Genomic DNA, 288,358 nt, shown 5'->3' with positions numbered 1-288,358 from the left:
CCACTCTCCCCTGCAACTCCCCGCTCCTGACTAGAGCAGAGCGCCCATTATTCTCTATTGTTCCATATGTAATTGTGTATGTGCTGCGGCTTAACGCATCAACGCTAAGCAACAGAGTGGAAAATATAAGTGTACTGCGCATGAACGCCGGTGTCAGTACGCGGTCCAATGGGAAGATGGAACAATGCCTCTGCAGCACCACCAACTGGAAGGTAGCATCCCTGCAAGTCAATGTAAGACCTTTTACCAAGACTTGTAACAATGACTGGGAATTATAAGCCAAACCCAACCATGCACAGACAGCATTTGGAAGGGTATCATTTCTCCTTAGGGAGAGCCCCTAGAAGGTGTGAGGAGTCTTATAAGGCCACCCATGCTCCTTAGCCAAGCCAAAAACCTACTGCACACTAATAAGGGGAGAACAGAAGCGCTACAGCGGAGTTTATCAACCCAAACTTAGGTGAGCCTGCGGGATGAGCGAGCGCCCGTGGCTGACATAACTGTACCGTGTCCTAAGTGTGACTTAGATTAGGGACCATGGAGTCAGGGACTTCAGGGAAGTGACTTGTATTTACTACATATACTATAAATTGATAACAACCTTTGACACGCTGAATACTGGGTTAAATGGTTCCCCAGGATTTATGTGTGAATGGGAAGTGTGAGACATTTATTATACAGATAAGACCCCCATCAACAGTAATTCAGGGACCATAAACTTTCACGCCCTTATCAGTGTTTAGCTAAAAATGTTTGTGTACCTCTTGTAGCATTTCTAGCCTGATGACCTCCCGCCCCCCAACAGTAATTTAGGGACCATAAAACTTTCACTCTGCTATCAGTGCCTAGACACAAAAAAAGTTTGTTTGCTGTTGCAGCATTCCTTTTACGTGCGAACCAATTACATCCATATCTGTGCCTTGTCATAAGTATGTATGTTATAAGTGTGTATAAATATCCATGCCTCTTCAGATCCAATCCATAAGCCTGAAGAAGAACCCTGCGTTGGTTCGCAAACTCGCTATTATTACATCATGTATTTTTGTTAGCCATTAAAAGGTATCATTAAAAGGTCTCATATCTACAAGATTACGTGGTTTCTCTTGCTGGGAACAATCACATTTTTATCCTGAACTGGCACATTCCAAAAAGTGTGCAATGTTGGCAGATGAGGGGGTGCCATTACAGGATTAGAGCTGCTGCAGCACGACATGCCCTCTGACCACTAGGGGGATGTGTGCTCCAGTAAGAAGGGGAATAGGTGCGCTGGGCAGGCTATACACGTCCTGGTAGTGGGAGACTCAATTACTAGGGGAACAGACAGGGCAATCTGCCACAAAGGCCAGGATCGTCAAACGGTGTGTTGTCTTCCTGGCGCTCAAGTTTGACACATTGTGGATCAGGTTGACAAATTACTAAAAGAGGCTGGTTAGGAGCCAGCGGTCATAGTACACACTGGCACCAATGACAAAGTCAGAGGTAGGTGGAAGGTCCTTAAAAATGATTTCAGGGAACTAGGATGTAAGCTTAGGGCAAGGACCTCCAAAGTAGTATTTTCTGAAAGACTACCTGTTCTGTGTGCCCCACCAGGAAGGTAGCGGGAGATCAGGGAGGTGAACAAGGGGCTCCAGATTTGGTGTAGGAGCGAGGGCTTCAGGTTCCTGAAGAACTGGACTGACTTTGCTGTTGGCTTCAGGCTCTACCATAGGGATGGGCTGCATCTCAGTGGGGAGAGTGCAGCTTTGCTGGAGGAGAAGATGGCTAAAAGATTGTAGGAGTGTTTAAACTAGGGACTGGGGGAGAGGGTAACCACAGAGATAGGAGTGTAGACAGTGACCTGGGACTAAAGGCTTATTTAGACAGGATGACTGTCGGGCAAACGATGCCTGACACTCGTCCCTGTGATGTTCGCTCCTTCGCTGTTACATAGGAGCAAGTATTCCTGGCTCGCTCACAGAGCGGCCAGCAGAGAGGCGGGGTGGCTGAAGAAGATTTCTCTCCTCGCTCTCCCTCACCCCTCTCCATTTACTTTAAGCAGCGGCCGTTCACTACTGAACGATAATCAGTGTAAACAGCAGCCATTCAGTAGTGAACAGCCGCTGCTTAAAGTGAATAGAGAGAGGTGGGGAGAGCGAGGAGAGAAATCTCCTCCAGCCACTCCGCCGCCCTGCTGAGCGATCCAGCTATACTCCTGTGTAACAGCATGGGAGCAAGTAAATGCGAGGACGAGTGTCGGGCATCATTTGCCCGACAGTCGTCCCATCTAAATGGTCCTTCAGTAATGAAAATGGAGGGTTGGGAGAGGTTTGTACATTTAGAACTGGCCAAACAGTTAATAGAAATACACATATAAAAAATAACCAAAACATTCTAAACTGTATGGTAAGTAATGCTAGAAGTTAGACCAATAAAGTAGACTAACTCAAAGTAATGTCTGAGGAAAACTATGACCTAGTGGGAATAAATTAGACCTCCTCTTCATGTTGCCAAAAAAAACCTTACCCCTCTCCCTAATCTACTGTCAGTTCTGGGAAAATTCGAAAAGGCATTCGGCCTCAAAATTAATCAATTAAGCCCGAAATTCTTCACTGTAATGCCCCCTCCCCACCCCACAGAGGAATGTTGCCACACCCCAAAAACATATTAAAATTAATTTCCAATTCCACATTAGTCGACACTTCCTACCTACTTTTAGTATCAGATTAACAAACACTGTGGATTCTAGTGGAAATATGAACCTCTCTTCCAGCAGTTTGGGCTTGACCTACTGAAGTGGGAATGTCCCTACCTCTCCTGGATTGGACTGATTCACAGAATCAAAATGGTGCTTTTACCAAGATTGCTTTATCTATTTAGAACCCTCCCAGTCCTAGTCCCACACTCAGCCCTACAAGCGCTACAACAAAGAATTCTGTTTTTGATTCGGTCTTAAACTTCCCAGAATACCAAAGAATATAATGTTTCTTCACAGGAATTCAGGAGGCCTCTCGTATCTAACCTCCTTACCTATTACCAAGCCATGCATTTAGCCCAAATCCACTCAACATATGCAGGATTTAACTCCCCCTTATGGGTTTTCATAGAAACCACAGAATTGCATCCCCATACCCCGCCAGCCCTGCTCTGGACCAGGTCCATCCTCCCAACTGGTCTTTGAAATTTAGTCCCAGTCATTTGTCTTTTCAGTTTACTGTGGCGTCCAGTTAGATTCAAGATGGCTCCTCATTCTGACCCATCTCCGCTTACCCCACTCCTTTCCAACCCAACATTCCCTCCAGGACTAGACGTTCCAAGCTTTACCTGGTGGCAAACTAATAAAATAACCACCCTATATGACTATTACATGGTGGGCTTATCTCTCTATCCTCTTTCAAAAACCATTTTCAGCCCCTCCAACAGAAGGGTGGAGAATAATTCAAGTATTCCATCTCTGGTCTCTCCTTTTATCCTCAGAATGTAAAGTGGAGCCGAACCCACTGGGGGAGTTATGCAAATACTGCGCAATGTAATCAGGCACTTCATCACATCTCAATAACACAAAATAAATGACCCTATATGACCCAATGGGAATCAGACTTAAAGGGGTTGTCCAACGCCGAAACGGTTTTTTTTTTTTTTTTCAACAGCCCCCCCATTCGGCGCGAGACAAACCCGATGCAGGGACCTAAAAAAAATCCACACAGCGCTTACCTGAATCCCCGCGCTCCGGTGACTTCTTACTTACCGGTTGAAGATGGCCGCCGGGATCTTCTCCCTCGGTGGACCGCAGCTCTTCTGTGCGGTCCGTTGCCGATTCCAGCCTCCTGATTGGCTGGAATCGGCACGTGACGGGGCGGAGCTACACGGAGCCGCTCTCCTGCACGAGCGGCCCCATTCAGAAAAGAAGAAGACCCGGACTGCGCAAGCGCGTCTAATCTGGAGATTAGACGCTGAAAATTAGACGGCACCATGGAGACGAGGACGCTAGCAACGGAGCAGGTAAGTGAATAACTTCTTATAACTTCTGTATGGCTCATATTTAATGCATGATGTACATTACAAAGTGCATTAATATGGCCATACAGAAGTGTATAGACCCACTTGCTTTCGCGGGACAACCCCTTTAAGCTTCTTAACTATAGAATGATGGCGCGGCTACAATGAGTAAAAATAGTTGGCAAGTTAGTCCGCCTACAGACGGCCGGGTCGGATCCGGCTGTGAGAATTCTCGCAGCGGGACCCGACCCGAGCCCCTGCAGAAAGCAGCGCGGGCACTCACCTCTCCTGCGGCCCCGTCTCTCTCCTGTGCCGGCTGCCGGGCAGCCGGCGCATGTGCAGAGCGGAGCCGGCGGCCAGTGAGTGAGCCCCGCACAGAAATAGGGCATGCCACGGTTTGTTTGCTGCTGCCATCTGCATAGGATTGCGTTTGTTAACGCAATCCTGTGGCACCTTCCAGTGGCGGAAATCCCGCGGGAAATCTGCAGGCGGCCTTAAACAGAAGCATCCCTAAAGGTGCTATGTAGAGCCTATTTAGTGCCATCCCGAATACATGCCATCTATCCTGAGATCTCTAACCTGTGTTTGGGAGGATGCAATGACATTGGCTTCCATCTACACATCTGGTGGTCCTGCCCCATAGTGCAGGCCTTTTGGAAGAAGGTCACCCACCTTATCCCCTCTGTTATAGGAACAAACCTTGGACTGGACTCGTTCATACTGCTACTAGGCAATAAACCCAAAAATATTTGAAACGCTCCTGTTAAACTTTCACAATTCAACACTGACAGCTCGTACCTACATTGCCTAACAACGGAGAAAACAGTTATCCTTTGACCCACTTATTGCCAGAGTCAATAGGATACTTCGAGACAAGGAATGAAATGCCATATGCCAGGACATGGTAGTCCAATTTGAATCAGTTTGGGAACCTTTTCTAATCTACAATATCACCTCCAACACGGACCCCTTCAAAATACAAGATGATGTAGAGCCCCAAGATACTAGAGGTCACCCCTTCTGCACAAAAACATCACCGGCCAATGGAAACCAAAGCTTGACATCGAAAACTACCAACACCCCGACATTGTCTAACAGGCCAACAAAGTACCTAAGTTGTATCGCTTCCCTTTAGTAAAACTGTCTTACTACATTCTGGGAGCCCTACTCCATCCCTCCTCCATGCTTTAGGCCTCCTTCCCACGAACGGATTTACGCCGCGTAAATCCGCGGCAAAAATCCGCTGCGTTGCCCCTTGCTATTAGGTTCTATTGAACCTAATAGCACAATGCTCACGATGCGTAATTCCACCGCGGAATTACGCACCGTGAAATCTTCCGTCCTCACCCGCAGCATGTTCTATTTGCCGCGGGTGTACACGCTGACGGCTTCCATTGCAGTCAATGGAAGCCGTCCGTTCACGCTATCTCCCGCTGCAACCAGCGGAAGATAGCATGAAAAAACGCTTCCCCGCCTACCGCCGCGCGTCATATGACGCGGCCGGCGCGTCACGTGACACGGCCGGCCGCGTCATGTGACGCGGTGGGCATGTCACATGAAGCGACGGCGGTGGGCGGGGAAGCGTCTTCACGCTATCTTCCGCTGGTAAGTATGGGGTCTCTGGGGGGCGCCGTGACGGGCTTCACTGCGGAATATTACGCGGCGGAGCCCGTCACGCTCGTGTGAAGCCGGCCTAAGGGCTTCTACCCACTAGAGTATTTTTAACAACATATCGCTGCGTTTTTTCCAAGGGGACTTTTTAATGTTAAAATTGCATCGCACAAAAATTGCAAAAGCACAAACTTGCGATTTTTGTGCGATGCGATTTTAATAGAAAGTCCCATTGAAAAAAACGCAGCGATATTGCAGCGTTACAAACCACGCTAGGGGTAAAAGCCCTCACACTGCAGATCTGTTTCTGTAAGACCTTCGTCACACAGGCCTATCTGTACACGCAAAATGTGCGTGCACAATACGCAGAAAATAGAACCCAATGATTTCAATGGGCTCGTTCACACGCACGTTTTTTTCCGTACATTTTGGTCACACAAACATAAAAAAAACAAAAACCACAGCATGCTTTACTTTCTTGTGTATTTCCTGCACACCAAACGTCCCCATAGAAGTCAATGGGGAGGTGCAAAATCTGCTGGATATGCAGACACACCGCGTAATTGTGCAGGAAAACTCCCATGTGGAGCTCAGACTAATTAGCCATTTCAATTGGCACATATTTTGGCGCACACAACTGCACGTGCCCTGCATGAGGAAAATGTGCACTAAAATATGCCAATACCCACCCAAAAAACGGTTCTGCAAAAACGCTGCCAGCCTGAAGGTGCCTTCACAGTGTAATCCGCTGCAGAACATCCACAACATTAAGTCCTCGCCATGTGAACCAGATTTATAGACTCTCATCCACACGGAGCGGAAGAATCCCCTGCGGAACTAACAGCATATATAAGGTCTGCTGCCGATTCTCCATCCACAGCCGGTCTGACTGCGCTGCACATTGTACCAGAGGATTTCATCCTTTGAGTCATCCGCGTTTGTGCAGAGCGTTAACGCTGACTTATCGCTGAATCTCGCTCAGCTCTTTACCCTTTATGTAAAACGCAGAGCGGGGAGCGTTTACACGTAGCGAGAAGCCGGCCAAAGTGTTTTCTCTGACTGAAAGTGAAGGAATAGTGAAGGATGTTTTCGCATCTACATGTAACTATCGTTCATTTAACCGACTTTTGAGTGTGAGGAGTTCCATGTAAATAGGCCATTATACACGGAGCGATTACTACAACACCGACACAATGGAAGGTAAATGAGCGGCGTGATATAGGCTACAGATGTGTGCCGAGCACTCGTGGTGCCGGCTGGGATCACAGGTCAACGGCGGCAAGGATACCTCCAATGTACGCTACTGTCCCGCCATGGATAGAAGCTGATGCTTACCAACAGGCTCTATTGTCCCCAGTCTGGTGAATGAGGCCCGATGGATGCATTCATCAGATGTGGCTGCAGTTTCCCGATTCCACCAAACGGCCGCAGGGGCAGCAGCGCCAACGCACCTTTACTACTGAACAAAAACTATTTCAGAAAATATATTGTTATATTTGAATAACCCCTCCCCCAACCACTTAATGATACAGGATGTGCAGCTATGTCCCCTGCAGGGTTTGTATGGAGGGGGATCGATCCCGCTCCATGGAGTGTGGGTGCCAGCTGTTTCTGACAGCGGGCACACACCCGCAACAGTCCTGAAAAGGGTTTGCCAAGGCAGCTGGGAGACTTCTGAAAACCCCTGGAGCGGCCATTGCAGATTGCCTATCAAGTCATGCCTCTGCCATGTCTTAATAGATTGCCTGTCAGAGGGCGGCATAATGTAATACTATTGTACTAAATCATACTGCAGCAGCGATCATCAGATCATCACAACCTCATGTTCCCCATGGGGACTGCAGGAGCGATCATCAGATCATCACAACCTCGTGTTCCACATGGGGACTGCAGGAGCGATCATCAGATCATCACAACCTCATGTTCCCCATGGGGACTGCAGGAGCGATCATCAGATCATCGCAACCTCATGTTCCCCATGGGGACTGCAGCAGCGATCATCAGATCATCACAACCTCGTGTTCCCCATGGGGACTGCAGCAGCGATCATCAGATCATCACAACCTCGTGTTCCCCATGGGGACTGCAGCAGCGATCATCAGATCATCACAACCTCATGTTCCCCATGGGGACTGCAGGAACGATCATCAGATCATCACAACCTCATGTTCCCCATGGGGACTGCAGGAGCGATCATCAGATCATCACAACCTCATGTTCCCCATGGGGACTGCAGCAGCGATCATCAGATCATCACAACCTCGTGTTCCCCATGGGGACTGCAGCAGCGATCATCAGATCATCACAACCTCATGTTCCCCATGGAGACTGCAGGAGTGATCTTCAGATCATCACAACCTCATGTTCCCCATGGGGACTGCAGCAGCGATCATCAGATCATCACAACCTCATGTTCCCCATGGGGACTGCAGGAGCGATCATCAGATCATCACAAGCTCATGTTCCCCATGGGGACTGCAGCAGCGATCATCAGATCATCATAACCGCATGTTCCCCATGGGGACTGCAGGAGCGATCATCAGATCATCACAACCTCATGTTCCCCATGGGGACTGCAGGAGCGATCATCAGATCATCACAACCTCATGTTCCCCATGGGGACTGCAGGAGCGATCATCAGATCATCACAACCTCATGGTCCCCATGGGGACTGCAGGAGCGATCATCAGATCATCGCAACCTCATGTTCCCCATGGGGACTGCAGCAGCGATCATCAGATCATCACAACCTCGTGTTCCCCATGGGGACTGCAGCAGCGATCATCAGATCATCACAACCTCGTGTTCCCCATGGGGACTGCAGCAGCGATCATCAGATCATCACAACCTCATGTTCCCCATGGGGACTGCAGGAACGATCATCAGATCATCACAACCTCATGTTCCCCATGGGGACTGCAGGAGCGATCATCAGATCATCACAACCTCATGTTCCCCATGGGGACTGCAGCAGCGATCATCAGATCATCACAACCTCGTGTTCCCCATGGGGACTGCAGCAGCGATCATCAGATCATCACAACCTCATGTTCCCCATGGAGACTGCAGGAGTGATCTTCAGATCATCACAACCTCATGTTCCCCATGGGGACTGCAGCAGCGATCATCAGATCATCACAACCTCATGTTCCCCATGGGGACTGCAGGAGCGATCATCAGATCATCACAAGCTCATGTTCCCCATGGGGACTGCAGCAGCGATCATCAGATCATCATAACCGCATGTTCCCCATGGGGACTGCAGGAGCGATCATCAGATCATCACAACCTCATGTTCCCCATGGGGACTGCAGGAGCGATCATCAGATCATCACAACCTCATGTTCCCCATGGGGACTGCAGCACAAAAGTGTAAAATCAGTTTTAAAAAATTCATTAATTAAAAAAAATAAATAAATTAAAAAAGCAGAGAAGCCATAAGTCCCCCAATGGGCTTACCCAAATAGAGAATGACTGTCCTTGTTACACCTAACAATGAACAGTGAGATCTGGGTTATTCCAAGGAGAAATACCCAAACTGTGTCTCTGTGCCCGTCGCCTCCACCGCATGCAGCTGCATTAACTATTTCTATGCCCTAAATGTTTACGTAAAAGAAAGCCCCGTTCTGGACCTCAGCAAAGTGGGGAGAAGCTACAATACATGTTTGGCACGGATTTTGGGAATGTTAGATAAAAGTCAATGGATCCATGTTTTCAGGCTGCCGGCAGCGCAGCTAACATTGTAATGTGCGCCGCTCACATGTCTGCAGTGTTGGAACTGATACATTGTGGCATGCAGATGTAAATTGTTGGGAGACTTGCAACACCTTGTAGTAGATATATATATACCCTTATAATGTAACCATGTGGCTCCTATCAGACAACAAACTGGAAGAGAACATTTTGTAGCGCATTTCATCTTCCATATTGACCGATAGCGAACATCTGGACGCCGGTGTCAAAACCACAAAAAACATGATATTTGTGAAGAGACTTCATGTGACAGCGGTCTGGGAAAGGATTCCACTTGATGATACTGCGCCTTTAAGAAAAGCCCTTCCAGTAACTCTCTGCGCTGTGATGTCAGTGACGATTGTTCTGTATGCGGTTCTAGAACACTGACCGCCAGAACATATGTGACCGACACATGGATATTCCTCACACTTTATCCTTTACCGGTGAAGTGAATACACCCCGTGTGTACCCACCTGCGACCGCTTCATTCCTGAAGTTCTGATATTTATTTATCTGCGAGCCAGAAGTGACCTCCACATCTGATAAGGTACAGTAGAGGTGTAATAACTGCATTACATCACTGGTGGGTTTATTTGAATGCAGATTTCTCAATCCTTATTGATTTTAAAGGGGAAAATCTGCAACAAATCCGCCCTCATCGCTGTGGAAACGGACATATTGTGGATATAATAATCCGCACTATGCGCCAATTTCCACAGCCGGTGGATATTTGTTGGGATCTCATCGACTTTACTGCTACTGAATTCTGGGCATTTTCTGTCCACAAATTCTGTATTATTTCTGTCCCATATGGATGTTCTTAGGCGAACGGGAGCGCCAGGAGGCGGGGCTTACGCAGATTTTCTTAGTAGGACATTTATAGTGAATGTTCTGTCATTTTGTATCAAGGTGTGAGAAATAAATATTGTGCGGATTAACAATTTCTCTTCCACAAAAAACAAGATTGCAAAAGGATTCCACTTAATGATGATTGGTGCCCCATTACAAAACAACAGCTAACTGACAGGTGCTGTTGCCATAGCAACGGCTGTTATTGTTCTGTATTTGAATATTAACCATGAGGTGACTGACAAAGCTTTTCTTTCCACTTCATACATTACTGTGCAGTGAGCGTATCCTCCACGTATCCCTACCGTGTGACTGCGCCACTATTACTGACGGGAAGGTTCTAGAACTATTGCTGTTATGTATGTAATATATACAGTCAGGAATGCTGATGTCCAGATTTCTCCACCCCCCTTGGCTTCAATACGGAGAATCCGCAGCATGCTGCACTTAATTACTTTTGGGACATTTTTCAAGATAGACTTGAGAAAATGCTACAAGTACAAAATCACAGGCATTAAAGTAGTTATAGGGGTCGTAGAGGATGCAACTGCTACCGGGTCCCTATGCTTGGGGGGCCGCAGCCCACCTTTAAACATTATGATTAGTATGGTTTAGTTGGGCAGATTACTATGGGGGGGCACTGAGAGGGTTATTAGATGGAGCGGCTGGATGGGGACAATGTGCAGAGCTGAACTACGGCTGGAAGAAATGTTCATGGCGGTCTGCAACCAGATAATGAAGAAAGACGGAGACGTCACCTGTGAACACTGGCGGAATCTATTTAATCACTATCGGGCCAGTTGTAGACAAGTAGAATGTGGATGCGTGTTTTGGCCCAACCGTAGGCCGCTAACCAAAACTCCTGAAAGCTAACGACGTCTTTGTGTCAAACTCTGCAGATGGGAAACCTATTTGGCAAATGTTTCCCTGGTCAACCAGACGAAACTGCAGGTCCCAAGACACTGACCATCAGCGAAGACGTCACCTGTAAGTCACATTTATTGTTTCTTCTGCATCTAGTCAGTATTTTACTACGCCTCTAGTCTGCAGAGGGGTGATGCTCTGCAGCCGCCTGGGTGGTATTGGACCACTACATGATCGCTGCAGTCAGCCTCAGGGTGGGGGTTATATTCAGTTACAGCTGGGGATCACTTTGGGATTCTCATAGTGTTTTATCCATAGTGGTATTATTCCCTCCCATTATGGCAGCACTGTACAGCACATGTATGATGGCATTATTTAGTCATGTATCTAGTCACAGTATGGCGGTATTACACAATCGTGATATGGCGATGTCCTCCAGTTACTATATGGTGGTCATATTTTCTCCCATCCCCTCTCCACCCACTTTTCGTGTTTGCAATTGGAAAGGGTGGGACGGGGTGGAACTTCGCTCCACCCCTCTCCCACCCCTCCCATTGCAAAGAGGGGTGAGGGGCAGAGAGGGGATGGGAGCTCAATGCACTAGCTCCCTTCCCATCCTGCCTCCTCCCTTTGCAGAGAGGGGCAGCGTATATCAGCTGGGCATGAAAACCCATCCGATATACACCCGTCTGAATAAGCCCTAATAATGTATACATTTATTTACAGCATCTTCTGCTGACAAGGTTCCGCGTCGAGCTGCTCCTACCCGTGCTGAGCGCCATGAGAGTATTAATCATCTGCTCCAATGCTTCGGCCGCTTTATTAAGATGCGATGCAAAAAACTGAAGATCCGTAGTGCCAAAGAGCCAGCCCTGTGGCTGAGGGTTACAGATTCCAGGCTCACTCTGGCACGTAGACAGCATAGGAGCATATTCACCCCCAGGACCATAGCATTCCTATATATGCTGTGCCGTGATCTAATATCTCCAGAGATAGACAACATCACGGAGCTGCAGGCAGCGCTATTGGCATGTTTCTATCTAACATACTGCTATGTGGGGCAAGAATTCTCCTACCCAGTTAAGCCATTCTGGTTAAAGACATCCAGACAGGACTTTTGGGATCGCTGCCTGTCTTATATTCAAGACATGAGTTCAAAAATGCTGCTCTTCCACATCAACTACAAGATCTACAAGACCATGCTTTATGAGCTCAAGGCCTACGCTAAACATTAAATATACCACCTGCCTGCCACATACCAGCCGTTACCACCTGCCTGCCACATACCAGCCGTTACCCTGCCCGCCACATACCAGTCGTTACCACCAGCCCGCCACATACCAGCCGTTACCACCTGCCCGTCACATAAGAGCCATTACCACCTGCCTGCCAGATACCAGCCGTTACCACCCGCCTGCCAGATACCAGCCGTTACCACCTGCCCGCCGCATACCAGCCGTTACCACCTGCCGGCCAACTACCAGCCGTTACCACCTGCCTGTCACATACCAGCCGTTACCACCTGCCTGCCACATACCAGCCGTTACCACCTGCCTTCCACATACCAGCCGTTGCCACCTGCCCGCCAGATACCAGCCGTTACCACCTGCCCGCCACATACCAGCCGTTACCACCTGCCGGCCAACTACCAGCCGTTACCACCTGCCTGTCACATACCAGCCGTTACCACCTGCCTGCCACATACCAGCCATTACCACCTGCCTTCCACATACCAGCCGTTGCCACCTGCCCGCCAGATACAAGCCGTTACCACCTGCCCGCCACATACCAGCCGTTACCACCTGCCGGCCAACTACCAGCCGTTACCACCTGCCTGTCACATACCAGCCATTACCACCTGCCTGCCACATACCAGCCGTTACCACCTGCCTTCCACATACCAGCCGTTGCCACCTGCCCGCCAGATACCAGCCGTTACCACCTGCCCGCCAGATACCAGCCGTTACCACCTGTCCGCCACATACCAGCCGTTACCACCTGCCTGCCACATACCAGCCATTACCACCTGCCTGCCACATACCAGCCGTTGTCACCTGCCCGCCACATACCAGCCGTTGTCACCTGCCCGCCACATACCAGCCGTTGCCACCTGCCCGCCACATACCAGTTGTTACCACCTGCCCGCCACATACCAGCCGTTACCACCTGCCCGCCACATACCAGCCGTTGCCACCCGCCTGCCAGATACCAGCCGCTACCACCTGCCCGCCAGATACCAGCCGTTACCACCTGCCCGTCACATAGCAGCCGTTACCACCTGCCTGCCACATACCAGCCGTTACCACCTGCCTGCCACATACCAGCCGTTACCACCTGCCTGCCACATACCAGCCGTTACCACCTGCCTGCCACATACCAGCCGTTGCCACCTGCCCGCCAGATACCAGCCGTTACCACCTGCCCGCCACATACCAGTCGTTACCACCAGCCCGCCACATACCAGCAGTTACCACCTGCCCGTCACATAAGAGCCATTACCACCTGCCTGCCACATACCAGCCGTTGCCACCCGCCTGCCAGATACCAGCCGTTACCACCCGCCTGCCAGATACCAGCCGTTACCACCTGCCCGCCACATACCAGCCGTTACCACCTGCCGGCCAACTACCAGCCGTTACCACCTGCCTGCCACATACCAGCCATTACCACCTGCCTGCCACATACCAGCCGTTGCCACCTGCCCGCCAGATACCAGCCGTTACCACCTGCCCGCCACATACCAGTCGTTACCACCTGCCCGCCACATACCAGCCGTTACCACCTGCCCGTCACATAACAGCCATTACCACCTGCCTGCCACATACCAGCCGTTGCCACCCGCCTGCCAGATACCAGCCGTTACCACCTGCCCGCCAGATACCAGCCGTTACCACCTGCCCGTCACATAACAGCCATTACCACCTGCCTGCCACATACCAACCATTACCACCTGCCTGCCACATACCAGCCGTTACCACCTGCCCGCCAGATACCTCCCGTTACCACCTGCCCGCCACATACCAGTCGTTACCACCTGCCCGCCACATACCAGCCGTTAACACCTGCCCGCCACATACCAGCCGTTACCACCTGCCCGCCACATAACAGCTATTACCACCTGCCTGCCACATACCAGCCGTTGCCACCCGCCTGCCAGATACCAGCCATTACCACCCGCCTCCCACATACCAGCCGCCACCACCTGCTGTCCAACTACCAGCCGTCACCACCTGCCGTCCAACTACCAGCCGTCATCACCTGAATATTCTACTAGAATATATTTTTATATTTATAACCTTTTTTTGCAATTAATATACTTATTAAATATATATTTTGTGATATAAATAATATATTTTATAAAATAAATAATTTTGATTAAACCCTTTTCTCCTCTCTGCTGTATTTATCCCATCACATCTGCCACAAGAGAACACGGGGTTAGGGAGCTTAACATGGGACAACTAGCAGCCAAAAAACATCTCAGATGAGCGATAGTGTAAACCCGGGACCCCGCAGGCTGCCATGTGAGGAAGCGCTCAGAAGTTGCCGGTCGCTACTTTTCAGCTCACTTAGATGAAGTGAATAGTGAGTTCTCCCTCAGTGCAAACAGGCAGTCGTTCATCAACGATTGCCTGTTCACGGCAAATGGAGGCGGACAGCTGAAGAAACCTCAGGCGAGCATCGCCTCTATTCACTGAACAACTAGCTCTCCGGAGAGAAAATCTTGGCATTGAAATAGATGGAATCCACAGTGATTTCCCCACAAGTAGAGCATGCTAGGGACTGGAGAATCCACAGTGAATTCCCCACAAGTAGAGCATGCTGGGGACTGGAGAATCCACAGTGAATTCCCCACAAGTAGAGCATGCTAGGGACTGGAGAATCCACAGTGAATTCCCCACCAGTAGAGCATGCTGGGGACTGGAGAATCCACAGTGATTTCCCCACAAGTAGAGCATGCTAGGGACTAGAGAATCCACAGTGAATTCCCCCAAGTAGAGCATGCTGGGGACCGGAGAATCCACAGTGAATTCCCTACAAGTAGAGCATGCTAGGGACTGGAGAATCCACAGTGATTTCCCCACAAGTAGAGCATGCTGGGGACTGGAGAATCCACAGTGAATTCCCCACAAGTAGAGCATGCTAGGGACTGGAGCATCCACAGTGAATTCCCCACAAGTAGAGCATGCTGGGGACTGGAGAATCCACAGTGAATTCCCCACAAGTAGAGCATGTTGGGGACTGGAGAATCCACAGTGAATTCTTCACAAGTAGAGCATGCTGGCGACTGGTGAATCCACATTGAATTCCCCACAAGTAGAGCATGCTGGCAACTGGAGAATCCACAGTGAATTCCCGACAAGTAGAGCATGCTGGCGACTGGAGAATCCAAAGTGAATTCCCCACAAGTAGAGCATGCTGGCGACTGGAGAATCCACAGTGAATTCCCCACAAGTAGAGCATGCTGGCGACTGGAGAATCCACAGGGGAAATAGTGCACACCGAGGGCCGCGGCAGCCTTATGGTTGCCTTTGAAAGGCCCAATATAATTATAAGGCTGCTTTCACATCTGTGTTGGGCTTCTGCCCTCCTGCTGTGTTTAGGGATCAGTAAAGGGGAATCCCCTGCCGAACGGATCCGTCTTATGATGTAATCAAACCGCGTGCAGCGCTTTTCTTTCTGGTATTTTGTGTTGAAACCAGCTTAGTTGTGAAAGTGGCCTAAGGCTGTATAGTAATAGTGACCCCCATGGGTCCCTATTAGTAATGGTGACCTCTGCTGTGGTCCTAGTAGTATTAGTGACCCCCATAGTGTCCCTATTACTAATGGTGACCTCTGCAGTGGTCCTAGTAGTAATAATGACCCCCATAGTGGTCCCATTAGAACAGTGACCTCTGCGGTGGTCCTAGTAGTAATATTGACCCCCATGGTGTCCCCATTAGTAGCAGTGACTTCTGCAGTGGTCCTAGTAATATTAGTGACCACTATAGTGTCCCCATTAGTAACAGTGACCTCTGTAGTGGTCCTAGTAGTAATAGTGACCCCCATTGTGTCCCCATTACTAACAGTGACCTCTGCAGTGGTCCTAGTAGTAATAGTGACACCCTATACTGGACCCAGTAATAGTGCCAGGAGATAGAGGCCAGCAGTCATAGGCTTCGCACTGCCGCCGGACCTGAGCTGCAGGATGGATAAGTGGAATACCTGTTAGGTTGCTGCTCGGCCGATGGGCAGCTAAAATAATGTGGGGGGTGAGATCTGGCACGCAGGCCTTGTGCTTCCCATGTGTGAGCTAGAGGAAACCACCCTAGAAAAAAAACGGTGTTCTGTGGGCATCCGCTCCCACGCGCCACTATATGAATTACTAGAGAGCCGTATAGCCTTCATGCATGGCGGTGCTGACTCTGCTCATGCTGCGTTGTTGTATGGAAGAGTCCTCATGTTAAGCAGCCTTTGAAAAACAAGGTAATGCCAAAATGTTCTTTAGAATGGATGGATTTGGTTTTGCTATAAAAATGTAAAATATAATGTAGGGAAAAACAGTTTTATACAAATAATCGTAAACCAGTGTTCTACAAAATGAAGTTTGGGGCGTCTGAGGTGGGAATGTCCTGAGAGCCGTATCATTGTGTCCTGCATACTGGGTTAGGCTGATGTAACGGGCACATGGCATCAGGCCGGGCTCACACGGGCGGATTCTAATTGTGGAATCTGCGTTTGCCATCGGGGCAGAAGATCTGCAGCAAAACGCAGGCATTGCAAGGTATAGACTTTAGCTTTTTCGCTCACATTCACTGATATGAATTGCGTATACCACAAAGAAAGAAAAATCGCAGCATGCTCTATTTTGCCGCGAACTCAACCTGGACGGCCTCTATTGAAGTCAACGGGGGCCGTCTGACAAGGGATCCATTCACAACTAACAATGTGTATGAGCTGCGGGCGCCCCCATCATCAATTAGTGACGGTGCGGGAAATAGAGACATGGAAGAAAAAAACAACTGTACTGCGTATGACCGACACCGGGTACACAGGGTGGCCGGCCGGGCTCAGACAGAATCCGCTGCAGGCCTCCCATAACTCCGGTACGCCCGTGTGACGCCGGCCCTACAGTCCGGGCTGTATAAGAGGACTGTACCAGCACAATATTACTGCTACCTTTCATCGCTCGCAGTCGGCTCTAACCTTTGATTTGGTTTATTTCAATACGTTGTTTAAATGAACGCTGTTGTTTGAACAAAGAATAAGTAGTAAGGCCCAATGTCCACCGGCAAATCTGCATTACAGAATCTGTGTGGGGCGCCCAAGGACGACTCGCAGTTCTATCCGCCCGTACAGAGACATGGGCGTCTGCAGCTCAATTACAGAATGCAGATTTGTTTTGTGGCCTTTTGGTCTGGAAAACAATTCCCAGCATGCTTTGTTCAGCTGCGGTTCCTGCAAGGATGGCTTACAATGAAGTCAATGGAAGCCGTCCGATCCGTGACCCACTGGCAGCTGATACTGCAGACAGGCTGCGGATCCCGAGGGAAAGTGGAAGCTTTAAAATAAAAAAACTCCACTGCGCATGCGCGGCGGCGCTCCCGCACACATTCACAGTGGAGAAGACAGAAGGCCCGCACAGCCAGCAGAGGATCCGGACGGGTGAGCAGTGTTCTCGGCCGCAGAGTGTAATCCCGCTGCAGGCTCTGGCCCGCAGAATCCGACCCATCCGTGGACATGAAGTCTACAAGTAAATAAGAGACTTTGTAATACAACCCAATAACTAATAAGTTGGGATTCAGTGTAAAATGTAAATAAATCTGCAATGATTTGTAAATCCCGTGGTGACAGTGACTCTCAGCGCTGAGCGGTATGTAGCGGGGGTAGAACATACGCCCCATCCAGACAACGGCTCCTGCAGGGAAGGCCTTGTATATCTCAGCAAGACAATGCTAAACCGCATATGGCATCCATCACAGCAGCATGGCTCCTCAGAAGAAGAGTTTGGGGGTGAACCGGCCGCCGGCAGCCCGGAACTGTCACTGATGGACATTTGGCACATTGCATAACGAAAAATCTGGTAAACACGCCCGCGGACCGCTGAGCAGCAGGAATCCTCCAGTAGACAAGAAAGGGACAACATGCTCTCCCCAAACTCCAGCACTCGTCTCCTCACTTCCCAGAAGAGGGGATGCTACACAACGGCAGACACGGCCGGGCACAGCTTCTGTCAGATGTGTTGCTGCCATCACTTTCTTGAGTTAATTTTTTAAACAAAAAGCAATATGTCCCCATTGTTCACTTGTAGAGCCATCAAGGTGGCAAAGCAATGGAACGCCCCCACAAGTGACCCCAGTTTAAAATCTAGACCCTTAAACCTATTTTTAAGTGTATACTTAGCATTTTGACTATTTTGCAAAAATATAAAGCATGTGAAAAATAAATAATAATTTTTTTCATAAATCTCACTTTATTGACAGTTTCTTTTGTTTCTAGCAGGAAAAACTGGGGAGACGCACCCCCAAATAGTATAACACTATTTCTTCTGTGTTCATCAATACCCCCACCGTACTGATGTACCTTAATGCCACTATTTGACAGAGGTTTGACAGGGCTTGCATGGAGGAACACTCCTAGCTGATTGGCGGAATTCTCTAAGCTCCTAGCATGAGCGTCTGTATTGATTTTTGCCTGGGCTGGAGGGTTAGGGTTCGTTTTCGTGTTAGGCTTACATTATATGTAAGCCTAACAGGAAAAGTAACCCTAATCCTCCAGCCCAGGCAAAAATCAATGCAGACGCAGCTAGTAGGACCTGTGGCTCTCCTGCCGCCTCTGTCCTCCCCAACGGACAATGGCACTTGGGGGATTACACACACCCCCAGCCAATCAGAAGCTGGGAGTGTTACTCAATGTCAAGAGTGCTGTATTATGTTGCCACCTCTAACTTCCGGTGGCGAAATAATACAGCAGTAACTACCACCATTGTAGCCCCAATCTGCTTACAGGGCATATGGCTATGCCTATAATGGAGGGAACACCCATTGGCTTTCAGGACACAACTGAATACCTTTTAGGCTCCACTACACACTTGGGCAGGAAAAAAAATGGATTCTCTAAAAAGAATCCCACTCCCCCCTTTTTTGGCATTACCTAAATCTTAGATAAAGTAATAATGTAAAACTGTGTGGTAGATCTTAAGCAAGGGGTAATTACGAAGGCCTGGTTGGGATCGGCACATGGGGCAATAAAACCGGCTATCCCTCCTCCGCCTCCCATGCTTGCTACAACCCCAACACTTATTTGGAGGGTATTTCTTGACCTCAGTGGCAGGGATGGGGTGTAAAAAGTGGCGTTCAGTTCAAATAAAGTTAGTTTCATCTCCTCTCACGACTTCCTTAGCCAGGAGCAAGGAGATTTTATATTTCCCAAGCCCTCCCCAGCTTCAATGCTTGGGACCCCCATTTTGCCATCTGGCACATGCGCAGATGCCAGGGTAAAGGCCCGTGGTTAAAGATCTTATCGAGGGACATCGCCAGAGGTCTTTGGTAATTTCACCTCCCCTCATGGATCTGGTCTGTGACGCGAAGGTGAAACTACTTTTTTTTTCTACATATATATATGATTGCTGTTATCCATAGGATAACAGCGATCTGATGACCAGGGACTGAATACCCCGGCCACCCCATCCCCTGTGAAGTCTCCAGGCTGGAGCAAAGAGATTTTAAATTTCCTGGGCAATTCTCTGCTTTTGCGCATGATTTCACCATTTTGCCACCGGGTGCAAGCGCAGAATCTATGGGAAAGGTATGCGGATAAAGATCCTGTTGGGGGACAAATCCGGGGATTTGAGGTTATTTCATCTACCCTCATGGATACGATCCCTTAGGGGAGATGATACTAACTTTTTTGAACTTTCCAATGTATAACGGCGATCACATGACCGGGAACCGCATACCACAGCCTGCCCACACCCTAGTGACATCTCCTTGCTCTTGGCTAGGTTTGCTAGCCGAGAACAGGTAGATTTTTTTTTTTTTGATTAAGTATTTTTTTATTGAACTTTTTCAACTTTTTCTTTTACAAATTTCAAACATATTTCAAGCACAATATACGTCTTTGGTGTACAAAACTGTTTCCCTCCCAATCTCTCCCTCCCCTCCCCCCTTGGTCTCTCTCAACGTTTAGTCCAGAATATGTAATTGTCTCAAAATTCGGAAAGTTCCAACTCGTGTTTTACCAAAGTTCAAAGAGGGCTTTAACAGTAAATGTCCATTATAACTCAATAATGGTTTTCTTCTTTATTCTCCTGTCTTTGTTGCTCCAGGTAAAGATAAGGTTGTTCCTGCTCAGCTCGGGGGAAAGAATATATGCTTCCGTCAGTTATTTGATCTCTCTCTCTCTCTTCATATTCCATCCCTCAAATCATTCCGTGACATATTTTATCATTGTTTCATTGCCTTTGTTTTGTATATCTGCTTTTTCTTATTTAATAAACCATATTTTTTTTCAATTATTTCTTTTTTCCTGATGTTTTCATTTCCTTCCCCCTCCCCCCTTCCCTTCTTCAATCGGATCAAATACCATTTTTGTGGATGTTGACCCACACGGCTTTTCACACCACTCTCCATACGAGTCTTCTCTATCCCACTGTCTGGCTTAGATTTGTCCGGGTTTGAGCCTGTATCCATCTAAGCCATATATCGTAGTACTTTTGGGTAGTTTTGCGCTTAACGTAAATATTTTTTTCCCATGGGAGTATTTGGTTGACTTTGTTTTTAAATTTGCCTATTGTGTGGGGGGGGGCCTCATCCAGTCAGTGCTGTGCAATCTTTTTTTCTTGCCAGGTATAGTAATCTGGCTACCGCTATTTTTTCGTTTTCGTCTAGTGCCAGGTCATGCGTATACCCCAATATTGACACAAATGGTGTGAGAGCCCAGACTATTCCAAATGTTGTGCTAATTGTATTGCCAGGAAGATTTTAAATTTCCCGGGCTCTCCAGCCTTCTGCGCATGCGCTCGACATTTTGCCTTTGGCACGCATGCGCAGACGCCGGTGGCAAGTCCTTACAGGGACAGATCATTGCAGGACATCTTGGAGGCTAGGAGTGAGTAATTTCAGTCCCCTCGTGGATCCGATCCATCAGAGCAGATAGAACTAAAGTTAACTCTTTTTTCACCTTTTATGCGATCAGTGACTTGAAAAAGGCTGTAGAAAACAGCTGAAACGTTGTCTCTTCTTATGTGCAACTAATAAAGGATATGGCACTTTTTATGGATTTGTGAGTATTCCACCTTCTTGACACCCTGGATGCGGTTTGAATCTTGGAAAATATATGTTGGATTTATGGACTATGGATCTGGGTCCAATCTAAACCTGCATCGCATATGTGATTATTGAAGCCTCCCCTCGGATTTTGAGGTACGCCTGGGTGCTGCTGTCAGCTATAATTGTTTCCTTTTATGCCATCCTCGGTATCTACAGGCCATCTATATCCCCATTCAATAGGGCATGTAGAAAGGCCAACGATCAGCCGGCTAACGAGAAAACACTTGTTCATCAGCTAATTGTGGCTCCTTCGCAATAGAATAACGCTTGCTCGATGGCTATACATCTTCCCGTGTGAACAAAGAGATGTGCAGCCGAGCAATGATAGCTGTACGGGACCAAACAATCATGTTAAAGGGCTTTTCCAGGGAAAATACTATTGATCAACCATTGATGACCTATCCTGAGGATTGGTCATCCATAGCTGATCTGCCAGGGCCCGCAGCTCGGGAACCCCAACCGAACAGCTAATTGTGCACAAACTGACAGCACTGCCAATACACAGGGGTCAGAGCAGATGAAAATGCTCCGACCCCTGTGTAGTGGCCAGTGCTTGTAATTTTAAGCACAGCTGTCATTGAAATCAACGGGATTGTACCCGCGGTTACAATTGTTGGCCACTACACAGTGATCGGAGCATTTGCGTCCGCTCTGCCCCCCATGTATTGGTATTGCTGTCAGGGCCGCACAATTAGCTGATCGGTCGAGGTCCCAAGATGCAGACCCCGGCCAATCGACTATTGATGACCTAGGATAGGTCATAATAGTATTTTCCCTGGAAATCCCCATTAACGATCGTTTATTTCCATACAATCATATGAGATTTAGTTTCAATCATTTTTTATTAAACATTTTCAATAAACAGTATAACAGTAGTATGCCGTAATGATCTGCTTTTGCTGTTTGGTCATAAAACAATGACCCCAAAACTTCCCGGATTAATTAACATTTTTTGCAGAATACACTCACTTTTGCTTTTCTTTATTAAACAGTAAAAATAAACACAAGATATATAGCAATATACCTAAAGAATAGAAAAAAATAAAAATACAAAACAAAACAAACAAAACAAAACAAAAAAAAAAAAATTGGGGGGGGGGGGGCAATAGGGCTTGCAATCAGACAGGGGAATAGGGGGGGGGCAGATGGGGCTCTTGCTTACTTGCTTCCGCGGGTGTCTATGGATCCAGCGTACCTGTGTTCAGCCAGTTCTCGAAAGTTTTTGATGCTCTCATGGCGATCCACGGGCTCCAAAGGTTGTAGGACTTTATGCGTTCCTTCTCTTCCTCCGCTCCATCTACTTCATATCTCATAAGTGTATTAAATTTTTCTGTCCATACAATCCTTGTGGGAGGGGCCGTAGAGCGCCAAAGGCCAGGGACAGACATCCTAACCGCCAGAATAACCAGTCTCAATAGCCCTAACTTAATCTTTGCCATGGAGCCTGGTATCATTAATAGAAGGGCCATTTTCGCTGTTATGGACACCGCCGATCTGCTCATATTATTGTAGAGAAGTTCTACACTTTTCCACAGTTCGGCTACTGGAGGGCATTCCCACCAGATGTGATACATCGTTCCTATGCTGCCCTGGCATCTCCAGCACGTAGGGGATACCTGGGGGTCCATTTGATGCAGTCTCGACGGTGTCCTATACCAGCGTGATAGAATTTTAAAATTTTGTTCTTGTATTCTACCGAACTTGGTACTCTTGTGACACATAAGAAAGGCCCTTTTCCAATCTGCGCAGGTAAATGTTACCCCTAATTCCCGTTCCCAATGTGTTGTGTATCCGGGGGGATCATCCTCTGTCTCGCGGGTCACCAACATTCTATATACCATCGAAATCCCGTGTTCCACGGGGGACGCCGACATACAGGCCGTTTCAAACTGTGTCAGTGGCAAAGTGCCACATCCTCTGGGCGTCAGGGACTCCACACACCCCCTTACCTGGAAATATTTCAGCCAAGTCCCCGGTGGGGGTCTAGTTTCTCCATAAAAGTCTCTTAGAGGTCTCACTCCCGTTTGTGTGACTATGTCTCTTACTCGTGGTATAGGAGAGCTAGGCAAGGACAGGACAGGGTCTCCTCCCTCAAAGGCCAGGAACTGGGGATTAGTTGTCAGTGGTGTTAGTGGTCCCGGAACGGAGATCAAGCCCATTTTCGGGGCAAATGTGCCCCAGGCTCTTAATACCCCCCTAAGGAGTGGTGATATAATGTGTATCCCCCCTATTAATTGTCTTGGTATCCATGGGGCCCCCTGAACCGCCGTAGATGTTAAGTTGTGTTCTATCTCTACCCATAGCTTCGATCCCCTGTCATGTAGGAGAGATAGCACGTAGTTAGCAAGGCTCGCTCTATAATATAAGGTGAAGTCTGGGAGTCCCAGCCCTCCCTGTTCCTTAGGGCGTGTGAGGAGCGCAAAGCTGAGTCGGGGTCTGCGTTCCTTCCATACAAATTTGGTGATTATTGTGCGAATATTTAGTAGATACCGTCGGTCTAGTTGGACAGGTAATGTCTGGCATAGATATAAAAATTTCGGCAGGGTATCCATTTTTACTGCATTGATCCTGCCCATCCAGGACACATAGAGTGGGTTCCATTTTTCTAAGTCCTCCTTGAGTTTAGAGAGAAAGGGCTGGAAATTTAGCTCAAAGATATGGGCGGGGTTTGCGGGAAGTTGGACCCCCAGATATTTGATAGATGAGGGTTTCCATTTAAAGGGGAAGGCCTCTGCAATATCCAGGGCCTCCCTCTGGGGGATCGTTACGTTTAATATCTCTGACTTTTGTAGATTTACTTTAAAATTGCTTGCTCGCCCATATCTCGCAAATTCTCTCATCACTACTGGCAGTCCTACTCTGGGGTTTGACAGGAACAGGAGGAGGTCGTCCGCAAACAGTGCCATTTTGTGTTCAGAGGTCCCGTCTAAAATGCCCCTGATTGAGGCATTGCTCCGGATGGCATTGGCTAGGGACTCCATTGATAGAATGTAAAGTAGGGGCGATAACGGGCAGCCTTGTCTAGTGCCATTACGGATTGTTATAGTGTCCGAGAGGGCACCGTTAATTTTAATCTTGGCTGATGGACTGCTGTATAGTGCCATAATCCGCTCCCTTGTCTTCTGTCTGAGTCCTATTCGCTGTAGGGTCCCCTCCAGGAACCTCCACCTGACCCTGTCAAACGCCTTTTCTGCGTCCACCGTGAGTAAGCACAGTGGTTCATCTCGTGTTCTGGCCAGGTTGATCAAGGAGATAGATTTAATGGTGCTGTCCCTGGCTTCTCTTCCAGGGACAAAGCCCACCTGCTCTTTGTGAATCAGACCCGGAATATGCTCGCTGAGCCTATTGGCAATTAGCTTAGCGAACATTTTAACATCGATATTGATCAATGATATTGGTCTGAAGTTGGAGCAATATGTTGGGTCTTTTCCCGGCTTCGGGACCACTGCTATGTGCGCCTGGAGAGCTTGGGGTGGGAAGGAGCTCTCTTGGGATATCTCGTTGAAGGTTTTTACTAAGAGGGGGGCCAATTCGTCCTTGAACATTTTGTAGAAGCGTGCCGAGTACCCATCTGGGCCTGGGCTCTTGCCTAATTTTAACTCCCCAATGCATTCCAAGATTTCCTCTTGGGTGAAATCTTGGTCTAAGGTCTCGGCTGCCTCCTGCTCTACTGGGCCTGGTCCGAACTCTTTTAGATAGTCCTCTTCTTCCTGTATACTTGCTTCATTTGGTCTGCTCTCCTTTTCTATGTTGTATAACCTGTCATAGTATCTGTGAAATTCCTCTAGTATGTCCCGCGTAGAGAAGGCCAGTTCCCCCCCAGTTTTATGCAGTTTTGTTATAAATGTCTGGGGTGTTCTAGGGTGTAGGGATTGTGCTAACCTTTTACCGCATTTATCCCCAGATTCGAAGTCAATGCCCCTCATCCTATCCCTGTATGCTAAGGTCCTCTGATCCAGAATTGACCTAATTCGCTGACGGAGGGCCGATATATCTGCCTGCAACCCGTTGTTTGGTGTTCTTTTATTTGCCGTTTCTTGTTTCTGTAAAGCTGACAATAGGTCTCCTAGTTCGCGCGCCCGCTCCTTTTTCAGCCTCGCCCCATGTGATATTAGTATCCCTCTGGTGACACATTTTAGTGCTTCCCACTTCAGCGGGGCTCGGGTCTCGTCGTTTTGGTGGTCTTTTATGAAGTTCGTTATGGTGGTTCTAACCTCCTGAACGCATATGGGGTCTTTTAATAAATTGTCATTCAGTCTCCAGTGTTTAAGTCGTGTGTCGCCCTGCGTGTCTGTAAATTCCGCGTAAACTGGCGCGTGATCTGACCAGATAAGAGGCCCTATCGAACTCGAGGGTTGTGTATCAAGGAGCGAGTGGGAGACCCATATGTAATCTATTCTACCGTAGCTGTTGTGCGCAGACGAGTGGTGTGTGTAGTCCCTGACGCCCGGGTGCATAACCCGCCATAGGTCTACCAGACGCAACCCTCCCAATTCCTTGAGGAGGGCACGTGTGGCCGCCCGCGAGACAGAGGACTTACCCGAGGAAGTGTCGTGTTCTGGATCGACTGCGAGATTGAAGTCTCCTACCAATATGATGGTCGAGTCCTCTGCGAACCTCGCCAGTTTCTCCAGCATGGCTAATCCGAAGGATGTCTGTCCCTGGTTTGGAAAATAAACGTTAGCAAATGAGATAGTCTTGCCCAGTACTTCTGCTTTGATAAACAAAAAGCGTCCCTCCGGATCATTTAACACATCAAGGGGCTGAATTTGTAAGGTACTATGGAAGGCAATAGACACGCCTCCTGCTTTGCGGCTCGGGTCGGGGCTATGATACCATGTGGGGAATAGTTTGGTGGAACATGCTGGGATCTCTCCCACCTTAAAATGTGTCTCTTGGAGCAAGAGCACCTTTACCCCCTCCTTCTTCATATGATATAAGATTTGGCCTCTTTTAGTTGGAATATTCAGCCCCTTAGTGTTATAGGTACAAATCTTTAGACTAGCCATGTTGTTCCATAAGGGGGTGACTTTCTACGCACCTGTGCATCTGGCCCCGGGAGTAAGGTGGGGGGGGGGGGGTCTGGGTATTAGGGAGATCAAATGAAACACACATAAAAAAAAAAGAAAAATAAAAAGTTCCCCAAAAAGAGGGGGAATAAAAACATAAACAAGAACAAAAAAAAACATTAATGGGCAGGGTATGATTGCCCATCAGAGTATAACTTGGAAATATAAATTTAACTTTTACTGCAGCTCGGGGCTGCTTGTCCTATTGTGGGGGGGAAGGGGAGACCAAGAACGGAGGTCTGCCCACACCTTCACCCTCGCCGTGGCTCTATCTTAGAGGAGGGAGAAAAGCTATAGGAATGGCGAGAGGCCGAAAAAATCAGGAGTGAAGGAGGAGAAGGGTTAAGGGGAGGGAGGAGAGTGAAGGGGGGGGGGGGATAGGAGAGAGAGGTAGGGGGGAATGATATGAAATAGAGAAGAGAAACAGGAAAATAGAGAGCAGGAAAGAATAGGAGGGAATTGCTTTTCTGAAGACGTAATTCCAGCCCGCCGCAGGGCCATCTCAGTGACTGGGGTCTGTAGGATGACCATGTCCAGTCGATGTGTAATGAGGAAGGAGGAGGTTCCATTTTAACTTCGGATTATCATGTGTCCATGAGGCTCGAGACCTTAGACAGGTTTGTACTTTAGGTTCCGTTACTGTCCTTGTCTTTCGTTGCGTTGCTTTGTGTTTTGCGTCCACCTTTTCCCACCTTTAGCCATTCTGACCTTGGTGGAGGGACAGGAGGGCCTCTGAATGAGGGCCAGTCTGGGATCGCAATGTGTGGCAGTTCCAGAGTCCCCAGGAACCCCGGTAGATCTCCCAGGTTCTTGAAGGTCGCCGTCTTCCCTCCTCTCCTAGCTTGTAGTTGAAGTGGGAATCCCCACCTATACGGGATGTTTCTTTCCCGCATAGCGTTAAGTAAAGGTTTTAAGGCTCGCCGTAGTTGCAGCGTGCGCCTAGATAAGTCCGGGAACACCTCGACCGTGTGACCTTTGAACTTAAGATCTTCTGCTGTTCGGGTTTTTTGGAGAATTTGATCTTTTTCTCTGAAGAAATGTACCCGGCATATGACGTCTCTGGGTCTGGTTGGATCGGTCGGTTTCGGGCCCAGGGCACGATGGACTCTGTCAAGTTCCAGATGACTCTCTAAGGGTCTGCCTAAAATATGGTTGAAGAATTCGATGGTCCATTCTTCCAGTTGGCTATTGTCAACCTCTTCAGGGAGGCCTCTTATGCGGAGGTTATTTCGTCTGTGACGGTTTTCAATGTCGTCGATGTGGTTGGTCAGTTCCGCTATCTGGTGCGCCTGCATTTCCAATAATTGCGCATGCTCTTTTAGAGATTTCTGGATCGTATCTTGATTCTCTTCAACTTCTTCCACCCTTTGTCCGATATGTTTGATATCTCCTTGTAGGGCTGCGATATCTTGTTTGTGGGCTGCGTTGTTACCATACAGCGCGGCACGGGGTCCCGCGGTCGGTGCGCGTCGCTCCGGCGTCGGCTCCAGCAGCCTGGAGCCCTGTGTCGAGGTTATCCCAGCAGCTTGGGACGGCCGGTGGGCGGCGGCATGGGCGTGTCCACCCGTAGGGTGCCGCCCGCACTCCTCCGTTCTTCTTATACAGCAGTGGGTGGAGTTGCCTCCTCCCACTCTCCGCCCGGGGGCGGAACCTTGTGGTTAAGAGACTGGCAGTGATGTGAGCTCACTGCCAGTTATTGGTTCTGCTTTCATCTAGTCAGTCTGTCTGCAGTTTACCTCAGCCAGTCCCTAGTTGTCTGTCAGCCCTGCTATCCTTTCTCAGCCTGTTTCTGTTGGTCCTGTTAGCCCCTAGTCTGGTCTGTCCCAGTCAGCACTAGTTGCTATTCAGGTCCTGTCTATCTGCCTGTGAGCTCCATCTCCAGCCCTGCTTGTACTTGTAAGTTTTGTTGGTTTGTTACACCTGCCTCTTCTGTCGGCACTCTGTCCCCTGTTAGTAGTTCCATCTAGGCAGTCGCCAGGTCCCTAGCCAGTGCAGGGACTGCCGCCCAGTTGTCCGCCTGGGGTTAGCCAGGGCCGAGGCAAGTAGGCAGGGACAGTGGGGTGCAGGAGATCAGGGCACCCCAACTGGCGCTCAGGGGGCAGAGTGCCGTAACATAATAACTGGCCCTTAAAATACCTTTTTTTTCATGGCGGCGATCAGCGCCCTTGCAAACCAGCTGCAAGACCTGGTGCCGGTGATCCGGGATTTGTCAGCTCGCATGGTGGCCCAGGAGCAGTGGGCGTTGTCGCAGGGGCAGAACGCCTTTACCAGTCCCGAACCCAAGTGCCCTCTCCCCGAGGTGTTCTCTGGGGAGAGGAACAAGTTTTTCGTTTTTCAACAGGCGTGTCGCCTGTTTTTTCGGATGCGTCCCCGTTCTTCGGGCTCAGAGGCCCAGAGGGTCGGGCTTATAATGTCCCTGCTGCGGGGCTCTGCCCAGACTTGGGCCTTTTCTATTCCCGAGGGTTCCCCCTCCCTGCAGTCGGTGGACTCCTTTTTTCAGGAACTCGGGGGCATCTTCGATGAGCCGGACCGAGTGGGGTTGGCGGTTTCACGGTTGCTGGCGCTGCATCAGGGGTCGCTTTGTGTGGAGGATTATTGCTCCAGTTTCAGACGCTATGCGGGCGACACTGCATGGAACGAGAGTGCCCTGAAGGACGTTTTTCTGCAGGGTCTCTCGGACGCGGTCAAAGAGCTGTTGATCTCCCATCCCATTCCCGGGTCCTTAAAGGAGGCCATGGAGCTAGCGGTGAAGGCAGATAGGAGGCTCAGGGCTGGAAAGCAGGACAGGCAGACCAGTAGAGTCAGGGAGGTCGTTTGTCCGGTTCCTTCCTCTTCCGTACCAGTCTCTGTTCCCGAACCTATGGAACTGGACCCGCTGGACCCCAAGGAGCGACGCCGAGTTCGGTTATTGCATCATCTCTGCCTCTACTGCGGGAAAGCTGGACATCAGGTGATAACCTGCCCCCTGAGGCCTCAGCGCCCACAGTCCGAATCGGCAGAAAGACTCCCAGTCCTAGGCAATTGCAGGGAGGGTCGCCTAGGACCACAGGTACGTCCTAGACTTCTAATACCCTGCCAGGTTAGATTCCGGAACTTCTCCCGCCTAGGGCAGGCATTTATTGATTCCGGAGCAGCCGCTAACCTGGTAAGCATGCGTCTCGTTGAGCCCCTGAGGGCGGAATTTTTGGCGCTGAAGACGCCAATTCGTTTTGCTAGCATTGATGCTACTCCTCTGGCTTCGGGCTTGGTACGATGGAGGACCCCAGTGTTACAACTCACTGTGGGGGGTCGCCATTCGGAAGGTCTATCATTCCTGGTAATGGAGAAAATGTCGGTAGACATGGTACTAGGGATGCCGTGGCTGGCGTTGCATAACCCCCAATTCGATTGGGCCACTGGGGAGCTAACCCAGTGGGGCCCGTTCTGCCATAGCCATCGCGCTTCCCATCCTCCCTGCTCAGTCGAGACCGCACTCAGTCCCCGAGGTCCCACTTACCTTCACACCCCGTCCGCCTGCCCTGCTGCTGATGTCGCCACCGATGCCCTGCAGGGGGGACGGAAGAAAGGGGTGGGGTCTCGTATGCAGTTGCGTTGTGAGGAGAGTCTGTCGGTGTTTGAGCCATACAGGGCGGGACAGAAGGGGTACCGGTCCTCTGGAAATCGCAAAAGGAGGGGTCGCAGGGGGTTCCATAAGTCTGTGTCGAAACCTGTTGTCCCTTCGGTGATGCCCACCTCCGGTCCCCCGCCGCCCACCCCGGTCCGTGATGAAGTTGAATACGAGGCCCAGGAGATCCTGGATTCTCGCCGGGCTACAGGAACCTTACAATATTTGGGGGCCCGGAAGAGTTTTTTGGAGTATGATAGCTCAGATGACAGTGATTTTAAAGTTGGAGATGCCTCAGATTTTGAAGGCAGCGTCATTGGTAGTGAGGATGGGTCAAAAGACAGTGGTGAATGGTTGGACATTGACTCGGAAGACGACCTGAAACATGACGATATGTCAACGGTTGGCCCTGAAGGAAATGGGGCAGCCACAGACTACCGAAGTCATGGACCTGAGGATCAGCCCATGGTGACCGCCCAGGAGGGTCACATTCTCGGGTTGGTACAGCGTTTTCGCAGCCGCCTCCTGGATAAGCCTGGTCGAGTTTCCGGGGGCCCGGAGGTCCCCCGTCAGAGGGGGGGTAATGTTACCATACAGCGCGGCACGGGGTCCCGCGGTCGGCGCGCGTCGCTCCGGCGTCGGCTCCAGCAGCCTGGAGCCCTGTGTCGAGGTTATCCCAGCAGCTTGGGACGGCCGGTGGGCGGCGGCATGGGCGTGTCCACCCGTAGGGTGCCGCCCGCACTCCTCCGTTCTTCTTATACAGCAGTGGGTGGAGTTGCCTCCTCCCACTCTCCGCCCGGGGGCGGAACCTTGTGGTTAAGAGACTGGCAGTGATGTGAGCTCACTGCCAGTTATTGGTTCTGCTTTCATCTAGTCAGTCTGTCTGCAGTTTACCTCAGCCAGTCCCTAGTTGTCTGTCAGCCCTGCTATCCTTTCTCAGCCTGTTTCTGTTGGTCCTGTTAGCCCCTAGTCTGGTCTGTCCCAGTCAGCACTAGTTGCTATTCAGGTCCTGTCTATCTGCCTGTGAGCTCCATCTCCAGCCCTGCTTGTACTTGTAAGTTTTGTTGGTTTGTTACACCTGCCTCTTCTGTCGGCACTCTGTCCCCTGTTAGTAGTTCCATCTAGGCAGTCGCCAGGTCCCTAGCCAGTGCAGGGACTGCCGCCCAGTTGTCCGCCTGGGGTTAGCCAGGGCCGAGGCAAGTAGGCAGGGACAGTGGGGTGCAGGAGATCAGGGCACCCCAACTGGCGCTCAGGGGGCAGAGTGCCGTAACATGCGTCTAGTTTTTGTAGAAGTGAGTTCATCTCAGTTTTCGTAGGGATCGCCTTCAGGTGAGCTTTCCAGTCCCAGTCTTCATCTGTGGGGTTATGTCCTCCGCTGCCCGGGGAGCTGGTACATGGGTCTGCTTGCCTTTTTGAGGTGGGGGTCTCCCCCTGGACTGTTGCTTGGGCCGCACTTTTTTTGCTTGTTAGGATGCTGCTCATGCTGGGGGTTGTAGTTCTTTTCACTTGCGCATCATCCCTTGCTAGTGAGGGGTTCTGCTGGCTTCGTGCAGGTCTTTGGGGGAGGGGGGAGGCAGGTGGGTCTGTCTCAGCTTGTTTACTTGTGCTCGGAATGGGGCTCGTCTGCCCTTCTGCTGTGTTTCCCCTTGAAAAGAGGGGGGACTGTGGGTCTCCTGAGCTGGCTCTCAGCGTTTGCTTGGGGGTCGGTGGGTAGCCCTCTGTGGGCTCTGTCTCCCCTATGGTCCCCTGTATCACAGGGTTAATATCCCCTGCCAGCTCCATATCTTCTGCTGGATGCAGGGAAACGGCCTTCTTTTTGGTGACTGGCTGTCTCCCCTCCCCCCCTCCGCGGCTCCCGCCGCTTCCCTCCGGGACCTGAGGGGTGTCTGGCCTCCTTACTTGTCTCCCCTGCTGGTCGGTCCCTCGTTCCGCCGGCGCTCCACTGCCGTGAGCTTCCGGCTGCTCGCTCTCGCCGCTTCCCGCGGCCGCCCGGCTCCTCTCCTCCTCGTGTGCTGCTATGCGCGGCGCCATCTTGGCTGCGCCTCTCTGTGGCTGCGGTCCCGTCGGGGAGCGGAGAAAGCGCTCCATTACTGCTGCGGTCGGCCTCCGGTGCTGCTCCTGGGTGTCTGCTGCTTTTTTCCTCCCCATTCCGGGTAAGTCCTGGCGTCTGCGGCGGCTAGGTCGTCTTTACAGGCGGCGGTTCAGGCGGGAGCAGAGATCTCTTGCGACCTACTCCATTGGTGGTTGGTCCCGCCCCCCACAATCATATGAGATTTATAAACAGCAATGAACGAGCGCTGATCAACATGCTTTGTCTATCGGTGCTCATTACATCTGGCCAATTCTTAGCCTTTGTAAAAATCTTACTTAAAGGGGTTGTCCCGCGCCGAAACGGTTTTTTTTTTTCTTAACCCCCCCCCGTTCGGCGCGAGACAACCCCGATGCAGGGGTTAAAAAAAACAAACGGAGAGTGCTTACCTGAATCCTGGCGGTCCGGCGTCTTCATACTTACCTGCTGAAGATGGCCGCCGGGGTCTGCTCCCTCCGTGGACCGCAGCTCTTCTGTGCGGTCCATTGCCGATTCCAGCCTCCTGATTGGCTGGAATCGGCACGTGACGGGGCGGAGCTACACGGAGCCGGCATTCTGTACGAGCGGCTCCATTGAAGAGAGCAGAAGACCCGGACTGCGCAAGCGCGGTTAATTTGGCCATCGGAGGGCGAAAATTAGTCGGCTCCATGGGAACGAAGACGCCAGCAACGGAGCAGGTAAGTAAAAAACTTTTTATAACTTCTGTATGGCTCATAATTAATGCACAATGTACATTACAAAGTGCATTAATATGGCCATACAGAAGTGTATAGACCCACTTGCTGCCGCGGGACAACCCCTTTAAGCCCTATTTACACATAACGATTATCGCTCAAACAGCATCGTTTGAGTGATATTGTTGTGTGTAAATGCTCCCATCTTTCACTCTTCGGCTTAATGATGATCTTTAGGTCAGCATAAAACCCATTGTTCAGCCAGAAAGCCGACATCAGGCACCGCATGTTGTATTCTTCACGGGGAGTGCTGATTACATTGTATTCAGCTTGCAGCCCCACGACAGAACAAAGGAACTAAATGCACAGAACAGACCACCTAAAAATGAAGGTAGTGCAAAATAATCGCCTTAAACTGTCATTCTCCCCATCTTTGGAACGAATTTTGAGCGATCATCTTTGCGTGTAAATGGGGCTTTGGGCTCCTATTTTCTGAGAACAGACCTCAGACACTGGATGGTCTACTGACTAAATACAAGCTGCAGTATACATCCATCTCCCTTCTCCCAGTGTAGGAACAGTGCTCTATTTCAATGGCTTTAATCCTACTGCACATGTGATGTTCTCTATGATAATGTTGGCATATTTACACTTTAATATTTGTGATTTAAAGGGGCTGTCCAGTTGTAAACTATTGATGGCATATCCATAGGGTAGGCTATGAATAATAGATCTGCAGGGGTCTGCCTCCCAGGATCCCTGCTGATTAGCTGATCTCTGAATTTGTGTGCTCCGGCTCTGAGATGATTTCTACAGGAAACAGACAGCTCCGTTCTCAATGTTGTGGCCAAGCTTGGTATTACAGGTAAAGTTCCTATTTATTTCAGTGGGGACTTGGCCTGCAGTGAAAGTGGAGCACAGCTGATCATTAGTGTTCTCGGGTGGCAGCCCTCCACTGATCTACTATCAATATCATAGTTTATAACTGATAAACCCCTTTAACATGAAATAAAATGAATGTTGACTAGAATAATATTCTACCAAATGGAGAATCCTATTTACCTTGTCCCGAACCTCTGTTGTCAACATCAGCTACAAACATCCTTGATCAAATTCTTCATTCTCTCCCAGTGTGGCAGACCACCAATCGCGGGCTTTGAAAAGTGACATACCTGCAGACCCTGCAAATATCAAGATAGAATGCGGATTGTTATGTTTTTTCATACTCCAAGTATCTTTATCATTCATCAAAAGCATCAAGGCAGCTAAGAAATTGATCCAAATGGTCAGGTCTTCTTTCCAAATGCAGTTGCAATCAAAATGATCCAACCCCCATTGTACATTAGGGTTATTTGCCAAATTCACAAACTTTCAGCTATTTGCAATTTAAAAAAAACAACAAATCAAACAAGAAAAATTTAAAGGGAATCTATTAACAGCTTTTTGCAGCTTTCTCTGAGAGGAGCATAAGATAGTGACAGGCACGCAGATTACAATGTAAGTATCTGCGTAGTAGTTTGGGAAAAACTTGCATTTTATTTAGTCCTGGATTTTCAGCCAACCACACCCACTTGCCTTACAGCCACTGATTGGCTGCTGCCTCTCTATGCAGAGTAGTAGAGAGTTGTCACTCATTGGCTAGAGAGAGGGAAGGGAAAAGCTAGCCTGCAGCTCATGAATATCGAGGACTACTTCCTGTAGGTCTCTGTGTCTGGCTGTTACTATTAAAATGCAAGCTTCTGCGACACAGATTCATACAGCAGACATCAATGTGACCGTCACTACCTTGTAGTACTCTCAAAGAGGGCTGCAAAAGATGGCAATTCGCTTTAAATCACTCAGTACAACTAATATAACAAGTGGTTTCTCCAAATTCAATGTAAAATGCTACTTAATTCTCAGATTACTGCAGTCTTGGAATTATTCAACCGCTTGTATAGAATCCCTCATAAGAGCACACATGTGTGAATCAGGTGTTGTGTCAAGAACACCTGGTGTAATTAATCACTACTTGCATCAGGTGTGTTTAAGATAAAGCACATCAAACACCTGGACTGGCTAGGGCTATGTTAACTGTGATGTTTGATTGCATGTTAAAAATATGGCTAAGTCAAGAAAGTAACCAAAAAAAGAATAGATCATTGCCTTGAACAAACAGGAAAAAAGGGTACAAAAAGATAGAAAATGCACTGAATGTTTCTAGAGATACAGTTGAAAGCATAATTCTCAGGTTCAAAGTTAAAGAGATCCTGTCAGCAGACAATAGGCGTATAACCTGGCCCTGCGATATAAATCAGCTCTACAGCAGGGTAACATACATGTTTTAAGCAGAACTGAGGCATCTACACGTCATTTCACAGCACATGTGCCAGAAGACAAGGCAAGAGAGACACACAGCGCATGTGGATGATTTCAGCTTTGCGAGCACCAACATCGGAAGGAAAGGGGGCGGCAGTGAGAGGCTGAAGAGGCCAGGTTTTACCAGTGATGCCTTGACTCAAAGCTGTAATGGCAGCACCTCTTTTACCCGAGGCGACGCATTTGCATAACAGTTGAGCTACAATAAAAGTAAGAGTCTTACCTTTTGCTAAATCATTCAGTTCTGCTTAAAACACTTATGTTATCCTGCTGCTAAGCTGACTTACCTTGTGGGGCAGGCTATATGCCTTATGTGAGGAAGCGGACGTTCCCAAAGTCCACCAAGGCCTGGCTGCAGAAGAAGACTCTGGAGTGGCCATTATAGTCACTCGACTTGAATCCTAAGGAAAATCTTCATTTTGGATGTGAAGAAGGCAATCGCAGCAGCAAACCCCAGAATATTCGTGAACTGGAGGCCATTGCCCATGAGGAATGGGTCTAAGATTCCCCAGGAAGCCTGTCAGAAGTTGGCATCTGGTTATGCATCACTTTGTAGCAGCTCATAGCAGCAAAAGGTGTTCTACTAAATACTAAAGACACTTGTCATGAAGGGGCCGAATAATCCAGAGACTGCAGCCGTCATTAATAGTCCCAAATTATGTGGAATTTGGAGAAACCACTTGTTAAATATAGTTGTGTTGAGCTATTTAAAAGGAGTCCTGAGGTTTCAACAAGTTTCCTAAAAATGCCCCAAGTTCTCCTTACAAGGGACAGGTCTGCTACCACCCCTGTTCCTGGGTGGTGCCGAGCGAACTCAGTCAAACCCGTTTTCAGGAAAAACTTTGCTAAAACCTCGATCTGGCGCACATCTGAACCTCTGGTGGCGAGTCACGTTTGTCCTTCACCTTCTTCTGTTATACACCGGTCTTAGGGGTACTGCTGAAGTTTGGGTTCGGTTCAAACTAATTAAGACCGAACCAAACTTTTTACCCAAATACTTCAAACCAAACTTTGAAAAGTTTGCTCATCACTATTAATGGGCGGACCGTGTGGAAGGTTACTGCGGCGCTCCGGTAAAGCTAGAAAGCTGGCAGGAACGTTCACAGTTCTGATAACTGTAATACAAAAAGGAAGCCGATATGACAGTATAGAAATGTCCTCACAAGCAACTGTCAGTCCCAAATACCACCAGAACATTAAGCTCCTTAAGACTGCTGAACGCGCCAGCGCTGGTGGGACGCCAATCCTCTTTACCACAATTACCTTCTGCCTGACAAACAGAGGGAGGAGGACAGAGACCAACAAGAGGGATGTGCCTCACAACGGAGATCTCTCATGTTCATGACTCACCGCACACTAGCAAGAGGAGGGGGACCCGCATCCCCAAATTAACTCTTTACAGTACGCAGTCGCATGCTGTCCACCACCGACGCACACAACCCTACTATAGTGGAAAGCAGACGCACGATTATTAGTCGTGATGAACACAAGTCTCATGGCTAATAATTACACTCCAAAAGCCGCTAATTACTGGCGACTTCACTAACTAATATTAACTCATTATGTTTAGGAATTCAGGAGGGCAAATGTATTTCAATAAAGATGTTATACTGAAAATGTCCATCCTTAAAGGGACTGCTGTCTCACAAAGATAAGGACTGGCCACAGCTAGAAAGTCAGACCAACTCTTTGTATTCATTATTGCACTCCAAGCATGCTCGGAGCATGAAAACCAGAGGGAGGTGTTAGTGGTAGTGATATCAGGGGACAGGCAGAGTACAGGCAGCCAGGAGTAGGGGGGGGGGGGGGGAGCGCTGACAGTAGGCACTGCCTGATACTACAGTCCTGGTCTCTATCATTTCCACAATCCGAGCGTGCTTGGCAGGGGCTGTCGCGTAAAATTTAACCTGGAGGGCAAGCACACACCGCCGGCCCATGAGTAGAGACTCGCCCTTATGGTGACTACCCACTACAGGTTTTTTTCACTGCGAATTTCGCAGCATTTTTTTAACTGCAGCGGTCTATGAGACTTGTAATGTTAAAATCGCGATCGCGCAAAATTGTGATTTTAACATTACAAGTCCCATAGACCCCTGCAGATAAAAAAATGCTGCAAATTTTGCAGTGAAAAAAAAAACCTGTAGTGGATAGTCACCCTAAAGGTGAACACACAAGGTGCAGATGACCGCACAAAGCCAAACCATGCCCACCTGCTTTGGCCAATGGCCACAAGTTATTCCCAATGTGGTGCAGCCAATGACCACCGTAGGTGGAGGAATAGCCAACAGCACCGTATGCCTCTATACTTAACCTGTTTATACGTCACCAGAACTAACCTCATTATATACATAGGGCACCAGAACCAAGCTCATAATGTAAAAACCGTACCACAATCAAGCTCATAACAAATACTGTACAAAAAACAAATAAAATACAGAACTGTGACACCAAATGCCCATTTAGTCATAACCGTGCCACCAAGAGCCTTTTTTAGTCATAACTGTGCCCCTTTAGTCATAATGGTGACTGCAAGATCCCCTTTAATAATAACTGTGCCCACAAATGCCCTATAAAGTGGTGTGTCCAAAACGGGAGCAATGAAAACTACATGACGTCCGGCAAAAACACGAGCCTCACGCAACTTTGTAAACAGAAAAATAAAAAAGTTATGGCTGCCAGAAGACGGCGGCAGGAAATAATTTTAAGATTTACCAAATATATTTTAGATTTTTAAAAATAGTACAACAAATAAACCCGTATAAATTTGGTATCGTAGTAATCGTAAAAATAAAAATATACTCCTTCTAGGGGAGGGATGGGTATTGGTGTATCTTGACGCCACTAGAAGCTAGGGGTTTGACAGGGCTTCCATGGAGGAACGCCCCTGTCACACCCCTAGCTCCCGATTGGGTCAATGCGTTAAGGTCCTAGCAGCGTGTGGATTGATTTTAGCCGGCCGTGCAGGTTTAGGATGAGGGTTACTTCTCCAGTTAGACTTAGATTATGAGCTGTAAATGCTGGTTTGTTACAGCTATAACATGGCAGCATTTACAGCTAATAATCTAAGCCTAAAAAGAAAACTAGCCCATACCCTAAAGCTGCAGGGGAGGCACAAATCAATCTGCACGCTGCAGGCTTCCCCACAGCCTCCCCCTCCCCCACTGTGAGCCAGCGCTGTGCAGTGCAGTGTAACTGCAGTGTCCCCGCTGCCTTCCAGCTTTCCCCTCAGCCTCCCTGTATCCCTTCCTCAGTATCACCCACGGCTGTGCACAATGCCACGCCGACACTCCCTCACTGTCCGCCGCCGTTGTCTGCTCCCATGTGCCACTGTAGAACATGAAGCTGCTATGCCGCCGGGGTGTCCCTGCTACCCTCCAGCCTCCCCACAGCCTCCCCATTCACCTTACTCACTGTCGAGCCACTGTCGCCGCTGGGGAAGCCGCTCTTACTGAGTCCCAGGACCTGAAACCCGAGCAGGGGAAGGCAGCCCTGCAGCCAATGAAAACCGGGGGCGTGCCCAGGCTGTCAGGCAGCCTGTATCTTGTCACCACCTACACTTCCGGTGGCGACAAGATACACCAGTACCGGAGGGATGTTACTGTCAGTGAGTGTATTTATATATATATATATATATATATATATATATATATATATATATATATATATATATATACATACATACATGTACACTCCTTCTAGGGGAGGGATGTTACTGACACTGAGTGGATATATGTATATATATATATATATATATATATATATATATACAGTGGTGCCTTGGCTTAAGAGTTTAATTCGTTCCGTAACGGAGCTCTTAACCTAAAACACTCTTATGCCAAATCAATTTTCCCCATTGAAATTAATTGAGACGCCATTAATCCGTTCTGGACCCCCCCCCTCCCCTTAAGAAGGGATTGGTATGCCCCGATATTTTAAACAAAAGTAAGTCCTAACTACACTACATGTAAAAAAGCAAACATCAATACTCCCCTACAGCCGGGGTTCTGGTCCTGCTGCAGCCTGCCGTGTCCTCCTTCTTGCCGACAAAGCATTTCTTCCTGGAAGCGAGGCTTGAATTCCCCGCCTCCAGCAAGCTAATGCTCTGATTGATTAACCCAGCGCCAGCTTTCATTGGCTGACGTGGCGCTGGATTAACCAATCACAGCCATTCAACTGCGGTAGGTGAGTATTAGACTCCCCCCGAGCCAGTGAGGGATTCCCAGAGACAGCGGCGGTACTGCCCATGCGCGGTGACGGCACCTATCTCCGGTGGAATGCGGAAGCAGGCTCGTAACCTTAAATCACAGCAAAAAAATCCGGAGAGAAGTCAAGAAGCTCGCAAGACTGTATGTATATATATTTATATATATATATATATATATATATATATATATATCTTCCTTCTATGGAAGGGCTGTTACTGACGATGAGTGTGTAGTATACAGAAGTTATTGTGTGGAAGCTTCTGGATGTTCTATGTAGTCTTGTGCTTCTGTGTCTTGTCAATGTGTTTCATGTGATGGAATATGATGTGTTGCGCAGCTGCAGCACTGAATGGGTTACAGTCTGGCAGTGAAAGTATCTATTTGTTGGTCATGTGACCTTGTTTTATATATGTGGATGCAACCTGCATGAGAGAAGGAGAAATGCCAGATGCTGGATGCTATATTCTAAGGCAGAGGACAGAAGCTGGCCTTAGTCTGTGTGTGGAGGTGATGGAGGAGGCCGGGCGGATGGACTGCTGCTGCCGTGGACCCCCTTCTTCCATTTGTGGAGGTGATGGAGGAGGCCGAGCGGATGGACTGCTGCTGCCGTGGACCCCCTTCTTCCATTTGTGGAGGTGATGGAGGAGGCCGAGCGGATGGACTGCTGCTGCCGTGGACCCCCTTCTTCTATTTGTGGAGGTGATGGAGGAGGCCGAGCGGATGGACTGCTGCTGCCGTGGACCACCTTCTTCGCCAGGTGGTGAGCTAGAAGTGTGACGAGCTGCAAGAAGTGCGAGTTCCCGCCGAGCAGTGTGGGGTGCAAGTCTACAAATCCGTGAGTGTGACCCGGTAGAGAGCCGGTGAGTGTTGGTGAGAAGGTGTCTGGGCCCAGAGAACCACAGATAATGTGTCCTGTGTAAAGGCCCATTTAGACACAACGGTAATCGCTCAAGCGACTTCTGAGCGATCAACGGTGAGTCATTTACAGCGCAAGACGATCGCTGAAGATGAGTGATCACCTTGCACTGCCAGCGAAGGATGCAGGAGACAAGCGGGGTGTCCACTGTGTCCGCGATTTCCGCGGGTAGTAGAGGATCAGCCGCTCCGGGTTATGTCACTGCAGTGTCCCGTCTCCACTGGGTAATAGAGCATCAGCGGCGCCGGGTTATGTGGCAGCAGTGTCTCATCACAGCCAGGCAGCAGCGGATCAGTGGCGCCAGGTTATGTGGCCATTGTGTCCCGTCACGACGGGATAGTAGAGCATCAAGGGCGCTGGATTATGTGTCTGCGGCTCTAGCGGGTATGAGAGGATCAGTGGCGTCGGGTTATGTGGCTGCAGTGTGCCGTCACTGCCTGGTAGTAGCGGATCAGCGCCGCCGGATTATGTGGCCGCTGTGTCCCGCAATCGCCAGGTAGTAGAGGATCAGCAGGGTTATGTGGCCGCAGCTCCAGTGGGTATTAGAGGATCAGCGGCGCCGGTGTATGTGACCACAGTGTCCCGTCACTGCCGGATAGTAGAGGATCAGCGGCGCAGGAGTATTTGGCAGCAGTGTCCTGTCACCATCGAGTAGTAGAGGTTCAGCGACATCGGATTATGTTGCCGCTGTGTACGCAGCTCCAGAGGGTAGTAGAAGATCAGTGGCGCCGAGTTTTGTGGCCACTGTGTTCGCGATTCCAGCGGGTATTAGAGGATCAGCTGTGCCAAATTATGTGGCCGCAGTGTCTCGTCACAGCAGGGCAGCCGCGGATCAGTGGCGCCAGGTTATGTGGCCACTGTGTCCCGTCACCCCTGGGTAGTAGTGGATCAGCGGCGCCGGGTTATGTGGCCGCTGTGTCCCATCACCACGGGGTATTAGAGCATCAATGGCGCTGGATTATGTATCTGCGGCTCCAGCGGGTATCAGATGGATCAGCAGCGCCAGGTTATGTGGCTGCAGTGTCCCATCACCGCCGGGTAGTAGAGGATCAGTGGCGCCGGATCATGTGACCGCTGTGTCCGCGGCTCCAGCGGGTATTAGAGGATCAGTGGCGTCTGGTTATGTAGCTGCAGTGTCCCGTCACCGCCAAGTAGTAGAGGATTATCGGCGTCAAATCATGTGGCCACTGTGTCTGCGGCTCCAGCAGGTATTAGAGAATCAGTGGCGCCAGGTTTGTGACCGCAGTGTGCTGTCACCGCGGGGTAGTAGAGCACCAACGGCGCTGAATTATGTGTCCGCGGCTCCAGCGGGTATTAGATGGATCCGCAGCGCCAGGTTATGTAGCTGCAGTGTCCCGTCACCGCCGAGTAGTAGAGGATCAGCGGCGCCGAATTATGTGGCCACTGTGTCTGCGGCTCCAGCGGGTATTAGAGAATAAGCGGCGCCAAGTTTGTGACCGCAGTGTCCCGTCACCGCCAGGCAGCAGCGGATCAAGGCACCAGGTTATGTGGCCGCTGTGTCCCAACACCGCCGGGTAGTAGAGGATCAGTGGTGCCGAGTTATGTGGCCGTTGTGTCCTGTCATCCCCGGGTAGTAGAGGATCAGCGGCGTCGGGTTATGTGACCGCAATGTCCCGTCACCACTAATAAGTAGTGGATCAGCGGCGCCGGGTTATGTGGCCGCTGTGTCCCATCACTACGGGGTAGTAGAGCATCAATGGCGCTGGATTATGTGTCTGCGGCTCCAGCGGGTATCAGATGGATCAGCAGCGCCAGGTTATGTGGCTGCAGTGTCCCGTCACCGCCGGGTAGTAGAGGAACAGTGGCGCTGGATCATGTGGCCGCTGTGTCCGCGGCTCCAGCGGGTATTAGAGGATCAGTGGCGTCGGGTTATGTGACCGCAATGTGCTGTCACTGCGGGGTAGTAGAGCATCAACGGCGCTAAATTATGTGTTCGCAGCTCCAGCAGGTATTAGATGGATCAGCAACGCCAGGTTATGTAGCTGCAGTGTCCCGTCACAGCGAGTAGTAGAGGATCAGTGGCACTGTGTCTGCGGCTCCGGCAGGTATTAGAGAATCAGCGGCGTTAGGTTTGTGACCGCAGTGTCCCATCACCGCCGGGCAGCAGCGGATCAGTGGCACCAGGTTACGTGGCCGCTGTGTCCTGTCACCACCAGGTAGTAGAGGATCAGCGGTGTCGGGTTATGTGGCCGTTGTGTCCTGTCATCCCCGGGTAGTAGAGGATCAGCGACGTCGGGTTATGTGACCGCAATGTTCGGTCACCGCCGGGTAGCAGAGGATCAGCGGCGCCAGGTTACGTGGCCGCTGTGTCCCGTCACCCCCGGGTAGTAGAGGATCGGCTGTGTTGGTGTTAGGGGGGTCTTTGATCAGACCGTTCAGCTGATGCTGTCTGCTTCCGAATTAGTCTTAGATATGAGTACTCAGACGACGCAAATGGACGACCACATACGACATGTGATGCCAAGCAAAGTAGTTTATTATTTGCAAAGTACAGAATTTAAAGAGAAGAATTTGTTACGTAATGATTCAATCACTGCGCATGTCCGAGGTCGCTGGACATCTGGAGGAACAATTAACAATACTCCTTTCAAAGACACCTGGTTTCCCAGGACAGTACATCAACATATTATGATCAGTTTATAAAAAGTAAAAAGTATTCAAGGATACTTTCCCGGAAGGGAAGAAAAAGGGAGGATAGATAAGAACTCGTATGAGAGACAAGGGAGGATAGATAACAAGAACAGAAAGAAATACAGAAAGATAATAATTTCAGACAGTGAAATTAAAGCTTATTTTTCTCTATTTTATTTGAGACAGGAGAAAATCTAGAATTAACCCCTCACATTGGGTTAGTTCTTCAATTCTCAACCGCAGCTGTCACACATGACAGCTGCGGTAGAGAATCCTGCTGCCGGCATCCTGTCAATGGCTTTTCAGGGAAGGGCTTCATAAGCCCTTCCCTGAAAAGCCATTTAAAATAGTGCAAAAAATTTTAAAAAAAGAATTCTCAACTCCCTTTAGCTGCCGGGGCTCAGCCGCGACTTCTAGTGCTGTCCCAGGCTCTGTATTTCTGAGCTATCAGCAGCCGGGAATTTTAAATCCCTTCCTGCGGGTAGCTCTGATTGTAGTTGGCTGAATTGCTTCAGCCAATCACAATCAGAGCTACCAGCAGGAGGGGATTTTAAATTACATTCAGCTCTTTCAGCAGGCAGGGATTTTAAATCCCCAGCTGCTGATAGCTCAGCAGCGCTTCAGAGCCGGGGACAGCGGCAGAAGTGCCCGCTGAGCCCCGGCAGCTGTTAGTGACTTTGCAGGGAAGGGCTTCATAAGCCCTTCCCTGAAAAGCCTTTTAAAATAGTAAAAAAAAAAAAAAAGTAGGTACTCACCTCCCTTCAGCTGCCGAGGCACAGCCGCGTCTTCTCCTGCTGTCCCCTGCACTGTGTTGCTGAACAGCTGATCTACCAGCAGCCGAGGATTTAAAATCCCTGCCTGCTGAAAGAGCTGAATGTAATTGGCTGAGGTGCTCAGCCAATCACAGGCAGCTCTCACCTGTCATTCATTCGGGGAGAGCTGCCTGTGATTGGCTGAGCACCTCAACCAATCACATTCAGCTCTTTCAGCAGGCGGGGATTTTAAATCCCCGGCTGCTGATAGATCAGCAGTTCAGCACCACAGTGCAGGGGACAGGAGGAGAAGACGCGGCTGTGCCCCGGCAGCTGAAGGGAGGTGAGTAACTATTTTTTTTGTTTTTCAAATCACTTTTAATTGATTTCCAGGGAAGGGCTTATATGTAAAGCAATTTTTTTTTTTTCACCAAAATTTTTCCTTTTTAGTTAAGAGCCTATATGTTAAGCTCTTCCCTGAAAAACAATTTGGTGGTGCCAGCAGACCGTTGTCTTCAATGGAGCCGCTGGCAGCAGAAGCTGCTCCATTGAAGAGAATGGCTGCATTTTTATTTTTTTTTTTACACTAAAATCTTTCTTTTTCAGGGAAGGTTTATATGTAAAGACCTTCCCTGAAAAGGGATGCAGGGAGCCAGCAGGTCATTGTTTTCAATGGAGCCACCGGCAGCAGCCGCGGCTCCATTGAAAACAATGCATGCACTCCCTATGGTGCACGCATGTCCTATCTTTGCAGGCACGCACCTGCAAAGTACGGACATGTGCACACAGCATAGGGAATACAGTGTTGTAAATACAAGCGTGTTTTTGTGCGTGCGTATGCGTCTGAACGAGCCCTAAGTGTGCGAAGAAAAATGGGGTCCTATAGGTGAAAAGCACAATGACCAAGTAAGACGGAGCATTGCGTGCAACTTACTGGGACCCCATTCAGAGCAGTCATACTATGAGTGTGTGAAGAAAATTGGGTTCCATAGGTGAAGGCCACAATGACCAAAAAAGAGCATTGTGTTGAAGTTCCTGGGACCCCATTCAGAGCAGTCATACCATAAATGTGTGAAGAAAATGGGGTCCTCTAGGTGAAGGCGACAAAGTTAAATGAAGACAGAGTATTCCTAGGACCCAAATACTTGAAGTCATACTATAAGTGTGTGAAGTCAATGAATTCCCATAAGTCAAGATCAAGATTTTCCGTGGCCTCCATTCTGAGTAACCTTGGTTTTGCTACATCACAAAAGGTTAGTGCAGAAATATTCTGAGTAAATGTTGAAAGGGTTTTTCAAAAAATTTGCCTGTGGAGCTATAGCTCTCACCATCTTGTGCATGGGTCCTAAATTATATGAAAACTGGTTAAAGTGTGACTCCGCATTCAGTGGCAGAGACATACCTATTTGGTGATGGATAGGATAACTGTAGGGGTAATGGAGGAGGCCATTGATTTTTTTTATAGGTGCTTTTTTGACAGTTTTCAAATAATTTAGGAAAATGCTTCTTGAGTAAATTTAGACTAGGCCAAATACCTCTAAGCTCCATTGAAGGCCATATGCTCAAGATGATTTTGCATTTGTCCTTATTGGGCACTGTTATGCAACATAAATGTAAGTTCCTTTATAGGTCAATTTTTGGAAGCCAAAGTATTGTGGGTAATTTCCTGGGACCCCATTGAAAGCAGTCATACTATAAGTGTGTGAAGAAAATGGGGTCCTATAGGTGAAAAGCACAATGACCAAGGAAGACAGAGCATTGTGTGCAAGTTCCTGGGACCCCATTCAGAGCAGTCATACTATGAGTGTGTGAAGAAAATGGGGTTCCGTAGGTGAAGGCCACAATGACAAAAAAAGAGCATTGTGTTCAAGTTCCTGGGACCCCATTCAAAACAGTCATACTATGAGTGTGTGAAGAAAATGGGGTTCCATAGGTGAAGGCCACAATGACCAAAAAAGAGCATTGTGTTCAAGTTCCTGGGACCCCATTCAGAGCTGTCATACTATGAGTGTGCGAAGAAAATGGGGTCCACTAGGAGAAGGCCATGAAGTTTAATAAAGACAGAGTATTTCTAGGTCCCAAATACTTGAAGTTATACTATAAGTGTGTGAAGCCAATGGACTCCCATAAGTGAAGATCAAGATTTTCCGTGGCCTCCATTCTGAGTAACTTTGGCTTTGCTACATCACAAAAGGTTAGTGCAGAAAAATTCTGAGTGAATGTTGAAAGGGTTTTTCCAAAAATTTGCCTGTGGATCTATAGCTCTCACCATCTTGTACATGTGTCCTAAATTATGCGAAAACTGGTTAGAGAGTGACTCTGCATTCAGTGGCAGAGACATACCTATTTTGGTGATGGATAGGATGGCTGTAGGGGTAATGGAGGAGGCCATTGATTTTTTTTTATAGGTGCTTTTTTGCCAGTTTTCGAATAATTTAGGAAAATGCTTCTTGAGTAAATTTAGACTAGGCCAAATGCTCAAGATGGTTTTGCATTTGTCCTTATTGTGTACTGTTATGCAACATAAATATAAGTTCCTTTATAGGTCAATTTTTGGAAGCCAAAGTATTGTGGTTAATTTCCTGGGACCCCATTGAAAGCAGTCATACTATGAGTGTGTGAAGAAAATGGGGTCCTATAGGTGAAAAGCACAATGACCAAGGAAGACGGAGCATTGTGTGCAAGTTACTGGGAATCCATTCAAAGCAGTCATACTATGAGTGTGTGAAGAAAATGGGGTTCCATAGGTGAAGGCCACAATGACCAAAAAAAGAGCATTGTGTTCATGTTCCTGGGACCCCATTCAGAAGCAGTCATACTATGAGTGTGTGAAGAAAATGGGGTTCCATAGGTGAAGGCCACAATGACCAAAAAAGAGCATTGTGTTCAAGTTCCTGGGACCCCATTCAGAGCAGTCATAGTATGAGTGTGCGAAGAAAATGGGGTCCACTAGGAGAAGGCCATGAAGTTCAATAAAGACAGAGTATTTCTAGGTCCCAAATACTTGAAGTTATACTATAAGTGTGTGAAGACAATGGACTCCCATAAGTGAAGAACAAGATTTTCTGTGGCCTCCATTCTGAGTAACCTTGGTTTTGCTACATCTCAAAAGGTTAGTGCAGAAATATTCTGAGTGAATATTGAAAGGGTTTTTCAAAAAATTTGCCTGTGGAGCTATAGCTCTCACCATCTTGTACATGTGCCCTAAATTATGTGAAAACTGGTTAAAGTGTGACTCTGCATTCAGTGGCAGAGACATACCTATTTGGTGATGGATAGGATGGCTGTAGGGGTAATGGAGGAGGCCATTGATTTTTTTTATAGGTGCGTTTTTGCCAGTTTCGAATAATTTAGGAAAATGCTTCTTGAGTAAATTTAGACTAGGCCAAATGCTCAAGATGGTTTTGCATTTGTCGTTATTGTGCACTGTTATGCAACATAAATGTAAGTTCCTTTATAGGTCAATTTTTGGAAGCCAAAGTATTGTGGGTAATTTCCTGGGACCCCATTGAAAGCAGTCATACTATAAGTGTGGGAAGAAAATGGGGTCCTATAGGTGAAAAGCACAATGACCAATGAAGATGGAGCATAGTGTTCAAGTTCCTGGGACCCCATTCAAAACAGTCATACTATGAGTGTGTGAAGAAAATGGGGTTCCATAGGTGAAGGCCGCAATGACCAAAAAAGAGCATTGTGTGCAAGTTCCTGGGACCCTATTCAGAGCAGTCATACTATAAATGTGTGAAGAAAATGGGGTCCACTAGGTGAAGGCCATAAAGCTCAATGAAGATAGAGTATTCCTAGGACCCAAATACTTGAAGTCATACTATAAGTTTGTGAAGACAATGAACTCCCATAAGTCAAGATCAACATTTTCCGTTGCCTCCATTCTGAGTAACCTTGGTTTTGCTACATCACAAAAGGTTAGTGCAGAAAAATTCTGAGTAAATGTTGAAAGTGTTTTTCAAAACATTTGCGTGTGGAGCTATAGCTCTCACCATCTTGTGCATGGGTCCTAAATTATATGAAAACTGGTTAAAGTGTGACTTTACATTCAGTGGCAGAGACATACCTATTTTGGTGATGGATAGGATGGCTGTAGGGGTAAAGGAGGAGGCCATTGATTTTTTTTTATAGGTGCTTTTTTGCCAGTTTTCGAATAATTTAGGAAAACGCTTCTTGAGTAAATTTAGACTAGGCCAAATACCTCTAAGCTCCATTGGAGGCCATATGCTCAAGATGGTTTTGCATTTGTCGTTATTGTGCACTGTTATGCAACATAAATGTAAGTTCCTTTATAGGTCAATTTTTGGAAGCCAAAGTATTGTGGTTAATTTCCTGGGACCCCATTGAAAGCAGTCATACTATAAGTGTGTGAAGAAAATGGGGTCCTATAGGTGAAAAGCACAATGACCAAGGAAGACGGAGCATTGTGTGCAAGTTCCTGGGACCCCATTCAGAGCAGTCATACTATGGACTCCCATAAGTGAAGAACAAGAATTTCCGTGGCCTCCTTTCTGAGTAACCTTGGTTTTGCTCCATCACAAAAAGTTAGTGCAGAAATATTCTGAGTAAATGTTGGAAGGGTTGTTCCAAAACTTTGCGTGTGGAGCTATAGCTCTCACCATCTTGTGCATGGGTCCTACATTATATGAAAACTGGTTAAAATGTGACTCTGCATTCTGTGGCAGAGGCTTACCTATTTGGTGATGGATAGGATGGTTGTAGGAGTAAGTGTGGGAAGAAAATGGGGTCCTATAGGTGAAAAGTACAATAACCAAGGAAGACGGAGCATTGTGTGCAAGTTCCTGGAACCCCATTCAGAGCAGTCATACTATGAGTGTGTGAAGAAAATGGGGTTCCATTGGTGAAGGCCACAATGACCAAAACAGAGCATTGTGTGCAAGTTCCTGGGACCCCATTCAGAGCAGTCATACTATGAGTGTGTGAAGAAAATGGGGTTCCATTGGTGAAGGCCACAATGACCAAAACAGAGCATTGTGTGCAAGTTCCTGGGACCCCATTCAGAGCAGTCATACTATGAGTGTGTGAAGAAAATGGGGTTCCATAGGTGAAGGCCACAATAACCAAAAAAGAGCATTGCGTTCAAGTTCCTGGCGGGCGATCAATGGCTGCACACATTGTAGTGTCCCAGAATGTCATTTTGGACCCTCCCTCCATAATAGCCATACATGTCTGTCTTATGTAGATGCACTGCGCAAAACTGTTATATCTGTTTTCGTTATGTGTGTTGCATAGCTGCAGGATCTGAAGGGTTAACTCTATTAAAATCATTGCCTTGAGCTTGGCTGCATGCTGACTGTATCAATCCTGCAGTTTCACATGACGTGATGTGGATGAAGTAGGAGTGATTTGGGTTCCAGGGGGAGATTCATCTTGTCTGTGGAGGAGCACCTATATACCATCTGAGGGTTTGCTACACAGAGGCGCAGCAGCGTTGTGTCGCTAAAGATGACGGAGAAGGAAAGACTACCCAACCGTATGTGAAGCGCAGCGGAGTGAGGACTCAGTCACATGGGCGCATCCGTGTGCCATTGCGGCCATCTTCCTGCACGAAGAAGACAGCCACACTGCAGATGTTGACGAGTCTCCGCACCACCGGAAGAAAGAACACATGACCAGCAATGGAGCCGGTCATGTGTTCTTTCTTCCTGTGGTGCAAAGAGTCGTCCGCACCTGCAGTGCGACCGCCTTACCCTGCAGTAACACGGGCGCATCGGCGCCCGTATGCTCCCGTATGACTGAGCCTTGAGTGAGCCTGAATGTTTTCCCTCAAAAGTCCATCACAAGAGAGAGCCATTGTAAGTAACTACCTCTTCCAGTGACAATATGTTTTCTACAACAAGATAAGTGCAGAAGTCTACAAAGTCTCTGAAGATAATGCAAAGTCTGTTTGATTCCTATGCGGACGTCTGAAGTCTGGATCACCGTATAGTGGTACGCCTTTAACTGACACCCACGCGTGCTGAAGTGTATGAGAGCGGAGTGATCATTACTGCCATTCTGTGGCCATTGACTTTCATGTAAAGTATTGCTGATTATTCACTAATTTGCCTGCAATGTAAAGTCTGCCTATTGAAGTTTGCTGTACCTTGTTTAAAAGTCACTAGTAAAGTTTCTACCGGGCCTTCACCGTTACGGAGGACCCGAGGTGCTATACACTTGTCCAGTGTTATTCTTCCGTCGTGTATCAATGCCGGTGTGTGGAATGGTGGCGTCACGAACTGACAACTACAACCCCCCTCATACCTGTCATTCCCCGTAACAGGATTTATATGTTACAAGTTGGTCGTTTGTAACTAACCTGTTACAAACTATGGCCTCACGAACAGGATATAACACTGGTGCAGAAGGCTGTCGAACAGCGACTGCACACACTGGTGCACAAGGCTGGCAGTCAGCGGCTGCACACACTGCTGCGCAAGGCTGGCAGTCAGCGGCTGCACACACTGCTGCGCAAGGCTGGCAGTCAGCGGATGCACACACTGGTGCACAAGGCTGGCAGTCAGCGGCTGCACACACTGCTGCGCAAGGCTGGCAGTCAGCGGCTGCACACACTGCTGCGCAAGGCTGGCAGTCAGCGGATGCACACACTGGTGTGCAAGGCTGGCAGTCAGCGGCTGCACACACTGGTGCACAAGGCTGGCAGTCAGCGGCTGCACACACTGGTGCGCAAGGCTGGCGGTCAGCGGCTGCACACTCTGGGGCGCCAGGCTGGCGATCAGCGGGTGCACACACTGGTGCACCAGGATGGCGATCAGTGGCTGCACGCACTGGTGAGCAAGGCTGGCGATCAGCGGCTGAACACACTGTTGCGCAAGGCTGGCGATCAGCAGCTGCACACCCTAGTGCCCAAGGCTGGCAATCAGCGGCTGCACACACTGATGCGCCAGGATGGCGATCAGTGGCTGCACACACTGGTGCGCCAAGATGGCGATCAGCGGCTGCACACACTGGTGCCCCAGGATGGCGATTAGCAGCTGCACACACTGGTGCGCAAGGCTGGCGATCAGCGCTCACATCCTGTGCTCCAAAGCTGCAGTTTTGCATTGTATAATCGGCAGCCTGCCTGTTTCAGCAGGAACTTCTCACAGATGTCTGTCACCCTCCGCAGTGTAATGCTGGGCTCACATGGCCGTAAGCAGAACCCGCTGCAGGCCTCTTGCACCAGATTCCAGTGGGGAGCCTGATAGTGACCCTGCGCACAGCTGTGAACTTTTATTGTGCATGATCGCGTACTCACGCAGGCGGTCTTGTACAGTACACCTTTTCTTATTGTTTGCTTTATTTCCTGTCGCTTAGCGATGGCGCAGTTACCTGCTGCCATACGCAATGTAATTGTGTGTGCGCTGCAGGTATATTTGTGACCATAGGGAACAATGGGCGGGTATACACGGTAATCTAGAACATGCTGCTTGAAAATTAAGCAATTCCTACACGCTAAAGTGATCAGAACTGAGTAAGTCAATGCATTTGTTTGATCCGAGTGTTACCAGGGATCATACGCTTGGGGAATCTGCAATTCTTCAGAAACCGACCTAAATCACCAATAAAATGCACATCTAACACGCTTGCAGCAAAAGCCTGTCTCTGAACTCGCCATAACATTTCTCCTTAGGCTGGGTTCACACGGGGCGGAAATCTCGTGGAATGTCCGCAGCGGACTGGACGGACTTTCCACGAGATTTCTGCAGCAAAAGACTGCTTCCAAACCCACGCTCCCATTAGATATGAGAGTCCGCAGTGGACTGTTGGCAGTGCAAATCTCGTCCACTTTGCTGCTTAGTCTCATGCTTAGACATGCATGTGGAAACTGCGCCCCGTGTGAACCCCTCCTTATACTAGGCTTAATGATGTGTTTACACTTTTTAGATGCAGTTAATACGGTTCACTAATATGGTTGTGCTCTAGATGAAACTGTATCAGTATTTGATCGGTATTTGGCTCCATACTTGTATTCTTTTTCTTGATTTTCTAGTAGCAAAATATGGATTCATTTTGTGCCCAACATGGGATACCAATAAATGCAGATGCTGATGAAATACGGGTGCATCTGTATCCTAGAATGGTCATCGGGTCCAACCCCCTGCTCAGTGCAGGATCACTAAATTATCCCAGACAGATGTTTGTTGTCCAGCCTTTGTTTGAACACGTCCATTGAAGGTGAACTCCCCACCTCCCGTGGCAACCTGTTCCACTCATTGATCACCCTCTAATATCTCCTTTGTGTCTCCTTCAGTTTCATCCCATTGCTTCTAATCTTTCCTTGGGCTGATCCCTCTGCACTGGGACAGGGGACTTGTTATTTGTATAGCGCCAACTTATTCCACAGGTAATTTATTTATTACCCACCCAACAAGCTGGGGACTCATTTTACTGACCTCGGAAGAATGGAAGGCTGAGTCTACCTTGAGTCGGTTACCTGTACCGCGCAGTGATTAAACTCGGAACCTTCAAGCTGCCTTAACACTCTGTGCCACATGAGGATTCTATTCTCTTCAGATATTTGTAGACAGCTATTAAGTCTCCTCTCGGCCTTCTCTTCTGCAAGCTAAACATTCCCAGATGTGAGGTGCCCAGGACTGGACACAGTACTCCAGATGAGGTCTGACTAAGGAAGAGTAGAGGGGGATAATGACCTCATGTGAACTATGCTTTAGCAGGGTACCCTTTTATTGCAGATCTACCTTGGCGCCCCCAGACGGGAGACTCTATAGAACAGCGGTGGCGAACCTATGGCTGCTGGGGGGTGTGCATTATTACTGCCGGGGGACCGCTGGGGGGAGGGGCATTATTACTGCTGGGAAAGGGGCATTATTATTGCTGGGGGGGCATTATTACTGCTGGGTGACCGCTGGGGGGGGTGTCACTATTATTACTGCTGGGGGGTGTCACTATTATTACTGCTGCGGGGCCGCTGGCTGGGGTTCACTATTATACTGGGGGCCGCTGTGGGATGTCACTATTATTGCTGGGGGGGTCACTATTATCGCTGGGGGGTTACTATTACCGTTGGGGTATGTTTACATGTGGTGGAAATGGGCAGGGCTCTTTCAAAATAGACAGGGTGCAGATTTTGACTTCTTTTAAGATGCAGAAATACTGCTGAATTTTCCACAGAAATTTCCGCTGAGGACATTCTACAGTATTTCCGCATCCAAAAAGCAGTTAAAATCTGCATGCTGTCTATTTTGAAGCGGCCCGGTCCTTTTTAGAATGACAGGGGTAAAATCATACGTCGTCAAAAGCCCCACCCCCTTGACATGTTGGCACTTTGCTGTAAATAAGTGGGTTTTGGGTTGCAGTTTGGGCACTCGGTCACTAAAAGGTTGGCCATCACTGCTATAGAACGTCTTATCCAGAATAAGAGTCTTTTCAGGTCCGTGGTGTCAGATTCCTTTCCTGATGCGCTGACTGTCAAGTGGCTTCTGAAAGATTCTCCAGAGTTCATGGAAGTTTCAGAATCTGAGAAATATATAATTCTATACATATCCAGCAGGACAGACAAAAAATGTGTCACAACGACTCCTTGTCTGTCCCTGAAGAAATCCCTACTGCCAGAAGAGATGTAGTGTTTATCTGCAGTGCTGTCAGTGTTCAGTGATGAGGGGGCTCCCTGCGGACTCCCTTACTCCGGGTAGGTCTCTGCTGCGCATGAGAGGCGTGGATGTTCTATCTTTTGCAGCTGCGCATATTTAACGTCTGTAAAAGACGGACATGGGCAGCCAATGCATGGGCAGCCAAACATGCCACATGCACCTCAGAAATATTGCTAAAATACGTCCGTTCCTAACCACGGACACGCTAAAGACACTCGTGGTTGCCCTCATCCACTCCCGGCTTGACTACTGCAACTCGCTACTCAATGGCCTTCCCCGCACTAGACTCGCTCCAATCCATACTAAACGCAGCAGCTAGCCTCATTTTTCTATCCAGTCGTTACTCAGATGCCTCTGCATTATGCCAGTCGCTGCATTGGCTGCCCATCCACTGCAGAACTAAATTTAAACTCCTCTACCTCACTCACAAAGCTCTGCATGGCGCTGCGCCACCATACATCGCCTCCCTCCTGTCAGTACACCACCCAGCCCACTCACTCCGATTGGCTAACACACTCAGACTAAACACCCCTGTAATACAAACCTCACATGCTCGCCTACAGGACTTCACCAGAGCAGCACCCATCCTCTGGAATGCTCTACCCCAAGGCATCCGGACAATTCCCAATGCACGAAATATCAGACGTGCCTTAAAAACGCACCTCTTCAGGGAAGCATACCAAATCTCCTGACCTAGTCCCTCGCCCCTCCCTATGGTGCTCCACCCTGTTTGCCTTCTAATAAATGATCTGCACATGAAATTTCCTATTGCCTGTGTTCCCCACCCCCTGCACCTCCTGTACCACCCCCAACCCATTTGTGTGTAACCGAATGTATCTCACATTGTAATTGTTGTAATTGTTGTATTGTTTTGCATTTATCCATGCCTGAAAGCGCTGCGGAATAAGTTGGCGCTATACAAATAAAGATTATTATTATTATTACATCTGACCAGTGCCATAGGGAGCCAATGGTTCTAATAGGTGCGTGCAAAGAACGCTCGTCTGACTGAGCCCTTATGGTGAGAAATAGAGATGAGCGAGCATACTCACTAAGGGCAATTACTCGAGCGAGTATTGCCCTTAGCAAGTACCTGCCCGCTGGGAAGAAAAGGTTCGGCTGCCGGCGCGGGTGACAGGTGAGATGCAGTGGTGAGCGGGGGGGAGAGAGAGATCTCCCCTCCGTTCCTCCCTGCCCACCGCCGGTAGCCGAATCTTTTCTTCCGAGCGGGCAGGTACTCGCTAAGGGCAATGCTCGCTCGAGTAATTGCCCTTAGTGAGTATGCTCGCTCATCTCTAGTGAGCAACCTTATTTACTAATAACAGTAAGAATATCAAATGTCTCAGACCGATAATACCCAGAATGTCGGTTGTGAAGCTGCATAATTCTGGGATTTAGTATATGGACTGTCTATTTATTTTTTGGATTAATGTATGAAAGTGACTTGCTTTACACGGTGTTAAGATACCCGGGGAAACAGCTGAGCCCCCCGAGTGTCCCTCTTGTCACCCACAGTCAGCAGCACATCTTGCTGGGTGAAGCTGCAGGCAGCCAGCCATCACCCCTGCGGCAAAATGTAGTATTAACTTGGTTTCCACAGCAGTTGGCGCACCGGCCTTGGCGTTCAGTCTCTGTATCTCTGGTGGTGGTGCCCGTTGCCAGAAGATGCCTTCTGGACCCCCACAACACAGTGGGCAGTGTCGCAGCTCATTCTCATTAGCTCATGTTTCTTTTGTGTAGTTCGGGGATGCTGAGCCGATCGCCTGAGATTCCTCCTCCTGGGTATAAGGTATCTCTGGTCATAAAACAAGGTACAACAGTATAGGTGTGTACATGTATTTATATATTGTACATGGGTGTTTAACCCTTTACATTCCCACACCATTTAGCATTTCTAGTTCCTACAGCTGACTAAGCTCCAAACAAAATAATCCGCTGCATAGCGGTGAGGTGGAACCCCTACAATTTTCAAGCGCTGTCTGCTCCGTTTTTGTACTTTTTAATGCACATCCTCACCCATCATAGTGCTGGGGCACGTCAAAAAACAGTGTAACATGCATTCGAAAACGTGGTTTCACGTGTGCATTTTCCGATCGCATGTGTAAGAGCAGCCTTATAACTAAAAAAAACACATAAAACTAGAAAATTGGACAATAACTTACCATTATATAAATTCAGGGCTATATTTGGTGCAAAAAGAAACCTAAACAACCGAGATAAAAAACTACAATAACCTTAACTTAATATTTCAGGAGTCAGGACCAATTTAATCTCCTCCCTTTATCTGGCGGCATTTATCACACATGCTGGCAGTTCATGCAGGGATCCAATCACTTGCCATGTCTTTACACATAGAGGTGTACAGCTGCATGGTAGTACGCACCATCTGCAGCAAGTGTTAGTCCTGACCCTGATATTTGTGCGTAATCACCAAGGCAGGATATTGTTCCTCTTAGGCCGCCTGCAGACGGGTGGAAATCCCCACAGAATTTCCGCCCCTGGACGCCTGCATAGGATTGCATTACAATACGCAATCCTATGCAGACGGCCGCAGTTTGTCTGCGCGAAATCCCGCACAGAAACGTCACTGCCCGGCCGCCGACTCCGCTCTGCACATGGACCGGCAGCCGGCACATGAAAGAGCCGGAGCTGCAGGAGCGGGTGAGTTCCGCGCTGCTCTCTGCAGGCGCTCGGGTCGGGTCCCACTGCGAGAATTCTCGCAGCCAGATCCGACCCGGCCGTCTGCAGGCGGCCTTAGACCGTTTTTGTCTATTATATTCATTCACACTACATTGAGACTCTTATTGATATGTAATAAAATACATTAGAGCAGCAATGAATTAAAAAGATTACAGTTAAGGGGGCCCAACTGTGGGTTTCAGCTTATGGCGAAGGTTGTGGTGGGATTGGTTACAATTTATTACTAGTGGGCCCTTGAGCCCCCAAAAATATTCATTCACAATATATATGATTCTGTTAGTTAGGCTGCCTGTCCACGGGCGATAGTTCATTGCGTTATCCTCGGCGATAATCCAGCCGCTGGTAACACAGTGAACGCTTTCCATAGACTTACTATAAAAAGCGCAGCCCCAACGTCCACGAGCGGAGAATCATAGTGATTCTCTGCTTGTGATATTCAAATAGTGGCATGCTACGATTTGCCGCGATTCTCCACGCTGAGCCTTTTTGTCAGATAGGCTCAGCACGGGAACCTGACAGCCCTCCCCCCTGCTCACCCCTGGCAGAATATCGCTAGCGATATTCTGTTACGGCTGTAGACAGGGGGCCTTAATAGTAAAAAAGTGGGTATAGGTGCGACCTTGTTAGAGAAACACAAGACATCAGGAGATCAGCTCAATATCACTGGTTTATTGAAACTAGCATAACTATATGTGTTTCGCTGCTATGACACCCCTTCCTCAGTATTTGCTGAGGACACACGTATTAAGTAGAGTTGTCCTTATGGCCCATTAGGGCCTCTAGTGAGGAGGGGGGAGCTGCTTAGCTGGCTGCTGGGGTGGTTATTTGACCCCCTACCAGATGTTATAGAACCCTAATGGGCCAGAAGGATAACTCTACTTAATACCAGGTGTCCCCAGCCAATACCAAACAAGGGGTGCCATAATTCCAAAATGCATCTAGTAGTGCTGTTTTCAGTAAAACAGAGAAGTTGAACTAATCCCTAATGTCTTGTGCTTCCCTAAGAAGGTCACATCCATACCCAGTCTTTCACTACTTACCGACAAAAAAAAGATCTAGCCTTCTTCTCCAGAAATAGTGCGACTCTTCTCTGTGAACGCTGCCTGGCATGACCTACCACACATAGGACAACCCATGGACAAGTATAGCAGTTTCTCTTACCCCGTCATCCTCATTACATGCACCCACAATGTTTTCTGGTCTCTACAGTCCCCGGTATTATAACACACGGTGAGTCATATTGTATGGCTGAACAAAAAGTTTATTAGAGATGACACAACATTGAAAAAAACAGAATAGATACAGATGTTATTTTCATACTGGATACATCGTATATTTGAAGTCTTGCATTTCGTGTAGGCTGGTAAAATAGATCTTCTCTTCAGGATAAATTCTTCTAATATTCTGTAAACTAGAGAGAACCCTTAGCTGTGCATGTAATCTGCTTTCACTTTCTGTCGGTACTTTTAAAGAAAATTTCACATTACTTACGAAGACGTAATTGTTGAATGCTTTGGCAATGGACACTAGTAGTGCTTCATAGCACCGAACTAGTAAACACCACAATGCCAAAAAGAGTTCAAAGCAAAGCACTTGTCAATGATACTACGGACTTAAGAAACTACAGTAAAGAACAACATACATGATACATAACTGCATTAGATATGTCTGGAAAGGACACTGAAAAATAGGCTTTGCAGCAATTCCTTGGTATTAAGACATAAAACTGTGAGGGTATTGTTCAATCTGCTCTTGTTACTTTACATTGACTAGTAAGATCATCTGCAATGCAGCAATTCAATACAATATAGACTCAGTGCACATAAGTTAAGGTTTGTATGCTGATATAGGGTACATCGTAGTCCCACTTAACGATTTACAATATTAAACGTACTATGTTGAAGTGAAAGCCTTGTATTCTCGATATGCACAATGCATTATGACAAGTCTTTAAGTGAATGAGCTTTCCTGGTCACTCATGGTCTTGTATCCACCATGAGATATCATGAACAGAAGGTCCTTCAATAGTAGAGCTCTAGACCCATGATGTTAGGAACCACATATTGGTGATGCAAATTAAGAGTACATAGATGACCATTAGAGCGCAGTTATTAGATGGATGCCCAACAGATGCTGCTGTCCTGGACACAGTCCTCGTTTATCAATTTCTTCCACTGTCATTAGAGATAGATATCAAAAATGATCTTCCAAATAAATAAAATCATTCGTATTTCACAGTAGATCAGATTTCTATTGGAATACGGTTCTTAGGAAAGGTTCACCCAACCTTGATTCTGACAAAGCACAAACAAACCAGTGGTTGCATACAAGTGAACAACATCGACTTTTCTCCATTTACACATTAGTAGGATATAACTTACATCTGGCGTTCATGCTGAATTTGTTTGTTCTCATAGGTTTCACCAAGCTTTATCTGGGACAGGCACCAGTCTTTTAACAGTTAACATTATAGTCTCAAATGTATCTGTTTTTCTCAGAAGGTCAATAAACCCAAATATGAAGCGTCCATCAACATCTTGCCTCACATTAGCTACTCTAGTTTACGAGTAAAGTTTTCTGGAAAGAGTCCCTTGTAAGTCACCGCGTCCTTGTACTGCTGCCAATCAACATCCCGGACGCCGGCAAGCCAACCAGCCTCCTGCAAAATATAGAGGGTACAGTTAGGGTGAACCTTCCTTATGAAAGTCAATGACAATATGGCTATAGTGCAATGATAGTGCTTGGTTGTAATTAGAGATGAGCGAGCATACTCGCTAAGGGCAATTACTCGATCGAGCATTGTCCTTAGCAAGTACCTGCCCGCTCGGAAGAAAAGGTTCGGCTGCCGGCGCGGGTGAGTTGCGGCAGTGAGCGGGGGGGGAGAGAGGGAGAGAAAGATCTCCCCTCAGTTCCTCTCCGCCGCTCCCCACCCGCCGCTGGCAGCCGAATCTTTTCTTCCGAGCGGGCAGGTACTCGCTAAGGGTAATGCTCGCTCGAGTAATTGCCCTTAGCGAGTATGCTCGCTCATCTGTAGTTGTAATCCATTACTCAAACAAATAATTGCTTGATGCCTTGGAGACCCGGCCGATAAGGATGCAACGGTTTTCGGGAGATTTCCATCTCCTCTCTTTAAATGCCATAACTTTATTATCTCTCCATGGACATTGCCGTATTGGGGCTCGGGTTTCTGCATGGTAAACTGTAGTGTTTATTAGCATCATTTTTGGGGTACATATAATGTATTGTAAAACTTTTAGTAATTTTTTGGAGGGCAGAGAGAGAAAACACACAAATTCTGCCGTAGTTATTTTTTTTTACAGCATTGATCACATAGCATAAATGACATGAGAAATTTATTTCTGCAGGTCAATATAATTACAGCGATACTAAAATTATGTATTTTTTTACCTTTTTCTCCACTTTTTCAGAATCAAACCCTTTTCTTTTGGAAATTAGTTATTTTGCATCTCTGCATTGAAAGTCCCATAACTTTTTCACTTTTATATAGGCGGACCTCTGTGATGGCTTGTTTGTTGTGTGACGAGTTGTAGTTTTTATTGGTACCATTTTGGGGTATATGTTGCTTTTTTGATCCCTTTTATTGCATTTTTTGGGGAGGCAAAAGGAACCAAACTAGCAGATTGACTGAGTGTTTTTAGTTTTTTTGATTTTTTTTTTACAGTTTTTGCCACAACAGAGAGACATGATGTCCTTGTGAAAACGCATGCGGTGAGGAGCATAGGCACTGCACGGAACGATCGTCAGGAACAGTAGCATCTGGTTCCTGTGCTGTTTCTATGCTTTAGCCTATGGTACTTCATAAGAATGTTTAATGGATTGTATTCTGCAAATATGTTGAAGTTGAGAAGGGCAGTAAGCACCAATTGTTGGCCAACAGATCATGCGTATACAGAGTTTATGTTCTGGACTTGCCCTTTAGATGTTGGAAGTGTGAATGAAGAGACATGGAGTTTACACCAACATGGACGCTGCGGCGCTTTTGCCTTTTTTGTAAAATTATGTGCCTCAGTTTTGTGATATTTTCTGCTCTTCCCGTTTTGTCCATTTATGTGGAATCATTGGACAACGAGGTATAAAATAATTGCCTTTAAGTTAATAATGTGTTTAGCCGTTAGACATGAGCATCTCTGTTGGTTTTCTGTCCTCTATATGGCAGGATATTATAGGAAATTGAGAAAGGACTGAGATTCTGAGAATTGGCCTAATTTACAGCAAATACGATAAAAAGTTAAGAGAAAATCTAGTAAGAGGACGACACGGAAAAATGGTGAAAATCTGCTAAGAAGTCGGACAAGTTAAATGAGTTTTCTGGCTGCATACAGATAAAGTTCCATCACCGTATGAATGAAATATTAGGCAATTGTCTAATATACTTTGTCTTTCACTTATCATGTATCTTGGCCAACATCCAACCAATGCCTTGCATTTATTATCTATGATTCACATGTATTGTGGCATTAAGACTCCAGGGGGAGCCCAGGGTGGCAGTGCCAATGTGGTTCACTGATGGATATGCAGGGCAACCCGCCGAATTATCATGGCGTCATTAATAGGTTGCTGGTCTGCATGGTGAACTACATATATCAGAATGGTCTGGCACCCTGTATCCACTCTGTGTGGGAGTGTACACCAAGCATCCACCCCCTCATTATCAGGGGGCAGTGTGAGTGGTTGTCTCATCGGTGTCCTGCACAGGTGTTATTGGCTCCTCCATTTGGTAGTCAGCTACCTGCATGGTGAGAGGAGGATGCATCTATATGCACTCCTCACTCAGTAAGTAACGGCCGTTTTCTGTGATTGTTTTTAATTCTTGATTTCCCCTTCTGTGATGTCTTTCACTTCTCCCCTACAGATGGGAGCTTTTGTCCTGGCTTCGCATATCAAGATAAGTGTCGCGAGAGAACAGTTAAAAAATGGATGCCCCCGACGGATATTACACCTCACCCGTAAGCTCCCAAAAAAGTATACGCTTGATATATATATATGTATTTACTGGAGGGCTTGAGCTTTTTTTGATTTTGTATACTGAGAAATTGAAGTCCTTAACAAAATTCAAGCACAGCTCATGGCGGACACGTATGTATTGTCAAGAAATGGGATTACAGTCATTGATTGAGGACAATATTGTTTGCATTTAGGCCGATTTTTTTTTTTCGTGCATATATAGTCGCGATTAAAAATTGACTCTTTTTGAACCAATGCTTTCCAATGGAAGCGGTCACATGTCTGTTTTTTAGAAGCGTAAAAAAAAAAAAAATCGCACCTGCAAAATATAGGTCATGTGACTGCAAATGCACCCGGTAATTTTTCTACACGCGATGTGCGATTCTTTTTCCTACGCCTATACAGGCACAAAAAAAAATAAAAATCGCTGGTCTGACCGCACCCTTACTGTCTGAAAACCTGCACATCTCTAGTCTGAACCGAGGAGCGGATGCGATTGTATCCAGTCTACGTGATGCTCACAATCAGCTGTATAAATCTCTCTGGTAGTTTGCTGCAATGTATTAGTCTGCAATTCACGGACTGACACATGGACTAAGTTGCTCTAAAGGCCTCCTGCCCACGGCCGTGACAGACTCTGGCGGCAGAATATTGCAGCGAGTACGTCACGGCGCCCTCCAAAGACCCCATACTCACCTCTCCGGATCCGCCGTGCAAGTCCCATCTGACTAGTCGGCATGCATGATGTGCCGGCAATGGCTAATGACAAGTAATCACGCCATACTTCCACTGTGAACACAGTGGAAATATCGCGTGACAGGCGGCTTTCATTGACTACAATGGAAGCCATCCGCACGTTTTTCCCGGGGTGATTAGAGTATGCCGCAGTTGCTTTCACGCTGCGGGATTCCATGGTAGAATTCCGCAGCGTGAACCTAATAGCTGCGGTTTAACGCCGCTGATTTCTGCCGCGTGAAACAGCAGAAATCCGTCCGTGGGCATTAGCCCTAACACTATAAAAGTTGTATCACCGAGGAGAGGATAAGAGTTAAAATGTAACTTTTATTGAAGTTGTAACTTTTTAGAAGTTTCAAACACCAAACTGTGTCAATTTATTTAGTGCTGCACTAAGGCCCAATGCACAAGGCGGACTTTTGCTGCGGAATCCGTGGCGAGCGCCTCACCATGGACTCCGCACCAATGTTCAGCCATAGCTTGCAATGCAAATTGATGCTTCCACGCACACCTGTAAGAATCGCAGCATGCTCCTTTTTTTGTGAGGGACTCACATGGATGGCTTCCATTGCAGTCAATGGAAGACGACTAATCCACGGCGATTTCAAAATGTCAATTATGAAATCGCCGCCGATCCACGTCATTGCCGAAGCAGCATTCTCTGCACTGCGCATGCACAACGGCCAACACATCTGCAGCAGATCTGGACAGGTGAGTAAGTGTCTCTGGCCAGGCACTGAGTCGGATCCCGCTGTGGGATCCGACCCGGCTGTGTGCAGGTGGTTTCACACCTGCATTGGGGACTCCACTTTCTTGCTCCGTTCGGAGAGCAGTAAAGAGGATTCCCCATGGTCAAAAAAAGCTCATTCTCTGGACGGGACAAACAGCGCCGGACAAGCCCCCTTGACTATAATGGGGTTTGTTCCCTTTCCGCCAAGCTGCCTGGCTTTTGGATGGAAGAAAATGTGCCGTATGCAGCGCTTTTACTTCTGGTAGTTTGGACCGGATCTGTGACGGAACCTCCGGCCAGAGGTTGTAGATATAATCACTAAGCGCTACAGTGATGTGATATAGCTGATGTAATAACTAAGCACTGCTCTATATATTCTATCAATGTGTATAGCACTAAGACCCTGCGTGTTCCAACGGGTCGGATCTCATCAAAGGTCTAAGAAACCAAAGTATGATATGTAATAAAAGTGCAAACTAGATACTTGTGTGTCCTGGCGAGTATAACGCGGCAAGTATTACCGCACAGCTTGGGGGATGGGAGGATATTGTGGCTTTAATATAGCGATATAATGTGAAATACGCCTCAGAGGGGGGGGGGGGGCTGCCATACTGAAGGCATAAAGGATATTGGCAGCTTCTTATGCAGGTCCTATACAAAAGCCATAGAGGCTAATGTCTGCCTCTAAGGATAGCTTCACACGGGAGATCGCGATATAGCCGCAAGTGCATCGTAGCAAAATCGCATCTCTGTTCACGTGATTTTTGAGCGCCAGCGCTTCTTTTTCTTGCAAAAACATTGCTGCCGCTTGCGATTTTAGAGCGCATTTTTTGCATGATTTTCTCGCGAGAAAGACAATAGGACTTTCTAATGTTAAAAATGCATCACACGAAAATCACAAGTTCGTGCGATGCGATAAAACGGAGGTTTCATAGGAAACCGGGACATAAAAAAGCAAACCGCTGAAACATGGGGCGAGCTGCAATGTATTTTTGTATCGCAACATCGCAGGAGTGAAAACAATGCAAATGGGAATGAAACCATTGAAAATCATTGTTTCATAATTCTGCATTTTCACCCACACTCGCATCGTGCGACAATCACGCGATCTTATCGTGAGTGTGAAGGCACCCAATCGCCCTCACACTGGCAATAAAAACGCGCAAGAAAATCACGAGCGGTAGGGATGTTATAGTGAGAAAAAGCATCGCTGGCGCTCAAAAATCGCGGGAAAAAGAGGCGATTTTGCCATGATTTTCTTGCAGCAAAACCCCGATCGCCAGTGTAAAGGAGCCCTGGAGTCTCTTTCAAATGGGCAACGGCGATATCGGCGCTACAAGATAGCTGCAGTATAGCAGCTTTGTACTTGTGATTTCGCAGCGTCAGTGATGCTTTTTCTTGCATCGCGTCGCCGCCAGTTGCGATTTTCTCACGCGATTTCATCCCAAGAAGGTTGATAGGACTTTCTAATGTTAAAATCGCACTGCATGAAAATTGCAAGTTCGTGCCGTCGATGCGATAAACAAGGAGGCTCCATAGAGAAACACGGGCTACAAAACATCGCAAGTTGCGGCTGTATAGAGCCCGCTGCAATTTTTGTTTCTAGCAACATGGCATCAGACAAAACATCACTAAGGTTACAGAACCCATTGGAAACCATGGGCTTCACATATAAGTGTTCTTTGAAGCGCTGTTGCTTTTTGCGCGATTTTGTAGCCTGTGTGAAAGCAGCCTTAGGCCGCATCCACACGGGCGATTCGATATCGACGCGAGAAAATGGCTGTGAGTAGTGCATCCAGCGCTGGCTCTGATTGGCTGAGCTGAGACCCTCAGCCAATCCCATCAGCGCTTCCAGGAAGATGGGATTTTTCAATCCTCAGCCAGAGAAGATGCTGAAGACCAGTGTCGGGGACCGGGAAAAGACGCCGACGGGCTGACAGCGCTTCTAGGTGATGTATTCCTTTTTTTTAAATTTTTCTCTGCAGCCAGGGGCTTATTTCGGGCTTTTACATTAGGATTTCCTACTGTCAATGTTGTATCGCACGAAAACTGCTTTTTTTGTGCAATATGATGCAACACATAGGAAGGCTCCATAGGGGAACATGGGCTACAAAACAGCGCAAATTGCGGCTGTATAGAGCATGCAGCAACATTGCAAGTCAAAAACCTCACGGTTTCGCGATATGCCCGCGACTTGCGATGTTTTGTAGCTCATATTTCCCTATGGAGCCTTCCCCTCTGTTGCATCGCACGAAAACATGATGCGGTGCAACTTGACAGTAGAAAATCCCAGCGTCAAAGCCCTAAACTAAGTCCTAGCTGCAGGAAAAAAACACATACATCACCTAAGCAGCGCTGTCCGCTCCGCTGAGTCATCTCCCCGGTCCCCAGCAGTTGTTTTCAGGCATGTCGTCTGGTCGCTCAACTTTTTAGCACCACTTGCGACTGAGGCCACCAAATTGTGGTATGGCCACAAGAAAACGCTGTGATATCGCACCGTCCACCGATATAGCGGCGCTTGTGTGAAACGGGCAACATCGCTACAAACCGCATGTATGTGAAGCCCATGGTTCCCAATGGGTTCTTTCACATGGGTTGTTCTGTAGCCCGCGTGGAAGAGGCCTTATGCAACTTTTGTCTGCAGCTGCTGTACCAACAACACACCAACGGTGGCAGTAACACGCTGCGGCCCCGGCTAAAGAATCATTTTATTTTAGTATGGCACTTGCTAACAATAGCCACATAAGAGGCAGACACTACCCTCCATTGAGAAAGGGGCATGCTGGGGGGTACCAAAAGGAAGAGGGTCTTTCATATTATAACAGTAAATTAAAGACACCCAAGTAAGCCTCTCAGCCCACAAGTACTGGGGGAATATGGGAAATCCTCGCTGCTTTATATCTGCCAGGACATGTATGCAGGTTTACCTGACTCGCTTAGTTATTATATGCACCTTGTCCCTGCAGGGTTAGTGATTCCATCTATGACAGGGTTACTGCAGTACTAAATAAATTGACACAAAGTTTGGTATTTGAAACTTTAAATACATTTTTTTAAAGTTCCGTTTCATCCCTGATCCTCTTCTCAGTGATACAATGTGTCAGTCTGGAGTCCAGGCTGTACGGCTCACAGAGCATTGCCTCGTCAGAAAACTAGGTCCGTTGCTCTACTGACAGCAGAATCGGTTTACAGCTATGAAGATGCTCTCACGGACCCTGAAAATGAAACAAAGTCCTGTAGAAAGTTCTACAGCTTTTCATTTATTTAGTGATTGTATTTAGCTGCATGGAAACCATGTAAAGCACAACACACAAGTGATAAGAGTGATAGTGATAATTCCAGCAAAGATAGACGGTAAAGGCAGCACTCCGCACAGCGATACGTAATCAATATGTGACCTTTATTAAGTCCATGCTCCTAAGTGTCAGCAACGTTTCAACCCTGACCGGGTCTTTTTCAAGCTGTGCGGAGTGCTGCCTTTACCGTCTATCTTTCCTGGAATTACATGGGATTTGGGATCCAGTCCCTCCTAAGGCGTGCACCAATTACCATATAGGTATTTGGAAGTGTGGTGAGTGCTGATGACAGAAGTACAGTTTTAGTGATAAGAGTGATAAGTTATAAGTGATAAGAGATAAGAGTGATAAGTGATAAGAGTGATAAGTTATAAGTGATAAGAGTGATAAGTTATAAGTGATAAGAGTGATAAGTTATAAGTGATAAGAGATAAGAGTGATAAGTGATAAGAGTGATAAGTTATAAGTGATAAGAGTGATAAGTGATAAGAGTGATAAGAGTGATAAGTGTGATAAGTGATAAGAGTGATAAGTTATAAGAGTGATAAGTTATAAGAGTGATAAGTGATAAGAGTGATAAGTGATAAGAGTGATAAGTTATAAGTGATAAGAGTGATAAGTGATAAGAGTGATAAGTTATAAGTGATAAGAGTGATAAGTGATAAGTGATAAGAGTGATAAGTGATAAGTTATAAGAGTGATAAGTTATAAGTGATAAGAGTGATAAGTTATGAGTGATAAGTTATAAGTGATAAGAGTGATAAGTTATAAGAGTGATACGTTATAAGAGTGATAAGTGATAAGAGTGATAAGTGATAAGAGTGATAAGTTATAAGTGATAAGAGTGATAAGTTATAAGAGTGATAAGTTATAAGTGATAAGAGTGATAAGTTATAAGTGATAAGAGTGATAAGTGATAAGTTATAAGTTATAAGAGTGCTCGCAGAGGTTTTCTGCTATAATGTGCAATGAAAGTGTCAGAAAGCTGAAGGACATTGTAGTTATCTAAAAATGTTTAATTAGAAAATCTTACCATATCAGCGGATGTTGTGGAGGAAACCACCCAAACTATATCACCTCGTTTAAGGTTAAGTTCATCATCATTCGCTGCCTCAAAATCATGCAGCGCTTCAGCCTGGAAATACATACAAAGGAACAAAAGAAACCCTGTGAGCAATATAGTGACATGGTTCGTATAATCAGGTACATTCAGCTGGGCTATTCTATGATCTGCATGGGAATATTCCAACCATAGGAGCATAGTCTATATTATTGACTGCTATATGTAATATAAAGTCAGTCCACTATAATTAACTTCAGGGACGGCCTGGTATAGGAATCCTTCTAGTACCCCTAGTGATGTGGTAGGGCATTCTGGGTGATCATGGGGACTGCAGCTACTAGACAGCAGGCAATCTGCTCATCGTCTTCCAGGGTACTCCACCTCTTTAGCCTTTATAACATTAAATGCATATAATAGTAATATAATACTGGCAAACGAAGGGAAGTAGAACTTCATTAGTAACCTAACATAATAGATATTAAATAGAAAAGAACAGACTTTACTTTTAGGACGGCTTCACGCGGCGCATTTATGTGTTCACAGAGAATATAACCCATTGATTTCGGTGGGCTCATTCACATTTTCTTTTTCTATACGCAAATTTCGTGTGTCCGTAAGTAAATGTAACATTCTCTACTATTTTGCGCACCAAAGGTCCCCATACAAGTCTATGAGGTGTGCAAATGAACAAAGAGGGGCGCTGCTCACTGCGGAATTACATGGGAAAAAGAAGACATCTGGAACTCATTAGGATAAGCAGCCATTTAAATCGGCGCGTGTCCGTCTGCTGCATGCAAGGCGCCAAAAGCGACAGTAAAATATGCTAATACGCAAGCAGAAAAGACTTGTTCATTGCGTAAATATGTTGTGCTGAGTCGTGCGCAAAACACATATGCCGGAGTGAAACCGCCGGATACTCCATGCTTTGCTTTTCTCGCCGAGTCTAAATGCTGCGGCATTGTGTATGTTCTGCAGGCTCTGAGGTCGCCATCGTCACTTCTCTACCCTTGGGACCTCTGTTCTCTTCTCACATGGCAGGATTACTATGCCCTGAAGAGTCCGCTGAGGTCGCCGTGTCACCAGCGATGCCAGCACAATACTTGTATGACCACAAGACTTACAGCGTGATGATGAGGGGAGAAACACAAAACTAGGTGTTAACTAGTGTCATTATCTTGTGATCAGAGTCTATACAGATGCGAGGCGCACCAGGTACGCCGCGCTACATAGTAGCATCCATAGCCCCGTGTAACAAATGGTTCAGTGTGATTGACGGAAGAACATGCAACCGCTTCTATTTAAATGTAAAGAAAAAGTTAGGGGGAACTTGTCACGTGCCCACAGCGGTAAAAAGTAAGTTCTGGTGCAGCGGTGGGTGACACCACAGAAATCGGTCTTTTTCCAGATTGCCATGCACACGCTGCACCATAGACTTGTACGGGAGAGCGCACATATGGCAATGTGAAAAGTGCAGATTTCTGTGCTGGATCCAGGGAGCGGGTGAATATAAAAAATATGACCTTTTGGTCACCTTTTATTACATTTTTTCGTGGTGACCAAAAAAGCGCAATTCTGGCGTTTACTTTTTTCTGACAATATTCGCCATACGTGGTAAATAATGCATTACTTTGATAGATCAGATTTTTATGGACACAGTGATACGAAATATGCTTTTTTATATTAATATGGGAAAGGGAAGGGGGTTACACTTTTACTTCTTTTATTTTTTTCCAATAATTAAAAAAAACGTTTTCTACTCAGTTTTACTTTTTTTAGTCCCCCAAAGGGAACTTGAACTTGCCATCATTTGATAGCTTATACAGTACAATGTAATACCACAGTCTTACATTATACCACATTTTGACAGGCAGTCTTTGAAGACGCACCTTCATAGACATGTATTCATGGCATACCTGGGGCCTTCAGCAGGCCTCCAGCTGCCATGGAAACCAACAGCACCCTGTAATGTCACCGCAGGGGAGGCTGTTTGGGACCCCTGAACAATGATCAGGCATTGTAGAGGGCTAACAGCTGCGATCAGTGTTAACGTTGATCGCACTTGTTGCAGGCGGGTGTCGGCTGTCACGGACAGCCGACACCCACCTTGTTTGAAGGAGGATCAGCTCACCATCCCATTTTATATAAACCCAGCACACCCAGGACATTAATGAATGCCTTATGGGGTTAAAGTGCTGCAATACCACACACAACCTGTGGACAGAGGAGGCCTTGCTTGTAGAAGAAAGCAGCCATGTTTTTCCACTTCACTACATCCCCTTTAAGAGAATTTCTCTAGCTACTCAAAGCATTTTAATCTGCTTGATTAAAAAGTCTTTTTTAATCAAAAAAGTAGCTTTTGTTTTCCGTATAGATCGTGGTAAAAAAGAGCAGATCTGGGCTTTGCTAGACTCAACAAACTTCACATAATGGCGGATGCCATTTGGATTCCAACATTTGGTATTATGACCTTCAGATGGAGAACTAAACTGAAGAAACTCTGGCATCTACTTCCATCCCGACATGTTACTTCACATAACAAATCACCCTCTTTCTGGACACTTTTGCATCATGTTCTATAAGGGTATGTACAAACCACTCTCGAGGTCACGTCCGAGTCCGTTAAAGTCTGCGGTCATGAATACATTGGAATATATACAGTATATAGGTATCTGCTGTTAAGGTTTTCAATAAGAGTGAAATATGGAAGGATGAAAAAGATGTCTAGAAACTACATTGTGATTGACAGTAAGACCAACATGGTGGCAATCAACTGTACAAAATAACAACCCGACCTTATAGAGGAAGCCGGTAGGCGGCTCCTGAGATGTAGCGCTCTCCGATGTGGGAAGATTGTCACTTTCACTAGCGCTGCCTTCAACTTGCTCAACAGAAGAATCCGGGACGGCATCAATGTCCTCTTTAGGCTCTTCGAGACTTTTTCCTTCATCTTCTCCTTCATCTTCATGATTTGATGCTGGTTCTATTACTACTGATGGTATGCAGGTAATGTCCTGCTAATGCAATAGAGATATATAGATGATTAAAACAAATGTCATTGTCTAAGGGGATACTAATAAAATTAACATAAAATATCTTATTTTTAAATTAAAATTCTAAAACTGTACCAGATGTGAAGCCCATACTGTGTGCTCAATGAGGCTGCAATGTCGCTAATGGACCTCTTTTGTGGTGCTCTTGGCTTTCTAACATATGGCAAAAAAAAGTGTCCAAGACTCCGGTGTATCTTGGGTGCTTACTGGATTCTGTAGCACTTGCTTGATTGCTCTAATTGGCCCTAATTTTCTAAAGGTCTACAACAGATTAACCCCTTAGTGACCAAGCCTGTTTGCGCCTTAATGACCAGGCCAAATTTTGCAAATCTGACATGTGTCACTTTAACATGGAAAAACACCAGAAAGGTTTTGCATATCCAAGCGATTCTGACATTGTTTTTTCGCCACATGTTGTACGTCATTTAGTCGGAAAAATTAGACCGATAGAATTTGTGTTTATTTATTAAAAGCGCCAAAATTGGGAAAATTTTGAAAAAAATCGTCATTTTTTCACATTTACAACTGCAATATCTTAAATATGTGCAAACATAATATAGAAATTTTTGCTAAGATTTATATTTCCACCCGTTTACTTTATTTTGGGCGCACATTGGAAAAACTTTTGTTTTTTTTAAAAACCATTTAGGAGACGTACAAATTTAACATTACTTTTTAGCATTTTGAGGAACACTTTGTTTTCCTACACCAAGCCAAGATTGGAAAGGCTCATAGGAGTCAAAATGATAGATACCCTCACAAGTGACCCCATTTTAAAAACTACACCCCTTAACGTATTCACTGAGGGGTGTCATGAGTATTTTGACCCCACAGTTTTTTTCAGGAATTAATTCAATTTAGAGGAGAAAAAGTAAAATTTCATATTTTTGCAAATCTGTCATTTTAAAGACATATTTTTTTCCTATAGTTCACATGAAAATAATGATTTACACCCCAAAATGGATACCCCTATTTCTCCCGTGTTCAGAAATATACCCATTGTGGCCCTAATGTTATATCTGAGTCCACAACGGGGCCCAAAATGTAAGGAGTAGTCTGTGTCTTTTAAAACAGAAATTTAGCTTGAAGTCCTTTTAGGCCCCATTGCCCACTTGTAGAGTTCTTGAGCGCCCAAAACCATATAGAACCCCCACAAATGACCCCATTTTGAAAACGAGACTCCTTAACGAATTTATCTAGGGGTGTACTGTGTATTTTGACCCAACAGTTTTTGAATGAATTCAAGCCAAGCAAAAGGAAAAAATTGTGATTTTCGTTTTTTTGGCAATTCTGTCATTTTAAAAACAGCTATTTTTGTACAGCACACATATGAATGAACTTTGGGAAAGTATTTTTACAAGTACCTTTTATTCCAGAGACATTTTGCATACAGCACTAAATCTGCAATGTAGTTTTCTAACCCTCCTGGTGGCAGTTTGTGCTTAAGTAAATCACTCCTCAGTAAGAGAAGAGAAAGGTGCATCTGCCATCTTCCTCGAGTTTTCAGAATGACCACGGGCATAACTATAGGGGATGCGGTTGCACCCAGACCCAAGAGCCTTAGAGGGGCCATAAGGTCTCTCTTCTCCATATACAGACCCTGATACTATGAATAAAGCATTAGAGTTGGGGGCCCTGGTACAGGTTTTGCGTTGGGGCCCAGGAGCTTCAAGCTACGTCTCTGTGTTAGGGGGTTAAGAGAAGTTGGGGGCCTCAAGATAAACTTTTGCACCCGGGCCCATGAGCCTTTATCTACAACCCTGACAGTGACCATCCACACTAGTCCTACTCTTACAAAGCATCAGCATGAACATACTCGTGTGCGGCTAATTCATATTTAATTAGAAAGTCTATAGGAGCAGGAAACACGGTCACAGACTCGGGGCTTAAACAGGCAGGCGAGCTTTAGTCCGTTATATGGCTGCGAGAATCACGGCCGCATAACGGGACCAAACAAAACCATGTTTAATGATTTCAATGGTTTCGTTTTCCCCATCGGGATTCTGATGCGTTAATACGACTTGCCAGAACAGATACGACCATCTTCCTGCTTCTTTTACAAACTTGAGCAATAGCGCAGAGTTTGAATAGTTAAAAGAAAACCCGGTTCCTGCGCTAATCTGCTTGGTAGCGGCGAGCGTATCAGCACATGCACCCGTGTGTTTTTGCCCTTACTAGATGTTTACTGGACTGGACCGCCTACGGCCCACGAGCACAATTCATTCAGGCGCCCACTGTACAGTCCAGGGCAAAAACACATGGACGCACGCGCTCTCCACTATCCGTTACAGAACTTATTAGCGCATGAACTGTGTATTTTTTAATTTCGGACTATCCGAACTCCGCTTTATTGCACACAAGTTTGGAAAAAAATCAGTGTGAAGATAAGGCCCGCTGTATGTCTCTCGCACAGAGTATTAACGGGCGGGAATACCGCTGGTGAGAACAAAACCATTGAAGTCAGCGGTCTCGCTTCGTCCCGTTTTGTGGCCGGGATTTTCACAGCTGCATAATGGGACTAAAACACAACCATCTGTTTAAGCTATAAGGCTGCCTTCACACGGGCGAGACAATCGCGCAAGATTTGTGTGTTGTGAGATGCACAAATATGAACGCCACTCTTTTCAATAAGGTCATACACATGAGCGATATTTTCCTGCATGGCACCGCGAAGGAAACAAATCGCGGCATGTTCCATCTTTCTGCGTGATCCATTGTTTTCAATGGGGTCAGTGGCACATCGCACCGTGTGCAAACAATGGGAGAAACTCCACAATCCTCCACCGTGACTGACAGGTCGATATATCCCCAAAGTGATGATGGTGAATCATGGCCCCATATCGCACTCACCCGGGGGAAGTTAGCCTAAGACTGGGTTCATGCGGGACGGAATTGACACGGAATTTCCATGCAGAATGTCCGTATGCCAATTCCGCCCGCGGTACCTATTCCCGGGATTAGCCAGCAAAGTGGACGGCATTTTGCAAAAATCTCATCCACACGCTGCGGCCAAGCCGGACTGAAACTGACAGGCCGCACGAAAAACAAAGATGCAGCATGTCAATTCTTTCTTTATTTCCGCAGTGGCCTCTCTCCTCTCTATGGGGAGAGATGGTTGCAGTGGAGATGCAGGAGGCGAAGCCGTTTCAGAAGCTGCGGACGCGGATTTTGAAGCTGTGCTAATCCCACGGAAATCTTGCTGTTTTTCGGTGTGGGCCAAGCCGCGAGATTTCCACAAGATTTCTGTCCCGTGAGAACCCACCCCTAGAGTGCAGAATAGTTACAAAATGCTGCAGCAACCCCAATAGAAATGGAAATTTGAAATTGAGAATTACTGTATCTCCTATTTTCAAAGAGTAATAAGTGAAGGATAGTTTTCTAATTTTAGAGACAAATGAGGGTCCCTCTGTACAGCGTAGGTGCAGCCCGCCCCAAGTATCCGAATACCCAACTGGGTAAACATTTTAACCATATAGTCAAAAAGGGAGACAAAAAAAATCTTTTCTTTTTTTGGAGTATGTGCTGTGACCTCTGGGTGTAATCTAGTTACATGAGATTGTTATTATATTATCCCCCCCCCCCCCGCCCCACATACACGCACATTGTATTTACCATTTTTTAATACATTGACAGTTAAGGAAGGCGGAGCCTAGGATAGGAAGATAGTGTCCGGCCTCCGGATGTGCCTCCGTATAACTTCAGCCACTCTATGTGTCTTCATGAACAGATAAATTAGCCACTTTATTAGATGGAGGTGTAGTCTGACATATATGCTGCCTGTCTGTATATACTGCAGCGGATGCACTGTGCCATATGCTGCTCGCGTGGGGTTGAGAGGATAGGGGCCCACTCCTGGCTCAGAGCCCATCGGGGGATTCACCTGTGGGCCAGTTCGAGCCTGCGCACGTCAATGGGACAGTTTGCAGTACCATTCCAGCCTGCTGTGCGGTGTACAGATCTGTGTTATTAATGGCTGACCGTGGCTCTAGCATACAGCTAGTCCGTGGTGTCGGACCCCTGCCAATCTAATTTTGATGACCAATATTATATTCCTGGAAGACCCCTTTAATTTGCAAGAAAAAAGAAAATAACTTGGACAACCCCTTTAATTGTTACCTGGGTGACGTCGGTGTCTTTAGCGCTGTCTGGCTCGGGTTCTTTCTCTTCTTCTTCAGCAGTTGGAATGGGTTCCACAACCGTTTCTTCGGTGCTCTCAGGTTCTGTCTGAAATAGCAAGCGGGAGGTCTGCATGAATGCCGATACACGGCGACCGGAGTGTTACAGTCTGATGCTTATGAAGTAGCAGCAAACCCTACCCTTGAACTCTATAGATATTGGATGTAATGCAGTTCAATGGGTTTTCAGGCACTTTACATTGACGACATATCTTGCAGAGGTAGCAGCGAACACGTCACATACATGTGCTACGGAAAAGCTGAGACTCGTATTTTCGTACCGCAGACGGCCGTTCAAAGTGAATGGCAAGAGTCATGCTATCCAAGCAGCGTAGTACCGTGCAGCATGTCTATGGCGTCCGTCTTGCACGCCAGCTGTAGTGCTTGGCACTAGAGGCGCGTATTTGTCAAGTATTGCGGTCAGCCTCGTTTAAGTGAATTCCAGACTCGGCCTCCGGATGGCGCCAGCACCGTATTTAAAAGAAAGATAAAGGAACATCCCATCATGCTGCATTTCAGAGCTAGACCAATCACACATTAATGTCATACTAGACCTCAGAAAAACCCTTTAAGTAGAGAAAAAAACCATCATATTTCATTGTTCTTGTGTTCCCTCGTTATCTCTTCGTCACACTTAGGCCGGCTTCACACGGGCGAGATTCTCGTGCGAGATGTGTGCGTTGCAAGACGTGTAATACTTGCATGAATATGAACCCCATTTGTTTTAATGAAGTCATACACACGAGTGATACGGGAAAAACAAATCATGGCACGTTGTATCTTTTGGTGTGCCCTGGCATCACACATTGTTTTCAATAGGGCTGGCGGCAGGTCTCCCCATTGGAAACAATGAGTTAACCCTTTCCAATCCACTGTCTGACATCTAAAGACATTCTGATTGAAGGCTGTACAGCTCCGATGTTGGAAGACGTCCGGCAGGGTATTCTTACTGTATATTACTGGCCACTCTGTTGTTGGGGGCCTCTCCAGCATGTCACATACCGCAGTACTGGCTCTAGCCAGCAGATGGCGCCATTGTATAATGGCAGAAGGAGAAAGCCCCCTAGGAAACCCTGAATCCAAAATTGGATTGCAAAGGGTTAAGCGTAGCGAGGGCACACCAAAAGATGGGAGACACTCTGCGATCCTAACAGCCGCAGCGCAGGAACTCTACTTCCCTGAAGTGATGCGAGGCGGTTCTGATTTTAAAAAGCCGTGCACCCGCGAGGACATCGCATGTTAGTGAGCGCCATGTTGGGCTGTGATTCACGGCCCGATATTACACTCGCCCGTGTGAAGTTAGCCGTAATCTCACTACTTCATGTCCTCAAGCTGAAATCATTTGTCCAAGTGACCAACATTCAGGCTGGGCTCACATGATCATAATTCGCGGCCTGAATGTTGGTCACTTGGACAAATTATTACGCAATGACATTGTGCACTTGTTGCGTGGCGCTCATCGCCTTGTCCTATCTTAGCGAGTATGCGCACAAAATAAGTGCCAAGATTAAACATGCTATGAGTGTTCTTCCGCAGTACTTCTGGCTGAGTACACTGTAAGGGCTCTCTCACACAAGCGTTTTCTACTGCGCATTATACGTACGGGTTTTGCGCGCATAATATGTGGAAACTAACCGGTAATGGTGTCTATCACACACAGCACGGGTAATGCGTGCGCAAAAAAGAACGCAAGAAGCACTATGTATGTCCATACATGCCAAGATAGTGTATAGGGATTTGTCGGTACTGCTGCGTGCCTCCGCGCGGGCAATATACGGTAATACGCTCGTGTGAGAGAGCCCTAAGTACAGGATAGAAGAGTGTTTATCCAAAATACACCATATTTCTAAAGCTTTTCCTCTTGTTTCATGGCAGATTAACCTCTGAGCTGAAATACCATAAAGGCAGAGTGTTCTTCCATGTGACTCCATTATAGCGGAGGTCTGCTTTAACAACCCCATATAAGGCCGCCTGCAGACAGCCGGTTGGATCCAGCAGCGAGAAGTCTCGCCGCGGGACCCGACCCGAGGGCCTGCAGAGAGCAGCGTGTACTCACCTGCGCCCCGCAGCTCTGGATCTTTCATGTGCCGGCTGCCCCGCACAGAAATAGAACATGCTGCGGTTTGTTTGGTGCGCGAGATTTTGCGCGGCCAAACCGCAGCCGTCTGCCTAGGATTGCGTTTGCTAACGCAATCCTATGGCAGCTTCCAAGGGCGGAAATTCCGTATGCAGGTGGCCTAAGAGGTAAAGACTGACTGCTAGGGTGACATCACATCATGACATTTTCTCAGCAGACTGTTTTGCCATTGTCTTCCTCACTTATCTTTTGCTCTTCAGCCAGCTTTACCAACTTCAGAAGGATGGAAGTCAACCTGGAGCTGCTACCTGAACCCTGTGGGGATTGAACTCATAACCTTCAGAGCTGAGCACTGTACTTAACACTCTGCACCACACAAAGCTCTTAACACCCCCTTAATATAAAATACCCTAGTAGGGAACATTGAGAACCATTCTTCGATTAGCTAAAGACAGATGATGGGTGACAAAAATATCAGTAGAATAAGTAGCAATAAGCAATAGAGTTAAAAAAAATGCATCAACTGTTGTGGAACAATCAGCAGCGGAAGCCGGACTAAATATGTGAAGAGCAGAAAGAAATCACCGAACCGCCTCGCAACAAGCCACACAGTTACCAGCTCTAGATGGGCACAAACACATGGGCATGCAGTACTCCCGTTATGTGGCCGTGATAATCACGAACGGTGCGCCGCTCTAAAGATTAGTGGACTTTAAAAACATATTGCGATCATGCCACGGAATTGTAAGGAGAATTTATGTGCTTATCAAAGAGAACATGATCCCAGATCTCGTGCAGAAGTCTGGGCCCAGGAGAAATACAAATCACACCAGCCTGTGCAGTATCAGATGATTTCTAATGTATTTAAAGGTGCATGTGGTTTATATACCATAAATGACATCACAGGAAAAGTACATACCTCCAAGATTAATAAGAATACATGATGGGGTAGAACTAAAATGTTTAACATAAGTTAGAGCTTTTAAGGTGTTACTATACAATAACATACAATGAGACCGTTATGAATTCAGTGAAAAGGAATGTAAGAGACTTATCTTCTGTCTGTCCCAGTACCATGCACGGCTATAGAAAGCTTTCGTTTAACCCCTTCACTACTTATAGCACCATGCTATATCTTTCTAGTCCAATAAAAGAACAATTAACTGATACATTGATCCAGAATTTTCTTAACAGGAATCAGGAACAGAATTCTCACCAATTATAAAATGACACAAAATTGTTACCAAAAATGTGTTTTATTTTTTTTTGGACAAAATGTTTGTGTTTCTTACGGAGTTTTGGTGCCAATTCCAAACTTTGGCTCAGATCTTGAGTGTCCGGAACAGATTTCCAGACAGTAACCAAAGGCTTTATTCACACAGACGAGTGCGCTCCATTTTTCTGCAGATCCCGCAGGAACGGCTTCCATTGAAATCAATGGAAGCCGTCCCCGCCGCGGCACACCCGCAGCTGTCACTGTGGAGCTGCCACGGGTTCACAGGAAAGCAGGGGATTCAAAAACAAGCACTTTGTGTGCCCCGAGCACATCACCCAATGCTCCCAGAAGCATCCGCCGTGTTGAAGAAAGAAGATCCGGCCGCGTCAGTGGAGACCCACGCTGGATCCGGAGAGGTAGGAAACTGTCTTTTTCTCCTCGTGTCCTCGGGCACGCACGGATACCGCTGCAGGATTCAGCAGGTGGACATGAGGCCAATGCATCCTTCAGTTTCCAGCATGCACAAACTAAACGATGAATGAATTCTCATTGGTCGTCCAGTCGGGGCGTACATTTACACTGAGCGATAGTCGTTCAGATTCCCGCTAGATGAGGTAATTTGAATGATTTATTGGCCTGTGTAGTACAGCCCTTAGATTAGTTCTCAGTGTGGCGTCAGACGAGCGGATGCATAAATACAATCGTCTCAGGGCAACGTATTTGGGCAGTGACTGAGGTTGATTTGTGTGCGTATCGGTGCATAGTAGTGCACTTTTTTGCGCACTCAGGGCCTGTTCATATGTGCGTGAGATACTCCTCTGCCCAGATTTAAAAGCCTATTTAAGGGCTCCTTTCCATTGGCAAAAGCGATATTGCTGCGAGAAAATCGCAATGTTAAAATCGCAACGCTGCAAAATCGCAAGTTTTTGCGTTGCGATGCGAGAATCTGTTTTGCCATTGCCCTGTATGGGCGACAGAAAAATGCAAAACGCTGAAACAATCTTCCTGCTGCGATTTTTTTATCCTCGCATCGCAGCTCGCCCTTTAACACCGCTAGTGGAAAGTTTGTCATAGAACAACATGGGTGGGACTTACCTGCGAGCGCTCACACTGAGCATCACACTGAAAACGTGCGATTACCTCACCAGTGGAAAAGAGCCCTTAGGTCTCATGTCCACGGGGAAAATCAGGCCCGCTCCGGATCTTCTTTTCGCCGCGGCTTCATCTTCTCTCCATCGTGGCCGGATCTTCTTTCTTTGGCCCAGCGGATGCGCAGGGCACGTCGGTTGCGTCGGAGAGAAGATGGCGCCGCGGCGAAGGGAAGATCCGGAGCAGGTGAGTAAATTCCGCGGATCCAGACGGCTTCCATAGGCTTTAATGGAAGCCTGCGGGAGCCGTCCCCGCGGGAGACCCGCAAGAAAATGGAGCATGGTCCAGATTTTTTCATGCTCCATTTTTAAAAAAAATCACTTTTATTGACGATCCGCGGGTATTTATCTACCCGCGGGTGGTCAATGCATCCCTATGGGATGCGGATCCGTGGGCAGGAGAAGAGTTAAAATCCGCTGCGGATTTTAATTCTTCTTTTGCCCGTGGACATGAGGCCTTAGGCTCACACACACTTGCGTTTTTTTAACACTGGGATATCGCTGTTTTTTTTTAACGCATCGCAAGTTGCAATTTTTGTGCAATGTGTTTTTAACATTAGAAAGTCCCATTGACAATCACATGAAAAAACTGTGCAAGAAAACGCAAGTGTGCCGGAGCCCTTAATCTAATGATATGTGCTTTTTACTGCAGTTTTGCGCAGCATATTATATTGCGCATGCATTTTCTCACCTACCATAGACTTTTTTGGTACGCAAATATGCAGAAAGATAGAGCAGGACCTTTTTTTTTTGCTCGTGACCGAAATGCACACACATTGACATCAATCTATTCTCCTGTATTGTATATTTTACATGCGCAAAAAACGCACGCAGACACGTCCGTCTGAAGCTGCGCTCATTGTGAATTCAGTGTTCTATAGAGTCTCTAAAGGCCCATTTAGACGGGACGAATGCCGGGCAAACAATGCCCAACACTTTCCCCCACACATACTCGCTCTCATGCTGTTGCATAGGAGCTAGTATCGCTGCGCCCCTCACCATTGACATAACATAGCGGCCGTTCAGTACTGACCGGCTGCTATTTACACTGAGTGATCTGCGTTCAGCTCATCGTCCAGTATTTAGGCTGCATAAAATTCTGAATGCTGATCCTCAGTGTAAATAGCAGCCGTTCAGTACTGAACGGCCGCTATGTTATGTCAATGGAGAGGGGCGGGGGAGCGAGAGGAGCGAAATCTCCTCCTGCGGCCCCATTCCCCTGCTGGCCACTCTGTGAGCAAGCCAGCGATACTAGCTCCCATGCAACAGCACAGAAGCGAGTGTATGCGGGGATGAGTGTCAGGCATCATTTCCCTGGTGCCCGTTAGAGGGGTATATTCTGGTCTGGATGGGTATAGTCTGGCCTAGGTTATTTTACACCCCTGGGTATAGTTTGGCCTAGGCCATAATACACCTGGGGTATAATCTAGCCTAGGCCCTTTTAACCCTGGGTATATTCTGGACAGGGGGCTAATTTGGCTTATTACACCGGTACAAAATACCGGAAGAATAAACACTGCATGCAGAGCTTTTCCTTCGGGTATTTTCAGCTGGTTCTGTAAAGAACCTCCGATCGGAGGTCCAGAAACCGATGTCAGACCACTCTAAAGACCCATTTACACGGGCCAACAGTCTCTTCAGCGACTGCACAAGCGCTGATGTCACCAATAAGTTCATCCGCGCTCGTGTAGAGCATTGACACTGAAAGTTCTGCCGGTGGCTCGTAGGCTTCTTGTCTGCTTCTAGCTCTGTCCTTCACCTCCTATGGGAAGCGCTGAGTGGGGCGCTTTTACATGGAACGACGAGCCAGGGAGTGCTAACAAGGTTTTTTAAGCAGACCGAAAAGTTAGCTTAACCAACTCCATACGAGTGGGCGATATTTTTTTTTGCTTTCACCCTGAACAATTATTGCATACTTTCACTCACTTGGACGAATTTTGTGTGGTAATCCTTGCATGTAAATGGGCCTTCACAGTGTTATCATTGTGATTAATGTACAGATCATGAGGCGGAGTGAGGATTACTTTGTATTACTTTATCGTGTCTTTGTTTAGTTTGTAAAAACATAACATAAAGCTTATTCCAAGAAGTTTCCGTAATGGTCAATGATGAATGAAGTATTGTACATGGGGCGGGATCACCTTCACGTGTAATAGGCAGGAAAGGAAACACATCTGGAACAAATGTAAGGACATGAGTCCAGCAGGACTGTGCCTCGCAGGCAGACACCTACCTGGCCGCCCTCGGGGTCAGCTTCATCCTCTGGCTTCACATCTTCAGATTCTGTAGTTTCCTTCACAGGAAGGAAGCAGTGTAACAGCCATGTCAGATCTGATCATCAGTAATGTGTGAATGTAGGGATGACCATGGGATGGAGGATGATGTAACGGGCAATAAATTATGAATGGAATCATTTTAAGGTGACACAATAAAAAAAAAATTAATGAAATGTATAAAAATGGAGATGTCTTACTTATACCTGGTTTGTCTTAGAACTGGTTCTGGCCGCCACAGTTTGTGTCTTCTGACACAAGTAAGGCTGATAGATAGATAGATAGATAGATAGATAGATAGATAGATAGATAGATAGATAGATAGATAGATAGATAGATAGATAGATAGATAGATGGATGAGATAGATAGATGTGAGATATGAGATAGATGAGAGATAGATAGATATGAGATAGATGAGAGATAGATAGATAGATATAAGATAGATAGATATGAGATAGATATATTAGATAGATATGATAGATAGATAGAATACACTATACATCTATCTCTCATCTATCTCCTATTTATCTATCTATCTATCTCATATCTATCTATCTATCTCATATCTATCTATCTATCTCATATCTATCTATCTCATATCTATCTATCTCATATCTATCTATCTATCTATCTATCTATCTATCTATCTATCTATCTATCTATCTATCTCATATCTATCTATCTCATATCAATCTCTCTATCTATCTCTCTATCTATCAATCTATGATGGCTGTGGTTCATTCTCGAGCATTGCTCAGCCATTTAATGCAGCGCTCGATAAAGCAATCACAGCCATAGCATTGGTCCATCCAGAGCTGCATTGATTGGCTAAACCGTGGCACTCAAAGAACCAATCAACAGCATCGCGTTGTGGAGGCTTGATTTATGAATTGGTTGTGAGCCGAGGCTAGCCAATTCGTAAATCCCGCCTCCACAACACGATGGCTGTGATTGCTTCATCGAGCGCTGCATTGATTGGCTGAGCAGCGCTCGAGAACCAATCACAGCCATCGCTTCTTGGAGGTGGGATTTATGAATCCAAGAATCAGGCAGTGATGTTGTACGAGCAGCTAGGAGTGCGCGGACCTCTGGAGAGCATCATGAAGGACCTGGGGCGAACCTGCTAGGTAATGTATTCCTTTTTTTATGTAATGCAGCTAGGGCTTATTTTCAGAGCAGGGCTAATATTTCAAGCTTCCCCGAAAAGCCCCCAAAATCAGGGTAGAGCTTATTTTCAGGATAGGTCTTATTTTTGGGGAAACACGGTAGTAAGTTGTAGGACCTGTGAGCTGAGGGCAGAGATACAGTGCTGATTGGGAGACAAGCCCTATGCATGCTGGGAGTTGTAGGTAACAGTCTGTTGTTGTGTTTACTGCATAAGTGATACATATAAAAACAGCCATAGATGAATGGCTACACGGGACGAAGAGGAGGGTCCAGTGTGACAGGTTGCCGCTACTTCGCTGTACCTTTAAGTGTGCTTTGCTATGCTCCTTCTGTTAGTAACTGATGTTTTTGCCCTCCTGTTTGAAGTCCAGGTTAGTCCAGGAAGAATGAAGACCACCTAACTTAGTTATGGCTTCACAAGAACATTAACAAGTACGGTATGTCTGTATGACATTAGCAGATGGAAACATGGCCACCAAATTGTCCACATCCCACATCAACCGCTCCCCACCTGCAACTGTGTTCATATAAGAGAGTAAACTCTCAAAAGATCCACCTGACCCAGAATATGACCGTCAGCATTATGGAGCGAGCGGTATAAAAGGTATGACTTGTAGCAATCTCCTATAACAAAGACAGCCTGTATCAATGCTGTGATATGAGAGACATCATCAAATATTCGTGCTTAGCAGAGCCATCTAATAGGAGGGCCCCGTATTACAGAAGCCCCATGTTACAGTAGGAGAAGGAGGAAACAGCATGATACTAAAACTAAGTAATTAAAACAAATATTTGGAACTATGTTGGAGCACATGCTGCGGATGGAAAACTTCTGCACCCAGCCAGGCCCTGAAACGCGTGCTAATTATAAAACGAGATGTCTAGTTGGAGTGTTTGCTTTATCCATTAATTAACTTTTGCAGACTGCAATTATACTGCGCATGCTGTTTTATCATTAATCGGTTTGGCATATGACAGTTTTTCAGATAAGCAGAAACAGAACTCTGTTGATTATACAGCAGACGTGCATTCTGTAAGTGCTCTTGTTTTTTGTAGTTGTCCAGACCATTAGTCACCTAATGAATTATCTATTAAAGGGAACCTGTCAGCTGGAACATACTGTCCAAACCACTGGCATGATGTTAAAGAGCAGGACGAGCCGAGCAGATTGATATATAGCTTTATGAGGAGGGATATCTCCTTGGCAGCTGTCTGTGTATGTACAGTCCAGAGGGCGGTCCTATCAGTGATTGACAGCTGTCTGTGTATGTACAGTCCAGAGGGCGGTCCTATCAGTGATTGACAGCTGTCTGTGTGTGTACAGTCCAGTGGGCGGTCCTATCAGTGATTGACAGCTGTCTGTATGTACAGTCCAGTGGGCGGTCCTATCAGTGATTGACAGCTGTCTGTATGTACAGTCCAGTGGGCAGTCCTATCAGTGATTGACAGCTGTCTGTATGCACAGTCCAGTGGGCGGTCCTATCAGTAATTGACAGCTGTCTGTATGTACAGTCCAGTGGGCGGTCCTATCAGTGATTGACAGCTGTCTGTATGTACAGTCCAGTGGGTGGTCCTATGATTGATTGACAGCTGTCTGTGTATGTACAGTCCAGAGGGCAGTCCTATCAGTGATTGGCAGATGTCTGTGTGTGTACAGTCCAGTGGACGGTCCTATCAGTGATTGGCAGTTGTCTGTGTATGTACAGTCAAGTGAGCCATTCTATCAGTGATTGACAGCTGTCTGTATGTACAGTCCAGTAGGCAGTCCTATCAGTGATTGACAGCCGTCTGTATGTACAGTCCAGTGGGCGGTTCTATCAGTGATTGACAGCTGTCTGTATGTACAGTCCAGTGGGCGGTCCTATCAGTGATTGACAGCTGTCTGTGTATGTACAGTCCAGAGGGCAGTCCTATCAGTGATTGGCAGCTGTCTGTGTATGTACAGTCCAGAGGGCAATCCTATCAGTGATTGACAGCTGTCTGTGTATGTACAGTCCAGTGGGCAGTCCTACGAGTGATTGGCAGCTGTCTGTGTGTGTACAGTCCAGTGGGCGGTCCTATCAGTAATTGGCAGCTGTCTGTGTGTGTACAGTCCAGTGGGCGGTCCTATCAGTAATTAACAGCTATCTGTGTGTGTACAGTCCAGTGGGCGGTCCTATCAGTGATTGGCAGCTGTCTGTGTGTGTACAGTCCAGTGGGCGGTCCTATCAGTAATTGACAGCTATCTGTGTGTGTACAGTCCAGTGGGCGGTCTTATCAGTGATTGGCAGCTGTCTGTGTGTGTACAGTCCAGTGGGCGGTCCTATCAGTAATTGACAGCTATCTGTGTGTGTACAGTCCAGTGGGCGGTCTTATCAGTGATTGGCAGCTGTTTGTGTGTGTACAGTCCAGTGGGCAGTCCTATCAGTAATTGACAGCTATCTGTGTGTGTACAGTCAAGTGGGCCATTCTATCAGTGATTGACAGCCGTCTGTGTGTACAGTCCAATGGGTGGTCTTATCTGTGATTGACAGCTGTCTGTGTATGTACAGTCCAGTGGGAGGAGCTATCAGTGATTGACAGCTATCTGTGTATGTACAGTCAAGTAGGCGGTCCTATCAGTGATTGACAGCTGTGTATAGATAGATAATTGTCAATCACTGAATATATCTCTCACATGTTATGGACAGGGACTAAACAGGGTATATCAACAGGAGCCCTAAGAGTTATGACACTGCGTATGGTTAATCATACTGGTAACTGAGGAGTGGGAAGCTGTATATTGTAACCTGTGAACCATGTGGTTTAGGGTTATAGTACAAACCACGCGCACCATATATTGTGTTTCTAACACCGTTATTGTTTTACAGCTTTAGTGAATATTGTTCATAGAACCGAGTGCAGATAGCATTAAGTTACTGTAGAGCGACAGTCGTTGTTACTGATGTTCCTTATTTACTCTCAAGTATGTGTTCTGACTCCATCATATTCAAAACCTGCGTCGTGCACCACACACCGCAACAACTGTGCGCCATCTGTTCCTCAGAACAATTCTTGACATCCTCCTCTGACCCCTTTCGTTGGTGAGTTGTTTATGACCATTGGATCCCTTTTCACTGGATGTTTTTATCTCAAATACATCATTCTGAGTAAATCTCAACATTTCTCCTCAAGATTGGCAGTTTTTGAAATACTGGCCCTAGTCTAGCACCGATGGCCATGGCATGTTGGGAGTCAGTCAAATAACTTGGTTATCCCATCTAATGCGGGTTCACAATTAAACTGATCCATGGAAAACTTGCTCACATGATTTTATTCTACACTCAGGGGTCACTTGTCTCCAATTGTGAAGGGCCAGGGGCTCTAATAAAGGGGCCATTCAGTGTGTACTCCTAATTTTTAGCATTCCCTTCACTCTTCCAAATTGCCTATAAAGATGTTGGCTGTTCATGATATCCTCAACATGCTACCAACTGCCAGGATATCCTACATAGGTCACATGTGATTCGTCAAACTCCTGAATGAACAAGTCTACAAGCCCCGCCCTACAGACTCATTCAGAAATAGGCAAACCCCATAAACATCAGACTCTTCCGTCATACTATGCATGCCTATGATTTTTTTGGCACTCCTCTCAATAGTGCCGACCATAGAGTAGAGCGCCAATACAATGACAGCCACGGACCCCTGTGCAATGTCAGCAATATGCACAATGTGGGTTAATGGGAATCTATCAATCCATGTCCATTGCATTCTCCGTGTACTTCAGGGCCGCATGCAAACGCAGTCACCTTTCTATTGAAGTATATGGAGAATGCAGCAGCATTAGGAATGAGGATGTGGTAATATTGGTATGTAACTGTACAGAGGGCATCTGGAAAGAACTTTACTGGTGGGCCCTGAGCACCGCAGGCCGACACTGCATATACAGGGACCGTAATACTAAGCCCCATATACAGTGATAGGGCCTATATGCCATAATGCATGTAGCTTCATTCCTTTTATATAGTCCCACCCCCCATATACAGCCATAGAGCCGAATATAGGGGACCTTTGCTATAGGCTAAAAAGTTCGGAAATTTCTAGTAGATCCACAGTCAAACCAGGACACTTGCCTCTAATACGGATGCAAAAATGTAGTGCTACGCTTGTGGTAAAGGAGCCTTACTGTGCGGTTATGGTAAAGCCATAGATGGATGATTGGAATGTAATGAGATGGGATAAATGAGCTGACGCTTGATGTGTCTTCTGACTCACCATTATCTTCTCTGCTAATTTATTTTGCTCATCAGGTTTAGTGTCCTCAGCAGGAACGTCAGGCAGAGACGGCACCTCCTCAGTCTTGGTCTCCCCAGAAGCAGCTACATCTGATTCCACCTTATTTGTCACAATATAAAATATATACTGGCTGAAGGCAAGTGCTTATAATCTAATCCCTTCCATCTATGGGACAAGCTCGAAATACAATACATTATAACAACTTTGTGGACTTTGAACAGACATGTTAGACAATGCGAGTGCTGGAAGGATCAGCGGAGTATATGGAGGAAGCACGCAGAGCACGGTGGCCATAACAGCGGCATGGAAAAATGGATCAGACCTTAGTGCACATCTACAACTGATAAGGGAAAGTATTTCATACCTATGGCCTCATGGAAACGGGTGGATTTTTGCTGCGGAATCCGGAATTCAATGGAAGCCGTCCGACCGGCGGCCTGCCCACAAATAACATTGCAGACGGGCCGCTGATTGCACGGGAAAAGCAGGAGTTTAAAAGAAATCTGTACTGCTCATATCCGACGGCGAGCCGTGCAGACCGCCCGCAGTACAGAAAAGAAGAAGGAAATACAGGCACGTGCGGATGCCGGCTGGGCACAGGGTCGGATCCCGCGGCGGGCTCCCGGATGCAGATTCCGACCTGCCTATGTTCATGCGGCCTAAGGCCACTCTCACACATACATTTTTCCAGCGATTGATGCTGCATTTTCAGCACAGCGCTAAACACTGTCAAGCGCTACCATTGATTTCAACAGGGCTCTCCAGACATGCGTTAAAGCACAGCGTTTTTACAAGCGCCTGTGTGAGAGCGACCTAAGGGTGTATTCCCATACAAGTTCTGTCTGACATGGACGGAACTCGCACAGGAAAAGAATCCATTCACAAAGTGATTTTTCTCTGGACCTATAGTCCAAGTTTGAAAAATCGCTGCATGTCCCATTTTTGAGGAATCCTTGTTCAAGAATCACCCGGTATTTGCTATAGGAGTGTAAAAAAACCATATCCGACTTGCATGCAAGTGTGAAGCAATGTTAAAGGGGTGTCGAGGTGATGGCTTATGAGTAAAAGCCCTTCTGCATGCAAACCGTGATCTAATCGCCGCTCCCGCTGGGTGCCATGTTGCTGCTCCGGGTCTCCCCTCTGATCTTACAGGCTGCCCCAACCGACTTACGAGATGTACAGGCAGAGGAGTAACTTGAGGCTTCTGGGCCCCAATGCAAAACCTGTACCAGGGCCCCCAACTATAATGCTTTATTCATAGTACGGGGCTCCTTTTTACTATCTGTGAATCAACAGATTTCTGTTAGGGACCTTTTGTACATGAGGGAATAGGATGCAAGAGATGCATCAGTATATTCTTGCTTGCTGCGGATTTTGGTGCAAAAGTAAAAATGGCTTAAAATCTGCCTGGAATTCTGCATCAAAATCCATAGTTAGACCTGCGGATCTTGGTGTGGAATTCGCAGATTTGGCTGCGTCCTGCAGTGTAATTCCATCCCGTGTGAAAGATCCCTCAAGTTGTCCCAACCTTGTCCTTCTCAGGCAGGCTATGTTTGTTACAATGTATCAGGATAATTTTCTGAGCAGTAGTTATACAGGTGTCTCCTGATCTGGATTGGGAGGGTCCCTCCTTAAGGAGACACCTAGTAGGTGAGTGGGGAGACTTATAGGGCCATGCATGCTCCACTGGGAAATATATGCAAATAAGAAAGATGGAACAAACCTCTGCAGCGCCACCTATTGGATGGCAGCATTGCTGCTAATTAATGCCCAACTCTGTTCTGGATGACATGCTGATACACTACATGTGTTGTATGGAGAAGCTCAAATGTTTTTTTTGCAATGGATTCCATAGGAATCTGTGATACTAAAGTCAGAATTTGCACTTTGTATGAGGAAGCTGCTGTCTCATGGGGACATGATATGATGGCAGACTGGGTGCGCTGCTGTAAAGGGTCCGTGCATGCGGCTTGGTTTGTGCGTGAGCCCTTAATCTGATGCGCTGGAGCAATAGTAGATGTTTATGTTCACTGACCACAAAGATCTTAACATTTTTGATGAACTGCAACATAAAGTAGATTTTAGAAAGTTGTATAACTTTGCTAGAACAGAAGTGCTTTGTGACTTCCGTGCGCCATATGTGCAGGACCAGTCTACTTACTGTCCATTCCCCAGCTCCTTGCTCCGACTGCATGCTGAAGAGGGAGGTGGGTGCATCAGCCTAGAAAGACACAAAGCCACAATGTTACCTGCTGCAGGAATCATCGCTTCCGCTCACCTGAAAGGAGTTTTAGGACATGCCGACAGAATGTGGATAAGATCTCAGAAAGACTCTAGCTTCACATTGATGGCGACATTGCGGAGACGCTTGGTGCGTGCACGCCGGATTCTTTGTACTCGGACGAATAGTCCGGGTAAAAAAAAAATGCTGCATATTCGATTTTTGTCCAATACAGACTGAAAATCTCAGCTGCGACTTGCTCTCTGTCCGTGTGCATGTACCCTCCGTCCGGCTTCACATGAGCCCATGCGTATCTGCAAAATGAACATTCTTTTTTGTGCGCACATCAGCGTATACTTTTTGCGCTTGTACATATGCATTTGCGCGCCCCCTAAAAAAGCACCAGTGCTCCCAGCTAGTGAAATGGCTAATTAGTATAATGAGTTCCTGATGTCTCCTTTTTCCTGTGCAATTCCGCAGTGTTTCACGCACGTCCTAGCGGATTGCGTGTGCATCTGCACATCCCCATTACCTTCTATGCAGATTTTTGGTGCGCAGGAAAATATAGAGCACGCAGCTTTTTTTTTTTCGAGTGACCGAAATGCACAGGAAACATAGGTGTATATGAACAAAGCCACCGAAATCAATGGATTCTCTTCTATGCGTATTGCGTGTGCAAATTTTGCATATGGAAATATGCCCATGTGAAGCCGCCCTTTGGCAGAGAATTGTCAAGAGAACACATTGGGACTGGTAGTAGAGTGTAACCAGCACTCCAGAAATTAAAGGGTTTGTCCCAAATACACCTCAGGGCTTCTTTTTATGGCCATGTTTGCATGCGCAAATTTGCATGTGCAATACGTAGAGAATAGAACCCCATTGATTTCAATGGGTTCATTGGCATTACTCTTTTTTGCAGAAAAAAAACACAGTATGCTCGATTTTTGTGTGCATTTGCTCACCAAAGGCCCCTTAGAAGCCTATGGGAGGGGCGCAAATGTGGAATTAGTCATGTGCAAATGGGCAATACGCTGCGCAGAACTGAGCGGAAAAGAACACATCTAGACCTCATTAGGCTAAATAGCCTTTTAAACCACGGAAGTACGGTACTATGCACCAATATGCGCACAAATCTACCTTCGCTGCGCAAATACGTCATGCTGAAGTGAGCGTTTTTGTGCATATGGGCATGTGAAGCTGCTCTCAGATAGGGACATCCCTAATGGCTCCTGGTCCAGAGACCTTCACACTGTCATGTATTACATGGTTGCCTGTCCATTTAAATGGGCGACAACGCACGGTTACATGTTCAGCTCCTTGCAGCCACCAGCGATTGTCAGGACTTCAGCAGCTGCTCCTCCAGAGACTTCCAACATCTTTAAATGAGTCTATCATGCAGGCCGTGTATTCTAAGGACGTGTTCACACCAGGCATACAGCCTCAGTCCTACTGAAAGGCACAGCTGATGCCATTTATGAGGCAACCATTGGCTAAAACTAACTTCTGGGAATAATAAGGAATAGTGCAGCATGCCAGTGTGGGCCTGTGGCTTCATGGAGGATGAAGGGCATAACTAACATAACATTTGTATTTGTGCTACACTGCTAGTGAGAAACAGGCCTCAGATACATAGTGAATAGAATGCTATAAAGTAATTAGTAGAGTTCATCTACCCTGCAATAGAGGATGGAGGGCATAACTGAAATAAAACGTGTATTAGCACTATGGTGCTAGTGCGAATCAGGCCTAAGTGAATATCATCAAAAGATTCAGAGAATCTGGAGAAATTCATGTGCACAAGGGACAGTCAATATTGGATGCTTGAGATCTACAGGCTCTCGGGCGGCACTGCATTAAAAACAGGCATGATTCTGTAATGTAAATCTCTGCCCGAGCTCAGGAATACTTCTAGAAATAATTGTCTGCGAACATAGTTCACCGTGAAATCCACAAATGCAAGTTACAGTTATATCATGCAAAAAAGAAGCCATATATCAACATAATCCAGAAATCCTGATGTCTTCTCTGGGCCAAAGCTCATTTAAAATAGATCAAGGCAAAATGGAAAACTGTTCTGTGGTCAGACGAATCAAAATTTTACATTCTTTTTGGAAACCACGGACCCCGTGTCCTGCGGACTCAAGAGGAGAGGGACCATCCAGCTTGTCATCAGTGCACAGTTCAAAAGCCGCCATCTCCGATAGTATGGGGTTGCATTAGTGCCTATGATATGGACAGCGCACACATCCTAAAAGACACTATCAATGCTGCGCCGTATATAGAGGGTTTAGAACATATCCCCCCATCCAGATGATGTCTCTTTCAGGGAAGGCCAGCTATATATCAGTAAGGCTAAACCCCATGTTGCATCCATCACAACTGCATGGATTCCCAAAAGAGTCCGGGGGTGAACCAGCCGCCGACAGTCCAGACCTGTCAGTACTAGAAGGCATTTGGCGCACTGTGAAATGAAAAATTCTGCAAAGACGCCCGTGGACCGCTGAGCAGCAAGAATCCTCCATCAGACAAGAACAGGACATTCTCTCCCCAAACTCCAGCACTCGTCTCCTCACTTGCCAGAAGTTTACAGACTGCAGTAAAAGCGGCACAATGGTAGACGCGGCTCTGCCCCAACTTTTTTTAGCTGTGTTGCTGCCATCAATTTCTAAATTAGTTCTTTTTTTTAAATGGAACGGAGAAAGGTCTCCCCTCCCCCCTCTGATTTGTTGTATTGTAAATAAAATATGGTTATATGAGATTTAAAAATCATCGCATTCTTTTTTTCTTTACATTGAATTACATGTTACGCAGCATCACAACTTTTTTTGGAGTTGGGGGTTGTAACACCATAATTAGCCTTTCAGACAGTTTTCTATTTCCTTTCCACATTATGATGCTTAGCAGTATTTCTTCTACTTTTTCATGTTATCTTGATACTTACTTGTGTCATCCCATTAAACGCGTTACCGGATGCCTAGATGAAATGAAGAAGCAGAACATTAACATGTGAAGTCGCACTTGAAGAAACATTGATGATGATAAGAGACCAGAGGAGAGGATGGGAATGTCAGTATTGTGTGCGGTATTAGAAGTCTATCTGTGAAGGTCTCCATCGGAGTCCAGAAAAACACAATCACTTCACGTCTGCATTAAGACTCGCTGATAAACTGCAAGTTAGAACAAACCGCTCAGAATTTCATTAGTCAACAGCAGTTTTTTCTGCTACAAGTTATCTCTGGGCAGACATTGTAGCTGCATGTAACAGCAATATAAGAAAACGTAAAATGAGTTTAAGGCTTTTTAGATTTTATATCCTGTTTTTATCCATTTTTTATATTTTATGTGAGCACTATACTATTTGTTATTGGAGCTGCAGGAATTGTAAGTAAGGTTTTATTGTTAATTCCTATTCTTCATTTTTTCCTTCCTGTTTTTGTGCCCCCCAACATCCCCATAAAGGGGTTCCCGCCTTGTAAACTAATCTTTAAAGGTTTTTTTCATAATAAACAAGCCTTTAAATATGAGAACTGTGGCTACATTTTTGTGTGGGCCAGACGTTTGTTATATTGGATGTAGTAGTAAATGGCAGCCATGCGAACACTACATGGATGGCCTCAGTCTGCCAGAGCGAGCGTCACTGCTTGTTAGGGCTTCCACAGACAATCCCACCTGCAAAATGAGGAGACTAGAACCTATTGATTTCAACGGGTTCATTCTCACTTTTATCGGGCGCAAAAAATTGCACCTGCTCTATTTTGTGCGTATTTGCATGCCAAAGAGTCCCATAGAAGTCTATGGAAGTTGTGCAAGCATGCACATCTGCACATGCGGATAGGCACTAAATGCTGTGCATACGTGCAATTAACAGCACCTTGTTAGGCTAATTAGCTATTTAAAGCAGGGTGGGGTGATTCCCCCACCCATGTGAACAAGCAGTACCTGTGCAAATATGCACAAATTGCGCAGGAGTGAGTGTATTGCATAACATGCTGGTCTGCCGAAGCCCTTAGTGTCTCTTTGCTCTGGTAAGTAGAGGGGGTCTCACGAAGATCTTTAGGGTGTTTGTACGTTCTAATAGGGCATAGGTTATCCGCATGTCGCAACATCTTTAAGATCTTGCGTACAAAGCATTTCCATCAGTATGGAATGACCCCCGGTCTACAGTACGGACCCATGATGCATATATTTTCCATGGTAAGAATTGCCCATGAACTCGGAAACAATTACAGTTTCAGCCCATAGAATTCTATGGGAGCCATATTTAGGACTCTCTCTATAATACGTATTGCCAATATATCTAGGAAATGAGGACTTAATTTGTGGACTTTGGATTTACATTGAGAGAATGTTGAGCCAAACCAGAGAATCCTACCGAAATTTATGGTGGTTTTTCCCTCATCAGAAGCGGACAAAACCTTTTTCCAGTCCCAGCTAATGATTCCAATTGGAAGTACAAATTTATGAGCCTACAGTAAGGCCGGCTGCACACAAACGGGTCGGATTCCTCATGCGGGCGCCCTGACCACAGCCGGCGTTCGTGCGTACCGATCACTTCTCTTCATATTCTGTACTGTGGATGGTCACGGTGAGCCACCGTTGGACATGCGCAGTACAGATTTTTTTTAATGTTTATTTTTCCCGCGTTGTCGCTAGGCGATGATGTGGAATCCGCAACCTTCCCCCAATGTCAGTTGCGGAAGGGCCACAGTTCGGATGGCTTCCATTGACTTCAAAATAGACCTACAAAAATAGGACATGCTGGGATTTTTCCTCCTCTTGTGGAAATCACAATTTGATTCCACAAGTGTGCAGGAAAAAGTGATTTACAACAGTATATAATGAACGGTATTCGCTGCGGATCTGCGATGTGGATGCCGACCGCGGATTTCGCTATGCATATCCATTCATATGTAGCCAGCCTAAAATTGGAAATATTTGGGGCATGTTATGGCATGCTGGATGTTGTAAGGGATGCAATTCACCTGTTCATGTTCATAGAAGAGACTAAAATGTACAGAATTGTGGGAATACAGTCTCCAGAAGGGGTGGCAGTACGAAGGAGTAAAAGAAATACTGATGTACTGCGCTATACAAAGTGCCGGCCCTGACAGGAAGATGCATGACACAGGAATTCCCTATTTGGTGTTCTTCCTTGGTCAAATCCTACATCATGTCAAGTCCTTTCAGGCCATGAACTAGGTAAAGCCCAGTGTATCAGTTTTGCCTAGCGTGTCCATTGAGGAGTAAAGCCCCTGAAAATACTACAACATTAGGGTCGTGCGTAGCTCACTATGTACGGCACTAATTCAGCACTAATTTCACTTTTATTCTTTTTTTTCTATAAAAGGTAAACATAATGGAAAGGGCATAAAGTACTAATATGTAACTATACTAATCTACACATGGGGGAACAGAGATACCTCTTCTTTCTCATGCTCTACATCCTGGTAGAGAGATCCATATCTCCGATTAGCTAGTTCATCTTCTGACAAATCTGAGCTGTTGGCCTCATTCTCTTTGAGGTTAGATGAATATTCACAGCCAGGAGTTCTGGAACTTATGCATGACATGGGTTGAACATGCTCCCTACTTCTTTCAGGAGGATTGCAGTCTTCATTTATGGACAAACTAGCCTGTGCTTCATCTTGTTTGGAAACTGATGCATTATCACTGTTTTCTAGATGATCAGTGGTGGTCGAATACCAAACCGAATTAAACTCTGCTGGATCTTGATTCCAGAATTCATGTGTTTGGCCATCTGTTCCGTAGGACTCGCCCCATGCTTCCGTTGCACACGTCGGTTCCCAATTAGATGGCCATATCTGGTCTGGGTCTATGTTAGTACTGTTAAAACCAGTCTCAGAAATATTGATTTCCTCTCCGATGAACTGATCTCCTTCATGAACTACATCTTGGCAATTCATGTTAGGAAGTGAAAAATCACCACTAGAGGTATTTCTACTGTCATCTAATTCTTGAGACAAACTATTACAATTTGCCGATGTTTCAATAACATTTTGATAATTATCGCAGTCATCATTTTTCAGGAGAGCGGAACTGATGTTCTTCGTTTCATTAACATTCTCCATTAAAAATGTGTTTGCTGTTTCCTCTCCATCAGTCAACTCATCTCTTTTATAGTTATTACCCAAAGCATCTGTCTCAGTATCACTTGTATGAAAATCAGTTATATGGCTATACTGCTCCTTATAATCTTCATAGATTCTATCAGTGTCAGACATGTATTCATCGTCGACATCCTCTGGACTCTGCTCTTGAATGTCTGCGCTTTTTGGTAGTACCTCTTGGTTTACATTGGCATTGTTTCTCATTTCCACACTGCCGTCTTCCTCTTGATACTGACTATCTTCCAATACATTATCATCATCACCACTCATAAATACTATTTCGTGACTTGAAACGCCCTCCAGATTTTCACCATAATCATCTGATTCCATTGGAAAGAACTCTTTTTGACAAGTTGATTCCAACATATCCTCCGAGGTGGGAACATCAAAAGCAGCAGCAGCATCATGTGACTTTTCCTGCCTATCAGTGAGGTCACTATCCTCCATACCCAATGTATCCTCAGCTACAATACTCTGTGTAATGCTTAATTCCTCTGTTGACCCACAAGTTGGGTCAGCAAGGTTATATAATGACAGACTTTTTGAGGAGTCAGGCTTCATGCAGACAGACAAGTAAAAGGGAGGAAAAAAGAAAAATTATGGATATGATGAAAGAAACACTCAAATGTGATGAAATGAAAACAATGTGAAATGAAGTAAGTTATTTTTTAAATGAAATCCCAACTTAGAGTTACTTTAAAGACAAAAAGTGAACTTCATACCTAGGAATTTGGATGATACAATTCTATAAATCTGACTGCAGAAATTGTGTGAATGCCTGCGGATTGGTCAGCAGAATACATTTTCCACCTATAGTAGCCTGTAGTTTCTCAATGGACTGAAAATCTGTGACTATTAATATAATATATCTGCAGGAGAATGAGGGGGAAAATGAAGCTCCCTCTACAAATATATAACGTAAAAGTGATATCTATCAACTATCTACAGCATAGGAGATACAAGTCTAATCAGTGGGGGGTGGGGGGGGGGGGTCTCACTGCTTGAACCTCACCAATCCTGAGAACTGGGATCCCATGTCCACCTTTGCTGCTCACTGCGCTCTCCATAGAGAGGAGGAGCTTGGATGGAGCGGTGCTGAACATGTGCGCTGCCAATGCATTCACACCACTCCTCAATGCGGATAGGGAGGGAGAGGAGGAATGGGGAATACGAGATACCCATCTGAAGAACGATGGGGGTCCCTGTGGATAGATGATAAATGTTGATTCTGGGAATACTCTCTTTAAGGGAATGGTCATGTTGTTAACAAGAGCAACTACAATAATAACTACCGTATTTCATACTGGATTATGTATATACTCCACTAATACATTCTTTGTAGCAACTCCAAGGTAGAACTTCAGATTACCATTTTATAAGAGTATAATACATCACGTCGCACAATTAAGTCACATACTTACTGGTTTCACCAATTCATTGTTTGTCTAGGAGAGAAAAAATATTTTTGTGGAATGTGAATATTGAGTTAGGTAATACTTTACTAAATAGTTTGGCTGCATTGCATTCATCAGGACTGTATCAGCAACACATATATAATGCTTAAAATTACATTTATGGCAAGTATGTTATATAAATGGTAAATAGTTTCTATTTTTGTTACATAACTATGTAGAAAGAATTTTTTGACATTTTTGTTGTATTTAGATACTATGTCAGAATGCAAAATGAGCCAAAATGGTAATGAGAAACGGACCAAAAGTCACAAAAATGCGGCTGCATAAACATTCAGTAAAAAGCACAATGAAAACAATTTTTATAAACCTATAGGCATCGCATCTCACAACCAGACTACTCTGCTGTAGACCTAAGAGCACTTCTGCACAGGCTGACAAATGCCCAAGTAATCACTCTAACCAGTGATTATGGGTGACTGTCATCCCATGTAAACATGGGACCCAACAGGGCAAGTAAGTGAGAGAGTCGCTGACTTCTCAGAGTTGTTTAGTTTTTAGCTCACCTAAAAACCAAGTGACTGTCGACCCATTAGAACAGGCAGTCGTTCATCTATGAACAACTGCCTGTTTACTCTGAAAGGAGGTGGGCAGCTGGAAGAGATCTTCTTCAGTGCCCTCCATCTCCATTCATTGAACAACTATCTCTCCCATGTGAAAGCACAGGAGCAATAATGGTTAAAAAAAGATGTTGACAGTCATCTCTTGTAAAAGTACCTAAAGGCCCATTTAGACACAACGATTATCACTCAAAGTTTCGAGCGATAATCGTTGTTTGTAAATGTGTGCCCATCATGCACTAATCGTGCACTTTTCGTCTATCACTGAGTTCAGCTCAGCTTAAAATCCATCATCCCTGACAAGACTCTTTCAGCTGCTGTCCAGCTGGAGAACAACAGCGAAGTATTTAGAGAACAGACCACCTGCTTTTCTCTAAATACATGCAAATGAAGCTAGTCAGCTACTAATGGGCTGATTAGCCCATTAATAGCTAATGCAAAATGATTGCTCAAAACTGCCGTTTTCTGACGAATTTTGAGCAATCATCTGTGTGTGTAAAAGGGGGTTTAAGGCCCATTTAGACGGGACGAATGTCGGGCAAATGATGGACGACACTTGTCCCGGCATACACTCACTGTGGTGCTGTTGCACAGGAGCTAGTATCGCTGGCTCGCTCACAGAGTGGCCAGCAGTGTGGTGGGGCGGTTGCAGGAGATTTCTCTCCTCGCGCTCTCCCGCCCCTCTCCATTGACATAACATAGCGGCCGCTCAGTACTGAACGGCTGCTATTAACACTGAGCGATGATCATTCAGCTCATCGTCCATCGTTTATGCAGCATAAACGTTGGACGATGAGCTGAACACTGATCTCTCAGTGTAAATAGTGACCATTCAGTATTGAGCAGCCGCTGTGTTATGTCAATAGAGAGGGGCGGGGGAGAGCGAGGAATAGGACTAACAAACAAATAACTATTGACTATCCCCAGGATTGGATATTTCAAATGAGAAGTGATCCTCTAAGAGATAGAAAACGATGACCTAAAGGGTTTGCATACTGGATAATTAGGATATTAGATTAGAATCGTATTGTAATCCCTATATGCAAAACGAGGAAAACAACAACAACAACCATTGTGTTATGGCAGTCCCCATAAAGAATACCACACTGCATAGTCAAGAAATAGTGCTGGATACCAATGCTTTGATCCCCTATATTGCCTATACAGACCGGTCCCTAATAATAGCTCCCCATTTGCATAATAAAGAATATCTCATATTATTCCCAGGATTACTAATGAGAATATACAGATTTAACGTACCCAGTATTCCCTAATCAGCTAATCAGACAAATTTCCATTACTAGATGGATAAATTAAGTGCCATAGAATTAGCAGGTAGCACTTTAGATATAGTTCACTGTAAGACTTCAGAGACACATAATAAAAAAGATAGATTCAGGGTTCTCTTCAATGGATCAAGAGTCCAAATACAAAGAGGGGTTGACGTGTTTCATTTGGATAGCTCAAAATCATCAGGAACCATGTAAGTCGTTAAATATGTAGAATAAATGGCAAAAATCTGAAGTATAGATTCTTGGCATTGAAAACCAGGGCAAAAAATGCTTCCGTCAATAATCCCTAGGTGAATCAAATCCCTAGATAGCTATTCAAAATCAACCCAGAGTGCAATAACCCCGGTTTCGGCCAATCCTCCCGAGCTACACAAAATAATAAATAGAGGAGCAGAAGCCGTCAGTCCACCATCAGGGCTGAACTGTGAATTCTCATTAGTAATCCTGGGAATAATATGAGCTATCATTAGGGACCGGTCTGTACAGGCAATACAGTGGATCAAAGCATTGGTACCCAGCACTATTTCTTGACTATGCAGCAAGGTATTCTTTATGGGGACTGCCATAAACCAATGGTTGCTGTTATTTTCTCGTTTTGCATAGGGATTATGATATAATTGTAATATACTACCCTAATTATCCAGTGTGAATACCCTTTAGGTCCTCGTTTTCTTTTTCTTAGAGGATCGCTTCTCATTTGGATTATCCAATCCTGGGGATAGTCACTAGATGTTTGTTTGTTGGTCCTAGCCCTTATTGTTTTTATATTTTTATTAATAAAAGTTATATTTTATATTATAAGGTTCTTTTTACATGAAGGGCATTTATACTCATTAGATCCTTCTGCCTCGGTGATTTCTAATGCCTTGTTAAAAATTATTTTTGTTGCCTTGTGGCTAAAATGATTGTGAGGAATTTTAGCAGCATACGCTGCTAATGGGAATCAATGCCCATTAGTAGCTTATTAGCTTCATTTGAATGTAAATGAAGCTCCCTTCGCTGTATGCAGATAACAGCAAGTGGTCTGTTATTTGCATACGGCTCCATTGTACTCCCCAGGGACTGGAGCTGAAAACAATGTTATCAGCACTCCCAGCGGAGAATCAAAGCATGCTGTCCCTGCTATCAAGTGGCCGGTCGAACAATGGTTTTTATGCTGAACTAAAAATCATTGTTCGCGCAAAAAGCTAACGATGATGGCATTTACACGCGATGATTATTGCTTAAAAGACATCGTTTGAATGAATTTTGAGCGATAATCACTGTGTGTGTAAATGGGCCTTTAGTCTGCTGATCAAGTCATGGTTTGCAGTGCTAAAGATTTGAACAAAAGCAGCCTTTAGCTACAAAAGAAATTCCATACAGTACCCTGGTAGTTAAAAAGTCTTCTTACCGTCCAGAGATCCCAAGGCAAGGTCTGAAAATGCAAATGAGAAATAAATGAAACAAAACTACATTAATGCAAAAAAAAGAAAACAACATTTATTAAGTTTCATCTTGACAGATATGTCTGAATAACATTTTGGAAAAAATGATCATTTACACTTTTTTATTCTGGAATAATCTCTGCCAGATTTAATTCATTAAGTTCATGGTGCAACTATTAGGGCTCGGTCAGAAGAGCAATCTTTTTCACACCTAAGTGCGCAAAAAAATGTGCATCTATTAGAACTATTGGTTCACTATGAAGTGTTCACATGTCCATTTTTTACAGGCCCAAAATACTCACACCTGCAAAATATAGGACATGCGTGCGCCGGTTAAGTCTGTTCTGTGAGTAACATCGTGTGATGTTACAGGGAGTCCCCTCATGACTGAACACCGTGACAGCACTGTCACAGGGTTCAGTGATCAGGGGACTGCAGCGGGGACAAAAGAATCCCCTGTCATAGCTGTGGCAGAGGATCGCAATATTCTTCTATTACATTTAATGTGGCTGGCGCTGCTGCCAACACATTGAAAGCTATGGGATGCCGGCAACCCCTGCAGTGATTTTTGGGGAAGGGCTTGAAATACAAGCCCTTCCCTGAAAATAAGCCCTGGCTGAATGAAAAAATAAAAAACATTAATATATCACCTAGAAACGCTGTCGGGGCTCTGGCACTTCTTCTCTCTGGCTCCCCAGAATGACATTCATTGAATGACAGCTGAGCGCTACCGCTCATTGGTCACAGTGCTCAGCCAATCAGAAGCAGCGCTTCTAGGAATAGGGTATTTTTAAATCCTGGCCAGAAGAAAATGCTGAAGAACACTGCCGGGGAGCCAGAGAGAAGAAGTGTCGGAGCTTAGACAACGTTGCTAGGTGATTATTATTAATTTTTTTCATTCAGCTGGGGTTTATTTTCAGGGAAGGGCTTATATTTCAAGCCCTTCCCCAAAATCACTGCGGAGCTGGCCTGCATAGATTTTTCGCTCCTATGCAAAATATAATATAGTTGGGACTTTCACTTGGATTTCTTCTTTGGAAAAGTATTGATGTGATTAGCCAAGTTATAATGGTGGATCCTGTCACAGTTGTCTAGAAACCAGGTAGTATACTGGAAGCAAGAGTATAGTCTAGTGCAGCTCCTAAGTGATATTGTGTGGATGAAAGGTTTCCGTAATTCTGAATAAGTGAGCAGAATAATAAAAGAATGGTGGACCAACCCCAACAGAAAACAGAAAAAGAAATTGAAGATGAAGGTAATGAGCTGAAATTTTTGAATTAAGGCAGAAAGCCCCTGTATACAGTAGGTACAGCCGACCCCAAGTCCCAATATATCCAACTGAGTAAACATTTAAACAACAAATGTCAAAATGATTAAAATAATGGGCACACGGTGCAATCTATGGACGTATATAATTACATGACATGAGTATTTGCCAAATTTCTCTGTTTATTTATAAAACCAGCATCTACTTGTGTTTCGAGGTTAGCAGACCTCTTCCTCAGCACTTGTTTGTGGCACATATCTGGATGATGACAGTTGCCCTTAGCAGAAGATTTGTCAATCTGCTGTTCTCAAAACATATATATGGCTGAATATATATATTTAAATAAATATATATATATATATATATATATATATATATAGGGAAGTTTGGCAAATACTCTGTTAAGATTGTGCATCTGGGACCTGTGGTTCTACTGGTTTCCTTTCACACATCTTCACAGGTAGGGGTTAATTGAGCTGGCTGGGTGTGGTATTCTCCTTGTCTGCTGCAGATAAATGACAGCAACTCTTGTGAAGAAATTGCTGGTCATTTTAGTGCCTTACTGTTGTACGCTGTGTTGAGCCCACTCAGAGCTGGTGTGTGCATGCTTGTCTGTAGTGTCCCTCCCTCCTCCCCTGAAGACAGTCTGGACACCCGCTGTCCCTCCTCTCCTTGCATTCTGGAGTGCATGTATTGTGTAGTGTGTGGTACGGTGACCACACAGGTGCAGGTGGCCCACAGGTTTCTCCCTATCCCTGGGCAGGTGCGGCCTCCAGAAGTCTGATGTCCTATGTGTGTCAGATGGGTGATGCCTGACACTGTTCCCTATGTCAGCTCGGTGGCTGACTCTCTATTCCCCTGGTGTGAGTACACTTGGACTGGCTATGGTTTACCATCTGTATGCATGTGAGCTCTGGGTGGGGTTTCTGTTATATGTTGTATGCACAACCATGGGTGTTGGTGTGAGCAGTGATGTGTGTTTTTGGTGCATTTTTCCAGGTCCCTAATCTGGGATAGCCAGGCCCCAGATGAAGACAGTGGGGCCAACCTTATCAGGACGATTACCCTGCTTTTGGGGTAGGGGTGCCCCACTTTCCCAGATTAGTAAGGGACAGGGGTCCTTCCATCATAGCCTGGAGAGGTGCAATTGGTCCTTGCAAACACTATGTGGGTGTTTGCAGGTTTTAAATGGACACGTTTGTGTCTGTTCTGAGGAGTGGCGCTTTTGTGGACCAGGCGGGCGTAACACATACATCTCATGTAATTACATGCATCTATAGGTCGTATATTTTATGCAGAGTAGCCTCTATCCAATCCATATGGAAAAGAAATTAAAAAGAAATTATTATTAGAAATAAACATAAAAGGTATGGCCTTGGTGAAATCCATTGCTGTAAAATTGATTTATGCGTGGTAACTGAGACATAATAGTTTCCTCTGCGTGGGTGCTAATAAAGTAGTGATATGTAGGTGACCAAAAATTGCCCATTCAGAAGACACTTGTCTTAGAGCTACCATATGATCTCTATTCAATTTCCCAACCTTCTCCTACAAGACTTGGGCAAAACCAAAAGCAGTGGTAAAGATTTGCTTCTAAAGTGTAAGCACCTTGGACATTTAATTGATTTGTTTTTGTCCACTTGATGGCTGTGAGAAGGAGAAATATCTGCCCTGTGTACAATTTTTATTGCTATGTCTGAATATATAGCTGAGGATAGCCACTTAGTGGCTTTATAAGAGTAATTGATTAGTTCTCAAGTTGAAAAGTCAGAAAAATGTTTCAAGAAGTTTGAAACAGCCCTATGGGTTTGAGATACAAGAATGTCCGTGGGGAGGGGCAGGATTCTTTGCACCTATATTAGCTATTTACTTGTAAGCAGTGGAATATACTGTTGTTTTATATATTACATTTCCTTTGACCTTCTGAAAAGGTTAGAGTGCATGTGCTGTTAGTTACTATGTTACCGATTGTAGAAATTCCAAAGGATCTCCATATGATGACATATCTGTGCTGGTCTTGTTTTTGAAGAAAAGAGGCTGCCCAGGAAAAGTTGGAGCATAGAGTAGTTGGGGGAGGGTTGTCCTAATAGGCATCCTGTGTGTTGCCAGGCTTTTAGGATAGAAAAATGGAGAGGGCTGTTTCTCAGTTCTTCTGTTAGGGAAGTTTGTGAATCATGATGGACATAAAGCAGAGAGAAAGTTCCAGCAAAATATTCATCCATGTTTATAGGGGTGTCTGAAGACTGAATCCAGTTTGTGACAATTCATAGTTGGGAGACTAGATTGTAAATCTGAATTTGGGGAAAATTGGGGCCCCCATTTTATTTTTGGCTTTGTGAAAATTTGTAAAACTGTATTGAGCATTTTTCCATTCCAAATAAAGGATCTGAGGAGAGCATACTTGTTTCAGCCTGTGGTCTTACATAGGAAGGGGCTGCAGGATTTACAATAATTTGGAGAACATTACCATTTTTGATAGATTGTCTCTACCTGAGAATGTTAGAGTGAAACCTTCCACCTCTGTATTTTTGAGGGATGTAATGTATGGTGAGACATTAAAAAAAGCAACGTCTGTTGATATTGCGAGGAAAAAGGACCCAATGATATTTAGGTGTGATCTAGCCCATTTAAACTGTATAGATTCTTCCCAGGATGGAGCTGCTGAGCCCTTCAGGACAAGGGTGTCCAATTTGTCTAGGAAGATCATAAATCCAGAAAGGCATACATATTTATTTGTAAGGTTGAGGGCCAAGAGTAGCATTCTACTAGGGTATGATATAAACAGCAGGAGGCCATCAGCAAATGTTGAGTGTCTGATCTCCTGGGTGCCCAGTGATATCCCCTGTGGAGAGGTGTCTGTATTAGCTGGATCAATCCGTCTAGGGATAAATGAAAGAGGAGAAAGGAGAGGGGACAATTCTGTCTGGTGCCTTGATTTAAGCCAATTGTAGGGGTGTTACGTCCATTGATTGTAATTAATGACGGGACATCTCCGTGAAGGGTGTGTTAGGAAAGAAAAAGAAAAGTGTGGACAAAGTTTATATCTTAAAGAGTAGTTTGTAAAAATTGCCATGAGACCATGTTGAACTCCTTCTTAGCATCAAAGCTGAGAAGCATTGTTGGGGATGAGGTTTTGTTGCTGGCTTGAATCGAGGCAGCGATAGACATCCTGATTCCTTTAGTAGAGTTTCAACCATTCAGAAAACCCTGCTGAGATGTTGTTAATATTCAGGCTGGTATGATCTTTAGTCTGTTTGTGATCATTTTTGTCAGGATTTCATAACTCTGATTTGCATTTCAGATGCTGAGGATGCCTAGCCTGTCCCAAAATACAGTTTGTGAATTTAGGATGGGGTTTTAGATGTGCCAAAGGTTTCCCCTGTTTATTGCCCCATCAGAATATGTATTTATGGTACTGTCAATTGCCCACTGAGCCTCTCCTCTTAAGAAAGTCTCAAGTAGTTGTTGAACGTCTAGGTAAATCTGTTTAAAAACGACTTGGTGGTTTTTAACCTAATATGTCGGTCATGTGCTTCTGTTTAGTATTGGTAAAGGGAATTATATTTGAGAGCTTGTAATTTTATTTCTAATGAGAGCCATATGATGTAATATGACCATGTATCACCACCTTGGTTGTCTTCCAGAGGAGACATAGATCATCTTGGTGGGCCACATGGTTGTCCACAAAATGTTCCCATTCACCAATTGGGGGGCATATGAAGTAGTCTCAGTTTCTAAGGTATGAGGGGAAAAAAGCCAATTTTTGTTAAATGAGCAGGACATCTGGAGATCAGTCGTAATGCACACTGGGGCAGAAATGATTAAAGTTTCTGCTGATGAATTTTGAATTTGGGAAAATAGGTAAGTGGAAGAAAATATACAGTCAATTCTGGAGTATAAATTGTGAACATAGGAATAAAATGCGTAATCTGAGATATTTGAGATATTATTTAAGCACCAGGGATCATATAGTGATATTTGAGTCTTTAAACTGGAGACACCTTTGGATGACTGGTCATTCTGGGCAGATTAGGTTGATCTGTTTAGGTGTGGGGCCAGAGCTGTATTGAAATCTCCACCAATGATGAGGATGTGTAGTTTTTTTAACAGGAGTATTGATAAAGTTCTTGTCATAAAGTACCATAGATCTGCTAATGGCGTTTCCATAATCCTTTGATGGCTGTTAAAAGGCATTCTACAAACACTGACATTTAAAGACATTGGCATAACAATGGCAGTTGCTGGGAGTATGACTGTGACCAGGCCCCAATGTGAAAAGGAGCCTGTTTACATTCCCAGGCAAGTGCTATTTCATTTAGAACCGCCATTGTCTCCCTGCCCTACCATTTATTCTGGTAAGTCACAGGCTGCTTTAGGCTTGTGGCTTACCAGAGTTCTGGGGTACACAGAGAATATCACCCTGGGCTAAAGACAAAAGAAACATGTACTTGCAATGGAAATGGTACAGGTGGGTTTCCGCAGTTTTTTTATTGCCACATAGGAGGCAAGATTTATGCGAGTGACAGAGAGGGCATTAGCATTTTTGTGGGGCACAGTCATGCAGGAGGGCTAGGTCCAAAATGTTCCCTGGGTCCCACAGGACTCTAGCTACACCCATGATTAAAGATGCACATTCACCAATATCCTCATATCAATGAGGTGTTACATTTTAACTAACACATTCCAAAAAATGACATCTAAATATATAAAAATATTTAGCTTAAACTAAACCTTTAGACATCAGATTCTGCTCCATTATAACCTATTGGCATATACAAGAAAGTGGACGCCATAGCAAAACATACCCCTCATGGCTGGCACTAGTGGAGACCATCATGACCCTCTCATCTCTGAAAGATAGAGCCCAGGTTTGTTTGACCGACTGTATATCCTTTTTATCTCTAACAAGGCAGAATGACCCATGGAGTGTTTTCTTCCACTCTTGTTTGTCAATGTATTTAATGGTTATAAAAAGGGATGTTCGCTGCATCCACGGGATAAGGAGATGCCAGCCTTCCATTTTAATAGGCTCTTTTATAGTTGAGGGTCGCCTTTTTGATATTTTTGCTTTTGATATAATCCTGGCTTTTCAGTGATATGCTTTCGTTGCCCTTTCCCTTTGTCTGGTTTTATCAACCATCATTGTCCGCACGCTCTTATAAAAATACATACTTTTAGGACTTTAAAGGAGATGTCCCGAGGCAGCAAGTGGGTCTATACACTTCTGTATGGCCATAATAATGCACTTTGTAATATACATTGTGCATTAATTATGAGCCATACAGAAGTTATAAAAAGTTTTATACTTACCTGCTCCGTTGCTAGCGTCCTCGTTCCCATGGAGCCGACTAATTTTTGGCCTCCGATGGCCAAATTAGCCGCGCTTGCGCAGTCCGGGTCTTCAGCAGTCTTCTATGGAGCCGCTCGTGCCAGAGAGCGGCTCCGTGTAGCTCCGCCCCGTCACGTGCCGATTCCAGCCAATCAGGAGGCTGGAATCAGCAGTGGACCGCACAGAAGAGCTGCGGTCCACGGAGGCAGAGGATCCCGGCGGCCATCTTCAGAAGGTGAGTATGAAGACGCCGGACCGCCGGGATTCAGGTAAGCGCTGTGCGGGTGGTTTTTTTAACCCCTGCATCGGGGTTGTCTCGCGCCGAACGGGGGGGGGGTTTAAAAAAAAAAAAAACCCGTTTCGGCGCGGGACATCTCCTTTAAGTTAAATAGAATGCAAAAGAAAAGGGCTAGAAACAGCAGAAAAGGTTACTGAACTTATGTTTGGGAATATGCTAATTGTGTCTTAATGTGTGCTCTTCACAGAAAATGACTGATATTAGAGCGCCGAGGAAGACTGATCCCAGAATTTAGTGGTAACATTTCTACTAGACTCATCATTTACACATTTTAATCATGTTCTTTTTACTGAAAAAATACATATATTCAGTGTATCCATGACATAACAACGGCAAACACTGCGCTAAACTAAAGAATAGAGATCAGATCTATAATAATCAAACTGTCAAAAATTCAAGAACCTTTAAATGCCAAGTTATATTCTGTAGTTGACGTTCAATCTTGTGAACTGCACAGAACACAGGCTAGGATTTTTCCATTTTCATCAAATAACACCAATATGTAACTCAAAAATATTTTGCAGTTGTTAAAGGGATTGGATATACAGATCAGTCATATAAAACTGCAGCAGCTTAAAGAAAGTATCTAAAAAGCCCTTCAGACCTAAAGAATCCACCATGTGGTTACCAGTGCTTCGTCTTATGGTACTATTCATCTACTACTTAGACAAGTCATTTCCATATACGCTATTGCAGCATATGAGTATCTTATATTAGAAACCCAACCCGAATCATGTATCACTCTACATTTGAATGACTCATGTAATACTACATTTATGCAATGGCCAACAGCAAGAACCTTCAGAGGGGAAGCCTACAAGGAAATGTTGACAAAAAATGCTTCCATAGAAAAATAGTAGTGGAAATGGAAATTGTACTAGAAATAGGTGCAGGATTATAGACTTTGTAGATCATTCGATTCTGAATAAAATGAATTTTACAAGTAGAATAGGATAAATAGATAGATATGAGATCGATAGATAGATAGATAGATATGAGATGATAGATAGATATAAGATAGATAGATAGATAGATAGATAGATAGATAGATAGATAGAGAGATATAAGATAGATAGATAGATATGGAGGTAGATATGAGATAGATAGATAGATATGAGATAGATAGATAGATAGATAGATAGATAGATAGATAGATAGATAGATAGATAGATAGATAGATAGATATGAGATAGATAGATATGGAGGTAGATATGGGATAGATAGATAGATAGATAGATAGATAGATAGATAGATAGATAGATAGATAGAGAGATATAAGATAGATAGATAGATATGGAGGTAGATATGAGATAGATAGATATGAGATAGATAGATAGATAGATAGATAGATAGATAGATAGATATGAGATAGATAGATATGAGATAGATAGATAGATAGATATGAGATAGATAGATAGATAGATGATAGATAGATAGATAGATGATAGATAGATAGATATGATATATGAGATAGATATGAGATAGATAGATGATAGATAGATATGAGATAGATAGATAGATAGATGATAGATAGATATGAGATAGATAGATGATAGATAGATATGAGATAGATAGATGATAGATAGATATGAGATAGATAGATAGATAGATAGAGAGATATGAGATAGATAGATAGATAGATATGAGATAGATAGATGATAGATAGATATGACATAGATAGATAGATAGATATGAGATAGATAGATGATAGATAGATAGATATGAGATAGATAGATGATAGATAGATATGAGATAGATAGATAGATAGATAGACGATAGATAGATATGAGATAGATAGATCGATATGATAGATATGAGATAGATAGATAGATAGATGATAGATAGATATGATATATGAGATAGATAGATATGAGATAGATAAATATGAGATAGATAGATATGAGATAGATAGATATGAGATAGATAGATAGATAGATAGATATGAGATAGATAGATATGAGATAGATAGATGATAGATAGATATGAGATAGATAGATAGATAGATATGATAGATATGAGATAGATAGATAGATATGATAGATATGAGATAGATAGATAGATGATAGATAGATATGATATATGAGATAGATAGATATGAGATAGATAGATATGAGATAGATAGATAGATATGAGATAGGAGATAGATAGATAGATAGATATGAGATAGGAGATAGATAGATATGAGATAGATAGATGATAGATAGATAGATAGATGGATAGATAGAGAGATATGAGATAGATAGATAGATATGAGATAGATAGATGATAGATAGATATGAGATAGATAGATAGATAGATATGAGATAGATAGATATGAGATAGATAGATGATAGATAGATATGAGATAGATAGATAGATATGATAGATATGAGATAGATAGATAGATATGATAGATAGATATGATATATGAGATAGATAGATATGAGATAGATAGATAGATATGAGATAGATAGATAGATATGAGATATGAGATAGGAGATAGATAGATAGATAGATAGATAAATATGAGATAGGAGATAGATAGATAGATATGAGATAGGAGATAGATAGATAGATATGAGATAGGAGATAGATAGATAGATAGATAGATAGATAGATAGATAGATAGATAGATAGATATGAGATAGGAGATAGATAGATATGAGATAGATAGATAGATAGATAGATAGATAGATAGATAGATAGATAGATAGAGTTTTTAGACGTTTGCACATAGCCAAGGATGTAGTGACCCACACCTGAGACATTGGTGAATGAGACTGTGTTATTCCCGCTGATGCAGCTTCTGGTTTGAAAGGATCAAAGTCCAGATCTAGTAAAGATTCAACTTTCTTTTCTTCTGCAATTTCATTCTATAAGAAACAAGATCCGATTAATCTCAGGTATCCACTTAACCATCTGCTCTACAAACTGCTGCGCATGCTGCTGCGATAATTCTGAGAGGTAAAGCTCATTAGGGGGCGACGGCCTCAGGACACTTTTAAGCTCTTTGCAATTCAATGCTATTCTTATATAATAAGTGAGTTATCTCCTGCGGTCCCATTGCTATGAATGGAGCAGTAGTGCACACACATAGCCACCACTCGATTCAATCAGGACACTTCTGACCCCTGCTCTAGTGATCGTGGAGGTTCCAGACGTTGGACCGCCACAATCAGACAGTTACTCGCTTCCTGTGGATAGAGGATAACTTATTTTCATGGGATAGCTACTTTAGCCTAGGGTCACACGGGGCGGATTGCCGTCGGAAATCTCGCGGTTTGGCCGCAGCAAAAACCGCGAGATCTCCGCCGGCAGAGCCGCCGCGGTTTAAGCCGCGGCGGCTTTGAAGCGGTCCGGCCGCTTGCTCTTCCGTTGCGGCCGGCGCTCCCATAGAGGAGAGCGCGGCCGCAGCGGAATGAAAAAAAGAATGAGCATGCTGCTTCTTTTGAAACCGCGGCTGCGGCCGCCGCAGCCGCGGTTTCAACCGGATTTACCGCAGCGGATTAGCCGTCCCGTGTGGACGAGATTTCTGAGAAACCTCGTCCACATGGCTGGCTAATCCCGGGCTTAGCGGCCGCGGGCGGTTTTGCCGCGGGCGGATCTGCTGCGGCAAAACCGCGGCAAATCCGCCCTGTGTGACCCCAGCCTAAGGAGTCCACTTACCTGTGAAGGGGTTGTCACATTGATCTCAGGGACAAAGTTGTCTTCAAAGAAGCTAATGATATTTTCTTGTTGTAGTTCTTTTGATGGGGTGAGCTTCGGTAGTGGAGGTACAGGAGGACCTTTTCTCAGCTAGCAGAAGGATTACATAAGAGAAGATTGGTAACGTTCATGATGACTGAAGATCTCCAACCTTGTGTGTTCGTGAATTCCCACATTGCTCATATGAAAGGAAATAAACACAGTTCTAATAATGTGGTGGATATTTTTCCTAATTCACACATGGAAGTTGCAGACCTCCATCTCATACCTTTTTGATAGGGCGGTTTTGCGTATTGCTTATTGCCCACACAATACGCAGAGAATAGAACCCATTGATGTCAATGCGTTCTTTCACATGAACAATTTTTTTGTTCACATTTTGATCATGCACAACAAAATGGAACCTGCTTTAAGTTCTTGCATATTCGCTCACCAAGGGCTTGCCTTTTAAATCACGGAAGACGTGTGTCGCGCATGCATGTGAACTGGCCTTGCATGTACAAAGAGTGCAGTGTAATGCATCGCGCAAATCAGCCTCATCAAACCTTGTTCACTGCACAAGCCTCGTTCACTGAAGCGTGCGCAATCGCGCATACGGTCCTCTGAGGCCTCTCTTACGGTAATGTTGGGAACTCAGTGCTTTGGTAATACAGATCTACCACTTGGTCATTCTGTGGGCTCCAAATTACAGTTCACATCATGGCCATATCCAAACTGACATGAAGGGTAGCAGTCTGGATATGGACATTGATGTATGACCTATTGAATGAACCTATGACACTCCTGGCATGCAAACCACATGGCTGCTGTGTGGCAGGAGGCCCCGAGCCCACCACAGGTCTGACCCATGGAACTTCTGGGCCTCCTCCACAACTTATAGTTTTGCTATTGTGGCCCATGAGTTCTATGTTTCCCCACGTACAATACCAAGACCAGTACCAGTAATGTGACATTCATTATGGAGAATAACTGCATGTATGGCCATCTCTACTGTGCAAATGGGGGGATTTATAACCCCATTCTGTTTGCTAAAGAGCAGTGTATGGATGCCAAATGTATGGCCCAGGAAGTAGCACATATGCATGGAACTGTGTCTATTGAATGTACATACCACTCATTACAGAGACAGAAAGTAGAACCAGGCCATGGGCTTCAGGTTTAGCACCCTTCTGCCACATTCGGTCCCTCAGTCATTAGTTGCCCACTGCTGGTTTAGAATGTTTTGTCAGATATTTTCAAAGCTGAAGGTTTGTGATCAGTGCGAACTAGGTTTCTTATGCTATGTAGAGATGAGCGAGTATACTCGCTAAGGCACATTACTCGAGCGAGTAGTGCCTTAGCCGAGTATCTTCCCACTCGTCTCTAAAGATTCGGGGACAGGCGCAGGTGACAGGTGAGTTACGGCGGGGAGCGGGGGGAGAGAGAGATCTCCCCTCCGTTCCTCCCCGCTGGCCCCCGAATCTTTGGAGACGAGCGGGGAGATACTCGGCTAAGGCACTACTCGCTCGAGTAATGTACCTTAGTGAGTATACTCACTCATCTCTAATGCTATGACATATATTGATGACCTGTCACTTTCGCATAGCTTTCTTCATTTTAATTAGGAAAAAAATAATATTCAATCCTGAATTTAAAAAAAAGGCCCTAAAAACAAAATTTGTATTGAAGCCCAATGGCCGCACATATACATGGTTGATACGCTTGGCAGATTTTCAGTGGGCATCTAATCATATCTTGTTCATACACTGCAGGAAAAACAATCTAGATTTGAGGGGAATGATGCGGTAATCCAAACGCACTTTCTTCCTTATTGCACTGCAGGTTATATCCAATATATATGAGGGGTGAACGTCTACAGTAACATTTCCATGTAAATCCTCTTGTCAATATATGCAAATGTAACCTTAGAACCTCTTTAAAGAGAACCTGTCATATCAGTGGGCTCAGTTGAATGGCTTTACAACTATGACCCCGTTGACTTTATTGCAACCTCTATTTTGTTCCTACTCCCTCCCATCCCCCTGTACTGACTCCTATTAGATTAGCCTCCTGCTGCTTTGGATCTTTCAAGTAGGTGGCCTCCAATAGATAATGTCAGATTTGATTGCCAAAGAGCAGTGACGACCGCCCACTTGACAGATTCAAAGCACCGGGAGTCGAATCAAATAAGACTTGGTACGGGTCAACAAGGGGAGAAAAAACAAACAAAAAAGCTGCAATAGAATTAGAGGGGCCACATCTGCAAAGCTATGCAGCTGACTCCACTTGCCAGGTCCTCTTTAAGTAAAGTCCTCCAACAGAAAAGTCTCTATGTTGCAGCTTGAATTTGGCAATTGTACCTTCTTTACCGATTTTTTAAAACAAAAATACACAAAACATTAAACCAAAAAAGTTTTGTTCTACCAAAAGAATTTCTTTTATGTACAGATGTAGCAAACACTAACTTGACATTTAACATGTTATAATAACCCAACTACAATGCAGTAAATGAAGTTATCACGATGCACCAGTCATGTTAACAATTGCTACATCTGTACCAATCTTCGAAATTCCTCACTGTGCCGGTGCCAACATTGTCTGGTTCTGCATTGCATTTGTGCTTACATGTCTGCATCCATATAGGCACCAGATCACTGCCCTTCATCAACCAGCCACTGCATGGTCAGAGTGTAACTGCATAGGCTCAAGTGGCGGTCATCCTACCGGTGGGTAAAAAGATTCAGAGGAAAACAAAAACAGCGGCAGCAGCACGGGGATGCTGTGGACTTCTAAAACTATGTTGAGGATTGTAGTATTTTAACAAATTGGGTTAATTAAAGTAGTTTTTCATCCCTGGAAATCCTCTTTAAGGTTGGCTTAGAAGGGGCTGTGAAGACGTCACGTGACCTTCATGAAAAATCTTAAAATGATAATTTCCCTCTACTCTGAAATAGCCTTCATGGATTATTCTGTAATATAACAAGTCATCAAGAAGGCTTTGTTGCTGCAGTTCGGTAAAACGAGCTCATTAACATTACCATCTGGCTCCAAAACACATGAGAAATGTAAATGTCGTTAACACCCAAGAAATTAGATACAACTCACAAAGGTGAAGTACGGCAAGATGTGTAATTCTATGTATTCTCATCTAGCTAGTTCTATGAGCAGCTTAAAAGCCAGATATGCTCTAAGCAATGCAGTCTGCCACTACGAGGGAGGGAGAAGGCTACATCTATAGATCATCTACTCTGTGCTGTAGTGCCGCTATGTTGTGGTAACTTACCAAATCTAACTCGGATAACTTGGGAATGAAGAGCAAAATATCACAAACATGCGAAAAACACCCAACTTGTAGAGTAAACAGAACATGTGCTCCTCAGAACATTCTTCCACAAATGTAGACATTGAAATAGTAGTTGGATGACAGAGTTAGCGGTACAGTACTGCGGCAAGGGAAAAACCTGTAATCTTGGTACTACCCCAGTACAGGATCTGGATATAGCAGATTAACATATTCATAGCCCCCTGGGCCTCGTTCAGACGATCGTGTATTTGTGCGCACATAACCACGTGTCTGCTAGAACCATTGTTTTCCTATGGTGAGTTCACATGTCTGTCTTTTATAGGCATGCAAATTCGCACACCTGCAAAAGCTCGCACATCCGCACGCCGAGAAGATCCGGGTTGCGTATAAATATTCTCCTTGGGGAGTCCCCTTGTCACTAAACACTGTGACAGCACTGTCACGGTGTTCAGTAATGATGGCACTCCCCACGGGGAGTAAAGAATCCCCTGCCACAGCTGTGGCAGAGGATTGCGCTGTTCTCCAATTTCTTTCAATAGGGCTGCTGCTGCCGCCAGCGTCCCCATTGAAAGCAATGGTCTGCCGGCAACCCTTGCAATGGTTTTCAGGGAAGGGCTTTAAACATAAGGCTTTCCCTGAAGATCATCCCTAACTGGTGTAAAAATACTCAGCCAATCACAGGCAGCACTCAGCCATTTATTGAATGACAGCTGAGCGCCGCGGCCTGTGATTGGTCACAGTGCTCAGCCAAGCACATGCAGCACTCAGCCATTCATTGAATTCAATGAGTGGCTGAGCACTGCCTGTGATTGGCTGAGCGCTGTGACCAATCACAGGCAGCGCTCAGCTGTCATTTAATGAATGGCTGAACGCTCAGCTAAATCAGATGCAACCCTTTCAGGATGCAGGCATTTTAAATCCCTGACTGCTAAAAGAGCTTTAGTATAGTGCCAGGGACCATGCGGCTAGATGTGCCGAGCCCCGACAACGGCGGAGAGGTGAGTATATATATATTTTTTATTTTTACACAAGCTAGGCATGATTTTCAGGGAAGGTCTTATATTTCAAGCCCTTCCCCGAAAATCACTGCAGTTGGTGCCTGCAGCCCATTGCTTTCAATGGGGTCGCCAGCAGGAGCGGCAGCCCCATTGAAAGCAATGGGCACGGAGCTTCTCTCATGCGTTTTCTTGCACATCCCTGCAGCGCTGCTTTTTGTGCAGCACGAATGCGTGCAAAACAACGCTTGTTTTATGTGAACAGAGCCTTAAAGACAACCCCTTCTTTATCTTCATTTTCGTTTTTTTACTCTAAATTTCCATATATCAACCCCGAATGCACAGGATGCAACTGTATGTCCTGTGTCATTGAGGGGTTAATAAGTGCACTTTAAAGTTCTTTAAAACATATTTTAAATGAAGGTTTTCTTTAATATACCCAGCATAGCTTTCTTTCTGTAGTATGATGTCTACGTACCTGTGAAGGTGATTTAGGCCTTGCTGGTGCAGGGGACGCAGGTGCTAATGTATGGTTAGGACTTGCTAATGGACTAGGTATCTGTGGAACCTCTTCAGGTGGAGATGGAGTCTTCGCTATGCGGAGTGGACCAGAATCACTAAATACAGATTAAAAAAGATACTTTTGTGTTAATTTGTGAAAGACACAATTGGAATCCTGGAAATAGTAGAAATGTTCATCTTTAGTAACATATTCTGTTCTTTAAACTAGACTCTGTATAATAGAAATATAAGACTGGAAAACATCTTCTAGTAGGGCAACAAGGGATCACTAATCTATGGAGTCTCATTCTGCATCATTGAGAGCTTAGCAGTCAATAGTACTCGAAAAGCACAGCAATCTATTTTTTTTACCTAGGAGGTAAGCCAAAGCACTCACCATCGGATTCTGTGGCAATATTAAAGAAACAAAATGATTTTTAGTAAAACTATATCTTTTTTAACAAGAATGTTGTCAGGCAACTATAAAGTCTAAGCTGCAAATCAGACATGAAAAAGAGAATTCCACTCAGCTCTTCACTCACCTTATTAGCCTATTTCAACCTTGACTATGGGTCATTTTACCAATCACCCATGAGATCCACCACAATCACACAGTGATTATAATATTGTTTGGTTTGGTTTTTCGATTGACCAGAGACTCTGATAGGCCTCATCTATATGGCTGAGCGGTATGAAGCCCAATGGTAATTCAATACCATGCCATGATATGGGAATATTGTCCTTAGAAAAAAGACTTCTATGGGAGAACAGCTCTATAAAACGTTGTTTGATGCAACATTGCAGGTCTTTTTCTGCCTTCTATTATCTTGATATAGCACATTGAAACATTGCACATGGGAACTGCCATTTTTAGAGCTATACCTACAACCCCAACACAGTGTTGGATACAGTTAGAATCAGCCCTCCACTGCAAATGCAAATATCAAGAGACAGATGCCCATTAAAGGGTTCTGTATTGACAGATGCAATAACTAACAATATCTATTAGATGATCTAGTAAAGAGTTGGTGAACTTAGATGGATCCCATGGTGACTTCTTGTAGCTCTGTAGACTTTTCAATCTAATTAAAAGAAGCCAGCACATCAGAGCTTTTAATTTTATCCATGTCCCGCTGTCCCTAGATCAAATAACAGGTTGTTGGTAGAAGTCTTTTTATGAGAGAAGGGTGGAATGAGGCTTCAAAAACTACAACATTGTTGGCTCTCCAGATAGATGATGTAACTTTAGGCATCTATAAGGTGATCTAGCAAATAGAAGTAGGTGGGTTAAGATGGTTCAAATTCTAAAATTATAAGTATACTTCTTGGGGTATTTTGCTTAGACGGCCCCTTTTCATGTAATCTATTATGGCATATGGCAGTGATTATAATATTGTTTTGTTTGGTTTCCAATTGACCAGAGACTCTGATAGGCCTCATCTATAAGAGGAAAGTACCTCATTTAGGATCCCCTATTTTTAGGCAGCGGGGAACACTCTACAAAGAGTGTTTCTCTCTGAAGGACTCAGTTCATCCATGCATTACACAGTTGGATCATTGATTTCACTGGCTACTGTGTAATCTATAATGTGTAACAAGGATCTGCTGGGGGCTTCATCAACTGATTGAGGCAAGACCATTGTATCTAATGGGTACAAGCACCTGTCCTACCAAACTTGTTCTTCAGTGTAGTCTCAGACAGTACAGACAGGGAAATACAGCTTATAGGGAGGTAAGCTGGCTATTTCTCCTAATTCTTTCTATATTAAATTACGAAAGTCTTTTCTAGGAACTTTTAAATATTGTATTTTCCAGCATTACGTTTTATGCCCAAACAGTTGTCAGGTCCATTTTCAGCTATAGTGTATTCTCCAACTTACTGTATGGCTCCAGGTTATTTCCATTGATTTCACTGAATGCTGTATTTATAAATATGGGCCAATATAAGTAATGAGGTTCTACATGGAACATACATATTTTCCTTTGTTCTGTGATGTCGGCTGTGTCTGTAAGCTACAGTTTTTGCGGGAGCTTCTAGTAGAAGAGTCTCCAATGACAGAGATGCTCAAAATAGTAGTTTTTTTTTTCCTACAGACACACAAAATACTATTCACAAATTCCATCTACGTACCTGGCTTATTCAAATATCAAAGAGGAACAGCTTAGGCTTACAAATAGTAATAACATTGATCATCATGATTTTAATTAATTAGTCTACCTACCTTGGAGCACCTTGAATGGTAAATGCTTTATCTGCATGCTGTTCTCCTAACTTGGTCATAACTTCATAGAGTTTGTGACACAGCTGAAAAGACAGAAGATATATAATATTTACTTCCCATTCCTTTTTACATACAGTATACATGACGAAATAAGGGAGTCCATTGGATTTCTATCTCCATATAATAATATTAGTAGAGGATGTCTTGGCGTGACTTTGTGTTTCCAGGACTCTCAATGATACGTTTGTGATTTCTCCAATAGTATCAATCTAGATTATTTCTTATCCTTCTCTTTCTCTCTTTCCATTTAAACACTGTAGAGCCACAATGGTCTATTCCAATAGACAAGATTATCTTATATTTCAAAAATAACTTAGTTTAACCCCTTAACTCAAGGACGTGGCGTATTTTGGACTTTAAGACCCATTTTTCAAATCAAGCATGTGTGACTTTATGTGGCGATAACAGTTTAATGCTTTTACTTATCCGAGTTATTCTGGGAATGTTTTTGTGAACTTTATACTTTATTTTGATGGTAAACTTTGGTCAATGTGTCAAGTTTATTTAGAAAAAAATCTAAAATTTACAGAAAATTTGTAAAAATTTACAAAAGGAAAAGATATCTTTGTACCTTGTTGTCCAGCAGATAGAAAAGATAAAAAGTGAGATTCATAAGTTACACCTTTTAATGGCCAACTGAAAAGATGATGACAAACAGCGAGCTTTTGGATGACTTTGATCTCTTTACCAGGCATTCTTCAAACACAATATCTGAATAGTTACGTATTTATAAAGAATGGAGGGGAGATCTCTCTCTCCCTCCCCCCCCCCCCCCCCCCCCCCCGCTGCAACTCACCTGTCACCCGCGCCGGCCCCCGAATCTTTAGAGATGAGCGGGGAGATACTCGGCTAAGGCACTACTCGCTCGAGGAATGTGCCTTAGCGAGTATACTCGCTCATCTCTATTAATAATGAACATTCACCATTTATCTACTTCAGCTTTATGCGACTTTTTCGAATATCCTTCTTTTAAGACATTAGAAGTCTTAGGCATTTCGAAGCATGTTTTGAAATTTTCCTTTTTGGACATCAATTTAGTTCTGCCATTTTTGGCCATCCAGATGAAGCCCTGAGATGAAACCCCCGATCAGGGATGAAGGTGCCATGTAGCCTAACCTAAGAGTATTCATTCTGACATAACCGTATTTGCAAGTAACGCAGCATATATATAACCAACCTAAACTGAATACCATTTTTGAGACCTATTTATGAGCGTTATCATGAAATGAAACGCTTGATTTACACGAAGATGGATGTAGAATCTATCTTGTATATTAAACAGTTCCCAGAATTATGTTTAGTTACTATAGAAGATTCACTGCATTAGAACAATAACTATAGGAAACATGAAGAGGATTTTTGCAGAATACGGGAGAAAACCAATAAAAAATAATTCAGCATTTATTTTGCTTTCACATAAGGAGAGATTAAACAAGGCGCCGCCGGGAGGCTCGGATTTAGTAAAGCCATAAATATGGAGCAGTTCTGCTTACTGCAATAAATTTGCTGGCATAAAAAAACTGCTTCTAAAGTAATGGCCAAACGACAGCCAGCGAATATATGGGAACATGGCGCAAACACTTGGTGGAAACAGTGAAAATATCTCTCTCCAGAGAGAAACGTTTGTGCTTCACATTTCCAAAATCCTTTAGAATGTGCAGCGACTGGGGACTTTAAACTGCAGTTTATAAGCCTGCCCTTGCAGCCCTGCGGTGACTTTCATGCTTTGGCTCAGGGGTGCAAAGAAGAAATTTATTTTCTTTGTCGCTAAAACCTTCTACATTTAAACAGGGGGTGTATTATGAAGGTTCCCGCTACGGTACATTATGTGCTATTAGTTCTTAGCGGCAAATAAGAGAATTTTAGGAACTGTCAGCTTTACAATTTGCTTTTCCTACAATACTTTAAAGCTCTAGTGGGCAACTGGAGACCTATGGGGGGATTGGGGGAGGAGCCTGCAGCCCCCAGGCGCTCACCATGCAGACCTCAGGCGTCGCCGTGCAGCCCCAGGCTGGCCTTTTTCATCAGTGTCCTGTACAAAATGATGTATGCCATACTGCACAGCTTCCTAGAGACAAACAACCTCTCCCCTGCAGATAAGGTAGATGAGACCCAGAATGCAACGTGTGTCCTTCAGCAGCTGTGAAGAACCTCATCTGAGGCCACCATTGTGACAGGTTCATCTGAGGCCACCATTGTGACAGGTTCATCTGAGGCCACCATTATGACAGGTTGAAGAATATTTCCTACAAACTAAACCAATCATAACATTTTTTAAATGAGTCCATGATTTTTGCCCTTTGTGTTGGATTTAGACTACAATAGATTCTGTTTTAACAAAAGTGCAGAATAATTGACCTCCATTTGATTAGTGCTACTTCTTCCACTGATGTCATTACCCAATATCTCACCCCTGGTAATTATTAAAGTGTCAGCTTTTTATTCAGGAAGTGTAGCGCCCGTATCCATGGACTATGCCTGGTATTGGAGCTCAGTGGGATTCAGCTGAATAGCAGACACAGCCCATGGACAAGAATGGCGCTGTTTCATCAAGTCTTTTTTTCTAATCTCAGGACCCCAGCTGATATGCACAATAAAGATGTTGCATCTAGAGATGAGCGAACGTACTCGTTTAGGGCGATTTCGCAATCGAGCACCGCTTTTTTCGAGTAACTGACTACTCGGGCGAAAAGATTTGGAGGGTGCTGGGGGTGAGCGGGGGGCTGCAGAGGGGAGTGGGGGTGGGGGGAGAGAGAGAGCTCGCCCCTGTTCCCCACTGCTACCCCCTGCTCCACCACGCCGTCCCCCGCTCTCCGGTGCCCCCGAATCTTTCGCCCGAGCAGTCGGTTACTCGAAAAAAGCGGTGCTGGATTGTGAAATCATCCTAAACGAGTACGTTCGCTCATCTCTAGATGCATCCCTTTGTTGTTTATATAATCACAATGGCTTGTTTGTTCTCACGTTTGTGCTTCATACTTCAGCATGTCACATTGCTAGTTTGCAAGCCCACTAATAATACTAATATGGCTCTACAAAGTAGGCCAAATTAGGAAACCAGGCACGCTCTCATAAACCCTCCTCCATTCGGCACTCTTTGTACACCATGCGTAATACAACCATGTACAGAGAAATAGAGTTAAGGGGTTAAAAAAAAATAATTTAAAAAAATGGACCCTTTGGATATCAAAGCTTTCTGAAAAAAGTTGCTTATGTACTTTTTCTCTTCTGCAGACAGCAGGGAAGGTGGCAGGAGAACGGCATACTCGCTAATGTAATTTATGATGCATGTCGTATGATAATTAACAAAGGATAATAAAAAGAAGTAAAAGCTTGTAATACTACTGCAAAGGCTTTCCTCTAGTCAAGCTGTTTTTTTACTTCTTACTCTTTAAGGGCTCATGTCCACGGCCGAATGCGTAAAACGCTGCAGATCTCCCCGCACTGCCAGCAGAGACCCGGCAAAGACCACTTATGGCTGGATATGGCACTGCGCATGCCCGCGAATCGCACGCTCCCGAACATGCACAGTGTGAATTTTTTTTTTAATTCCCCGCTCAGATGCTGTGAACGGATATGCCAGGAGAACGGCACCCCACCACTGTCTCCTCTCATTGGCTGCAGCCGTCATGTAGTGTCCATTCCACAACAAAGATAGGGAGGACCGCAGGACTGTTGCACTGCATCGCTGGGGCTGAGAACAGGTAAGTACCGCTGGTTTTGGTATTTTAAGCCCTGTGCTCCTGTCCTTAATTAATTATATTGTAATTGAACGACCATTTTAACCTAAAGCTTCTACGTTGGTCCATCTAATTCCTCAAGCTAACCACAGTATGATGATGGAAAGTGGGCAACCACCCCAGATGGGACTCGAACCCACAATCCCTTGCTTAGGAGGCCAGTGCCTTATCCATCAGTAATTTCTCAAGCTTTTGCTCAAAGTAACCTACAACCCATCTTCTCAAGCTGCTCGATGACAAAAAGAAACACTGAAAATAAGACAGTATCTGTATAAAAACACAATTGCCCCCTATAGAAATACCATATAGGAAATATATTTAGAGATATGGGAAATTCATTATGTTGCCAAAGAGAGATTGTGGCAGACCGTGAAAGCAGTAAGGATCAGTATATGATAGCTGCTCTCAATGCTCCATCCCCAGCTCTACCTCAAGGACATCTGGACTGCGGTGGGGGAGAACCATAGTTAGAGAAACCCGGAAATGTAGACACTTCTAAAACCAGGAAGATCACAAGAAGACACATAGGAGTGTGAATAAAAGCTTCTTAAAGGGATACGAGGGAATGTGATAAATAGTAACCATTTAACGTTGGGTCCCCTCATATTGTTCCGATGTTCATTATAAATGTATTGGCATGTAGCAGTTGTGTTAGACACCAAGCTTATGGACAGCGCGATCTTGTATACCCAACAGCAGTTTGGTTTCAGCCTCACCAAAAAGTATTAGATTTTCTTACATGCCTACAGAAAATACGGGTCAGGAAGGGAGACACCTAGAAGATGAGTGAGAAAACTTAATGCCATCATCAAATGCTCCTCTGGGAAATACGCAAATAGGGAAGATGGAACAATACCTCTGCAGCGCCACCTATTGGAAGGCAGCATCCCTGCAAGTCAATGTCAGACTCAATTCCCAGTCATTGTTATAAGGCTTATCTAAAGAGTCTGATATTGACTTGCAGGAATGCTGCCTTCCAATAGGTGGCGCTGCAGATGTATTCTTCCATCTTCCCTATTTAAAGAAAATATATCACACCTCCAACATGTAATTCTGAGTTTATGACGAAAAATCTAATTTGTTTAGCAAATTACTCACCCCTGTGATTTCCTTATGAAATTTTGCTTCCAGACCTGTTATGTTTTGGAAAGTGTTCACATAGAAACCGATTCGTCTGGATTATTGAGGAGTTCCAATAAGTTGCAAGAAAAACAAAAGAAGGTTATTGTATATTTTCAGTGGTCCGCTGAGCATTAGTTTACACATCAATGCAATTTATATGTAAAATCCAAACTCATTAAAAACGTATATTCAGCGGAGAGAAAATTCAATTTTAACTGTTAATAAATCCACAGCTTTACATTTGCTCAAAAAGTAAGTGAACCCTTTGGAATCCCCTGATTTCTGCATTGATTACTAATGAAAACCGATCTTATCCAAGTCATAATTATAGACAAACACAATCTAACTGCACTAATAACACACAGATAGTTGTACTATTCATGTCTTTTTTGAGCATATTGAGTAAACATCCACAGTGTAGGCAGAAAAAGTAAGTGAACCTTTGAATCCAATAACCTAAAAATACTTGCTTAGGACCAAGCACCCCCACGAAACATTTTGTGTAGCTCCCAATACAATTTGCACAACGTTGGGGAAGAATTTTGGACCATTCCTCCCCACAAAAGTGTTTCAGTTCATTACTATTTCTGGGATGACTTGTGTGCACAGCACTCTTCATGTCAAGCCATAGCTTCTTCATAAGGTTAAGATAAGGACTCTGGCTGTTGTAGAACCCATGTCATTCTGCTTTGCCCATTTTATTTGTGATCATGACTGAAATCTAGATAATATTAAAGGACTCACTTAAGGCCCTTTTACACACAATGCAGATCGCTCAAAATTTGCTCAAAAGCTATCTTTTGAGCGATAATCATTGCCTGTAAATGTGCCCATCTTTCACGCTTCTGCCAAACGATGATTTTATGTTCAGCATAAAATCCATCGTTCAGCAGAAAAGCTGATAGCAGGGACTTCACTCTGTGTTCTCCATGGGGAGCGCTGATAACATGGTCTCAGCTGTCAGCCCCGCAGCAGAAAAAAGTGAATGTATTCAGAGAACAGACCACCCGCTGTTCTCTGAATATAGCTCCCGGTGACTCACATGCATTAGTACCAATTAGTAGTTTATCCAAAATGATCGCTCAAAAGTCATCTTTTGAGTGATCATCTTTGTGTGTAAAAGGGCCTTTCCTTTTTCTTGCAACTGTATGTTTGCAGTAATGTTTGTAAATGTGTTGTCCATAAAGTTGTAATAATCGATATATTAGTCTAGTGAACTAGAGTAGTGTAAATCAATAGGCATCATGGTTCGGGGCATTGCAAGTATTGGTTCTTAGTAAGGCTTTCATTTATTTTTGCATTTTTTTATTCTAAGAACTTTATTGGATTTTTCAAAATGAAGGTCACAAAGTCTTATATAAAACAGTGTATACAGCCTTCCATCTTATAAGGCAGTGTACAGTAATCATACAGAGACCCCCCCCCCCCCCCCCCCCCGGTGTAAAAACGGAGTACAAATCTAGATTGCAAAATCAAAGTAAAATAGACCTTAAACAAAGAAGTTCTAACAGGAGTTAACAACAAATAGTCCCTGACTACTAGTTACCTCTACTAACGTAAATAAGTGAAAGTAGGAGCTCATCTAAGTATTCCACATTCTGCCAACTCGGGGGTCTGCGTGTTGTATAAATAGCGTCCATCTTTTTATAGACACAAGTGATCTCCAAGCACTGGAAGACTCATCAGCCACACATTCAGGAAGTCATTACCCACTCTGATACCACTTGTCTCTATGAAGAGATCTAGGCTATTTTTGCATTTCGGAAAATGTAAACGGAACTTTATCCCACTTGTTAAAAACCTTTACAATTCAAAGCCAAGAACTGAACCGGACACGTGCAGCGGCGCTACGGAGAATCCTGTCTTCAGAAGTGAATACTTCACATTTGCTGGTTTTCACACTGGAATGGCTTGACATGACCTTCTGTAGGTTTGTTCATGTTTGTGGTTGGTGTTCTTTTTGAAAATCTAGTGATTTTGTATTTTTTTTTAATTAGAAGAGATTGAATTAAATAAAATACCAAAGGAAATACCTGGACCATAAAGATGGTAGTTCTTCTTGCAAATCTGTATTAAAGTCTTCAAACACTTTCTGTGCCTTCTGGAACTCTTCTTCTGCCTAGAAAGCCCAGGGAAGACTCTTAGCTCGTTCTTATTGGAGGTACTGACTAATACATACAGCATGTCGTGTCAAATAATTTTAAGCCTACAAACCAATTCTAGAATAACTAGTATATAAAGCAGAGCTAGCACATAAGACCCCTTAAAGGGAATGTCCAACATTAAAAAAAAAAGTGCTCCAGGATAGGGAATGGTGTAAAAGAATAAAATAGTCATTCTCACATTACCCTCTCACATTGCCTCCAGTCCAGCACAGCTGATTGGTCCCCTCTGTTACAGGAAGCACTGATGACAGCAGTCATGTGTATATGAACAGCAAATGATTGCTGAGGCCAGTGATTGGCTGTAGTAGTCATGTGAGTGATGAGCATGATGTCATCTCTTGCAGTGCCAGTGGGGACGGAAGTGGAGGGGAGCGGAGGCAACGTGAGTAATAGCTTTTTTTTTTTTTGATGCTATCATATCCTGAGGAACCCTTTTCAAATGCCAGAAATCCCCTTTAATACCTAAATTACTACAATACTAGACAACGTGCATGCTAAGCAGATCACGTAAAAAGTGCCCTGGTCATGCCCTACTGTTCTTAGCCAGGATTTTACACATCTTGGTGATTCAATGGCAGAGCAAGCCTTCCTTGATGATCATGTAAGCTACTGTCCTATAACTCGGTCTGGTATGTTCTTCCGGATGCTGTGTGAAGTTTTTCTAAGCTAGTGGACGCTATTGCACTATGAAAGAGGCCCTAAGACCTGTATACCATACATGATCTTAACTAGAAAGGTGTAGAAGCCCGTTACGTGATCCCTCTAAGCCAGAGGCCCCTATCCTTTTGTACCTTGTGAGCCATATCCAACTTTGAGTGATGGTCAGGAGCCACAATAAATTAAAAAATAGAGGAGAAACATTAAATGTGGAGAAACAAGAAATTGTGAATTTGCAAACATTTGCTGAAATTGTTTTCACTACCATTATACCATCCAGTTTGACATCGTTTGGGGTTAGGGCCTGTCTGTAATAATGGGAATTGCCAGCGTGTATGGATAAAACTCCGGACTAAAAGCCCTTTTACACACAACGATTATCACTCAAAATTAGCTCAAAAGCCATGTTTTGAGCGATAATCGTTGTTTGTAAATGTGTGCCCATTGTGCACTTACTGTGCAGTTTTCATCCACCGCTGAGTTCAGCTCAGCTTAACATCCATCGGGACCGATAAGACGGACAGCATGCTTAGTTCTCCACGGGCAGCGCTGATAACATTCTTTCAGCAGCTGGAGAACAATAGCAATATATTTAGAGAACAGACCACCCGCTGTTCTCTAAATACATGCAAATTAAGCTAGTTAGCTACTAATGGGCTGATTAGCCCATTAGTACCTAATGCAAAATGATCGCTCAAAACTGTCAGTTTCTGACAAATTTTGAGCGATCATCTGTGAGTAAATGGACCATAATACGGACAGCCAAACAGCATGGGTTGATAAGTCACATATAGCTCCCAGGCCAGTCGCTGGGGACCACTACTCTATGCCAGTCAGATGAGAGTAATGCACTATTTAACAGAGCTTGCCCTTTTAAGTCGGGGGCTGTTCCGTGAGTATAACTGTACCCATTAGCCACCAACAGATTTAGGGGGGGAAGATGATGGGGGCCATCATACCTCTAGGTAGGGCCAGCTCCCCCCCACAGAAGGCACCCACTGTTTGGTCCCCTTACCTCTGCATAGTCACAATGTCTTGTTAGCAGCTCTTTCCTCCCTTTCCCGTGGCTTTCCGAGCTGTTCTATTATATTCAGTGAATCTCTCATTGAGCTCTGAGAGCCATGGGAAATCAAAGAAAAGCTGCTGACAAGGAGAACAGTGCAACTCTGCAGAGGTACAGGGACCGAAAATTAGATAGTATACTATATGTAAGTATACTGTGGGGGGAGATATATTGGTGGAAATGTATACTGTGCATTGGTGAGGTATACTGATGAGATATATTATATTGTGGTGAGATATACTGAGCAGAGAAGTATACTGTGTGGAGGGTTCTGGGAGGAGAGGTGGAGGAGAGGTATACCGCGTATGGGGGGATATATTGGGGGCAGCAACATGTTGTGTGGGGTCAGAGAGGAGTACTTTGTGGGAAGAGATATACTAGGAGATGGGGAAAGAGGTATGATGTATGGGGGAAGTTACTATATATTGGGAAAGAAGTATATTGTGTAGTGGGAGAGATGTTATTGGGGGATGAAATTCGGGGAGATGATACTGTTGGGGAGAAATGACACTGGGGTAGTGAGATGATACTGGTGGGAGAGGAGAGATGATATTGTGGATAAAATATCATACTGGAGGGGGGTTGATAATACCTTGGGGGAAAAATAATACTGGGGAAAGTGAGATCATACTGGCGTCTGTTCCTTCTACACCGCTGAACCTCAGCCTCTGTTCAAAGTTGTTGTGGTGCGGTGCACACTACTCGCTGCCCGGCCCAACCTGGTCCTCAGTCAGGCTCCATGCCAGGCTCCCCCAGAATAAAGTGGTCACTCATTAACTGTTCTCTTCTCGTCAGCCTCCTGAGTCCCACTAATCACATCTTGGTGCTTATAAGGTAGGCCACAGCCTCTGCTGTTGAACACCGGAAATGCTAGGTTACAGCTGAGCTCACCGCTACAACACAACTTTCATAGGGTCCCACTGTTTGTCATCCGAAACTGGATGGCTGTGATTTACAACATACAGTAAGTACAAGTAACATGATTGGTGGGGAACTCACTGTGTTATAACCTAGATTTTCCACTGCTTAGATCAGTGCAGTCTCAATGAAGTGTGGGAACGATGGGTTACTGGCAGCTCAGTGATGATGTGCTCAGCAATTTCAGGTCCTTTTAATTCAGGAAGCCCTGAGATGGGTGAGGGAATCTTCATTAAGCTGCCTGAAAACCAGCTTTCCCATAAATGCTCCGCATTATAAGCAACGGTTGCAATAGAGACCCCTACAAATGCCTCACTTCAAGACCCTTTAACTTTTCTTTGCTCAAGACTACCATTCTCCAGTAGACCTGGACATTCCCCCATTACTATAGATATATGGGAGGGGGGTGAACATGTAGTCTCTATGGGTGGAAATACATGGAGGGAAAACAACAATAAAATCCTCTTAGGGGTTTTCAATAGACACCAAATATAACAGAAGCCACTGAAAATCTATTATTAAAGCAAATAGATGAAGCAGCAAATCACAATGAGGTAATCATTATGGGGGACTTAAACTATCCAGATATAAACCTACGGAACTCATGAAGGTAACAACTTCCTGTCAATTACTAAAGATAATTACCTTACCTTACTTGTTCAGGACCCTAATAGAGGGACAGCCATTTTGGACTTAATATTAACCAACAGACCTGACAGAATAACGGGGGGGCAGATTGGGGGGACCGGGGAAACGGTGATCATAATGTGATACATTTTAGCTTGTCTTTCAAAAAGGAGTTTTATAGGGAAGCTACAAAAATACTAAACTTTAAGAAGGCCAAGTTTGATCAGCTTAGAGATGTCCTAAACCTCATTGACTGGGATAATGTCCTCAAAAATAAGAGTACAAACAATAAACGGGAAATGTTTAAAAACATCCTAATTACTTACTGTGAGCGCTTCACACCTTACAGGAATAATAGACTTAGTAACAAGAGAAAACCAATATGGCTTAACAGGGAAGCAAAGGGGACAATAAACGGCAAAAAAAAGCATTTAAACTACTAAAACAAGAAGACAGCGAAGTAGAACTAAAAACCTATAGGCAAAAAAATATATTATGTAAAAGTCAGATATAAGCAGCAACGATGGAGAAAGAGAGACTTATTGCCAAAGAGAGTAAAACTAGTCCTAAGCTGTTCTTCAACTATATAAATAGTAAAAAGATTAATACTGAAAGTGTTGGCCCTTGTATAAATAATGTAGGAGAAATGGTAGAGGCTGATGAGGAGAAAGCAAATTTTTTTAATACTTTTAAAATGAAATGTCAGATGAGATACAGAGTGATAAAGTAAACTCTCCACTAAATGTCACTAGTTTAACCCAGGAAGAAGTGCAGAGCCGTCTTAAAAAGATTAAAATCGTGGGGTCTGTTCCATTGCATTGGCACATAGCCAATGTGGTGCCGATATTCAAAAAGGGGTCAAAAAATGAACTTGGAAAATACAGGATGGTAAGTCTTACTTCTATTGTGCGTAAAATGTTTGAAGGGTTTCTAAGAGATGCTATCCTGGAGGACCTCAAGGAGAATAGCTGTATAACTCCGTATTACCATGGGCTTGTGAGAGATTGTTTCAGTTAAACTAACCTGATCAGCTTCTACGAGGAGATAAGTTCTAGACTGGACCGGGGAGTCACTGGATCTTGTGTATCTGGTCTTTTCCAAAGTGTTTGATACTGAGCAGCATAAAAGGTTGGTATATAAAATGAGAATGCTTGGTCTGGGCGAGAATGTGTGTAAGGGGGTAAGAAACTGACTCAGTGATAAGAAGCAGAGTCACTGGTCAGACCACGCATGGAATATTGTGGACAGTTTGGGGCACCGGTACTCAAGAAGGATATATCAGAGCCTGAGTGGATTCAAAGGTGGGAAGCTAAAGTAATAAATAGAATGGGCGGATTACAATACGCAGAGAGGTTATCAAAATTGGGATTATTTAGTTTAGAAAAAAGAAGGCTGAGGGGCGACCTAATAACTATGTATAATATATCAGGGGTCAATACAGAGATCTCTCCCATCATCTATTATACCCAGGACTGTAACAAGGGGGCGCTCTAATAACTATGTATTAATACATGAGGGGACAATACAAGGATCTCTCCCATAATCTGTTTATACCCAGGACTGTGACTATAACAAAGGGACATCCTCTATATCTGGAGGAAAGAAGGCTTCTACACAGATAAAGAAGGGGGTTTTTACTGTAAGAGAAGTGAGACTATAGAACTCTCTGTCTGAGGGCTCAGTCACACGGGCGCATCGGCTCTGTGTTACTGCAGGCAGCAGACGGCCGTACCTGAAGATGGACGTCTCTCTGCAGCGCTGGAGGAAAGAACATGTGACTGGCTTCATTGCCGGTCACGTGTTCTTTCATCAGCGCTGCAGAGAGAAGTCTGTCTTCAGGTACGGCCGTCTTCTAACTGTCAGTCACACGGGCGCATCGGCGCCGGTGTACGGGTGCTGATTCGCCCGTGTGACTGAGCCCTGCGGATATGGTGATGGCACATTCGATAAAAGAGTACAAGAGGAGCCTGGCCATTTTTCTTGAGTGATACAAAATTATATCTTATAATCATTGATAACTTCAAAAGGGTTGTTGATCCGGGGATTATTCTGATTGCCAGATTGGAGTCAGGAAGGAATTTTTTCCCTTAAATAGGGAAAACTGGCTTCTACCTCATTGGTGTTTTTTTTGCCTTCCTCTGGATCAACATTGGGGGAAGGGGGAGGGTTAATAGAATGAACTGGATGGACATATGGCTTTTTTTTGCCTTACATACTACTTTACTATAGCTAAGAGCCCTGTTACACTAGTATGTTATCTGCCAGTAACAAGGGTGAAAGGAGAGAAGTGGAGCTACTCCGTGGGTGGATATACAAATTTTGTGGGTGAATAATGGTACAAGTGTACGTGGCAGGTGCTGCCGGCCAGACGTAGATCTGTACACGACAGGTCAAGAAGTACACAGTGGAAGTGAAAGAAAAATGGCTCAAGGTGCAACAACTGCAAAAAATGGTGATGATGGTACGATATAAGAAGATTTTTTTATATGAGGAGTATAACCAGCAGAAAAAGACAGTTCAAGGAAAACCCTCTTTTTCAGTAAGTGATGGGGCATAATATGCTCACTGCTCACTTGTTGGCTGAATGCCGACACCATCACACAGGGCAATAAGCAGATGAGCGAGTGCTCTGACAAACAATTGCTCCCAATGTTTGTCCATTAAAGTTTTCACAACCCCACACTAATAAAAAAAAATCCGGGGTCCTTCCCAAACATTAGTTAACTTTTTCCTTTACCTTACTTAATTTAAAGAGGTCTGTTACTTATAGATTCTTTTTACAAGGAAAATAACAATTGGTACAATGTAGCTGAAACATTGACATGATTTTAGATCTTAAGCCATGATCGCAAAATCACATAGTAAACATATAAGACTCAGAAATACCTTTGTAATTCTCCCCTCATCTCTTCTCTTGGCATTCTGTAATGATTCCAAGTGATGTCTTGCACTGTCATAATCAACTAGTTTTCGGCTCCTCTTGGCAATCCGATTCTTTAAAAAAAGGCATAAATATTTAAGATTCAACTTTAGGGTCATCTCATTAAACTTTAAACTGAAATAGTATTAACTAACTTTAATTACTGCAGTTCACAAAATAGCCAAATTCACTTTTTATCACATACTTTATACCTGATGCTGGGAAGAACTCAACAGGATCCCGTATTTCAGTGGGCACCATGATGGTAGCTCAGAATGGGGGTTTCAATATGGAACATTTGTGATAATTGAAAAAAAAAACCCTATTATGAGAGAGAGCCTTAATGCTTGGAGGAGTATTCTAACATTAAATCTACATACTGTGGTGATCCCTTGACAATAAAGGAGAAGTAAAAATTTTGAATCCTTCTGTAGCTTGTTCTCAAGTGCTAAAATTGGGTTTCAGAGTTGTGGTAAAATACAATAAAGTAATATCAAACATGAAATCCCAGGTGATTGGTCATTTGTATAGTATTTCAGTTATATTTCAGCAATAACACTCCATGCCATTACAATGACTGTTAGAAGTTCTTCTGCCATTGCCAAGCGCTATATCAACACTACCTGTTTGTCTCTAAGATTTCTTCCATATGCCATCCATAGTCTGGAACTCACAAACCCAACACATCTGACTCTCTGCTATCTTGGAAAGCTCTAACAAGAACCTGAAAACCCACCTCTTCAAAAAGTCTACAGTCTTCTGCCACCTCTATATGATCAGCCTTTACCATCACCTACTGTTTCCTTCCTCTTCCATATCAATGTGTCATTTAGCTTATTGTTCCCGTTCTTCATATTTATAGTTTTATGCTCTGTTTTCATATGTTCGGCACCCTGTAATGAATGTATGTGTGGGGTGATTGTATTTAGGACAGTGAGGTAGCAGTTAGCTTCTATTTGCTGTTTTGGTGGTGCACTATGTTGGCAATCATGATAGAGATCAGTAGCCTGAAGAAACACATTATTGAGGAATTGGAAACTGTATCAAATGGTTTGTCTTTTGTGTTGCCATGGTGCTAATATATATGAGCCAACTTTGCTTTAATCTTTTTTTGTTGTCATTTTCAGACCTGACTGCCAGATTTAAAATCCTCAACTTGATTTTTTCAAATACTTCCAAATTCGTCACTTGCTAAAGCCTTTTCCTCCTCCCTTAAGAACAATAGCCCTTTGAAACTTGATTGTTGGTTATCCTCTCTTAGGGTACTAATAAAAGGGCTCTCCACTTGCTACTAGACCCTAAATCTACGCCTAATAGATCCCATTGACAATCTTAAAAAGAAATGGAAGGCAATGTTAAAATTTCAATTTCGGACGACCAGTGGCATGGTACGTACTCCTCAGTTATCTCAGTTTCTTGCAGTCTTATATAGATGGTACATCGCTTCTTACACTCTCGATAAAATGTTGCCTCATTTGTCTAAACCATTGCTGGAGATGTGGTTTAATAGTTAGTACTCTGTGTGGTGGGATCGTCCTTAGGTCTCAGTGTTCTAGCATCGGGGTTTTCAGTTAATGTCAAATCTTAGTAGCATCCAAGTTCAGGCTAATCCTGCTCTAGCTCTCCTGAATTTAGACCCCCCCCCCCCAATGCCCTAGCACTTAGGCACCCCCGTGCTTCATACTCTTATTGCATCTAGAACCAGCATAGCTCATTATTGGAATAGTAATTAGATTTCATCTATATCAGAAATAATTGGATCAGTAAATAACAACTGTTGGCTTGCGTGTATGAGTGCAAGGGCTTTCAATAAAGAAGAGACCTTTGGAAAGAGCTGGACAGCCGGGCTCCAGAGCACTTACTGCTATGTGCCCCTTATATACCACTGACGTCCTGCAATATTATTCACGCCTTGAGTTTTAGTTTTATTCGTGTTTGTCATTTGTAAAGTTTTACTGTAACTTTTCATGTATTACTCCTACCTTATGGTTTTGTAATTGTTTGCTAAATCATTGGATTTTAGTAGTTTTTGTAAAAACTTATTTTCAATAGAAAGGTAGTGTTCGAAACATAAAAAAATAGACTTTCCATCTGAAAAAAGTAAGTGATGTGATTAAGGCCTCCTGCACACGGCAGAGCCAGATTCTGCATGTGGAATCCGCGCCTGAGAGCAGCGGCGTCCACACATACCTGCTTACTTTCATATTCATATGTACTGTGGATGGTCCGCACGGCTCACAATCGGACATGCACAGTGCAGATTTTTTTTTTTAAACTCTTGCTTTCCCCGTGTCGTCGCCTAGCAATGACGCCAAACCCACGACCTTTCCGCAATGTCAATTGTGGAAGGGCAGCGGATCGGACGGCATGCATTGTCTTCAGAATCTGCGCAAAAATGGAGCATGCTGCGATTTTTTCTCTGCTTGTGGAAGCCGCAATTGGTTTCCACAAGCGTGCAGGAAGAAACAATTTTCCATAGCATGCTATGGGCGGCATTTCCTGCGGATCTGCGATACGGACGCCCGCCGTGGATTCCGCAGCAAATATTCGCCCCTGAGCATGAGGCCTAAGACTGCAGACAACTCACATATAATCAGAGACGACCTGCCAGAAAATATAGTAAAGGGAGTTTTATTTACAAGAATTTCTTCTCCATTACATTACAGTATTCTGTATCCAAGCAGCAAGTAAAACAGTGGATGCTGAATTGTGGATTTTTTCCCAGTAGTGCAGCCATGTTTGCACCTCCTTGTCCTCATCAAGCTGCAAACATTAAAGTTGTTTCTTTACCTTTAATGCATTGCTTCCAGCTTTCCTGTAATGCTTTCCTTGGCACTTTTCTATCTAGGCAAAAGACTGACAAGGATGGAAACCAAGTAAAATTCGGATGAGCACCATGGCCTGTTCGCAGCGATTTCTTCTTCATGAGTCTCATAGCCTGAGAACAGCCCCGTCCTATGCAAGTGAATGGAACTGAGCTGCTATACAAGGCTCAGCAGGTATACAATGTACAGTGTTGTGCCGTGTATGGAGTGAAGTGTCAGCAGTTCCCACTACTGCTACAATGAGCTGATCAACAGGGATCCCAAGTGGTGGACCCCTACTAGAGATGAGCGAGTATACTCACTAAGGCACATTACTCGAGCGAGTAGTGCCTTAGCCGAGTATCTCCCCGCTCGTCTCTAAAGATTCGGGGGCCGGCGCGGGTGACAGGTGAGTTGCGACGGGGAGAGAGGGAGAGAGAGATCTCCCCTCCGTTCCTCCCCGCCGCTCCCCGCCCCCCGTTGGCCCCCGAATCTTTAGAGACGAGCGGGGAGATACTCGGCTAAGGCACTACTCGCTCGAGTAATGTGCCTTAGCGAGTATACTTGCTCATCTCTAACCCCTACCAATCAGCTATTTCTAACCTATCTTAAAGATAAGTCATCAATAATGCAGTCCTGGAAAACCCCATTATTACCATTATATAAGAGTTATTTTAATCGTTTTTCTGTTTCATGAGCCTTTCAAGCTACCTGGAAGAGTACTGCATGAAAAATATATGCAATAATAGGAATCCAACACCGACTCTGGAATACACTATACTTGTACCTAAGGACTAGCAGGAGAACTCAGATTCCCTATTTACATGTTGTTTAGTTATTTTGATGAAGATTTCCTGCCCTTCTTGTAGAAGTCACCAATGGGCTAATGGTAAATACTACCCAAGCTGCTGTTTCCTGCACAGTGGGCCTGTAGATTAAGTCAACGTACAGCAGTCAAGAATAGAAGTTTGTTGGACTGTAATGTCATCATAATATTAAAAAATGGTTTTCCGGGGACATAAAAATGAAATCTGTTTTTTTTTAAATGTTGTTTCCATGGCGATCTCAGATGACACATTGTATCCAATCTTCACATCCTTTCTATCTAGATGTTTTAATGTACGACTGTGCATGGATGGAAAAGAATCTCTACAAATATTCAAATGAATGCTTGCCTATTTACTTAGAAGTCATTTAAAGCTTCGTCTCACCAATTAGGAACATAACTACTAATCAAGAGGTACCAAGGCAAAGTTTTATTGTGGCTTCACAACTCCAAAGTCTAAAAGTTTGCTTTTAGCGGGCGTCTGCCCTGCACGATTCGTAGCAGAAAAATGTAGTACTTTCTATACATCATAAATTAATATGGGCGTTGGATCTTGCTTTCTTCTGGGCATGGTGTTTGTGGGACAAATTTCACCACAATGGACTGTTGAGCAATAATCCACAAAAACCAATCGATTACAGATGAGCGAGCATACTCGGTAAGGTGATATACTCGAGAGAGCATCGCCTTTTTCGAGTACCTGCTGGCTCGTCCCTGAAGATTCGGGGTGGCTGCAGGGTGAGCGGGTGGTTGCAGAGGGGATCGGAAGGGAGAGAGAGAGGGATCTCTCTCACTCTGCTCCCCACTCCCCCTTGCCTCCCCCCGCGTCCCCCCTGAATCTTCAGGGACGAGCCAGCAGGTACTCGAAAAAGGCGATGCTCTCTCGAGTATATCACCTTACCGAGCATGCTCGCTCATCTCTGCAAACAATCCTTTTTCCTCATGGATCCATAGTTAGATATCACAATGAAAAAAAGTCAAAGTGTCACTTTAAACATTTAAGTTCCTGAAGATGATCGGCGCCATACAAGCCGCTGTCAGTCCTGCTGTAGACGTTACTTCACTTCTGCACACCACTGCCCAGCTTTCTACCACTCATGTGCCAACTTGGTGACACTCTTGCCTACACCTGCACACTCACATGATCATGATATAGTAAAATATACATTTGTAGGGACAGCGGCTGAATATATTTCCTCCCAATAAAAGGACTTTTTGGCCATGCCTCAAAAATTATCCTTTCCGAGAGTTTCTCTACCACCCTTGAATTCCACCCAAGCTTTCATTATTGACTTCTAAGCATCCCTTTAGGCCCTCAACTATTTCTTACTTGTAGGTCTGTATGTGAACATCAATTTTCAGCCTCAGATATCAACTGTATTTCAAGGACAAGCATAGAGTCTGGTATTATTCAGTGCCAGTGCTTATTCAGTACTCTGGTAGGAAATCTGCGTGCGGTTGCCATATTCTAATTACATGTCAAGAGGATACTATTTGGCCAGTAGAACCTTGAGATTGAGCAAGGCCAACAACAACGTTTCTCATACACTGCTAGCATTGGCTATTAGTTACCTCACCTAAATGGGGTATCATAGAAATCTGAAGTGCTCCATTGTAACAATGGCAGCTTGATCCTCTAATTGCCATCTGAGTGTGTGAGGAGGCATTTGTGTTACAGGAGAAATGACATCATTATATTGTAGGGTAGGAGAATGGAGATAAGCAAGGTGAGTTCATCAGACCTTACCTTAATGTCAGGAAACTGCCCTAAATACGTATCAAGCGTTAACAAAGCTCCGTCAACTAACTTCTGATGAAAATCTTCCCACAATTCATCACATTTCTGTAAAAAAAAAAAATGTAAAAAGTGGCAAAAAAAATCATTATTTCTACCTTATTGGTGTCTGAGGATTGGGACATATTTCTAAATGGTATTGGAAGTGGTCCCACGTTTGGCCACCAGTTTTTGCAGTTTGCATGTATAGTTTTCCATTTCATCACGGTGATTTAAGAACATAAATACTTTAGTAGCTCCAGAAACTGAATCAAATATTGATTTAAGAAAAATGTTCATAAACTGTTAACATCGGCCAATTTATGATTTTTACTTACAATTAGGATTATAGTGATTACTGGCTGAACATGTTCTACTGTTTATTTAGCAGACATGAAGTGTATTACCGTAGGTACCACATACTGTACTCACCTCTCCTACCGTTTTAACATCATCTCTTCCATACCAGTCAGGCTCATATACTTCGTGAAGTGATTCTGTCAGCTTCAGGGATGCTTCTTGCATTCCTTTAAGAAAAGCACATAACAAGTCATGGGAGGAATTCATAAAATGAATAAAAAAGTCCTACTTGTGCAAAAAACGCTAAACTTTTTAACCTTTTCCGCCACCCTTATCACTGTGTGGGGAGGTGGGGCCTGCTGGGAGGATAGGCTCCATAGCCTATTGAATTTACTAAAATCTAAGCCAGATTTTACCTGGAGGCGCACAGGTGGCCCAAGACGCAACTTTTAGCACATTTGGTACATCTTACTCCAGCATGTAAAATATCGATCACAGATAAATGCTTCACATATTTTTAAGTTGTAAAGACCGACCAGCTTTGAGATCCAGAAGGATTGTAAATAATAACCTTTTTAACTAAAATAATCATGGATTATTAAAGACAGCTATAATAAAATGCACTGTTTTGTCCTCTGAATGTAAAAAAACTGTTTATTTTTTTTTAGTTGCTTACAGAGTTTTTAGGAGTCATAGAAAAAACTTACAGAGACCAGGAAATAGTTAAACAGAGATGCGCGAACCTACTTGGACACGCCCCTTTTTCGCCCGAGTACCGCGATTTTTGAGTACTTCTGTACTTGGGTGAAAAGATTCGGGGGGCGCCGTGGGTGAGTGGGGGGTTGCAGCGGGGAGTGGGGGGGGGGAAAGGGAGAGAGAGAGGGCTCCCCCCTGTTCCCCGCTGCTACCCCCTGCTCCGCCACGCCTCCCCCGCCCCCCGGCGCCCCCCGAATCTTTTCACCCGAGTACGGAAGTACTCGAAAATCGCAGTGCTCGATCGAGTAATTAGTCAAAACGAGTACATTCGCTCATCTCTATTAAACATAACAAACTAGGTCAGAATCGCTACTCCCATACCTCTATGGTCCAGCGCTGCCGCTCCCGTCCTCAGCACTCTTCTTAGCTAGAGCAGTGATTTTAGATATACATATGTGAACACTGCAGACGATCACAGACCTTAGCAATCTCAAGCCATATAATGCTGAGGCCAGTGATTGGCTGGAGCAGTTACGTGTGTATACAGAATATCACCACTGTAGCCAATGTAAAAAAGGAACAGCTGTGAGGAAAGGAGCAGCAGTGTTGTTCTGGCAGAAAATTGAAGTGGTGAGTATGACTTCATCATATTTAACAATTTTCTGCCCTCTGTATGTTTCTTTCTATATGTTGGAAAAGCACTTTAATGTCCAGCTAGTTCATCCTACGACCCCCCCCCCCCCCCCCCCTGGTCCCTTTCCCTAGTGTTGATCCAGAGGATGGGGTAGAAGCCAGTTTTTCTCATTTAAGGAAAAAATTCCTTCCCGACTCAATTCTGGCAATCAGAGTAATCCCAGCCTCACAGATCCTTCTTGTGTAATTAGTGACTATAATATGTAATATTGTAACACTCAAGAAAGGTGTCTGGGTCCCTCTTACAATCTTTTATCAAATTTGTCATCACCAGGTTCTCAGCAGAGAGTTCCATAGTCTTACAGTAAAGATCCACCTACTAGGTTGGTGTAGAAATCTTCTTCCCTACTCTAGACGTAAAAAGCGCCCCCTTTTTACAGTTCTGGGTATAAATAAATGATGGGAGAGATTTCTGTACTGACCCCTGATATAGCTATACATAGTTATTAGAGCGCCCCCTTGTTACAGTCCTGGGTATTAATAGATGATGGGAGAGATCCCTGTACTGACCCCTGATATATTTATACATAGTTATTAGAGTGCCCCCTTGTTACAGTCCTGGGTATTAATAGATGATGGGAGAGATCTCTGTACTGACCCCTGATATATCCATACATAGTTATTAGAGCGCCTCCTTGTTACAGTCCTGGGTATAATAGATGATGGCAGAGATCTCTGTACTGACCCCTGTTATATCTATACATAGTTATTAGAGCGCCCTTGTTACAGTCCTGGGTATGATAGATGATGGGAGAGATCTCTGTACTGACCCCTGATATATCTATACATAGTTATTAGAGCGCCCCCTTGTTACAGTCCTGGGTATAATAGATGATGGGAGAGATCTCTGTACTGACCCCTGATATATCTATACATAGTTATTAGAGCGCCCCCTTGTTACAGTCCTGTGTATAATAGATGATGGGAGAGATCTCTGTACTGATCCCTGATATATCTATACATAGTTATTAGAGCGCCTCCTTGTTACAGTCCTGGGTATAATAGATGATGGGAGAGATCTCTGTATTGTCCTGTGATATATCGATACATAGTTATTAGAGCGCCCCCTTGTTACAGTCCTGGGTATAATAGATGATGGGAGAGATCTCTGTACTGACCCCTGATATATCTATACATAGTTATTAGAGCGCCCCCTTGTTACAGTCCTGGGTATAATAGATGATGGGAGAGATCTCTGTACTGACCCCTGATATATTATACATAGTTATTAGAGCGCCCCCTTGTTACAGTCCTGGGTATAATAGATGATGGGGAGATCTCTGTATTGTCTCCTCATATATCTATACATAGTTATTATGTCGCCCCTCAGCCGTCTTTTTTCTAAACTAAATAACCCCAATTTGGTTAAGCTCTCAGGAAGGTGGCAGGGTTAGGAGCATGGAGTATTTGCTCAGGACAAGTTGTTGACTGCAGTATGCCTAATGGATTCTTTCTCCTTCTAAATGAAACATTTAATCTTGTCATAATTTAAGATACTCAAATAAGCTTTAAAGACCAGAAATATTTAAATAAGCTTCCAAGAGGAGAGCTTAGCAGTGAAGTTTTTGGTTTACTGAGGAGGAAAATAGACTCTTTGACTGCAACAAACTTACCAGGAACCATCAGCAGTTGGAGCAGCCTCGCACTAGCGTACTTGGGACCGCAAAATCTGCACCCGCAATGCACAGCAAATAGAACTCATTGACTTCAATGGGTTCCTTCACATGCTCTGTTTTCGGGGCAATTGCCATCTGCACGAACTGCATGATTTCGCAGAGTTAAACGATGGCACCTAGACCAACGAGGTCAGCTGACCCACTTACCGAGTCAGCTAATCTGCCTACAAGTCTGCTGACCCCCGTACCGAGTCAGCTGACCCCCTACTAAGTAGGCTGGCCCTCCTACTCAGACATGGCGCTGCTGGGACCTTGCCGATGTGACCGGTTCCAGTAGCACAATGAAGTAAAGTGCTCCGATCCGGGGCTCTATATCCCATGATCATGCGCCCTGCATAGCGCATATACACCTTGCGTATATGGGCTTCCGCCCATGTGCGGCCGCTCTTGCGACTTTCAAATGATTTTCCTACTACTTGCAGCAGGAGTTGATCTTTAAGATGATTACTGTAGTCGGGGCGCACTAGAGCGCATGCGTAAGGAGCTGTGTGTATAGCGCAGGGCCGTACTGCTGTGCGCGCCGGCGTTTCGCAGATTATGGCAGTGATCTTGGACCGCGCACGCAGTCTAACTGATTTGTTTTCAGATTTCCTGCTCCGTCGCTTTTTGACGTTGCGTATAAACGCTGCACATGCGCAATGTAACTGCGTGCGTGTTTATTATGTGCCCATAGAGAACAATAGGGCTTGATCGCGTGTAATGCGCGGTGATAAAGAAAACGCGTATTATACGCAATTCATATACGCAAATGTGAATGGATCAATGAGACTCACCGTACTTTCACTGGATCCATTCGCTGCGATTTATGTGTGCGTACGCTGTGCTGTAAATGCGGCTTCAGACAACCCATTGTTTTCACTGGGGCCATTTTCACCATTCTTTTTTGTGTACTTTAGCTCGTGCAAAAAAAACCACGACATACTGTATTTTTGTGCGCATTTACGCATCTAAGGCACTATAGGAGTCTATGGGAGTGCGCAAATACACGCCTGATCCCTGCGAAAATGCGCAATGAACTGCACAATTTCACAGGGAAATAGATAACACTGGGGGCTCGTTAGGCGGCAGCCTTTTCATTTACGGCATGGGTGTGTTCCACAACGATGTGATCGGTCCCGGTGTGGCAGAAAGTACAGTAAAACGCCCTAAACACACACGGTAGCGCCCTCACAGAGCAAGAAGCTCTGCCGCTAAAGTAAAACAGGCCGCAGCAGGACGCAGTATTGTGTGACGACAGGTACTACTGCTGCCGGCGACCAGAGCGGACGACTACCAGCAGGTAGGCACAAGCAGAAGCTGTAAGGTAACCCGGCTCAGCTGGCAGGTGTGAAGCCCCGGCTCATGAAATATTTACATACTGACAGAATGGAGGTCGGCAGCTGATACAATAACTTATTATCCTTCCAGACCCATTAAAAGGGGAAAATGACCATTTCAACAGGATTTTAATGCACAGACTAGTTATCAATCCTCCTTCTGCTTTGTAAGACATTATTTATATGAGGCTCAGCACACAACACTGCGAGGGAGACTTTGTAATGGTGAAATACAGGGGTGGACAAAAGTATGGAAACACTGTACGAAATGCATGCCATAACATCGGTCTCTACATGTCTCTATGAAATATGATTTATAATCCCATGTAACTTTAGTGGAGGTGATGGGACATGAATGCTGCTGAACATAGGAGCAAAGCCAGTCCTAAACAGAAGCCCACAGAAGTAAGATGCATCAAATGTGCTCTATCCTTCGGCTTGCCCTTGCATCGCTCATTGTCTCCACTGGGGCCGGCACAGCATCGCACCACATGCTGGGTGCACGCTAGTGCGATGGGATGCGGGGCTTCCTAGTGAAAACAATGGGAAACACTCTGCAATCCTGTCAGCCGCGGTCGACGATCGCTACTTCCCCAAAGTGATGTAAGGCGGTTTTGATAGCCTAAGTCCACATGGGCGAGTGTGATATCAGCTGTGAAACTCGGCCTGATATTGCGCTCACCAATATGCGATTTCGCAGTGGATGCGAGGCGTTTTTGTATCAAAACCTCCTCACATCACTTCGGGGAAGCAGCGATCTTCCACCGCGGCTTACAGGATTGCAAAGTGTCCCCCATTGCCTTCAATAGAAAACCTGGCATCTCCATCACACTCTTGTGCACCCGACACGTGGTGTGACGCCGGCCCCATGGAAGACAATGCGATGCGATGCGAGGGCACGCACAAGCCGCTAGTTTTCATGTGTGTGACCCTACTCAACAGAATGGGTTTCATATTTGTGCGTCTCATAACACATGTAACGCCGGCCTTAGTCAAGTTTAAAAATCAAACAGAAGCAGGCAATGAAATAAGGGAACATTATGGCCAGCTGAAATCAGAAGTAGCAGAATTGTGAATACAGCTCTGCAGTATAATACAGGCATCATAAATTAATGCATTTATAAGGTCATGTTCAGATGTTGTAGCCCTAAAGCAGCGAAATATCCACCAAATCACACAGATTTTGTTGTGGAAGTGCTGCGGAATCTGCATGGATTTAACCCTTTATTTGAAGGCATGAAATTCCTGGTGAAAACCTGTAGCATAAATTGAAAATGCTGCAGTTTCACAGTCCGCAGCGCAGGTGAACTAACGCTGCAGGTATCTTCGCAGCATGTGGACAGGTTTTCGTCTTCATTTTCTTTGCTGGTACGACACAATGTTGCAACAACAAATTTCAAGAAAATCAACAGCATTTCTGCAGCCTGTGAAGAACCGTGAAGCTTTTCATCTTCTCTGCAGATTCACTTTACGGCTGGGTTCACACTTGGCGGATTTGCCGCAGATTTCGCCACAACAAATCTGCCAGCGGACGCTAATCCCGCGATTAGCCAGCCATGTAGACGAGATTTCTCATAAATCTCATCCACACGGGACGGCAAATCCACCGCGGCAAAGCCGGCAGAAGCCGGTGCTGTGGATTCGCCAGCCGTAGCATGTTCATTTTCTTTTTTTCTCTTCCATAGAGGAGAGTGCACCCACAGCATAAAAGCGTGCGGCCAGGCCGGTTCAAAACCCGCGGCTAAGTGCCAAACTGCGAAATTTGCACCCAGTGAGAACCCAGCCTTAATGTAATTAGAGTATGTATGGGAGTGAGCAATGACAATTGTAGATGTCTGACCTACCTTTGATAGCAGCCAAGTACGCACGCAGCTCCCTCTGTAGCCGGGTCCCTTCTGACTATGGAGATAATAATACTATTACTACAGCACATAGTAATGGAACAGCAGACAAAACAGTCATGGCAATCTGTTCGTGTCACTACAATGTTAGGGCTTGAACAGATGGGCCGATTCTTGTCTCGTTAGAACGGGACAAAACGAACCAGTGATTTTGAATGGCTTTCTTCTCACTGGTGGTATCGTCGCCTGTTAATATTACGGGCGAGAGAATATAGAACTTGCCCTATCTTTCCCGCATGTTGGTAATACTGGGGCAGGACCTATCTTCTCCCTGTGCTATGGTGCGGAGTGTGAACTGCCTGAGAAGAAGAAAGGGAAACCCCGTTCATGCGCAATATACACCGTAGCGGCGAGTGTAGTTGCACATATGGTCACGTGAAGCCACCCTTAGGGCAAAAACAGACAGCCATATGTGCAACTACGCTCGCCGATACAGAGCAATTATTTTCTTTCCTTCCCAAACCTTTCACCCACCATGCTCCTGAGACTGATAAAACTGCGGGAATGTATGTCCTGCCCCATCTGTATGTGCGGAAAAGACAAGGCAGGTTGTATCTTTTCTTGTGCGTACTATTAGCGAGTGAGAATCCCGCTAATGAAAACGTAGCCATTGAAATACATGGTTTTATTTCATCCCGTTATGTGGCCATGATTATCACAGTCGCTAACGGGACATAATCACACCCATGTGAAGAGGCCCTTACTGCGATTCATCAAAATACAAACTAAAGGCTACGGGAATGTTTGGGGGGGGGGGGTTATTTTTCACTTCAATGCATGTATTTTGGGTTGACAATTATTTTTGTAACAGGGCTTAATAAACATTTTGCACCATTTGTCTTCTGCAGATTGTAGTTATCATGGTGTATAGAGCCTGCAGTCTCAGGCCGGGCTCACACGACCGTACGGTAATACACTACGTAAAAATCACAGCTTTCTACCTGCGTAAGGAACTGCACATCCCTGCACGCTGTCATGCACTGGCTTCCTCACGTCTTCTCTTTTTTTATTTTTTTCTAATTTTTCCTAGTAACATGTGTAAAAACCGCCATATGTACGCAATATAATTGTGTTTTTAATTCATTTCAAACTCATACAAAACAATAAGGCTCTTGTCACGGCTTGTCGGTCATGACATCCTTGTAGCATGGTGGCTTTCACAGGCTATGACCTGCCGCCTGGTTAAGCAGATCTATGGTTAATGCATCATGTGCGGAATCGGCTTTTGCTGTCTGCCTTGATGCATGACTGCATGTTGGATTAGTCATGCCTGAAGTAAGGTGGAGGTGTGGTTCTCTATTCACTCTGCCATTGTTTCAGGTGCAGAGTAGCTATTTATTCTCTTCCCTCCCGGTGATCAGTACTGCTTATTTTTGTACACAGTGGAGTATGTGGAGTTGGAGCTTAACTGTGCCCGGTGTTATGCAACTTGCAGATAAGTACCTGCTGGGTCTTTTTCTGTTGCTTTGTTGTTTGTCTTTTCTGTTTTTGCTTTGCATGTCGGTGCGTGTCTCCAGGGGTTTTTTATAAGGACATTCAGGCCCCAGAAAGAAGACCACTGGGCGGCCTTTATCAGGGCGATGTCCCCGCTTTAGGTAGGGAACTGTCACCCCCCCAACTAGGTTAGGGCCAGGCCCTGGAGTTGGTGTCACGGTACTGCATTACAGTGTTTATGGTTTTATACATTCCAAGTCACCGTGCTTAGTGGTATACTCTGTCGCACGGTCCTTACAATCAGGGTTATCACCACCCCATGTCCGTGCTGAGCGTGGTGCTCGGGCTCTGCACGGACGTGGCAGCTCTATCACGTGTAATACGCGGTAAGCTAGAACATGCTGCGTTCTTTTGTACATGCGTAATATACGCAACAAATATGCGTAAGTGTGAATGGAACAATGAAAATCAATGTACTTTCACTGATGCCATTCACTGCGTATTATGCACACGCACTTTGCATGTGCAATACACAATTTAATTAAATTCGTGTGAGTTTGGCCTAAGTCTCAATAAGAGATCTCTCAATGAATCCAGACGGGTTAGTCTTTAGCTCTTATCTCTCCTCCCATGTACTTTTTATCTGCTAATTTATGACCATAAGCTTTATTGTGGCCATAAATTAGCTGAGGAGCGCATGCAGGAGAGGAGAGAGCAGAGGGACACTGAGGCTATGTTACATGGGATGACTGTCCAGCGCTTGAGCACCCAACAGGAGGTGGAGGGTGGTGGAGATCTCCTCTACCCGACTGCCTCCATTCAGAGTAAACAGGCAGTCGGTCACAGACTGCCTGTTTTAGGTGAGCTAAAAAACAAGTGCCTCCGACAAATGAGCGATTCTTGCTCACTTGCCCTGTCGATTCTCATGTTTGCATGGGACGACAGTCCCCTGTAAACGCTCTTTTGAACAATTACTTGGGTGACCATCAACCCAAGTAAAAGTACCCTAAGTCATCAGTCCAGGTTCACGGAGAGATCCCCTACTGAAACGTAGACTGCAGAATCTATATACAGGGATAAGTAGAGACTGCAACATTTTAATTAAATCCCATTGCAAAAATGATTGTTAGCCCAAAATAAATGCATTTCAGTGAAAAACAATTGCTCCCTCAAAGGTGTCCATAGTCTTTAAACAAAGGGCTAGGCAATTGCCTAGGATACAAGGTAACAATGGGGGCATCATTTTAAAGTAACTGTTAATCCTCAGACTGAAGTGGCCGCACTGGACAACCCATTTATTTATGGCAAACAATTACACTTGCTTTAGTAGAAAAAACTAAATGAAGAATTGAAATAAATAAAGTGTCTAAATGTTCTGTCAGTGATGCCCGACACTAAGGAATAGGGATTGCTGCTCAGAAACCCCTTCACTCTTGTCCGTGGCCTGTGATGGATATTGTAGCTCAAGCCCTTCCAATTGATGAAACACCAACAACAAACACTTTGTGAATGATGGGAACAAAGCGCAACTACAAGTTTTGTTACATAATACATTATATAACATCACTGCAACTTCATTCATAGGAAAGGAGCTCCGGTTTAGAAAATAATCTTAATGAAAGCCTCCAGAGTTGTTTCTAATTAAACTGGGAGAAAAGTATCTTTCCTTGCATTTGATACATAATTGCAATAAAGACATTGTCAATGGAAACTTGTGAACACATTCTCATGGAGACAAGAATGAAAGAATGATTCTTAGGCAATCATATAACCAGTATACAAATTAAAGCAAAAAGACAAACGGATGGATGGATAGATATGAGATAGATAGATAGATAGATAGATAAATATGAGAGAACTAGAAGGATAGACAGATATGAGATAGAAGGATAGACAGATAGATAGATATGAGATATCTATCTATCCTTCTATCCCATATCTATCTATCTATCCCATATCTATCTATCTATCTATCCCATATCTATCTATCTATCTATCTATCTATCTATCTATCTATCTATCTATCCCATATCTATCTATCCCATATCTATCTATCTATCTATCCCATATCTATCTATCCCATATCTATCTATCTCATTCATATCTATCTATCTATCTATCTATCTATCTATCTCTCATATCTATCTATCTCATATCTATCTATCTCATATCTATCTATCTCATATCTATCTATCTATCTATCTCATATCTATCTATCTATCTCATATCTATCTATCTATCTCATATCTATCTAGCTATCTATCTCATATCTATCTATCTAGCTATCTATCTCATATCTATCTATCTAGCTATCTATCTCATATCTATCTATCTAGCTATCTATCTCATATCTATCTATCTATCTCATATCTATCTATCTCATATCTATCTATCTATCTATCTATCTCCTATCTATCTATCTATCTCCTATCTATCTATCTCCTATCTATCTATCTCCTATCTATCTATCTCCTATCTATCTATCTATCTATCTATCTATCTATCTATCTATCTATCTATCTATCTCATATCTATCTATCTCCTATCTATCTATCTATCTATCTATCTATCTATCTCCTATCTATCTCCTATCTATCTATCTATCTATCTCATATCTATCTATCTATCTCATATCTATCTATCTCATATCTATCTATCTTATATCTATTTATCTCATATCTATCTATGAGGGTGCATTCAGACGAACGTATATCGGCTCGGTTTTCACGCCGAGCTGATATACGTCGTCCTCGTGTGCAGGGGGGGGGGGGATGATAGAGCCAGGAGCAGGAACTGAGCTCCCGCCCCCTCTCTGCCTCCTCTCCGCCCCTCTGCACTATTTGCAATGGGGAGAGGCAGGACAGGGGTGGGGCCAATTCTCGGAACTTAGTCCCGCCCCCGTCCTGCTTCCTTTCATTACAAATAGTGCAGAGGGGCAGAGAGGAGGCAGAGAGGGGGCGGGAGCTCAGTTACTGCTCCTGGCTCTTCCATCCTCCCCCCCCTGCAGATGAGGAGGACGTATATCGGCTCGGCATGAAAACCGAGCCGATATACGTTCGTGTGACTTCACCCTGAGATAGATTGATAAATAGATATGGGATAGATAGATAGCATATGAGATAGTTATTAGATAGGTAGATAGGTAGATAGATAGGATATGAGATAGATAGATAGATAGATAGATAGATAGATAGATAGATAGATAGATAGATAGATAGATAGAAAAAAAGTTATGATTTTTTGAAAGTGAGACTGAAAAAACAAGAATGAAAAATGGATATGTCTGGTCCTTTAGTGGTTAACCAAATTATTCTCTACACAAAGATGGTCCCTTTAAAAAGCAAGGATGAGTGGATATATAAATAGATAGATATCTAGATCCATAGTGTATAGAAATATATATTTTCTTACAGGCTCTTTTTAAATGTTCTGAAATCTGCACAAACATCCATTTAGAGTATTATAATAATTGGAGGCTGTACGGGGAGGGGGAGGGGGAGGAGGGGGATGTAGCTGCAACATTTAGCTCAGTGTTTTACTGAAACAGCAAAAGGAAGATAAGAGTGTAGCAGCGGGGGAAGACGTCTCATTGGCTTAGAGCGCACGGCAAACCACCAGCCTCATACCAGGAAAAGCCTATACACCACACGTATGGAAACCGAAAATATGAATTTACAGAAGGTAGAAGAAAAATCTGTAGGTTACCTACAACAGTCCTGCTTGCAATAAATCAAATCTATTGAACATCTAAAACTGCTAAGGAATTCAGATTGTTTGCAGCATTTAGTGAGGCTTTAGTGACGTCTCTCTGAAGCAATATGGCTGAAATACTATTTAAAGGGGTTGTCTCGCGATAGCAAGTGGGGTTAAGCACTTCTGTATGGCCATATTAATGCACTTTGTAATATACATCTTGCATTAAATATGAGCCATACAGAAGTTATTCACTTACCTGCTCCGTTGCTGACGTCCCCGTCGCCGTCTAACTTCAGCGTCTAATCGCCCAATTAGACGCGCTTGCGCAGATGGGTCTTTTCCCTTCAGCTCGGTCCGGCAGCAGCGGCGTTCTGGCTCCGCCCCCTTGTACGCGTCATCGTGTAGCTCCGCCCCGTCACGTGTGCCGATTCCAGCCTCCTGATTGGCTGGAATCGGCACACGTGATGGGGCGGAGCTACGCGATGACCATGGCGACGGGGACGCCAGCAACGGAGCAGGTAAGTGAATAACTTCTGTATGGCTCATATTTAATGCACGATGTATATTACAAAGTGCATTAATATGGCCATACAGAAGTGCATAACCCCACTTGCTATCGCGAGACAACCCCTTTAACCCTTTCCAATCCACTGTCTGACCTCTGAAGACATTATGATTGAAGGCTGTACAGCTCCGATGTTGGAAGACATCCGTCGGGGTTCTCTTACTATATATTGCCAGCCTCTCTGCTGTCAGAGCCTATCCAACGTGTCACCTCATGCAGTACTGGCTTTAGCCAGCATATAGTGTCATTGTATAATGGCAGAAAAAGAGTAAGCCCCCTAGGAAAACCAGGATACAAATTGGATTGGAAAGGGTTAATAGCTGTGTCATCTGTAGATCCAGACCACCGACGCCCCAGCGTTACTTCTGCCTGAATATTAAATGGTTTTAACCATCATCTTTAAGTACAAATGATGTCCTTGAAGATTTTGACAGATCTCCTTGGGATGCGCCATCTTTCCTCACGGCTGTGATGCATCTGATTTGCCTGCCTGACTTTTTTTCTTTGCATTTCTCCTATTTTCCCCTCTTTTATTCTCTGCATTAATTTACAGTCCTGCAGCTGTAGGGTGTTCTTTCCAGCTACTGATGTTTTGACAGTATAATGTCTTTTTACACTAAATGCTGATTTTATGTTTAGGCCTTTTATGTTTATCCCGTTCACTGATACATTCTTTCATTAAATATATCAAAAAAATCAGATTACAGATGAACCTAAAATAGAGAACCATATGAAATGTTAAAATAAAAGAAAGTAGGAAGTCTGAGCACCATTAGCATGCAAAGGGATCTGCGACTAATTAGACCAAACACACAATGAGCCTACAGTCACAATTATCCACATATCATACTGGCTGTCTAACTGTACTTCCCCGTGGCTCAGATAATGTCTTAGAAGGCCAATGGCAATCCCTAATCTTAATGGGAGACCATGAATTGTGGAAACCTCTGTCTATATTGCTGCCCGGTGTTCGTAAAGTTCTGTCATTTATGTTTTCTTTAATTCTTTGCATATTTTTTGCTTCCAAAAAAAAACAAAAAACTAAACGTGTGAAGTATCAATCCAGATTGAATGCAGTCTGCCAAGCATTTAGAAGTTCTGCAATATTGGCACATTAATAAAATTGGCAGCTGTAGACATTTTTCCGATTCAAAGCTCTTCGACTACAACTGTAGCATTTGTTACAAGATAAAAAAATTATCAGCAAGCAGAAAAATAACATTTTGGTTTTGGGAGCCTTTCCATATGTATGTTACACTGCAGCACAATGGGAGATCACAACATCTACCGCCGCCACCAGATGACTAAATCATTAAGTAACAGATTAAAGTTACAATCTTTGTCTATATTACAAGTTCTAAAATATGTTCTTTATGTTAGAGGTGCTTGAAAAAGTAAGTGACTCCTTTGGAAATATTGGATTTTTGCATTACTTACGGACAAACACAATATAATTAAACTAATAAGACAATAACAGTCGTCATGAGCGAGTCAACTCTGTGTTAATGACTTCTCCAAGAGCTAATTGGCAAAAGGTGTTTCAATTAAGGAAGAGAGAATGGAAGTGTGGGTTTCATGTGTACTTCGCCCATTAAATAAAGGTATACAAAGCCTGGGTATTGACAAATCCATTCTTCTTAAGAAAGATTGATTCGTGGGAACTTTTTAATGGGGCAAACAACTTCAGAAGACCTCAGAAGATGTGCTATAGAGATGCATGAGGTTGGAAAATGTTGCATAAGCATTGTCAAAGACATGGGTGGATATGAATCAAAGGTTAGATGAATTATCAACGAATGAAGAAAATTCAGGATTGTTGCTACTCTTCCTGCGAGTAGAGGTCCTGTAAAGATCACTCCAAGAGCATGAGGGGCAATTCTGAAAGAACTGAGAAAGAACCCAAGAGTAACGGCAAAAGAGCCACCGAGGACTCTACAAACTTCAAACACCTCTGTTGGGGTGTCTGCAAGTAGTAATACAATGAACAAGGATGGTGTTTATGAAAGGATACTATGAAGGAAGCCACTGCTGTCCATTAAAAAATATATTGTGACCCTTCTCACGTTTCCTGAGACCATCTGGATTTTCCACAGTGCTTCCGGGAAAATGTTCTATTAACTGATGAGGCAAAAGTGGAGTTTTATTGCTCAAATGTACAACATTTCTGGTGTCAAGTATAGTAAATCTGATGGGCTGTTGTTGCAGCCGTTCTGAGGTTCCCACCTTGTCTTCAGGCCAGACCAGGGTTTAGCAGCATTCCTACCTCTCCTGGAGCTGAGAGGTGTGGAGGTTGCAAGATGAATGTCAGTCAGCACCTGGTGCTAAGTAGCTCTGCTCCTATTTAAGCAGTGCTAACTGTTACTTCAGTGCTGTTCAATGATTCACTGCAGTTCTATGTTGGACAGCGACGGAGCAACACAGTGTGGTGGAAGCTCTGCTGTATAAGCTAAGTTCTTTGCTGTTTGGTTTGGTTTTGTTCTCCTTTTGTTTTGCGCTAGGGCTCCCAGTTAGGGACTGGTTAGTGGCCCAGGTTCGAGTGCAGGCTCGCACTTATCAGCGCGGTCTGTCTGCCGAGTAGGCAGGGTCCCCTCCCGGGTTAGGGGACGATAGGGAGAGCATTCCCCTTTAGTTTTTGTTTCCTTTTGCACAGTTGTGCCTTTGATTTATGTTGTACAGGTTGCACATTCTAAGGATGCAACAGCTGTGTATTCCGTGTGCCCTTATACTAGGCTCTGCCTACTTTTTAAAATAATAACATGGGCAGTGTAAATGCTTAAAAGAAATGTAAATTTTGTCACTTACTTCAAAATTACAACTTTGTGATGCCACAATTCAGGCACATTTGATGTAGGGCGTCCCATTGTGTACACATGGTTGGTGTCAGCAGAAGACTGTATTTTGTAGAATTTCTTTTAATTTAAAGGGTCAAAAAGCTAAATTTGTACATTTTTTAAACATAATGTGTGGTTAATTGCCAATGTAAAATTACTAATTACTTTGAGGAATGCTACTTTTTATATGCAGGTAGATAGCAGCAAATCCGCACTTCCATTACATCTCAAAGGTGTCTAATTTGATTCACATTTGATCACTGCTTTTTTTGTAATATTACAAAAATAAATCTATTATGTGCCAACATAATGAGCCATGTTCATGGGGCTTGTGCCCAGGAGGGGGCTTGGGGCTTGTGTTCATGTGGCTTGTGCCCAGGAGGGGGCTTGGGGCTTGTGTTCATGGGGCTCGTGCCCAGGAGGGAGCTTGGGGCTTGTGTTCATGGGGCTCGTGCCCAGGAGGGAGCTTGTGTTCATGGGGCTTGTGCCCAGGAGGGGGCTTAGGGCTTCTGTTTATGTGGCTTGTGCCCAGGAGGGGGCTTGGGGCTTGTGTTCATGGGGCTCGTGCCTAGGAGTGAGCATGTGTTCATGGGGCTTGTGCCCAGGAGGGGGCTTGTGCCTAGGAGGGAGCTTGTGTTCATGGGGCTTGTAACTAGAAGGGAGCTTGTGTTCATGGGTCTTGTGCCCAGGAGGGGGCTTGTGTTCATGGGGCTCATGCCCAGGAGGCAGCTTGTGTTCATGGGGCTTGTGCCCAGGAGGGAGCATGTGTTCATGGGTCTTGTGCCCAGGAGGGGGCTTTGGGCTTGTGTTCCTGGGGCTTGTACCCAGGAGGGAGCTTGTGTTCATGGGACTTGTGCGCAGTATTGACCCCACCCTACCATCTGAATAGTACAGCAGAAATGCAGCAATATTTTCCAGCCATCTTAATCCCTTGAGGTATCAGTCATTTTTCATTTTGTTTGTCTTTATTTTCTCATGTTCGTCATCCAAGAGACGTTTTTTTCTTTTTCCGTCAACATAATGTATCATATAATTACGTTTTTTTATGTTGAGTTAAATGTAAAACAAAAATTCTATTGTGGTATTGGTTTTTCTGTTTCGTTTTTCAGACTCCATAAATCAGTAAAAATGCCTCGCTAACTCCGTTCTGTGGGTCAGTAAGATTATCCCAATACTACATTTATACAGCTTTTGTTATTGTTCATTAATATGTTTTACTAATAAAAAATGTCCTTCCGTCGTGTTCTGAGCACGATGATGAAGCTATATGAGGGCTTGCTCTTCCCACAGTTTATATGAGCAGCATTATGGGGTAGGGATCACTGCTTGATCACTTTTTAGTCCATTTCTTTTAGAGAAGGTAGGTGACCAATGCACACTGTGCATCAGGTAGTCAGAGAAGCGGTGCGGCCATCTTTGTTTGTCCAGGACTGCAGGGTAGCTGTAAGAAATACTGAAATTCTGTTCCTCTGCATAAAAATCCCAGAAGGTCGGCAAACCATCTTATCACCTATAATCACTGTCATAAGGCTGCCTTCACACCTGGCGGCAAACTCTGCGGAAATTCCACTGTGGTTGCAGTACAAGGTAAGTGAATGAGGTTTTAAAATCTCCTTAACACGTCACTGAATTTTTCTGCAGCAAATCTGCATCAAATTTGAAAAGTATTGCGGTTTACATCTCCACTCATGTCTATTAATGTTGCAGAAACGACGTATCTGCAGCAAATTTTCACCATAGAGATCAACATAAAAACTTCCCCATACACCATAAAAAGAGTAATGTTGTGTTTTTTTTTCAGCTTTTCGCTGCAAAGACCCTCTGGATCCACTTCAAAACCTGCATTCGTGGATGGATGTTTGTTAATAAAGTTTGTGACCTTGGAAGCAGAATCTACCTCTCCCAGATCACAAAAACGCAACACATTCCGCAGATAAAAATACAAAATCTGCAGCAAAAAACGCAGCAAAATCTGTAAAACTTGTTAAACCTAGCCATCTGCAGGAACGCAAGATTAATTCCACAGCAGATGTTTTGCAACTCGGATGTCCTGTGTGAAGGCAGCCAGGGAACCAGCTGACTACTCCTCCATGCTTCTACGCAATACCTTTCCAGTATCAAACTATGGCACATAATAGATGGACAGAGTGACTTTTAAAGAATCAGGTACATTTGTTTTCCGTGGAAATGCGTAAAATAAGAAGCAAAGTAATGACAGATTTTCATCCTCCCTTATTTTTCCCTTTGTGCTAATGGAGTCAGATCTTTATTTTTCCTAATTCTATTTTCTTTATTCAGATAGCAATATACACTCATAGTCAAAGAAAGTCCCTCTCCAAGAAGGCGGCTTGGAGGCTCTAGTACCCTGTTGTGCCGCCTCTAGCTTGGATACAAGATGTGATATGAGCAGGCATGAAGGCTCTAGTACCCTGTTGCACCACCTCTAGCTCGGATACAAGTTATGACATGGGCTAGCAGGTAGGATCTAGTACCCTGTTGTACCGTCTCTAGCTTGGATAAAAGATGTGAAATGGGCGAGCATGGGGACTCCAGTACCCTGCTGTACCGCCTCTAGCTTGGATACAAGATGTGATATGGGTGGGCATGGAGGCTCTAGTATGCAGTTTGGCTGCCTCTAGCTTGGATAAAAGTCGTGACATGGTCAGGCATAGAGGCTCTAGTACCTTGTACTGTCTCAAGCTTGGATACAAGATGTGATACAGGCGGGCATGGAGTCTATAGCACACTGTTGGGCCACTTCTGGCTTGGATACAAGATGTGATACGGGCGGGCATGGAGGATCTAGTACCTTGTTGTACCGCCTCTAGCTTGGATACAAGATGTGATACAGGCGGGCACAGAGACTCTAGTAACCTGTTGTATCACCTTCAGCTTGGATACAAGATGTGATATGGGCGGGCATGGAGAATCTAGTACCTTGTTGTACCACCTCTAGCTTGGATACAAGATGTGATACAGGCGGGCATGGAGACTCTAGTACTCTGTTGTACCACCTCTAGCTTGGATACAAGATGTGATACGAGGAGGCATGGTGGCTCTAGTACCCTGTTGGGTTGCCTCTAACTTGGATAGAAGGTGTGAAATGGGCAGGTTTGGAAGGTTCTAGTACCCTGTTGTACCACCTCTAGCTTGGATACAAGATGTAATACAGGTGGGCATAAAGACTCCAGTATCCTGTTGTATCACCTCTAGCTTGGATACAAGATGTGATTCGGGCGGGCATGGAGGCATACAGGTTCTGTATGGTATCCTGTGGCATATTGATCCCTATTTGCTGTAATTAAGCCTCTGAGTCTTTTTACAGGAAAAGGGTCCCACCAATTTCAGGGCCTCAGGTGACAAGACTGTTCATGTAATCACACCAAAACTCTAAATTATTTGCATATCTGCCTGAGACCTCATATGGCCATAGGAGCTTTTACGCGCGCCCGCCGGCACTGTAACAACGAGTGAGTGGGTGCACAAACTTAATGTTTGTGTGCCTGTTTAGACGGGACGGGCCCCGGCGCATATACAGCGAGGCCGCAATGTCGTTGTCTCCCCTTCCCTCTCCCTCACTGTCTCATCTCCTCTCTACTTCCCTTTGGCTGTTTGCAATAGAAGTGGGTGGGATGTGGATGGAGCTAAGCACCCGCCCCTTGTCCACACCCTCCCATTGCAAACAGCTGGAGGGGAGAACAGAGGAGGAGAGAAGAGGGAGGGGTTTAGCAGTCACGCTGCTAAACTCCCTCCCACTTCCCTTTTCCGGCTGCTGTCAGTGGCTCCCATAGGAGCCCATGCAGTGGTCGACGTATTCCATCCGGAAAGATAATTCCAGGACTATCCTTTCGGCCGGGCGCTATATTGGCTGGCTGGGCGCTTTTATGCCGCTGTAATACGGCCATGTGAACTGATGCATTGGAATCTAATGCATCAGACCATAGAGTATATCGGCCGGCAGTGAATGCTCGTGTGAAAGAGCCCTGAGATGCAACTGCATGCCGGATTTTTCAGCAAAACAACTTCTAGGGGCTGGATTGTTTTTGACAATGAGTGTAAATGCATTGAAACACTTGCAAAAATTCTAAGAATGAGATGGAATGGGAAAAATATGGTATTGGCACTTTTTTTGGCAGGGTGGGGGGGACGTTCACAGTGGAGTAAAAACGTCAAGTTATAGGCGTTTTCCTGGCAGCACTAGGATACACCACGGTCGGAGCGGAAACTGCTGCTCTGACCCATGTGTCTTGACCGGCGCCTGTAATTGTAGGCTGGGGTCCCATTAATTTCAGGGAGAGCTGCGCCTGCAATTGCGAGCACTGACCACTGCACAGGGGCTAGATCAGTGGCTTCCGCTCCGACCCCAGTGTAACCCGGCTCTGGCAATGAGCACTGCCTGGAAAACCCTTTCAGCGTTATTCTGCGCTTCAGTATGATTATGGCGGTACCAAATTCATATAGTTTTAATTATGTTTTACTGCTTTTAATAAAAATATTAAACTTTGCTTTTTGTCACCCCATTTTGACCCCGTAACCTTTTCTTTTCTCAGGTGATTAAACTATGTGAGGGCTTGATTTTTGCGGACTGAGCTGTGGGGTTTTTGGTACCATAATGGGGTACATACAACTGATCACTTTGTGTGGGGTTTGTTGTGAATATGCCATGTAGCATTGGGCACGTAGAATCAGTAAGCACAGTGCGCAGAGCATAGAACTCATTGATGTCAATAGGTTCATTAACCTTAACAATTGTTTTGCAAACATTTCAGTTGCGCAAGAAAAGGATCTGCCCTATTTTCCTGTGTATTTACGCATCAAAGTGCCCCATAGAAGTTTATGAGAAGTCAATTAGTTCTATTCTTTGTGTTTAGTAGGGCCAGATTTTGTATGCGCAAAAAAGTACGCCCCTGGGACGCCTCCCTAAGTAATAATCAGTCTGCATAAAAATGCAGGATTACCAAACTACGCAAGACTTTACCTTTTTTAATTTTTTTTTCCCCTCTAAATATTGCTGCCAATCGGTATCCAGACTCATTTTGTTTTCAAGAAATGCAAATGTGCCTGAGAAATGTACATATCAGCATATGGAGCATCTATTTATACTCCGGAATACATAACACTTCCTTCCTGAATTCTCCTCCGATTATAAAGTATATTATCTTTTAAACCCATTTTAGATCAGGTAACGGGCCGAAGATTGATTACATGCTGAACTAGACTTGATATTTGTAGGATACTGTAACTTCGGCTCCATTGTCTCCTTCTTCAGTGCCATAGATGGGCACAGTTGTTCCAGATTACAAATGTGCATGTTGAGAACAGATGGAACTCTCTCAGGCCCTATTATAGTCTAAGCTATGTTCATACCTGTGCATAGATCTAGTGATTTGTGCAGAGAGTGACATACATGACTAGTTATTAGTATTTATAGTCCCCGTGTTTCTGGTGACGCAATGCTCCACTTACTAATGTAATATACAGTGAAAGGGATTGGTCAAAATATATCCGTGCAAATAGTAAGCTATTGCCATTATTTGCCATTTTGCTGAGCAGTGCAAACAGCTATGAACAAGAAAACATCAGTAAATGTACAAAATAGCAACACTGATACTGCGACATTTAAACCTGTGAACATTCTGAAGGGATGCAACCAGTGTTTCTGGTGGCGCGATGCGCCACGTACTAATATACACTGTAAAGAATTGGAGTTGGCACAAGTATTTCAGTGCAAATAGTAATAATAATAATAATAATCTTTATTTGTATAGCGCCAACTTATTCCGCAGCGCTTTCAGGCATGGATAAATGCAAAACAATACAACAATTACAACAATTACAATGTGAGGTACATTGGGTTAGACACAAATGGGTTGGGGTGGTACAGGAGGTGCAGGGGTTGGGGAACACAGGCAATAGGAAATTTTATGTACAGATCATTTATCAGAAGGCAAACAGGGTGGAGCACCATAGGGAGGGGCGAGGGACTATGTCAGGAGATTTGGTATGCTTCCCTGAAGAGGTGCGTTTTTAAGGCACGTCTGAAATTTCGTGCATCGGGAATTGTCTGGATGCCTTGGGGTAGAGCGTTCCAGAGGATGGGTGCTGCTCTAGTGAAGTCCTGGAGGCGAGCATGTGAGGTTCGTATTACAGGGGTGTTTAGTCTGAGTGTGTTAGCCGATCGGAGTGAGCGCGCTGGGTGGTGTACTGACAGTAGGGAGGCGATGTACGGTGGCGCAGCGCCCTGCAGAGCTTTGTGAGTGAGGTAGAGGAGTTTAAATTTAGTTCTGCAGTGGATGGGCAGCCAATGCAGCGACTGGCATAATGCAGAGGCGTCTGAGTAACGACTGGATAGAAAAATGAGGCTAGCTGCTGCATTTAGTATGGATTGGAGTGGAGCGAGTCTAGTGCGGGGGAGGCCAATGAGTAGCAAGTTGCAGTAGTCAAGCCGGGAGTGGATGAGCGCAACCACGAGCGTCTTTAGCGTGTCCATGGTTAGGAACGGACGTATTTTAGCAATATTTCTGAGGTGCATTTGGCATGTTTGGGTCAGAGATTGGATATGGGGGGCAAAGGAGAGGTCAGAGTCCAGTGTGACCCCAAGGCATCGGGCATGTCGTCTGGGGGTTATGATGGTGCCAGACACTGGAATGGAGATGTTGAGGTGAGGTCAGTTAGAAGGTGGAAAGACAAGGAGGTCAGTTTTAGAGAGGTTTAGTTTGAGAAAAAGGGAGGACATAGTGTTAGAGACAGCGGACAGACAGTCGGTGATATTTTGGAGGAATGGTCCAGAGATCTCACGAGAGGAGGTGTATAGTTGGGTGTCATCAGCGTAGAGATGGTATTGGAGGCCAAATCTGTGGATGGTTTGTCCAATTGGGGCAGTATAGATTGAGAAAAGAAGGGGACCAAGGACCGAGCCCTGGGGTACCCCGACAGCGAGAGGAAGTGGAGCAGAGATAGAACCAGCAAAGGAGACACTGAAAGAGCGGTCAGAGAGGTAGGAAGAGAACCAGGAGAGAGCAGTATCCTTTAGACCAATAGAGTGGAGCATAGTGAGAAGGAGATTATGGTCGACAGTGTCAAATGCAGCAGACAGTAGGCTATTGGCATTATTTACAATTTTCTTGAACATTGCAAACAGTAATTTACAAACTTCAGCAGCTCGTTGAGGAGACATGTTCGCTTGTTGCTTTCACATATAAGCTGCATGTGATTTACAAACTTCAGCAGCTCGCTGAGGAGACATGTTTGCTTGTTGCTTTCACATATAAGCTGCATGTGATTTACAAACTTCAGCAGCTCGCTGAGGAGACATGTTCGCTTGTTGCTTTCACATATTAACAGCATGAGATTTACAAGCTTCAGCTGGTGGCTAAGGTGAAATCGTGGCTAGTCGCTATGTTATATAAGCTGCATTAGCTTCACAGCAGCGTTGAACCCTCTTTGCAGAGGCGTAACTTGAAGCTCCCAGGCCCCGATGCAAAACTTGTAACAGGGCCCCCAACTATAATGCTTTACTCATAGTACTGGGTTCCCTATATGATGGAGAGGCCTTATGGGCCCCCTAAGGCTCCTGGACCCGGGTGGAACCGCATCCCCTGCATCCTCTATAGTTACGCCCCTGCCTCTTTGTTGACATGTTTGCATGACATTGACGGTTTGTTTCAACACTGGTTGGTGTTGGTGGCATTAGCCATTGGAAAGACATGATATCACATTTAGGAGATGTGAAGATAGTGGTGAAGGACTATGCTTCAATGTTGTTGGTCAATATGCACTGCCAGCTATGTAGGTGAACATTTGTGAGGTGTTATTTATTGGAGTCTCCACACAGGTGTCCAGCTGTCTCACAACCAGTTACAAACTGCCATATTGAGTACTGCTGTATCCATAGCAACTGAGGCCATGGGGGTTTGTGGGGGTTGTAGCCCACCCATAATCCCTCATTCAGTGTGCAAGGATAAAGGGTCTTGTGATGACGTCACAGTCATGTGATCAGGGGGCGGAGCATGTGAAGCACTAACACACAATCACAGAGAAGTGGATGTTAACACTTTGATTCTACAGTATTTAATGGTAAAAAGTCTTATACACTCTGTCAAAAACAATTCCGCCCCTACAAGGAGTCGTCATTTTGCTCCAAAACTCGCCATGCAGTTACATTTCAGGCAGATATGTGAATGTTTAGAGTTGTGGTGTGATTAGATGAACAGTCTTGTCATCTGAGCCCCTACAAGTGATTCTACCCTTGGCCTGGATACTGGCGTCCTGTGTTGCCATTGCCTATGATCGCTGTAATAAGCTATAAGGCATTGCAGAAGAGATGTCCTGCAATGCCTTATCATGGCAATCAGAGCTGGTATGGTGTAAGTCTCTCAGAGGAACACAAATGGTGTAAAAAAAAGATCAAAATAATGTACAAAAAATAAAATGTAAAAAACAATGTACAAAAAATAACTTTTTGGGGGCCTTTTCTAATGTTAGCATTAAAAAATCCCACATATTTGGTATCATTGTGTCCATAACGACACATACAATAAGTTGAACACGCTTTTTGTCCTGCATGGCAATAAGCGTAAAAAAACCCGCTAAACAACTGAGGCAAAATGCACATTTTTAGCATATTGACTCGCAATAAACACAATAAAAGTTATCAAAAAAGCCGTATGTACCCCAAAATGGTACCAATAAAAACTACAGCTCGTCTCACAAAAAATAAGCCCTTACAGAGCTCCGTCCATGGAAGAATAAAAAAGTTATAGGACTTTGAATGCATCGATTTAGAAAAAGATTTACAAGAAAGGGTTTACGTTGTAATCGTACCGGCCCGCAGAAAAAATGGATTGTGTCATGTATGCTGCATGATTAACGCTTAAAAAAAAAAGAAACACAACAAAAATCTATGTCAGAATTAATGCGTTTTCTCTCCCTGCGATCTTAAAAAATATAACAAAAGTTTTACAATATAGTCTATGTACCCAAAAATGGCACCGATAAAAACTACAGTTCACCATGCAAAAAACAAGCCCTTATACGGCTGTGTCGACTAAAAAAAATGTTTAAAAAGTTATGACTTTTGAAGAATGGAGATTAAAATCCGCCAAAAATCGGTCCGTCCTTAAGCCCAAAATAGGCCGTGTTCTTAAGGAGTTAAAGTCCAATACACTGCTATTCTGAAGTATTTTAGCATATTGTGCAAGCAATCAAATGGTCACAATGGTTATGATTTTTTGAAAGTAGGGACGGAAAAAACAAGAATGAAAAACTGAAATGTGGCTGGTCCTTCAGTGGCTAACCAAATTATTCTGTACATAAAATCATTCGTATTAATTAGCAAAGATAGATAGACGGATGGATGGATGGATGGATAGATTTGAGATAGAGAGAGACATAGGCATAGCATCAGAGGTCGCTGGGGGCGCGGTGGCGACCCAGCCTCTGCGCTCAGGGGGGCCCAAGGCTGCCCTCTGCCATATACACATGCACATTCAGTGCATTAACAGCTCGCCACTCTGTTTGCAGCACTGCACCAATCACATGGCAGGCTGAGCGGCCAGCCTGAGAGGAAGCAGGGAAGAGCAGGGGGGAGGAGGAGGGAGGCAGTCACATGGGCCGGCAGGGACTGATGATGCCATCATGTGCTGCCCCTGCCTCCTGCTGGATGGAAGCTGATGTGTCTGTCTGTGCTGCTGCTTCCACATGGAGAAGTGGTCCGGGCACCGGGGTATGTGTATATATGTGTGTGTGTCTATATATCTATCTATCTCATATCTATCATCTATTGGGAGATAGGGAGAGAGATATGAGATAGATAGATAGATAGATAGATAGAGAGCTATGAGATTAAGAGAGAGATAGATATTAGATAGAGAGATATGAGATAGATATGAAAAAGATAGATATGATATAGATATGAAAAAGATAGATAGATATGAGATAGATAGAGAGATAGATAGATAAATAAATAGATAGCTATGAGATAGAGAGATAGATAGATATGAGAGAGAGAGGTAGAAATGAGAGAGATAGATAGATATGAGAGAGAGAGGTAGAAATGAGAGAGAGAGGTAGATATGAGAGAGAGAGAGGTAGAAATGAGAGAGATAGATAGATATGAGAGAGAGAGAGAGGTAGAAATGAAAGAGAGATAGATAGATATTAGATAGATAGATATGAGATAGATATGAGATAGATAGATAGATATTAGATAGCTAGATTTGAGATAGATATCTAGATTTGAGATAGATATCTAGATATGAGATAGATATCTAGATATGAGATAGATATCTAGATATGAGATAGATAGATAGATATTATAGATAGATATTAGATAGAGAGATATGAGATAGATAGATAGATATTAGCTAGATATGAGATAGATATATAGCTAAATAGATAGATAGATAGATATGAGATAGATAGATAGATATGAGATAGATAGATAGATAGATATGAGATAGATAGATAGATAGATAGATATGAGATAGATAGATAGATAGATATGAGATAGATAGATAGATAGATATGGGATAGATAGATAGATAGCTATGAGATAGATAGCTATGAGATAGAGAGATAGATAGATATGAGATAGATAGCTATGAGATAGAGAGATAGATAGATATGAGATAGATAGCTATGAGATAGAGAGATAGATAGATATGAGATAGATAGATATGAGATAGATAGCTAGATATGAGATAGATAGATATGAGATAGATATGAGATAGATAGATAGATATGAGATAGATAGATAGATATGAGATAGATAGCTATGAGATAGAGAGATAGATAGATATGAGATAGATAGATATGAGATAGATAGCTAGATATGAGATAGATAGATATGAGATAGATATGAGATAGATAGATAGATATGAGATAGATAGCTAGATATGAGATAGATAGATATGAGATAGAGATAGATGGCTTTGAGAGAGATAGATAGCTTTGAGAGAGAGAGATAGATGGCTTTGAGAGAGATAGATAGCTATGAGAGAGAGAGATAGATAGATATGAGATAGATATAGTTGGATGTATGAATGTAAAAGAAACAACAGTTTGTTAAGCAGCGATTTAATAGAATAACTTTAAACAGCTAATTGTATTTAACGGTAATTACAGATATTTGCCATCAAGTACAACACGATGCAGAGATTTTCTATTCAAGGATAAACCGTTCCAGCTGACTTTGCAATTATGTGAGGTAAAAGTAATGAAAACATTGCTTTAATCTCTGACAAATGAGCATTGAGAATACAGCAATTAATATGCAATTCTATGTCGGAAAAATTACATTGCTGAAGTACCACAAGGAATAATTGTAGCCTGGCTAGATGTGAAGCTTACTGGTGGAACAGCATGAGGAGAGCCGAGTCTGATTGAAATATTAAAAGCATCAGTGATTAACTTCTGTGTGCAATACCCGTCGGAAAACTGCGATCTTATCAGCAATGTGAGGTTCCTGCTGATGTAGATCTGTGAAGAGCAACATCATCATTATTAACAACTAGCTGATATGCCCGGCCTCGCCAGAGTTAATTTGATACAGGTGTTTGTTTTGTTCGCACGGAAAATTTTATGAAGTCGAGTTTACTTTAGAGCAACCGAGGAATAAAATATGTATACACATAGAGGAGCGTTAGATTCTCCTTAGGCTGCGTGTACGGATGTCCCTCTGCAGAATGTGCTACCCTCCCCCCCCCCCCCACTCTCCTCATTTAGGACCTAAAGAATGCTCGCGCCAAATTTCACGCTTGTACGACACCGAGAAGTTACATTACATAGGGGTGCACTTACTCTTGCACTTAGCATTTAATAATCGAGTTGTGACCCCTTTACTTTTCCTATTTAGAACCTAAAGAATGGTTTTGCCAAATTTCATGTTTGCATGACACCAGGAAGCTAGAGAATTAGATTAGGTACATTACACAGGGGGGCTAATACTTTTGCACTTAGCAGTAAATTTTTGAGTTGTAACTACTTTACTTTTCCTATTTAGGACCTAAAGAATGTTTCTGCTAAATTTCATGTTTGTGCGACACTGGGAAGTTACATTACATAAGGGTGCCAATACTTTTGCACCTAGCATTGAATTTTCAAGTTGTGACTCCTTTACTTTTCCTATTTAGGACCTAAAGAATGATTATTCCAAATTCCATGTTTGTACGGCATCGGGAAGTTAGAGAATTAGATTTGGTACATTACACAGGGGTCCCAATACTTTTGCATTTGGCATTGAATTTTCGAGTTGTGACTCCTTTACTTTTCCTATATAGAACCTAAATAATGCTCCTGCTAAATTTTATGTTTGTACGACATTGGGAAGTTAGAGAATTAGTGGCGAGTGAGTGAGTGAGTCAGTGAGTGAGGGCTTTCACCTTTATATATATAGATTACTATAAGATCTTATCCGTCGATAGCTAGAGGCCTGTAAAAGAAGCCAATAATAAGGTATTCTATCACTTCTAGATTTGTCCTATCACCCCAAGGTAACGTTCAAACATAACGGAAAATCCACCGCAGATTTTAGTGCAGATCTACGACAATGTCCACAAGAAAATCTGCATGCTGCACACAGTTTGCCGTGGATTTGAAAGGTGAAATCTGTGCCGAAAGGCCACAAATAAACTGACATCCCGCGGATTGAAAATCCACTTCACACATCAAGTTATGCTGCAGATATTTTCTGCAGCATTCTTAAAATCTCATCCACACTGCTGGTAATGTAAAACGCTGCACATTTTCTGCACCCAATTCCGCTGCAAATAAACCCCTAGCATTTCCACAGCTTGTGAACAGATGCTGAAGGTGCATACATAGATACACATGGTGCAGTTGTGCTGTGTTTCTTGCAGCGTGCGCGAAACGGTAAGCAGAAATGCATTTGCTTCTACTGCAAATTCAAATGTTAGCTGTGGAACTGGGTGAAGCAATTGGTGGTTCATGCTCTGTGGAAATCAAAAATGACAGTGAAGTCGCTGCAGTAGATTGCAAAAATTGCAAAAAGTACATTGATTGTCAATGCTAATCAGGATGGAATGGAAATTAATTGATTGAGGTGGCTCTGCAGGAGGCCCAAAAACTCAACCTTTAACTACAAAGCAAGACACCCTTTATTTTTTTTCTTTTTAACAAACCTTTATTTGGAGCAGAGTTCCAGGTTCATATGTCTAAGCCAAGGTTGCGCTCAAAGATCAGAAATTTTCATGACGCGGGGAGGCTGAGTACCCTCCGCTGCAAGCACTTCCAACTCCAATAATGACACCCCGTACTCCTTTTTGGCTAAAAATGGCCACAGCAGCCAATTTATTAAAACAAACTAACATCAAAACATTATACATATACAAGGGGGAGTCCTTGGAGCCACAAAAATCTGGTGCTAAACTATAACGCTCAACATAACCTTCCCCTCAACCGTACGAACTGGCTCCGGGGCCACAACAAACCGCCCTGTGGTGGCTACTACCACTATAACTTACGGCCAGAGGGGGTTTACTGCCCCTCCCCACTAGTCAAGTCACACCGCACCAGACACCATACAAATTAAACCAGGGAGGACACCTTAGCAGGTGAGACCATGACTCGCCCCTAACCAATTTAAAACGACTCCAAGGACCCCCCCACCCGCCAACAGCTGCCATGACAATTAACAAAGTCGCAAAAAATGATATTGAAAATCACGGCCCAATTCGCACGCTGGGCAACTCCCCAAATCATTTCCCTCAACATGTAATACTAGCACATCAGGGCACCTATCCAGGTCTACAAAACATTGCACCTCCCTCAACACCTGACACCACCGTATCCCTCTAATCTCCAATCAACGAATCACAACCTCCTCCCTCTAAAATCCCAGGTGCCTCCCTGTCAGCCGCACCCGGGCCCTTTATGTTGCCCAGTAAACATAGGAGTCGCCCAGAACATACAACAAATAATGCGTCCACTCCTACCTGCCTATTTTTTTAACTATATCTGGAGCCAAACCCCATCCTGCCGCTTCTGTCACGGCACCAATCTTAAAGGACTGAGACAAATAAACCCCTCCTTCTAGGCCAAGCTCCGCCAACACCTTCTTTAACACTCCATTGAATTGAAATTTCGAAAGAAACTAACCATCCTGATGCCAAAAAACCTGGTAGCCAAAAACACTTCACCAGGCACATATCAGTCCCCGGCACATGCCCTAAACACACCTTCCTTCCTTTTCCCAACTAGTCGGTCTTGGACCATCTCAGCCAAATTTCCAATCTCCCCTCACCCATCACCACATCCTCCATCTCTAAACATCCTTTTACACTCTTACTGGGAGAGACCAACTCCCCAACTCTAAATGCCCCAAAAAAGGCCAATGAAAAACCACAACAAAACATACATTCTTCAAACCGATCCATACATACAACTCTCAAAGTCAAACCTATCCTCTCCAATACCACAAACGTGATAGGCCGCCTCCTATCCTTTACCACCCTTCCTCTCCGAAAACCTCTTAATGCCTGATGCACCAAAAACTCTTGTCAAATTCCTAATTTCCCACAACTTAAAACTGAAGGCCAGTCCTGCCACAAACCGGTTTACCTTTGCCACTGACCAGCCCTGCACCGCTGCAGTTCCCAAAAAAACGAGCAACACCACTACCCTGTCACCCTCAGACAACTCCTCCTCCATTTCCCTATGTCCCAATGCCTACTCATATGCCGTCCATGTACCCTGTGCCAGCAAAGCCAAAATTAAGTTTTCCACTGCACGTTGACCATGGTCCATAATTCCGATGGACTAGGCAGGCCTTCTTTCTCCACCTCTGGCACCAGAGTGCGAAAACGATCCCGCTGGAAATGAGAAAGAGCATTTGCTATAACATTGTCAACCACGGAACGTGCGCCGCCACCACCCAAGCATTCAACGACAAACAAGCCAAAACCAAGTACCTCAACAAATCCACCACTGGGGGCAAACGAGCTGTCAGACAATTAATCGCTTGAACCACCCCAGATTGTCACAATGAAAACAAATTTTGTTTTTAAACCACTCCCCCCAAAGTGACACCGCCACAACTATTGGAAACAGTTCCAACAACACTAGATTCTTCACTGCCCCCAACCTCCGCCACTCCTCAGGCCACGGACTTGCGCACCATTGGCCTTGTAAAAATGCTCCGAAGCCAACCGCCCTGGCTGTTCACAATCAAAATTCTCAACCGCCAACTCGACCGACCATTATACCTGTCAAAAAACTAGACCGCACCAACAAATCCACCCTGATGTTAGCCAACACCTGAACAAAATGATGAGCTGCTCTTACCCCGGCCGTCGCTCCCGCCATTCTCCTACAAAACAGATGCCCCATTGGCATGATCTAGGACGCAAAGTTCAGCTTACTCAACAATGACTGCAAAAAAATCACGCAATGTAATCTTCTTGAGCCCCCGCACCCTCTGCAAATCATGCCGCAAAGACTCCAATTTATCCTCCAGGAGCCAGCATTCCATTTTTTCAGTATGAATCGTGATATCGAGAAAACTAAGGTGTGTCACCGGAGCCTCCATTTTTTCTGGAGCAACCGGACACCAAACTTCTTGGCTACCCATTGCACCATGGCTAACAGCGATGCACAAATCTGAGAACTCAACGTGCCAACACACAAAAGATCATCCAAGTAGTGCAAAACCGACTGCACCCCCGACACATTCAGAACCATCCATTCCAAAGAAGAACTAAACGCCTCAAAATATGCACATGAAATAGAACACCCCATCGGCAAACACATATCAACAAATTATTCCCACTCCCAAACAAATAAATGCTACCGGGTCTATTGGCAACAGCTGAAAAGCAGACTCCACATGCGTATTTGCTAACACCCCTCTGCCACACCGCTGCACACACCGAACTGCCACATCAAACAACGTATAAACTACTGAACACAATTCAGATGCAAACCCGTCATTAATGGATACAACAAATGGTGTATAAAACGAAATTTCCCAGGCTCCCTCTTTGGAACCACACCCAATGGGGACACCACCAAGTTGGAAAGCAGAGGAGATGCAAATGGACCCGCCATTTGCCCCAACAACACGTTCTTTCTGAATTTCTCATGCACCACCTCTGGGTACTGCATAGCCGAATGCAAATTTTTAACAGAAAACCGAAACCTCATCTGCTCACGACGGGATATGAAATCTCTCCGAAAAACCCCAAAATAACAGACGCGTCTTCTCCCGATCCAGGCACATATTTAGAAAGGGGGTCATCTTGTGAACCATCACCGGCATCCTCCCTTTTTCCACCAGGGCCTGCCACCTTTCCTTTTCCTTTTCGAAAACACTTGGATGCCCTGTGGCCCGTTCTGCTACAAATGGAGCAATTGTGTTTAAATCAACAAGTTGTCCCAAATTTACACTGACTTTCATTGAACTGCCAGCAATACCCTGCCTTTCGGACCACCGACACCCCGCCACCTCTACTGGAACCACCACCACCACTTGTGCCGGAAGACACAGCACCCCCCTGAAGAGGACTGCCCATACTGTGTTGGCCACATTAACTTCCACCAAAGCCCAATGTCCTTATGGTCCCAGCGGATACTGGGACGCACTGCTTTGTGCTGATGAAATTGCTTGTCATAATGCAACCACATCTAGTTTGCATCCCCTATAGAATCCAAATAACAAAAGAGTGCTGAGCAATTCTCTGGCACCTTTTTACCCACAACTCCCACCAAAAATCGCAAAATCCTGCAACCAATTGGTGAAAGTCAGAGATATCAACCGCCACCTCCTTTTTCTCCTCCCCCTCCTTCTTCAACTCGGTCCGCTTATCCTTATCGAGATTAAACTTCTCTAAGGGCAACAGGGAGAAAATCTCCACATACTCGTCCTTCCATATTTTACTCTTGGGCCGCCTTCTTTAGATGTGCCCCCAGGGGCCCCTCAAAGCAGACGTAAACCTATACCTTCACCCTGTTTTCTAACCAGACTGCCTCACTATCCTTTTCCATCTGCACCGCGACTGTTACACCCCCAGATCTCTGCACACCCCCTGCCATCACACTACTCCCAGAGCAAATACCAACATCAACGTTGTTCCCCACTTCCTGCATTACCCATGACGCAATCAGAGATGGGGTTACCACCCCAGGCCCATCCCCCAATTACAATGCTACAATAAATCCCCCACATTACCTAACAAACATCCATAAGTTGCCACTATCCCTACCAAACTCATTATCCACAACCACCACATCTCCGCCAACTAACCTCACTCCCCTACACTGACCCACATTAAAATCATCGGACAAACAAAACATGGAAGCATGTTCACCGGGCTGCATGAGAGCTGTGTTCCCACCCGCTGGACCACCGCACTCCTGAAGGTCAGCTTCGTTCCCGTCTCCTCCGATTCTGCATCATCCAGCTGCCACTCACCCGATGTCACCTCTTCAGCTGTACTCTACCTGGCTCCCAGCCGATGATCCAGCTGCAGCATGACCACCGCCAGCCTCAGCCTGACCGCACTGCTCCCAGCTCGTCCATCTTGACGCCGACCGGTCATCTCTCCCATGAGCGCCATCACTCCACCTCCTCCTCTTGGGGTCCCGGTCCGCCCCCTGGCCGGCACCTCACCAAAAGCCCAATTGACCATCCTCCCTCTGGTTTGCCTCAGGAAAGAGGCTCTCCCAGCCGGTACATCACCAGGGGAGACCTCCATAACTCCACTCCCTACCGATCGGCACCGCAGGCTCCGTCTCCCGACCAGAGCTGGTTACCCTGTGTGCTGTCCCTGTCGCCCGCTAAATCTGATTCTTCTGGGGCCTTGCCTTCCTGCCCTGAAGCTGAGAGAGGGAGGGAGATGCTGCCTGGGGGTCCCCAGAGGGACTCTGGAGCCGCCAGCGGGATGAAGGTGCCTTCTCCTCTGCGAGGAGGGTCAGGATAGTTCTAGAAGGTGGGAGTAAAATAACTGCAATTGGTGGAGAGAGAAGTGGGTGGAGGGGATATAAAAGGAGAGGAGGAAGGAGTAAAGGCATTCCTGTGGTAAAACAAAGTGAAAAGAGAGTAGAGAGCTTTAGTTGCTGTGTAGAGACTTGCGTTATGGATGTGCAGCAGCTTTTTAAGGACCTACGAGCATCAGCCAGCATGCAGGGTGCTACTTGGCTCCAGGAGAAGGTGGCTAGGCTGCTTCCACTCCTGCTGTCCTGGCCCTCCTGACATCCTAGGCACATCTCCAAGCACTCCAGCCACCTGCTCCTGGAGCCAAGCAGCATCCTGCACGCTCTCTACTCTCTTCTCACTTTGTTTTCCCACAGGAATGTCTTCACTCCTTTCTCCTCTCCTTTTATATCCTCTCTGCCTACTTCTCTCTCCATTAATCCGAGTTAGTTTACTCCCACCTTCTAGAACTATCCTGACCCTACCATCCCCAGTAACCCTTCCCTAACTTCTCCTGGCTACTCAGCCCCCACACCCCCAGTCATGCAGGGCTTCCTCTTAAAGGGACCCCGCAACCCCTTTGCTCTGGTTCCATGCTGACTTTTTACTAATGACGAAGAAGAAAAACAATGGTTTCTTCAAGTTGTGGAAGCAAATCGCAAGGCTGTTCCATCACAGATTACCAAGAAGTCTTCTGTCCAGTCCTTAAACACTGGCTGACAATTAGTTATGTCGTAATTTTGACTATTTTCATATATTTGGAATATTTTTGTAGGAACAGCACAAATGTGTAGATTGTCAGGACAAATGTCATTGTCAATACTTAAAGAGGTTCTGTCACTAAAAAAGAAAAATGCTCTGCTTATCTATTCCTCCCCCATCAGTCTACTTACCAGATCTTCACCTCCCTTATCTTCTCCTCTCTCCTGCAGTCCAGGGGGTCACTTCACCTCCAGCTGCCTGATTCTTCTCCTTCCTGTGAGGTTAAGTACATTTGGTTGGCAGTCTTCCAATGTACGTTATGTCACAGCTCACAGGCCAGCAGGAGGACTGCCTATCTTCAGAGATTGCTCATGCAGGCTGTCTCTGAAATAGATTACAATTCCTTCCTAGGCAGTGAAGCTACAGCACAGGGATGTGACCTTCACTGACCCAGCCGAAAGGAATTTGTGATAAGCAGCCCTCATAACAAGCTGGGCCCAGCCTGCAGTGAGCTGACCTGGGGCACTGAAGAAGCTCAACCAGGAGAAGATGTGATAAGGAGACAGACAGGGAAGGAATAGGTATGGTTAGATAATTTTTTTTAATGACAAAACCCCTTTAATGTTTTAAAGTAAATTGTTTTTTTTGCAAAAACCAATTGTTAATATTAATGCTGTAGCTTGTGTAATCGGAAATCCTGCGTGTAAGCGCCATTTCTCATAATATACATCCATTTTGAGTCCCATGTTGCAGTTGGAATTTAAAACTAAAACTTTACCCTAACATTAGTATTAGCAGATGTCACAAATTGGGAAGATCTCTTGCTGTTTAACTGACACTTTGTTGTTTGACATATCTCTATGGGCCACCCTAATGCGTAGTAAGTAGTACAGAAGCTCAACTATAAATCACAAGCTTATGCAGGCAGCGATGTCCATGAAAGAGACAGTTGTCCCACAGTGAAGATGAAGCTGGGCTCCCATGGTACTGGTGCATCTTGTCTCCACTGTAACTAGGAGTGAAGACATGGGTTTAACCTAGAACACTGACAGGGAACGGCCAGTTCACACCTCCATTTGCGGATTGGCTGCCGCGCAGGCGTACAGATGTAGCCCCTGGTGCAGGACCATGAACAGCACCGTTGATGGCCTTTCGAGGAGGCTGCAGAGCAGTGAAAGGTGCTGCCTATCCCACAGCATGGCAGGATGGAGGAGGCGGCTAGGCAGCGTCTGGAGGAGGGGCTTTAACACCAAGGAGGCAGCAGACTACCGGACGGAGCGTTCCTACTAGCTGCTGCCAGTACTGAAGAGGGGAGGGTGCTGTGGACTGTATCAGTAGGCCTGCGCTGATGGCAGTCAGCCGGGTAGAAGCACAGTGACTGCAAAGTGGCAAGGCCAGAGGAGGGGAGATTCACAGCAGGACTGTGAGCACAAGAACCGCAGAAGCCTCACACCCACAGATGGCTGGACACTGACAGCGGGGGCATGGCGAGAACTTGACACCGGCATGGGGAGTGGGTTTTGAGTGCGAGCGGGGGCACAGCCAGGGAGGATGGCAGCCGACATACTCACAGCTGCGGACTCGCAAGGGGAGATGCAACAGTCAATCACCACCTGTGGGCGTCACCTGGCCCTCCCCTCTGTTCACCCGGCTAACCTGCGTCTTCACCCATACTTCCGGTGGAGAAAAGATGCACCAGTACTTGCTCCCATTATGCTGCCATCCAGGACAGAAAGGTTTGGTGCTAAAGAAGCACATGGGAGCACTGGCTGTGAGGTGGTGGCACAAAACAGTCCAGAAGCTACATTATACACCTTCAATTTAATGAATACAGCAGTATTGACTCCAGTGGGAATGAATGATAAAAATGCTGACATTATTTGCTACATTCAATAATGTTTTCATTTTCTCTTATTTGCGGTAGGCTTTTCTCATATCTTTGTTCACTACACTGTGGGTTGCCGATTGTTGGTAGGGCTTGTATCACATCTATCTTTCACATGCCTACAGGTACATAATACAACCCACATATATTACCTCTTGTCTTTTGAAGTTCTGCACATATTCCTCAAATTGCACATCCTTTGTTTCGTCTGCTTTTCCAAGCTTTTGAAGTACCTGAAAAGAGAAGAACAAGAGAAAAACAGGTGAATCTTGATGTAAAACACACATGGCCACAAGCCTTACTGAAATATTACCTCTAGCAAAAAAGTATATCATTTGTGCTAAACACAAGAAGATTGTAGTCCAGTGATGCACAACATGAGGACCACAATGCTATTTCATGTGGTCCCAATCATCTGGGCACAGAAATGTCTATGTGTGGATGCTTAAACAAAGTGGAGAAACAGCAGCACTCACCACCACCAGACAAGTACTAAGGGTGCACTGTGGAGCCATGTCTGTGTCCCCTATATAACAGCACAAGTACTAAGGGTGCACTGTGTAGCCATGTCTGTGTCCCCTATATATTAGCACAAGCACTAAGGGTGCACTGTGTAGTCATTTCTGGGTCCCCTGTATATTAGGAAAAGTAATAAGGGTGCACTGTGTAGCCATGTCTAGGTCCCCTATATATTAGCACAAGTACTAAGGGTGCACTGTGTAGTCATTTCTGGGTCCCCTGTATATTAGGAAAAGTAATAAGGGTGCACTGTGTAGCCATGTCTAGGTGCCCTATATATTAGCACAAGTACTAAGGGTGCACTGTGTAGCCATGTCTGGGTCCCCTATATACTAAGACAAGTACTTAGGGTGCCCTGTGTAGCCATGTCTGGGTCCCCTACATATCAGGACAAGTACTAAGGGTGCACTGTGTAGCCATGTCTAGGTCCCCTATTTATTAGCACAAGTACTTAGGGTGCCCAGTGTAGTCATGTCTGGGTCCCCTATATATTAGGAAAAGTAATAAGGGTGCACTGTGTAGCCATGTCTAGGTGCCCTACATATTAGCACAAGTACTAAAGGTCCACTGTGTAGCCATGTCTGGGTCCCCTTTATATTAGGACAAGTAATAAGGTTGCACTGTGTAGCCATGTCTAGGTCCCCTATATATTAGCACAAGTACTAAGGGTGCACTGTGTAGCCATGTCCAGGTCCCCTATATATTAGCACAAGTACTAAGGGTGCACTGTTTAGTCCTGTTTGGGTCCCCTATATATTAGCACAAGTACTAAGGGTGCACTGTGTATCCATGCCTGGGTCCCCTATACATTAAGACAAATACTAAGGGTGCCCTGTGTAGTCATGTCTGGTCCCTATATATTAGGACAAGCACTAAGGGTGCCCTGTGTAGTCATGATTGGTCTCCTATATAATAGAGTATAAGGGGGCACTGTGTAGCCATGTCTGGTCTCCTTTATATTAGGACAAGTTCTAAGGGTGCACTGTGTAGTCATGTCTGGGTCCCCTATATATTAGGACAAGTAATAAGGGTGCACTGTGTAGTCATGTCTGGGTCCCCTATATATTAGGACAAGTACTAAGGGTGCACTGTGTAGCCATGTCTGGGTCCCCTACATGTGAGTAAAAGAAATGAAAAAGGAGGGTGGAGCAAGACCCAGTGAGGGTAGTGGAATATTTATGGAGTACAAAGAGTTTTCAATGATTGAGTATTTGAATGGTGGAGGTGCTGCCAACCAGATGACGCTCCACCAGTGTGGGCGTAAGTGTAGCGAAAAGGATGTGAAAAGAACTGGTATGGAGGCGCAACACTCTAAGCTACTGGAAGATGTAGATCAAAGTCCAATGTGTGATGGTGAAAGCACTTCTTTTTTATTATTTTTTCAGAAATTAAAAACCAGCAATGGAATACGCGTTTCGGGGAAGAACCCCTTCGTCAGTTCGGCTGGATAGGACAACAGGATGCCTAGGGGTGACACGATTCCAAAGATGTATAGAATGTGTCGGCGGTCCTGTGTGCAGGAGGACAGGGGAGAAAAAAAATGCTTTAACGTCCCCTACATATCAGGACAAGTACTAAGGGTGCACTGTGTAGCCATCTCTAGGTCCCCTATTTATTAGCACAAGTACTTAGGGTGCCCAGTGTAGTCATGTCTGGGTCCCCTATATATTAGGAAAAGTAATAAGGGTGCACTGTGTAGCCATGTCTAGGTGCCCTACATATTAGCACAAGTACTAAAGGTCCACTGTGTAGCCATGTCTGGGTCCCCTTTATATTAGGACAAGTAATAAGGTTGCACTGTGTAGCCATGTCTAGGTCCCCTATATATTAGCACAAGTACTAAGGGTGCACTGTGTAGCCATGTCCAGGTCCCCTATATATTAGCACAAGTACTAAGGGTGCACTGTTTAGTCCTGTTTGGGTCCCCTATATATTAGCACAAGTACTAAGGGTGCACTGTGTATCCATGCCTGGGTCCCCTATACATTAAGACAAGTACTAAGGGTGCCCTGTGTAGTCATGTCTGGTCCCTATATATTAGGACAAGCACTAAGGGTGCCCGGTGTAGTCATGATTGGTCTCCTATATAATAGAGTATAAGGGGGCACTGTGTAGCCATGTCTGGTCTCCTTTATATTAGGACAAGTTCTAAGGGTGCACTGTGTAGTCATGTCTGGGTCCCCTATATATTAGGACAAGTAATAAGGGTGCACTGTGTAGCCATGTCTGGGTCCCCTATATATTAGGACAAGTTCTAAGGGTGCACTGTGTAGTCATGTCTGGGTCCCCTATATATTAGGACAAGTAATAAGGGTGTACTGTGTAGTCATGTCTGGGTCCCCTATATATTAGGACAAGTTCTAAGGGTGCACTGTGTAGTCATGTCTGGGTCCCCTATATATTAGGACAAGTAATAAGGGTGTACTGTGTAGTCATGTCTGGGTCCCCTATATATTAGGACAAGTTCTAAGGGTGCACTGTGTAGTCATGTCTGGGTCCACTATATATTAGGACAAGTACTAAGGGTGTCCTGTGTAGTCATGTCTGGTCTCCTATATATTAGGACAAGTACTAAGGGTGTCCTGTGTAGTCATGTCTGGTCTCCTATATATTAGGACTAGTACTAAGGGTGTCCTGTGTAGTCATGTCTGGGTCCCCTATATATTAGGACAAGTACTAAGGGTGCACTGTGTAGCCATGTCTGGGTCCCCTATATATTAGCACAAGTACTAAGGTTGCACTGTGTAGCCATGTCTGGGTCCCCTATATATTAGCACAAGTACTAAGGTTGCACTGTGTAGCCATGTCTGGGTCCCCTATATATTAGCACAAGTACTAAGGGTGCACTGTTTAGTCCTGTTTGGGTCCCCTATACATTAGCACAAGTACTAAGGGTGCCCTGTGTAGACATGTTACCATGCGGCGGCTGCCGGGGCCACGGGTGGTTGCTCGGTGCGGTGCGCACACTCGTGGGTCCGGGCGTCTATGAGTGCAGCTCTATGCATGCGTCCCTCTTATGAGATTCTGCTAGGAGGCGTCGCCTCCCCCTCTCTGCCCCTGGGCGGAGGCTTCTGTTTATAAGGCTGGCAGTGAGGTCCATTCACTGCCAGTTATTGGTTTCTGCTCAGTGTGCTAGCTGCCTGCCTCTGACAGTCTCCTGTGTTCAGCTTGTCTGCGTTATCTGCCAGGTTATCCATCTGCCTCGGTCTGCTTTATTGGTCTGTTGGTTTATTCACCTGCCATACCTGTCAGTATCCTACCCTGCTCCATCTTGGTATGCCAGCGTCCCTCCTCGGTCCCTAGCGAGTGTAGGGACCGCTGCCCAGTTGCCCGCCTGGGGTTAGCCAGGAGTGGAGGCAAGTAGGCAGGGACAGGGGTTGCGGGTAAGTTCTAGGGCAACCCAGGCTGGCGTATCATCGGGTAGGATACGGTAACAAGACATGTCTGGCCCCTATATATTAGGACAAGCACTAAGGGTGCACTGTGTAGACATGTCTGGCCCCTATATATTAGGACAAGCACTAAGGGTGCCCTGCGTAGTTATGTCTGGTCCCTATATATTAGGACAAGTACTAAGGGTGAACTGTGTAGACATGTCTGGCCCCTATATATTAGGACAAGTACTAAGGGTGCCCTGTGTAGTCATGTCTGGTCCCTATATATTAGGACAAGTACTAAGGGTGAACTGTGTAGACATGTCTGGCCCCTATATATTAGGACAAGTACTAAGGGTGTCCTGTGTCTGGCCCCTATATATTAGGACAAGTACTAAGGGTGTCCTGTGTCTGGCCCCTATATATTAGGACAAGTACTAAGGGTGCCCTGTGTCTCCATGTCTGGTCCCGTATATATTAGGACAAGTACTAAGGGTGCCCTGTGTAGCCATGTCTGGTCCCTATATATTAGGACAAGTACTAAGGGTGCACTGTGTAGTCATGTCTGGTCCCTATATATTAGGACAAGTACTAAGGGTGCCCTGTGTAGCCATGTCTGGTCCCTATATATTAGGACAAGTACTAAGGGTGCACTGTGTAGACATGTCTGGCCCCTATATATTAGGACAAGTACTAAGGGTGTCCTGTTTCTGGCCCCTATATATTAGGACAAGTACTAAGGGTGCCCTGTGTCTCCATGTCTGGTCCCGTATATATTAGGACAAGTACTAAGGGTGCACTGTGTAGTCATGTCTGGTCCCTATATATTAGGACAAGTACTAAGGGTGCACTGTGTAGCCATGTCTGGTCCCTATATATTAGGACAAGTACTAAGGGTGCACTGTGTAGTCATATCTGGTCCCTATATATTAGGACAAGTACTAACGGTACCCTGTGTAGTCATGTCTGGTCCCTATATATTAGGACAAGTATTAGGGGGGCACTGTGTAGTCATGTCTGGTCCCTATATATTAGGACAAGTACTAAGGGTGTCCTGTGTAGTCATGTCTGGGTCCCCTATATATTAGGACAAGTACTAAGGGTGCACTGTGTAGTCATGTCTGGGTCCACTATATATTAGGACAAGTACTAAGGGTGTCCTGTGTAGTCATGTCTGGTCTCCTATATATTAGGACAAGTACTAAGGGTGTCCTGTGTAGTCATGTCTGGTCTCCTATATATTAGGACTAGTACTAAGGGTGTCCTGTGTAGTCATGTCTGGGTCCCCTATATATTAGGACAAGTACTAAGGGTGTCCTGTGTAGTCATGTCTGGTCTCCTATATATTAGGACAAGTACTAAGGGTGCCCTGTGTAGTCATGTCTGGTCTCCTATATATTAGGACAGGTACAAAGGATGCACTGTGTAGCCATGTCTTGGTCCCCTATATATTAGGACAAGTACTAAAGGTGCACTGTGTACTCATGTCTGGTCTCCTATATATTAGGACAAGTACTAACGGTACCCTGTGTAGTCATGTCTGGTCCCTATATATTAGGACAAGTATTAGGGGGGCACTGTGTAGTCATGTCTGGTCTCCTTTATATTATGACTTGTACTAAGGGTGTCCTGTGTAGTCATGTCTGGGTCCCCTATATATTAGGACAAGTACTAAGGGTGCACTGTGTAGTCATGTCTGGGTCCCTATATATTAGGACAAGTACTAAGGGTGCCCTGTGTAGTCATGTCTGGTCTCCTATATATTAGGACAAGTACTAAGGGTGCACTGTGTAGCCATGTCTGGGTCCCCTATATATTAGGACAAGTACTAAGGGTGTCCTGTGTAGTCATGTCTGGTCCCTATATATTAGGACAAGTACTAAGGGTGCACTGTGTAGACATGTCTTGGTCCCCTATATATTAGGACAAGTACTAAGGATGCACTGTGTAGCCATGTCTTGGTCCCCTATATATTAGGACAAGTACTAAGGGTGCACTGTGTAGTCATGTCTGGTCTCCTATATATTAGGACAAGTACTAAGGGTGCCCTGTGTAGTCATGTCTGGGTCCCCTATATATTAGGACAAGTACTAAGGGTGCACTGTGTAGCCATGTCTGGGTCCCTATATATTAGGACAAGTACTAAGGGTGCCCTGTGTAGTCATGTCTGGGTCCCCTATATATTAGGACAAGTACTAAGGGTGCACTGTGTAGCCATGTCTGGGTCCCTATATATTAGGACAAGTACTAAGGGTGCACTGTGTAGTCATGTCTGGGTCCCCTATATATTAGGACAAGTACTAAGGGTGCCCTGTGTAGCCATGTCTGGGATTCCTATATATTAGGAGAATTAGGTCTCTTGACCTGTTTGGCACTCCAAAAATGAGTATATGAAAAGGCATCGTGTATGCAGGCAGCTCTCTAGCTTGTCGTTTATAGGACTTATTAACTCCTTAATAACCAAGCCTGTTTGCACCTTAATGACAAGGCCAAATTTTGGAAATTTGACATGTCCCTTCAACATAGAATAACTCTGTTAAGGTTTTGCATATATATAAGTAATTCTTACATTGTTTTTTAGCACATATTGTATTTGATTAGGTGGGAGAAATAGATCAATAGAATTTGTGTATATTTATTTAAAGTGCCAAAATTGGGAATATTTTGAAAAAGTATCATTTTTTTCACATTTTGAATTGTAATATCTGAAATGTGTGCAAACAAACTAAATAAACTTTTGCCAAGATATACATTTCCATGTGTTTGCTTTATTCTGGACTCACATTTGAAAAACTGTAGGGTTTTTTTAACCATTTAGGAGACGTACAAATTTAACATTAATTATTAACATTTTAAGGAACACTTTGTTTTCCTGCACCAAGCCAAGATTGCAAAGACTCATAGGTGTCAGAATGATAGATACCCCCACAAATGACCCAATTTTAAAAACTATACCCCTTAATGTATTCACTGAGGGGGTCAGGAGTATTTTGTCCCCATATTGTTTTCAGGAATTAATGCAATTTCGAGGAGAAAAAATAAAAATTCATATTTTTGCAAATATATCAATTTAAAGGCTTTTTTTTTCTATAATGCACATGAAAATGAGGATTTACACCACAAAATTGATACCGCTGTTTGTCCTGTGTTTAGGAATATACCCATTGTGGCTCTAATCGTATGTCCGCATGCATAACGGACATAATATTAGGGCCAAAATTTCCAAATTTCCATAATATTTTCAAACCAAAAGGAGCAGCCGGTAGCTTTCAGAACAGACATTTTGCTTGAAGGTGATTTAGGCCCCATTGCCCACTTGTGGAGCCCTTGAGCGGCCAAAACGATGGAGAACCCCCACAAATGACCCCATTTTGAAAACTAGACCTCTTAACGAATTCATCTAGGGGTGTACTGTTTATTTTGACCCCACAGTTTTTGAATGAATCTAAGCCAAGCAGAAGGAAAAAATTGCAATTTTCATTTTTTGGCAATTGTATCAATTTAAAAAAGGTTTTTTTGTACAGTGTACATATGAATGAAGACTCTTACCCCAAAATCGATACCCCTGTTTGTTCTGTGTTCAGAAACATACCCCTTGTGGCCCTAATCTACTTACAAGACACATGGTTAGGCCTATAATGGTAGGAACACCCGTTGGATTTCAGGGCACAACTGAATAAATTCCATGTCCCAATGCTCACTTGTGCAGAAAAAAAAAAAACTGACTCCCTAAAAATTATCCCCCCACCACCCTCCTTTGTGGCGTTCCCTAAATCTAAGATAAAAGTAATAATGTAAACTGTGTGGTATGTCCGAAGACAGGGGTAATTACAGAGGCTGGTGGGGATGGGCACAAGGGGCAATAAAATCAGGTATCCCTCCTCCTGCCATGCTTGCTGCAAACCCAACACTTTTTTCGGGGGTATTTCTTGACCTCAGCGGCAGGGATGGGGTGTAAAAAGTGGCGCTCTGTGAGCCTTTGTAAGCTTGCTGAGGTGCGGTGGTCTCACACAGAAGGCGCTCAACAAGCTGCTGAGGTGCGGTGGTCTCACACAGAAGGCACTCAACAAGCTGCTGGTGGAACTGTAGAAAGGCGAGCGTTCCCGGGGCTTCTTGTAAATTAGGTATTACAGGTAGTGGTCTGAATAACGCCGGGCTCACGCGGCCACATGTGGAATCTGCTAGCAGATACATAATGTACTGCACATAACTGCATACTCACACATGCGGTCATGCGCGGTACACCTTTTTTTGTTTGTATTTCCTGCGCTGTCACTTAGCGAGGACGAGAGAACCAGCGGCCCGTATACAATGTAGTTACATATGGGCTGCGGGGATATTCTCTTCTGCAAGCTATAAACATTCCTAGATCCTTTAACCGTTCCTCATAGGACATGATTTGTAGACCGCTCACCATCTTGGTAACTCTTCTCTGAACTTGCTCCAGTTTATCTATGTCTTTTTAAAGTGCGGTAACCAGAGCTGGACATAGTATTTTAGATGAGGTCTGACTAAGGAAGAGTAGATGGGGATAATGACCTCACGTGATCTAGACTCTATGCTTCTCTTAATACATACTAGAATTGTGTTTGCCTTTTTGGCTGCAGCATCACACTATTGACTCATGTTCAGTTTATGACCTATTAGTATACCCAAGTCTTTTTCACATGTGCTGCTGCTTAGCCCAATTCCTTCCCTACTGTATGTGCCTTTTTCATTTTTCTTGTCCAGATGTAGGACTTTGCATTTCTCCTTGTTAAATAACATTTTTTTAGTCACCGCCCACTGTTCAAGCGTTTCTAGATCTTTTTGAATACTCTCTCTCTTCCCTAGTGTTAGCTATCCCTCCTAGCTTTGTGTCATCAGTAAATGTGATCAGTTTCCCATCAATTCCCTCCTCCAGATCATTTATAAAAATGCTGAACAACACTGGGCCTAGGACAGAGCCTTGTGGTACCCCAGTCATTGCAAAAAAAGTCCTGATTCCCCATGAAGAGTCAATTCGTCCTCTCCTCACCTCTAGGTACTTTTGTTATCCCCTACCTTCCAATTTCTAAAGGGAAACATTGCAATTCCTTTGTTAGCACGGGTTTATGGAAGAGCTTAATAGGCTGTTGTCAAAAAGCACAAGTATATAATGTACAAGCCAGGGGCGTAACTATAGGGGATGTGGTTGCACCCGGGCCCAGGAGCCTTGGGGCGCCCATAAGGCCTCTCTTCTCCATATAGGAAGCCCAGTACTATGAATAAAGCATTATAATTTGGGGCCCGTTCCAGGTTTTGCGTTGGGGTCCAGGAGCTTCAAATTACGCCTCTGGTACAAGCGATGAAACAATCACAAGAAAACAAAAAAGTGAAAACAAAGTTTAATAAAAAATGTTAGATATTGCAAGTAAAAAAATATTGAGTTAAACTTTCCACAAAAACAATTGCTATTACCATGTCCATAAGGCCTTAGTCAGACGGGCGTTTTTTCGCGCGATTTGCGGATCGCATGACGGATGCGCATCCGCAAATCCCGTGACCGGTGCGCGCAAGTCGCCCGCAAATCGCCCGAAAATCTGCTCCTAGCCGCGTTTCATTAGAAACGGGCCGGAGCTGTCCAGCGCATTGCATTCAATGGAGACGGCAATAGAGCCGCCTCCATTTAAAGCAATGTGCTGCGGGCGAGTGTGGGATGAATTGTCGGTAAGGGCTTAAATATATAAGCCCTTACCTGCAATGCATCCTAAAATGTGTAAAAATTAAAAAAAAATTGTATACTTACCTTCTCCCGGCAGCCGGAGCTCCGCGCGGCCGTCCTGCAGTGGGTGTGAAGGGGGTGTGACTCAGACCTGCCCCCTGATTGGCTCAGCGCTGAGCCAATCAGAGGCATGCCTCACTCACACCCATTCATGAATTCATGAATGGATGTGAGTCAGACCTGCCCCTGATTGGCTCAGCGCTGAGAGGCAGCAGTCACTCACCCATTCATGAATTCATGAATGGGTGTGTGAGTGAAACCAGCCTCTGACTGGTCAGGGCTGTGACCAATCAGAGGCAGATCATTCAGCAGGCGGGGATTTTAAAGCCCCGCCGGCTGAATAGTGCCGAGAAGCAGTTCAGGAGAACTGACAGCGGCCGCGGCTGGACTCCGGCTGCAGCGGAAAGGTGAGTATGCAATTTTTTTTTTATTTTAACACATTTTAGAATGAATTGCAGGGAAGGGCTTATATATTTAACCCCTTCCAGACAATTCACCCTGCGCACGCCGGCAGCCCATTGCTTTCAATGGAGCAGCTGTATTGCCGGCTCCATTGAATTCAATGGGCAAACATCGTTCTTCTCTGCCACAGCTGTTACAGCTGTGGCAGAGAAGAAGGATTTGTCTTCTATATGTTCTCAATGGGGTCGGCGCTGCTGCCGCCGGCCCCATTGAGCGCATATACAGAAGAGAACAGGAATCGCAGATCGCAGATAGGTGCGATCTGCGATTTTCTGTTCTATAATTTATCGGACGAGCGCATAAAAAGCGCTCATGTGTCCGATACCATTGCAAAGCAATAGTTTTATAAAATCGCCGGACGCAGGCGCATGCGCAAATCGCGGCTAAAAACGCCCGTCTGACTAAGGCCTCAGAGTCAAAAATATAAAAATATTGCATTATTTATCAAGCATAGTGAATAGTGTAAGAAAAAAATATTCCATGCCAGATGTGTTTTTTTTTGCCACCCCACCACTACAAAATATGGAATAAAAGGTTATTAAAAAGTCCTATGTACCTTTTTAATGGTACCAATGAAAAACTACAGCTCACCATGCAAAAAACAAGCCCTCACATTGTTCTATGAAAAGACAGATAAAAAGGTTATGTGTATCAGAATGAGATGACAAAAAAGTTAATATTAGTTTCTTACAATGTTTCATGTTTTGTAAAAGTAGTAAAATAGCAAAAACTGTATACATTTGGTATAACTATACTAACCTATATATAGAATGAAGTAAAATAACTAACAGTCATATAGTCACTTCTCCCAACTCCACGCTGTATGCAGTGTTGGCGCTGCTCGATCCTTCGCTCCTGTGTGTGGGCAGGCTGCAGCCTCGCCCGGTTCACGGGACATCACAGTGACAGAGATCAGCAATCAATCGCTGGGCTTTGTCAATATCTGACATCCTGTATAAAGGTTGGGGCAGCCGGGAAACGTGATGTCGGAGGTGTATGTTGAAGCTCCTGGGCCCCAATGCAAAACCTGTAACAGGGCCCCCAACTATAATGCTTTATTCATAGTACTGGGCTCCCTATATGGAGAAGAGAGGCATTGTGGGCCCGGGTGCAACCGCATCCCCTGCATCCCCTAAAGTTACGCCCCTGGTCAGAGGGGAAACGCAAAGCAGCGTTGCGGGTCGCAACAGGGAGAGGTGAGTAAATGTCTGTAAGGGTGGCTTCACATGAGCGTGTTTTTTGAGCGTGCATACACGTGCACAAAAACACTCGTCTATTACAACCACTGCATTCCCTATGCTGTGTTCTCATGTCCGTGTTTTAAAGGTGCGTGCCTGTAAAGATAGGACATTTGTGCACCATAGGGAATGCACGCATTGTCTTCAATGGAGCCGCGGCTGAATTGTTTTTCAGGGAAGAGCTTTAAATATATATTATTTTTTACACTATTTTTCCTTGTTTTTCAGGGAAGTGCCAGCAGCTGGATCCTCTACCGCAGCTGTCATTTGTGACAGCTGTGGTAGGGAATTCTTTATTCCCTGCAGGGATGAAGAATTCCTCTGCTGCATCTGTCACAGATGTGGCAGGTGCAGCAGGGAATTCTTTTTCCTCGCCAGGATGAAGGAAACAGCTGCCGCATGGCAGCGGTGGACAGGAAAGTTGTTTTTTTTTAACACTAAAATTCTTGTTTTTCAGGGAAGGGCTTATATTTAAAGCCCTTCCCTGAAAAACAATTCAGGGGTGACGGCAGAGCATTGTATTCAATGGAGCTGCCGGCAGAAGCTGCGGCTTCATTGAAGGCAATATATGGGCCTTCGTACACGCGTGTTTTTGCGCGTACTGGGGTGCGCACCTATGTATGCACAAAAACATGCGTGTGTGAAACCACCCTTAGTTATATTACTGCATGGGGAACAGTGTTTTACTAAAAACTACATGAAAAACCCCTGTGACGTGTACAGTTTACTGAACTGTAAATGCCATAAAAACAAGGCCCCCAAAAATTGTGCAATTGTGTTTTTTTCTATTTCATTGCACTCAGAAACTTGTAAAAGGTTTTTAATACTTTGCATGGCACATTGAATGATATTATTAAGAAATACAACTCATCCCACAGAAAACAAGCCCTGCGGCTCTGTCCATGGAAAAATAAAAAGCTAAGGCCCTTGGAATGCAGAGATAAAACAAAGGTTAGGTCTTTAAGGAGTTAAAGGGAGGCTAACCCATGAGGAACGCCATCCTAACGAGGTGTGGCTGAGCAAAGTTATCAGCTGACCCTCCTCCAATGGGTAAGTTGTGAGAAAGCCGCGTAGCAACTATTTACCCAATACCAACTGTAAACAGAAGATGGCGCAGCAGGAGACGTCCCGGTTGTCACAGCAGTTGGGTAGTGGCTGAGCCTAGTGTTGCAGCTCAAGCCTGATCGGGTACATAGAACTGAGCTGATGAGAGCTGTAATACCAAATCTACATAAATGTGCCTGTAAACATTGAAGGGGTCACAGAAATCATGCTCCATACAACGTGGGTGCCAGCTGTTTCCTACAGCTGGCATCTGCCTGCAATAACTGCAATAAACATGTTGATTGCGGCTCTTAACTCTTTAAATGTCGCCATCAATTCTGACCATGGCATTTAAATGCCCCAATCAAAGCAGACAAGGGCCTTCTGTGGCATGGCTTAAAAAACTGCCTGTCAGATCATGGTATAATGTAATATTACATTATACTGCAGGAGCCATCAAACAACGTCAAGTTCAAGTCCCCCGCTGGAATGAAAAAATGGAAGCGTTACTTTCGCTAGGCGCACTAAAGCACCACCTCTGTGCGGATTCAAGATTGTGTCCTCTTAAAACACACTTATATAGTATTTGCACTACAAACTACACCTCTCCAGGCAAGAGGGAAGGACCCCTATCCCTTACTAATCAGGGAAAGTGGGGCACCCCTGCCAGAAAGCGGGGTGATTGTCCCGACAAGGACAGCCCCACTGTCTTCATCTGGTGACCTGGCTATCTCTGATTAGGAACCTGGACAGATGCACGAAACACATAGGACATGACACTGTTCACACACACACACACACACACACACACACACCCACACACTGAACAGGACTGCACGTAAAACACATGTCTGGCTACTAGCACAGACATACCACACGTCACTATTCACACCAACATACCAGGCTATGCATACAACATATAACAGGACTGCACTAAAGCACGTCTGGCCACTTGCACAATCATGCCACACATCAATGTTCACACCAACATACTAGGTTGTTCATACAACATATAACAGTAACACCCCACCCAGAGCTAACATGCATACTGATGAAACACCATAGTTAGTCCAAGTGTCCTGACACCAGGGGAATAGAGAGTCAGCCACCGTGCTGACATAGGGAACAGTGTCAGGCATCACCCATCTGACACACACACAGGACCTCAGATGTCTGGGGGCCGCACCTGTCCAAGGAAAGAGAAGAGGGGTTCTGCATATGATACAGACAAGGACTACAGGTGTCCAGACCGTCCTCAGGAGAGGAGAGAGGGACACTACAGATTAGCATGCACGCACCAGCTCTGAGTGGGATTAACACAGAGTAAAACAGTAAGGCACTAAAATGACCAGCAATCTCTCCCAAGAGTTTGCTGGTATTTATCTGCTGCAGACAAGAAGGATTGGTTGGTGGAGAATACCACACCCAGCCAGCGTCCCTACTTGTTAAGGTGTGCACAAGGAAACCTGCAGAACCACAGGTCCCAGACGCACAATCTCAACAGTAAGAATGAGAAAAAAAATGTTTTATTAATTATTTAAAAAAAACTAAATGTAATACAATTTAAAATAAACCTCTTTCCATATTTAGAACAAAAAAATCAAAATCAAAAAACAAAAACATACTTGGTTTCACTGCGCCCATAAAAGTCCAACCTATCAGAGTAACACATTGTTTATCCTGCATGGTAAATGATGTCATCAGGAAACGAAAAAAAAGTTTTTTTGGTCACCCTGTCTCAAAGAAAAAATGTAATAAAAAGTGATCCAAAAGTCGTATGTACTCCTAAACTGCAGTTTTATGGCATATAAACAAGATCCCCCATAACATGGCAGAATTTCCATTCAACGCTACTTAGAATGTTTTTAGTACATTATATGGTAATTCAAATAGTATAAATGAAAAATACAAGTCGTCCCGCAAACAACAACAAGCCCTCCGACATCTACATTGATGGAGAAATAAAAGTGTGGGGGGAAAAAGGGGGCCTTGTCTCTAAGGGGTTAATAAGCTGATCGTCTGGGATGCCAAGAGCCGCCCCCCCAACGATCTGAGGGTGATGGGCTAGCCTAAAAATAAAGATAATCCTAAAGTCCAGGATTAGTCCGTAGTAAAGTAATCCTAGTCGTCATGTAGTCTGAAGATGAACGGCGCCCCCGTGTGTCATGCCTCACCGGTCGCCTTCAGGTTGCTTTATAATGTTTACTGAAGAGGTTAAAATCCAATTAGCTTTTAACTAGCCATAATGGCATATAAATGCCGGGGATCCTAAATTAATGATGTCCTGCACTGAGAGCCAGGCAGGGCCAAACAGAAAGGGGTCATTATATTTTGACAGATTACATCATGTTTAATTCTCTTAGGAATGTTTAGTTGCTTTTTATTCAATTTGTGTCTTGTATGAACAAAGTATTTGTAGTCAGACCAAGTAATGGGCGGGGGAGGGGAGCTGTGCATCACAACTGCCGAAGAATAGAAGAGAACTGAAGTGCGAGAGAATAAATCCAACAGAAATGATCGAAAAAACAAGTCCTGGGTATTCTGATTGTGGACACCTTTCTATATATATATATAATTACACACATATGAGTGTCGGCTACTGAGACAAAGTTATATTCATTAACACACAACTTGCTATATCTTTAAATGATGTGTTGTGACTAGAGATGAGCGAGTATACTCACTAAGGCGCATTACTCGAGCGAGTCGTGCCTTAGCAGAGGATCTCCCCGCTCGTCTCTAAAGATTCGGGGGCCGGGGGGGAAGAGAGAGATCTCCCCTCCGTTCCTCCCCGCCGCTCCCCGCCCCCCCCCCCCCCCCCCCCGCCGGCCCCCGAATCTTTAGAGACGAGCGGGGAGATACTCGGCTAAGGCACTACTCGCTCGAGTAGTGTGCCTTGGTGAGTATACTCGCTCATCTCTAGTTGTGACATGTGCGGCTCGGTTGGCACAGTGACTCACTGAATTACGGTAAAACCCCAGTTTTGTCTTTCGCAGTTCCATATCGGAATAAGCGACTCTTGCATAAAATCTGATCATTTCGACATTTTATTGGAAAACTCACAAGGTTGCTTCTGACTTCCTCAAACTGAACAAAGTTATGTCGCAACCAATTTCATCATGTTTGTGGACAGCCGATAATAGTGCTTTTATTTGTGTTATTTTCCTGTTATTTTATTTATTTTTGTGTTTTTATTCTGGTAGCACTAAAAATCCAACATACAGCATTTTCTTTGTAGGCTTTTTAGACAACATTTTCTACATACAAGCCTCAATTTTAACAAAAACTGAACCAAAACTGTGTTTCAGGTTTTGGAGGGTTTATTTGTTTTTTTAGTGCTTTTTTTTTTAACCCTTTGCAATCCAATTTTGGATTCAGGGTTTCCTAGGGGGTTTTCTCTTTGTACCATTTTACAATGGCGCCATCTGCTGCCTAGAGCCAGTACTGCAATATGTGGCATGCCGGCGAGGCCCCGACAACAGAGCGGCCAGTAATATACAGTAAGAATACCCTGCCGAACGTCTTGCGACATCAGAGCTGCACAGGCTTCAATCAGAATGTTGGAAGATGTCAGACAGTGGATTAGAAAGGGTTAAAGCACAAAAACAAGTGTGAAGGAGGCCTTAAAGGGATTGTCTGCTATAGACAATGCCTCTTCATTTGCTATATGTCTTTGTGAGCCGTCTCTGAAGGACTCTCCATGTCCGGTGAAATAAGGGGGAGGCTCTAAGATGCTTTTGGATTCATGCACTTTGGATGTCGCTCCTGGGATGTTAATCTTGTCTGCTAGATTTTAGTACAATGCAATAGATGTAACAAGGGGCCTACGGCAGAACAATGCTGACATCCAATGAGAATACAAGCAGCTCTGTAGTATGTGATGGTAGGTACACAAGTTGTGAGACATCATTTAGTTCCACCATCCCCGATGATGATTGGTGGTCTGCTCCTCTCTCCCGTTTCGGCACATCCTCAGAGCCCTCCACCTACAAGGCTTACAGGAACGTCTTATTCCACAGGATAAGGAATGCATTACAGCAGCGGTAATGCATGCAAGTAAGCAGGTCACTTCCTTGGACTCTATGGACAAGTCTACCAAACTTACAGAATTCTGTGACCTTCTATGCAATTTCAAGGACATTTTGTTGATCATTTCCAAATCGTCATTAAAATGAAACTTCACAAACTTTTCATAAGGGGCAAAAGTTATATAAACCAAATGGTAATGCATTCCATAGGAAATAAGAAGCAGAACTGCAAGTAATTCTGGGAATTTCCATACTTTTTTGTGATTTTCCACACCATCACAGCAAATTACAAGATACTTTAATCACAATTAATCATTGCTCGCTCTGATTTTATTGTCAGCCTGATTAACAAACACGTATTGTTGTGTATGAAGAAGATGCCTGGACTTCTGCGGCTCATTAACCGGCTTTACTAATGAAGCTAGGAAATTAATTCCATTAAAATACTTGAAGATGAAACATGTACTCAGCACTTAGTTTTGCCATTTTAGACCCCATTAACCCCATGAGAACAAGGAGTGCAGTTACATCACACACCTCTCCATCTATCAGCACTTCCTGTCTTCTCGGCCGATCGCAGCTATTAACCCTTTAAATGCCCTGAACGATTTTTTAGGGGTCCCATATGCCAAAACGAGAATGGGGGGGGGGGGGGGGGAAGGACGCATCATTAAGGGGTTAATCCGTTCCCAATTTTCCATCTACATTCTGTTTCTTACAATGGATAAAAAACCATTTTTAATTTTTCTTTTACGTTATAGTCAACGGGGGGCTGAGAAAAATGGAAAACAATCAGTTTTATCCGTTTTGCTTACATTTTATACTGTTTTCTTTTTTGTAAAATAGAATCTGCCGAAAAACCGCTGGTGTGACCCCGCCGGGTGAAATCACACGCTGCTTTTTTGGAAAACAAGGCAATTTTTGTAGCAGTTTTTATGCAGTTTTTAGACCCAAGAAGTGGATTCAAAAGTAAAGGGAAGGATTTTTACTTCTCTTTCCTGTCATCCCCGCTTCTGTTCGCTCTACAACAGAGGAAACCCAGCAGGTCCAATGCAAGATCCAACAGAACATTAATCAGGACCTGACGCTCACTACTGTAAGAGCTCATTCAGACGAGCGTGTTTATGTGCGTACAATCGTGCGCACATAACCGCGTCTATGATGTGCTCACAAACGCACGCAACTGCAAAAGACAGAACATCCATGCACCGCATCGGTCCATGCAGCGCAGCAATATTCCCCGTGGGAAGTCTCCTCATCACTGAACACTGTGACAGCACTGTCACGGTGTTCAGTTATGATGACACTCCTTGCGGGGAGTAAAGGATCCCCTGCCACAGCTGTGACAGCGATTGCAGAGGATTGTGATGTTCTCCCATTGCTTTCAATGGGGCAGAGGCTGCTGCTGCCCAATTAAAGCAATGGGTTGCCGGCAACACTTGCAATGACTTTCGGGGAAGGGCTTTAAATATAAGTCCTTTCCTGAAAATTATCCCTCAAATGTGTAAAAAAATACATATACTCACCTGTTCACTGCTGTCGGGGCTCGGAGCGTCTAGCTGCTTGGTCCCCCTGCACTGCTCTGAAGCTCTTTTTAGCAGGTGGGAATTTAAAATCCCCGCCTGCTTAAAGGGCTATGTCTGATTGGCTGAGCGCTCAGCCAATCACAGGCAGCGCTCAGCTATTGAATGACATTTCAGGGCTGCCTGTGATTGGCTGAGCGCTCAGCCAATCACAGGCAGCGCTCAGCTATTGAATGACATTTCAGGGCTGCCTGTGATTGGCTGAGCGCTCAGCCAATCACAGGCAGCGCTCAGCTATTGAATGACATTTCAGGGCTGCCTGTGATTGGCTGAGCGCTCAGCCAATCAGACACAGCCCTTTCAGCAGGCAGGGATTTTAAGTGTCTAGATGCTCTGAGCCCCGACAGCGGCGGAGAGGTGGGTATATATATTTTTTACTACAGCTAGGGATGATTTTCTGGGAACGGCTTACATTCAAAGACCTTCCCCAAAAATCACTGCAGGGGTTGCTAGCAGCCTATTGATTTCAATGGGGCCACCAGCAGCAGCAGCGGCCCCATTGAAAGCAATTGGCATAGAGCTTCGTTCGTGCATTTTTCTCCACATCCGTGCAGCACGGATGCATGCAAAACAATGCTCCTGTGAATGAGGCCTAAATTGTGCATTCTGTGATTGTCATCCGTGCAGATTATCTGCTGTATAACATGAGCTTTGAAAGGCTTGTGTTTTTCGTCACACTTGCGAATATGAATTGCGTATCCCGCGAGGTTGAGAAAAATTGCAGCATACTCTATTTTACCACAAAATCCATGCAGGCTGATTCCACTGATATCAATGGAGGTGTCCGACTGGTAGCCCATATGCAATTAACATTGTGCATGAGCTGCGGGTAGTCGCGTTATCACTAAGGGACGGCGCAGGAAGTAAAAACAAACAAAAAAAACTGTACTTGTCATGACCGCCTGCGAGCCTCCGCAGTCATCCGCAATGCAGTGAAGTGCCGTACCCAAGGTCACCGGCCGGGCTCACTGCCAGAATCCCTGTGGGAATCCAACCCGCTTGTGTGAGCGCGGCCAAAGAATGAACATTAATCTGGACAATTGCCCTAACTACTGGCAAAAAGTGAAAATCCAGCATAAACATCTGACTGCTGAGGCTTCGCTACACATATAGGGGGGCTATCCCCATCTTTTAGGCAGTTTTCAGCTACCCAAAAACATGCGTTTTACGGTACTTTACATTCATCGACGCCCTGACGTCCCAGAAGATTGACAGCGTTGCGGCCAGCCGTATAGAACATTAAGCTTATTTGTGGAAGCCATGAGTAGAAATATCACTGGGATTTTAAGTGAAGGAGTAAATTTGCTCTGCGGCATTCCGCGGTAGGAGTGTACGATGGTGAAAGGACACCAGAGGTGGAAAATGTAAAAACCACAGGATCGGTCGTCAGCGGCGCACAAAGCTAATTCATTATTCACAATCCTACAGGCAAAAATTCCTTGGGCAAAAAAGAAAAAATTTCCCAGCCTGCATGACAATTATAGAAGCGCGCGGCGGAGCGCCGCATGGCTTTATCTGGGAACAATACAAATTCTATTTCTATATTATGTTTAATAACGGTTCTAGAATAATGTAGACAGAATACAGACGCGTCTCCGGCTCCATGCAGACAGCAAAGTGTTCTTAAGTTTTTAGATTAACCCCTTAAGGAAGCGGTCTTTTTTTTTTTCTTTTCGTTTTTTTCCCGCATTTAAAAAAAATCATAACTCCTTTGTTCATCCATCAACATAGATGTCCGAAGGCTTGCTGGTTTTTGCAGGACGACTTGTATTTTTCAATGGTACCATTTACACCAGTCTCACATGGAAGGGTCGGATATCCAGCGATGATGTGGGTACGCATGACCTACCTGCAATGTCAATTGCGGATGGGCCACGGGTCGGATGGCTTCAATGGTAGCTGTCCGTTTGGAATCCGCACAAGAAAAGAGCATGCTGCGATTTTATTCCTATAAGTGGAAACTTATTAAAACTTTCCTTACCTTTTTTTTATTTTTAATAATTAATAAAAGAATTAAATTTTACTCATTTTTTCAGACCCCACAGGGGACTTGAACTTGTGCTTGTTTGATCACTCCTGCAGTATTTATGTAATAAAAAGTATTACATTACACTGCAGTCTGAGAGGCGATAGGCTTCATTGGCAATCCGCACTGGCAGCCCTGGGAGCCTTCAGAAGGCCCTTGGCTGCCATGACAACTGAACAGCAACTGAACCTAGGTGTTTTGGACCTCTGAACTCCGATCAGGGCATTTAAATGAGCTAACAGCCAAAATCACTATGAGTGCTGATCATGGCTGTTGTGGGTGGGTGTCAGCTGTCAACTAATCAAATACAGCAGCACCAAAAACTACAACTGGCGTGCTATGTTAACAGCGTAGGCGTGCTACATGATACTATGTTATTTATGTAGTGAGAGGTTTCCCTTCACTTTGAATGGTCGGCCACGATACTCAAATAGTATAGAGGAGCTGCGATATGCATTAGTGCTGCTACATCTATATTGTGAATGGTGGATCCTGTATTATCTACATATGTGTGATTTCTCTGTGTAATCCCGCCAGTGATGATAAGGAGATAACTGCTGAAAAGGAGCTGTATGACTATTAGATTTAGTGGCGATTCAGGATTTCAGGCTTCGTTTCTTAATATACATCATGTTTAAGATTTTTTAAAAATCACTGAAAATTAAGCATAAAAACTTGATTTAAACAAATAGGTCACTTTCTGTTGGCTCGTTCAGGGGGTATTCCCATCTCAGATATTTCTGTCAGAAAGTCTGATGGATGCAGAGACCACGGAGACCCATAGCTATCTCTAGAACGAGGTCCCTGTGCTGCCTGATGCTGCGGTCAAGGTGGCCAAGCATATGGAAACAGTGGAGCTAGCTGAACTATGTAGTACATGAGGTGATGAATGACTGCACTAGGTCATCAATAGCTAGAAGTGATACAATCCTTAAAAGGGGTTCGGTCACAAAAAATGCTCTATTTATCTATTCACTTATCTTCTCCTGTCTCCTGCAGTCCGGGGTTTCACTTCACCTCCAGCTGCCTGATTCTGCTCCTTCCTGTGAGGTTACATTAGGTTGGCAGTTTGCCAATGTACGTTATGTCACAGCACAGAGGCCAGCAGAGAGACTGCCTATCTTCTTCAGAGATTGCTCATGTGAGCTGTCTCTGAAATAGATTACAATTCCTTACCAGGCAGTGAAGCTACAGCACAGGGATGTGACCTTCACTGACCCAGCAGGAAGGAGTTTGTGATAAAGCAGCCTTCATAACAAGCTGGGCCCAGCCTGCAGTGAGCTGACCTGGGACACTGGAGAAGCTCAACCAGGAGAAGATGTGATAAGGAGACAGACAGGGAAGGAGTAGGTAAGTTTAGATCATTTTTTTTAATGACAAAACCCCTTTAACATCACCAATTAACATGGGTCAATGCAAACCAAGGGCGGGTATACAGATCCTCTTCTGCCCTAAAGCACTAGGGGAAGCTGGCCTTCCAGACCTAAATCAGTTGTGCCAACATATACAGAATTCAGAACACTGCACGAACAGTCGATCACCCCAAGTCTAATTTCCGGCAAGCAGCTAACCTTGCCAGGGGAAGCTGCAGACATCCTCATATTTCTTCTGCAGCGGCCACTGAATGGCTGTCCTGTAATACAAGGATAGTACTCTAGGGGGTCTACCAGAACTGAAGGCACTCATACAAAGCGGCTCTCCATTTCACACATAGAGGGGATTCTCAAGCAGAGAATCCTGCCTGTGATCTTCATGTACCTGAACACGGTATATGAGCCGGGGTTGCCATCTTGACACAATGCATTTAAGCTTCATTATTTGGTGTCGATTCTCATGTAATTACTATATTGGCACTTTCATGCTAAAACAAAATAGTTGCTTGACCTTAGAGAAAGGAAAAGCTACATGACCTTCACCCCACCGGCAGATTGCACTTAGAGCCACATGAACACTGCTCAAAATCCGGCATGTATCAGTGCAATGCAACAATGTATCCAGGAGAACAACTGGCTTCCACTCTTGTCTTCTAACCCAGCATTTCCCCAGACCTCCATGCAGAGGGGTTCCTGAGCAACTGAAGGTCCACGTCTCTGGACCACCGTGGACAGGGGCACGACGTTGCATGTTTCTTAGGGAAGTGATAACCTAAAATCCTTTTGGGATAACATTTTTTTCTACATATAAGTTGACCAGTAGGAGAGGACGGCTCTCCTGGGATAGTTGTTCCTTGCACGCTGCCAAGTATCATCAGCTTAAGAAGAAAAGCCTGGGACTCTGCTTCACAACATGCTACTGCTGTCATATACATGGATGTCAGACATATATACCTTCCAAGGGGAAATGCCAACAGGTCTTGGGCCCCCTGCACACTGCAGAGCCGCATTCCGCATGCGGAATCCTACAGTGTAATCCGGCTCTGCCAGCAGCGATGTCCGCGTGTACCTGTCACTTTGCTTTTTCTTCTGTACTGCGGATGGTCCACACGACGAGCCGTTCGGCATGTGCAGTACAGATTTTATTTTTTTAACTTCTGCTTTTTCCGCATCATCGTCTAGTGATTGACTTCAATGGAAGCCGTCCACACAGAATCCGCAAAAAATGGAGCATGCTGCGATTAAGCCCCCAATTGCATAAACAGTAGTTGGCTTCCACAAGTGTGCAGGAAGAATTGATTTCCCACAGCATGCTATGGGCGGTATTTACTGCGGATCAGCGGTGCGGACGCCTGCCGTGGATTACACAGCAAATATCTGTCCGTGGGCAGAAGCCCTTACATGTAACATATGGAGGAATTACCTACAGGAAACCCCCTAAATAGCATAAAATTCCAGGGAACATGTCAGCCTGGGATACAAGATAAAAGCTCCCCAAATAATTTACGCCATTATCTTCAGTGGACAAGTGGGACATGTTTTTCATTGGAATCTGCACGTGACATGACAATATTATCATTTTCCAGAAGGGCTGATGTCCACAGGGAAATTATATTTAGAAAATCCGTGTGGAAGAAAAAACGCAAATCTGCATCCCATAGGAATGCATTGACCATCCGCGGTTAACTAAATAGTTCTGTTTTCTGCGAGTGGATTACGTAACTCTGACCCACTAATGTGAGCGTAATTGTGTAATCCAGTGCATTTGATTGATCCGCGTATTACCACGGATCAGACGCATGCGTAATCTGTAATTCCTATCTGGTCATATGAGACGGGCCGCATCGGTGAGGGGAGAAGAAACTTCAACTTTTTTTTACTTTTACATGATCGCCATTATCCATTGGATAACGGCAATCGCATGACCACGCTCACCGCAGGCGCCTGTGACATCTCCAGGCTCTCGGCTAGCCGACAGCAGGGAGATTTTAAATTTCCTGGGCAATCTTCGACTTTTGCACATGTGTCTGCAATTTTGCTGACGGGCGCATGCGCAGAAGCCAGGGTAAGGTCCGCAGATAAAGATCCCATAGGGGGACGAATCCCGGGACCTTAGTTATGTAGTTTCCTCTGGTAACCGACAGCATGGAGCTGTCACATCCACAACCCACGGGGCTTTAATCCTCAGAGGATGCATGTATTTACATCCTCTAGGATTAAAGCCCAGTTTGCTAGGACGTAAAAACACTGTGGGGCCGTCACTAAGGGGTTAACCCCCAACTCTATCCCCACTTTCCTTTTTTTCCCTGTCTTTCTCTTCCTCCGCTCTCCTTTTTCTTACTTTCCCGCATGTTCGTTGTGGGTTTTGGCCCTTCTAGTCCCTTTAACTAGAAGGCTAGTAGATCACATCCAGGAGAGCGGTCCAATTTCATTCTACTCACTAGAAATTCTACTATTGCACACACTTAATACTCCTAATAAGTCTGTAACGTTTTACAATCCCCATCTCCTAATGCTGGATATTGATGATGGAATAGGTTAGGGAGGAAGGGGGTTGGTTTGTCAATGTGGCATCAATATGTTGCCTATTTGTTTGTTCCTTCTAAGGCCGCGAGAGACTTGTATTGTATTCCTCTACAGTCCAAAAATCAATGTAGACAGAGAGAGATCAAGAGAAACGGTTTCTGCAAAACAGGTTGCATAAAGCCTCTCCTCCCCGTACTCTAATATAGTAACATAGTATGTTAGGCTGAATGAAGACAATCTCCATCTAGTTCAGCCTGTTTATCCTCCCATGTTGTTGATCCAGAGGAAGGCAAAAAACCACAAGAGGCCGAAGCCAATTAGCCAATTTGGGGGAAAATTCCTTCTCGACTCAGTAATGGCAAATCAGAATAATACCTGGATCAACCTTTTGATAGTTCCTATCTAAATATAAGACCCGGAACTACAACCCCGCTGGTTACCGAATGTCTACATCCTGTAATATCGTAGCGCTCGAGAAAGACGTCTAGTGCTCTTACAGTAAAGAACCCTCTTCTGTGTTGGTGATGAAACCTGCTTTCTTCTAGACGTAGCGGATGCCCTCTTGTTACCGTCGCAGTTCGGGTATAAACAGATCATGGGAGAGATCCTTGTATTGTCCCCTCATGTATTTATACATAGTTATATGGTCGCCCCTTAGCCATCTTTTTTCCAGGGTGAAAAGTCCTAATTTTGATGCCTCTCTGGGTATTCCAGTCCCTTCATACCATGTACTAGTTTAGTTGCCCTTCTTTGAATTACCTTCAAGCACTGCAACATCCTTCCTGAGCACCGGTGACCAGAACTGTGCACAGTATTCCATGTGAGGCCTGACAAGTGCCTTATATAGTGGGAGGACAATGTTCTCGCCCCTCGCCCCTATACCTCTTTTACTGCACCTCAAAACTTTATTAGCTTTTGCAGCAGCTGATTGGCATTGGTTACTCCAGTTAAGTCTACAGCCCACTAGTACCCCCAGGTCTTTTTCCATATCACTTTTCCCTAGCAGTACCCCATTTAGTGTATATTGGTGACATCCGTTTCTCCTGCCCATGTGTAGAACCTTACATTTATCCACATTGAACTTCATTTGCCATTTATCTCCCCAATCCCCCAGCTTATCTTGGTCCGTTTGTAGTTGCACATTGTCCTCCTTTGCATTGATTATATTGTATAATTTTGTATCATCTGTAAATATTGATATTGTACTGTGCAGCCCCTCTATCAGGTCGTTGATAAATATATTGAACAGAATGGGGTCCAATACTGAACCCTGTGGCCCCCACTGGCCCAATCAGGGTATGAACCATTTATTACCACCCTCTGCTTTCTATCTCTGACCCAATTCTTTACCCAGATACACACGTTTTCACCCAATCCGAGCTGTCTCATTTTATATATCAGCCTATTATGCGGCACGGTGTCAAATGCTTTGGAAAAGTCCAGATATACGAGATCAATAGACTCTCCCAGGTCCAGCCTAGAGCTTACTTCATTGTAGAAGCTGATCAGATTGGTCTGACATGATCGAACCCTCATGAACCCATGCTGGTGAGGCGTTATTCCGTTGTTATCCTTGAGGTATTCTAGGATGGCGTCTCTCAAAAACCCCTCGAATATTTTACCAGTTATTGAAGTGAGACTTATCAGCCTGTAGTTACCAGACTCTCTTTTGGACCCTTTTTGTATATTGGAACCACGTTGGCCATGTGCCAATCCAGTGGTACAACTGCGGTCTTGATAGTGTCCATAAATATAAGAAATAGCGGTCTAGCTATCACATCACTTAGTTTCCTTAGAACCCTTGGGTTTATTCCATCTGGGCCCGGTGATTTATTGATTTAAATCCTCTGTAAACGGCTCTGCACTTCCTCCTGTGTTAGTTATATAATATTTGGCGGGGGGCTCGTTCTATTCCCCTGCATCTCGTGTGACAATTCCTTTTGGTTCGTGAATACACTTGAAAAGAAGCCATTTAATAGATTCGCCTTCCCCCCCATCGTCTTCTATGATTTTTCCTGCATTATTCATTAAAGGGCCAGTGCTCTCAGTGCAAATCTGTTTGCTGTTAACATAGTTGAAGACTAGTTTAGTATTATTTTGCTCTCTGCTTCGATGTGTTTTTGTATCCTCGGAAGTGAAACCGAACTGCTATGTGGACTGTTATGAATCCAGGTCTATATAACAACCATGAACATAAAAATACTCTCGCTCATTAAGCCATACGACTTTCCCTATGGTGATCAAGGATGTTACATTTTATTGTGACAGACTATGTCTAGGTGGATATCCCTGTAGGCACGGTAGGCCCTGAGGAAAGAGCACCTGCTAGATGGAAAAAATATGCTATGGAATATATTGGAAGGGTGTGCATTCATGTGTAAAGCATGTTTATTTAGATTTTAATTTGGCTTTCTCCGTGCTTTGAGAATTAGAGGCGCTCATACAGGGATGGACAAAGGGAAGGCTGCATAGGGAGCGAAATATTGTGACAACAGCACTCCAATGTTCTGCTTCATTTTGTAAAAGGGGACAAACATTTTAAGCCATAGATCACTTTGGATGTGGTCTACCTGATGAGCAAAGTCAAGGGCTTCTGAGCTGTAAATCTGGTACTGCCTGGACTCTAAAGATTCTTTACTACTGTTGTGTCTTCAACACTGCGACATAAAGTATTACAATAGAGCACTAAGAAAACATAAGATTCCTCTCACCTACTTGGTGGTCTCCACAAGAATAAACAACACCCCTCCCAACCCACATCTGGCTAGCCTGCAGCTCATGAATATGCAGGACTACTTCTGTGTCTGGTTGCTACTAGAGATGAGCGAGCGTGCTCGTTTAAGGCTGCTGCTCGAGAGGGTAGCAGTCTTTTCCAGTAACTGTGTACTCGCCGGAGCAACATGCGGGGGGTGGCGGGGGGGAGAGAGATCTCTCTCACTCTCCCCCCGCCTCCTGCTGCCTCCCCCGCATGCTGCTCCGGCGAGTACACAGTTACTCGAAAAGACTGCTACTCGATCGAGCAGCAGCCTTAAACAAGCACGCTCGCTCATGTCTAGTTGCTACTAATTAGTTGCAAGTTTCTCCCAAACTCCTGCACAGACCTACACAGCAGACATATCACTGTAATCAGTGTGACTGTCGCTATCTTCTGCTGCTCTCAGAGAAGGTTGCAAAATCATGGTGACATTTATTTCATTTATTCCTTAATTTATTTATTTAACATCTTGACATAACTTACAACCACATTTGTTATACAAAATACAGGGGCGTAGCTAAAGGCTCATGGGCTCGGGTGCAAAAGTTTATCTTGGGGCCCCCCAACTTCTCTTAACCCCTTAATGCAGAGACATAACTTGAAGCTCCCGGGCCCCAACGCAAAACCTGTAACAGGGCCCCCAACTATAATGCTTTATTCATAGTACTGGGCTCCCTATATGGAGAAGAGAGGCCTTATGGGCCCCTAAGGCTCCTGGGCCCGGGTGCAATCGCATCCCCTATAGTTACACCAGTGACAAAATAATTATGATTAGTTGTATCAGAGAATAAAAGATTTGGGAATTTTAGCTTCCTTCCTAAAACACAATTCTGCAGATGTGATTTCGGTCTCCAGTGATAATGTAGGTCTTTCATTTCTATCTGCTGACATTACATTTATCATCCACATGGTAACACGAGATACCAATAATCCCCGCTTCCTAAAGCATTTAAACTTCACGGCACTAAAATAGCTAGACAGCATATTTCTGAGAAATGGTGAGCGGTCCAGCAGATGTGTTCTATCCACATGCATGTATCACAGGAGCCTCCCTCACCTTCTAGGCGCCCTCCCTAAGGAGAAACCATACCCTTCCTGACCCTTGTCATCGGGCCTCTCACCAGCCAAGCCAGAAACCTGCTGCACACTGATGAAGGGCAAAAACTGCAAAACCGCTGCTTGTGTATAGTGAGCTGCTCGTTTTGGAGAACATAGTAACATGTTAGGCTAAAAAAACACATGTCCATTCAGTTCAGCCTATTACCAAAAAAAACAAACAATGAGATGGCAGCTAATTTTTCCTTATTTAAGGAGAATTTTTTTTTTTCCTGACTCCAGTCTGGCAGTTGGAATAATCCTCGGACCGACCCACATAAAGTAATCCGTGATATAACATGTAATATTGTATCACTCAAGAAAAGCATCCAGGCCTCCTTATATTCTTTTAGTGAGTTCTCCCTCACGACATCCTCAGGCAGAGAGTTCCATAGTCTCACTGCTCTTACAGTAAGGAACCCTCTTCTTTGTGGGTGTAGAAACCTTCTTTTCTCTAGATATAAAGGGTGCCCCTTGTTACAGTCACAGTCCTGGGTATAAATAGATGATGGGAGAGATCTCTGTATTATCCCCTGATATATCTATACATGGTTATTAGAGCGCCCCCTTGTTACAGTCCTGGGTATAATAGGTGATGGGTGACATCTCTGTACTGACCCCTGATATATTTATACATAGTTATTAGAGCGCCCCCTTGTTACAGTCCTGGGTATAATAGGTGATGGGTGAGATCCCTGTACTGACCCCTGATATATTTATACATAGTTATTAGAGCGCCCCCTTGTTACAGTCCTGGGTATAATAGGTGATGGGTGAGATCCCTGTACTGACCCCTGATATATTTATACATAGTTATTAGAGCGCCCCCTTGTTACAGTCCTGGGTATAATAGGTGATGGGGGAGATCCCTGTACTGACCCCTGATATATTTATACATAGTTATTAGAGCGCCCCCTTGTTACAGTCCTGGGTATAATAGGTGATGGGTGAGATCTCTGCACTGACCCCTGATATATTTATACACATCTACAAGTATGAAGATTCTGGCTTTGGCTTAAATTCCCACTCATGTTACATGACTTGTTGAAAATGTTACCTCCAATAGGTGGCGCTGTAGAGACGTTGTTCCAATCTCCCCATTAGTGAAATTTCTGTTACATACGATTCCAACAGAATAAAACCTAGATAAGACTTCACCTGCATCGTTTTCAAACACCTAATTAAGGCACTCTGAGTTTACATGGTTGAGAGTGATATTGATTTGAGAAACTCGGATAAAGCCTTGTAAAATTTCATTTTTCTATGCGAGTGTTTTGCGATTTGCAAGAAAAATCACATTTTATAGTTGAACATGCAATTTTCACGAATTGTATGCATTTTCAAGAGGAAAAATTAAACCTTGCATTGGACGCACATGTACATGCAAGGGTCACATGATTTTCTTCTCACCCATTGAAAATAGTGGGTGAGATTTCTATGGATTTGCCGAAAAACAGAACAAGCTGTCTATGTAAATACATCCATTGCAAATAAGTGTGTGCCTCTGAGCGTAAAACTGCTATATTAATGGCCGGTAAAAAATAATTGCCAGCTGTGAGTGAGCCCAACAGTAACCCGGAGTCACTATTACTACTGGGGCCACAAAGAGGGTCACTATTACTACTGGGGCCACGAATGGAGTCACCATTACTACTGGGGCCACAAAGGGAGTCACCATTACTACTGGGGCCACAAAGGGAGTCACCATTACTACTGGGGCCACAAAGGGAGTCACCATTACTACTGGGGCCACAAAGGGAGTCACCATTACTACTGGGGCCACAAAGAGGGTCACTATTACTACTGGGGCCACGAAGGGAGTCACCATTACTACTGGGGCCACAAAGGGAGTCACCATTACTACTGGGGCCACAAAGAGGGTCACTATTACTACTGGGGCCACAAAGAGGGTCACTATTACTACTGGGGCCACAAAGAGGGTCACTATTACTACTGGGGCCACGAAGGGAGTCACTATTACTACTGGGGCCATGAAGGGAGTCACTATTACTACTGGGGCCACAAAGAGGGTCACTATTACTACTGGGGCCACAAAGAGGGTCACTATTACTACTGGGGCCACAAAGAGGGTCACTATTACTACTGGGGCCACGAAGGGAGTCACCATTACTACTGGGGCCACGAAGGGAGTCACCATTACTACTGGGGCCACGAAGGGAGTCACCATTACTACTGGGGCCACGAAGGGAGTCACCATTACTACTGGGGCCACGAAGGGAGTCACTATTACTACTGGGGCCACGAAGGGAGTCACTATTACTACTGGGGCCACAAAGAGGGTCACTGATATTATTGCGGCTGCTAAGGGTCCACTACTGGGACCACTATTACTCTGTCGCTTTGAGAAAAATCTAAATGGTTCAAATAGGTGTTGGGAAATCCATATGTATTGGCATTTTCAATAGTCCTCTTTTTTTTACATGGGGGGGAGAGGCATTTCACACCCCCGTGTAAAAAGGCTTAGAGCCCCAGTGTATATATGATCTGTAATGCAAGATTACTGATGTTCACGTCTACTGAACAAACTGGAAATAATTTGTAGGCAGATGCATTAACACCAACGTATGGATAGATGTATTATGCCTGTTTTATCCTTTGAGCGCCCCACCAGGAAACAAATGGAAATACACAATTCAATCCCAGTTCTGACGGATCTGTTTAAACAACATGCAATACTTCAACTGTTTAATATGGATAAATAAACATGTGGAAACCTATGTGATGTAGCTGTTCTGCTCCGCATGGGGTCCCATAACCCCTTGTGTTTCATTGTCCTCCTCCCACTGCCATAGGGTAACATGAGGCTCTCACTATGGGCTAGGCACGGTTTCTCAAACCCAATCTTGTTTGTTTCTGATGTTCATCGTGTTTGGTGCTGCTCCTGCAGAGGTCTAGCCTACGATTAGAGGATCTCCATGAGTGCAGTATACAGCGCTAATCAACCTCAGCACTAAATAGAATCAGAAGTTGGCAAGTCTAATTAGTGAAATTGCAAAGTTAAGTTTTATTTTATAGAACATAATTAAATGTAGCTCACTTGTTCTTGTGTCCAGGTGTGCCCATAAATCATAATGCCCTGCAGACTCAGAGAAATCGCGCTCCCAGCATCCAGTAATTAACATTCCCTATAGCGGTTAGCGAGATTCGCTAGAACTGGGGATTTTAAGACATTTTTCTTTGTTTCTGTACCTGAGAATGATCCAGCATACAGTTCGGATTGAAACTCATCATTAACTACAGCTCTGATTAAGGATGAGGTGCCGTCTGAAATGTGTACGCCGTCCGCCATAGATGTCGTCTTTTTTAAATCGCATGGAATGTAGTTTGTAGTTTTTCACCCACCATCTGCACTCTGAATCATTGTGACGTACAGGAGCTGAGCTGTGGATGAAACGGGATCCATTCACGCCTCATTGGGCAGGTATTTCCATGCCCATAGAAGCTGGCCTTGTCCACCCCCCCCCCCCCCCCCCCCCCACACACACACACCCCTTCTCATTTTTCTTACTTTACCAATTCATTCATTTGTATTCTAATTGTTGAAAGGCATGGTTGTGAAAATAATAAGATGCATTCATGAAGGCTTCCCTTTTATGAGTTAGCCCAGTTTTTTGCTTTTTACAGCAGCAGTTTGTACTTCAGAGCTGCATGCTTATATGACAAGCCATTTATTTATCTAAATGGGTTTCCTCCTGCAACTTAACCCAATAGACTCTATTATATATATATATATATATATATATATATATATATATATATATATATATATATATATACACACACATCATATGTATTCTGGCAGCGCAATCCCTGTAGTGACGAGTCTGAGCCACTTGGGTGCAATAGCATAGTGAAAGGGTGAATAGAGAAGGGTTCTCTAATGTAGAGCAGCCTCATTGTGCTTCATCTCAGAGGCCTTGTTAAAAAGAGGTTGGATTCTGTCTCCACTCTGTCTGCAGAGAAGCTATGAGGAATGGCTTGTGTAAAGCCTGGTTTAGACACAATGATTATCGGTCAAAAAATCTTTTGAGTGACTTTTGAGCGACAATCGTTGTGTGCTTTTACAGTGCAAGGTGATCGCTCAAGTACTGAGCGATCACCTTGCGCTCCGAGCAGGGGATGCAGAAGACAAGTGTGGCCACTTGTCTTCTGCATCCAGCTGTTCTATGCTCGGCTGAGGGATGAAGAACACAGGGATGAAGTGAGGGAGGGATGAAGAACACAGCTGGACAGCTGTGTTCTTCATACCCCGCCTGTCATCAGGGCGCGGGTTACAGCTGAAACAATAGTATCATATATATCCCGCTGTGAATTCCTGATAAGGCTCATTGTCAGCATGCTGAAAGATCAGTGATTCCTTAACGAAAACTGCAGGATGTCAGTGCAGTTAGACACAATGTTATCACTCAAAAGATGGCTTTGAGTGGTTTTTTTTCGAAAATCATTGTGTCTAGATGGGCCTTAAGGCCGCTCTCACACAGGTGGTGTTTTACAGCATTTAGGGAGCATTTTTAACACCCTCTAAAAATGCTACACTAAGCCTCCATTCATTTCATTGAATGGGACTTCTCGTGAGGCACAGAGTGTCAAGGCAGCACAAATGTCTTTAAAAAGTCCTAAACTCTCGCTGACAACCTGAAGGTTGCGGGTTCAATCCCCTCTTGGTTCAGGTAGCCCGCTCAAGGTTGACTCAGCCTTTCATCCTACCCAGCATACTGGGGGTTAAAGATGACTAAAAAGGCAATGGCAACCCCCCCCCCCTTCCTCCCCCCCCCCCAAAAAAACAGTCTGCCAAGAAAACATCACCCTAGGAGTCAGTCATGACTTGGTGCTTGCACCAGGGGACTTTACCTCATCCCTCAGACAAGCGTTTTAGCACAGCATTTGAATGCTGTATGTTCTATTTTTTTGGTGTTCAGCGCGTTTTTGATGTCCTGCTTCGTCAATTGAAATGAATGGGGTGCATTAAAAATGCCATTCAAATGCTGTAAATGCTCTGTACAGCGTTTTACAGTGTTTTCAATGGTGCTTAGTATGCCACCAGGAGGAGGAAAAAATGGTGACGTCATCAGCTCACTGTAAAATGCTGCTCTCCCCAAACAACTGTGTGAGAGGGAGCTAAGGGCAAGGCACAACTGGGTATGAGATGCAGTTTGTGCTGGTAGAAAGGACTTATGATATATGACTTATGCTGATGTGGTTTTTAAGGCACTAGACCTGAAAGTAAGGGCAATATTAATTGTTAAGTGAGAGGCCAGACGGCCAGGATTTGTTTTACTATTTTACTCCTGTGCTACGCTGTGTGCTTACAGGACTTGCGATTATGTCACCATCATGTGTTCAGTCCCCTGGGCTCTGTGTGAGTGAGTTACATGCTCCACCTCTGATCAAATGATTGTGATGTCATCACAGGTCAGTTGCTATGTAATGCTAATGACCAGCTGTCTGTGAGTGAGTGACTGTGTGAGTTACTATTCACAGAGACGGAAAAAGTCTATAATATTATAAAGCCCTTTCACAGTAACAGACTAAAACCTAAAAGATACTTTATTAGGGATACTCTTAAAAAAACATATATGGGCTGACATACATACACAACGTAGAAAACGAGGGATAAATGAATACCCTTTCTGGACAGTAGCCTCCACTTTATTAATATATGTGAAGGAGACTTGATCATAAGTAAGTGCTAGTGGAAACAATACTAGGACTTATAGGTTCATTCATCATGTGTAAAGAGTGTTTTGATGCACGGCCGAACTTTTTAGATTTCCTAGCAATCTCAACCCTGGTGGTAATATGATGATGGTAGTAATCAATTACCCTTTCAGAATGCAAAAGGTGACAAGTTGCCAATCTATCAGGGTTACTGCTATCTGTTCGATAAGGTAAAATGATATCCCAGGCTGTTTAGGACGAAAAATACACAAGGGGATTTCTCCCATAGATGAGGATGTCTCAAACAGTTCTAAAGAGCTCACGATCGAGAAATCAGTATATAAGAGAAGCTCAACGCGTTTCCCCACAGTCTTCACTGTGGTTCATCAGGAGCCTGGATAGAGCAGTGAGTCTATGATACAGCACTTGATGATCATAATAGATCCGACATGTATAGAGGATTTGAATACTGTCGTATGGGGGCTCAGATTTATAGTAAATTTGATAATAAATTCAAATCTTGTATAAACAAGGCGCTATTTGTTCAGTAGAGTAGTCACGATAATACGTGGCTATCTAGTGATATATATAGAGATAGTCGCTCTTAGTAATCAGCTACTTCAGCAGACTATCACCCTCTGAGGTCAGAGTGTTATAGCGGAGCCCAATAAATATCAAAGATTGGCTCAATGGACATATGGCCAGAATACCCGCTTTGTCCTTTGGCTAAATTTGCAGCTCTCGTCCCTGGCTCAATATAAGCCAAGTCGCTTAGAAGTAGTCGAAGTGCTAGCTTCTATTTGTAGTAGCTGAATATCTAAGCACTGATCTACCGCTGAAGACAGAATATGAGAACAAACACTGATCTCATCTATCTGCTATATATAATAGCCATTAGGTCAGAGCACCAAGGAGACACCAAAATAAACAAAAAAATAAATGAACAGAAAGGTCTAAGACCTGTGGCTCTGATGGTGAACTGCGTGAGTTACATGTGAAGATTTCACCATCATGGGATCAGTCATCTCGGCTCTGACCTCCGCCCCAGATCACATGACGGTGACATCTTCACAGGTCCTTCACTTTATTAAAAACCTGTAGAACCTGACAGCAGCCATGTGCTTACAGGACCTGTGATGATGGTGATAAGGGCCAAGAGGGGCTGTAAAGAAATTAATATATGTCGCTAATCAAAAATGAGAATATATGCTTATCAATCCATTTTAGCAAAATGTATGTATTGCAATATATTGTATGTGTAGCAGAAGTCATGAGGGTTTTAAGGAAGTACGTCTGATCTAAGTGGAATCAGGAAGTTAAGAGCAGATGTTGATAAATTTAGCAAAGATGGCCTAACCGCAAAGAAGATTATCAGCAATTTCTTAAAGATGTGTTTGTCTGAGTCATATGAAATCAGCTATTTCTTAATGTCATATACCACGAGTTTTTGATGAATGATTATGTCATAAGTTTATTGTCAGATATGTATGGAAATCATGAGGTTATTCCCTGTATTACCAGAGGTCGCGTCCCTGCGTGGGCGATCTTCTATAAAGACTGAGACTATGCCAATAAACACTCAGAGTTCATTACTTCACCATATACCGTGTGTAATGGTCAGTACTTTGACTCTCAAAGGAGCGCTCCTCCTGCTTAGGTCAATTTGGAACCGACAACATAACTGACCAGTCTGTTTGAACAAATTAACCCTCGACAGTTCTTGGCGCCCAACGTGGGGCGGGGCTTACCTTTACGGGACATCGCAACCAGTAGACTGAAACAAACTCCTGGCCCGTTGACGTGGATACTGGATTCGGAGACCCCAGACTAAAACACCGGTGTACAGGTAAGAGCTTATCTTACTATTATACAGTCTGGATTCTTTTGATCTGTGTCTCTAACGGACTAGAGGTATGTTGTTGCCTGTTTCCTATATTTTCTGCCCCGTCCATATTTTAGAGTGAATAAGTTCATTTAACTGTCCTAGACGGAAGAACTCACTCATTGGGACTTAAAGAGTCATGTTGTCTGTATTGGAGATTGAAATAATTGTTATTGTTATAGTCTCATTTCTGGCAGTCATATTGTTACTCTGGATCTGTTATAATATTACTAAAAGTTCCCTAAGAGGCGAAGTCTGGTCTCCCCTGAATCCTAGTGTTTGAAGTTGACCACGTTTTAGTTCTGTAAATCTATTCCGGGACAGGGAACTGTGTGTTCCCAGATAGTCTCAGTGATTATCTTAGTTTACTGTGTGAAATATACGTCCTGTATACTTAGTGAAGAATAGTTGGAAGTGGTCAAGATGGGGTCTGAACAATCTAAGATATATCAGACTCCTATTGAGATAATTAAAGATAGAGAAGGGGAGGACATTTGCAGACAAGCCTATAAAGTTTACAAACGTATAGGCCTTAAGAAGGCGGGAACATTCAATTATGAATTTTGGTCACAATATGAGGATAAGCATAGAAAGGAAATAAGAAAAAAGGGTTTGGAAAAAGGCATGAAGGCTATTCTGGACTGCTCTAAAACAGCAGAAGACGAACACTGGGACTCCGAGTCCCGAGGCGAGGGCATTTTAGTTTATTGTCCTATGCCCCGGCCACCAATAGACGTTCCCATGGAAACCCCTACGGTTCCATTAGTCTCTCCTGTCGTCCCGGCCGCTCCACCAATGTCTCCTAATAATCCCTTTAATTCTCTGTATCCCAATTTGCCGCCCTTGCCTCCTACGTATCCACAGGCTACTGCCCAGATGGATACACCTCCCTACAGCCCTCAATCAGGATCCCCGGGCCCTGAAGTAAATAGAGGTCCGGCTTGGGATTGTCCACATTGTGGTCAACAGAATGCCTGTTTTAAAGAACTCTGTACAGTATGTGGGACTCCACGTCGCAGGGATCAGTGTAGACAACCGATTCCCTTATTCCCAGTTACAACCTCCACTACCCATTATAGAGAACCAAACCGACCGAGTCCACCATTGGGCACGGTCAGACAAGAGGACACTGACAGACCATCGTCTTCTAATGACAGACCTACGGACGCACATAGACCAACTCCCGGGTCTACAGTCACTACATGGCGACCCTGGAGCGCCACAGACCAGATGGCACTGTGTCAGCAACTGCCCGATCCCCAGACAGAGCCAGCAGCTTTCCATAGAAAGTTGGAAGTCATACAGAAAAACTACTCTGCCACTTGGACAGATATGGAATGTCTTATGAATGTAAAATGTCCTCTGGGCCTTTACAATAGTATTGCTCAATTTTGTGGTCTTGAAGATCGCCCAGATGACCCCCAGACATTACTTAGTGGTACTCAATATGTTGACAAGGTTAAAGCCTGGTTTAAGGACAAAGCCCAAGAGAGACGTACAGCCCTAACCCAGTGTAGACAGAACAAGGGCGAGTCTATTGAATGTTACTTTGGCCGTTTAGAGGAAGTTGGCAGAGATCTGGGTTTATATGACTGTCCAAAAGCAATACGTAATGCTGCTTTTTGTGAAGCCTTTATGCAAGGAATAGATAAGCGCCTGTCTGAACGCGTTAAAGCATGTACCCCCGATTGGCGACAGGCCAGACCGTGTGATCTATATAAGAAAGCTGTAGGATTTGTCATGGATACAGAAGACCACGCAAAGAGTGTTATGGTTAAACATTACACCATGGAGGGGGACACAGTCCGACTTAACGACCCCAGGCGGGAGACCCGTAAGTGTTATAACTGCGGGAAGACTGGACACTTGGCCCGTAATTGTAGAGCCCCTAAACGCCCTAGACAGAACACGTCAGACGAAAGGGGGCAACAGGGAAGTACGGCCAATACCACATCATCCCGCCCACAGGGAAATAACAGGTATACCAATTACCAATGAAGGTCTGGCACTCCTTCCCCCGTGTCCCTTATAGTTACTGACGCACGTGGGCCACAAATTTTTCAGCCTCTAAAAATCCAGGGGAAGGAGGTGCCCTTTTTAATTGACACAGGGGCTACTAAATCATGTGTCAGTACCTCACAAGTCAATGACCTTAGTATTCCCCTCTCAGACTCCATAGCCATAGCCGTTGGAGTGTCCGGTGAACCAACACCCATGCGTGAGACCGAGCCCATAGAAGTCTCTTTTCAAGGGTCACGAGTCCTCACTCGCTTCCTGGTGTCACCCGCTGGGGATTGCATCATGGGAACCGATGTGATGGGACCCCTGGGGTGCTGTATTCAGCTCCATCCTTCCGGTGAGGCTCATGTCAGTACCTCTGCGGCCGACCACCAAGTATTCTGTCTCATGGCAGCAGACTTGGTCACTCCGCCTCCTTCTTGTACTGTATATGTGTTGACCCCAGAAGATACACAGGTTCTCTCAGCAGTACCAGAGACCCTTTGGGCAAAAGGGAAGACAGACTTGGGCCATCTCCACGTACCCCCAGTCATGGTATATCTCAAAGATGGGGAAAAAGCCCCCATGATCCGCCAGTATCCCCTAGCCATGGCACAGGAAGACGCAATAGCCTCCACTATTACAGAGTTATGTGCCTTGAATGCTTTAAAACCTTGCGTCTCACCCGCTAACACGCCACTCTTCCCAGTTAAAAAGAAAGGGAAGAAAGGTGAACCTGATACCTACCGGATGGTTCACGATCTAAGAGAAATCAATAAGGTGACCATCCTAGAAACACCTCTGGTCCCCAACCCTTACACTCTGTTGTCCACCATACCTTCCGGAACCTGTTGGTACACCTTGGTCGATCTCGCCAATGCATTTATGTCCATCCCGCTCCACCCCGATTGCCAGTACCTGTTTGCCTTCACGTTCCGAGGAAAACAGTACTGCTGGACTGTCCTACCACAAGGGGCACAAAACAGCCCAAATCAATTCACCCGATGTATGAGGCTTGTACTTGATGCATGGACAGTCCCACCAGGTGTGGCCCTGCTTCAGTATGTTGATGATCTCCTACTGTGTGCACCGGACAGACCTACCTGCGTTGCGGCCTCACTCAGCCTCCTTTGTTTTCTTGCAGACAGCGGGTGTAAAGCCAGTAAAGACAAATTACAGTTTTGCAAATCTCATGTTGTGTTTCTTGGTCACTGCCTAGGTCCTGGTACAAAACACCTCACGCCAGAACGTACCAAGGTGGTGGAGGACATGCCACTCCCTACCTCCCATGCTCAGTTGCGGACATTTCTGGGGTTAGTTTCATATTGTCGGCCGTGGATTCGCTCTGCCTCCATGACCATGCAGCCTCTGTACGACTGCCTGAGTTCTATTTGCTTTGTCTCCGGAAGCCGAGTCAGCTTTCCATCAGCTGAAAATACAGATTACCAGTACTCCAGCACTGGGTCTGCCTGACTATGATAAACCCTTCCAGATGTTCGTGACTGAGATGGCGGGACATGCTACTGCCGTCCTCACACAAGAGCATGGTGACAAAAAGCGCCCTGTAGCATACTACAGTGCACATCTTGATGCAGTAGCCAGGGGTTCACCCTCCTGTGTAAGAGCAGTTCTGGCTGTACAAGCACTACTTGAGAAAGCTTCTGAGGTGGTCCTAGACTACCCTCTTGTGGTCCTCACGCCCCATGACGTACATGGAATTCTGACACAGGTGAGCCGTAAACATCTGTCTCTTGCTAGACAGGTTAAAATGGAACTTGCAGTACACTCTTCATCCAATGTCTCATTTCAACGTTGCACAACTTTGAATCCGGCCACCTTACTGCCATTAGGTGACACTGATTCAAATGGGGGAGTAAGCACAGGGGATCAACTTTTTGTCAATTCCCTAGGCGAAGAGGAAGCTTTTGACACCGAGCACCAGCATGACTGTGCTGCTCTGATGGAGCAGGAGACAGCTGGATTTGCTCATGTCACAGATAAGCCTCTCCTGAACCCCCACCTTGAAATGTTTGTGGATGGATCACGATACCAGAATGAGATGGGCAGATTTGTGACAGGGTTTGCTGTAGTATCAATGAATGAAGTACTGATAGGCCGCGCCATGCCCCCACATATGTCAGCACAGGAAGCGGAGCTGTGCGCTCTGACCGAGGCCTGCAAGTTAGCCCGGGGAGTCACTGCTAATATCTACACGGACTCCAGGTACGCGTTTGGCGTTGCGCATGACTATGGGCCGATTTGGCGTGCGCGGAGCTTCCTAACAGCTCAAGGCAGACCGATAAAGAATGGTGAGGCAGTAAGTAGTTTAATGTCAGCTATCATGCTCCCGAAGCAGGTAGCCATAATAAAGGTAAAGGCACACACCCAAAGGGACTCCTTGGAAAGCAGAGGCAACGAGAAGGCAGACGGAGCAGCTAAGGCTGCAGCCCTGCTGGACTGGAGGGCACCCGTGTGCAGAGTTCAGACCAGGTCCTGCCCAGCGGAGGAGGATCCTGATCCCCCTGCCAAGGACCAGACCCTCTCTGTCCCACCACAGAAGGAGGTGGACCTACTCCCCTCAGGGCAAGAGCAGGAGCGCTGGGCAAGTGCAGGGGCAGTAAAAGGAAATGAAGGTTGGATGATGGGTGTCCGTATGTGTTTACCTGCGGCTGCCTATCCTAGTATGGCCCTTTTGGCTCATGGAAAGGTGCACGCTTCTCGTAATGCCATGGTAGCCCTGGTGGAGAAAATGTGGTACGCTCCGGGATTTGACAGGATGGCAAAGGCATACGTCAAGGCTTGTGAAATCTGTGCACTACACAACCCCGGTCAAGTAGTAAAGACCCCTCGGAAGTGCACTCCGCGACCTTTGTACCCCTTCCAGAGACTACAGATAGATTACATCCAGCTGCCCAGGTCAGGAAGGTATGAGTATGTCCTGGTATGCATTGACCTCTTTTCTGGGTGGGCTGAGGCCTACCCGGTCACGAAGGCCACTGCCCAGGCCACTGCAAAAAAACTTGTGTCAGAGTTAGTGTGCAGATTTGGGGTACCAGAGACCATTGAGAGCGACCGTGGTACTCACTTCACTGGTGAGGTAATGAAGGAAGTCATGTCCGCCTTAGGAGTAGAGCAGGCGTTTCACACCCCCTATCATCCGCAGAGCTCCGGAAAAGTAGAAAGACTCAATGGCACCCTCAAACTTAAGATACAGAAAGCCATGGTTGAAACAGGAAAACCTTGGCCCGAGTGCCTACCTCTGGCCCTCTACTCAGTACGGACCACACCAAATAGGAAAACAGGACTGTCTCCTTATGAGATTCTCTTTGGCTCCGTGCCCAGGTTAGGACTGTATCACCCCCAAGCTCTATCCCTGGGTCATGATAAAGTTACTTCCTTTGTGCAGGACTTATGCCAAAAGCTAAAAATAACACACGACCTAGTCTTCTCTTCTATTTCAGACCCTGATAGTTTGGAAGGATCCCACTCTCTGAGTCCCGGAGATTGGGTGGTGGTAAAGAGACACGTCAGAAAGACTTTGGAACCTCGCTTTGACGGACCATACCAAGTGCTGTTAACCACTCCCACCTCGGTCAAGCTAGAAGGCAAACCCACTTGGATCCATGCCTCACACTGCAAGAAAGTTCCAACGCCTCAGCACCACGAGGGGGGTGGAGAGTAAGCCCAACCCAGGGTGGGGGAAGGGGATGGCAACCTGGACACCAGCATTGATAGTCTGGATAGGTGTATTATTTACCCTTTGTTTTCTTGGACTACTCTCTTTTCGGGACAATTCTTCATCAACTGTCGATGTAAGAAGAAGATGGACTGTTTGGGCGGAAGGACACCCCAACATGTGGGAATACTTTGCAAAAGACGTACTGAATATTTCCCACATGTGCATGCCCAACCTTCGGAGTGGGGAAGATATTTTACGGACTTGCTTACTGTCTATCCCCACTCCAATAAAGACACTTCGCGATATATATTCAATAGTGCATAACGATAGTGATGTGGAAGAAAGCAATGTTATTCAGGAAAATACCTTTCTTAATGTATATGAATATTGTCCCCACTGTGATGCGGTCGAACATACACTTTGGTCTAATATGACTCGTTTCCGGGTCAGGAATGTCGCTCCGGCTGAGGTATGCTATAACTTCACGTGTAATAAAGAACATATGGGAGGTTGTGCGCAGAGAACCAGGGTGACTAGTGATTCCCAGAGACTCTGTAATCGCACAGTCGAGCAATGTAGAAAGGTACATACTCCTATGCTTTGCAACCACACAGTCCGAAGCCCCAGCCATTTTAGGCACGTCAAATTACCATTAGGCTGGGTCCTGTCCTGCGGTAACCTGACTTACACATATATTCCAGCTAACCTGACCGGAGGTCCCTGCTCCCTAGCTAGATTAAGTATACTAATGTACCAAAAACCTAGCATCCCACAACTCACCAACAGACAAAAGAGGGAGGTAGAAGGACTGGATAGCAACTGTGAAGGACCACCCACTCTACTTAGCTACTCAGAACATACGGCACTGGCAGTCAGTATTGTGGGTGTTCCCGGGTTGGCACAATATAACACAAGAGTAATCAATGGATTAGCATGCGATATGGTAAAGGGCCTGAATGCTACATCACAGGCCTTGGACCTCCTCTTACTAGACATACAAGGAGTCAGGAAAGCAGCTTTACAAAATAGAGCCGCCATAGATTACCTGTTGCTCGCAGTAAACCACGGATGTGAGGAATTTGAGGGGATGTGTTGTTTCAACCTCTCTGATCACTCAGAATCCATTCACCAAAAGATCAATACCTTGGGAAAAATAGCTACTAGCATAAAACAGGATAAAGACCAGGGATGGTTTAATTTTCTTAACCCTGCAAATTGGTTTTCTGGTCTGGGAGGATGGTTCATGGGAATCCTACAAAGTATATTACAGATAATTGTCATGCTGTTGTGTATATATATAATAATCAAAGTCATAATCTCTTGTGTGAGCAAATGTACGGCAAAAGCCTTTACAGCCCCTGTGTAGGCCGACCCCTGCTGGATGAAGGCAGAACATACGGCGGTTCCTTCCAGTCTTGTCACTAGGTAGTGTAGGGTCAGGGTAACGCGACCTGGACGTGTTCACCACTAGAACTAACTCCAGGAGGGACATTGGTGTGGGTGAAGATTAGGGAATCCCCTGCCGTGCATACCTGTGCACGCTACTAGTATTGTAACATCATACTAGAGACACCTTATATGGGCTAGTCGACCAATAAGACCTACCTCGACTATGACTTTTCAAAATAGAACTGGACCCTGCGTGTGTCTTCCTGATGTCCAAAATGGGGGAATGATAAGGGCCAAGAGGGGCTGTAAAGAAATTAATATATGTCGCTAATCAAAAATGTGAATATATGCTTATCAATCCATTTTAGCAAAATGTATGTATTGCAATATATTGTATGTGTAGCAGAAGTCATGAGGGTTTTAAGGAAGTACGTCTGATCTAAGTGGAATCAGGAAGTTAAGAGCAGATGTTGATAAATTTAGCAAAGATGGCCTAACCGCAAAGAAGATTATCAGCAATTTCTTAAAGATGTGTTTGTCTGAGTCATATGAAATCAGCTATTTCTTAATGTCATATACCACGAGTTTTTGATGAATGATTATGTCATAAGTTTATTGTCAGATATGTATGGAAATCATGAGGTTATTCCCTGTATTACCAGAGGTCGCGTCCCTGCGTGGGCGATCTTCTATAAAGACTGAGACTATGCCAATAAACACTCAGAGTTCATTACTTCACCATATACCGTGTGTAATGGTCAGTACTTTGACTCTCAAAGGAGCGCTCCTCCTGCTTAGGTCAATTTGGAACCGACAACATAACTGACCAGTCTGTTTGAACAAATTAACCCTCGACAGTTCGAGGAGAGTCCAGGGTCAGATGACCAGGAGGTGATCAGTGAGTGTAGGACTCTGCTGTGCTGGTTATGATCTTGATCCCTGTTGTATGGGATGAAGAATATATGTAGCAGAGCTGGGTTTGTGTGTGACATGAGCATGTAGTATAGCTGTGTGTGTTGCACACATTTGTAGCAGAGCTGAGTGTGTGACACGCACATGTGGCAGAGCTGTGTGTGTGACACATGCGTGTAGCAAAGCTGTGTGTGTAGCATGCATGTAGCAGAGCTGTTTGTGTGATGTGCATATAGCACTGCTGTGTGTGATGTGTGTACCAGAGCTGTGTGTGTGTGACATGCATGTAGCACAGGTATGTGTGTGTGATGTGCATGTAACAGAGCTGTGTGTGTGACATGCATGTAGCAGAGCTGTGTGTGTGACGTGCTTGTAGCAGAGCTGTGTGTGTGACGTGCGTGTAGCAGAGCTGTGTGTGTGACGTGCGTGTAGCAGAGCTGTGTGTGTGACGTGCGTGTAGCAGAGCTGTGTGTGTGACGTGCGTGTAGCAGAGCTGTGTGTGTGACGTGCGTGTAGCAGAGATGTGTGTATAGCAGAGCTCTGTGTGTGACATGCGTGTAGCAGAGCTGTGTGTGTGACATGCATGTAGCAGAGCTGTGTGTGTGACGTGCGTGTAGCAGAGATGTGTGTGTGTAGCAGAGCTGTGTATGTGTGTGATGTGTGTAGCAAAGATGCGTGTGTGTGACGTGCATGTAGCAGAGCTATGTGTGTATGACATGCGCATGTAGCAGAGCTGTGTGTGACATGCGTGTAGCAGAGCTGTGTGTGTGACTTGCGTGTAGCAGAGCTGTGTGTGTGACGTGCATGTAGCAGAGCTGTGTGTGTGACGTGCATGTAGCAGAGCTGTGTGTGTGACGTGCATGTAGCAGAGCTGTGTGTGTGACATGCGTGTAGCAGAGCTGTGTGTGTGACTTGCGTGTAGCAGAGCTGTGTGTGTGACGTGCATGTAGTAGAGCTGTGTGTGTGACGTGCATGTAGCAGAGCTGTGTGTGTGACGTGCATGTAGCAGAGCTGTGTGTGTGACGTGCGTGTAGCAGAGCTGTGTGTGTGACGTGCGTGTAGCAGAGCTGTGTGTGTGACGTGCGTGTAGCAGAGCTGTGTGTGACGTGCATGTAGCAGAGCTGTGTGTGTGACGTGCGTGTAGCAGAGCTGTGTGTGTGATGTGCGTGTAGCAGAGCTGTGTGTGACGTGCGTGTAGCAGAGCTGTGTGTGACGTGCGTGTAGCAGAGCTGTGTGTGTGTGTGACGTGCATGTAGCAGAGCTATATGTTATCTATCAAACACCCTAGATGTGCAATGAAGGTGATGTCATCACATCACAGGTCCTAAAACAGCAGCCGTGTGTTTACAACTCCAATCCCTTTCACTATACTATATTAGTAAGTGGCGCATTGCTCAACCAGAAACACTGGTACGATAATTTCCTAATAATTACTAGTCCAATCACCTAAAGAGCACACATCTACTGTAGCTCACTGCAAAAACCCTCCTAGGGGTGCTCCGTGTTTTTCCTTGCACTGAGCACTATTTCTTTGCAGCAGTTTCCCGACAAGGACCAACTATGCAGATGTCCTCGATGTGCTGCAATATATATAACCCAACTCCAATAAAAAGAAAACCTTTGATATATAAAAGGACAAGTATTTTGTACTGCAGTACAAGTTTACACGACTCATACCGAATAGTGTATAAAAAAAGCATTCAACTACTATATATACAGTTTGCATTATATTAGCCAATGCTAGCAGCAAGTTTAGCCAGACGCTTCTTTATTTCTATACCTACCAAGTCTCCTTAGTGTTAAACCCATTAAGTGCTTTACGCTGCAGTTATTTAAGTCTCACACTGTGACGTTCATATTCTAAGACCATTAACAGCTAACCTTCCTTCCTTTTTTAACTCCTGACCTTTTATCAGTACCCATTACCATGAAGAAGAAGCATCATCTAGATCAAGATACAAGGCATAGAAAACGCTGTTGATATCTCTTTCTCAGGATACACAGTAACTATTCTAATTATTACATTCCAGCCAGAATACATTACGAGGGGCGCAGCTATAGGGGTAGCAGTCACTACTGGGCCCTGGAGACTTAGGGGCCCCAAAGGCCTTTCCATCACATAAGACACCAGTATTATCAGTAGCACATGGTAGGTAGGGGCCCGGATACAGATTTTGCTTCGGGGCCCAGGAGCATCTAGTTACGTTTCAGACATTACCACAAGTTATCTTTCTTAATACATGAACAGGAAAAACTATTTACAAAAACTGTGGACTGTAAAGTCAGGAATACAAAACTAGATCCCAGACTTATCGCATCATCAGTCATAATGAACTTTTCTTTATTTCATACATGATTCTTTAATGCAGGAATCACATTAGTTTCTTTTTTGGCATTAAAACAAATTCTCTGCATATTTGCCAGAATGAACGCTCAGACATCGCCACCTTAGAGTTGACTTTTTGACTGTCATCTAAGCTCAGTTTTCCTAAAATCCCTGACCCCATTACAGTAGTCTTTCCAAGATGAGATTATCCCTTAGTCACCTGCTGCGTCTTAACGGCCTTCTGATATGTGCAATAAGGTTTCTTGTTCTTTTGAAATGCTATAGGAGCAATTTATGACTGTAAACTCCAGAATGGTGACCCTGTATGCCGCGGACAGCAGCAATTTGCGCCATTCTTAACTTTATAACATATTGGAGGGAATTAACATAATCTTCTAAGGCCTCCGCCACTTTTGTTGGTCCTTGTATAGTCAGTTAAAAAAATGGACAACAGACAGACCCGTATGGTTCAATGTGGCCTCAAACACCAGCAGGTTGTTTTACGCAGACACCGACTGCATGACAAAACTCATGGCATACGCTATTCTGGGCCCTTTTACGAATAAGACTTGCCCATTTAAGTCAATGGTGAGAGCAAATCCATGGACAGCCTATGGATGCCGTCTGTGTAGTCCGGGTGCCGGCCGTTGGTTAAAAAAGATGCAGAAAAAAAATTAGGCTTGTTTCAGTTTTGTTTGAAAAACGGATTGCACATGGGGAAAAAACTGAATATGGACTGAATATGGAATATGGATTACGGAGGCCACGTGGAGCTGCACTCCGGCTGCGGATACAACATTACAGTTTCTTAATACATGGTTATTGACTAAACTGCAGACTATTAGAAGGATCTGTCTATACCATGAGAGTCTGGAAACTGCTGCCAGGGTAGCAGAGAAAGCCTCAGGAAATTCTAAATTCCCTTTGCGGCCATTCTATTTCTGGACTTGCTATTAACAATAACATCAGGACTTGCTTCTTATTTCACACTTGTCTCTTTTCTGCACAGATTTTCTTCAGGGACTTATTTTTGGCAGTATATAGACATTGATGGTGAAAGCACAGAAGAACACTTATATAATCTGTACCAACGAACTCTACGAAGGCAGTAAGACAAATTACACCGTCTGCCTCTTGACTGCTTTCCATGGGTATGGTACAATGTATAGGTCTAAAAAGTGTGAAAGCCTAAGGGCAGCGACCAACACATGACTTATATAATGGATACAACATGCCATGATTACAAGGATCACAGTGAAACAAGCATTAAAACAAACCTGTAATATCATAAATAAAACCTCTGACTATTCACAATAGGGTAACAACAACCCCCCCTACACATAGGTTTGGCATACTGGAGGGGAGGAAAAAACAGATACCCACCCTACCATAACCCTAACTAGATCTGTCTGTAGTGGGATAACCGCTCTGATAAGGGCGATCCTTAGCAACATATCCTGCTCACCCTGGGAAGTCTCTGATAAATAATGCCACCACCACATCATAATAAGTCATCATTCAATGATTAGACAATGGGCAAAAAGTGGTTGATCATGTACAATTATACCGAGGCATCTGTCAAAAATTAACGGTAAAATCAATGAAACGGGTTCACCACAATTCCTCAAAGGGATATTGGTCCAAAGAGTTTTCCAAATCATAGTTCCTTAGGGGACAAAAAACAAATACTGTATAATGACTGTTTACCATAAAAAAAAAAAAATTAAACAAGTAACCACTGGTATAAGCATAAAAATGACATAACTAATGCACATAAAAAGCAAAAACACCCATACAGATTACAGAAGCATTGGCCCAACCTGGCATTGTCAGTGGGGCCAACTGAGTACTCGATGTACAATGTATGGGGGTTTCTGACCTGATCCTTTGTTCTCTCTGGATATCAGTCACCATCAGAGCGCTCTTCCAATGCACAATGGTAATTGCAAACAATGCATATGAATGGTCAAAAACAGCCTAAATCAAATAGAGAATACCAAAAGAGGATGCCTGCATGTCCCGGGTGGTTGAGGTTGCTCACCCAAGAGGATGCACATAAACAGTAAAAATCAGTCTGGTATGCTGAAATATAGAGCCAGCATTATTTTTTCAAAAAAGGGAAAAATGGAGAGTGCGTCATAGCAGCAGTACGGTATTACAAGATATTCCACCACGGAGGAGGAGGGGGGAGTACTAACAGGTCTCCGAGATGAGATAGGCTCACCGCGGAGAATCACGGCAAATCGCGTCATGCCGCGATTTTAATTCCACGAGCGGAGAATCGTTATGATTCTCTGCTCGTCGACGTCGAGCTTCCATAGTTAGCTTTTCATAGTTAGCCTGTTCCAGATCTGGAGCAGGTCCTGGTCAGGTAACAACCCAGTGATCAGGACAAACGCAGTCATATAGCAGCCTTACTTATCCGACAACTGCACTACTGTAACTGTAAAGCCAAGCACTGCGCTCTGTCCGCATGTCCCGTGCAACACGACTGCAGCCATTGTCCTGGGTGATGCCCATCCTGTTCCAAACGATGTCCTCCTGACTGTATCTGTCAATCAAAGAACATCACTTTCTGCTCAGTGACCACAAATCACCCCTTTAACCCCTTAATGACGCGGCCACTTTTTCCCATTTTCGTTTTTTCCTCCCCCCTTTAAAAAATCGTAACTCCTTTATTTATCCATCGACGTCGCTGTATGAGGGCCGAGTTGTAGTTTTCAATGGTTCTATTTAAAGGACCATATAATGTACTGAAAAACTTTTAAAAAATTCTAAGTGGAGTAAAATGAAAAAAAAAGACATTCCGCCATCTTTCAGTGCGTTTTGTTTCTAAGGCGCACAAACTGCAAGAAAAACGACATGATAACTTTATTCTATGCGTCAGTACAATTGCTACGATACCAAACTTAAAAATTTAGTTTTTTTACTGTACTATTTTTTTTTCAAAGACTTAATTTTTTTCAAATATTTTCTACCGTCATTTTGTGCACGCAATAACTTTTTTATTTTTCCGTCGATGTAGTTGAGCGAGGGCTCATTTTTTGCGGGATGTCCTGTAGTTTCCGTTAGTACTAATTTGGAATATATACGACTTTTTGATCGCTTTTTATTGCGTTTTTTCTGGGAGACAGGGTGACTGAAAAAGTGCATTTCTGGCGTTTTTGGTTTTTTTTGGACGACGTTCACCGTGCGGGAAAAATAATGCACTACTTTGATAAATCGGACTTTTACGGATGCGGCGATACCAAATATGTATTTTTATTTTATTATTTAGATTTTTAAATGATAGATATGGCAAAAGGGGGTGATTTAAACTTTTATTACTTTTTTTTACAATTAAAAAACTTTATTGATCTTTTTTTACTTTACTTTTAAGTCCCCCTGGGGGACTCCAAAATGCGATGCTTTGGTCACTCCTGCAGTATGACGGAATGCTACAGCATTTCGTCATACTGATTTTTGATAGGCAGTCTCCTAGGCAGCCCTGGGGCTCCCCTGATCTCACTGCAGGGGGGGGCGTACAGAACGCATATATTGATTTCGCAGTACTTAAGCAGCATAGACGATTCCAGCAAGCTCATTGGTTGTTGGGCCCGCGTGGATACACCTCGTGCACGCGGATACAGTTACACCTGCCAGAGCGCTGAGAAATATTTTTCCTTTTCTGTGTTTTCTTCCTTTCTCCATCATTCTATGACTGGAGCATTCTCAAGACCGCTCTCCTACTAACCACAGGATATCACAATTGATTGGCGACTTTTTGCAATATCAAGAAGACCTATACCGTCTGTCATGTTGATATCCTTTTGATATACATGTTTATTTTCCCCTCCTTTTCCCTTCCCATTTTTTACGTCGAGCCACCCCACAGGTTGAATACTCGGAGCGCTACCTGTCATATTTATTACCTTTCTACTCTATGAGAGTTTTATTATGACTCTGTCCAAAATGGTGCCGTGATATAGCCAAGAGTCCTAACAGTGTGATCTAGTGATTCTATCGGGTGGGGTATCATCTCTCTTTAAGGAGAGCACCGACAAGTTGTGAGCAGACACCTAGGAGGTAAGTGGGGAGACTTATAAGGCCATGCAAGCTCCACTGCAAAATATATACAAATAAGGAAGATACCTCTGCAGCGCCACCTATTGGAGGGGAGCATTCCTGGGAATCAATATCCGACCCTTTATACACAGACAGCTGTTTCAGGGTGTTTGCTCCTCATCAGTGTGCAGTAGGTTTCTGGCTTAGCTAGTGAGAGGTCTATGATGTGGGTCAGGAGGGCATCATCTCTCCTTAATGAGACACCTAGGAGGTGAGTGGGGAGACTTATAAAGCCATGCATGCTATTCTGCGAAATACATGCAAATAAGGAAGATTCATGGATACGCCCGAATTCAGACAAAAGTAGAAAGATCTGTCGATGCCATAATGATGGTTTTAAACTTGTTGTGCATCTGTTAATATGCCGATAATAGGATGAAATAGACTGAGTTACCGTCAGCGAAACACATTGCCAACCAAATTAGAGTTGGAGTTACGATTACAAAAAAAAGTGAAGTGTATTGGATTATCTTACAAACATAGTAGCCATCCGGCCCAATTTATATATTTATGAGTCTAGTAACACATATTTTACAAATTAGTCTTATTTTTCAGGAATGGTCTTGTTCCGCTATATGAGGCGTTTCTTGCGCCTCTACATGCTGTTTGACACAGTTGTTATATTTCCTCATATTTGCCATTAGAATACGTTCTTTTTTGCTGTGAAGATATTTGCTGGCTTCCTCTACATTATGTAGGTCATCTGTGTTCCTATGATTAAGTGATTATGCTAATTTTCCGTTTTGACCTTTGATCTTTGAACATGTGATGTCTCATGTATATTCTGAGCTGTAACACTTGTACATGGCTTCGAGGGGATCTTCGTGGGCAGAAAGCTTACAGTTCTCTAATACCCGCATTATAAACAGTCAGGCTTCTCTCTCCACCCGTTGGACAGTGCCAATGCCTTGCAGAGGACAGTGGAAAGACATCGAGCCGAGTAAATAGTGTGAACTGTAGTTTTACAGAAGTTTGCAACTTAGTTCTAAAACTATTTCCCGTAACGCAAGAAATGTCATGCCATCTGTGTTGGCATGCAGATGAGATCGCAGACAAGTCCTGGAACAAAGAAGGCTGTTCACATTTTCCTATTTCAACCACATTGATAAGTTCGTTTCATACACAGAAGTAGCGAAGCTCAGTCAGCGGCTTGCTTTTTGTTTTGATATTTAATGCGATACCATATTCCAATATGGCCGGCTTCCCATCTGGGTCGGAAATTCCGGCTGGAAATACCAGAAAAAAAACGCTGCATTCAGTGCTTTTTCTTCCGCCCAAAAGCCAGGCAGCTGGGTGGAAAGCGGGCGGATCCCATTAGGCTGGGTTCACACAGGGCGGATTTGCCGGGGTTTTTCCATTGCGGTTTTGCCGCAGAAGAACTGCTTCTGCGGCAAAACCGCTTCAAAGGTTAATTTGGGCTTGCCGTTTTTCTGCGGATTTTCGTGCGGAAAAATCAGCAAGCGTTTTTTTCCGCATCGCTTTTTTACGTTTTGCCGCGTATTTGGTGCGGATTTGGCTGCATCCATAGAGGTCTATGGACAAAAAAGTGCTGCGGAAAAGACCGTAGAATGAACATGCTGCATCTTTGAAAACCGCGCCGCAGTTGCATTTCTGCACTGCGGCTGTGCGGAAAAAATCCGCACTGTGAGAACGGCTTTTTGGCAAATCTCATTTGTGCTGCATTGCACTGCAAACGCAGCGGTTTTGCCGCAGTGCGGATATGCAACACCAATCCGCACTGTGTGAACCCAGCCTTAAAGTCAACGGGGTCTACCCATGGGTGTTCAGTTCCATCCAGAGACAGAACCGTTCAGCCGCGGGGATTCCCCTTGCCTGCTCACCGGATGGAGCAGGAAAGCAAAATCCCCAATGCAGATGTGAATCCCACTCTCACTATGAAGTATTTGAAAGCGTTAACTAAGTTCAGCTGATTTACATTGAGAGAACATTTGCCTATCACCAGAAGCGGTACCATCATACATCCCAGAATACGTCTTTAATAGTTACTAAGCGTTTAACTCTCTGCAGTCATACAGATGTAAGTTTGATAGGTTTCAATTTCATAATTAATAAAGCAAAATTAAAAATATGCTTTTCAAATTTCAAAGCAGAATTGGATGCTACAGGAGAAGCAGCAGCTAGCCATATAATACATGGTATCAGAGGCCTAACGTGAAGCTCCCGGGCCCCAATGCAAAACCTGTAACAGGGCCCCCAACTATAATGCTTTACTCATAGTACTGGGCTCCTTATATGGAGAAGAGAGGCCTTATGGGCCCCCTAAGGCTGCTGGGCCCGGGTGCAACCGCATCCCCTGCATCCTCTATAGTTACGCCCCTGCTTGGTATGGATTTGGGCTAAGTGCAGCAGTTGGACTCTTACCACCATTCATACACGGTTACTGAGAGCTTCTGGTCACCGGCACTCAACGTTATAATTAACGGAAAATTCCCAAGTCTTTCTTTTATTCTAGTCTTAAAACTAGAGTTGATTCACTGATCATTGATTCACTCGACATTATATTGCCCATGGCTAGCTTAAAGGGGGTTTTCCTAGGACTTTAAACTACTTCAGAATCAGTATGTTCTTCATGAATGCAGTTGTAAGTCCTGGGGAAACCCCATTAGCGTTAGACATACAGAAGAAGGTTTAATGTTTGGTCTGAGCATATTTACCGCTGAGATGAAATGAATACCAGCGCATCCTGAATGTAGAAACAGAGAAAACTGACAGCAGAAAAAGCCCACATGGTCCATCTAGTCTGCCCTTATGTTATTTCTAGAGATGAGCGAGCACCAAAATGCTCGGGTGCTCGTTACTCGAGTCGAACTTTCAGTGATGCTCGAGAGTTCGTTTCAAGTAACAAACCCCATTGAAGCCAATGGGCGACTCGAGCATTTTTGTATATGACTGGTGCTCTGCTAAGGTTTTCATTTGTGAAAATCTTAGCAAATCACCAAAGTCATGTAAAAAACACAGAAATGGATAGGGCAGGCGAGGAGCAACATGCAGGGCTGCATTTCGTGCTCCGAGGTCTCACTATTAAGCCACAATAGTGGCAAGAGTGAGAACCCCCCCCCCCCACACACACACTGTCAGCATAACGATCGTTCTCCTCTGCCACAGCTGTAACAGCTGTGGCAGAGAAGAACGATGTTAGCCCATTGAATTCAATGGAGCCGGCAATACAGCTGGCTCCATTGAAAGCAATGGGCTGCTGGCGATCGCACGATGTATTTTTGGGAAGGGCTTAAAAATATAAGCCCTTACCTGAAAATCATCCTAAAATGTGTAAAAAAAAAAAAAAATCCCCGCCTGCTGAATGAGCTGCCTCTGATTGGTCACAGCCTCACCAATCAGAGGCAGCTCTCACTCACCCATTCATGAATTCACGAATGGGTGAATGAGTGCTGCCTTTGATTGGCTCAGCGCAGGGACCAATCAGGGGCAGCTCTCAGCTGAATGACTGGGTTTAGCCAGGTCTAGCTGCTCAGAGGATATCGCCAGACCGCATGCCTGACGGTGCGTGAATGTTTATTTTATAGGTTCAAATCCCTTGTCTCCTGTTCCATTTTCCTGGCTCTGTGTTTCCCTGTCTTGGTCCCACCCCATGTCTTGTACCTTCCCCAGTTAGTTTCTCACATAAACCTGGCCCTGTTCCCTTTTCCTTGTGTGTTTATTGTGCTCTGAACCATCAGCCATTAAACCAGCTCCTACCTTTACCTGCTCAAAGAAGACTTCTCTGTGAACCGACCACTGGCTTGCTCCTAAACACATCACTGCTTAGTCCTCTGTCCTGCTTGACATCTCTGTCTAATGACCACTAGCTTGCTCCTGACTGTGTCCCTGCTTAATCCTCTGTACTGCTGTGACATCCTGTGTACCAACCCGCCTTGCCCGATCTCACTACCCGCCTTTGTTGCCAGAAATGCTACAACTGGAGGAAAAGGTGCAATGTTTTTAGGAGAGAACAGCTACATTGAAACTCATTAAGGAAGACGATAATTTCCTTAACAGAAGTTCTCTGCAGAAGCAGAGAAATAGAAGCATGAGACCCAAAGAAGTAGGAGGGTCAGGCTCTCAGGCAACAGAACAATGAAGAGGTACATCAAGAAATGACTTTGCCTACAAAGAACTGTGAAGTAAGCACTCAGCATCTGGGGTTTGGCGGACCTGAGATTGCTCCAATGTCTCTGTAGCTCTAAGAGACGCATGACGCTTATAATCTAAAGTGCGACGGGCCTGAGATGCTCCGGGGTCTCAACTTCTCTAAGAGTAGCTTGTCCTTCAACTTGTTGATGCCTCCTTGCCTCAGCAGGTTATCAAATTCTTGGGTTCTAGTAATTTTCGTAGCTCGAGCTACGCGCTAGATCTGACTTGTGCAGCATATTAGAAGACCAAAAAATGGATAAGAAAAAAGATTGTCAAAAGGAAACCATTTTTTTACACAGCTGAGGTAAAGTAAAAGCTGTGCTGTGATTGGTTGGTATTTCCTTTACTGCTGAGGTAAAATAAAAGCTGGGCTGTGATTGGTTACTATGGACAACACAGTATTTCGTTAAAATCTCAATGCATGTTAATGTGTGTTTGGTTCAAGTTTTAATCCCGGCCAACACCGGGTGTCCCTGCTAGAATAATAATCGCATATGTGCGGCAACGACGTCTGCCCTCACGTGTCTGCCCGTTCGGGGAGGCCTAGCTGATGATGTGAAACCCCCTTCCCCATTTCCCTCTTTTTACTGGTTATACCTCTGGCTATGCAGTTGAGCATCCTTCTTGCTTTCCCTGCTGCGGACCCCTAAATCCTTCTCTTCTGAAGTCCTGGATAAGACCGTGATATGATGCTTATACCGAGGACTCCGTCTTGCCAAATGCAGTATTTTACATTTGGCAATGCAGTTTCCTTTGTTTTGACCATTTATCCAGTAAAGCGGAATCACTTTCTATGGTCACCAGCAGGAATATGAGGCCTGCCGTAGCCTTGTGTTATCAGCAGACAGACAGGTGGCACCTGGTACACCTCCTCCGTCACCTAAATGTATCATCCATAGTGTTTTGATGCAATGGGCACGCTATAACCCGTCCACCATTATATCTACTAATTACATTAATAAATAACCATCAGCGTAAACTACATGTTATAAATGATTACATTCTGCAAATTAATGTATCAGAATGTGAAACTCAACTGTCAGAAAGGAGAAAGATAATCACTATTAATGGTGCATGGTCGTCACGCTGCTGCACAGCGAGCCAGGAGGCGATCCCCGGGAGGACGTCCTTCTCACCATTTGTTTGATAGATGTATATACATGTGACTGCAGGATGTTCAGAGCAGCTGCTGATGGGACAGAGTAGAGGCCAGTGATTGGCTGCAACAGTCACATGTGTATAGGAGCACTTTATCACTCTAGTAGGGTAAAGAAAGACCACCAGGACCACTGGGGTAGTTGCACTGGAGTCGCAGTACATTTATCAGGTGACTATAGTTTTTTTGCTATTTTATACAATTTCCTTCATTTACTCAATTATCTTGTGATCTGTTATTTTATAGAGGCACTAATACCTTATGTGACAGAAGGGGGCACTGTTACCTTATGCGGGCATGAAGCAGGCACTATTACCTTATGAGGGCATAAAGTGGGCACTATTACCTTATGGGGGCTGTAGCAGTGCAATATTGAAAATGATTACTAGAGGGCTCAATATAAGTCTGTCTGACAGGATTAGGGTGCCTCTGCTGGCCAACCACTCGACACCCAAGCCAGTTTTGGCCTATGTAACCAAGCCCAATTTTTCAAATCCAACATGTTTCACTTTATATGGTAATCACTTTGGAATGCTATTACCTATTCAAGTGATTCGGAAACTGTTTTGTGACACATTATATCTTATATTCCGGGTACATTTTGATTGGTATGTTTTGCATTTATTTAGAAAAAAAACAAAATTTAAAGAAAATTTTGAAAAATTAGCATTTTTCAAAATTTTACATTTTCTGTTTAGAATGCAAATCGTTATACCCCACACAATAGTTAATAAATAACATTTACCATATGCTCACGGTTTATGAGATGAGCTGCCTGAAATTGAAGAAGGAGAGAAAGAGCGTGAGGGCACAGCAGTGCTTTGTCACTGTGATAGTTGTCACAGCCGTCACATGCCTGGCACCATGCTGATTAGTCTCCAGGGAAAGCTCTATGATCTGAGCGGTCATTAGATTCTCAGATTATGGAGCTCATGCACACCTGGGAAGGGGGGAGAGGTCTAGGGAGAACATCTCTTAAAATGGCCCTGCAGAGATAGATAAGGACTGTCTCCTAGTCTATGGGCAGTCCTGAATTGGTTAATTAGGAGGCACCTGAGAGGCCGTTATGAAAAGCAGATGTACCTCTCAGAAGTGGCTATTGTCTCCTCCTGAGTTTCTGGCTCCTGGGTTTCCAGTATGGCTCCAAAACCTGAGGTGACATGGGATATGCCAAGATGCTGATGGGACCAGCTAATATGTGCTATTTGGCTGTATTTTGAATTGTGATGTTCTGGCATTAGGTCTATTTGTAGTAAGAGACACTGCTGATATTTAGATAGTGGCCAGGCGGCCAGGTATTATTTTCGCGCATCCATTTTTTCAACTGTTCATGTCAGTGCAGCCTCAATGCACCGTGGGATAGCTGAATTACAGTGAAAAGCTGAGTTACTTTGTTCTCATCTGTGCTAGGGCATTCTGTATTTACTGTTCTGTCATAGGAATCAAAAAATGGAACGGAAGCCAGGAACTGATTCATCAAATGAGAAGCAGGAACAGCGCCCAACACATCCCTATAATGGGGTCTGTTGAGTTTCCATCAAACCACCTGGCATTTTATCGCACAAAATAGCGCAGCATGTTCTGGGATATGTGCTGGATCTGCACCGGAGAGCTCCAACAGAGCCTCTGATGGAAATGTGAACTGAGTGTTGATGTGTTTGGCCATTTAAAGTCCCCTTGACACAGGAGGACCTGGGAGAGCCCAACGTGTCTTTACTGAGCTGCGTTGTATCCCAACGTTCCCATAAATGTTCCAAGTCACAACAACAGTTATAACAGAGAGATACCTACAAATCCCTCCCTTCAAGACCTTTTGAATTTTCGTTACATGTAACATTGGAATGGGTGGGTCAGTACGCCTGGCTAAAGTTTTCTGCCCCCCCCCCCGGGAGCAGACATACATACTATACAAACTTACTATAGATATACTCATATACTGGAGTACTGTTCATACATACATTCACTGACTGAACATGTACATGCACCAACTACATACAAATCCATGCAGAGGAATAGAATGTCCTCATTGTATATACGCTCTAGTATCCTGTCAGGGAGGCCATATTATTTATGGAGGTGATATTATGGCAGATTGCACTATTCATTAATCCGGATGCATCCTGTAAGTTAATGGAACATCCTCCATGTGCAGAGCACAAAAATATGTGGATGTTAAAGGGGTCTTTCTATCATTTAAAGCGATGCCATATCACTTTCTGATCTGTGTTAAATCTGAAACCCCCCCAATCCTGGGAATGCAGTAGGCACAGCAACGCTCCTGGGCCCCGACGGTGCAGCATGACCCCTTCCACCCACTCAGGCATGGCTATAGCAGTCTAGACGATATTTCTACCACGTGCCTACAGCATCTGATGCCGCCTACATGTTTCACCTTGAACAGACGTTGAAGGGTGCTGATGCCCAGAAGCCCAGATTGTCCTTCTATAGGACGTTGCCATCACTTGACTAGGAATTTAAAGGTAAATACACATGCCTTATTTGCAATCATAAAAGTTAACATTTGATAAAACATTTATCAGTGGTGTTTGTATCTTTAAGATGTCCTTTCCAGAAACATGAATATTGACACCAAATTACTGGCACATGACTTTCACAGCAGAGGGCCTGTCATGACTGTCAGTGCTGAGCGACATGCGATACGGCACAGCATTGACTCACACCGCTCCCAGGCAACTTTACCCTACAGTTAAAGGGATTGTCCCACGCCGAAACGGGTTGTTTTTTTTTGCATAGGCTCCCCGTTCAGCGCAGGACAAACCCAAGGGATGTGTTGAAATTTAAAAAAAAAATTTTACTTACCCGAATCCCCTCTCTGCAACTTCTTCCTTCTTTTTCTCCAAGATGGCCACCGGAATCTTCACCCACGATGCACTGCGGGTCTTCTCCCATGGTGCACCATGGGCTCTGTGCGGTCCTTTGCCGATTCCAGCCTCCTGATTGGCTGGAATCGGCACACGTGACGGGACGGAGCTACGCGATGATGCGTAGAAGGGGGCGGAGCCAGAACGCCGCTCGTGCCCGGACCGGCCACAAGGGAGAAGACCCTTCTGCACAAGCGCGTCTAATCGGGTGATTAGACGCTGAAATTAGACGGCACCATGGAGACGGGGACGCCAGCGCAGGGAAGGTGAGTATATAACTTCTCTATGGCTCATATTTATTGCACGATGTATATTACAAAGTGCATTAATATGGCCATACAGAAGTGCATAACCCCACTTGGTTTCACGGGACAACCCCTTTAAGGTGAGCACAAAGGTATTCAAGAGCAACATTATATGCATAGCTATTCCTAACCTTAAAGGGGTACTATCATTTAATTAAAAAATGCTATACTTCCTAGTCCACCACAGGCAGTCTCCTTACCGCATCTTCTCCTTACCTGATCTTCTCCTGGCTCCTCCAGTCCCCGGGTTGCTTCACCTCCAACTGGCCAGATCCTCTTCTTCCTGTGATGAAACATTTATTGCCTAGCATGGAATGCTGAATCCTCAGCAGCCTGCTTTAGCGTGACTGTGCATGCACCATGTCTCGCCGCTAGTGTTTCATATACTATACGAAACACTAGCGGTGAGATATTGCATATGCACGCTAAAGCAGGAAGTGAACTGCAGCTAGTGGACACTCCAAAACAGGAAGAAGAGGAATCCGGCCGGCTGGAGGTGAGGTGAGCCGAGAGACTGGAGGAGCCAGTAGGAGAAGTTGTGGTAAGAGGGCTGCCTGGGGAGGAATAGTTAAGTATTGATATTTTTTTTCTAATAACAAAACCCCCTTAAAGGCAGACTGGCACTATGTTTTTCATCCCTCACTGAGAGCACAGGGTAGTGTCTGTCACACTGTTGCAGTGATATGTCTGCTGTGGGGATCCCTGAAGTAGATTTAGAGAAACATGCATTTTCTTAGTAGCATCCAGGCACAAAAGTAGTCCTGCATATTCGTGAGCTGCAGCCTGGCCACATCCTCTAGCCAATGATTGGCAGCTCTTTCTCTATGCACAGTAATGGCCAAACAGCAGTCAGTGAGTGAGTGACCGGAAGGCAGGGAGGGTGTAGAGCCTCCTGTGGGCCAGAGTGTTAAGGCAGCAGTATGCAGTCCTAAGCTCTCTCTCACAACCTGAAGGTTGTAAGTTCAATCCCTGATTGGTTCAGGTAGCCGGCTCAAGGTAAACTCAGTTTTCCATCCTTCTGAGGTTGGTAAAATCAGTACCCAGCTTGGTGGGGGGTAATATTATCTTGAAGCACTGCTTAATAAGTTGGCGCTATACAAATAACAATATTTATTTTTTTATTTTAGCTAGCCTGCAGCTTGTGAGTATCCAGGACTACTTTGAGTAGTCCTCTATGACTTTGTGGCTGCTGATAAAAAACAAAACTCCTGCATAGATCCCCACAGCAGACATATTAATCACACTGTAATCAGTGTGATTCTCTCTACCTTGTGCTGCTTGGGGCAAAAAGATGGTGACAGTCTCCTTAAAGACAGTGGGGAAGATTTTACACTGGTGTCTAATATGAAACCTTAAACAAATTTATTTGGAATAAAAGGCACCCGCTTTTCATAACTGTTTTATACTGAGAAAAGTTGTAAATTATTGCAAAAGTTTGTAGCTTTGGATAATACTTATCTGCTACTTTTTGTGTGTTGGCAGCTTTTAATCTTTGATCTGCTGTGATGGGGGAGCTATGACCAGGGCAGGGCTAGCTGGATGTACATGCCACTGGCCGCGAGCAGCAGCCCACCCTGAGTGTGCCTTCACCGTATCGCATCTGCTGCGGGCTCTCCACAGTGCAAAACATGCAGCAAAATGCCCTAAATCTGCAGTGGCTAAATCCACACCTAAATAGTGCAGATTTTGTCACGCTTTTTCTTGTCGATCTGCCGGGGGTTTAACCCTTGTATTTCAAGGGTTGAGATGCGAAGCGTAAATAGGCCTACGGATGTAGAATCCGCAGTGTTTATAACGAAAGGCAAAGAATTTGGTCCTTCAATGTGAAGGAGCTATTTGAAATCTCCTCCATGTGGCCTGTAGGCCGATTTCACATGGGCAACAAATCCATGCGCTTTTGCCGTGATGCGATAGCGCGAGAAAATGCATGTATGTGAAGCCCGTGCTTTCCAATGGGTTCCTTCAGATTAGTGCTGTTTTCTCTGAGGCTATCTTGTGAGGAAAAATAATTGCGCCATGCTCTACATTGCCGAGATTTGCAATTTTTTCTTTTTTTGTAGCCCATGTTTACCTATGGAGCCTTTTGCTTTTTGTGCAATGAGACTTAAGCCCTATGCCAAAACTAAGCCCTAGTTGCACTCCAAAAAAAAGTGAATACTTACCTAGCAAGCTTGTTCCGGTTCCTTTCGCTGCTCTCCAGAGATCCGCCGGGCATTCTACAGTCTTCATTCACCCACAGTAGATCACTTCCTGGAAGCTGGATTTATAAAGAGTGATGGCTCTCATTGGTTCATGCAGAGCTGCTCAGCCAATCAATGCAGTGGTCAAAGAACCAATCACAGTGTCATGTTGTGGAGGCAGCATTTATCAATTGGCTGAGCTGCAGCATATTGGCCAATTCATAAATTCTGCCTCCACAACACGGTGGCTGTGATTGGTTCTTAGACTGATGCTCAGCCAAGCAATTCAGCAGTCGAAGAGCCAATCACAGACATCACGTTGGTTCAGCAAGAGCTGCATTGATTGGCTGAGCAGTGCTTGGGAAGCAAATCAGAGCCATTGCTTCCTGGAGGCGGGATTTATGAATCCCATAACCAGGCAGTGATCTTCTGTCGGCGGCCGAGGACTGCAAGAATGCTGCGAAGCTCCGGAGGGACGTGGACCGAGCCTGCTAGGTAATGTTTACCTTTTTTTTATATAAAGCAGCTAAGGCTTATTTTCAGGGTAGGGCTTATATTTCAAGCCTCTCTGATAATCCCCAAAAATCAGGGTAGGTCTTATTCTCAGAGTAGATCTTATTTTCAGGGAAACATGGTAATAAAATGTAAGTTTATCCAAAACTAATAATAATCTTTATTTGTAAAGCGCCAACTTATTCCGCATCGCTTTGAAGGCACATGGGGAATACAAACGATACAAAAATTACAAAAGTTACATATGGTATTCAATTATTTGGGTGTGGGGTGATACAGAAGGTACAGGCGGTGGAGCAAGGGGGAACACAGCAATGTGTCGGTAACATGCGATATACAGTTTTTAGGACCTAAACGGGGTGGGGGTAGTGCAGGAGGTGCGGGGCAGGAAGTTTATAAAAGTAAAAAGCTATAGCGAGGGGGAGGGGGCATATTATGGAGATCAGAAAGTTCGGTATGCAACTACGAAGAGGTGCGTCTTTAAGGTGTGTCTAAAGTTCTGTGCATCAGGGATTGTCCACATATTTTGGGGTAGAGTGTTCCAGAGGATCAGTGCTGCTCTAGAGAAGTCCTGGAGGCAAGCATATGAGGTTCGTATTACAGAGGTGTTTAGTCTGAGTGTGTTATCAGGACGGAGTGTGCAGGCTGGGTGATGTATGGACAGGAAGGAAGCGATGTATGGTGGCGCAACCCCATGGAAAGCATTGTGGGTGAGGGTGATGAGTTTGAATTGAGTTCTGCAGTGTACGGGCAGCCAATGCAGTGACTGGCATAATGCAGAGGCGTCTGAGAAGCGGCTGGATAGGAAGAGGAGTCTAGCTGCCACGTTTAGTATGGATTGGAGAGGGGAGAGTCTGGTGTGGGGAAGTCCAATGAGCAGCGAGTTGCAGTAGTAGAGTCGGAAATGGATGATGGCCACAACCAGTGTCTTTTAGCAATATTTCTGAGATGCATGTGAATGTTCGTGCCAGAGATTGAATGTGGAGGGTGAAGGAGAGGTCAGAATCCAGTGTGGGTATTAGTGTATCTTGACGCCACCAGGAAGTCCTGATGGAATCAAGATTGACAGGGGGGTGATGCCCCCTGGTTCTCATTGGCTGCACAGCATGCTGGAAAACTAGGTCCTGGAAAGGCAGTAAAAGCAGACGCAAAAAACATGCAGCTTTAACGTCAATAGGTTTACTCACATTTACTTCTTTTGCACACACATTTCTCTTATTTTTGAGAGCATATGCACACCAAGGGTCCCAAATACACACCCTAATGAGCCATACATTGCGCAATTCTATCAAAAAAAAGAACTGGAACTCATTATGCTAAATAGCCAATTAAACTGGGGCGTATTCGTCTGCCGCAGGCAAATGAACGTGCCCTGCGTGTGCAAAAAATACAGTCAAATATGCCAATACGCATGCAAAAAAGCCTTGTACATAGTACCAATACGTTGCACTGAAGTGCACACAGAAATGCATACGCCCGTGTAAGGGAGCCCTTATACAGTTTTCAACCTAATGACAAAATATAGTCCTTAACTCAACATAAATTAAATGTGCAGAAACCAACGTGTAAATTATAGGATTTGGCCACTTTATATACTTTGTGTAATGTCATCAGTCCGCTGCGCAATTAGCCCGTAAAGAGAACGGAAGTCAAACGGAACAGATTTTCTGCAGCCAACAGCCAATCCCAAAGCAGCATTTATTTCTTATTGTGCTCTTTAAAAGTGAAAGCTGTGCTGTGATTGGTTGGTGTAGTACACCAACTTCATTTTGTGCTTCAGACATTTTTTACACCTACTTGTAAAATGTGCATCATTTTTTGAATGGAACATATTGCTGTAAATGTACACCGGACATGACGTTTTATAAGGAAATACATATTTTCCAACATGTCCGACGAGTTCTACGATATTTATGTAAGAGGGAACATAAGGGGTTAAATCCCTTTTTGATCTGCCTGCGTATACATGAGTAGGAGGACCTTCAGAGACAGAGGTCACATGAATGTGCCATCACTAAGGTCCTGAAAGCCAAGACGACTAGCCCTATGTGCTGGGGCTGTGAAGGGCATGGCGGCAGCCGTTGCCAGAGACCCAGCAGAAATGTCAGCGAGTGGCCCTGACGACCCAGGGGCCAAAAGATTGCAGGCCGTGTTGAAGGAGAGGGAGTCTCCCCGCAGGGGACACGGTCCCCGAAGAAGATGACGGCACCGTGGACTTGATGAAAGCTGCAAGAAATGTAATACTGGTCCCACGGCTTTCGTATGTGCACACTAGGGACAGGGACTATGACGGATGAGCTCGGACTGTGGGAGCATCTCCCCAGGGACTGTGGGGAATGTAAGAATTGGGATGATGCAGTTGGATGTTTTGCGTTAAATACGATAATGGGAGTTACAGGATATTCACAGGTTAAAAAAAAGTTCATTAATATAATATGTAGTGTAAAACGGTGTGACGGGGACAGGACACTTCGGGGTGGCAGCGCTACGCGCTTATATGAGGTAAGGTTAGATTCACGTGAGACTAAAGTTACTTGAGATGATATTTGCCCGTACGGTATGTGTGAGCCCGCAGTGACACGGAGCTCCGAAATATAGTGACACCCTCTGGCACCTATGGGGCATTAAGTACAATGATGAGTATGAAGTACCACGAGGACAGCGGTTAGTGATGATGGATAGAAGTACAACCACGAAGTGCCTTGTCCTGGAGAATCTCCTTATGTGTAATGGACATGGCGGTGAGAGATGCTGAGGGAGGTAGAGGAGATGTATCTATGGTGCGTTGATCCCGCATGCGCCCAGTATGGAGACTGTTCTGTGGAGGAGACACTTAAGGGTGACATTCTGGCTAATTATATGTAACGTTAAACGCACCTTACCCCCCCTGGAGGAACGCAGATTTGTTTAGTAAGGTTGATTTATAAGATGTCCCACCTCCGCCCGTCGCTGCCGCGCCGTTCATGTCATCAACACATGCTTCACTTACCATGCTGCGGGTTTAATAAATTTGGCACATCAGCTCCGTTTGTGACACTGATAAGTATAGCATCTTATGACCAAATATCATCACTATCATCAGTGAGGTGAAGGTGAAAGGATACTACACGTCCGTGTGTGACCGCTCCGTACCGTATCATTTCCATATAAATAAGGTCTTATTTAACCAGCCATAAAACTAATTTAGTCTTTTGAGAGAGGTTAGAGAAAGCAGAACAGAGGAGCTGCGCAGAATCTCATTACCCAAAGGTTGTGCTCGAACAGATCCAGAATGTAGAATTGTGCCTGAGAACAGCTGTAATGTGAAGGTCCCCACTGGCCTCTAATATCATAGTTTCCTCAATGTTTAGTGGGTGACCCCGGCTCTCGTTAGTGAGACTAATACTGTGCATCCAGCAGCTGGAGCAGGCTAGAATGTAATCATGCCTGTAAGACGGTCCGAATCTTATGGGTGTTGCCTACGACCATAGCATGCTACCCCATGTGAGGATCTGGCAAGGTTTAATTTGGTTGAGGCAACAAGCAGATGGTTACAGTCTCTAACAGGGGGCACAAACTTGTAAGTAACGCACAGTTTAGGGATACACAGCTTGGCAGTTGCAGTCTCCTAATAGGCACACAACTTGGTGGTTGTCAGTAGCAATAGAACAATCTCTATATGTACAGTTTGTGAAGTACAGATGTAGTCAACTTTAACTTGCCACTTTAAACCATAAATAATCTGTATCGCAAAACTTTTTCTTGATTTTTCAATGGCTTTTGTTGTGTTAAGATAACTTCTTGCAGTACCTTATCACCATTGGGTTAAGCTTTGTTACATCTGTAGCTCCAGTAGGTGGTTGCCAGCAGTAACAGAACAGTTTGTTCCATCTCGCTTATTTGCATATTACCCAGAGGAGCATGAATGGCCTTATAAGTTTCTTCACTCACTCACCGTCTAGATGCTCTCCCTAAGAAGAAAAGGTAGCGTTCCTAACCCGCATCTACGGGCCGCTCACTAGCTAAGCCACCAACCTACTGCACACTGATGAGGGGCAAACACCCCAAAACAGCTGTGTGTACAGTGGTGCCTTGGGATAAGAGTTTAATTCGTTCCGTCCTGGGGCTCTTAACCCAAAACACTCGTAAGTCAAATCATCTTTCCCCATTGAAATGAACTGAAATGCTTCTTGACTTACCAGCAGGCTCGTAACCCGATTTTTTTTGCTCTTAAGGGCGCCTACCCACTTGCGTTGCCGATTTTCGCGCGTGAAAAACGCGGCTTTTTCGCGCGTTTTTCGCTGTGTTTTTTGCAGCCCTCCATTGACAATCATGGGTGCATTAAGAGAAAAATAAGGAGACATATGCAACTGACAGTTCCTATGTGAAAAAAACCCCACGAAAACGGAAAAAAACCCCAGATGGACAAGAACACATTCTATACTAATTGCTCTTGAGAAAAAACACAAAAAAAATCGCAAGTGGGTAGGCACCCTAAATCAGAGCAAAAATTCACGAGAGAGTCTGCTGGCAAGTCAAGAAGCTCGTAAGCTGAGTCACTGGTAAACCAAGGTACCATTGTATATAGATTCTGTCTTGGCTTTCAATTCCCAGTCATTGTTAAAAGGCTTGTATAAAGAGTCTAACATTGACTTGCATGAATGCTGCCTTCCAATAGGTGGCGCTGCAGAGGTATTGTTCCATCTCCGTTATTTGCAGGACAGTTTCTATAACTCAGCAGGTAGTTGCCACAAATAATAGCATAATCTCAACATATTTGATACACAATGCAGCTCCTGGTCTACAGCGAGTAGTTGCAGGGTTCAGCAAGCTGGCTAGGTCACAGTCCAGTCATTAATTAAACTTGGGATATCTGGCTTGGGCCAACCGGTGTTACAGTCTCTAGGCAGGAAATAGTCTGGAACCACTCACTATTGGCTATTTACAGAGAGACTACTTGCTCCAGCAGGTCCAGTTACACTTCAGGGAGAGATATCTGGGTTGGCTCCTGCCACACTGATCAGACCAATAATTTTGGGCGTCAGGTTCTCTACTTGCCCTTGGTACAGTCAGCACGGGTCGCACATTTGGGTGGCCTGTAACCACTTGCAGGAATCAGGGCCATCCTTCCACAAAGTGCTTTCTCCAGCAAGTGCCTTGGCCCAGCACTTTGCAATTACACACTCTGAGGACGATTTCACACGGCTTAGAAAATCGTGCGAGATTTGTGCGTTAGAAGACGCACGAATATCGCACAAATATGAAGTCCATTCTTTTAAATGGGCTCATATGCATGAGTGATTCCTTTCCTGCATTGCGGTGTGTGTGTGGGGGGGGGGGGGGGGGGGAAATCACAGCATGTCCTATCTTTGGGCTGGAAAGTTCACCACACTGAAAGCTATAGGAAACACTTTGATATCCTCCAGTGTGGCTTCAAACCGTGCCGGAGGATCGCTACTTTAGCTGAAGTGATGGGAGGCGGTTTAAAAAAAAAAAGCCTCACATTCACGGGTAAATCGCACGTTGACAAGTGTGAGGTCAGGCCAAGGTTCATGGCCTGAGATTGCGCTCATGTGTGTGTAGGACGCCTGAGGGCTTCTGCTCACCTGCGTTCTTCTTGCACGTTTTTAACGCAATTGTGAATGGGACTTTCTAATGTTAAAAACACATCACAAGTTGGTGCTCTGCAATTTTTGTGTGATGCGTTATTAACATTAGAAAGTCCCATTCACAATTGCGTGAAAAAAAGCGCAACAAAAACACCATTGTGCAGGAGCCCTAAGGCAGAATTCATAGGGTTGTATTGCGAGTTTCACTTAAGAATCTTGAGAGGACATTGCACAGCAAATAGACGCCTGATCATGTGCTGGCCCTGTTGTTCCAAGTGTGCTGTCCCAGTTGTGTTGTCCCATGTGCTGTCCCAGTTGTGTTGTCCCATGTACTATCCCAGTTGTGTTGTCCCATGTGCTGTCCCAGTTGTGTTGTCCCATGTGCTGTCCCAGTTGTGTTGTCCCATGTGCTGTCTAAGTTGTCCCAGTTGTGCTGTCCCTTGAGCTGTCCCAGTTGTGTTGTCCCATGTGTTGTCCCAGTTGTGCTGTCCCTTGAGCTGTCCCAGTTGTGTTGTCCCATGTGCTGTTCCAGTTGTCCCAGTTGTGTTGTCCCAGTTGTGTTGTCCCATGTGCTGTCCCAGTTGTGTTGTCCCATTTGTGCTGTCCCATTTGTGTTGTCCCAGTTGTGTTGTCCCAGTTGTGTTGTCCCATGTGCTGTCCCAGTTGTGTTGTCCCATTTGTGCTGTCCCAGTTGTGTTGTCCCAGTTGCTGTTCCAGTTGTGTTGTCCCAGTTGTGCTGTTCCAGTTGTGTTGTCCCATGTGCTGTCCCAGTTGTGTTGTCCCATGTGCTGTCCCAGTTGTGCTGTCCCTTGAGCTGTCCCAGTTGTGTTGTCCCATCTGCTGTCCCAGTTGTGTTGTCCCAGTTGTGTTGTCCCAGTTGTGCTGTCCCAGTTGTCCCATGTGTTGTCCCGGTTGTGCTGTCCCGGTTGTGCTGTCCCAGTTGTGTTGTCCCATGTGCTGTCCCAGTTGTCCCATGTGTTGTCCCATGTACTGTCCCAGTTGTGCTGCCCCATGTGCTGTCCCAGTTGTGCTGTCCCAGTTGTGCTGTCCCATGTGCTGTCCCATGTGCTGTCCCAGTTGTGCTGTCCCTTGAGCTGTCCCAGTTGTGTTGTCCCTTGAGCTGTCCCAGTTGTGCTGTCCCAGTTGTGCTGTCCCAGTTGTGTTGTCCCATGTGCTGTCCCTTGAGCTGTCCCAGTTGTGCTGTCCCTTGAGCTGTCCCATGTGTTGTCCCAGTCGCACATACTGCACTTTGCATGTTTTACCCATTTTTACGGAGCAGAATGGGACATGCAGCAATATTTTTCAAACAGTCCATGTGAAAAACGGCTGATGCCTGCAGCCTAATGGTATATAATGGCACAGTTTGCTGTCCATAGAAGCTGCTCTGAGACCCTGATATTTAAAACCTGACCCCTTTTAGGATGCAACCTATGTGGTATCACATTACAGTGCCCATGCAGGGTTCCCACTGTCCTAGTCAGTAATTGCTTCTAGAGGTCGGCACTGGTATTTATTGTTTACCAACAATGTTAATTGCTTGAAAAAAAACCTCTTCAGCTCTATAGCTTTGTAGCGGCGCCCCCTACCCTGATCTGACAGGCCTCGCCCCCCACTCCTAAAATTCTGGCAGCAGAATGGAACAGGACATCGTTGTCAGGCAGCAGTCCTATGTGACAACATGAGTTTAAACTGCTGCTGGAGTTTATGGCAGCGGTTAATGATCCTTGTGTAGGGCCACAAAGGGGGACACTATGCTTGTGTAGGGCCACAAGGGGGGTGATACTATCCTTGTGTGGAGCCACAGATGGTGACACGATCTTGTGTGGGGCCATAGCAGGACATTACCATTCTGTGAGGCCACATAGGGAACGCAGTCATTTTGTGAGGACACAGTGGGCGCACTAATAATGGCATTGAGAGACAATGGAGGTGACAGCAGGATAGGGAGATTGTGCAGAAAGGAGTCATGGATGCATGAAGTTGTCATGATGGTCTGAGCTTAAATAGAGAGGAAAAACAAAAGCAAGTAACTCCAATGATAGCCGATGCCACCTGTGTTCACTGGAGGTAACTGCACTGTAATCACTATCTCTCTGTAAAGCTGGTTTCTGATCATTATATGTTGATTACATTATTTCTGCAACAAGTTATCTTATCTAAAGCCATTAAGGAGCCCTAATTATTGTATCTTAGCACAACAAAATGACTGAGAGTGTGAACAATCTGTGACAGTTGGTATTATCATAAGGCCTTGAGTGTCATGTTAAACTTTGCTGCATCTGTATATTAGAGCTGAGCTACTGTATCTAAGCTAGCTGTGTTAGAGTTGTCTTACAGAAATTACACAAAGCAAAGTTTACCTTAACAGTGAGAACTTGCTGCAACACAACAAAAGCCATTGAAAAAACACCGAAGGGGCGAGTAAACGGGCGCAGAACTTTTTCTTAAAACTTTAAGTGTAAAGTAACATTTTGCTTCATCTGTATATATAATTATTCATTTGGGGGGATTCAGGTGGAAAAACAGAGGTAAAAATTACGCACAGTGTTAAGCCTCACCCCCAAACCAATAGGAGCCGTGTCTGCAGTAATTTTCGCTCTGACCCCTGTGCAATTGTGGCAGTCGGCGGGTGCACATCATCAGCGGATCGATCAGGGTCCTGAGCGATGAACCCCAGCCGATCAACTATTGATGACCTATCCTGGGGATAACACAGGTCATTAATTATTCTCCCTGTAAAACCCCTTTTGCTGTTTTTTGTGTGTGTCTACCAATTTCTGTATGTCCTGCACATGTGATCCATGACCTTGGCCAACTGTATGCCCGCTGTTACACAAAACATCATAGATAAATAATATGGCAATGTCTGCATGGAGGGGTGGGATCATTGACGACACAACGCATCATTCATTCCATGTAAAAGTCAGGGAAAAAATGTTATTTTTCAGAAATCCAGTGGAAACACAGCAGCCACAGGCAGCACATACATTTTGTGCTATAACCATAACAGACACTTGCCCGTCAAGGCGCTAACTAAACATTAGTTTCCTCACTACTAACACGGTGGCCTAGCGCCAGTACATGTAACCAACTGGGTGTCAGCCTGGGTGCGTCCTTCCCCATCAGACCCATGGCCATACTGCAGCCTGGTCTCCCATGAATGTCAGGCTTTCAGCCTCCCTCTCAGGGAGTAGCTCTAGCTCCCTCTAAGAGCCTGGCTCTGGCTTTCAGCAGAAGCTCTGCCATAGCTTTCAGCCTGGAACTGAATGTGTCTGGAGATTTTGGCTCCTCCAGACACACCCGTACAGCTGTCCCTGTTGATTAGCACTCCTTCCAGTATACAGAAGGCCTGTTTACAGCCCCTCTGCCTTGCCAGGATAGATAGATAGGAGCTAGATAGATTTTATCATTAGTTACTGCAGTTCGCAAAACTCAATTACCATCTTCTAACGTCTTGTGTGAAACTAACAAAAATAACTACATGTCACAAATCATCCTTTGAAGTATTTCAACACATTTAGAAAGGTGCCAAGGTCTGGAAAGTAGCGTTTTATCACCCTGGCGTATCTCCTTTTTCATCGCCATTGGTTACTGGTAATTTAACTTGTACACCGAGTGTCAGAAATTGTTTCCACGATGACTCACTTTGTGCCGGTGGATCTTGATGCTAATAGGCCCAGACTAGCCACAACAACTGAGAAGATACTCTCCTTACGAATGACTAGCTCATACACCGCACGGCTATGAAATACTAGGATTTATTGCATGCACAATTCCTAAAAATAGAAGAAAAAGGAGAGAAAAAAAGATTCTTTTTCCTTCATCTTTTTTCTTCTTGTTCTTTTTATTCTTCTCTTTCTTCATGAAGTTTGCCTTAAAAAAAGCTCAAAGCTCTTAGATTCACTCCCAGGTGACCTAAAGATGATATACAGGGCTTTTATGTCTCTTAGGGCGCATACAGACGACCGTATATTGGCCGCGTATTCACGCCCAGCCGATATACGGCGTCTCTCTCTGCAGGGGGAGGAGGCTGGAAGAGCACTGCTCTGAGCTCCTGCCCCCTCTCTGCCTCCTCTCCACCCCCTGCACTATTTTCAATGAGGAGGGGCGGGACAAGGCGGAGCAAATTCCCGCAACTTATCCCCGCCCCCATCCCACCTACTCTCATTGCAAATAGTGCAGAGGGGCGGAGAGGGGGTGGAGAGGAGGCAGAGAGGGGCGGGAGCTCAGTGCACTGCTCCTGGCTCTTCCAGCCTCCCCCCCTGCAGAGAGACGCCGTATATCGGCTGGGCGTGAAAACCTGGCCGATATACGGTCGTCTGATTGCACCCTTAGTGTTATATACCGGTTTTAGGGGTATTGGTGTTGTTCCGGCTCAGTTTAACCCAATTCGGACTAAACCAAACTTTTTTGCCACAATGTGTGAGCTGTCCAAACCAAACTGTCCAGGGGCTCTCATCTCTATTTGTGGCTATAAAATAAAATTGGTTATAAAATAATAATTGACTTAACTCGCTCCCACCGGGTCACATCACTGGGCAGCATATCAAAGCGAATGTTTTTCTGTTATCTAGAACCTGTAGTAAACTATTGGGTTAACTGGGAGTTGTGTCTATTTCACATCCAGCTACAGATAACATAGCTAACAGCCAATGAAGAGCCTCTGTCCGTCCGGGGACACAGGGCCCTTATCAGATGGGAAGGATTCGCTATGGCCTTATTTTATTGTATATATTAATGTTTTTGCAAAAACCAAACATAAAATAATTATTTGGCGATACATCAGTTTCTGAATCTAATAGTAAGATAAGGTGCGGCGCCCTCGTGAGGACAGGGGGCAGAACTATTATGCCATTTGGTTAAAAAAAGATGTACATTTTTTGATCCCTCATATTGTGTGTTATTTGGGCTGATACACAGCCGACCCCCCCCCCCCCCCCCCCCCCCCCCCCCCACAATAAGCTGCCATCATTTAGGACTCCAGATTACGGGGACAGATTTTCTTTTATGAAACAAGAATTAAGCACATGATGTGTTTGCCTTGGAGTTACATCACAGGCAGTTCAATGAGCACCGCCTGAAGTTAATAAGCCGAGTAGCTTCATTTATCATAGCAGTTATGTTCTCCATTTCTTTTTTCCCTAATTGGAAGGATGTACTGATTGGTCATATGATTATGCTTGTTTATGAACTTTATGTCATTGCAAATGTAGACATTAATTATATCCACCGCTATGTACTGTTATTTGAACAGTCATGAAAACGTGGGGGTAAAACAGCGTAATATGCAAGTTGGCGCAAACATAAAATAAATATATTCTTTTTACTGTAGACAATATACATTGTAGGCTTCCATAGCCTTAATGACTTAAGGGATTCTGCCATCAGGTTTGTGCTGCCGGAACCACAGGCTGCTTGCCCCAGAACAGGGATTCCTGCTGCCCCCGCGGGGGGTTCATTGTGATATGGTGTGGCATTTCAGAATAAATACACTTTGAAGTTTGACTTGGAGCTGAGTCATGGCGTCGGGCCATACCGGCCTCTCCCTTCCCGGTGCATGCAGAGTGACGGTTCTATCCCTATACACAAAAGGGAGAGCGCTGTCAGTCTTCAAGCAGAGGATGGGAGAGACCAGCATGGCCCACCCTAGTTACTCAACTCCAAGTCAAACGTCAAAGTGTATTTATTCTGAAATGCCACACCATATCTCAATGAAACACCCGCGGGGGCAGGAGGCATCCCTGCCCCAGGTTTATGCTGCCCGAACCACAGGCAGCATGAACAGGATGAACAAGGAGTTGTAGAAGCAGAGTAAAGGCTCACTCACATGGGCGTAAGCATCCTGCTAAAATACAAAGTGCTGACTCTTCAGAATCAGCTGCTGTGTATGTACATGAAATAACACTATGCGGCCATTATATGACTTGTGTAGGGTATTTAATAAATAATGGAGAAAAAATTGTAGAGGCTGACGAGGAAAATTAATTGTCAGATGAGATGCAGAGTGATAAAGTAAACTCTCTACTAAATGTCATCAGTCCAAAGCCTGGTTTAGACACAACGATTATCACTCAAAAGATGTCTCTTGAGCGATAATCATTGTGTGCATTCAGCGCAAGGTGATCGCTCAAACGTTGAGCGGTCACCCTGCGCTCCGAACGGGGGATGCAGAAGACAAGAGGGGCCGCTTGTCTTCTGCATCCAGCTGTTCCCCGCTCGGAGTGCCCGACTGTTATACGGCTGAGCGCTCTGAGCGGGGTATACAGAACACAGCTAGACCGCTCTGTTCTTCATACCCGGGCTGTGTTCAGGCAGCGGGAAACAGCTGAAACAATAGTATCAGCTGTATCCCGCTGTGAATTCCTGATAGGGCTCATTGTTCTCTTTCAGCATGACGAAAGATCAGCGATTCCTTAATGAAAACCGCACAATGTCAGTGAAGGTAGACATTACGATTATCACTCAAAAGACGGCAGTGATAGAAAGCAGAGGGGGGTGTATATAAATGCTAGATACTCTGATTGGGTCGCCGTTACTAGTGGGGTACCACAGGCGTTGGTTTGGGCCCTATTCTTTTTAATATATTAATTACCCCTTAAAGGGGTTGTCTCGCAGCAAACCTCAAAATTTTACCTTACCCCATTCCCCCTGTCACCCTCCTGGCATAAAATAGCAAAGTAAAGCGGTTTTTAAGCCGCTTGCTACTCACCGATCCGACGAAATAAGGACTTTAAAAAATCTTCTCCCAAGATGGCCGCCGGTCCTTTCCCAGGGATGCACTGCGGTTTTCTCCCATGGTGCACCACGGGTCTTCTCCCATGGTGCACCATGGGCTCTGTGCGTTCCATTGCCGATTCCAGCCTCCTGATTGGCTGGAATCGGCACACGTGACTGGGCGGAGCTACGCGATTACGCGTAGAAGGGGGCGGAGCCAGAACGCCGCTCGTGCCTGGACCGAGCAGAAGAGGAGAAGACCGCACAGCGCAAGCGCGTCTAAAAAAGCAAGAAGACAGCGAAATTAGACGGAGCCATGGAGACGGGGACGCTAGCAACGGAGCAGGTAAGTGAATAACTTCTGTATGGCTCATAATTAATGCACAATGTACATTACAAAGTGCATTAATATGGCCATACGGAAGTGTATAACCCCACTTGCTGCCGCGGGACAACCCCTTTAAGGACATGGCCCTTTTTTTTCCCATTTTTGTTTTTCCTTCCCCCCTTTTTTTAAAAGTCATAACTGCTTTATTTATCCGTCGACGTCGCTGTATGAAGCTTGTTTTTTGCGGGACTAGTTGTATTTTTCAATGGTACTACTTAATATACCATATAATGTACCAAAAAAAACATTAAAAAATTCTAAGTGGAGTTAAAAGGAAAAAAATGAAATTCCACCATCTTTGGGTGCGTCTTGCCCCTACGGCATACACACTGCAACAAAAAATGACATGATAACTTTATTCTAAGGGTCTTTTTTATAACTATGATCCCAAATTTAAATTTTTTTTTGCTGAACTACTTTTATTTATTTTTAAAGATATTTTATTTTTTTAGATTATTTTCTGCTGCCATTTTCTGACCACAATAACTTTTTTATTTTTTCGTTGACATAGTTGTACAAGGGCTAGATTTTTGTAGGACATCCTGTAGTTTCCATTGTCACCATTATGGAGTATATATGACTTTTTGATCGCTTTTTATTACATTTTTTCTTATAGACGGGGTGACCAAATAAGCACAATTTTGGTGTTCTTTTTTTTGGGATGATGTTCACCATGCGGGGTAAATAATGTGTTGCTTTGATAGGGGGCTGTATGGGACTCTGGAGCATCGGCCGGGGACTTTAAATGCTGCTGTCAAAATTGACGGCGGCATTTAAAATGTTAACAGCTCCGATGAGCTGCGTGGCTTTTCGGAGCTGTTGCCAGCTGTAAGAAACAGCCGGCGCCCACGTTCTATGGAGAGAAATCCGGCGCTGCAAGTCATAATTGTACGTCCTATAACGTTAAGGGGTTAATGAGCTGGTAGAAGGATGTGCAGCAAAATATCAATATTTGCAGATGACACCAAACTATGTAACGTAATTACCACGAGGGGACACGAGGCGGTTACCAGAGGACCTGGATAAGGCTTCACACGACTGGATTTCTACTACAGAATCCACGGTTGGCGTCCGCACAGAGGATCCACAGCTAATAGCATGAATTGAAAGGTATGTAAAAATCGCTTTTTCCCTTCACACTTGCAGAAACGAATTGCGTATTCTTCGAGCGGAGGAAAAATCACAGCAGGCTGTATTTAGCTGCAGACTTTAGGCAATCGACCTTGCGGATGGGCTGTGGGTGCCCGCATCATCGCCTGGTGACGGCACGGGAAATAAAAGCATTTTAAAAAATAATCTCTACTGCACCTGACCGACGATGAGCGTTCGCAGTTATTCGCAATACAGAGTTTGCTGGTATGCGGGGTCGCCGGCTGGGGCCACAGCTGGATTCCGCTGCGGGTTACCGTATGCAGAATGCGGATCTACAGTGTACAGCCAGCCTAAGTTGGGTCACCATTAGGGCTCCATGAGACGAGCAATTTTTTTAACGCATGAATAGGCACGCTAAAAAAAACGCACGTCGAAAACCGCATGACCGGGCAAAATTTCTAAGCGCAGAAGAGTCGGTCTTCATACGCCTGAAGTTCCCCGAAGTAGCTGCTCCAGGAGGAGAGAGAGAAGAAGCCCTGCAGAGCTTCAGGATTCCCCCATAGTGCAGAGAGAGTGGGTGGGGCTTGAAAAAGTGGGCAGAGCTATAGGGATCTCAGAGATTTCCTATAGCAAACAATAGAGGGGCAGGGCTATGGGCGGATCCCTCTAGTCCTGCCACCTTCCCTCCTATGCTCTCAGGGTAAGGCCTGTAACTCTGCCCCCTCTCTCTCCCCGCTATAGCGAATTCCCTTGGGGATAGAGAGGGAGGGAGTCCACTACTCCCCCTGTTGCTGGGCAATTGCCCATCACCGAAGCAGGAGGAATACCCCACTGCTTACAGCAAGGCTTGCCAGAAGCACTTTTTAACCCCTTAATGACTCGGCCCCTTTTTCTTTTTCCATTTTCGTTTTTTCCTCTCCCCTTCAAAAAAAATCATAACTCCTTTATTTATCCATCGATGTCGCTGTAGGAGGGCTTGTTTTTTGCAGGACGAGTTTTATTTTTCCATGGTGCTATTTAAAGTACCATATAATGTACTGAAAGACTTTAATTAATAAAATTCTAATTGGATTGAAATGAAAAAAAAAAACAAGACATTTCGCCATCTTTTAGTGCTTCTTGTTTCTACGGCGCACAAACGGCAACAAAAGCGACATGATAACTTTATTCTACGGGTCGGTACGATTACTACGATACCAAACTTGTGTGGTTTTTCTTACTATACTACGCTTTTTTTTTTTTCAAAGACAATTTCTTTCAATTATTTTCTGCGGTCATTTTGTGCGCGCGATAACTTCTTTATTTTTCCGTCGACATAGTTCAGCAAGGGCTTATTTATTGCGGGATGTCCTGTAGTTTCTGATAGTACCAATTTGGAATACATAAAACTTTTTGATTGCTTTTTATTGCGTTTTTTTTCTGGGAGACAGGGCATCTAAAATAATGCATTTCTGGCGTTCTTTATTTTCTTTTTTCGGACGACGTTCACCGTGCGGGAAAAATAATGCGCTACTTTGATAGATCGGACTTTTACAGATGCGGCGATACCAAATACATGTTTTTATTTTAGGATTTAGATTTTTTAATAATAGATATGGCAAAAAGGGGTGATTTAAACTTTTATAACTTTTTTTTTTTTTTACAATTAAAAAAACTTTTGATTTTTTTTAAACTTTACTTTAAAGTCCCCCTGCAGGACCACAACCAGCGAATCTTTGATCGCTCCTGCAGTATGGCATTACCTCATACTGCCATTTAACAGGCAGTCTATCAAGCCACCCCATGGGGATGGCTTGATAGGCAGTCTGGTAAGGCAGCCCTGGGGCCTTTCAGAAGGCCCCCAGCTGCCATGACACTTGCACTGCTCCCCCGATCTCACCGCGGGGGGGGGGCGTGCGGGACCCCCAAACATCGTTCAGGAGATTTAAATGCTGCTGTCAGAATTGACAAAGGCATTTAAATGGTTAATAGCCGCGATTGGCCGAACGGCCGATAGCGGCTATTGCCAGCAGGTGACATCTGTAACAAATAGCTGACGCCCGCACTGCCCCGAAACCTCTCTTCATACATACCCCACTGCTCCATGACGTACCTATACGTCATGGAGAGGGAAGGGGTTAAATGTCCTGTTGTAAATTCCTGCTAGTCCTTCGCCAGATTAACGGAACCCTCGGGAAGACCTTTCATCCCCGCAAGGACAAACAGGAGTTTACAGCGGGACATTTAAAATGTGCTGTTAGGCAGCAGGTTCTTAATGTTCTGCTGTAAGCAGCGGGTATCTCAGGAGTCTCCATTAACTCCTGCCCCTATAGAAGTCAATGGAAACTCCTGCACAGCGCGCAGCACGAACCTGCGTTTTGGCATTGTAGCTAAAACGATGTCCTATCTTTGTTAGGTGCGCTCCGTTTAGTGCACCTATAGAAATGCTCACATGAGAGACTATAAGAACCCATTGGTTCTTTTGGAAACGCTTTTTTTGAGCACACATTAAAAAACGCTCGTCTGACTGAGCCCTAACACACTAAAGGAAAACCACTGGGGAACACTGACATGGAACAGAATGGGGGTTTCAGTTAACTGTAAGCTTAACTGGAGCAACCAGTGTCAGGCAGCTGCTGCGAAGGCAAATAGGATCATGGAGTGCATCAGAAGAGGTCTAGGGGCACATGAGGAGAACATTGTTCTTCCTCTTTACAAGTCACTGGTCAGACCACACATGGAATATTGTGGACAGTTTTGGGTACCGACTCAAGTAATAAACAGAATGGATGGACTACAATACCCAGAGAGGTTATCAAAATTGGCGTTAGTTTAGAAAAAAGATGTCTGAGGGGCTACCTCATAACCATGTATAGATATATCAGGGGTCAGTACAGAGATCTCTCCCATCATCTATTATACCCAGGACTGTAACAAGGGGGCGCTCTAATAACTATGTATACATATATCAGGGGTCAGTACAGGGATCTCTCCCATCATCTATTATACCCAGGACTGTAACAAGGGGACACTCTAATAACTATGTATAGATATATCAGGGGTCAGTACAGAGATCTCTCCCATCATCTATTATACCCAGGACTGTAACAAGGGGCGCTCTAATAACTATGTATAGATGTATTAGGGGTCAGTACAGAGATCTCTCCCATCATCTATTTATACCCAGAACTGTAACAAGGGGGCGCTCTAATAACTATTTATAGATATATCAGGCGTCAGTACAGAGATCTCTCCCAACATCTATTATACCCAGGACTGTGACTGTAACAAGGTGGTGCTCTTTATCTCTAGAGGAAAGGTGGTTTCCACACCAACATAGAAGTGTGTTCTTTACTGTAAAAGCAGTGAGATTATGGAACTCTCTGCCTGAGGACGTGGTGAGGGAGAACTCACTAACAGAAGATAAGGAGGTCTGGATGCTTTTCTTGAGTGATACAATATTACATGTTATATCACGGATTACTTTATGTGGGTCGGTCCGAGGATTATTCCAACTGCCAGACTGGAGTCAGGAAAAAGAAATTCTCCTTAAATAAGGGTAAATTAGCTGCCATCTCATTGTTTGGTTTTTTTGGTAATAGGCTGAACTGAATGGAGATGTGTTTTTTTTAGCCTAACATGTTACTATGTCCTCCAAAACGAGCAGCTCACTATACACAAGCAGCGGTTTTGGAGTTTTTGCCCCTCATCAGTGTGCAGCAGGTTTCTGGCTTGGCTAGTGAGAGGCCTGGACGCCTTTCTTGAGCGATACATTATAATCATTAATAACTTCAGAAGGGTCGGTGATCCGGCGATTATTCCAATTGCCAGATTGGAGTCAGGAAGGAATTTTTTCCTTAAACGGGGATAATTGGCTTCTACCTCATTGGGATTCTTTGCCTTTCTCAGGATCAACATTGGGGGGTATTAAGCTGAACTGGATGAACATGTGTCTTTTTTTGGCCTTACATACTATGTTACTGTTTTCCAACAGTTTTTGCCCTCTGCAGGCTACATCTCTAATTCTTAGGTTTCCCTGAGCTTGTACATGTAGACTAGCTGCTTTAATGTCGCTCATACACTGCACACGGAGAATCTTTGTTAGGCCCCTTTTTGCCATGGCAACACATTGGTAGCAAGGCGTGCTGATGTAGGGGGACGGCGCCTTCTCCCTCCATGAAACAATTTACAGTAGGTGCCATTGTTGCCACTGAATATGACATCTAGGGGGTTAAACACTGGAATTCAAAGTTCTTTGAGTCCTGGCTGTTCAAGTTGGAAGTTGGCTATATATTCTGAATACACGGTCCCCATATTGCACAATTATGACATGTGCAGGTATGGGATAAGAGTTATTCTACATCTACCATGCCTTACAAACCCATTGTGTCAGACTGAGCTGGTGAAGCACGATTCATCGCTTCCTAGAATAGGTTTTCAGTACTCCAGAGTGCAATGACATTGTCCTTTACACCAACAGAGCCAACAAGAAAAGCGGTTATCAGGGAAAATGACTTCTACTACGATCCCCAATCAAATGAAGCTCCCTACTTCACTTCATTGAGGGGACTCATGAGCGAGGGAGCTCCCTTGTAGGATTTCATTATTTCACAGTTACAGCAGGACTAAGTTATTGCATCACTTAATTAGACAGCGGTGTCCATCTAATCACTCTCAATGTATGATACTCTGAGTGCTCAGTGGAGGACATGAATGATCTGAATGAATGGAGTCCCGCTAGTGCATTATCCATAAAAGCAGCTGTCCCATTAAGATTAGATTATTAATCTATTTTATCTGCAATAATTGCATTTTCTAGACATGACCAACATCAGCCTAGAATCAATTCAATTCAGAGCAGAGGTGTAACTTGAAGGTCCTGAGCCCCAATGCAGAATCTCTAACAGGACCCCACCTACACTGCAGTACAGGCACTGAAATACTCAGTAGGCCACAGGGGTGAACCTAACTACCTTGCTGCCTGAGGAGAACTATAGAGAGGTGCTCCCTCTCCATCCAGGGGCACATTTGCCATCATGCAAGTTAAACCATTCACCCCAGGCAGTGCCACCTTACAGGAATGGAGGGGCACGGTGGCTGGAGGCTACATAAAGCAGGCAAAGTATCAATGTGAACTGTTTATAAGCAACCTGCTAGGATAAGCTGCATCTACAGAGCACTATGCTCAGCACATGGGTTGTCGAAGCAGTCTGGGTATTTCAGTCTATTAAGCCCTGCCCATGACAGAGCTTTATAGGCTGCTGGTAAAAGAAGTATTGCAGTATAATGAACAAGTGATCAGAAGATCGCCAGTTCAAGTCCCCTATGGAGACTAAAAAAAAATAAAAAAAAAAAACACAAATAAGATTAGTAAAGTTTAAGCATTAAAAAAAAGTGTAAATATTAAAAAGGTAAAAAAAAAATCCTTTTTCTCAGTATACACATAAAAAAATCAAAGGGAATAAAAACATAATTGATAAAATTGCATTTCTAAAAGTTCAAACTATTATGTTATTACATTATCTACCCTGCACAGTAAATATTTTTTTTTTAAATACACAATGTCAGAGCAGGATTTTTTGAGAATACAAAAAAAATATAGAAATGGCTACTACAGGCGCTTTTTTCAAAATAAAACTGAAGAATGAAATGTCAGAATGATGATGCGTTTCAACTTCAGAATGGAGTCTTCCTCAGATGCCTCAGGAAAGAAAGAGAAGAGCCCCTTCGATGACCGAGTCTCTGGGCTTGTATTTTTCTATGCACTGAAGGTCATTTGGTTGGCGTCATATTAGTGCTTAATGTTGTTGCTCTCACTTATAGCGCGGACTCTACCAGGTGAGCGCAACGGCCTCGTATAGTATCTTTAATACCCACAATTGATTTCATCATACAACACCAGATGGCGCCTCCCTTGTTTCTTCTGATTTTTTGAGTATGCCATAGACCAAGAACAAAATTAGCAAAAGGGATCAAAAAGTTATATGTACCCAAAAATATTAGCAATGAAAAGCACAGCTCGCTCCACAAATAACACGTAAATAGCAGTTCAATCGGAGGAAATAGAAAGACGTTCTGTGTTTTAGAAGATGGTAACAAAAAGGTTTTTTTTAAAAGATAAAAGTTTTTGGGTTTTTTTTCACAAGTAATATAACAAAAAATAAACGAGTCTGGTCTCTCCGTAATTGTACCAACCCACAGGAAAAATGGAAAATGTCTTTTTTACTGCACCATGCATTTCATAAAAGTAAAACCTAAAAACCAATATGCAATTGTGTTTTCTTTTCTATTTCAGCCCACTTAAAAATGTTTAAAAGTTATACAATACACTTTATAGCGCATTAAATAACACAAGGAGTCCCACATAAAAAAAGCCCTAATATCGCCACGCTGATGGAAAAATATAAAAAATGATGGATCTTGAAAGACGGGCCTCTGGCCTCAGGCGGCACCCTGCTGCTTTTCATCAGCTACTGTGGAAGAAGAGCTGCATCTTTTAACTAAACAAACAAAAATGTGCTTCGTTAACCCATTGAAGGCCTGACATTTTTTATTTACTCGTCTTGTTTTAATCCCGGTTTTCAAGAGCCATAACAGCTGAACATGCGCAGATATGGCAGCGCTGCTGGAAAAATAAGTTATGAGTGTGAAAGTTTACTTAGGAAACATTGTATATGCAACTGTCACGTCCAATCTGGACGCGCTGGATCGGAAAACCTGAAAGACTCACGTGCTGTGAATAAACAGACCACAACTGCACACAAAACAGTCGTAAACAATAAAGAAAACAGACACCAGGGAAATACTGTCCCCATAAACCCTTTACCGAGGAAAGGGACCTTCCTATGGGCAGATAACCCGCCCTAACAAGGGCGAATCTAACCACATACCTAGACCACTGGCAGACCCTAAGTGGGAGAGGAGAAACCACAGGGACAAGATAACAACAATACTAACCTCAGTACTTAGCTTAGTGAAGAATCAGGAAACTGGGAGATCCAGCACCAAGCTCTTACTTCCACCAGAGTCGGAGGGAGACTGAATTAGATAACACTGAGCTAAGCAGCAGGCCAGGTTAAATGGTCCTCCCAAATTACCCACAGGTGAGACTAAGCAAGACTCACCTAATACCACTCCCACCAGGACCAGAAGATGAGGAAAACCAAATACAAGACCTCAACCAGATTACTAGAACGGAACAGATCCCAGAACCGCCACAACAGCAACCGTGTCCAGTTATGATATGATCTTAGAGTATGATAATACAAGCTTCAGACTCCCACCATTTAATTCTGTATTAGAAAAGCCGCAAACATAAGATACATTACTATGCAATATTGCAGCTACATAATTAATGGGATATTGCATTAATCGGATATTGGTTACTGCAAATACAACTAGGGAGCATTTAGGACCTTGGGGAAGATAAGATTTATTGTGGAGTTTAACAGCAGATGCATAAATCTATCTTCAGTAATTCAAAGAGGCGGCCTGAAGAAGCCAGGAATGTATCATCTAACTCTGTGTAAAGCCAAGCAGGGAATTGTGTTCTCCATAACAGAAAAAACGGAGCTCTGATACCCAGAAGGAAAAGACTCGAAGACTCATCTGCACAGAATTGTGCACCCATCTTCATTTAGTTATTAAAATAGCATACCTTCTGTAAGCAAGATATTACAAAGTGTGGTAACCTGGAGGTAACTCGCTCCTGGGGATCACCATGCTCTCCCTTAAGATGGTTGGCACCAAACTCATAGAGATGCTGGACAACTGGATTCTTCAACACTCAGGCGTCTGCCAGCTTTATTACACACACAGGAAATGATTACAGGCATCAGCAAATTGGAACAAACTGGAGTCTTATTGTCGCTAAACCCTACTCAGGCATCTAGGGGGCGTCCTCCCCTGTCACACTGGCAACCGACATAGTTTGGTCCACGCCAGACCTCAGGCTCGTAGCTGTGGAAGCAGCCTCTTCCTCTGGCTACCAGCTGGAAACTCAATGTATCTGGAGGTTTAAACCCCTCCAGACAAACCTATACAGCTGTCCTTGCTGATTAGCACACAGAATTCCGGGCTCACATGGGTGCAAGTTAATAGCGTAATACACAGTGAATGGTGTCAATGAAAGTACATTGATTTTCATTGATCCATTCACACAAAGCATGTTCTATTTTACCACGGGTACATAATAAACACTGTACATACTTACATTGCATATGTGCGGCGTTTATATGGAACGTCACTAAGCGACAGAGCAGGAAAGAAAAAAGAAACAGGTCAGACGGCACATGACAGCGTGCGTGAGATACGTAGTAATGCGCAGTCCAAAATCACTGCCACGCGCAGCGAAACGCCAGCTGACCCAGTGGTAAAACGCTGCCTTATACACGCAGCATTTTTCCGCACGCCCGTGTGAGCCGGGCCCTATAATAACGGGTTACTCAGTACACTGTGGCTGCTTACAGAGACAGTACAATAAATATTCGAGGGTGAGTCAAAAATTAGCCGCACTCCATTTATATTAAGACTTCTGCCGGCCGCACTGTCTTATCAACGCTTTCTGTTGTAGGTCGCCGTCTCCCCAGTCACTGCTGCGCAGGCTTAAATGTGCTGCATCAGTTCATTTGTAACTGCAGTGAAAGAAAAATTGTCTGCCCCGTTTGTGATTTGCATGAAAGAAGAGCAGCGCTCAGCGATTCGTTTTTTGAGTAGATAGCAGAGTGTGGAATGGAAACATTCTCAATCACCGACCAAAATGTGAAAGTCGACCATCAGCTGGAAAATTGATGCTTACAGTTTCTCAAGCGCCGATGTTGGAAAATTATCAGGAAAGCTTTGTTCCGATGTGTTACAATACCCGCCCCCCTGCAGTGCTGATCGTGCCCATCACGACTGTCACCGGTCCCCGGAAAAAAGCCCTAAATGGACGAAGATTTGCATCTGATGAAGAGCTGAAGACACTATTTAAAGAGAGAATACGAAAGCTTGTTGACAGATGGGCAAAGTGTATGAAAAGCAGGAAGATGACGTCAAAAAATAATGTATCTGTCTTTTCTAAAAGTTGATTAAAGTAAATTGTACGGCCAGAGTGCGGATAATTCTTGACTGGCCCTCGTAGAAAGTACAGGAATGATGAAACAATGTAATGGACTGCGCCTCCTCGTTATTCCGGCATCACAATGTTACATTTTCCGCTGCGGCTCACTTTCTGCTATAACCTTTGGCAGATACTTTTGTAGCGAGTATTGGATAATTCAGAGTGTTTGAGTAAATACATTCTCTTCCATCATCACCGTACATGCCGCTTTGTATAACAGCACATATATTGTCGCGGTAGTAATATTTCCACCTTTAGTGGTCTTTTATATTCTCCTCTCATCAATGTGACACGTTCTACTAACAGAACATGTTTTATCCTTCGCAGAACTGCAGTAAAACCGGCGCAGTAAACGGAGACGATAACATTGGAACGCCATAGGGATTAATGCTTTACTGCTCAGCTATTACAGAGGGTATTCCAAGTCTGACTTGTATCACTGCTGAGACCCCCAGTGAACCTCAGAGGGGGTTCTCACGTCCCACTCTTCTCCTCACTGCATGCCCACCGCACCACCGCAGAGATGTGGAAATTGAATGGAGCAGCAGCTGAACTTGCGCGGAGCCGCGCCATTCATTTCAATGGGTCTGGCGGAAATAGCCAAGTCCAGGCGCTCTGCTCTCTCCAGCCGTCCCAATGAAGATGAATGCTGCACCATGCTCAACCGCAATTCAAACTCCTCGTCACTGAGGAGTAGGCACACTGTGAGGAGGAAAGGAGGACACGGGACCACCATTCTCAGAATCGGTGGGGGTTTTAGCAGTGAGACGACCACCACTGACTTTTATTGCCTGTCCTATGGATAGGTGATTAAAGTCAATCTTGGGAATAGCCCTTAAGCTATAAGTGGCCTGAGTGAAGAAAGCTGCAGTCATGGGCAGCCACTGCTCCATTCAATCCAAGTGCCATCTCATATGGCAGGAATGGGGGGTAAGTGACTTCAGGTCTACGCATAGGTGGGAGTTCCACATATTGACCCCCACATCAATCAGACATTATTGGCAGATTCTACAACTAGGCCATTAATGGTTATAAAAAACTTTAAACTTTTTAAGTATTTCAGTAACATTTGGGATTAAGTCAATAACCAAATATGATTAATATTGGCTCTGTAGCCAGTACATGTAACAGCTGATATTTTTGTACTATATTTCTATGACTTCCTGCAAACTGGCATCATGCTCCCTTTTTACAGGTCATGAAAACTCTATGCATATTGTGCCTGGTTTTGACAGACACAGGGGTGTAACGATGACGCCACCCGTCTATGGATGGTGGACAACAAAACTGTTGGAGCTACTCGTGCTTGTCAGATGATCAGACACTCCTCTCTACTGGTGGTCTGTCGGGGACATCCTGATCCCGGTCATCTTGTGGGCCCTCATGCATCCACTGGTCCCAATATCTCCTAACAGTCTGGTCAGACACTCCTCTCTACTGGTGGTCTATCGGGGGCGTCCTGAGCCCGGTCACCTTGTGTGCCCCCATTCACTGGTCCCAACTCCTCCTAACAGTCTGGTCAGACCCTCCTCTCTACTGGTGGTCTGTCGGGGGGTCCTGAGCCCGGTCACCTTGTGAGCCCTCACACCTCCACTGGTCCCAACACCCCCTAACAGTCTGGTCAGAGGTTCCTCTCTACTGGTGGTCTGTAGGGGGTACCTGAGCCTGGTTACCTTGTGTGCCCTCACATCCACTGGTCCCAACACCTCCTAACAGTCTGGTCAGACGCTCCTCTCTATTGGTGGTCTGCAGGAGCGTCCTGAGCCCGGTCACCCATCCACTGGTCCACATCCAGTGGTCAACAGGCTCTACACAAGCAGAAGAAGAGGTCACTGCACACAAGGAGCCTCCGAGAGCCTTTTATAGGCCAAGGGGGGAACTACTTTTAGGGCCTCCAGTGACAAGACCGTTCATCTTATCACACCGCAACTCATCATTTACAGATCTGGAACTGCATGCCGAGTTCTGCAGCAAAACGACATCTTCTTCTGGGGGAGGGATTTTTTTTTTACAAAGTGTATTTCTTGCATAATGCTATATATTGTTCTCTTATGAAAAGTTATATAAAGTGTGCTCATTTTACACTAAATGGCTGCCTATGACTAATGTGAGTAAAGCCTTTTGCTGCAGACTCTTATCTGCCATCAGAGGCTGCCTGCTTAGGTTATATAACTTATTTAGCAGCCATGCACATTTTGCTTGAGAGAGCTTGTCTTACTCCTCAGCTGACCCTAGACACGGCTTTATCAATTATTCATTGCATCTCCTCCACACTTTGTTAACTATCCAGTAACTAGTTATGTCAGGAGCCACACACTATGTAAAGTCTGTCCAGGCCAGAATGGGGGCTTTTATCTCTTATGGCTTATATTAGAGGATAAGGATTTACTAAGAGACTCAGATGAACAATCAGACAATATTTCATACAGCTCTGGTTTTTGTACTACTGTATATTACTTCATGTTTAGTTAGCGGCCCACTCAGGACCCCCATCAGCTACAGCGGTGCCATGTGGCATGTCTCCCACCCCTCAAAGATCACAGTGATGCCAATGAAAGCGGTAGACATGAAGCAATAATTCTACAATTCTCTGTAGAGATGATAATGGGGGCTGCAGGGTATGTTCATATGTGGTGCTGATTTTGACAAGGATTTGCTGTGGATTTTTACACTACATGAAAATCGGCAACAAATCCGCCACATGTGAAAATACCCAGAAGTAATTAGACCTCTTGGTATGTCAATGGGGAAATTACGATATAAAGTGGGGATTCCAACTCCTGCTAAGTAATGTGTACATCAAGACGTCACAAACGGGGTAGGCTCAATGGCTTGCTATTGAATTTGGCAAAAGGATAGACAGGGATGTGTCGCTTCTACTCCAAACCCCAACCAGGAGGTATGAACAATGCAGGAGTAAGGTTGTAGTTTCCTAAAAATACTTTAATTACAAAAACTGACGGTAGACAACTTAAAGGCCAAAGCAAAACTGGTGAGAATGATGGAGTGAGGTGTAATCACATCTGTGCCCAGAATTTTAATAGAAATACCATTAAAAAAAATTAAGTTTTAGTCATAAGCATGCCGTAAGTACCTCAGGGGCCGGCCTTCTCTTTGCAGTGCCCTCTGCTCTTTCCATTGAGCTGCTCCCGGTTGGACACCACAGCTGCCTATCAGAGCTAAGGAGCTGCTCGATGGAGGACAGTTTAGAGAGAAGGCCCAACTCCATGGCAGTTGCTGCAGTGGTGCACAGCTGATTAACATTTCATTTTCCCAGTGTGACAGTAGAAGCACTGACACAGGAACACGTACAGCCCCCTCCGCCACCCCTAGTAGTGCCGTCGCAGTCTTGCATCTGCCAACCTCCGACAGTTTCCCTTTAATAAAGCAGAAGCCTGTAGCCAAAGTGAAGTCAGAGCACAAAAATGCCCTGCTTCACTGCGGCCTCCAACGAACTGAGCGCTGCTTTATGTGCAACGTATAGAACGGCTTACCATATGGCCGCAGGGTTACCAACCTGATTTTACTTTTTTACAGGGCAACTTAAACAGAAATCTGGCCATACAACATTTTTTACAGAAACATTGAAAAATCATAATTAGTGATATATGACTAAAGACTAGAGATGAGCGAACCTACTCGTTTAGGGCGATTTCCAATCGAGCATCTCTTTTTTCAAGTAACTGACTACTCAGGCGAAAAGATTCGGGGGGCGCCGGGGGTGAGCGGGGGGTTGCAAAGGGGAGTGGGGGGGAAGAGAGAGAGCTCCCCCCTGTTCCCCACTGCTACCCCCCGCTCCCCCGAATCTTTTCGCCCGGGTAGTCAGTTACTCAAAAAAAGCGGTGCTCCATTGCGAAATCGCCCTAAGGCCTCATGTCCATGGGGAAAATCAGGCCCGCTCCGGATTCTCCATGGAGAATCCGTAGCGGGTCCCTCCTGCCCCGCGGACATGAGGGCTGAAAATAAGAATAAATAAGAATAAACTTACCTCCCACCCGCTCCGGTTCTTCCCTTCGCCGCGGCGTCATCTTCTCTGCGTCGCGGCCGGATCTTCTTTCTTCGGCCAGGCGGATGCGCAGGGCATGTCGGTGACGTCGGTGACATGCCCCGCGCATGCGCCGGCCCAAAGAAAAAAGATCCGGCTGCGACGGAGAGAAGATGGCGCCACGGCGAAGGGAAGAACCGGAGCGGGTGAGTAAATTCCGATTTTTGTCTCCCGCGGATCCGGACGGCTTCCATAGGCTTCAATAGAAGCCCGCGGGAGCCGTCCCCGCAGGAGACCCGCATGAAAATGGAGCATGTCCAGATTTTTTCATGCTCCATTTTTAAAAAAATACCTTTTATTGACCATCCGCGGGTATTTATCTACCCGCGGGTGGTCAATGCATCCCTATGGGATGCGGATCCGCGAGCAGGAGAAGAGTTATAATCCGCTGCGGATTTTAATTCTTCTTTTGCCCGTGGACATGAGGCCTAAATGAGTAGGTTCGCTCATCCCTACTAAAGACCAGTGTAGTGGTATAAACACGCTACTTTACTGTGAGCTGCACAATGATGAGAACTACAATCATATTTTAGGTCCAAGCTCTGCCAGCTTCAAACTAAATCACGGACGCACCAATTTTTTTATGGATAGTGGAAAATGGCCATTTTTAATTTGAGGTTGCTCGGACAGGCTTCAATGTATCTACCAAAACTAAATCATCGTAGTAAACTTGCTGTGCTTTAAAAAGACGCCGGCCGGTCTGCCGCAGCCGATATGGCAAGGATTCGGTTAATAGAGTTTTTGCTAAAATTCAGTGTTTAATTTGGAAATCCTCATTATAAAAAGGTCCCTCAAATAAACCTCTGAGTTGGACTGTAGATCTTAATTCATTCTGCGCTCGACTTCAATTATTCCCAACTCTGAAATAATATTAGACAACAGAACCCAATTAGCATATCAGAGCTTTGATATTGAAATTAATGGTAAAGCCGGCATTGATGTAGCAAGCTGATTTAATATACCGCATGAACTCATGAACTAACGTTCTTTGTTTGTTGCCAGGCTGAGATTTGCACACGGGGGGATCCAGGACACATAGAAGTCTATGGACCAGGAAGGCAGTAAGAAGGTGCTGATTGGCGCTGCGGTCCAATTATTCTGGAAATAAGGGGGATATTTAATAACCTTTTTTGAAATGAGGTCTACATGTTCTGGAGTGTGCATGCCACTTATTAGAGTCCTGACCAAGGAGCTAGTACACGTAGCCCTCCTTACGCTAAAGGTTATTAAATACCCCCCTCATTTCCAGTATAATTGGACAGCAGCGCCAATCTTCACCCTTTTACTGCCTTCCCGCTTCATTCCTCTCGGACTTGGCTTCCAGTGACTCCGAGGTGCAAAGGCTTCAGCCGTCCTACCTTCTACATACTGGCTAATAGCTCTTCTTTTATTCCTTCCTTGGGTTACCTTCCCATGGTAGCGCTGTTTGTATTTTTTACAGTTCCCACATAGAAGTCTATGTCTCTGATTACTTCCTATACACTCTTTGAACTAGTAAAAAAGTTACAGATAGAAGTTAAACGCGTTCATTCACACTAGTTATATGAAAAAGGAATGCGCTATGTTCCTCCACTCACCATAATCCCTCCCTTGGTTCTACCTGTGGACTCGAGCTGGCTGGACGTACGTTGTTTAGAGACAAGTTAGGTGAAACTTTATATTTATGGCATTGGTTTTTTGTTAATTCATTATCAATACAATGTGACGAATGCTAAATATTTTTCATTGTCAGATCCAAAATACCAAATCCTCTTCAGAGAACGCAGAGTATTGTAGTTCATAAAATAATATGGTTACTATTAACTTATTATAACTATTCTGTATAAAAGATCAATCATTGTACAGAAGAACCGCCGTCAACTCTTGTGTTACTTCTATTAAATCATAGATTGTAAGCTCTTACAGGCAGGACTCTCACTCCTATCATCCCTGCAGGCAGGACCCTCACTCCTATCACTCTTATAAGCAGGACCCTCACTCCTATCATTCCTGCAGGCAGGACCCTCACTCGTATCACTCTTACAGGCAGGACCCTCACTCCTATCACTCTTATAAGCAGGACCCTCACTCCTATCATTCCTGCAGGCAGGACCCTCACTCCTATCACTCTTACAGGCAGGACCCTCACTCCTATCACTCTTATAAGCAGGACCCTCACTCCTATCATTCCTGCAGGCAGGACCCTCACTCGTATCACTCTTGCAGGCTGGACGTTCACTCCTATCACTCTTGCAGGCAGGACCCTCACTCCTATCACTCTTGCAGGCAGGACCCTCACTCCTATCACTCCTGCAGGCAGGACCCTCACTCCTATCAATCTTGAAGGCTGGAACCTCAATCCTATCACTCTTGCAGGCAGGACCCTCACTCCTATCACTCTTGCAGGCAGGACCCTCACTCCTATCACTCTTACAGGCAGGCCCCTCACTCCTATCACTTTTGCAGGCAGGCCCCTCACTCCTATCACTCTTATAGGCAGGGCCCTCACTCCTATCCCTCTTGCAGGAAGAACCCCCACTCCTATCACTTTTACAGGCTGGACGTTCACTCCTATCGCTCTTGCAGGCAGGACCCTCACTCCTATCACTCTTGCAGGCAGAGCCTCACTCCTATCACTCCTGCAGGCAGGACCCTCACTCCTATCATTCCTGCAGGCAAGACACTCACTCCTATCACTCTTGCAGGCAGGACCCTCACTCCTATCACTCCTGTAGACAGCACCCTCACTCCTATCACTCTTGCAGGCAGGCCCCTCACTCCTATCACTCTTATGAGCAGGACCCTCACTCCTATCACTCTTACAGGCAGGACCCTCACTCCTATCACTCTTGCAGGCAGGACCCTCACTCCTATCACTCTTGCAGGCAGGACCCTCACTCCTATCACGCTTATAGGCAGGACCCTCGCTCCTATCACTCCTGCAGGCAGGACCCTCACTCCTATCAATCTTGAAGGCTGGACCCTCACTCCTATCACTCTTGCAGGCAGGACCCTCACTCCTATCACTCCTGTAGGCAGGACCCTCACTCCTATCACTCTTGCAGGCAGGACCCTCACTCCTATCACTCTTGCAGGCAGGACCCCCACTCCTATCACTCTTGCAGGCAGGCCCCTCACTCCTATCACTCTTATAGGCAGGACCCTCACTCCTATCACTCGTGCAGGAAGAACCCCCACTCCTATCACTTTTACAGGCTGGACGTTCACTCCTATCACTCTTGCAGGCAGGACCCTTACTCCTATCACTTTTGCAGGCAGAGCCTCACTCCTATCACTCCTGCAGGCAGGACCCTCACTCCTGCAGGCAGGACCCTCACTCCTATCACTCCTGTAGTCAGGACCCTCACTCATCACTCTTGCAGGCAGGACCCTCACTCCTATCAATCTTGAAGGCTGGAACCTCAATCCTATCACTCTTGCAGGCAGGACCCTCACTGCTATCACTCTTGCAGGCAGGACCCTCACTCCTATCACTCCTGCAGGCAGGACCCTCACTCCTATCACTCCTGCAGGCAGGACCCTCACTCCTATCACTCTTGCAGGCAGGACCCTCACTGCTATCACTCTTGCAGGCAGGACCCTCACTCCTATCACTCTTGCAGGCAGGACCCTCACTCCTCTCACTCTTGCAGACAGGACCCTCACTCCTATTACTTTTACAGGCTGGACGTTCACTCCTATCACTCTTGCAGGCCAGACCCTCACTCCTATCACTTTTGCAGGCAGGACCCTCACTCTTATCACTCTTGCAGGCAGGACCCTCACTCCTATTGCTCTTGCAGGCAGGACCCTCACTCCTATCACTTTTACAGGCAGGACCTTCACTCCTCTCACTCTTGCAGGCAGGACCCTCACTCCTATCACTCTGACAGACAGGACCATCACTCCTAACATTCTCAAAAGCTGGAACCTCACTCCTATTACTCTTGTAGGCATTGCCCACTCTCCTATCACACTTGCATACAGCAACCTCACTCCTATTGCTCTTGCAGGCAGGAACATCACTCCTATATTTAAAATTGCCTGTTAGACAAAAGATAATGGCTACAGTATAAACTAAATACTCCCTGATTTGTATAGTGCTGCAGAATACGTTGGTGCTATATAAAGATTATTATTAGTAAAACCCTTGTTAATCAGGGGAGTCGGGAGTAGGGAGTAACTTAGTATGTTAGGCTAATTAAAGACCATGTCCCTCTACAGTAGTTCAGCCTTTTTCCACACCCCTTGCTGATCCAGAGGAAGACAAAATACCACAATGAGGTAGAAGCCAAATTTACCCCATTTTGGGTGGAAAAATTCCTTCCCAACTCTATAATGGCAGTCAGAATAATCCCTGGATCAACATTTTGAAAGTTCCCACCAGACTCCAAGACCCGATAGTTGCATGTGTAGGCAGCACTCCAGACAGCGGAATAATGTAGTCAACAGACCTTTATTTCAGCTCATGGCATGAGCCCAGCAGCAACGTTTTGACCCTGAGGGTCTTTGTCAAACTTGACAAACTTGCTTTCTTCTAGACGTAGCGGATACCCTCTTGTTACCGTCGCAGTCCTGGGTGTAAACAGATCATGGGAGAGATCCTTGTGTCGTCCCCTCATGTATTTATACGTAGTTATTTGGTCGCCCCTTAGCCGTCTTTTTCCTAGAGTAAATAATCCCAGTTTTGGTGCCTCTCTGGGTATTCCAGTCCCTTCATTCCATGTATTAGTTTAGTTGCCCTTCTTTGAACCCCCTCCAGTACTGTAATATCCTTCCTGAGCACCGGTGTCCAGAACTGTGCGCAGTATTCCATGTGGGGCCTGACAATGTTCTCATCCCTCGCCCCTATGCCTCTTTTAATGCACCCTAAGCATTTTTTTAATGCTGCGTTAACGCATTTTTTTTTACACGAATGTCACTGGAACTTTCTAATATTAAAAAATGCATCACCTGTTTGTGGTTTGCAATTTTTGTGCGATGCGTTTTTAACATTAAAAAGTGCCATTGATATTTGCGTAAAAAAACGCAGCATTAAAAAAAGTGTGTGGGAGCGCTAAAACTTTATTAGCTTTTGCAGCAGCTGACTGGCATTGGTTACTCCAGTTTAGTCTACAATCCACTAGTACCCCCAGGTCCTTTTCCATATCACTTTTCCCTAGCAGTACCCCATTTAGTGTATATTGGTGACATCCGTTTCTCCTGCCCATGTCATAACCTTACATTTGGTAATATTGAACTTTGTGATATAGAGACTGGCAGGTTGTCAGCCATTTTGTTGTGTGTGTCAGGCCTTAGACCTTTCTCAGCTTCTATTTGGTATCCAATATATAATCCTATTTCGCCCTGAAGCCTTTTGAATACTCGCATTTAGAAAGGCAATTGTCTGACATTCGCCTGGACAGGAGGGAATGAGCCCTTTAATTCTCCTGTCTCTACCTGTCTTTTTAGTTTAAAATTAGCATGAGGATACCAAATTGTGTGCCCATTTACTTATTAATGAAGTCTAAGGAAAATCATTCATCTAGGAGCTGGGTTCTCCAAGACATGCTGGCTTCAACATTCAAATTAGGTAAAAATCTTTTAATAAGGAATATTGGTTGTGTGAAGGTCCCAGCCCAATATGAATTATATTTTCAGAATTGGGCAGGCCAGCTGAACAAAACGTATCAAAACTCATTGGGGTATAGGGCCCAGAACACCCCTAAATGGAGTACTCGTGTAGGTGGTTGTAATTTATGGGTCACGATTTATATTATTGAATAGATAAAATCATAACCGGCAATATGCAGGCATATATTTCTGTTTGGATTATCTCCTGTGAAGATATGGCCGAAGTGGGGAATTATGGTTTTTCACAGGTACATACACATTTACCCCTACCTTCTCTGAATGACCTCAGAGGGGGTGCGGGGAGGCGTGTTCTGGGGAAACTGGAGTTTAGAGAGAGCCAGTTGTCAGACCTTCGGAGATACGACACAACGTATGTCATTTGCTTCCTGTGACTCTGTACAATCAGAACCTTGGCTGAACATCCCCAATCTATTATCTTTACTTTATTTTCTCTTTCTTTTATTTGAAATACTGTCTGTTGTATATAGCTGTAAACCTTATCTCCACTAACATCTTTTTCTGTATATTTTTGTATATATCAATATTTAGCACTGCTAGTCTTTTTTAGAATAAATCTGCAGTTTATTAGTCAAACCTTTTCAGTTTTAAAATGATCCATGACTCCGAAGATTGCGATAATAATTCATAAGTGTGGGTTCAGCTTACCTGAGAAATAAAAGCTGGTGGTGGCAGCGAGTGTGTGTGTGGGTATTGCAGAGTGCTGGAGGTGTTAGACTAGATCAGGTGGTGATTTGAGCTTTGGTTTTGCATGTGTGCAGAAGCCTGGGAAAGCTGGGTACAAATCCGACTGTATTCCAACAACTGCGCACTTGCAATTCCGCTAGAATGATTGATCGAGGCTCTGCCGTGACAGGTGTTCGCAGTGGTGAGAGTGCTCGGAATAGTCATTGAATCTAAATTGGTGATAGAGGCGGGATCAATCGGGGTCTCCCCATCTCTTCCATCCATGACAAACTTCATTTGCCATTTTTCTCCCCAAGCTCCCAGCTTATCTCGGTCTGTTTGTAGCCGCAGATTGTCCTCCATTGTATTAATTATTTTGTGTCCTCTGCAAATCTTGATATTTTACTGTGCAGCCGCTCTATCAGGTCGTTAATAAATATATTGAACAAAATGGGGCCTAATACTGAACCCTGTGGCCCCCCCACTGGTGATGGGGGCCCAATCAGAGTACAAACCATTTATTACCCCCCTCTGCTTTCTATCTCTGAGCCAGTTCTTTACCCAGAAACACAAGTTCTCGCCCAGACCAAGCTGTCTCATTTTATACATCAGCCTATTATGTGGCACAGTGTCAAATGCTTTAGAGAAATCCAGATACATGAGATCAATAGACTCTCCCAGGTCCAGCCTAGAACTTACTTCATCATAGAAGCTGATCAGATTGGTATGATTGACCCCTCATGAACTGATGCTCATGAGGAGTTTTTCCGTTGTTTTCCTTGAGGTATTCTAGGATGGCGTCTCTCAGAAACCCCTGGAATATTTTTCCAGTTATTGAAGTGAGACTTACTGGCCTGTAGTTACCAGGCCCTCTTTTGGACCCCTTTTTGTATATTGGAACCACACTGGCAGTGTGCCAATCCAGTGGTACAACTTTGATCTCAATGGAGTCCTTAAATATAAGAAGTAGCGGCCTGACTATAATGTCACTTAGTTCCCATAGAGATGAGTGAAACTATGTAAAACAAACAATTAAAAGAAAGACTGTGCTTCAATAGATTGTAGAGGCAGTAAAATCAAGGGAGTAAAAAGACTCTCCTGGTGTGAGGGACGTGACTTCCTGGTAGACTGTCACACCCGTGGTCCTTGTAGACATATAAAAAGACACGACACCTCATCAATGAGGCATCCGCAAAGGAGAGCGCAAGAGGCATGGCCTAAGAAGCTTCTAAGAGTCTCCGTCATAACAATAAACAAATAGCAGAAAATAAAGTGCAATGCTCAAAGGGCCCCTCAGTCATGGCTTATACAGATAGACTTAGTCAGGAGCTCCTGGCTAAGAAACATGTGAAGTCTACCATTTTGAGCCAAGACTGACAGACTCTTCAACTGCTGGATTTTATTTTCTGCTATTTAGTGAAACTATGTAAGCACACTTCACAAGTTTTCTTATTGGCAGGAAAACTTCCTATCCCAGGCCCAGAGTTTCCCCATATAAGCCAATACAATACAGATTCCTATTTAAAGCGATTCTCCAGTCCCAAACAAACTAAGATGGTTGTACCACTTCTCTGACTACTTCATGCATGCTATGCATTGGTAGACTAAGACACTGCTATGATGGGCCACCGCCGTTCATGTGAGCAGAGCCAGCCAATCAGAGCAGCGTGTACAGCATTAGACTACCGATGTATACTAATACACAGTGTGAATGAGGTATTCGAGAAGCCCTATGGCCTTCTTAGGTTGTCCAGGATTGAAAGATTACTTTTAGGGCTTCTTCAGATGATGTGTAAATACACTCGCCGCTATGGAGCATATTTGCGCATGCACCAGTCCAAAGTCTTTTTTTTCCTGTTTAAACTTTGCACGGACAAAAAAAGCAGAAAGATAGGGCCGGACCTTTTTTTTCTTGCTTGATAAAAACTACGTGTGAGAAACATAGGGCAAGTAGTAATATCATGTGAGAATCATACTAGTGAAAATGAAACTATTGAAATCAATGATTTCATTTCATCACATTTTGCAGGCATGACTTTCAAGGGAAAACATCCCACTGTAGTGACAAAAGTCATTGGCAGAGCTGAGCCTGGTCTGCTAAGACCCTGCAGCTGTGCCGTGGTAGGGGGCATCCAGTTATCACATAATTGCCAGGTTGAATTGTGGAAATGACCCTTCCACTTTCTTTCTCCACAACATTGCGCTTGCCTGTAAAGTAGAAAGCAGTAGAGGTTAAAAAACTGTTCTCCTCTGGGTCCTCGGCTATCACTGACAATCGAGGACCCCTGCACCGGGATTAAAGCCCGGGACCAGGCGCCGTAAATTTACTGAGCTCGATCCTTAAGGGGTTAAACAGCCTCTGCTGCTGAGAACTGAGTAATCAGATATTGCTGCCCCCAGTTGGTTTGGGAAAGGGGCCCGTGGCAATTTGCTGCTCAGTCGGATGGATGGCTTCTATTAAAGAAGTTTAAATACGCCGTAAAGAGCCTATTTATGCCAATTTTTTAAGCATAAATACTTTGAGTTACTTCAGCGTGAATACACAGCCCCCCCCGTCCCCCGTCCCCGTCCCCATCATTTACCCGGGTCACATATACAGGTAGCCATGAATAGGATGGGCAATATTTGCTACAGAAATCTGATATAGTTCAAGTCTGAAGGTGAAGAAGAAAGTTGCAGTTTAATGGGTTGTATCAGGTGACACTGCGTGCCGACGGTCAGGTTACTCATGCGCAGCAGAAGAATGACGTCGTTAGTTGTTTATTTCATATCTATGGCCATTATATATTCGCATCGAACATTTTTATTTTCTGCTACTTTGTATTCCGATGGGGATAATGGATTCTAGATTGTCTCACAGCATTGATATAATGGCATTTAAGCTGATGGACACTTTGGTGCCCGGCTCCATAGATGTTGATAATGCTGTTGATCAGATCTGTAACATCGGAGCTAATATTTGAGTTACGGTACCTTCACACCATACGCCTGTCGGGTACATTAGTGCGAGAACATTTACACAGGCCTTCAAACAACGGAGGCGGAGAGCACCGGAGATCTCTCCCGGCCGCCCACCTCCATCCACTGCCAATAGGTGGTTGCTCAGAGATTGAGCGACTCCTGTTTACGCTGCGTGAGAAGTCGCTGACTAGCCATTCCATTGTAGTTCACTGAAATGGAACGCCTAGTGACTACTGCGCGACTTCTCACTCAGTGCCCTGTTGGAGCTGTGTGTATGTGGACAACAGTTTCCCAAATCACTCATTTGAGCGATTATTCTGGCGACTATCGGCTCGTGTACCTTTAAAAAGACTGACAAAGTTGTACAAATATAGGAGATCTCCACAGGCTACAGACAGACATATACAGGAGGTGGACAAAAATATGGAAACACCGTACAAAACGCATGCCTTTAGTTACATGGGATTATAAATCATATTGCAATAAAACATGTAGAGACTGATTTTAAGTGGAGGTAATATGACAGATGTTGTTGGGCAGAAGTGAACATCTGCCCGAGCAACAAGGTTCCATTGGTCAGGGGCTTGAGCCACTCATCTGCTGTTACCAGCAGGCTCCAAAAGCACCCAGAGCAGGGCAAGAGGTGAAGTAAACACAAATATGGCGGGAAAGTTCTCAGCCCAGCAGGGGTCCAAAGGGCAGCTCAGTGCTAATGATTAAAATCCCATGCATTTCATATGGTGTTTCCATATTTTTGTCCACCCCCTGTAGTTCTGCTCATTGATGATGCATGCGTGATAAAATAAAATATTCAGTTTACTATGCCTTGAAGGAAGTCTGCACCTGACTTTCCCATAATAACTGTATTATAAGATGGGCCACATGTGGATGCAGATAACAGTACCTTTGCTTTTTTCATTAAAAGCTCCTACCCCGAGACATACTTGTTTCTGCACCTCGCACATGGTATGCTATTGGCAGGTGAACTGCCCGACGGGTGGGTTACCTTCTTCTGTGGTCCAGGCTCTCCACCATCTCTTTAGCCTGTGCACATTCATGCATGGACAGTGACTTACTTGCCATCATGGTTGTCATAACTGACTAGGTTCCTCTAGTGTGGTGCAGACACAGACCGGCTGGAACACACTGTATATCCGTCAGCCTTAGCTGAGATGCCCATCAGGGCTGCGGTGGGTGCGTTCAGACTAAAGAGGGGGCAGAACCTCGACCACAGGAGAAGCTGACCCACCCATCAGATGGTTCATGTGTTATTAGGGAAGCACAGCAACACATCTCGCCATTCAGGGTCTCTGGAAAGTACATACAATTATTTTAAAGTTTGCATATACTGTATGGCTAGAAGTACTGAGTGCTTGATGTTCAAAGGGGCTGCTGTAAACTATATGTGATCTACTCATTTCCAGGAAGTAGCAGATTATAAGGAATATGTGTCCTTCTATTAAGGTTCCTTTCATCCAGGAACGGCAAATTTCTACTTTATCAGGTGAAAGTCTGAGATTCCAACTAGCACTGGATTCCATAGACTTCATCCGGATTAAAGGGGTTGTCCGCGCTCCACTGCTTTTTACAGTTTTATTTAGTTACAGAATAGGAAATCATACAACTTGCTAATATACATGGATTCCAAATGCTGTTCACATCCTTTTCTTATACAAATGCAGTGGCCCCTATCTGTACAGTAGAATGGTACAACCCATGGACAGATCTGTTCATAGTAAGGGCAGTTAGTCATGTGACCCCTGGTGTCCAATTCACACTGAGCAGGTATCTAATAGGCGAATAGTAGATCACTGAGCAGCAGAACTCACACAGTACCTGCAGCGGCATCAGTCTGTCAGTCTGTGCAGAAGCAGCTCTTATATCCCCCTCCTCGTCTCCTCTGCTGGTTTTCTTGACTTTATTAACAACATGAGGACTTCATACGGAGACAGTTGTGTTTTTCTGAGCAGCTAATTTAATTAACAACAGCTGTTAAAGAAAACAGACAACTGTCTCCAGAAAACCAGCAGAGGAGACGGAGAGGAGAATATAAGGGCTGCTTCTGCACAGACTGACAGACTGATGACGCTGCAGGTAGCGATACTGTGCGAGTTCTGCTGCTCAGCGATCTACTATTCAGTTTGAGTTGAACACCGGGGGTCACATGACTGGCGGCCATTACTATGAACAGATCTGTCCATGGGCTATACCATTCTACTGTGCAGGTAGGAACCACTGCACTGGGATAAGAAAAGGATGTGAGCAGAATTCTAAATACGTGTATATTAAAAAGTTGTACGATTTCCTATTATGTAACTAAATAAAAACTGTAAAAGGCCACAAAGAGTGGACATCCCCTTTAAGTGTGATGCTGAGAAGCGCTGGCTGCACCTAGACTAGTGATATCACTAGCGGCTCAGATCAGTGAAAAGGTTAACAGGGACACAATCCTCTTACCGCACTGAACATGTGCGTGTGTGGGGGTGGAGACAAGTGACAGCAGATTGTTTATCTGCCGCAACAAATCACAATGACAGATGTAATCTTTCCCCAGCAGCACTCAGCCATTGTGTTGCCATTTGGCCTAAATTTCTTCCTAGTCAACAATTCAAAGGTCCAAAACAAAAGCCCCGGAGTTACAATACATGAGATGTTACAATGTACAGCCCAGAGCCGGAGGGTTACCATAGACGGGCACTGGAAACGGTCACACTGTATTGTCCTGTACAGCGCCAAAACAAGAACAGGTCACATGGATCCCTAGGCTGCAAAAACACCCCGGTCCACAAAGTTCAGCTCTTTTTTTCCCATGCGTTATATTGACTATGTTGCATTTGATAAATCATTCTTTATATTACGTTTATGAAATATAGGTCAAGGAGTGCTGGGAAACTAAGTCCAAAAGTTACAAAGCCGCAGGCAGGAACATATGTTTCTGATGCGGTAAGTGTAAAGTCCAGCGGTTACTAACAGTAAGAATACTCATCACTTCACACTATTCAATATTATTCTATTACTTGGTTCTATAATAAACAAATATTCAGATCATACTAAATGTATCTTATTATATGTGGCAACAAACCCTATCAAAATACAAGTGACCTTGACAACTGTTTTATAAATGAACCAAGATATGTAGATAGGTGGGATGGATGGATGGATGGATGCTACATCTGTCTATCTACCTAATCTATGGATTGAACAAGTCCACTTTCACTATATCATTTCTTTTTATATATGTGATGATATTGGGAACATCTCAGAAAAGCCCAGGTAATGCAGACATGCAAGAAGCGGATCCTGGGATATTCCTGGCTTTGCAGTTCTGCAGCTCCTCGACCTTGTGAAACTGCTTCCTCTTCTATCTGCACTCCCACTCCCTCCCACCATTGCTACTAGTGCAGCCTTGCAATATATTCCCCTATCCCCTCATGCTGCTGCATTGCATGTAACCCTTGAGTGCCTAGAGAGCTGCACACATAGACACTCCCTCCCCCCTCCACATTACACTATGCTGACAGCAGAAGGGCTGCAAGCTGTTAACTGGAACAATCAAAGGCTTACAAAGAACCCATTCCATCCTTTCCACATGCATCTAACAGGGGATTCCGTGCCGTACTGATGAATCCCAATGAATCCTAATGAGCCCCAATCCCCTCGTACTGTACATGAGGCCTGCATGGCACTGGCCTCAGGGAGATGCTGCTCTGCATAGTGAGAAGACAGCAGGGCTCTCGCTGTTTGATGCAGGCTAAGTTGCTGGTCATTGGTGTCACAGGTATGTCTGTAAGCGCTTACCTTTTCTTGAGCCCTGCTGAGCCTTTTCTGGACGTTTTTAGCAAAGACGCCTGTTTTCATATCAGCCATGGCTGCTGGTCCAGGGAGCCAAGTGAGAGGAATCAGATGGAGCCTGGAGGCTGAGAGAGAATGAGAAGGGAGGGGAGCGAAGAGGAGGAGCCCTTCAATGTGCAAAGGAGAGCGATGGGATGAAAAAGATAGAACAGCAAGAGCTAGCACAAGAAAACACCATCATGCAGTGAAGTATTGGATTCCTATATCATCGTATTCGGTGATGGTGGTTGAGCAAGGGGATACAATGTATCTATAGCTTTATGTATCTACGGTAACACAAGAACAGCAGCGCTGCGGATGGTGCAAACTTGACATTTAACACATTATAACTTAAGTACTGCTGTAAATTGTGTTATCACAATGCACCAGTCATGTTAAGGATTGCTACTTCTGTGCCTTACTAGAGGTCAGTGGTCAGACCTTGGTCTGAAGTCACATGCTTGTAAACCATCCTGGCATGGGACTGAAGCGTGGCACTGGATGTGAATGCATGAAGCCGCTTCCTGGAGTGTAACACCTTTTATTTGTTATGCATCTAATCCAGATCTATGTATCTATCTTATAAAGAGAGGCGGCACTCCACAAGGCTCAGGGTAAGAGCCGGATCCATTACTGCCCCATTTGTACATCATTCCTGCCCTAGGAGGCTGAAGCCTTGTACAGGCATGGGAGAGTAGGGTAGCCAGCCTTCTGGAATGATGACCTATATTTCACATAACAAGAGGCAATGGAGTCAAGGTCCAGTAGTTTGCAACCTCTTGCTGGGGACACAATGCGGCTTTCTCACAGATTTTAGCCAATGTTATCTAATTATTACACTGGGTACATTATGAACATACACTCATTGTCAAAGAAAATCCCTCCCCTAAAAGTTGTCAGAGTGGAATAAAACTTTCTCTGTGTGATTGTAATGTTGATATGTGATTACAATATCAGAGCAAAAGGATCACATTGTGGAGTACTGACCTCTTGTAGGGAGGCTCTAGTACCCTGTTGTACCACCTTTAGCTTGGATACAAAATGTGATATGGGCAGGCATGGAGGCTCTAGTACCCTGTTGTACCACCTCTAGCTTGGATACAAAATGTGATACAGGTGGACATGGAGGCTCTAGCACCCTGTTGTACCACCTCTAGCTTGGATACAAGATGTGATATGGGCAGACATGGAGGCTCTAGTACCCTGTTGTACCGCCTCTAGTTTGGCTACAAGATGTGATACGAGCATAGAGGCTTTAATACCATGCTAAACTGCCTCTAGCTTAGATACAAAATATGATACAGCAGGCATAAAGGCTCTAGTACCCTGTTGTACCGCCTCTAGCTTGGATGCAAGATGTGATACAGGTGGGCATGGAGGCTCTAGTACCCTGTTGTACCACCTCTAGCTTGGATACAAGATGTGATACAGGCGGGCATGGAGGCATACAGGTTCTGTATGGTATCCTGCGGCATATTGTTTCACATTTGCTGTAACTGAGCCTCTAGATGGTGCAAATCTGTAGGCTGTTGGGGTTGGCTTCCCGGATGGTCCCATACATGTTCTGTTGGTGATAAATCTGGCAAATGAGCAGCCAGGGACAATGCGACGATGTTGTGGGGGCTTCCTGTGACCCCTTTGTGTGTGCACCCAACCATTATCATGTTGGAAAATGCCTCTTTGAACCCGCTATGAGAAGAACACGTGGCTGCAGGATGTCCTGAACATATCGCTGAGCTGTCATTGTTACGGCACTCTGACCCCCGAGCGCCAGGTGGGGTGCCCTGAACTTACCACACCCCACTGTCCCTGCCTACTTGCCTCGATCTGGCTAACCCCAGACGGACAACTGGACGGCGGTCCCTACCCTGGCTAGGGACCTGGTGACTGCACTAGATGTACCTAACTAACGGGGGACAGAGTACCGACAAGGAAAGGCAGATGGAGTGACCAAACAGAAAATACTGAGCACAAGGCAAAGCTGGAAAAGGAAGCTGATGAGCAAACTAGGGTACTGACTGAGAGAACTGCAGACAAGACTAACTAGGAGCTGACAGAACCAATAACTGGCGGTGAGCTCAGGTCACTGCCAGCATTATGACTACAGGCCTCCGCCCAGGGGTGGAGGAGGGAAGAGCCAACTCCCCCACTACTGCACAAGAGAGGCGGAGTGCGGCCGACACCCTACAGGCGGACACCACCACGCCGCCGCCCACCGGCCACCCGCCGTTGCCGGGGAGGCCCTGACGTCAGAGCTCCAGGACGCCGGAGCCAAAGCCGGAGCGGCGCGCGCTGACCGGGGGACCCCGTGCCGCCCTGCACGGTAACAGTCATTGTCCCTCGTACCACTACTTGTGTGACCAACTGTCATCACACCAACAGTGGGGGCAGGATTAAGGCGCTCACCCCTAGGTCTCCAGAAATGAATGCTAAAGACAACCCAGTTTCTGTAGCATCCAATTTCATAATTCACAACATCACCGCAAAGGGAGACGAAAATGGGTGGATGTCAATGGCAAAATACGTAATTGTGCTTGTCAGATGACCAGACCATCCTCTCTACTGGTGGTCTAAAGGGGGTGTCCTGAGCCCAGTGGCCTTGTGTGCCTTCATGCATCCACTCATCCCAACACCTCCCAACTGTCGGGTCAGAACGGCCCAGGGGGTAGCAATTCATTGATAAGATCATCCAGCTTCTCACATCCCAATAATGCGCCCCTCTTAGGCTCTAGTATTGGGGTGAAACCTCTTCTCTGTGTCGTAGAGTCGTCTAGTGGTCAACAAGCTCCACACAAGAGGAAGAAGAGGTCACTACACACAAGGAGCCTCCGAGAGCCTCTTATAGGCCGGGGGGGGGACCACTGCTAGGGCCTCCGGTGACGACACTGTTCATCTAATCCCCACAACTCTCATCATTTACAGATCTGCTGGAGATGGAACTGCAGGACGAGTATTGCAACAAAATGACAACTTCTTTTAGGGGAGAGATTGTTTTTTGACACGGAGTGTAGAAGACTGCATATCTAAGATGTATGCAGCTGTCCAAGGTGCTGAACTGGATGATTCAAGAAGATTCAATAAGCAGCCTGCAGTCTCCAATTTATATTCAGGAAAGGAAGCTGATACACTCGCTGCTTACTGATCTGTAATAGACATCTCACACATATGATTTGCACTGCATATAGCTCGCATTAGCCAATACACATTGAGTTGTGAAAAGATAAAAAGGAGTGTATGGAAAGCGCCTATAAGAGCAATAATCTGTTCTAACCTAATGTGGGCCCCTGGACGCTAGGGGTCTCCAGGTGCCTCACCTGTAATCCTTTAGTAAAAGTCCAATTGGTCTGATCCCAGGCTATTTGCAACCACTTTGGTTAAGGGGAGAGCTGCAGGAATACTGGGGAACCTCTGGATAGAGCATCAATTCCCAGTGTATAAAATGAAAGACAAAGCAAATTGAAAGAGAACCCTGCGCTCCCAGGATGACCGTGACAAAGTTAAGAAACTATGTTGCCAAGTGCACCATGTAGATACTTGTGACACTTACTTTGAAGGAGGGGGATATGTGTCACAGAAGGCCCCTCCTGATAGTGATATCTCATGCAGGTTCCGCCGTACTGATGAAGTCCTCTGACCAGAGTGTAGTTATAGGGTACTCTTTAATGTCAAGAAGCTGGCAAGGTGCTTCGGTGTGTGCAGGCACCTTTTTCAAGCCATAGGTGCCTGTGCGCAGGTGAGTGTCACAAGTATCCACATGGTGCACTTGGCAATATAGTTTCTTAACTTTGTCACAGTCATCCTGGGAGTGCAGGCTTCTCTTTCAGTTTGCTTTATCGTTACATTGACTTGTGAGACACTTATTCTGTGTATGGTAAAAGTGAAGCTTATATGAATAGCTGATGAAATTATTGACATGTATTTAAGAATCTCTGGGGATTATGAGGCAGCGGGATCCGGATATGAATGTGGAACCAGGGATTTTTCCTGGATATCTTGTCATTAAGCACCTTACAGGACACTACAGTGAGCGTCTGCCAAGATTTTACTGGCTGATAACAGGAAACAATTGGCAATAGTCAACTTATTAGCATATATTGGTGGGCACCTTGCTTCACTCAATAGGAGAGCTTTAAACTAGAACAATATGGGAAGGGAAGCGGAAGGCCAGGTAAAAATATACAGCTAATTATTATATTTGAGAATCTTGTTATTAGAAGTAGAAAGATAGAACGAAGGCAAAAAATTCAAAAAAAATTTAGAGCAAGAGACCCCGATCACAAACTAAAATGTTATTACACAAATGCACAGAGCATGGGAAACAAACAAGGAGAATTGGAGCTCCTAACACAGGAAGAGAAATATGATGTCATAGGCATCACGGAAACTTGGTGGAACGATACACATGATTGGTATACAAGGCTTGAAGGATACAACGTATTTATAAGAAACAGACCTAATAAAAGGGGAGGAGGTGTTGCGTTGTATGTCAGGAAAACATTCATCTCCACAGAGATTCAAGCTTCAGAGCTGGGAGTTCTGTAGAAACTGTTTGGGTAAGAATTAGAGATGAGCAAGCACACTCATCCGAGCTTGATGCTTGTTCAAGTATTTGGCTACTCAAGATGCTCGCTACTCGAGACGAACACCACACGGTACTCGAGTCAGTTTCATTTCCCCTCCCCCCATGTTTAGTGCCATTTTTTAGGCACTAAACATGCAGGGAAGGCATTACCACTTCCTGCTGTGACGTGCCAGCCCTGTGCACATCTACAGTAGTGAGTGGCTGGCGGAATCAGGTGACTGCCGAGTACTTAAACTGGTGCCGCCCGCGGCTCGCCTCAGACACATGCTGGCAGAGGTTAGTGAAAGAGCTGCAGCTGAGATAGGGAAAGTGTTAGAGTAGGATCCTGTCTTTAATAACCCCAACGGTCCTCTTCATTGTGTGCATTACTTTTTTGACTGGCTGGGAGCAGTAGTGCACCTATTTTTTTCAAGCATCTAGGCCTGTGCAGAGCATCTCACATAGCCCATTCCCTGTGTGCGGTGAAGTAGCCGTAATTCTCATCACTATCCACTGGGTTAATTTTTTCTGGGGCAGTGCAGAGCACCTCACATCTCCCATTCCCTGTGTGCGGTGAACAAGCCGTAGGTAGTTCCCATTGCTAAACAGTCCATAAATTTTGGGGGGCTGTGAAGAGTATCTCACATCTCCCATTCGCTGTGTGCGGTGAAGTAGCCGTAGTTCTCATCACTAAACAGTCGGTTATTTTTTTCTAGGGGAAGTGCAGAGCATCTCACATCTCCCATCCCCTGTGTGCGGTGAAATAGACGGAGTTCTCATCGCTAAACAATCGGTTAATTTTTTCTGGGGCTGTGCAGAGCATCTCACATCTCCCATTCCCTGTGTGGGGTGAAGTAGCCCCAGTTATCAGCACTATCCACTGGGTAATTGTTTTCTGCCCCTGTGCAGAGTATCTCACGTCTACCATTCTCTGTGTGCGGTGAAGTAGCTGCAGTTATCAGCACTATCCACTGGGTTACTTTTTTCTGCTACTCCATACAGCCTCTCTTATCTACAAGTCTCTGTGAGCGGTAAATGACTCCTAGGTATCAGCGCAAGACAGCGGTTTAATTTTTTTTCTCACAGCATAGAGCCTCTGGTATCTACAAGTCTCTGTGTGCAGTGAATTAGCCCCGGTTCACAGCGCTATACAGTGGGTTAATTTATTTGGGCCCTGCTCTATCCTTTATCCGACATGATGAGGAGTAGGGGTAGGGGTCGAGGACGCGGATGTGGGTGTCCAAGTGAGGGTGTGGGTAGAGGCCGAGGTCGTGGGCAGGGTGAATCCCAGGCGGCTGCTGAGGGATTAGGAGAGCACCACGTCTCTCCGCTCTACAACTTCAGACCTTCTCCGTGTGGCAGACCTTTATTACAAGCAGAGCAGTATGATCAGGTCTTGTCGTGGATCACAGATAATGCGTCCAGCAATGTATCTAACACCCAGTCTTCAACGCAGTCCTCTCCTACCGGGCTAGGGACTGCACCTCTGAATCCTCTGGCTGCTCTTTCTTCCTCCCAGCCTCATCACTCCAGAAAAAGGAGAGATTTTGAGCAGACAGGCTCCCAGGAACTGTTCTCGGGTCCCTGCCCTGAGTCGGAAAAAACGGTTCCTCACCCACCTGAGGAGTTTGTCAATGTCCAACATTTGGAAATTTCCTTGAGTCCGGGTGATGAGGCTGGGGACTTCCGGCAACTGTCTCAAGAGCTTTTTGTGGAAGAGGATGATGAGACACAGTTGTCTGTCAGTGAGGTTGCTGTAAGGGCAGTAAGTCCGAGGAAGAAGCGGACAGAGGATTCAGAGGGAGAGCTTCTGGACGATGAAGTGACTGACCCCACCTGGCTTGCTAAGCCTACTGAAGACAGGGCTTCAAAGGGGGAGGCAAGTGCAGCAGCAGGACAGGTTGAAAGAGGCAGTGGGGTGGTTAGAGGGAGAGGCAGGGCCAGAGAAAATAATCCCCCAACTGTTTCCCACAGCACCCCCTCGCGGCAAGCCTCCGTGCAGAGGGCTAGGTGTTCAAAGGTGTGGATGTTTTTTAGTGAGAGCGCGGACGACCAACGAACAGTGGTGTGCAACCTGTGCCGCACCAAGATCAGCCGTGGAGCCACCACTACCAGCTTCACCACCACCAGCATACACAGGCATATGATGGCCAAGCACCCTACAAGGTGGAACGAAGGCCATTCACCGCCTCTGGGTCACACCACTGCCTCTTACCCTGTGCCACAAACTGGCACACAGATCCAATCTCCCTCCCAGGACGCAGGCATGAGCCCCTCCCGGCCTGTACCCACACCCTAACCTCCACTACCTCCAGCAATGTCTCCCAGCACAGCGTTCAGCTGTCGCTAACACAAACGTTGGAGCGAAAGCGGAGATACGCCACCACCCACCTGCATGCATAATCTTTAAACGTGCACATTGCCAATTTACTCAGCCTGGAGATGCTGTCATACAGGCAAGTCGAAATGAAGGCTTTCAAAAACATGATGGCAGCAGCAGTCCCTCGGTACTCGGTCCCCAGTCGCCACTATTTTTTGCTGTGTGCCATCCCCGCCCTACACCAGCATGTCTCCCGCAACATAAACTGTGCCCTCACCAACGCAGTTACTGGGAAGGTCCACTTAACTACGGACACGTGGACAAGTGCTGGTGGGCAGGGACACTACATCTCCCTGATGGCACATTGCTACTCACACTGAGGATAGCGGGTCCTACCTCGGTGATGGTTTCTCTGTCGTATTATGCCTCCTCTTCCAACCCCCCCTCCTCCTCCTCCGCCACCTCCACCTCTCAATTAAGAAATGTGAGCACGTCGCCAGCAGTCAGGGAAGCGTCATTGGCTGCAGGATGTCCTGAACTTATTGCTGAGATGTTATTGTCCCTCGTACCACTACTAGGGGTGACCAACTGTTCTATGTGATGGCCCCTCCAGACCATAACACCAGCAGTGGGGGCAGTGTGCCATTCCACAATAAAATGATTGAGGCGCTTACCCCTTGGTCTCCAGACACAAACACGGATATCGCCCATGCCCAAACTAAACCTGGAATAGTCACTGAAGACAACCCAGTTCCATTCCATAGCAGTCCAGTTTCATTACATCCCCACTGCAAACAGAAATGATGGTGAATATCAAAGCTAGTACACATAATGAGCCTATGACAACAAATGCCATTCAGCCAGGTACCTGGTAATGGTTCAGACAAACACAGGGGCTGTAACAATGGTGCTTTGTGTCTCTGGATGGCGGATGATGGGCCAGCTGGAGCTGCTTGTCAGATGATCAGACGATCCTCTCTACTGGTGGTCTGTCGAGGGCATCCTGAGCCCAGTTGCCATTTTGTGCATGTCCTCATGCTTCCACTGGTCCCAACACCTCCTAACAGTCAGATCAGAATGGCCCAGGTGGTGGGCATTTTATTGATATGACCAACCATGCTTCTTGTATTCGAATAATGTGCCCCCTCTCAAATTGGGCTAAATCTCTTCAATTGCATCATAAAGGCATCTAGTGGTCAACAAGCTCTACACAAGCAGAAGAAGAGGTCACTACACACAAGGAGCCTCTTATAGGCTAAGGGGGAAGCCACTTTTAGGGCCTCTGGTGACAAGACTGTTCATCTAATCACTTCACAGTCCTCATAATTTACATATCTGTGGGCCAAGTTTTGCTGTAAAATAACAATTCCTAGGTGCTTGATTTTTTTAAACGAGTGTAGAAGACCGCATATCTAAGAAACAGCTCACCCTGTATGCAGCTGTCCAAGGTACTAAACTGGTCGATTCAAGAAAATTATTCAATATTGTCCTTCAATCCGTCTCCAATTTAAATGTAGGAAATGGCTCCACTGGCTGCTTACTGATCTGTAACGGACGTCCCATACATATTATTTACACTGTGTATAGCTCACTTTAGCCATTACACATTCATCTGTGAGACACTTATTCTGTGTATGGTAAGAATGAACTTATATCAATAGATGATAACATCATTGACATGTAGGTAAGTATCTCACAAGACTATGAGGCAGCCGGCTCTGTGAATGTGGAACCAGGGATTTTTCCTGGATATATATTGTGGCAATGTCTGCATATGGGTGGGTCAGCCTCACTCAGTCCATATAAAAGTCCAACCAGTTTTCTTTTTAGTTTTAGCAACAGAAAACACAAACCTAGTGGGTAAACAATAGCCACTGGCAGCACTTATACTTGTGCCTGGTATGACACTAACTAGACAGTGGTTTCCCATCTACTCCTAATATGCAGCAATTGTTAGCAAATCCACAGACTTCACAATGTAGATGTGCCCCCTCCAAGCTCTGCCATGACTGCCTGCACTTGTAGCCTTTTATGTAACATAGTATGTTAGGCCAAAAGAAGATAATGTCCATCTAGTTCAGCCTGTTTCCATCCCCCTTGTTGATCCAGAGGAAGGCAGAAAAAAAAAAAAAACACAACGAAACAGAAACCAATTTAGCCCATGCGGGGGAAAAAATTCCTTCCCGACTCTATAATGGCAGTCAGAATAATCCCTGGAGCAACCTTTGATATTTCCTACCTGACTGTAAGACCCGGATCAACAACCCCGCTGGTCACCTAATGTCTATATCCTGTAATAACCTAGCGTTCTGGACATACATCTAGTCCCTCTTGAACTCCTCTATGGATTTTGCCATCACCACGTCCTCAGGCAGAGAGTTCCACAGTCTAACTGCTCTTACAGTAAAGAATCCCCTTCTATGTTGGTGATGAAACCTGCTTTCCTCTAAACATAGCGGATGCCCTCTTGTTACCGTTGCAGTCCTGGGTATAAACAGATCCTGGGAGAGATCCTTGTATTGTCCCCTCATGTATTTATACATAGTTATTTGGTCGCCCCTTAGCCGTCTTTTTCCAGGGTTAATAATCCCAGTTTTGGTGCCTCTCTGGGTATTCCAGTCCCTTCATTCCATGTATTAGTTTATTTGCCCTTCTTTGAACCCCCTCAAGTACTGCAACATCCTTCCTGAGCACCGGTGTCCAGAACTGTACGCAGTATTCCATGTGAGGCCTAACAAGTGCCTTATATAGTGGGAGGATAATGTTCTCGTCCTTCGCCCTTATACCTCTTTTAATGCACCCTAAGACCTTATTTGCTTTTGCAGCAGCCCGCTGGCATTGATTGCTCCATTTAAGTCTACAATCCACTAGTACCCCAGGTCTTTTTCGATATCACTTTTCCCTAGCAGTACCCCATTTAGTGAGGTCACTGGGACCCAAAAGGAAGACCTGTGCTGGAGTTTCATCTCACTCAGGCTAAGCAGCTTGATGAGATGTACACTCCCATCAGTACTCTTCCTTTCACATATCCTCCAACCCCTCTTCTCAAGATTGGAGGGCTGGACAATTTTAGCCATCATACAATGCACCCTAATTAATGTGTCAGCATTACCCTTGCCGGGTTGCACTTGATGGCAAAATTAAAGTTCTGTAGTGACAAGAACAATCTTGTTACCCTTGCATTTTTCTCCTTGCTTTGCCTGAAGGGGGCATGTTCAGATATCAGCCTACATTTTCTGCCCAAGAGATAGTATTTTAACCCCTTCCCACTCCAGGATGTACATTTACGTCCTGGAGCATCAGGGTATGTATGCAGAGAGGTCGCGGGGCTGCATACAGCGCGGGTGTCAGCTGTTTGCTACAGCTGACACCTGCGGGCAATAGCCGCGATCGGACGTTTGCCGCTTTTACCCCTTTAAATGCCGCTGTCAATTCTGACAGCGTCATTTAAAGCCCCCAAACGCTGTTCAGGGGTCCCATACGCCCCCCCGCCCTGCTGTGAGATTGGGGGAGACGTGCAGGTTTCATGGCTGCCGGGGGCCTTCTGAAAGGCCCCAGGGCTGCCTTGAGGGACTGCCTATCAAGCCATCCCCGTGGGGTGGCTTCATAGGCTGCCTGTCTGAATGCAGTATGACGTAATGCTATAGCATTACGTCATACTGCAGGAGTGATCAAATTATCGTATTGTAGTCCCCTAGGGGACTTAAAAGTAAAGTGAAAAAAAGAGCAATAAAGTTTTTTTAATTGTAAAAAAAAAAAAAAAAGTACTAAAAGTTTAAAATCACCCCCCTTTTGCCATATCTATAATTAAAAAGTCTAAATAATAAAATAAAAATACATATTTGGTATCGCCGCGTCCGTAAAGGTCCGATCAAAGTAGCACATTATTTACACCGCATGGTGAACGTCGTCCGAAAAAAAAAATAAAGAACGCCAGAAATGCACTTTTTCAGTCACCGTCTCCCAGAAAAAACGCAATAAAAAGCGATCAAGAAGTCGTACGCATTCTGAATTAGTACTAACGGAAACTACAGGACATCCTACAAAAAATGAGCCCTCGCTGAACTACGTCGACGGAAAAATAAAAAAGTTATTGCGTGCAGAAGATGGCGCCAGAAAATAATAGAAAAAAATTAAATGTCTTTAAAAAAAAAAAAAAAAAAAGAGTAGTACATTAAAAAAACCTATATAAGTTTGGTATCGTAGTAATCATACTGACCCATAGAATAAAGTTATCTTGTCGCTTTTGTTGCAGTTTGTGCGCCGTAGAAACAAGACGCACTGAAAGATGGCGAAATGTCGCTTTTTTTCATTTTACTCCACTTAGAATTTTTTAAAAGTTTTTCAGTACATTATATGGTCCTTTAAATAGCATCATTGAAAAATACAACTCGTCCCACAAAAAACAAGTCTTCATACAGCGACGTAGATGGATAAATAAAGGAGTTACGATTTTTTTAAGGGGGGTGGGGTGGGGAGTAAAAACTGAAAATGGAAAAAAAAAGGGGCCACGTCAGAAAGGGGTTAAGGACTCCAGTGCCAACCTAACCGCTAAACACTCTTATTCAACTATGGCTTTTTCTCCTTGGGAGATTGCAACTTAAGTACGTTTCTTGATGTTTCTCCCCATTTAGAGATTGGGAAGATACTGCGCGCAAACCCGTATCCCAGAACCCAGAAGCATCAGTCTGCAATATAAGCTCTTTGTGAAGTTAGGGGTGATTAGTACTGGCTGTTGGCACAAAACAAACTTCAAGCTCTGAAAATCCCTCTCTGCCTTGGAGTCCACATTACCATTACTGGCATCCGACACTTTAGTTACATTGGTCAATGGTGCAGCTATGGAGGCAAAATGTGGCACAAAACTGTGATAATATCCCGTGATGCCCAGAAAAGCCCTGACCTGTTTCTTATTCAAAGGCCTAGGCCAACTTTGCACCACCAACTTTCCACCTTATTAACCTGTGGTTTCATTACGCTTCTGCCAATGATGTAGCCAAGGTATTTTACTTCCTCCAAGCCTAAAGCGCACTATTCTGGGTCTATGGTCAGGCCGTATCCCTTGTTGCATCCAAGGCAGCCTGTACTTTGCAAAGGTGACTTTCCCAATCTGCACTGTGAATGACCACATCGTCCAGGTATGCCACGGAATAGTTATGGTGTGGCCTTCATCCTTCGAAAAGTAGCAAGTGAACTGTGCTTTCCCAATAGCATGTTTTTGTATTGAAACAAATCATCTGGGGTGACAAATTTGGTTTGCTCTATCTGTCAAAGGTATTTGCCAGCACCCCTTTGTAAGCTCCAGAGTGGTAATATATCTAGCATTACCTAATCTCTCAATTAATGATCCACCCTTGGCATGGGAGTGAGCATCGAACTTGGAGATTTCGTTTAACCATTTTGAAGTTATTACAGAATCTCCAAGAACCGTTGGTTTGGGAATCAAAACAATGGGGCTTGACCACCCACTTTTTGATTCCTCAGTTACTCCTAGGTCAAGCATGCGCTTGACCTCAGCAGATTGCTTCTCTACATACTTCTGGGATCCAGTATGGTTTTAGGTTTACCTTCATCCCAGGCTCAGTTATTATGTCATGCATATTATTACATGGGTGCTACCCGGCTGATTAGAGAACTTTTTTTAATTTCCCTGCAGAAACGGTTTGTTGTTGGCGCACTGAGAGGGAGTCTACTATTGTAGTACCACTACTGTGAGAATGGGTTGCTGCAACTTTTCCTTCCCAATGCTTGAGGAACCCAAAGACTCTCTATCCTTTCAGGGCTTGATTAACCCATTTAGGACCAGCCACTGTATATATACGGCGGCTGGTCCTGGGCTTAGAGGACCGCCGATAGTAAAAATACGGCGGTGCTCTAAGTCTCCTGCCTCTGCAATCAGTCAGAGGCAGGAACGGGTTATCAGCTGTTAGTGATAGCTGATAACCCGGAGCAGAAAGCAGGAGGGGTTTTTAACCCTTCCTGCCTTCTGCTTCCCCGATATACAGTGCTCAATGAGCACTGTATGTGGAAAGTGAAAGTAAGAAGTACTTTCACTACGGGAGCCTCGGGGGGTCATGTGACCTCCCGGGATTCCCTGCTACTGCAGAGCTGGAGGGTCAGACTTAGACCCTGGCCGCTCTGTAGGTGACTAATATCACCACAAGGGTTGCTTTCCCCTATAATTAGGGCTCCTATGGACGCCACAGCTACAGTGGGAAAATGTCAAATAAAGTTTTAAAAAAAAAAGGTGAATGTCCCCCAGAGGTCTTATATGACATCATAGGGGACACAGATAGTAAAAAACACAATTACATAAATAAGTAAAACAAAAAAACACAATAAAACAACAATACATACAAAAGAAAGAGAATAACACAAAGCAGACGCCAACAAAAACCGTCGCCGTATGCGCCCTGTAAACCAAAACCATACATACTATATATCAAAACGTCTGAAATAAATAGGGGAACCCATTTCCATACTTTATTTTAGTGTAAATATAAAAATAATTTTTTAAAAAACTATAAATGTTAAAAAAATCATTTTTTTAAGCATTTTACCCCCAATAAAACGGAAAAAAAGTCAGTGAAAAAGATATTAAAAAAATAGTCCTATATGTCACGGGGAAAAAAACGCAGCAAAAATAATTTTGGTAGCTAAAGGAAAAAAAGTGGAGCAGTAAAACCGCCACATGGGTAAAATCCCTAAAAAGTGTCTGGTCCTGAAGGTACAAAACAGCCTGGTCCTTAAGGGGTTAAATTGACATGGTACATTTGGTAAGGCTTTCTTTTACCTGGTTGGTGTACTTTATGATTCACATCTCCAACCTTCTCTACTACTTCATAGAGAGCTTTCCACTTGGTGAGAGATTTGCTTTCCACTATAGGTACCAATACCAGAATTCTCTCCCGAAGGTTAAAATTTCTAACCTTGGCTGACCGATTATACACTCTGCTCTGGGCCTCTTGCGCCTTCTGGGGGTGTTCCCTAAACAATAAGCATTACACTAGCAATGCGGACCTGCATCTGTGCCACATGCTCAATAACACTTTTGTAGGGAGTAGACTGCATTTCCCATGTCTCCTAGGTTATATCCAGCAGGCCCCTTTGGTGACTGGCATAGACCAACTCAAAGGGGAAAAACCCGGTAGAAGCTTGTGGTACTTCTCTAATGGAGAACCTTACGTCTATATGACTTGGGTATTACCGGCCGTTTAACCATTTCCCCATTACTTTTAGCTACTCTGTTTAGCGAGAAATTGAGACCCAGCTGATCAGCACTTGGTTCTTGTAGTACACCATTTATGACAACATCTCTCAATTATGCAGTACCTAAATTTTACAGTGAAACATCTAGTTCGGACACACCCTGAACAGAAGGAGAATCCTCATCATCTTCTCCAGCCAAGACCTGCAATAAAAAGTTAATGCATTCCTCCTCAATATACATATTTTCCCTGCTGTCAGGAGGAGGAAGATGGTTACTATGGGTTACTTTGGTGTTTTTAATAGTAGATGTTCCCCATAAGTCCCAAAATAGAGGAAAATCATAGGGATCGTTGCACAGGCTCTCTTGCACTTACAGTCGCACAGACTCTCTCATCATTTCCATCAGGCAGTCTCAGAAGTGCATCTTTCAGGACGGCACTTTGTTCCTCCGATTGGGCATGGGTTGTTGCTGAGTGTTTGCCTGAATCAGCTGCTTGACCAGCTCCGCTAGGGCAGCGGACGGTAATAGCATAGTAGTAGCAGGCGTCACCCACAACATTAGGAGATGTACAAGCGAGTAAACAAAACTCGGTGCTCCAAGGATTACAGCTTATTGAAATAGAGAAGTAAGTTAATTTACAGGGTGATCTCCGGTGGGAACAACCCCTTTTAATCCTGGTCCACAGAATGTCACAATGATGCTCTCTAGAGGTCCCAATCAATGGTTCACAATGGGGATATGAGAAAACGAATGGTTTATCAATAAGGCTACAATAACACTGGTCAATAAACGTATAGGTCAAAAAACAACAAAGGGGACAACAGTAGGAGGAGTGAAACGCGTTTCGGAGGAAACGCTGCCTCCTTTCTCAAGCACTAATAGGACCGCCTACTAAACTGTACATACACAGATAGAGGTCTATCACTGATAGCTGTCAATTACTAATAGCTCTGCCCACTTGCCTATTCAAATCAGAATGAGCAGAGGTTTAAATGAATAAAACTTCATTTCTACTGAATCTTTCCCCATACAACTGTAGATCAATCAGCTCGGCCCCTCCTGCTCTATAACATGACGTCTGCGGTTTGGAGAGTGTGTTATAGCTGATAGACTCCCTTTTTAAGTCATTTGGCAAAGTAAAAAAAAAAAAAGGCACCCTCCCCCACGTCTAATTATGGGTGTAACTTTTGAACCAAGCAACGTGACGCTGCATACATTCACCTCATCTCCGTTCATTATCAGTGGCTTCACTGCCCAGCATAAATGCCTGGTTGGCATCACATTTGACCCCACTAAGTGAATTATGTTCATTAAGGCTTTTTAGTTTGCGTTATTAGAATGTGTTCTATATTAGTTCTAGAATGTGCTTCATTTACTAACTGAACATCCAACAGGGTGCCTACTAGCAGGACAGAGACTCCTGCACCGCAGCCATCAGGAAGATGTGCTCATTGTTACATGTATCCTCGTAAGATTGATGGAAAATACCATCAGAAGTGTTCACAATGGCCTCTACGGTACGCCATGAGGGCTGCAGAAAAAAAACAATTGTGCCAAGTGTAATTAGTTCCTCACCGGCCGATTCTTAGAAGCTCCAGTAATTGTTTCAGATAGAAGGCTGGCAGTTGTTTTTGATAGTTTATACAAGTTGTTGAGTTGGTGTAACCAGTCTAGAAGCAGTTTGAATGCTTAAGATATTAAATCCTAAGAGCAATACCTCCATTCTTAACCTCCACCAAATAGTAATAGTGGGCAGCAGCTTGACAGAGGATCCATCACTCTGGAGGACCGAGACATTGATATCTGTGTAATGCTTCATGTTTCCTGTGGGGGTGGTGCAGGGAAATTGAACAATCGTTTTCAGGGATGTGATATAAACACATGCCCTATTAGGAACTACTAGTACCGGTGTTTCTGGGGGTGCAACGAACCACTTACTAATATAATATAGTGAAAGGGATTGGAGTTGGTCACAGGTCCTAAATCAGTAGAGTCGGACAGGAGCCATGTAATTATAGGACCAGTGATGTCACCATCAAGTGATCAGTCACCAGGGCTCTGAGCTCCCTCCTGATCACACGACAATGACATCATCACAGGTCCTGTAAGCACCTGACTACTGTCAGGCTCTGCACGTTTAAGGACCTGTGATGACGTCAAGGTCATGTGATGAGGGGGGGGGGGGGGGAGCTCAGAGCCCTGGTGACTGATCACATGGCTGTGATATCACCACACGTAACTCACACAGTCACTCATTACTC

General features: G+C 44.9%; 1 protein-coding gene across 4 annotated transcripts; it reads right to left on the bottom strand.

Moving 5' to 3' along the window:
• Positions 1–57,223: 57,223 nt before the first annotated feature.
• AMPH (amphiphysin) lies at positions 57,224–272,081 on the bottom strand. 4 transcript variants are annotated; one of them, XM_066584899.1, is made up of 22 exons: positions 271,974–272,081; positions 171,262–171,342; positions 142,014–142,068; positions 135,921–136,015; positions 135,462–135,557; positions 130,051–130,158; positions 123,768–123,853; positions 121,711–121,786; positions 116,816–116,898; positions 114,571–114,709; positions 109,776–109,904; positions 108,869–108,982; positions 99,203–99,226; positions 95,907–95,930; positions 91,299–91,331; positions 88,298–88,357; positions 86,116–86,235; positions 80,672–80,731; positions 73,939–74,046; positions 69,565–69,786; positions 66,743–66,844; positions 57,224–58,642 (listed from the first exon to the last, which is right to left on the bottom strand). In XM_066584899.1, the coding sequence occupies exons 1-22, from the start codon at positions 272,040–272,042 to the stop codon at positions 58,535–58,537; spliced, it is 1,992 nt and encodes a 663-aa protein (XP_066440996.1). In that variant the 5' UTR covers positions 272,043–272,081; the 3' UTR covers positions 57,224–58,534. The 4 variants fall into 4 exon arrangements, with proteins under 4 accessions (XP_066440996.1, XP_066440997.1, XP_066440998.1 ...); XM_066584900.1 differs by having other exon boundaries at positions 69,565–69,783; XM_066584901.1 differs by lacking the exon at positions 80,672–80,731.
• Between the last annotated feature and the right edge of the window lie 16,277 nt (positions 272,082–288,358).

This window comes from Eleutherodactylus coqui, chromosome 12 (assembly GCF_035609145.1).
Source record: "Eleutherodactylus coqui strain aEleCoq1 chromosome 12, aEleCoq1.hap1, whole genome shotgun sequence".
Taxonomy (NCBI): domain Eukaryota; kingdom Metazoa; phylum Chordata; class Amphibia; order Anura; family Eleutherodactylidae; genus Eleutherodactylus; species Eleutherodactylus coqui.
Note: the sequence above shows the minus strand (reverse complement) of the source record. Positions and strands in the feature narration are given on the sequence as shown.

Bases quoted from the DNA above. Each gene is read 5' to 3' on its own strand.
- AMPH (XM_066584899.1), bottom strand. From the start codon at position 272,042: ATGGCTGATATGAAAACAGGCGTCTTTGCTAAAAACGTCCAGAAAAGG. The intron at 121,787-123,767 runs GTATTTCCTTTG...TCAATAATCCAG, and splicing joins CTACCATCTTTATGGTCCAG to ACGAATCGGTTTCTATGTGA. The intron at 86,236-88,297 runs GTAAGTAGACTG...GTGACAAATAAG, and splicing joins AAGGAGCTGGGGAATGGACA to GTGGAATCAGATGTAGCTGC.